Source organism: Mesoplodon mirus, assembly GCF_964341445.2.
Source record: "Mesoplodon mirus genome assembly, chromosome: X".
NCBI lineage: Eukaryota > Metazoa > Chordata > Mammalia > Artiodactyla > Ziphiidae > Mesoplodon > Mesoplodon mirus.
This window is the reverse complement of record NC_138981.1, coordinates 17,220,841-17,459,052: the sequence shown is the minus strand read 5'-3', so window position 1 is coordinate 17,459,052 and position 238,212 is coordinate 17,220,841. Positions and strand designations below refer to the sequence as shown.

Below are 238,212 nucleotides of genomic sequence, written 5' to 3'. Positions count from 1 at the left end.
GAAAATGTCCCTAAAAACAATTTTCAAGCAAAAGCCTAAGTAGCAGGAGTAATTTGCTGCTCTCGGGTTTTTTTGGTTTGTTTTTGTTTTTGGTCTCAGTGACACTGTGAAAGGTGCAGTCCCAGGGGAATGCAAAGCAGTCCTGATAATTTGAAAATTCTTTTGCTTTACCACATTCAAAACAGGAACATAGAGTTTCATAAAGCCTCCCTTTGAACGCAAAGGTGGAGCAAGCTTGTGGTTTCTCCTAAGTTTTCATTAAATCATGGCCTTTTAGGACTTTAGAGCACTGCGTTTGCAGAGTTTTGGGGTGACTGGGTGGCACAGATGAGTCTGGTGGATGGGAGCCCTTGTCCCACTCTCGTGAGAGCCGTGCATGACCAAACACCCCAGAGGTAGGAGGGCCTCCCCTGCTTTGAGCTTTCACCCCTCACACTTAACCCTGAACACAGGGATGGGGGGAGGTCCAGAGCTCTCATCACATATAGCTCCATTCTGCAGTCCCCTCAGGCAAATGATCCCAGTCTGTGGTCACTATTTAGGTGAATACACGGGACAGGCTGCATATGTAAGGAGCAAAGTTTCCCTGTATTTAGGAACCCCAAATTACCAGAACACACCAGAATTTCCTTTTATCTAAGGCTACCATTTTTCAACAAGCTTAACACTTGGAAAACAGTTGGCCAGGAGCTATCACTGGCTCCACAGAGGAGGCCCATCAGCTGAGTACAGTCTGCAGGAAGTGGTCAGGCCCTACAATCTGAGAAGCGTGATGCGGCTAGGCCGCTGGTGAGCCCAACCTTCCAACCTCTGCCCCCTTGCCTCGTAACATCTGGGCTCAGCCTGGCCTTCCTCTCCTGGAGGAGCTCCGCCAGCAGGGAGCTCGGGGGAAGGACAGTCGGCCTTTGTTGTTTATAGCTCAGCCTGAGTTTTCAGGCCTTTCCCTGGAAGAGGCTGATGACAGGGCGGGTGGGCAGGAGAGGATTTGAAAGCAGGAGCCGAGAAGGGGTGGAATCAGAGGATGAGGGCCCCCCAGAGAGACTGGGGAAGCCAAGACTGTCCTGGTCCTGAGGCAGTGCAGCCTCTGCTAGCAGTTCATTTCTCCGAGTTACTTTCTGTTTTCAAACGCCAAGCCGAGGGAATGGACTCACACCAACTCGATCCTGGACATCGTATTCACCTTCTCTGTGAACGGCCAGCCTCCTAAAATCCCCAAATCTCTTCCCTGGTGTTTTTGGGCTTAGAACAGTTTATTTAACCTAGCATCTTTCCAATCCCCATGCTGTATACTTAAACCTGGAAAAACGCTTTTCTCTGCTCGACCTTCTCTCACATATAAAGGTATTAATTCAGGGTAGGGAAAAAATCCTTCTCTGGCCTTAGGACACATGGACAAATCCACTTTGAACAGAATGCCTAGAGATCCTTACTAGGAAAGCTGAACGAACTTTTATCGTGACATGGATCGTCAGAGAAAATGGCGATAGCCTAAGAGTTCAGCACTCTACAACTGGCACACCAGACACAGGAGGGGAGTATAGTTAAGGGAAAAAAAGAAAAGTAAACAGGATAAGGCAGGGATAAAGGTTCTCCAAATAATTGTTTATATTGGAAATTTTTGTTTTGGAACAGCTTTATTGAGATAAAATTCACATACCATACAAATTTCACCCATTTACAGTGTATAATTCAATGACTTTTAGTATATTCAGAGTTGAGCAACCATTATCACAATCAATTTTAGAAAATTTTCATCACCCCCCAAAGGAACCCTGTACCCACTAGCCTCTCCAACCCACTTGCCCACCCCAGCCCCGGGCAACCATTAATCTCGTTTCTGTCTCTGTAGATTTTGCCTATTCTGGATATTTCATATAAATGAAATCATTCAATATGTGTTTTTTTCCTGTCTGGCTTCTTTCACTTAGTATAGTGTTTTCAAGGTTCATTCATGTTGTAACATGTATCAGTACTTCATTCCTTTTTATGGCTGAATATCATTTCATTGTATGGATAAACCACATTCTATTTACCCATTCATCTGTTGATGCACATTTGGGTTGTTTCCACTTTACGGCTATTATGAATAATGCTGCTAAGAACAACTGTGTACAAATTTTTGTGTGGACGTTTTCATTTATCTTGGGTATATACCCAGGAGTGGAATCGCTTGGTCATATGGTGACTCAATTTAACCTTTTGAGGAACTTTCAGACAATTTTTCAAGGTGGCTGCAGCATTTTACATTCCCACCAGCGATGTATGAGGGTTCCAATTTCTGCACACTTGCTATTATCTTTTTGATTGTAGCCATCCTGGTGTGTATGAAGTAGTATCTCTCATTGTGGTTTTGATTTGCATTTCTCTAATGAATAATGATGTTAAGCATCTTTTCATGTGTCTACTGTGTTTGTACACCTTCTTTGAAGAAATGTCTATTCAGACCCTTTGCCCATTTTTGAAATTAGGCTGTTTTTAAAATATTGAGTTGCAAGAGTTCTTTATATATTCTAGATACAATTACCTTACCAGATATATGATTTGCAAATATTTTCTCCTATTTCATAGGTTGTCTTTTCACTCTCTTGAAGGAGTCCTTTGAAACACATATTTTAAAATTTTAAATCCAACTTATTTTTTCTCTTTTGTTGTTTGTACTGTTGGTGTCATATCTGAGAAACCATTGCCAAATCCAGATCAGGAAGATTTATTCCTATTTTTTTCCCCCGAGAGTTTTATACTTTCACCTCTTACGTTTAGATCTTTGATCGATTTTGAGTTAATTTTTGTATATGATATGAGGTAGGGGTCTAACTTCATTCTTTGCATGTGGATATCCAAATGTCCCAGCACATTTGTCAAAAAGACAATTCCTTCCCCATTGAATGACCTTGGACCGTTATGGAAAATCAATTGACCAGAAAGGTGAGGGTTTATATTTCTGGACACTCAATTCTTTTTTTTTTGGCCATGCCGCACAGCTTGTGGGATCTTAGTTCCCCGACCAGGGATTGAACCTGCACCCTCAGCAGTGAAAGCATGGAGTCCTAACCACTGGACCGCCAGGGAATTCCCTGGACACTCAGTTCTATTCCATTGATTTTTACATCTATCATTATGCTAGTACCACACTGTTTTGATTACTGTAGCTTTGTAGGAAGTTGTCAAATTGTAATGCATGAGTCTTCCAACTTTGTTCTTCTTCAAGATCATTTTGGCTATTCTGAGTCCCTTGGATTTCCATAAGAATTTTAGGATCAACTTGTCAATTTCTGCAAAGAAGTCAGCTGAGATTTCCTATTGGAAATTGCTCAGTACTTCAGAATTTAATAAACAGTGAGATTCGTAAAACATTTATCTGTAGGTAATTTATTTACGACAGCATATGAATTTTTTACTTCATTTAATTCATGACAGAATGTATAAAAAATAAAACTTTTATTGAGGGACATCTGAAGCCCAACAGAATCTTGCCATTAAACACATGAACTATGTTTGCAGTACTGTTTCTTTTGTGGGGGAAACTTTTGGTTGAAGAATATTTTCAGAAATTCTAGAGTGTGGCCTATACTTGCAGGACATTTTTTTTAAATTGTGGTAAAATATACGTAACATACTGCAGGAGATTTTTAAACAACTAGATGAAATCCTATGAACAAAGAAGTAGCATTAAGTGTTGGCAAGGTTAAGAAAAAGTCTGAGCTGATTTTGGTATTCAGCGTGGGAGGAGGTTACTTAGATGAGGTAAAGGTATTTCAAAATAAAGGTACTGCTATGATTCCAGTCTCAGAGCCCAGAAGACTGCACCCCAGAATTGAGCCTTTGAACAGACACTGACAGAGGCCCATATTTTTGTCTGCCTGGAGCATGGTTGCTGAGGCTTGCTGACAAATGAACACCTGTAAGGGCTATTGCTTCCCCTGTGATCCCAAGAGTAGCTCTAAGCTGGGTGGTTCTTAATCACGATTACTTTACAGGGCTGATGTGAAGATCAAATAAGATAAATGCACCTAAAGTGCTTAATGAGCTCTGTATAAGTGGTAGTCAAGATTCAGTGACATTCCTTTTTAACCTCATAGGGCTGTCAACTGGGGCACAAATAATAGCAAAAATATTGTAGCAGCTAATATTTATTGAGAATCTATCAAGTGTTTTGCAGGTTATCATCTCATTAAATCCTCACAACAACCCTATGAAGTAGGCACTATTATTATTTCCATTTAAAGATAAGAAAACTGAGGCATAAAAAAGTTAAGTAACTTGCATAAAGCCACACAAGATGTAGGTGATGGAGCTAGGATTGCACTCTGGTAATCCGACCCCAGATCCTGTGCTTTCAGCCATTTCACTAGTCTCTGGACCTCTAGTGACTTGTTTCAATGAAATGTTCTATTCTCAAATCAGTTCAATTACCACTTGATGGGAGACGGGAAGAAGGGTGGTACATGAATCACCCCATGTCATGAACCCATGTCAGTTTCTATACATGGAGACATAGTGATCGCACTATATAGTAGTGTTAAAGGGTATGGGCTTTCCAGTGAACATACTTAGTTTCAAATCCTAGCTGGGTGACCTTGGGCAGGTTACCATAAACTCCATAAACCTCAGTTTCCTCATCTACAAAATGGGGATACTACCCACTTTGTTGTCTGCCAAAAAATAAATGTAATAATAAAAGTAGGGCTTCCCTGGTGGCGCAGTGGTTGAGAGTCTGCCTGCCGATGCAGGGGACACGGGTTCGTGCCCCGGTCCGGGAAGATCCCACATGCCGCGGAGCGGCTGGGCCCGTGAGCCATGGCCGCTGAGCCTGTGCGTCCGGAGCCTGTGCTCTGCAACGGGAGAGGCCACAACAGTGAGAGGCCTGTGTACCACAAAAAATAAATAAATAAATAAATAAATAATAATAATAAAAGTAAACTACTTGGCAATGTGCCCAGCCATAGTAAGTGCTATGAACATAAAAAAATGACAAGCCCCAGTTACTTTGATTCAGTCTTGATAAACAGTATAGTTGAAATCACAGGCCACAAGTTTCCATGACACTTGAGAAACTTGGAGTGAAGATTTTGGTGACACAGGATTTTAGCTCCTATCCTTTGTTTAGAAAGATAAAGAAAGTTGGAGAATATTTATGCATGCTATCACAAAATTTAAGCTCTCCCCTGACACCCCATTTACTTAGTTGGTCTTCTTATCCTTAAAGACAAAAGTGAGGGCCTGAAACAGGCTGGCAAATCTGGTTCCCTGCCTGTTTTTGTAAATAAAGCTTTATTGGAACGCAGTCACACCCATTCATTTACATATCATCTATACTGCTTTTGCACTACAATGGCAGAGTTGCATGGTGAGTAGGGTTGAGTAGTCAGAGATCCAATGGCTCATGGAGCCTCAAATATTTACTATCTGGCCCTTTACAGAAAGAGTTTGCCAACCCCTTGCTCTAAAACATGAAGAAATCCTTATTAAGCTGTCCATCTTTGCTTCCTCCATGGCACTAAGCAGGAGGTTGACATCTCTTCCCATCTTCCCCAAACCACCAAGTGAGTGTCTGGCAATGTGCAAATGAGGCAGCACTCAAGTGTAAAAGAAACCAAAGTTTTCAAAATGCCAGAAGGGGAAAAAAGCTTTATAAATACAAAAAAAAAAATTTATCAACATCAGTAAATAACAGGATTTGCCCTGCCTTACAATAATTTCTGTCCCTTAAACTGATTCCAACTTCAGAGGCCCATTATCCCTCATTTGAATTCAAACGAGTTCTTTACAAAGAAGGAACTACCACGGAGCTGCTTGTTCAAACAAGAGGGACCACAGTGCTCAAGATGGGGAAGGCCTGGCAATCACAACAGTCAGTGCAAAATCTGCATTTTATTAAAGACATTTGGGAAGATCCATTCAAAAATACATTGTGCTCAGTAAAAATTAACCATTTCATGCTGATAATTAAGGTTACCACGGAATAGATATTTGTATAATATTTACAGCAACAATAGAAATTTTACAGAAGTTTAGAATGGAATACATGCCAGAAAAAACTTGATAAGATGTACCAATACATGATACAAAGAGTTATATAAACACTTTACAAATGGTTCATAATTAGCTTGTGAGGAATTTAAATATTTAACACTTTAAATTCAGCTTGGATTCAAAAATTAAAAAGGTTAACACCACGTCACACCCTTGCCACAGTACAAAGTATGGAATTACACTTTATATTATGGATTATAAAGTCTGTGCAATTAAGAATTTCAACTGATTCTTCATCTACCACAAACTTAGATGTTACATCATTCTGGCTTATCCCTATTTTTGTTTTCAGGCACAGGCAGGGTTCTGAAAGTCTCCCTGCTCCGTGTCTTCCCAGATACCCCCTTCAAACTTCCTAGAGATTGAAGAAGCTCAGAATAGTCTTCTAAATATATACAGAATAACTACCTGAATTCAAAATGGCACAAAGCAATTCTTGGAGATAGGAATTAGGGGCAACTATTTTGTTTGGTTTGTTTCTGTTAATCAGTCCACGTTCACATGAGAATTTACTTCTTACAATCACAGTATTACCCCTCCAGCCTGACTCAATCAGTGACCAAGGAGGAAACAAGGAGAGGGAAATGGACTGAGGTGACTATAATCGATTGTATATCTCTAGTAAAAACAGATTTTATACAAGCTTTACTTTCCATTTTGGAAAATCTAAGCTGCTGTGGAGAAATTAAAAGTTCTCCAGAAGGAAAAGCATCATTTTTTTTCCCTTGAAACTGAATGCGTTGTAACTGGAGCTTTTGACAACTCTGGCGATAAACACTTTAATCCCCCAACAGGGACAAAAGTCAAGGCATCTACCTTTTCTATTCCTGGGTTTTGTCTGATTAGCCCTGAAGCAGAGCACTAGGACAAGCTTATGCCTGAAATGAGTCAGATCAGGCCTTTGGGAAAGTGAAATCCCAAACCAAAGGAAGTCCTGAGGAATTCTTTGCAGTCTGTCAAAACGGAGGGGATGGAGGAACAGATAAGGCCTCTTTCTCCCTGATACTCTGCGCTGGAAGAGTAGTGAACAAGGCAACTTCTAATCTGCATACAACATGGAGACCGATTTTTAAGATTCCAAAGGAAGATCAAAATACAACCCAAGGATCAAATGGGGTTCAGAGAGCTTAACCTTGTGGGTAATGAAGGGCCTTAGAAGAGATACCAGTTTCACTGCCCCAGTTCTCTGGCCCTAGAAATCCACCGTGTAGACTATTACAAATTTTTTTCTGGCAAAACAAAAGACAAACCTCCCTCAAACTTGGGAGTAAACAGTTAATGAATGGAAGTACAAGGCAGGTTGTGATCATATTTAATAGCCTATAGGAAATACACAGAAAGGTGGGTCAGTGCCTGGAGTGGAGAAAGGTGGAGTCAGGACCAGGCCTAACACTGATGTATTAACAAAGCACTATGGGAAATGAATATTCACATAGTAACTGACTTGGCACAAAAGTCTATGACATTTTATAGTACATTCGATTAAAAAAGAAGAAATAGAATAGAATAGGGCAGCAGGCCCATAGTTTCCTAGCCACTTTACTTCCACCACATTGTGTGTATACAGAAAGACAAGGGACTCATCCTGTCACAGATTCACTTTCTTGCATTTACTCATGGTTTCTAAGACAGAATTTTTTACCCAGCTGAGTCAGACCTCAAGTTATTATATTCTATATCTCAGCTGGTCAAGATGCAGAAGGAAGAAATCAGAACCACTTACAAGTTTTTATTTTGCAAGTTGGCCCTTTAAGTCTCTAAGAGAGCCTTCTTGTGAGATCCTGGCCCTGCGGATTAGCAACAGGACACTTACGACATCTGTACTGTTGTTTCTGCAGCCCCTTTTAAAGAAACCATTTTTTTTAAAAAAACTGCAAATAAGTTTTCTCTGCCTACACACTTTATTAGTGATGAACTGAAGGAGGCAAGGAAATAGCTCAATATTTTCTGACTTGGTTCAGTGTATCATACCACATTCCCAGTTCACAAAAGTATGAGTCTGTGGATCTTAGTGCTCACATGGAGCTCAATATCTCACTATAATGCAGGAGCTAACAAACTTCTAGATATAAAAGCACTGCTCTCCAGAAAATATGTTCTGACCAGGAGAGATTATGCAGATTTCTGAGTCCCAGCTGAGCTCTAGGAATAAGTCGCAATGAGCCATTGCCCTTGCTAAAAGTTGAGTCCCCACCAGGACCTAGGTGAACAGAAATGGACAGAGCCTCCTACATACTTGAAAAGCAATCCTCTTGGCCTTAAAAAAAAGTTGTACACTTATGAGTCATTCTCAACACTTAGCTAGAAGAAAATAAATGGCTTTTTTCCTTATTTACTCTAAAAACTAGTTTAAGGAGTGAGGGTACTATGACGTTAACTAAGAGGTGCTGGGAAGGAAAAATGGGATAGCATTTCGTAGCAAAGCCCACTAATTTTCAGGTTAGGAATATGCTAAACTGTCTAACTCTACAACCACAACATACTTTATAATACATGATGCGACTGGAAACTAACCAGCATGGCTCTGAGCTTAGAATTAAAGTACAACTGCAAATGGTGAATCTTAAAGTACGCTTTAAAACAGATTTAACCAAAGCACACGGCACAAATACTCCTATAACAGCCACATCATGACCACCAATTAAGAGTTTTTTGCTTCTAATCGGCCTGTCATATGCCAATATTTGTAAAGAGTTATTAAATGACTTAAATAAAAAACAAAGACATTTTCTTTTGGGAGACACAGCTAAAAGCCACGGATGCCTTTGAGCAGTTGGTAAAAATCATGCCAATCTGCCAGGCTGCTGCTTGCTTCTAAATATAAGCTTCATGGCTCTATGAAAGATTTTCTAAGGATGCTGACCTAGAACTTAAGTTCTCAAACACCTATAAAGTGACTCTGGTCTCCTCCCAAAGGATGCACCTTTTAGCAGGTCCAAGATAATGAAAACAAACAATAGGATTCCAGGGATTCGAGAATGGTGGTAGAAGACTCTTTAAGAGAATGCAACGCTAAAGAATTCATTCATACCTGCAGTTTTGTAGCCTGCAGAGAACTAGTGCGGGGCCAAGCTCTGCAGACAGGTGGGCTTGGAATATGGTAGAGCAGGGTTCCTCAGTCTCGGCACTACTGACATTTGGGGCTGAATCATTCTTTGTCTGGCGGGGGCGGTCCTGGGCATGCAAGATGTTTAGCAGCATCCCTGGCCTCTACCTACTAGATCCCAGTAGCACACCACCACCCCCAGTTGTGACAACCAAACATGTCTCCTGCCATTGCCAAATGTGCCCAGGAGGCAAAACTGGCCCTGGTCGAGAATCCTGCTGTAGAGATAACTCACTTGAGCCCCTCAGCATGGAGCACTTTTTGTCTTGGGCTCTAAAGAGGCTAAACCTCTGACTGAAACCAAACAAGGTTTAGTAAAAGTTCATTCAGAACTTCTGAGAAGAATAATGAGGATGGCGGTAAAGCAAAAGTAGAAAAACAGTAAAGCAGAGTTTCTTTTCAAAAGATCAGCGATACTTCCATAAAACAAAGCAATTCATAAGCCTTCATTCAACCTTTTCATCCTTTAGGAAGTTAGGGCAGATGATAGAACATGGATGTCATAAACTTCCCTTCCTAAAGAAAATGCAGACTTTTGTGACCTTAAGTCAAGTCCTTAATCTTATCACAGATGGCAATCTTTGTGAGGCCAATAATTCATCAACCAGAGGAAAATAAGTTCAGAGCTAAAAGAGGGCCCATTAGATTTGAGAGAAAACTTTACCATGTGAGCAGGAAGAGAAATATGCATGCTAGAATTGTGAATTGTAAGATCATTTACAGCTTAGTGAGGTCAATGAAAGTCAGAATGGACAAAAGCTGAGAAGAGGATAAAAGAGCTACCTCAAAAACACTAGTTGAAAACACTGCAGATATTTTCTGGCTCAAATCTGGGAATGTACGAAAAGTATGTATTGACTCTTCATCAGTTAGGTTTACTCTGCTCTAGGTAGAAGGCAATTATTCTAGCCCTTCTTTGAAGAACCATCACGAATATAAATGTTCTGCAAATATCGGAGATCCCAATGTTAGCAAGGATGAAAACATGGGAAACCAGCCCCTAGGTGACAACGAGCCTCAAATGCCACAGCATGGCAATGTGACTGCGCAGTTCCTAAGCGCACAGCACAGTGAGAAGTCTTTTCAGAGGAAAAAATGGAGTTTCTGGTTTGCAAGGGGGAATACAAGGTACAGGTTGAGTTTAAAAAAGAAGAGTTACACACCCTTTTAGAGTCATTAGTATCCAGGCAAAAACTGCTAAGGGTCCACATCACTATATAACTGGGCAGCTGCCTGGAAAAAGCCAGAATTCAGAGCTACTCAGACAGCACTGAACTGGTGAAAGCAGTAAGATATAAAAAGAACCGAAGAGCATGCAAAACTATTGGTTTGAATCAAATTGTTTCAATGATAGTACCTAGTTGAGTTTTATTTTAGTGCCTATTACACTTATTAAAATTAAATTAAAAGCACCTTAAAATGACCTCTATATATAATCAATACACATCATTATAGTAGTTATATAAAAATGCAATATGCACACAATTTAAGCTTCAAAGAAACTAAGACCTTTTTCTTTATAATCTTCATAATCATCAGAGCTATGATTCTTAAAATATTGGGGGAGGGGAACAGTAACTCAGCAGATTTCAATTATAGCCAACTTGATTCAGGGGCTGATACTCTCACAATCCTGGGACAAGTAATAAATACTGAGAAGTTACCTCTTTGAGGGGTGGGAGGGGACCTTTAAAAATATTATTGCTAAGAGACTACTTCGGAAAATCTAATACTCTTGACGGATGATGGTATTGAGGTGATTTCTGTCAAGGATGGCCCAGAAACGTGGGGCTATGACCCTTGTTGGCCAAAGGTCTTGATGATACTTGGGAATAACTTGGGAGTTGAAGGAGATCAAATGAGGGAAAGGTAAGTCCTGTTCTGGCCACGTGTGTGCGCATATGTGTATTTATTGATGTGCATGATAAACTTGTTATAAATGGACCGTCTCAGGAAGATGAGTACAGCAATTTTCTCTACATCTGGAATTGCTTCAGGAGCCTTTTAAATATATTGGAAAGAGCGATAACAAAAAAAGCATTTAGAAATAGAAATGCCACACATGTATCTCACATGCTACCAGCCAAGAGTCTCCAGTACAGTGCACAGGATTCAGGAGCATAGAGCTGGTTTGCAAGATCTGCAGATACCTTTTACAACCTCGCAACTAGGAATGTTCACTGGCAAATCTTTGGTCTATGCCCTACGCTAATGCTAAGTAGAAGAGCACATTCTCTCTACAAAGACCCATGAGTAACCCTGGATCTGTTCTCCCCTCAGGTGCAAGGAACGTCCCTGGACACGAAGAGGAGCCAACTGTGTGAGGACGGAACAGGCCTGCTGGAGTTCTCACTGGCCTAGCCAACTTCCTTTCCCTGTGGGTTCAGAAGGAGATGCTGCATCTCGTCTGCTACCAAGGATCGTGTATAGAAGCTGCTGCTGTCGCCTGAAAGTTTAGCAAGGTTCCTACGGTTACAGTCACAAGCAGCCACAATTCAACTCCCTTGATGAGAAGTATAATACTCACTTCATATCACAAATGTATAAAAATATGGCAGATAGTGTCATAACGATACTTTCTTTAAATGATTATATTTATAAAACAGACAGATATTTACCATATATATATTTATATATAGAATAAAATACTCCTGATGCAATATATAAACGTTACTGTTTAGTTTTTATAGAAACTACTGTAGCTGTCCCACTGCTTCACAATGTTCCAAACAGCTCAAAATAACTTTACGTTTAACAGAAAAGGTATGATTATAACAGTACAATATTAATTAACTATAAATAAATGTTACAAACCCTATCAAATGTGGAAGTTTAGAAAACAATTTAAGACATACAGTTAGTTCATCTGCTAACCCTTCAAAGGGATACTCTTGGATTACAATAAACCCCACATTTAGTCTAGGCGGAAAAAAATCGGTGGTAAGGACATCGGTCAACACATATTTTTCTATCCCTTGCAGTGCCAAAACACATCCTGGCTTTCCCAGGTTCAACGGCGATTGCACTAGAGCTGGAACCTAAGGGGGAGAACCTGGCAAAAGTGTCTTCTTCCTCAGCTGCACACTATCCACTCTCACACAAGACTCGTGGGGACTGGCGATCCCTAAGGAACTCCTGTGGCTCTAAGATCCCTGACTAGCATTTGTGGCCGTGAGGAGCCAGCTGGCTCCACACATACAATATTGCACACACCTTGATAAAGCTGAAAATACTGGCTTACCACCCCGGCCCCGCCCATTCCCCACCCCCCCACCCCCGCCCCTCCCCTCCTAACCGGATTGTCCCCCCCCCCCCCCACCCTCCAGCACACATTACAAGGCTGTCTCTTTTAAATCATTCAGATTTGGCATTCGGGACCTATTTGTTCTGTTATAAGGGTGCCCGTTTGGCCCACTCTTGGCACCCAGCTGTTCAGAGTAGGAAGGCCCCTCTGTGGCACTCCGGGTCACAGATGACACGTGCCAACCAGGGTCCATCTGACCTGGCAGCTGGAGGGCCGGCCTGCCCTTTGGTGTTGGCTCCTGCCGGATGTTACTGCTCCCACCAGAGGCCTGGCTCAGTGGGTGAATCCGAATTTCTGAGAAGGAATTTTTGGCTTGTTGAGTTGTTAAGGGCTGGAAGCGGGGGTCTGAGGAAGCCGGGTGATTTGAGGCTGAAGAGAGATGTAACAGCTTGCGCAGTGATTTTAATGGCTGGCTCTGAAAGAAAAGATGAGGGTGCATGTAGGATTTAATTTAGAGTAGACTTGAAAGCTGGGAAGAAAAGGAGCACAGACCTGAGATGACCACGTGGAGCCAGGGAGGGCGGGTGTGGGGGAGGACGGGCCAGTCCAGCCTTATCTGTTCTTTTGTTCTTTTTCAGGCAAGATTGAAGTTATTTTTCTTTAATGAAAAAGCCTAGAAACGTAGAAGAAATCTAGAGCTGGTATGGTGACTGATCAAAGGCTTAGGCACCTTCTATCTGGCTGCATCCCATCTTTATGGGGGGGAGGGGGGAGGTCTCATGTGCCAACGATCAGGAAGAAGCAAAAGAAGGGACGTGCTTCTCCCTTTCGAGAAGACTTCCTTCCCAACAGCTCCGCATAAAGCTGCCACTTAGATTTCACCTGCTAAAACTCAGCCATTCGACCATATTTAGCGGCAAGAGTAACAGAAAAAACGTAATGTTTCAATAGGTAGCAACATACTCAGCTAAAAACTGTGTACCCCCTTCTGTTCTTATCTCCCCGATTTTCCCTTTCCCTTGGCATTGCAAAATCCCAATGTTCCCTTTCTGCACTTTATCATTTTTTTGGTGTTTTACTGTTTTGAGGGGGAGGTAAAGTTTGGGCACTAAAAATGCGAAGCACACAGAAATAAGCAAAAGCCCTAGAGACTCTAAAACACAATTCACTCATAGGGAGCCTTCGTCTCCTAACAGCCTGTCTGCTGTGGGCCTGGGGCCTGGGCCTCATGGGGTGCTGCACTGTGGGGGGGACTTCAAAACAGGAGGGAGGGTCCCAGAAGCCATCTGCCCCACAGGCTCCTCACTGGCCAAAGTTGACTCACACCCCTTTCCTCTTTATCAGGCTTGATGGGGTCACCGTCAGAAGAGGCATGGGAAAGCACCCTGACATTCAAGGCCCTCACCGCGGACCCCGGCATGTGGGCCGAAGCCCCAGCCTGAGGCACCTCTGGCTGCCAATCCTCAAGGGCCTCAAGGCTTTTAAGGGCTCAGCAAAGTAAAATGTTGATCATCTCAAGAAATACTAAAGAGTCGGAGGAACAGGGCATTGTAATCCAGGGGCTACTGCTTGAGCACTGACTGACTCAAGTAGAAAGCGCTCCTGGGGAAGCATCCTCCATGGTCATTCCTGGTGATTTTTACAGCCCTGACCACATGTAACTATTGAACAACCATAATAGTTCAGATGGAGATATAAAGTTACCTGAAAAGAGCTTCTCGGCAAAAGAAGTGTTTACACAAAGAAGGTTCTAAAACCCTGTACTTTCTCTCTCTCTCTCTCTCTCTCTTTTTTAAATAAATGAGGAATAGAACATCAGGCCCTCTCACTCACAGCCTTGTGCTTTTAGTTCGCGTACACGTCCGATAACTGGGATAACTGGTTCTCTACACTGTCTTCGCCCCTCCAGCCAATATTATGTTAGAAGCAGAAAATATAAATTGCTGGGCAAATACAGTTGAGATTTAGGGAGCTCTTCTCAGCAGCTCTGAGTAACAGCTTATAGTTAAAGAGAGTAAACAATAAACCTATAAAATAGAACCTACTCCTCCAAATCACAGAAATCCATGGTCATTTATAGGCACAAGTAACCCTAGAGCCTCAAAAGCTCATGAGGGTTGTGAGAAATTTCAGTACAGAGGACTAAGAGATTTATAAAATATTGAATATAATCAAAAACAAGTTAGATTATGTTACTATGCTCATTATGGGACGCTGAAAAGATACAATATTTTAAAATTTCCATCAAAACAGTTTGCTTCAAGGAGATAAGACCTCAGTTACCTGAAAAATTTATGGCTTGGGTTTCTGCTTATTCCCCCATTATGGCAGAGAAACGTGACTATACATACTTTCTAATATGCAGTTCTTAATGCGAATGTTTGCCGGTTTTCTATCAAAACTAGTATGGATTTCGGAAGCTTAAACAGTCTTTCAGAAAGCTTATTATATCTGTCTTTCAAGGCGCAGTTTGTAGGCTACCACGTTTAACGAACCCTTAATCTTCGCACTACCTCCTCTTACCTTCCCCTACATTTTATGGTATGCTTCACTTTTACCATGAATTATGGTCATTTGTGAATTTTCTCTCTCTCCTAGGCTGCAGAGTTTTTGTGGACTGGAACCGTATCTTATTCATTCCCCTTAATTGTCCTCTCCCTACCCGCAGGTGAAGACTAATAGAAGCTCGCTTTTTTTCTCCATTCATCCGGACTCCCAAGATGCATCTGGCTATTTCTGAGGGTATATTCTGGGGAGACTCTCAGCCTTGCTGTAACATTGAGAGGCTAAATTTCTCAACCCTGTCCTCTCTTCAGGAGAGACCGGTCACTGCAGAGTCTGAGAGTCTAGGAGTGATGCAGGCACCACTCACTTGGGTCTGTAGATCAGAGATCTTCTCAGGACGCCACTCCTTTGGTCTGCTGCTTGGGGTGCTAGCAGAGTGAATGGCTTTCTGTAATGTCAGAAGGTCAGGGCCGTCAGAATTGGGCACCTAGAGCAGAATATGGACAAGGATTCAATAATCACACCAGCAAGCCTAAATAGGATATGCAACCACACGCAAGAGGAGAACGAAAGCAAATCAAACGAAACCAAAACTTGACCCCTCCCCTCCAAAGAAGACTCAATAAAAAAAGAAATCACAACTCTCCCAATGTTCACAATGCAAGTGATGCTAGTTAAAGTCTGCTGCCCTCTTAATAATTTTCCCTGCATTAGGAAAAATTGGCAGATGTCATGCAGCTTTGTTAAACCTCAACCCTTAAAGCATTCCCATGCTGTTAGTTTTAGTCGCTGTAAGAGAGAGCAGTTAAATTGAGCTGTACCAGGAATTGCTGCCGTATCCTCATTCCATGTTGCAGTTAGGTTATGAACCAGTTCAATAAAACAAAAATTTGTTCCTGCTGGGAAAATGATCCATACACTGTGTTTGGTGGTGCCAAAGAAGTCTAGCAGGCTTTTAAGGATAGCAAAGGGAGAAAGTATGGTTTGAATCATATTCCCAAGACACTACCCAGTAAATCTGGGTCTAGCATTATGCACTATGTAAGTGCTAGAAATTTGTGCCACAAATTCCAGACGAATGCAATTGGTCCACTCACCGATTTTGGTGGACAGAGGAGAGTGCAAAAGCCCTGGCCTTCAACTAAGTGACCAGCGAAAGCTAGAGCCAGGCAAGGAAAGAGCAAATCACCAACTAACAGAAGCTGTTTTTTCATGGAGCCTGCAAGCTCACCCAATTTGGTCAATTTCACTCGGTTTCAAAGAGACAAACTGCCAACCAAGTGTTAACAAACTTTGTGAGCCAAACCAAAAGACATCTGTTAATTGTAAATGTTAATCAAATTCTTTACAGGAAATAAGGGATTTTATGAATACTGTCTGCCAACAACTGGCTAATCAGACAACCCAAACTAGCCTTTCACTAGTTTGTTTGTTTAATAGCCTTTTATGCTTCAACCTCCTTAACTGATTCAGAAGATCCAGAATGTCGAAGAATTTGTATCTCAGTGAATTTATGGAACTGGCTCAGGTACTTAACTAGCACAAAGAGAATATGACCCCATGAAAATAAAAGACATGCTGTTGTCATCAGTAAAACAAGTTTACTGGAGCAGTTTTCAGGGCTACCATACGTAAAAATGGGTACCATGGGTGGAGTGACTACAGGAAGCTTTTTCAAAGAAGAACTATGCTTTAAATGATTCTTTGAATTAAAAAGAGGAAAGAGGGATTTCTTGATGCTTGGATTCTCCCCGTTGGTGGAATCTGTCTGCAATATAAGATACAAATAAACTAATTGCCAAGGAAAAAAAAGAAGGTGTTCTTATCGAAACTCCTAGCCCTTGGATGCCCTCAAATTGTTAAATATTAACAGTCAGTGAAAGAATCTCTGTGCTGTGTGTGCATCTTGAGAGGTTCTGTTTCATTTCTCACCTGGACATGAAGATGCCAATAATGTAAATTCAAGACATGTAGAAACTTCTGTGTATATAAAGAACATTCGGACAGGCTCAATACCTATAGCAGGAATGTCTCTAGAGACCTACACACATATATTCACATTAAGCTTACAAAACATTTAAGGATTTATTTATTTATTATCAGAAATAGGACTGTTACAAAGAATTATGTTTAAAGGGCTACTGATGAGCTTCAATCTTTTCCTAATTGCCAGAGGACTTAAGCAACTAAATAATCTACCATGTAATCTGCCTGCCTATTAGGAAAAAAGAAAAAAGACACTGCAAACCTTTCTGAACGTGGTCAACTCTTGAACCAGAAAACATCACTTGGAAGAGGAATATATCAATATTGCAGGATCCTACCGTTGAGGAAGAAGCCTGGTTCTACACTGTGAGAAGTATTCACCCCATGGAAAATAGCTGGCGCAATTCAGAATACGCCACAAAAGTGAAGAAACAGAAAGTTCAATCTTTAAACTGAAGCATGATTACCAGTTGAGATACTAACTAGGGTAAAATTACCAAGTTGGCAAAGTCACCATATGCTCTGAGGGCTTATGTAACTGTCTGAATGTGGAACTGAAGCCAGATTTCCCAAGGAGGCTTCCAGATTTGCTTGAGTCAAAGCAGGCATCTTTACAATACAGAATGATTTTCTGGCACGACTTTTCCCTGTTTTGGATATTTCAATTGTCAGAGAACCAGAATGTATATGAAGGTGTTCAGATCATCTTTTATTGGTGTGTATGAAGACATTCGAGTAAAATAGCCCATAAGGTTTCCTGCTCCCAAGACAGGGATCCAGGAAGAGTTTAACTTGCATGTCTAAGGAGGCCACAAGAAAGCCCTCAGACATGTATATGTATAACTGATTCACTCTGCTGTACAGCAAAAAGTGACACAACATTTTAAATCAACTATACTCCAATAAAAAAAATAATAAATAAAATAAAATAGAGGAGCAACAAGGATATAATGTATAGCACAGGGAATTCTAGCCATTATCTTATAATAACTTTTGAGTGTAAACTGCAAAAATACTGAATCGTTATGCTGTACACCTGAAACAAATATAATATTGTAAGTCAATTATACTTCAATTAAAAAAAAAAAAAAAAAAAAAGACAAGTAGCCGGAGGTGCTCCGCACCGGTGGGCCCCTGGCAGGGACTGAGCTAGGCCTACTATTCAGGAGAACCCACCTCCCGTTCTCCCAACTGATTGTGCAACTTTGGGCAGGTCACAACTTGCCTGGGCAGTTAGCAAAATAAAGGGGTTAAACTAGATTTAGGACCCACAGAGGCTTCTCTCTGTGCACTGGGTATCAGATTACCATTTTGAATCTTATGCAAAGGCCACAATGCTTTAAACCTTTCAAAGTTCATTTACCTAGTTTCCTTTTGCTGAGTTCTAGAGAGTGAAGAAAAGTTAAATTTAATTCTGTTCCAATGCTCATGTGAAGGAGGCAGAGTTAACACAAAGTCAAGCTTGGGAGCCTGAGGTCTGCCAGGAAGTACTATGCTGAGTGCTTTTTGGAAATCTTACTCTAGATATCAAAGTCCTTTAAACATTTTTTTTCCTCTTTTAATTAAAAAAAATGCAGAGGGTATAAACAACTTTTGGTTTGGAAGGCTTAAGTCATTGTGACCTGTGCAGAGATATTTTGCAGTTGCTTTACATATCAAAAAATGAAAAGTATGAAACCCCAAAAAAATAAGTTCAAGTGGAGAGTATGTTAGAGAATAGTAAATTTCCTATTTACCCTACTCTACACTATTTAAACATCTAAAATTTGAACCAGATCCTCAATAATAGTCAGTCAACATGTACATACTTGACTCATGCCATGGTAAGCCGCAGGTTTAACGTCGGTCTAAGGCAGACATCAAAAACTAAATCTACATACAAGAACACCTTCAATTCCTGTGTCCTTGCTACTTTCTTCCACTTAATCACCCCACAGTAGCTATGGGCCTGAGGTTAAGAACAAAAACAAACTCGAAATAAAAATAACAGTGGTTAGGAGGAGGTAGTCTAAGTTTAATGTTCATGATGGATAAATATGTTCCACAGATGATGATATAGTTTTATTAGCACTTTACATATTTTAAACTTCTCTACTTCAAATCAGGTCTATTTTGTTCATCTGGTCTAAATAACATATGCAGTTAATATGCAACTAAGTGACATCTTGACTGGACCTTCTACTTTAAGTGAGTTTCAGTTAGCCATATAGGCAGGTTTTGTTTTTTTTCTAAATAAACATTTCAGGAATATTATGCAGCCATTAAAATGAAGATAAGAAAATCTGTGTAGTAACGTACAAATTGTGTGTATGTGTGACAGAAATACTATTAAAAAGCCAGAATACAAAATTATACTAGAATGACTACTATTATTTAAAACAAACTAAAAAACCACCTTCTTTCCATAAACATATGCACAGGCCAAAAAGCTAGGAGGAAATATACCAAAATCCTAATACTAGTTGTGATAGGGTGGTGAGATTAGAAATGATCATTTTTTTATCAATTTTTCTGTAATGAGCTCATATTTATATTATAGTGACATCATAAATTTAACAAACAAGCAAGTAAAGAGTAATCTAGAAAGGTAATCTAGGAAGGCCTTTATTAAATCCTTACTTCAAATATTATATTCCTTTTTACTATCATCTATCTCATCTTTACTCACCATTGAGTCATAATCCTAGACTTTTCGTAACGGAACAGACAGACCTCAGAAAAATTGAGTCTAATCTATTCATTTTAAGAGACGAAATCAATGAAGTCCATCTGAGTAGGTTATTTTGATTATGCCTTTTTCCTTTTTAAATAAACGAGAGTCAATCGTGTATGAAGTAAAACTAGAAACAAAATAATTTAAAATGGCTGACTCAACCTTGTCTAGTCTCAAAGTTGTCATAAAGCAAAGGAGGAAGAACGTCTCGTTTGGGTGAAGACGTTCCTGCTGGCCTGGAGGCCTGGCTTCCCCACGTGTTCTCACGTCACTAACCAGCAGAATCCTTGCCTGGTTGGTTCAGTGACGTGACGTGCACAGTTCCATGTACCCAGCCCTTGGTTCAGGTGGAGGGCTCTCAGGAAATGAGACTCATTCCATTTCACAGTTCAATCACAAGATAAACACGTCCTACTAAAGCAAGCCTTGAAATGTCAAATACTATGACCTGTGTGTGACTAGGCAGCCCAGAAATGCACTTGTCAACGTGGGAATCAGACAACCAGCCAGGGGAGAATAATGAACGATGGTTAGTTAAGAATTTTAAGATTTAAACACAAACCAAAACCATTTCCTAAATTTTCACATATCTTTAACCCTCAGAGAGAAATAAATCCTGCAGCTTCATAGTTTTTACATGAATATAAACCCACATGGATAAGATGTTTATTGAGAAAGGGTTAAAGCATTCTCTTTCATCCAAATTAAATTTCTTCTATTCCTGGAGATTCTGTTGAACCTAGAAAAGGCTCTGTGAGAGGAGGATAGTTGTATAGAATTTGAGAAAGAAACATATACAGTATATGCATGTTAAGTCTCAATAAGAAAATAATTCGCTTTGATTGTCACATACAAAGTGTAAAGTACCCACAGACTAATGCAGACTCATACGGATGCCACTGTAAATAGAAACTGGCCATCTACTTACTGTTTGAGATTTCTTCTTTTTCTTTTTCATTGACCTGAAAAAACCTTGTTTTTCCTTTTCCTTGAGTTGTTCAGAATGACTAATGTTTTCAGGACTTTTCCTAAATGGGAAGACATTTTTATCATATTGATCTTTCAATCATTCTGCCATTATATGACAAATATAATGAAGACTAAAAATGCATGACACCAGGTTCAAATAGCCATGAAGAATCAAGCACGTAGGTAAAGAGCCTCTAAAAAGCACAGAAGGAACTGTATCTCATCAACCATGGTTAATGATTAGCCTTTGGCAAAGGCTCACTTGAACTAGCAATTTGAGCATTATTACAAATGATCTGTATCTATGCTGCAGGACCATTTTCATGCTGTTGAAAACCTCAGAATTAGAGTCTGAAAAGCACACGCTTTGAAGGATGGCTTTTCTGTAACCCTCTGAGAGAAACAGAAACATTTTCAGTATCTTCGTTTTTCTATTTACCTTTTAAAAACCAGCTTAACAAGTTCATTATTAGTGGCTTGCCAAGGTACTGAACATTAAAAAAAAAAAATCAATACTGCTACATAAACCTTACAAATAAAAGTAAAAATTGCCTGAAACTGGAAAATCCCTTTATAAAAATCTTATATATATTTATTAAAACTAAATAAAAAATAGATAAGGTATGAAAAAATGGAGACAGGATGAATGCTTTAATACAAAGCACTCTTCTGGAAAAAAAGCTTCTAACTGAAAACAACGACATTAATACCACCAGGTATTTTAATACAAATAGGAGATATTAAAAGACAGCAAACAAGACACCTCAGCCTCAAGAAGGTGACTACTTGTATGTTAACAGAGGCCCTATATTACTTAAATTAATTTACGGTCTTTAAAAAACAACTGGAATGGTGTCATTCTGGAAAAAGGCACATTCCACGGGCCCTATTTTGAATTTGAACATCTAGATGACTGTGGAAAACCATTTTCTCAAATGACTGAATTCCTTCTATTAGCTATTCCCCAAAATCAAGAGTAGAAACATTAAAGGTGACAGAATTCATTCATATTTATGGTTTTAGAGTACTGAACAGTAAAGTTACCAGAACATCTAAAAAAATATGAGTAAACCAGCATCCTTTACTTGATTAAACCTGTGCGAAGGCAGAAAATATCTATACAAACCATTAGAGATCCACATGATAGAAAACACCATGAAGCTATTTTTAAAAATCACATCTTCACAGATTTTTCACTAATATAAAGGAATATTCCAACTACAATATGAAGTGAAAACAGCAGGATTCAAAACTTTCTACATAATATAAGCCCAACTGTATTTTTTTTTTTTTTTTTTTTTTTTTTGCTGTACGCGGGCCTCTCACTGCTGTGGCCTCTCCCGTTGCGGAGCACAGGCTCCGGACACACAGGCTCCGCGGCCATGGCTCGCGGGCCCAGCCGCTCCGCGGCATGTGGGATCTTCCGGGATCGGGGCACGAACCCGTGTCCCCTGCATCGGCAGGCGGACTCTCAACCACTGCGCCACCAGGGAAGCCCCCCAACTGTATTTTTTTAAAAAGGCATATATATGTATATATACACACGGTTTTTAAAAAGCAGGAAGAAAAATTTTAAAAATCTTAATAGCCATCATTTCTGGGTAGTAGGATTATTGGTGATTTGTTGTTACTTCTTTTTAATTTCAAACAACAAACATGTACTGCAGATATAATAAAAAGGTTTTACAAACCACACAAAATTCATTTGAAAAGCCACGAACTCATGATCAAAGACCACAAGGGAAACAATTTAGAGAGAGAGAGAGACAAACACACAAAAAACAAGAAGTAAAAACCATGACTGCTTGAAGGAGCAATGGTCATTTCTTCTTAAGTGTTTGGCCTAAAAGTTAACGGGAATACCAAAGAAGTAAAAACATATACTGCAGGCTCAAGTGTTCTTGAAACTCATTAGGACCTGCAATTTTAAACCTCACTGAGAGAATTCCAAGTTCTGAAGTTAAAGTTTTGTAATACAATACAACCAATAAAATAATTAGCATTGGGACTCAGAATGATGCGTTTAAAATTTTGAAAGCTGAAAAGCTTCAGACATGATGGAATGAGTGAGAATGGAATAGTGAAAAGTTAAAGATTCTTGAAACTCAGTGTTGTAGTGCTGGAAAAAGCACTCTCATCCTAATGACAGACTGGGCCTATTCGGTCAAAGTTTCTTATGACAAGTACTGTTGAGATTAAGGAGATGAAACCCTTGGATGGGGCCTAAAGACAGACTGCCCTAAACTAAATTCCAGGCCACAGCATTCAGTTATGTGAAGGTTCTACGGAACACAGCAGAACAGTGTAAGTAGTTTGCTGGAATCACAGAAGCACCACTCTTAGAATTGAAAGGAACCTTAGAGGGCATCTAGTCCAACCAGCAATACTATTCCTAACGTTCTGGAACTTCCAGAAGTTAAAGAATTATATGCTTACGATATAGCTTATGCCCTTCCATAATGGGGTCTGCACATAACCTAGAAGCACAACAGAATACTCAGATTAACGGATAGAAGTTTTTGCTAATCAGAATTAAAGTCTAACAAAATCTCAAAGGTCTGCTGAGGGTCAGTAGTTAAAGTGCTTCCTGCCAACCCAGGAAACCTTTAAGGGGGACACATTCATCATGACCACAGTCTCAGGATGGCAATGGGCGTTACTATAAGAATGTTCACATTGGCATGAGAGGAAGTGAAGGCTTGAGACAGTAGTCCTAGGAGGAGCAGGATTTGGGTAGGAAGTGAGAGGGTGGGGGGTGGGGGAAGGGTACTGAAAGAGAAGCAGCAGCAGTACAAAAAGCCCGGTGTTTGCAGTTCCTTGTGTCCCGAAAACACAGAGGATGAATCAAAGACTCTCCGCAGGGTCTCTTCAGAGGCACTGGATAAACTAGAGCCCGGCGGAAAGGGGAATGATGAGGAAAACATCCTCAAACTGGAGCTGCAGAGAGGCGGTAGGGCCAAGATCCAGGTGGGGAAAGATTCCAGGGGCCAAAGCAAAAAAGAAAATAAATTACCCTTGGACTAGAGGATGAAGGCAAGTTGTAAGGTGTGAGTATGCATGCATCACAAAAGACACAAAAGGAAGTCAGGGAGAAAGAAAGAGTGCCAGTCGGGGAGAGAGAGGGAGACAGAGAGGGAAAAGACAACGAGAGGGAGAAGCTACATTGAATCATACACATACAGAGAATTAACAGAAAAACATAAGGGAGAAAAGCCTGTGAGAGAGACTTAGGAATGGAGAGAAGCTGCTTGGAACACAGGCACCTAAAAAGCTGTGTGCTGTACAAATGAATGAAAGGACTTCAACATTTATAACAACCAGCAGTGCACCCGAAGGGTAAGAGTGAGCCGCACGACTTAATCTCATTTGTGAATTCTGGACCCTGCTGTTGATTCTACCTGGTACGGTCAACAGTTGTGTGCTGAGCTGAGCTAACTAACTGTACAGGCAACAGATGGGTTCAAGAGGAGCAGCACAGAGAAGGGCAAGTGGGACAGGAGCTTTCAGAAGGACCACCCAGCTAGTCACTTGGCACAGTGTGGGGTGGGGTGGGCAGTGAGGATGATGGGGGAGGAGTGTGTGTGTGTGTGTGGGGGGCGGTTAACAATAACAGTCTCCTTCCTGAACTCAAACAGTATCTACCACATGGGACTCAAACAGTATCTACCACAACAGCTACTACTTCCATAAGGGGTTAAACGAGGAAAGAGAATTCAAAAGACTCACCTAAAAAAAGGAAGGAATTAAAACTGACTGAATCAAAGCCAACCAACACTTACAGATTACTGTGTATGCACCAGGATCTGTGTTAGGTGTTGGAGATACAGAGAAAAACTAAAACAAGGACTGTGACCTCAAGCTGCTCACAGACTCAAGGCAAAAGACCCACAGGTTTGACGGACGGCCAGGAAGCGCCAGCATAATCCCCCCAAGAGCAGCAGCATGAAGGCGCGCAGAAGAGGAGAGATGTTTACTCTGTGACACTTGCCCTGCCACCCTCCGGCCCTGCCAGTGTGACTAGGGTGGGTCGGCTAATGTCTGAGAGTAGGAAGTCAGTGACTAATTCTACAGGAATAATTCTGCGAGTTATCATGACAAGCAATAATGGATACCAATGTCTTCGTAACTTTACAAGAAGAGAAAGCCTGGGATTGTGCAAGTGAGTGACAGCAGTTCTTCACTTATCTCAACTACTGGGATTTCTAATTAATTTGGTTTACTACTTAAGCGTCGATTTTTAACCCAATTTTGACAGCAGTCTTCCTAAACACTTTGTCTTTTTATAGAAAGTAAGAGCAGCCTATTTTAAAGATATATACTCTACATGGATATCTGTGCTATGTATAAGACCATACAGCTAGAAATGATTTTCCCACTGGGGCCTGAGAAAAAGCAAAAATACCCCTCTTCTCTCTATAGCTATTGTTTAGGATCCTTCTCCCTCTGCACACTGTACTGTTACCTGGGATTATTTCTTGCCTGACAACCTCAGTGCCAACTGCTAGAACTGTGCATAAAAGAAGAATAAACAGGCTCACAGGGAGGGTGGAGGTGTTTTCCCATTAATAAAGATGATCAATCTGACTGCATTAACCCTATTTTTGTTGTTCTGAAATATTTTGGCTTATCTCCCAGTTCTTAACTGGATTCTGGACAGCTGAGATGGCCAGAATAACAGCTCTGGATATTATACTACACTATCCATTTATCACTTTAAAGTATGACATAGTAGCTTGATTTTTCTATTGCAAGAAATGTGGACACTGTACAAATATCCTCTTCTCCAAAGAAATGGAAGTACTACTAACAAGGAGAAACAGACTGCTCTTAGGTAAGTGATAATTTAGGAACAGCAATTCACTATGTCACCATGGTTTGTTCATGTTTTTTTTGTTTGTTTGTTTGTTTTGCGGTATGCGGGCCTCTCACTGCTGTGGCCTCTCCCGTTGCGGAGCACAGGCTCCGGACGTGCAGGCTCAGCGGCCATGGCTCACGGGCCCAGCTGCTCCATGGCATGTGGGATTCTCCCGGACCGGGGTACGAACCCATGTCCCCTGCATCAGCAGGCGGACTCTCAACCACTGCGCCACCAGGGTAGCCCTGTTCATGTTTTTGTAACAGTTATCAAACGGCATTTCTCTCAAATATAAATATGGTGAACCAACGAGAGATATTGTTCAAGAAAAAAATCCAAGACAAGTCAAGCTTAATGGATGACTTAGACTAAGTTAGATATGATGCGTGGAGAACTATCATAGCAGCATTATCATGAGGGGTAGTAAGAACAAAAGAATATAGCCAATTCATCCCTGGCAATTCTGGAATTCTCTCAAGACTCATAACAGCAGTATCAGAGTAAGGATGACTTGATGAAGACTTATCTAAAGTTCAGCATCCCAACTGTGCCTCTTTTTTAAAACAATTGTTGTTAGGTTTCTACACATATCCAGGTCTGAACAAGCTCTAGTTAAAATGATTATCAAAAAGACAGAAACAATATGCTGTTAAGACTGTTAATCCCACATTTGGATTTAGTTTTGATCTGACCTACCCAATTTTCATAGGACTATGTTAACATGCAATCGACGCACTTTTAAACCATCACCACTTCATCATGCAATGACCAAGACGAAAAACAATTCCATCTCTACTTCTGTGTTCTCACAACTTAGACACTATTCTCACGGCTTGTCAAAACCACACTTGAAAACTGTCAACGCCGGTAACTTAAAGAAGTTGTACCTGTGCTCTCAGGTTAATGTATAGATCTTGTCTACTATTACATGGAGAAAGAATGCACTGAAGTTCATCAGCAAAGTTAAGTGGAGAGGAGACACCTGCCAAGTCATACTGAAGTTAGAGAACATTAATGGCAAAAACCAGGGCTGCTAACGTTAACAAGTCACAACGGTGCCAGGCACTGCTCTAGATGCTTTTGATGCTTGACTTCATTTAATGATCATATTTACCCGATGAGGGAGGTGCTATTCTTAGCCTATTTTACAGACAAGGAAACTGAGGGGCAGAGAGCTGAAGGTCACATGGCCAAAAGGTGACACTAGTCAAAATATCCTATTTCCAGGGTCTAACCTCTGAGTCATTAATGTTAAAACTCTCATTTTATAAGTAAGGCGATAGATATAAAGTATGGTTATAAAAGAAAAAAGTATTTATAGCTTTAAGAAAACCGTTTTTATTATTGTAAAAATAAGTAAGTTATTTTCCACATAGGGTACGGTTAACACTGAAACCTTGATAAAACCCTGCCAACAGGGTCCAAATTGTGTGAATTCTGGCAGTAAATAGCAGAGATGGTATCTGACAGATTGGTCTGTTCTCAATTCAGTGAGTTACAATGAGGCACCATTTTATTCTCTTGGTGGAGAACTCAGCAGCCGTATGAAATACATAAACACCCCTCACATCTAGATTCTGGGAAGTCTTTCTGGGCAGTTGAGAATATAAAGTCTACATTAATAAAAAAATAGTCCTACCCCCAAGACAAGATCTGCTAATGAGACTTGATGTATGTTATAATTCTCTCCTTAAATTTTTATTACACATGACACAAAGATTAAAGGATAAGCAAAATTGCCACATCATTTTATCCTCTGACTACCAGTACATTTTTGTGGTAGCATGAAGGGTTGTTCCCCTATTTCTCTCTTTTCACCCTGAATGAAAGTCAGGTGGCACAGAAGTACAGGACATGAGCTTTGGAGTCAGAATGCATCTAGGTCTAGATCCCAGCTCCCTCCTCCCTGTTTCTGGCTGTTCAGCACCAGGCAGGCTCCTTACCTTTTCTAAGCTGCAGTTTCCTCATCTGGAGAGTGGGAGGCACCCCTACTTCAAAGGCTGATTGTGAGTACTGAGTGAGACAGTGTACACATAGAGCTAAGCAAAGTGTCCTACATGATTCAACAGCAACAAGTGGAGAAGACAGCAAAGGACATCAATCATGTCAGAAGAAGGCGATGGAAGACTTATAAGGTATGTACTGACCCAGGATATTTTCTTTCTTTTACATGGTATTTAATATAAATGGTGAACATGAAAGAAACTATTACAAATAATGACAAATCACATTTCCCTTATTAAACAATCTCTCTTTAGAAAGAAAGACTTAGCAGGGGAAAGAATGCTAAAAAGTTTTATCCAGAATTTCTATGAAATCTAAAATCTACAATTAGAAAAAAGAAGAGTAAAAACAAGCTAAAATACCCACCATGGATCAAATGCTGGTTGTCTTTTTGAGTGATTGGTTCCAGAACTGCTTTCTGATGGTAGGGAAGAAACTCTGGTTGACACATTATTTTCATGGAAAGAATTATCTGGACGTGGAGATGGCACTGAATAAAGAAAAAGTAAGCCACTGATATACTCTTTTGGTTAAAGCAGTTCTCATGTTGTTCTACTGCACTTCCTCTCACACAAACAAAATAAACTAACAAAAAGATAAGTCAAAATCCTTATTTGCCCTTCATATAACTCGTACATTTTCTGAGGCTGGAGGCATTCCAGGGAGAATTCCCCCCACCCCCAACTGCTTATGATGGTAACTTGCAAGGGTCAGTTAACACCAGACAATATATATTCAAGGCATAAATTGATGTGTCAGCTGATAAACTGGAGAACATCGTAGGAGATTTAAAAGTATGAATATGATCCCCAGCTCCCTGTTTTGACATTCTTTTAAGTTGAGGCGTTCTTACATCATAGACCCAACTACGTAAAATCTATTCTTAGTGTGAAGTGATTCTTAACAGTATGTGTACTGGAATACACAAACTACAGTTTAAGCCTTGCCACTTGGGAGGTGGCATCAATTTTATATTTTTTAAAACTCAATTCCAAAGAAATTTGGTTATTTGTACAAAAATACTATTTTTCTCTAAGTTTTCAATCCAGGAATAAACAAAAAGACAAACCACAATGTATGTGAGTCAATACTTTTCTGCTTTTCTTTGGGGGGTGGGTGGGTATTATCTTTTTCTATCAATTTCTAAGCTTGGTCATAAATGAAAATATATTGCAAATTTCATCACAAAAGGAATATACAGGCTGTATATAAAGACAAATGACACCATATTACTTGACCCTTGGCCAGCAGGACTGAAAATGGGAAATATACTAAAAAATCTGTCATTTCAATGATACCACTAAATCTTCATCCAGTTAGATTTAGTAGCATGACTGAAATGAGTGATGTCTCTAAATGTTTCACCTAGCTAAATCTTTCCCTTCTATTTCTGGACTTTCTAAAATAAAAATATTCTACCTGCCAAACAGTTAAGTCGATTATGAGGGGCCTTGCTGATAGTAACCAAGTTAATTCACTTGCAATCAAAATAAAACTGTGTTTCTAGAGGTCAAGGACTAATTAATAAATTGAAAACTTAGTTAACATTTTAATATTAAAGTATACTCTCCAGACATCTATAGAAGTAACACGTGTATGATCCACTTTGGAAGTAAAACTTACAGTGAGAGTAGAAAATACTTGCTTATATGTACACTACAATATTTTGTTTAATTAACTTAAAAAAAATTTTTAAATTTATTTTTGGCTGTGTTGGGTCTTCGTTGCTGCATGCGGGCTTTCTCTATTGTGGTGAATGGGGGCTACTCTTTGTTGTGGTGCGCAGGCTTCTCATTGGGTGGCTTTTCTTGTTGTGGAGCATGGGCTCTAGGCACGCGGGCTTCAGTAGTTGCAGCATGTGGGCTCAGTGGCTGCGGCACGCAGGCCCTAGAGCGCGCGGGCTTCAGTTGTTGTGGTGCACGGGCTCAGTAGTTGTGGCTTGCGGGCTCTAGAGCGCAGGCTCAGTAGTTGTGGTGCATGGGATTAGTTGCTCTGCGGCATATGGGATCTTCGTGGATCAGGGCTCAAACCCGTGTCCCTTGCATTGGCAGGCAGATTCTTAACCACTGCACCACCAGGGAAGTCCCAAGTTTAATTAACTTTAATCTGAAGTAAAATTTTAGTCCCATAAGGTTCTAAAGTAACCATGGCATCAGAAAAAAGAATAATAAATGCATCAAAAGGCATATTCAATGCCTTATACTTTTCTCAAAGGTTGGGCTAGGAGGGAACAGAGTAGCCTAATTCAATATACAGTAGATCCTACATAACACTTGTATGCATTTATTTAGCTCAGGTTCCTAGTTAAAATGACCAAGCAGCTGTCCGTGTTACCCCCCAGTTCCTGCCCTCTCCAGCTGTCCTCCCAGATCAACAGAATAACGAGAAGCGGGGCAATGTGGATGTGGCAGCTGTAGAAGGTCGTGGTGACCCTTGAAGGAGGCTTTGAGAAGCTGAGCCTCACGGACTCAGGAGGCTTACTGAGTGGGCTTACTGCCGGTCTCACCACTAGGGGCTGAGGATTCCTGGGGGCTCCCACTCTATTACTACATAGCTCCTTCAAGGTGATACCTTTCTCTCGCAACCTCTCCTAAATCCATTCAGCCACTGAAACATCTATTATAGTTGTCAAACATCAAAGCACATTTTTAAGGTCATGCAAGTACACTTGAAGATTTTCTTTCATCCAATCAACAAATATTTATGAAATTGCCAGGCAGTGTGCTAGTCAATGAGGGTAAAAGAGGAAAAGGTAAAGGGCCTTGTAACCTTGTGAGAGAGAAATGCAAACAAAGAATCAGTACCATGTGGTGTGTGTCATGTTAGAGACAGAGGGCCATGGGCGGAACAAAAGAGGAAACACTTCATTTCACCTAGGTGGGCAGGGAAGCCATCACACTGCAGAGGACCTCAAAGCAGAATCTCAAAAGGGACAGAAACAAGTTGTCCAAGCAGGGGGAGCACTGCATTCAGGTCAGAGGAGGGCATGGCCTGTGTGAGTCCCACAGGCTGGGCACCAGAGTGGAGGAGGAGGAGCTGGAGAGGATAGCAAGGGCCAGGGCACAGAGTCTAGAATGCCATCTTAGGGAACTCAGATTTTGTCCTGATGCCAATGGGAAGTCGCCAGAGGACTCTCAGCAGATGAGAGATAGAGGACTGGGACTGGGGTGGAGGCAACGGATTGCCCTGCTATATTTTTTTTCCCTGTAGCATTTATTATCTTTTACTGCTCTATGTAATTATTACATTTAGTGTTGCTCTCTCCTCATGAGAATGTGAGCTCTGTAAGGGTGGAGACCTTTGGCTGTCTTGTTCACTGACGTTCTAAATTAGAAGTGTCAGACATACAAGTGACATCAATAAATATTTTATGACTTGGGACTTCCCTGTTGGTCCAGTGGTTAAGAATCCGCCTTCCAATGCAGGGGACGCAGGTTCGATTCCTGGTCGGAGAGCTAAGATCCCACATGCCGCAGGGCAACTAAGCCTGCGCACTGCAACTACAGAGTCCACGCACTCTGGAGCCTGCACGCAACAACTAGAGAGAAGCCCCCATGCCGCAGTGAAGAGCCTGCCTGCCGCAAAGAAAGATCCCACGTGCCACAACTAAGACCTGAGGCAGCCAAAAATAAATAAATTTTAAAATATATATGTTATGACTTAATCGAATGAATGAGTGGTGTGGTCAGAACACAGCTTCAGAAGGATCACTCCAGGGACCGTTTTGATGGTGACCTTAGAGACAGGGAGAGCAGTTGGGAGGCTACTCAAAGCACCCAAGTCAGAAGCCACAAGGGTCTGAACTAAGACAGAGGGAACCAAGGCAGGGAGACGTGGTGGAAGGCAGTAGTGCAGGTAAGAATGACACTTACCGGAAGTCAGGGCAGTGAAATGTAGGGGAGAGTGCAGCCTGGATGTGTAGTGAGGGGGAGAGAAGAGAGGACCCTGATGGGTGCTAGGAGCTGGGTTTACCTCGGTAGAAGCTGCCAACTCTCCTCGGAACAGGATCATTGTACAGGTGTCTGTTTTCTTTGGGGACAGTGCCATCATCAGAGTGGGGGTCATGATACGCTCCACCCTGAGATAAAAAATAGGTTTATAAAAAGTAAACAACAGAGAGATAATGAGGTAGCCTGTGAACGTAGAACAGTGCCTAATTGATCTATAATTTACTCCGGGATCTATTTAAGAGGAAACTCAGAATTATGGCATGAGGAAAACTGCTTACTTTATAAGTCAGTTCGAATTATCTGTGGGAGATGGGGTACAAATAAATCTTAAAAGATAGACTGTAATGATGTTGAGTGACCAATCTTTACAGACATGTTCTATTGTAAAAGGTAGCAGCTCTAGAAAATTCAGACCTCAGACTTCTGCCGTGCATGGAATGAAGAGGTGCCTTCTCTGGAGGACTCCTTAACGGAAGATCGCGCCACAGTCATCTCTGGAGGCAGTTGCTCTCCGGGCTGGAAGTCAAATTTCAAAGGATTTATAAGAGTGTCCTGTTCCTAGGGATGAAAATCACCTAAATCGCCATGGGTTTTATTTGGTATAACCAGTACCTTAACTGGCTAAAATCAAAAATGTGAATTGGTTAAAATACAAATTGTCCTATAAAAGAGTGAATCATCTGATGAATGTAAAATAAGTCAAACAAATGTCACACAGATGGAAAGTGAAATTCTCATTAAAGTTAATGCAAGCAGGGAATGAATTACTCTGAAAATAGTTCAATTAATTATTAAAAATAAAGAAAATCATCTTCCTAATATCTAGAAAGTCATGGTCTGAGCAGCACTCAATTAGAATAGAGTTAGAGATTCTGTTAGTTAATCCAAAATTTCTCTAGCAGATTTTAGGCTGAGTTCTCAAAAAAGAACTACATATGCAAAATTATTTTTCATGAAGGACTTACAAGGCAGATTAAGATGAAAACAAACGTTCTTTGGATATATCAAGGAATTGAATCAGTACCCTTAATAATTTCTGTCTTAAAAATTCCCTAACTACTGTAGTTTTTGTACTTAAGTTCTCTTCTTAATCTTCTCTAGGATAACAGTAATTATACTTCATGCATTTTCTTAATAATCACGACAGCACTCATCTCCGAGACACTACCTATTTCTCTCAAGGAAGTGAGTCACAAGCTAAAAGCAGCCTTGGTCCACAGTCGTGTTCATTGAGGGGAAAAGTAGCATTTTCTACCCTCAGAAAAAAAAAGATTAAGGAATAAAATTAGCAAGCCATTCAGAGGAGTTAGCTGAATTGCATATCTGTATATTATGCACAGAAAGAGTATTATTTTGAGCCTTACATGGTGTGTCAAAAACAGTTTATTTGAAATTTAAAATATGGTTTTCTCTTTCTTCCCCTCACTCCCCAAATGTACTATGAAAGGATTCTGGGCAGGAAATTACCCAATGTAGCCTTTCTTCTTTCTACTTTGTGACAAGATCTCATTTGAATTTTATCACCTGCATTGTTTACAAAGACCTCTACATCTAACATAAACTCTAAGCGACAGAGCCAGTCCAGTCCCCTTGCTCTTGAAGGTGCCTACAGTACTTTGCAAGAGAGTGATTCCCATCATTATTCACAGCTTCAGTTACTTTTCAAGCCATATGCCATCTTTGTGCCTTTAAACTTGTACTTTCTTGCAGCTTTGGCACTGCATTTCCTGAACTGGACTTAAAATTCAGTAACAGTTGGATCTGTGTTTAGCCGACAGTTATTGTTTTATAATTAGCTTATTTCCACCATGTTCATGAAGCCTTTTCTCTAGCACTCTCAGAGAGCCAGTCCATTTGTCCATTTTCCAAGGTATAGTTGTTCTTTTTTTAACTTCTTCTCTATTTACACTATGCTTAATGCTAACACACTTTACTGGCTTTGACCTCCATGTAACATTTATGTGTAGCTGCCAGACTCTAGAGATCTTTCTAGGCCCTAAATGATCCCTTCTCTCTAGAGGGGCTCCTCCGTCGACTGCTCTGACTCCAATCATGACATCTCCTACCCCTCCTCTCACCTGGGCCCCAGACAGTCTCTCCAACCTCATGGAGAACGTCTCTGCATAGGGGCCCAGGGTCACTCTTCAACCTCAGTATGTCAGCATGACATGATGCAAAAAGCTCTGGCCTACGGACCTGGACATTACCTCAAGATCCCAGCTCCACCCTGAACTAGTTGGGTAAACTTGGGCAATCCACCCAACCTCTCAGAGCCTCAGCATGCTCATCTGTGCAATGGAGGGGTTGAATGAGGTGACTTCAAGTCCTCTCTTCTACTCTGAAAAGGAGCTCCAAGAAGAGAAACCTTGAAGGCTTCCTTTTTTCTATATTCAATCCTTCAATTCACAAGTCCCGTTTCTACTTCTGAGGAGTCTTTAGACCCACTCTTTCTCTGTCTTCCCACTGGCACTGACTTAGTCCAGAACATATTTCTCCTCACCCCATGCTTGGATTATTGCAAAAGTCACTCTAAATCTTGCATTTTTTCACTCAAGCCACGTGGCCCAAGTTGCAATCCCACAACCCACCAAGCTACTTAATGTCTCAATTATCCTCCTTAACTTCCAGATATCCTTTTTGGCCCTCCCTCGAGCCTCTTTCCTGATGTCCACTCTACTTTCTTCCACTGGTGAAACCCCCAACATCTCAGAAGTTTCTGCTCAGATTCCACCCCTGCCCCCTGGGGGCCTCCTACAACCCCCTGCTGGGACTGTGCCACTCCCCTCTGTCCCTGTTCCCCTCTGCCCCTGCGGTGCACACAGCTCTAGCACAGTGTGGGCATGCAGCCTTACAGTATTATTACTACCTATCTACTGGCAAGTGTCATCCCACCACCTCCAGCCCATACATTCTAAGAGGACGGGGACCACATCTTTTTCATCAGAGCCTATCATTGTGTCTAGCTCAGTAAATGCCTGAATACGTCTTCATCCTTTAGCCACAAAACCTCTCTCCACATCTGAGCTCTAAGCAAGGCCTTCAGTTGCTCCTAAAGCCACTTCTGATTGCTCCTGCTCACAATGACCTCTCCCTGTCCTCAAGTACCGTTTATAGCCAGTGCCACAGAAATGTGGTTCTTAATTATTTCATTTTTATCATATATAATTTAATCTTCCTTGAGAGAAGATAAATTTCTCAAGAGCAAGAACCCTGTCTCAGACTCTTTTGAGTGCCCAAGAATACCCAGCATAGAGAAGGTATTCAGTGCCTAAAGAACAGCCCCCATCATCCCAGAAGCAGTGGCAACAACTAAGACATTTACTCTGTGCCCGGCACAGGGCACACAGTGCTTTATACACCATGTTTAATCCTCACAACAACACTCAGATGAGGAATCAAGGCACAGAAAGATTATATCACTTTCCCAAATTTACAGAGTTTGAAGCACACTGCAGGACTGGCTGCCGGGCATTCCAGCTCAAGATCTTAGCTGCTTTGCTACACCAACTGCTCAGTTATTGACAGTCTCCCCCTCCCCAGCACTCATCTTGCTAAGCTTCCCACTGCATAGTCCATCTTATTTTCTGGAGCTCTGACACACGCTGATGAACCAATTTTTGTATCCTCTAAAAGGAAAGTACTTTTCCTATATGACACTCTTTTCTTCTTCTAACACTGGTTTTTCTCCACCTTCATTTCTTTGATGCAGGTGAATGTTTCATATCACGAAAATATAATTTTAAAAATATGTGTTCTGTTACAAGAATGCTGCTTCTTTTAAACAGGTTAGTGTCAGTTCTAGAGTCTGAAGATCAGTAAGATAGAGGCAGCGTTATGCTAAAAACATTGCCTTGAGATTTAAAAACAACCCAAAAGACTGAAAATTAGCATTTATCCTGGCCTGAAGTTATATTTACCTATAGTTCTGGATAAATTTAAAACTTTTCAATTCAGTTAAGATATCGAGTAAGGTATTAGCAAAAGGGTTTGAGTTAAGCAAATGTGGTTTGGAGAGATTAGAGAAAATCCCCATGAATTCACACTGAATTTTGAGAAAATTAAAAACTAACTCATATAGCTGATGAATTCTGTAATAAATCAAACTAGGATTCTCTAATGCAAATCAAAACTACAATTAGGTACCACCTCATGCCGGTCAGAATGGCTATCAATAAAAAGTCTACAAATAACAAATGCTGGAGAGGGTATGGAGAAAAGGGAACCCTCCTACACTGTTACTGGAAATGTAAGTTGGAGCAGCCACTGTGGAAAACAGTATGGAGGTTCCTCAGAAAACTAAAAATAGAATTACCATATGATCCAGCAATCCCACTCCTGGGCATATATCTGGACAAAACTATAATTCAAAAAGATACATGCACCCCTATGTTCACAGCAGCACTATTCACAATAGCCAAGACATGGAAACAACCTAAATGTCTATCGACAGATGAATGGATAAAGATGTGGTACATATATACAATGGAATACTACTCAGCCATAAAAAGAATGAAATAATGCCATCTGCAGCAACATGGATGCAACCAGAGAGTATCATATAAAGTGAAGTAAGTCAGAAGGAGAAACACAAATACCATATGATATCACTTACATGTGGAATCTAAAATATGACACAAATGAACTTATCTATGAAACAGAAACAAAATCAGGGACGTAGAGGACAGACTGGTGGTTGCCAAGGGGGAGGGAGGTGAGAGAGGGTTGGATTGGGAGTTTGGGATTAGCAGATGCAAACTGGTATATACAGGATGGATAAACAACAAGGCCCTACTGTACAGCACAGGGAACTATATTCAATATCCTGTGATAAACCATAATGGAAAAGAATATGAAAAAGAATGTATATATATGTATAACTGAGACACTTTGCTGTACAGCAATAATTAACACATTGCAATTCAACTATACTTCAACAAAAAATAAATGAAAAAAAAAACAGTACAAAATATGAACAAAATATGCCAGAAAGGAACATTTAAGAAAGGAAAACAGATTTTGAAAAATCAGCTTTCTGCATTGAGTACTCAACAATTAGCTTAAGTAACTAAAAAAAAAATTTTTAACAGATTAGTCCTTCAAATATTGCTTCCTTAAATGTGTCCTATCAAGAAAGTATGACCTCTTGCAGTAGGGACAACTGCACACTGACCCCATCACATCCCCGCACCACCTTTCCATGATGAGCCGACAGATCTGGTCAAGGTCCTAAGTTGTACCTGAGGTGATAAGAGCTGCAGGCTGTTGGCTCTGGCCGCCATCCCTTGCCCTACGCTCAGGCTTCCGTCCAAGCCTTTGGCTCTCACTTTGTCCCGGGTCACGTACATGGAATGCCTGTGTGGACGCTGCTGGGAGGAGAAGGGGCTGGTGTAGCCAAGCCCATACGAAAAGGATTCATGAGGCGCAGACAGCGAATGTGAATGGCTGCTGTCCATGTGTTCGGGCAGCTTCAACTCCTCCATCGTCTTAGAATGCCTGGTTGTGGTTCGGCGTGAGTCAAGAGTGCCCTCACTTCGGTTATTTCTCCCCGAAGGGCTGAGCAAAGTTCTCGTGTCGCTGTGCCTGGTGAGGGTTGGGCTGGTGGGAGAGTTCAAGTCCAAACAGCTGGATGGGAAGTACCTACTGGTACTGGACTCTGCGATCTGGGCCCTGGCTTCAGAAAGGTTGCTCACAGACTTGGAGTCACTCAGTGCCCCATGGCTTTTGGCCTTGGTCCTATAGGAAGGACTCCTAGAGGACTGGGGAATGGTGTCGATGTAGCTATGCCGACTCTGCTTTTCACTGGGCTGCAGCGTCCCGGCTTTGCTCTGAGAACTTTCCATAAATGAGTGCCGGTTCTGCTGAGATCTGCTGCTTGATTTGAGGTACTTCGTGCCCGGGCCTTCCGAAGGCTTTGGGTCAATATTAAAATCAAACTCTGTCTTTGATTTGGCTTCTTTTGGGCTGAGAAGGTGTGGTATGTTGTTGTTGGTCAGATCTTTGCTGGTAGACCCAGGCTGGCTGCCCGCTTGGTAGGTTTTGGTGTGCATGGGACTAAGAGTAGCTCCAGCAAGGTTTCCGTTCAGGAAGCTTTCATTGGCAGGAAGACCTTCGTCAGCCCGGGGCAGACCCACACCTAGGTTCTGGATGTCCTTGCTGTTAGATCTGTGATGAGACTGCAAAGCCGCACTTTTGCTGGCTTGGTTTCTATGTCAAAAACGAAAGAAGTATATCAGTTTCCCTCAAGAGCAGAGGCACAAAAAGTATCATTAAAACAAAAAAGAACAAACACCTAAAACACTGCAAATACTAAAAACAGTAACTCTCTCAAACATGTGACTATAAATAACACGTAATCTATCAATAAGAAGTAAGGTGCTTAGATCAAGTCACTCTGCCACAAAGCACTGGTCCTGATGAAATGCTTTGGCATTCTTAAATGCTCAGCTAACTTACTGCCAACACAGCTTCTAACTGATAATCTGGGCAAACATGCTTTTGCTATGTTGGTGCTCACATGCGTGTGTGCTATAGAAAGATTGCAAAGAAGAAGAGGGCTGAGCTATAGGCAAACTCTTTATAACTCTTTGTCTGCTTGAACATCAGAAGGAGACATTTAGACTTGCAGATCACTGTGTTCCTTGAACTTCGTTTTTATTCGTAAAACTCACAGCCTGCCTCAGAGATCACACTCACAGCACATACACACAAGCACCAATGTCTCTTTTGTCTTTAGCCTGTATAATCAACAAATGAGAATTCTACCAAGGTACTCAAGAAAAGAAAATGATACTCTGAAAAGAAGTGTGAACTGCCTAGTGAGGTTTGTTGGAAAACATGATGATCAACGTTTATGTATTAGAGAAGCAGCAATACTCGGGGCATGTCAGTGTCAGATACCTCCTGTACACTCAACAGGAGCATGTCTCTAGCTGGATCACAGGGATCTAAACAGATAATTTCTCTCCAAAAGACACAATTTATTCTCTTTTTCATTTCACACTTCATTATTCCAAATGGGCTGAGGCTTCATCTGGACTGAAATCTTTAGGACTGAAAGCTTCATTTCCTACTTGGTTTAAAATACAAAATATAAATCCTGAGGAAAACCCTGTCCTCTATTTGAAAGCTGAAGCTGACATCGCAGCAAGGTCAGTTTGTTCTACTGTAACTATTTAAAGGACCAAATTGTGGTTTGAGATAGGTAAGAATGCTTTTAAATGAACAATAACTTACACAATTCCCTTTTAACTAGGCATTCCAAAAAATTTGCTGCATATATTGCTATTGCTAAAGACGGTTTGATCTGGGAGAGTTTTGCTCCCATTGCACACTAATTAGAGGAAAAGTCACATTTTTGTCCCCTGTAGAGTGGTAATCTGTGAAGCTATGCCTTCCTATTTTCTCTATGAGAATCCACTCGTTCAGGCATCAAAGGTAAGGGCCCTCATCCTTTCCTCCTACCTTGCAGAGGAGTGTTAAAAAGTATCTGATATCAAGCATGCCTGTAATAGTGTGGAAGGCCTCATCTCCAAAACACACTTACTAATATCTCTCCCAATTGGGTCACAAAAATTGCAACATTAAATAAGGTCACTTAAATGTGAGCTAACTGACAGGATCAGAGGCCATGGATACTGACAACTGGTTTGTCTGTTTTCTTCTGTCTTTTTCCATGACCGTATCTACTGCCTCATCTTGATTTACAAGCAAAACCTAGAAAACCTACAAAAATAAGTGTTTTGGGCTTCCCTGGTGGCGCAGTGGTTGAGAGTCCGCCTGCTGATGCAGGGGACACGGGTTCGTGCCCCGGTCTGGGAAGATCCCACATGCCGCGGAGCAGCTGGGCCCGTGAGCCATGGCCGCTGAGCCTGCGCATCCAGAGCCTGTGCTCCGCAACGGGAGACGCCACAACAGTGAGAGGCCCGCGTACCACAAAAAAAAAAAAAAAAAAAAAAAAGTGTTTTATGGTTTACCTAGGAATAATACAGAAGATATTACTGTTATTTTGGGTGAAGAAAATCAGTTTTGTATAGTTTATTTCAACCTAAATAAAATGTGAATTTTGTTGAAAAAAGAAAAATATGAGCTAACTAAATGGCAGACCCCAGACCCAGAAAGAAATTACAAAGAAAGGAAAGTTTCACCTTCTGTTAAATGATGTTAACAGAGCCTATCTCCAGATCTATAGAGCACAGTCCTCATGTCAGGTTTTAAACCATTAGAGTTGTTTGTCAACTTACATCCTGGTAACTAAAATGTCTCAGCAACTTCTCAAAAACCCCAAATGATGATAGACAGTCTCACCCATAAATAGATCTGACTAAGTGTGTTGGTTATTTCCCACGGGCCCAACCCCCAATCCATTGTCTATTCCTCTCTGCCCCATCCTGGGTCTGGGGAACCCAACACTGCAGAGTGTCACCCAGCCTCCCTTGTCACCTAACTCCCAGTTGGGCTTAGCAGTGCAAGGGGCTGGGGGCTGTCTCCCCCGGCAGTGGCTCCCTGACTCAGATCATAGCTGTGCCTCTAGATTACAGCTCCCACAGGGTGGTTTCCCCTGCCTGGCTCCCCTGGACTCGCACAACCCTATTTCTTCCTCTTTCTCCTTCAGGCCTAGAGAGGGTAATCGCAGAGATAACTCATGCAGATGTTGTGAAATGTCCAAAGCTCCAAAGAGGACATCCAGAAAAGGGTAGAGAAGAGTGAAGATAGCTGATAGAGCTTTTGAAACTCTAGGAAACACTGCTCTCAATGTGGAGCACAAACCTATGTATGTTAGGAAGAACATATTCATAGTAACATAAGATATAATTTCTAATGTGAAAAAAGAGGCTATAAAGGTAAGGTGGAAACATCTGTCACAGAGTTAGGTTTCCCATAAATGTACAAAGTGCCTAAACCGCTATTCTGAAAGTTTCTGTCTTGGTATTTATTAATCTGAAGCCACTGAGCTCTGCACACAACTCCTACATAGAAAGGTCATCATATTGTCTTCAAATTGGAGCTCTGCCAAAGCACAATAAAAAACTGCTTTGGAAATTCCATATATCTCTTTGACACACAACTGTAAGGAATCTGTGTTAAACTGCCAACCACTTAAGAGGATTTTATATATAAACCCTTCTTAAATGGTTGGCAGGATGGATAGATAGATGGTTAATTTCTAGTTAAAATAACTTTTCAAACCGAACATCAAAGACGCAAAACTACACTGGCGAAGCAGGACTGCTGAGAGGGCAGTGTGTGGCAGGATGAAGCACCATCCCACCATGTCCAAGGTGAGCAGAACCTCAGGAGAGTCTGAAGGAGACTTAGGCAAGGGCTAGGTAATGCAGAGTCCACTGTCTCTCCTACAGAGACATGAACGTGGAAGACAGAGGACAGGGTGTGTGAGGATATGTGTATGAGGATACTGGTGTGTCTCAGTGACAAGGCAGGGCACCAACACGATATGGTGCCCTGAACATCTCTATAATGGTGCTAGGAAATCCAACGGAGCCATGGTTTGTGCGGAATTAGTGTCCCCAACAAGAGCTTCCATGGAGGAAATATGGACCATAGGCAAGCGTGGAGCAGAAATATTTCCAGAAATGTGTAAACTGGGCTAATGGTTTCTTTCCTAGAGAAACCAGTTAGGACTGTTTCTTTAATATATTTAATATAGTGTCAAGACCTGAAAACAAATTCTTCCAGAGATTTTTATTTACTTATAATTTTTATTCTCATCTGCTTCAAAAGGGGATTTTGTAGGACTCCTCAAAAACCTATATGAACCGTATCCTCATGGCCACACACATCCTCCTTGACAGATCCCTGAAGAGGGTTCCCAAGGAGAGCCATGGATCCCCATGGGGATTTCTCCCAAGTGAGTCATTACAGGATGAATACACAGGCCTCCTTTTATGGTATGGTTATACCACCAATCACTACAGCACAAATCAAAAATTTATCATCAGTCTACCGAACTTTCTATCGAGATCCTTTTTCTTTGCAAATGTAAACTAGAGGAGTCAAGTGACAATCAAGGTAGAAGGGAGACAAAAGCACCTGAACTGAGAGTGACCCCAGATAAGACACAGGCATAATGTGAACCTCCTAAACTCAAAGGAGCAACTGAAAGATGAATACTGGTCCTTGCCTTAGTGCACCGATCTCATGGAAACTGACAACAAAGTGAACACAAACTTGGTGAAATAGAATTTGAATCTGCTCCCAGGCCTCCTTGAAAACAAACAGGTAAGAATGTTTTATAAGATGTGAGGGAAACAATGACCAAACCACTCATTTTAAATAGAGAACAGCTATAAAACACAATCACACCATCGCAGTTAAGCAGAGAAAATACAGGGTAAATGGTTATTGCTTATTTATAGATGCACTCACAGATCTAAAAAGTACCAGGTCTTAAGCTTTCACAATTCCAATTGGTTAAAAATAATTGTTCTATGTGGAGAGAAAGGGGGGACATGGGAAAAAACTTATATAAGAAAAGCTTCATATTAAGAATTATTGTTTTCTACTTCTCTTCTAATAGTAGATAAGAGGAACTATTTCCTATCTTCCATAATTTAAGCAATGCTAGATGACAAGACCAGCTTCTTGGAAGAGGAAGGAGGACAAGGAGAGGAAGGACCTGCCCCTGAAAATGCAGCCAACAGAATTAAGGAATGTCACTTTTGGGGAGATAACCTGATTGCAGTGTCCAACTCCTTGTGCCCCTCCTTGCTCCCCCACCCCAGGAAATAGATGTTTTTTTAAAGATTATGCTGAAAATTACATTAGAAAGCATCAATTTTAATCACTATCTACACCAAACTAACTTTACTATTTCTATATTCTTATTCTTATGAAAAACTAATTTCTCAACTCAATGATTAAAAGACAAGAGCAACAAAAACACAAGTCCCTGCTATGGAGCCAAAACTACTTGGTTCAGTTGCAAAGGTTGTCCTAGGTGCCTTCCCACCCACCTGTGTTTGGCATCCTCCGCTCCCTTCAGGAATCCCTTTGCCCTCACCCATCCTTCTTCCTCCGGGAATCACCCCTGGGTCCCATGTACACAGGATCTTCTAGCTCATGAGGCCAGAAACCCCCTTAGTTGCTAACCCATGCTACCTTTCCCAGGGAATGCATAGGTTTCCCTTGGAAAATCTTGTAAAAGATAATTAAGTCTTTATGACCCACACAACTCTTTAATTATGGTTCTGAATCATGCAATAAGTATAAGAAAGATATTTTTGAATAAGGAGGGCTTTCCTTCTTTTCTCTAATTGCATCATTTAAGCAGCCACCTCCTCCACCTACTTGTAAGACCAATACTGCATCTGTATTTCCTTAAAAGGGAATATTTACCTATTAGACAAAGTGCTGCTTTCCACGTGGTAAGGTTTTCTTTTTGCTGACCTTGAAGGGGAGCGATCCAAAAGTCTCTGGGTTTGGAATGTAGGGTGATTCAAACACTGTTCTGTCAAGTATCTGTCAGCTGGGTCCAACTTCAGTAAATTCTTAGGAAATAAAGTTAGGATTGGAAAGAACATCACAAAGTCAAATTTAAATTGTAATAAAAACCATATTTCTTTTCCTTATAAAAGAAATGCATGGTCATTGCAGAATATCTAGCAAACACAGTTTAGTCCAAAAAAAAATTTTTTAAAGGACTATCTAAATCACCCATAACCTTACCACTGTTGTCCTCTGGGAATACGCCCTCCCAGCCCTTTAAAAAATATCACGTATATATTTTTTCTTTTATAAAATCTGGCTTATATTACACACATAGTTTTGTATACTGCACTTTTCACTTACTAATCAAAAACATTTTTTACAACATAATTTAAACATCTAAAATATATTTTTATTTTTTATTTTATTTTTGGACGCACCATGCAGCTTGTGGGATCTTAGTTCCCTGACCAGGGATCGAACCCGAGCCCTCGGCAGTGAAAGCGCGGAGTCCTAACCACTACACTGCCAGGGAATTCCCTAAAATATATTTTTAAATAAGTATATATTCATATCAAAGAATATACATTTTCATCTTTTTCTTGTCCTCCTCTCTGGAGGCAGCCCATGGTACCAGCATCTTGTGAATCCTTCCACAGGTACTTTGTACATATCTCTATCTGCTCCTTTTATTTTATCCAAACAGTAACATACACACAATAGGCTGCACTTAGCTTTCTTTCCACTCAACATTAGATCTTAAGAGATCATTCCATATCAGTAAACAGCCTCAATTTTAGAGGTACCTTAGGCAGCATTTTGTTTTCCTTCTTTTAATATTATGAACAATGATGCAACAAATAACTTCACAACATGTTTTAAATGACTACGTGGAAGTTTGTGGTATGATTTATTTAATGATTTATTGTTGGATGTTTAGGTGGCTGCCACTTTGCACTATTATAATTAATGCTGTAATGTACACCTGAAATCGTTGCATATATCCATGATCCCTTGCGTAGGATAAGTTCCCAGATATGGAACTGGTAGGTATGCAAACCCTTAAGGATTACCTTCTATGTGTTGCCAAATTATCCCCTAGGAAGGTTGTCTCAAGTAGTACTTCTCTGAGCAATTGAGAGTCTACCAATTTCCTGGCACCCTCATCAACAATAGGCATTATCCTTCTTTTTAGCACATACTTGTAAATTAGCTATTTAAAAAATGGTATCTCACAGCTGTTTTAATTCGTATCTTTGATTAATAGTGAGGTTGAATATTTTTATGTTTACTTATATTCCTTCTTTTTGTATTTTTCTATTTGTGTAATTGTCCTAATTTATTTGTATGTGTTCTTTATTCATTAAAGTATTAATTTTTTTAACAACTAAAATGTTTTCTTCTAACATTATTTATCTGATTAGTAATTGGACAAGATTTTAAAAGGTGAATCATTATTAAAATTAATTGATTTTTGGGCTTCTATGGTGGTGCAGTAGTTAAGAATCTGCCTGCCAATGGAGGGGACACGGGTTTGAGCCCTGGTCCGGGAAGATCCCACATGCCATGGAGCAACTAAGCCCGTGTGCTACAACTACTGAGCCCGTGTGCCACAACTACTGAAGCCCATGTGCCTAGAGCATGTGCTCTGCAACAAGAGAAGCCACTGCAATGAGAAGCCCGTGCACTGCAACGAAGAGTAGCCCCCCACCCGTTGCAACTAGAGAAAGCCCACAGGCAGCAACGAAGACCCAACGCAGCCAAAAATAAATAAATAAATAAGTAAGTAAACAAATAAACAAATAAATTTATTTCAAAAATTAATTGATTTTTATTGACAAGTTAGGCAAATACATAAAGAAGCATAACCTACATAACCTAACACAACTCAGTAGAGCACACTGACATTTGTTCTTTTGAGTGATGGGCATTTTCCCTCAGAGGGAAGAAGGGTGAAATTCCAGCATTCCCAAATGCATCTCTAGCTCACTTTCATTGGCTTTGCCCACAGTCAATTTCTTTGTGATCCACTACTGAACAGTGAGAACAAACCTCAATTTGTTCTCAATAAGCCAGAATTCAATTTCAGACAACCACCTTCAACCTAGCACCACAGAAAATTTGAATTCTGATCCTATTGTATGCTATCCTATGTTGACTCAGACACAACTCTAAAATTATCTCAATGCTTTCTCCTTCTTTATTAGAAAACAAAAACTGTGGAGGTATATGAAATGATTTTGGTATTACTGGCAGTTAAGGCAGTTAATATCAAAATGGTTTCAACTGTATGGTACTAGTTAAAAACGAAGGAAATTAAAGTACATACAACCTTTTAGAAGCTAAACATCTACTAGCATTAAAGTGCTATTTTCACTTATTTAAGATTAACAAGGGTAGAAATTGCTGCACATGCAATGAACTATTTTTATATTTATGAACACAGCTGTTAATTTTCAAACACCTGGAAGGATGAGGCCATTATGAGGAAAGTATGAAACTTAGTAAATAGTTTCAAAATTCAGTATTTGGGGGAAAAAACAATTTTAACTAAAATAGAGCCCATATAATTATTTTTTTTTTTTTTTTTTTTTTTTTAAAATATTTAAGTATTTATTCAACATTGAATGAAAAAGCTAATATACCAAATGGAATTCCAATTCTAATAAAAATATTACAGTATATTAAAATTGCATAGAGAACTCTTTAAAATATATAACATGTACAGGAGCCAAAGTTCTAGAGAAGTTCATGCAGAAAATTCTATAATTAGTGATTTGGACATTTCAGTAACTCTGCAGTTTCTTCAAACATTTTTTTCATCCTTTCCATTTTCTGGATTGTTGTTTCCTCAGAAATATCTTTCAAACCACAGTAATTAATAGTTGAGGTTCTGGGAGCTGAATCGGATGATACCATACTATAACCAGAGGACAAAGGAATATCTGCTTGCCTTTCCTCTTTGCTTTTTCTATCCGGATTGAGACTATCCATGTCGCTACTAGAAGCACAGTCTTCACTCATCTCATTAAACTCTATATATTCATCATTCTTTTTAGATAAAAGCATTTCTGTTTCAAGAAGAGTGACACGACTTAGAAGATCGGCCCAGGTTTTTTCATTCACCATCACTTTCCCTTTCATTTTTTCTTCCAAAGATTCTAATCTACTTTCTATGCAAGTCAGTTTCTTCAGCTTTTCTTGGCATTCAGCAAGCATAGTCTGTAGCGCAATAACCTCAGGATTGACTTCTGTATCTTGCTGCTCACACTTAATTTCAGGAACCTGTAATTCAGGAATCTTTATTTCAGCAGCCTTTAAGTCACAAATATCAAATGCTTCACTAACATCTGTTACTGTATCTTCAGGAATGTTAGCACCATCTTCATTGTACAGGTGCCGGATCACCACAGCTTTCTTCTTTCCTGAAGTCATAAACCTGCCAGTGACGTCAATGCCCACAGGTTCAGTTGATGTCTTCTCAGCGCTTGAACAAGGTTCTAACTTAGCAGAACTGATTTTTTTTCTTTGTTGTGATGGAGTCTTCTCAAGACCACTCAACTCCTTGTGCTTTTTCATCACACAATTTAAAATATCACATATAATTTGGATTTTCCATTCTGCAAATCCACATTGGAGAAACTGCTTTTTCGTCAAGATTGGTTTATAATTAAATTGATCACGAAGAAGCTTGTAGACAGCATCTATGAAGCGTAAGTCATTCTTTGCTATGGGTTCTACATTGGAGTCCACCAGAAGTTCTGCTACATAAGGTGAATATGAGGTAAGGGAATAGCTGATGATGGGCAGAGAGGCTGCTGTGTCTCCCTTGACCAAACCTACACAATCCACCTCTCTAGGATAATTTAGCGAGCGAAGCACTTGTTCTAGGTTCCGTAAGCTTCTTTTTAAGTCACCTGTTGCCATTATTTAACATTCGATTCAGCTCCAGCTTTGGAAGTTATCTAATTTTTCACTAACTTCTGTTCATCAAAAGATACCCTTAGGGCTTCCCTGGTGGCGCAGTGGTTGAGAGTCCGCCTGCCGATGCAGGGGATACAGGTTCGTGCCCCGGTCCGGGAGGATCCCACATGCCGCGGAGCGGCTAGACCCGTGAGCCATGGCCGCTGAGCCCAGCAGCGGCCGAGCAAAGAACGGGCTCCAAAGGCCTCCGGCCCCGCACAACGGGCATGTGCAATCCCAGAGCCCCGGGAGCCCAGCCTCCAGCAACGACTTCCTGCGGCCCGACGCCGAAGCCGGGGCGCGCTTCTCCCGCCGACCGTTTGTATTCTGAGCAGCGGGTGGAAGCCCGCCACACACCGCGGCAGGACCTTCCCCCATATAATTATTGTAGCTATTCTTTATATTATTAGGAGCTTTGATTAATTCTGGTAACTTGTATCCCCACTAAAATGGCTGATATGTATAAATAGACGCAGGATGAGATGGCCATTTTAGGTATTTATTTATATGTGGACAAAATTATCAAATCTGCTTTAGGGGATGGCATAGAGAATAAATTTCTTCATGAAAGGATAATTTTTATTTTTCAAATTCATTTTCAAAAATAGCTAAAAGGGGCTTCCCTGGTGGTGCAGTGGTTGAGAGTCCGCCTGCCAATGCAGGGGACACGGGTTCGTGCCCCGGTCCGGGAGGATCCCACATGCCGTGGAGCGTCTGGGCCCGTGAGCCACGGCCACTGAGCCTGCGCGTCCAGAGCCTGTGCTCCGCAATGGGAGAGGCCACAGCAGTGAGAGGCCCGCGTACCGAAAAAAAAAAAAAAAAAAAGCTACAAGACAAAAGGAATAATTGTATTTATATAACATTCAATAATAACAAGGCAGTATTAACCTTTGGTGATAGAGGTCAAAGTCCTGGTTTCCAAGAGTGGGAAGGGGCACCTGGGAAGGGGTCATAAAGAAATTTCCGGGGTGTTAATAATTTCCTGTATCTCAATCCGGGCGGGGTTACATGGATACGTTTACATGATAAAGTTTTACTCTGAGGTACATTTATAATTTGTGTACCTTCTAAATATACGTTTCAATAAAATGTTTATTTAACATTAAAGAAATTTGAGGGTAAATATATTAAATGAATGGGAATTCAACTGTTCAACTTTCAAACTGGTGTAAATGCACAATGGTTCAGGTTATCTTGTGTTAGCCTTTACCAGGTGCCACGCTGATACTTGGTAATTACATTTGGTAATGATTTAACAAAAGAAGTTCAGTTTTTTTTTTTTTTTTTTTTTTTTTCTTTTTGCGGTATGCGGGCCTCTCACTGTTGTGGCCTCTCCCGTTGCGGAGCACAGGCTCCGGACGCGCAGGCCCAGCGGCCATGGCTCACGGGCCCAGCCGCTCCGCGGCATATGGGATCCTCCCAGACCGGGGCACGAACCCGCGTCCCCTGCATCGGCAGGCGGACTCTCAACCACTGCGCCACCAGGGAGGCCCCGAAGTTCAGTTATTTTTAACTAAAAGAAACAAAAGGCAGAAAACATGAAATTGTATTTCAGTTCTTCTATTTCACTCTATTTACATTTTAAAAGTTACCAAATAATTAAAGCCCTGATAAATAAATATTGACGCGTGAAAGAACATGACATAACGCAAATGATTTAAATGATAATTTATGCCTAATTAACCTTAAAGAGCCTTGAGGATTTTTAAAATAGCATCTCTCAATCTGTGTTCAGAAGAACACTAGTGCTGTAGCATTTTATCTTTTTTTCAGTATTTAGTATTTAATTAAATTTGGGAAATGCTTCTTTACTGTGGGATTTCTGAAAGCCTTTATAAGTTAATGAATATTGTGAATCTCTAAGAAAGGTTATATGGTAAGTGGCCTTTCCCAAGGGCCACACCCCCTCGCCCACCTCCGCCCCCACACCTATTTACACAGGGCCCCTTGGAACACAGATTAACATAGTTTTAAAGTAGAGCAAAGTTCTGAGAGTGCTGCTCAGCAATTTCCAACTGTGCCAAGTATGCCTTTAAAGGTCCTGTGCACAGTGTAAACTCCTCTGTTTTTGACAGCTGACTGAATGGGCAGAAAATAAAATTGATCCATTAACAAGTATCTTTTTTTAAAATAAATTTATTTTATTTATTTACTTTTGGCTGCTTTGGCTGTTGCTGTGCATGGCTTTCTCTAGTTGCAGTGAGCGGGGGCTACTCTTTGTTGCGGTGCATGGGCTTCTCATTGTGGTGGGTGGCTTCTCTTGTTAAGGAGCACGGGCTCTAGGCGCGCGGGCTTCAGTAGTTGTGGCATGCGGGCTCAGTAGTTGTGGCACACGGGCTTAGCCGCTCCGCAGCATGTGGGATCCTCCCGGACCAGGGCTCGAACCCGTGTCCCCTGCACTGGAAGGGAGACCCCCAACCACTGCACCACCATGGAAGACCCAACAAGTATCTTTTGAAGGTCTACTATCAAATAACTAGCACTTGCTTATGCACTGGCTGGCTGCAATGAAAGCTGGAGAAATATGAAAAAGTAGTTCTCACTCAAGGGGCTATCTACTTGGGTAGAAAAGCTTGAATAAGAAACTGTGAGAGGGCTTCCCTGGTGGCACAGTGGTTAAGAATCCGCCTGCCAGTGCAGGGAACACGGGTTCAGGCCCTGGTCTGGGAAGATCCCACATGCAACGGAGCAACTAAGCCCATGTGCCACAACTACTGAGCCTGCGCTTTAGAGCCTGCCAGCCACAACTACTGAGCCCGCGAGCCACAACTACTGAAGCCCGCGCACCTAGAGCCCGTGCTCTGCAACAAGAGAAGCCACCGCAATGAGAAGCCCATGCATCGCAACAGAGTAGCCCCCGCTCGCCGCAACTAGAGAAAGCCTGCGCACAGCAACAAAGACCCAACACAGCCATAAATAAATAAATTTTTTTTTTTTTTTTTTTTTTTTTGCGATACGCGGGCCTCTCACTGTTGTGGCCTCTCCCACTGCGGAGCACAGGCTTTGGACGCACAGGCTCGGCGGCCATGGTTCGCGGGCCCAGCCTCTCCGCGGCATGTGGGATCTTCCCAGACTGGGGCACGAACCTGTATCCCCTGCATCGGGAGGCGGATTCTCAACCACTGCGCCACCAGGGAAGCCCAATAAATATTTATTTTTTTAAAAGAAAGTTTATTAAAAAAAAAACAAAAAAACTGTGAGAACATTTTCAGTAGTCCAGAGCATGAAGACCTTCTGGACAGGGGCACCAGCATGAGGAGGAACACTCAGGCATGGTAGTAGCAGTGATCTTGCGGTTGTCAAATGAAGAGCCAGAGGGAGAGAAATCAAGTTAGAAAAAGAGCAGAATTAGGTTCGCTGATAAAATAATCTTATGGGAGGCCTTGAATATGCAAAAAATATTAGAATCTCTTTTCTTTCAACATTCATTTTAAGATTTGTTTTAAAACCTTATGCCTGAGCAGCTCGAGTGCTGGATAAATTTTTATTTATTTTTATTTTTATTTATTTTTTTTGCGGTACGTGGGCCTCTCACTGTTGTGGCCTCTCCCACTGCGGAGCACAGGCTCCGGATGCGCAGCCTCAGTGGCCATGGCTCACGGGCCCAGCTGCTCCGTGGCATGTGGGATCTTCCCGGACCGGGGCACGAACTCGTGTCCCCTGCATCGGCAGGTGGACTCTCAACCACTGCGCCACCAGGGAAGCCCTGGATAAATTTATAAATGATTTATTTCTCATTATTTATATTTAGATTGTTACTATTCTGTCCATTTTAGGAATCTAATTTAGGTATCTAGATAGTCCTATCTAGACAGAATGTTACAATACTAGATACTTCTGCAGTTTTAAATAAACTGCAAGGGGATATATGTATATGTATAACTGATTCACTTTGTTATAAAGCAGAAACTAACACACCATTGTAAAGCAATTATACTCCAATAAAGATGTTAAAAATAATAATAAATAAATAAATTGCATGCCTCTTCAGATGACACAGTCCCCCATTATTCACCACTATACACCTATTAACAAAACATTTAATTCATAAAAGCAGGCTATGGTCATATATAGACACAAGAGAAATCACAAACCAAAAGACATTTTGTACAGATAACATCAACTTGTCCCACCTTCATTAAGTCAAGTAAAACGCTATTTAAAATTCCAAGGTATCTTCTCTCCAATGACTGAGGATGGTTAACAGCTGGAAACTGTAACAACAACATGACAGAAGTATTAGCACGTGGGTAAGGGTATGTGTGTGCATGTGCTTTGAGTGTTGGAGAAGGTAGCAGATGAGCAGAAGCTACTGCCCTAGTGCCAAAGTTAAATTTATTTCACATGTATGTTACTTTTGGTGTCTATGTATTTGAGGTAGGGATTAATAGGATTGGGTGTTAAATGACAGGAAAACTCACAAGTGAAAGACGATACTTAAATCTAGTCAGACAATACTGAAGCATGTAAAACAAAACAAAATATAAAAATTTGAAACTATTCAGTTTATACAGTCTTGTCTACTTATACAAATAATTTGGTTATAATAGAGTTCATATAGAACTTGTCTGCTTATACAGACAATTCTTACACCCTTTTCACAACAACAATCATTTACTCCTGAAAATTAGAGAAGTAAAAAAAGAGAAAAAGGCCAGTACCTGAAAGGCTACAGAAGTAGAAATAATGAATTTGGACACACGTTCTATTATTGCTTTTAATATACTCTTTGAACGACCTGTTTTCAATTCCTTCCTTTATGTAAGTTGGAACAGAAGGCAAACAGGCTCCTAAATTAACAAATGCATTTTTAAATAAAATGAGGGGAAAGGGTCAAGTTTATTCAGATGCTCTGTCCTTCCCTCTGCCAACTCACATTTCACAATATCTAAGTGGATGGTAAAGTATTAGAGTCCAACGCCATGTACTCCCTCCCAATGGGAGGGCTACTTTGTTTTTAATATGTATTTCCTTTATACCAACATAAGAGCATCTCAAAGCCTGAAATCTCTAAACATGCTAAATAAGTGGATGAGAGAAGTAGTTATGTAGAAAAATTCAAACAAGGTATTAAGACGTCATCCCCACACAGTGCTAGGTATGGCAGGAGATGCAGAATATGGGTAAGACCAAAACCTTGCATGTAAGCAACCCTCAGTCTGATTGTGAAAGCAATCAGTACGAAACTGTACTAAATTCTAGTTGAAGCTCAGAGAAAGGAGAGGCCAAGGTGGTTTGCAGCTGTAGAAGAAAGAATCCATACATAGATAATATCTGAACTAGCTTTTGAAAGATAAGAAAAAATGTGAGGACAGAGAAAAGTAGGACAGCACCTTCTAGATAGAGGACGTAGAGGGAATAACATGAATTTAACACCGACACACAGGCAATAACCTAAAACTGATTTCTGAGGGAAGTAATGCTCTGCGAGACATTTTAACAATTGTTATTCTTCTTATTTCAGAGATGAAGAAGGTGATGATCAGAAAATTCAAATAAATGGTTCAAGGCAGGTTACATAATTAAAAAGCAGAACTTGTATTTGCACCCAGGTCTGTGATCCAAACCCACATTTTTTCTAAACATGGGAGCCTTTCCTAAAGGAGGTATAGAGGTTCCTCTGGATGTTACTGGAGCATTAAACATCACCCCAAAGAGAGAGACACCTGTCATGCTGTGATAAAAGATTTTAATTAATATCTTGCTTATGAGGTCCTATCTTATGCTACCAAATACCCCCTCCTTTTTTTCCAGAAGTAACATTTCATCAATAAGAAAATTAATGCCCAAAGTCAAAAGGTATTAGAAATATGATTTTTAAATGACCACACAAACTCCTAAGTTTAAAAAATTAATTAATGTCTTTTTGAAAGAAAGACACCATTCTCATATTAGGTAATTCAACAAATAACCAAAACTCAAGCATAGAAGTTTAAAGTATATCTCAATCAGTAGTTTGGTTTTTCTTTCCTCTCTTTCTTGATCACTTGGCCAATATGATACAATGAGAGTGCCTCTTTACTAAGCACTTACTATGTGTCAGGCACTGGTCTGGGCATTTTACATATATTATAACGTTTAATCTTCACAACAACCCCATCAGAAGTGGTACTTCTGTTATCACTATTTTACACATGAAGAAAAAGAGGCACAAGGAACTTGCCCTGGTCATTCAAGTAGTAAATATGGAGTCAGGCTTTGAACCTCAGCAGCCTAACTTCAAAGTCTATGCCCTATATTATGGGATAGCAATTGTTATTTTTTTCAAAATAATACATACTGTTAGAGCAACATCTTGTTGATTTTCCAATCTCTACACAACTGAATCAAAATACAAATCACACTGGACTGGTTACTGGTAAGTCCATGTTTCAAGGCAGCTGCAGTTCACACACCCTGTACGCTTAGCTGAGAATGTCTCAGACATTCTCAAGTAAATGATAAAGGAAGACTTTTCCCTCAAAAGATGTGGTTGAACCTCCAAAAAGGTTCAACTAATTTAGTTAAAACACCACAAACACTTTCAGACTAAAATGTAAAAATATTAAGGTTTATAAAAATCAAAGTGTCAGGGAAGCAGCAATTTCTCCAAAGGATATTTACAAGCAGCACCCTCAAGTACTCTCTAGCATTTTACCGATAATACTATTTAGTGAGGAGGTCTGTAAACAAACAGGACCATAGACAAAGGAGTAAAAGATCTCCTTTGTTTGGCCTATCCAATCCAAATGCTACTCATTCTTCAATATCCATTTCAAACTGCAAATCCTCTATAAATCATTCCTAGTGAATCCAGCCAACTTTCTAGAATGTTTAACATCCTCAAGGTCTCAACTATATTTAGATGTATTAGAAAACAGTACAATGTAGTAAAGAATGTAGTACTTTATTATATACCATGCTTTATTATAAATTGTATTGTTCTCTAATTATTTCATGCACAAAAGTCTTAATTCTTCAGCTAGTTTACAAGTTATTAAAGCCAGGTACCATGGCAGATCTGTTTACACTCTCTTCAGAGAATCCAGCTTAGAGCCTCTTTAACCAGGCAAAGAATAATGCAGCCAGAAGACCAAGCTTGATGCTCCAGGTCAAACATTCAATCATTTAATACTATTCAACCTAGTAAGAGCACCTCTAGGTGTGTTATGAATATAACGGTGGCCATGATAGCTCATTTCTTTAAAGAATTCATTAGTCCAGTGAGGATACAGTTTTCAAAAAGCTTTTTTTTTTAAAACAATTTCTTACAATTTTTAAACAATTGAAGTATAAGTCACAGTGTTGCGTCAAGCAGCTATTTAAAGGAGACTGCCACGTGTGCTACAAGGGCCATGACCGCAGTGCTTCAGGAGCACAGGAGGGGGAGGCACCCATTCCCCCCGGAGGAGTCTAGAAGGGCTTCATGGAAGGACACTTGACTTGAGTCTGGGGGGAGGGAGGATGGAGAGCTTTCCAGGAAGTGGGGTAAGTATTGGGAGGATTATAGAAATGAAAACAGAGCACTGCAGAAACAAGGAAATGGTGACAAGTTCAATGTGGCTGCAGAGCAGGGGGCAGGGGGTAGGAAAAGGTGGGAGACAAGGCTGGAGGGCTAGGAGCAAGGGGTTTTTAATGCTATCCTAAGGAGTTTAAATGTAATAAGCAATCTTGTAGAGGTTTTCAACACAAAGATGACAGAATTAAATGGGCAGTTTGCAGGAAGATCACTCTAAAAGCAATGTGAAGACTGCAGCAAAGAGAGAAACTTGGAGAAATCAGTTTGGGAGTGGTTGTTCAGGTAAAAGGTGGTAAGAGTGAAAGAAGCATTAGAGATGGAGAGAAGGGAAACATAACTGAGCTTGACTACTGATAATGCAGATTGGCTCAAGAGAGCGTTCAAATATTCATCGAGTCCCTACTACATGTGCTGGGCTGAGCTAGATGCTGGAAATACAGCAATAAAACAGATGATTTCTAACACTAATTATTAAAAAAATAAACAAAATAATTACATACTACGATAAATGCTATGATGGAAAAAGAAGGGTGCTATGGGAGAGACCAAGAAGGAGGTGGGGGAAGTATGTTGGGGGGTCAGAGACAGGGGGCATTCTTGGAGCTGAGATGTATAAAATGAGAAGGGGCCACGCAAGGGAAGTGGCTTCCTGGGAAAAGGAGTCACAAGTCCCAATTTCATAAAGCTGGAATGAAATGTTTACGGGAATTACCTGGGAATGTTTACGGAAGTTAAAGAAAAAGAAAGGTAAGTGTGATGAAAGTCTGGAAAGGGATGGGAATGGAAAGGGGTATGAGCTGAAGTCAGGGAGCTAGAAGGGCCCAGAAAAGGCAAGGTCTGATGGGAAGGAGTTTGGATGCATTCTCAGTGAGACAGGAATTCATTAGTTATGACTTGCTTTATTTATGACTAGAATAGATTTTCCTTTCTTCTGGACTGAGAGCAAGTCCTATTTATTATCATATTTTCAGCATCTAGTAGGACAAACGCTCAATAACTGTTGAACTATTTGCACCCTAATTAATGGTCATAATTTGGCTATTTTTCAGCTTACAAAAGCAAAAATAAAAGGAGAAAAAAGAAACTTGCCTGAGGTAACTCAGACAGATTTGGAAAAGAGAGAAAGCAGGAAGGGGATGGAAGAGAAATGTTTGCATTTCTGTTCCTTTCTTTCTTCCACACTCATTGAGCCTAGCAGGAGGTATACTGTGCTGGGCATTCATGTGTGAGGAGGGGTACTCTTCAAAGTGAAATAAACTGAGGCCACAAAGTCAAAGGAAAAAAACAAAGTGCTTTGCAAATGTCAAGAAAGTTTGAGAATTATGCACTTAAGAGAAAGAAAAGAAGTGGTGGTGAGCTTATTTTATAGTTCCCACAAGGGCCACCAACTGGCATGTTGGCCCAAACAGAGTAGTTGAAAACTAAAAAAGTTGCTTTGGGGGTGGATGGAACAGAGAAGCAGCTTGTAACTGGCCACTCCAGGAAGATGCCTCCTGCGACTTGGTTGTCCCTCATTTGGGGAAAGTTTATACTTTAAGACTCTTTTTAGCATATTTTCTGAAATCAAGTTTTGCACAAAGTTAGCAAGTCTAGAAAAGGCTGCCCAAGACAATACACTAGTTTGAAAAGAAGATTTGATGTTTCACTAAACAGGAAATACCCACTAGAACAGCACCTTTAAATATGCAGAATGTGAGTATTCATCATCTTCCTCAAATCACTACAACTATGTTTGCTCAAATAAGCAACAGCCATTTATACATTTTTCTATCTTTTGGGGATGCTTAATATTTTGCATAAAGAAACATTCTGAGATAACCAAAGTTTAGAATAATGCGATTATTTTGAAAGATTTTGAAAAATTGGAACTTTCAAATTAGGAAAATATTAGCAGCTCCCACTTTCGAACTTAGACTTTTTAAAATTCACAAATACTATATAAAATTCAAAAATAAAATATTATAATGGGGATTATAAACACTGTAATGGGAAAGGCAATAGTATTCGATGGATAGCTTAGCATTCCACTGTGCAATGAACAATGATTTAAAAACTAGTGTACTGATTCCATTTGGGGTTTTAGCAAAGCCTCTTACCCGGAGCCCATGGAAGCGAGGATTACTGTAGAAGAGCTTCATTTGCTCAGGTGGAAGTGGTCCTAGCACCTTCTGAATAGTAAAAAGTTGGTCAATTTCACTTTCTCCAGGAAATAAAGGCTGTCCATCACTAAGCTCCCCAAGAATACAGCCCACGGACCACATATCTACAGACTTGCCATAGGGAGCTCTGAAAAGCAAAGGGAGAGATTATCTTGGCAACTGAAGAAATAAGTTTTAATAATTTCCAAATTATTTTGAACAGATTCATGATTTAAAGCATATTTGGGTATTTAAGGAATTAAAAAATACCACATAGACAAAAGTGAGGCTGAAAGAAAGGAAGCATGAATATCAAAGTAAAACTTCAGAACACAAGTGAATAGATAGATCTATGCTAATAAAGCCATCAGTTTAATAAAAATTTAGTTAGTATACACTGATTTGAAATCTATTCACATCCAGATATATTTTGAATATGAATGAATTAATAAACCCTAAATACAGCACACATGTCTGATTATTCACTTGGAGAACGAAATGCTCCCAAGAAATGTATTTTCTAGGTAATTATCCTTTAGCTCTCTAAATGTCAACAAGTTATACTGATCCATTTTTTGAGTTCAGCCTATTAAAATGTACCACTGACTTATGTGTCTTCTTAAACAACAAATACTTAATATTATTTAACCTCTGATTGCACAGAGTCAAAACAGCTAAGATTGTGCTAAACGCTGTTGGATTATTTACTTCAATCTATTTATACCCTTTGTTTACGGGGCTTTATGACAGGCATTTCCCTCAAAGCATTTTTTCCACTTCTTTAGGGACTTACAGCTATCTTCCAAGGTCTGAGTTTACCAGAGGACTTTTGGAGTACTACTGTTGCTAATCAGCTATACATGAAAATCTATGTATCCCCAAAAAAGCTTTACATGTATACCGCAATATCTATAGCCTTAAGTCAAATTACATAAAGCAGATTAAGAAATCATATTTTTCTTTATTTTCAAACATAAATTATCTAATTTTTAAGAAGGGAAAGCCAAAATAAAATATCTGGAAAAAAAAGGAATTAAAATTCTAGAATGCCACAGTGCTATAGTAGTAATATAAGACTTTTAACAAATACTCTAAAGTACTTTTAACATAATACAGAATATGTTTCTAGGATAATAAATCATTGTAACAATAAGTCAATATTTTATTTATCTCATTTCCTCCCATAAAAACCCAAGAACCATACTAGGAAACTTCATTTAGATTTTTTTGGTAGCTTGCTGGGAAGGGAAGGATACTGATCTTTCTTTCATACAAGTATAAGAAAGACAAAACTTGTGCTAGATGGAGAAAACTATGGAAAATCTTTACATACCCACCATAAGCTATTTTTCTTCTGTCAACTAATCTGAATAATTTATGCAGCTGTAGCTACTTTGAATGTCAAGGACAAAGTCTTGAGAATGTACAAAAACCTGTAAATTCTTCATGTTAACCAAATGTCAACTGATTTCAATGGGATTTTTATACAAATAATATGGTTCTTCAACCAGTACTTGACAATCATTTAATTAGTAATATTCAATTTGGCTCAAATTAGTTGGAGTCCCCATCTACTTTTGGTAGCTCCCATATAGCTCTAAACATAACTCAGTTTATGAGCTATAAAAATAGCTCAGTTTTCCAGGAGGCATTATTAGGCAGCAAATACTCTCCGAAGTTTCATAATAAGGCTGTCCTCAGAATGAACTCCTCAGGGACATCTTATAGACAAAACCATATTATAATGAGTCCCTCTACTTGAATCCTCAGATGGGGTTCTAAGAATGATTTACTTCGTACTCATTTCTTCTTTGGCAAATCCTGTCCAGGAATTTCAAACTCCCAATCCCTCCCAAAAGAATGGACAGATGAATGGACTACACATTAGAGTGAGTCCAGACAGAGGTACACAGAAGAAACATTGACAACACAAAAGAAAATCAATCCTAAATCCAAGTTGAAAAATGAGCACAGAAATTCTAAAATCTATCCACACAAGGAGGGATAATAAAGTGACTAGCCACCATTTATTTCACAGGATGAAGCACACAAGCTTTTGATTTCAAAAAAAAATGGTAAAGCTTTCAACAACCAACACCAATAACTCTTATAGGCTCTAGGTCAGCAATGAAACAAGAATTAACACCAAATGGTTGGTAGACCCTGGGAAATCAATTGTTAACTTCAAAATAAACCCTCAATGAGAACCTGCTGCATAGTACAGGGAACTCCACTTAGTAGAAACTAACACAACATTGTAAAACAATTATACCCCAATAAAAATTTTTTTAAAATAATAAAAAAATAAAGAAGATCAACTGACCACAAGTGTAAAAAAAATAAAAATAAAAATAAACCCTCAGTGGGGGGGTGGTGGTGGTGGTGGGATGAACTGGGAGATTGGGATTGACATATATATACACTAATATGTATAAAATAGGTAATTAATAAGAACCTGCTGTGTAAAAAATAAATAAAATAAAATAAACCCTCAGTGAGTAGCTTAAACATAGTCATCATGATCTTCAGAAGAAATACAGAAATTTATATTTCTATTATATAAGAAGTACCTTTATTTATTAAAATTTTTTTAATTGAAGTATAGTTTACAATGTTGTAAAAAATATCTTTTAAAAATTAAATTTCTCATGTCCCCTAGATGCATGTATGGCACACTAAAGAAAAGAGATGAAACCTATAATAATTCATGCACTGGTCATCATTACCACCATATCTAATTTTATTTGTAGAGTGTGTCTTCTACCTCAATTCTTTGATGGTCCCAAAGAAGGAAATACGATCTAGGAAAAATAAGAAAATACTACAACTACGATAGGTAGAGAATTATTAGTGAAACTATGTGATGGAGATCAAGACTACAGGTCCTTTCTTAGGTTCTAAAGTTAAAACATATTAAGAGGAAGAAGTATCTTATCAGAAGATGCTTTTCTGGTGTTGACAGGTGAATGAAAATACCACTGAAAGTGGAAGGGTGGCACAAAGTGGATGGATGTGGCAGTGTTGCTGAGAAAATCATCAATGTACTAGTCTGGAAAGCCATTTATCATCAAACAGGATTTACAATGTTTGCAAGGAAAATAGCAGTTGGTTCAATATTTACAGAAAAGTGGCTAGGCATAAGAGATACTCCATAAGTATCTGCTGAATGAATGAATGAATACACGAACAAACAGATAAGCCGGAATGTCAAACTCTGTGGATATCCACATTCTTAATGTGGAAGATTATTAACAAAGATGTCAGCAATAATTCCCCCCATTTCCATACACCTGCCACTTTGTAATGTGACTCTGCCACTCCTCCCATCAAGAGGCGAAGTTTATTCCTCCATCCCTTGAATCAGGGCTTAGACAAGTAACGTGCTTTGGCCAATGAGGCAAAAGTCATGCAAAGAGGCTTGAAAACCACCTTTGCTTTTGGGCTTGCCCTCTGCTCAGGGAATTCTTCTGCTATTATATGAAGAAATTTGGATTAACACACTGGAGGATGAGTCCCCATGGAACAGAGATAGTTTGTCCCAGCTGAGGCCCTAAACCAACCAGCCTCCAGATGACCTGCTGACTGTAGCTACATGAGCAACTCCAGTTGAGACCAGCAGAAGAATCATCCAGTTGAACTCAAACAGCTGACTCCCCCCACCCAATGGCACCCAGAATTGTGAGCAAATAAAATGGTGCTTGCTTTATGTCATTAAGTTTTTAGGTGGTTTGCTATACTGCAATAGGTAACTGGCATTTAATTAACTCAAGTTCTTATCTTCCACAGATAATCCCAAAGTTAACAATAGAGGATCAGCAAATATGTAGATGTCATTCTATTCTGGGAAGGTAACTCACCCAAGTAAGAGTTCTGGGGACCGATACCACCTGGTGGCCACATATTCTGTATAATTAGCATTATTGCCTTCTGATAGATTCCGAGCAAAACCTGAAAGATAGCCAAGCCCAAAGGTGTAATTTTGAAAAAGAATTAATTTCATGTTGACAAAATATTTCAGTGCTATTAATACCTTAAAGGAACATCAAAAGAATATAATGATTGTTACTGAATGGGCTGTTTATTAACAGTGTCCTTGTCATTTAAAAAAGTTAGTCCATTGTTCATTCGTCAATTAAAATATACAGTGTATTCACTACAAAACCAGTCTCTCCTCTCTGATAAAGAAATCTATGTTTTCAAAGTCATTGCATGCTTTTATAAGCATTCAGAGCTTTTCCAATAAGTGTAAATCTTAGAAACAAAATGAAGACTCCACAAGAGCCAGAAGTCAAAGCTAAATTAGCATGTCGCAGATAGTCATTAATTCTGCTATGTGGGACCTTAGATAGTATTTGTATATCTATTGGTGCTGATCAGCTCCGGCCATTATGTAAACAACTATCGGTAGGGTTTGGCAATGATGGAAACAAAGCAAGCTAAAATGATTTTTATCTCGTAATGTGACTGAGAAGCATATTAGGGATATCTTAATTACCTTACAGACTCTGTTGCTACCCACCCCCCGCAAGTAACAACCCTTTCAAAAGGTTTTGGGGCCACAAAATAAACTGGCAAGTAGGTTAATTACCCATCTAACTCACCAAAAGCAATATAGGTTCACTGTAAATAGTTACAGAGAACCAGAATATTAAAATTAAAGGTAAAAGTTAAGGTGTATGTCAGTTTCAAGAAATAGAAGATAGTGTTTCTTAAAGTGGAACAGTAAAAAAATAAAAATAACCACAGCAAAAACAAACCCCCTAACTTCAGTTAATCAACACTTCTTTATAAGACATATTTGGAAGAAATATTCATATTTTTTACTGGGATTCTTCAAGCCAGACAAAGGAGCTACACACTCTGGGAGGGAAAACAATCAGGAGGTTCTTGGTGGGGATGTGCAGGGCACAGAACGCCACATGTGGGGCCGTCATGTGGAACTTCCTGACCGTTTAAAGCTGTCTTTTCTTTAAGAAATAATGCTAGACTAAGGATACTTTTTTCCTATTATTAACCATTCTATATGCATCTTTTTTATTTATAACTTGCTTGAAAAATTTCAGCTCCTAAGTACTTCTTAAGATGTTTAGGTACAGCAGGACTCTTCTTTGCAATATTTTTTTAAATTAATTTATTTTTATTTTTTTGGCTGCATGGGATCTTAGTTGCAGCACACAGGCTCTTTGTTGCGGCACATGGGCTCCTCTCTAGTTGTGGCGTGTAGGTTTTCTTTTCTCTAGTTGTGGCGTGTGGGCTCCAGAGTGCGTGGGCTCTGTAGTTTGCGGCACGTGGGCTCTCTAGTTGAGGCACGCGAGCACAGTTGCTGTGGTGCGTGGGCTTAGTTGCCCCATGGCATGTGGGATCTTAGTTCCCTGACCAGGAATCGAACCTGCATCCCCTGCATTGGAAGGAGGATCCTTAACCACTGGACCACCAGGGAAGTCCCCCACTGAACATTTAAAGGGAATAAACGGAATCATTCTAAAAATGTCTTTTAACCTTACAGATATATAACTATTGCATATATACAATACATATGTATTTACATAGTTATATTTTCAGTGTTTATGGTTATGCCTGAAACAATTTCTATCAATATTTAAAATATTAAAAATTTTTTTATCCTACTCAAGCCAGAAGGCCATAGTGGTATTTTCTGGAAAATTCTTTCTCTGAGGTCATTAAGTACTGGGCTTATGAATATATGCACATGCATGTATTTGCTTCGAATTCTCATTAAACAAATACTGCATGATGCATTTTTTTAAATAGTAGACAATACTATTCAAAGAGAGAGTAGAACTCTTCCCACAACCCATTTTTTAATATACAACCCAATAGAATGTTCATTTGCTAATTTAAGTCAAAAGATAAAAAATACTTTTAATACACCTGTAAAAGCTACCTAAGTGCTCTATTAAATTAATTCTGTACTTACAGGGCTCCATTTCTTTTTAACTTACCAAAGTCACACAGTTTCAAAACATCATTGTGGCTGATTAAGAGATTTTCTGGTTTTATATCTGGAGTATCAAGATTAAAAAACAATTATTAAAAAATGTTCCATGTACTGCTGATTGACACTGTTAGAGCACTGTAATGGCACCTAATTAGAAATATCCAGAGTAATATATGAATAGAAAATTGTGGCAATGAAAAGCAGAGTAACACGTTTTATGCTGGTACACAAAAGTTCCAATTAAATTTTTTTTTGAAAAACATGCAGACCACCATTTCAAAAATATTTTTCCCCTTAAATCTTAAAGGCATTAATTGGATCTCTGAAAGGAATTAAAAAATGATTAAATCTAGGCTAACACATTTTAAGGACCTGTTTTTACTTTATAAAATACTAATAATACAAATTTTTGGAGATAGACTATAAACTGTTTACACCCACAAGATACTTTAAAAACACATATGAGAGTAAGTAGGTAGCATTATATTTACTGGAGAAAAAAATACAAGTAAGATACATTGTTATTATTTTCTGTATAATTTCTATATTTATATATCTCTTTAGGCTTTCTATGATGTGGTTCACAATCATAAATGTCTAGTGCTGAAGCTATGATAGATGAGTTGAGATAAGATTTCTCATTTATTCCGTGGATCTTTTGAAGATGTGGTGGGAGTTAAGCAGTAGAAATACACAAAAAATGCAGTTTAATTCCCTCCCTTTGGAGGCATCTCACAATTCTATTTTTAGAGTACCCATCATCTATATTATATGGTAGAAGTGAAAATGGAGAAAGGGAAGAGGTAGGAGTGAGATCTGTAGATTTCAGAATCAATTCACAACCGTTAATTCACTATACACTTAAGCAAATCACAGTATCACTATGGAAATGCAGCTAAATCAGTTTCTTAATATTCTCAAACTGTAGCAGAGACTGTTATTAGAATCATTACCCTAGACACTAGATGTCCAGGTGACCAAGACATCTCTCCATGCTGCTAACAACCTTCATAATGTAACTGCTATGAAAGTCAAATGCAAGAGAAATACAAACTGTCTCTTTCCAGAAATAACAGGAGTTGTCATTCTTCACATGACCTTTAAGCTATTCTTAAAGTGAGGCTTTTTTTTTTTTTTTTGCGGTACGCGGGCCTCTCACTGTTGTGGCCTCTCCTGATGCAGAGCACAGGCTCCGGACGCACAGGCTCAGCAGCCATGGCTCACGGGCCTACCTGCTCTGCGGCATGTGGGATCTTCCCGGACCGGGGCACGAACCCGTGTCCCCTGCATCAGCAGGCGGACTCTCAACCAGTGCGCCACCAGGGAAGCCCTATACCATTTATCTTTTCCTGATAATCTCTTGCATTCAAGGGACACAAATTGATACAATAATGAAGCTAAAAGATGTTTGTCAGAAAATGTTGCAGTATCCACTTATCTTTGAATTATCAGACAAATGAATACTACATTTTAATTTATCTAAACAGGCACATAAGGATATCACTTTAAAAATACCCTCACTTTGGGCTTCCTTGGTGGCGCAATGGTTGAGAGTGCGCCTGCCGATGCAGGGGACACGGGTTCGTGCCCCGGTCCGGGAAGATCCCACATGCCGCAGAGCGGCTGGGCCCGTGGGCCATGGCCACTGAGCCTGTGCGTCCGGAGCCTGTGCTCTGCAACAGGAGAGGCCACAACAGTGAGAGGCCCGCGTACCGCAAAAAAAAAAAAAAAGATAAATGGTATAGATTAAAGATCTTGCTGAGCAAGTAATTTCCCTTTTACTGCTATAAATCACCCACTTCATGGCAATAAAGGACAAAATAGAACAGTTTATGGAAGTATAATCATGGCCTTTATGCCAGGTTGATCATGCCTACAACCTGCAAACAGTGGGCACTTTTCATGAACAGGTAGGGAAAATCAGGAGGTAAAGGTACATACTAGAGATCTTGGTCTAAGAGGAAATGAGAAGTGACTGTCAATGGGGGCCAGTGACTTAGCACCACCTCTAAAGCCTGATTCTGGCTTGTTTCACATTATCTGCTCTATCTGCAGGACCAAAAAGCAATGGAGAGGGTAGTTCCCCCCGCAAGTAAGCTTCAAAGTTTCCATTTGTTGAGTTCATTTTATCACTAGGTGCTTCTGCTATTGAAAGTGGATCTGGTTTTACAAACACAGAGATCTCACCATAATATCCAAATAAATGTGTAGTCCATCCTTTTGATGATACAAAAGGAGACCTGGAGCCCAAACAATGTCTCATATCCTATACTTTCAAAATGTATTTAATTTAAATGGAATGTCAGTGCCTGTGTGAAATATTTTGTTAACTTTATTTGATATTTTAATATTTTCCATTTCAAAAATTCCATACTTACCGCGATGAACAATATCATTCTTATGGCACCAGTGAATAGCTTTGATTAGCTGATAGATATAGCTTTTTACTTTTTCAGGTGGAACTCCATTTGGCATTTCTTCCAGCAATTCAAGCATATTCTAAAAATTAAATAGAGAGCCAATGATCTCCAAAATTAGGTGGCCCATAAATCATGTATTAACAATTTAAAAAAGCACCTTGGACAATAATTCATCTAATACACAGCATGCATTTTTTAAAAATTGTTTTGCTTTCCATCTACAACCTTTCTCGTGAAGCAGCATACTGTATTAAATCAAGGTTCTCTTTTAAGAAAAATTCCATTTTTACTACTCCCCAATGCTATCTCAAATAATAACCCTGTGCACTTTTCACTCTCCCTAAAACCGATCAGGCATCATTTTAGCCTAATTTCAAGGGAAAAACAACACAAAGTAGAGAAAAGACACTGTAATGTATAGAGGAGAGGGGAAACAGTCATTTTAACATAGTGCACTGTGCATCTCAAATAGAACTTTGCAATAAAATCAAGCCTTGAAATATTTCTGGGAGACCTGGAAAATATTCTTAAATGATCCCTAAGGTTAGCAGTGATCAATATAATCAGAACAAATATTTAAACAGGCTACAAAATACTGTTGAAATAAATATTCACAGACTCCAAACAAACCAATATTCAAAAATCTTAGTCTGGAGTCAGAGACCATTCTAAAACTCATGCACATTTTTTAAGTAGAAATTCCACTTAACCAATTTCTGCTAAATTTCCAGATTAACTAAATATTCTCCATTCCCTCTGTAAAGCATAAGACTAAGGTCTACAGCATGATTAGAGCTTATTGTTTGTAGATGACCATCTAGGACAGCAGTTCTCAAAGTGTGATCTGTGGATCTCGGAGGAGGGGGGGTCTCAGAGGACCCATGAAGTCAAAACTATATTCATGACAGCACTCAGTTATTTGTCTTTTTCACTGTGTTGGTATTTACACTGGTGGCACAAAGCAATGATGGGTAAACTGGTGGCACCTTAACATGAATCAAGGCATTGGATTCTTCAATGCCACAACTTTACAGTTAAAAAAAAAAAAAAGAAAAAGGCCAATTTTAGTAAAGGATGTCTTTGATGAAACAGTAAAAATTATTACTTTTATTAAATTTCAGTGCTTGAGTACATGTCTTTTTAGGAATCTACATGATAAAATGAGGAATACGCATAAAGCACTTCTGCTGCATATCAAAATACGATAGCTGTCATAGGGAAAAGCACTTGGGTAACAGAGTTATAAACTGAACTAGTCATTTTTCATCGGGTACACCAATTTTACTTGAAAGAATGACTGATACACAAGCATTTATGTTAACATGTTCATTTTTAAATGAATTAATATTTTTATATTGCTCAGTTTTGACTTCTAATATGATAAATATTAATAGATAAAACTCACATAAATATAAAGCTCTTAGGGTTCCCAATAATGTTAAGACTGTAAATGGAGTCCTAAGATGAAAAAGTTGCTGCTCTACTACAACTTTACAATGTTGTTCCCACCAGTCAAGTTGTATTCATATAAACGATCAGTTGTTTATAATACTCACATATGTATTTATAACAGATGAACTTGTTATTTTAATATAATTAAATATCATATAAACCAATGAAATAATGTTTTTAAAAAAGACATTTGCTGTTTACAAGAAAACGAAGTTTAATACTTTGAAAAGACGTAATAAAGGAAAGCTACCACACATAATGCTATCTAATCGACCATGAGTGCAACAACTATAAAACACTGGCAAGGGACAGTGGTGTGGTACAGATTCTTCACTGAAACTACTTTGCAATGTTTTTTTGTTTTTTAACATCTTTATTGGAGTATAATTGCTTTACAATGGTGTGTTAGTTTCTGCTGTATAACAAAGTGAATCAGCTATACATATACATATATCCCCATATCTCCTCCCTCTTGCATCTCCCTCCCACCCTCCCTATCCCACCCCTCTAGGTGGTCACAGAGCACCGAGCTGATCTCCCTGTGCTATGCGGCTGCTTCCCACTAGCTATCTATTTTACATTTGGTAGTGTATATATGTCCATGCCACTCTCTCACTTTGTCCCAGCTTACCCTTCCCCCTCCCCATATCCTCAAGTCCATTCTCTAGTAGGTCTGTGTCTTTATATCTGTCTTACCCTTAGATTCTTCATGACCTTTTTTATTTTCTTAGATTCCATATATATGTGTTAGCATATGGTATCTGTTTTTCTCTTTCTGACTTACTTTACTCTGTATGACAGACTCTAGGTCCATCCACCTCACTACAAATAGCTCAATTTTGTTTCTGTTTATGGCTCAGTAATATTCCATTGTATATATGTTACCACATCTTCTTTATCTCTTCATCTGTCGATGGACACTCAGGGTGCTTCCATGTCCTGGTTATTGTAAATAGAGCTGCAATGAACAATGTGGTCCATGACTCTTTGAATTATGGTTTTCTCAGGGTATATGCCCAGTAGTGGGATTGCTGGGTTGTATGGTATTTCTATTTTTAGTTTTTTAAGGAAGCTCCATACTGTTCTCCATAGTGGCTGCATCAATTTACATTCCCACTAACAGTGCAAGAGGGTTCCCTTTCCTCCACACCCTCTCCAGCACTTATTCTTTGTAGATTTTTTGATGATGGCCATTCTGACCAGTGTGAGGTGATACCTCGTTGTAGTTTTGATTTGCATTTCTCTAATGATTAGTGATGTTGAGCAGCTTTTCATGTGTTTGTTGGCAATCTGTATATCTTCTTTGGAGAAATGTCTATTTAGGTCTTCTGCCCATTTTTGGATTGGGTTGTTTGTTTTTTTGATATTGAGCTGCATGAGCTGCTTGTATATTTTGGAGATTAATCCTTTGTCAGCTGCTTCATTGGCAAATATTTTCTCCCACTCTGAGGGTTGTCTTTTCGTCTTGTTTATGGGTTCCTTTGCTGTGCAAAAGCTTTGAAGTTTCATTAGGTCCCATTTGTTTATTTTTGTTTTTATTTGCATTTCTCTAGGAGGTGGGTCAAAAAGAATCTTGCTGTGATTTATGTCAGAGTGTTCTGCCTATGTTTTCCTCTAAGAGTTCTATAGTGGCTGGCCTTACATTTAGGTCTTTAATCCATTTTGAGTTTATTTTTGTGTATGGTGTTAGGAAGTGTTCTAATTTCATTCTTCTGTATGTAGCTGTCCAGTTTTCCCAGCACCACTTATTGAAGAGGCTGTCTTTTCTCCACTGTATATTCTTGCCTCCTTTATCGAAAATAAGGTGACCATATGTGCGTGGGTTTATCTCTGGCTTTCTATCTTGTTTCATTGATCTATATTTCTGTTTTTGTGCCAGTACCATACTGTCTTGATTACTGTAGCTTTGTAGTATAGTCTTTTCTTTCTCAAGATTGCTTTGTCTATTCGGGGTCTTTTGTGTTTCTATAATAATTGTGAAATTTTTTGTTCCAGTTCTGTGAAAAGTGCCGTTGGTAGTTTGATAGGGATTGCACTGAATCTGTAGATTGCTTTGGGTAGTATAGTCATTTTCACAATGTTGATTCTTACAGTCCAAGAACATGGTATATCTCTCCATCTGTTTGTATCATCTTTAATTTCTTTCATCAGTGCCTTATAGCTTTCTGCATACAGGTCTTCTGTCTCCTTAGGTAGGTTTGTTCCTGGGTATTTTATTCTTTTTGTTGCAATGGTAAATGGGAGTGTTTCCTTAATTTCCCTTTCAGATTTTTCATCATTAGTGTATAAGAATGCCAGAGATTTCTGTGCATTAATTTTGTATCCTGCTACTTTACTAAATTCATTGATTAATTCTAGTAGTTTTCTGGTAGCATCTTTAGGATTCTCTGTGTATAGTATCATGTCATCTGCAGTGACAGTTTTACTTCTTCTTTTCCGATTTGGATTTTTTTCTTCTCTGATTGCTGTGGCTAAAACTTCCAAAACTATGTTGAGTAATAGTGGTGAGAGTGGGCAATCTTGTCTTGTTCCTGATCTTAGTGGAAATGGTTTCAGTTTTTCACCATTGAGAATGATGTTGGCTGTGGGTTTGTCATATATGGCCTTTATTATGTTGAGGTAAGTTCCCTCTGTGCCTACCTTCTGGAGGGTTTTTATCATAAGTGAAGGTTGAATTTTGTCAAAAGGTTTTTCTGCATCTAATGAGATTATCATATGGATTTTATCCTTCAGTTTGTTAGTATGGTGTATCACATTGATTGATTTCATATATTGAAGAATCCTTGCATTCCTGGGATAAATCCCACTTGATCATGGTGTATGATCCTTTTAATGTGCTGTTGGATTCTGTTTGCTAGTATTTTGTTGAGGATTTTTGCATCTATGTTCATCAGTGATACTGGTCTGTAGTTTTCTTTTTTGTGACATCTTTCCCTGGTTTTGTTATCAGGGTGATGGTGGTCTCGTAGAATGAGTTTGGGAGTGTTCCTCCCTCTGCTATATTTTGGAAGAGTTTCAGAAGGTTAGGTGTCAGCTCTTTTCTCAATGTTTGACAGAATTCGCCTGTGAAGCCATCTGTTCCTGGGCTTTTGTTTGTTGGAAGATTTTTTTTTTTAAGCGTTTTGGTTACTTTTAGTTAAAGAGAAACAGCCTTTTCCAAGGGCAACAAAGTGAACTCAAAGTCAGATGGAAACAGGGTGTGTGGGCTTCTCACAATCTCTTGCTCCATAAACCTGGATGTGATTTTCCTCCTGGAAAATCAGGTGCGACTGGCCAGCAGAGGGATGACTTTGGTGGGGTAGGTGAAGCTGCAGCCGGATTGGTCTGAGAGGGCTCTAAGGTGACTTCCATATGCCAGTCAGTTGACATGATTAACGCTATTACTCTTGAGGGGCATTAAATTAAGGAATGACGCAGGGAGCCAAGAGAGCAGCTTATTTGGTTGGTTCTCAATCACAATCAGGAAATAGTCTTTATCTGGTGCAACCATAATTTCATTTTTCTTGGAGCGAATTCGAAGGAACGTGAGGTCATTCTGGGGGTCAATTTCACGCATGGTGCTCCGGGCTTTCTAGATGATGTTGTGCATGAGGTTGACGTACTGTGTAGTGTTGGGATTGTCCATGATGCTCTTGATGGGAATGCCTTCTGTGTTCACCACGATGATTCTCTGCACGCCCTTCTGGTTCTGAAGTTGCTTCAGTGTCTCCTCCACCTCTGCCATCTTGGACCGATCCAGTAGCTCCGCGTCACCAGCCCTCAGCTCAGTCCCTGTTGGAAGATTTTTAATCACAGTTTCAATTTCCTTACTTGTGACTGGTCCGTTCATATTTTCTATTTCTTCCTGGTTCAGTCTCGGAAGGTTGTACTTTTCTAAGAAATTGTCCATTTCTCCCAGGTTGTCCATTTTATTGGCATAGAGTTGCTTGTAGTAATCTCTCATGATTCTTTGTATTTCTGCAGTGTCAGTTGTTACTTCTTCTTTTTCATTTCTAATTCTCTTGATTTGAGTCTTCTCCCTTTTTTTCTTGATGAGTCGGGCTAATGGTTTAACAGTGTTGTTTAACTTCTCAAAGAACAAGCTTTCAGTTTTATTGATCTTTGCGATCGTTTCCTTCATTTCTTTTTCATTTATTTCTGATCTGATCTTTATGATTTCTTTCCTTCTGCTAACTTTGGAGTTTTTTTGTTCTTCCTTCTCTGATTGCTTTAGGTATAAGGTTAGGTTGTTTGAGATTTTTTTTTGTTTCTTGAGGTAGGCTTGTATTGCTATAAACTTCCCTCTTAGAACTGCTTTTGTTGCATCCCACAAGTTTTGGGTCGTCGTGTTTTCATTGTCATTTGTTTCTAGGTATTTTTCGATCTCCTCTTTGATTTCTTCAGTGATCTCTTGGTTATTTAGTAGCATATTGCTTAGCCTCCATGTGTTTGTATTGTTTACAGTTTTTTTCCTATAACTGATATCTAGTCTCATAGCGTTGTGGTCAGAAAAGATACTTGATACGATTTTAATTTTCTTAAATTTACCAAGGCTTGATTTGTGACCCAAGATATGATCTACCCTGGAGAATGTTCCATGAGCACTTGAGAAGAATGTGTATTCTGTTGTTTTTGGATGGAACGTCCTATAAATATCAACTAAATCCATCTTGTTTAATATTTCATTTAAAGCTTGTGTTTCCTTATTTATTTTCATTTTGGATGATCTGTCCACTGGTGAAAGTGGGGTGTTAAAGTCTCCTACTATAACTGTGTTACTTTTGATTTCCCCTTTTATGGCTGTCAGCATTTGCCTTATATATTGAGGTGCTCCTATGTTGGGTGCATAAATATTTAAAATTGTTATATCTTTTTCTTGGATTGACCCTTTGATCATTATGTAGGTGTCCTTCTTTGTTTCTTGTAATAGTCTTTATTTTAAAATCTATTTTGTCTAATATGAGAATTGCTACTCCAGCTTTCTTTTGATTTCCATTTGCATGGAATATCTTTTTCCATCCCCTCACTTTCAGTCTGTATGTGTCCCTAGGTCTGAAGTGGGTCTCTTGTTGACTGCATATATACGGGTCTTGGTTTTGTATCCATTCAGCCAGTCTATGTCTTTTGGTTGGAGCATTTAATCCATTTACATTTAAGGTAATTATTGATATGTATGTTCCTATTACCATTTTCTTAATTGTTTGGGGTCTGTTATTGTAGGTCTTTTCCTTCTCTTGTGTTTCCTGCCTAGAGAAGTTCCTTTAGCATTTGTTGTAAAGCTGGTTTGGTGGTGCTGAATTTCCTCAGCTTTTGCTTGTCTGTAGAGGTTTTAATTTCTCTCTCAAATCTGAATGAGTTCCTTGCTGGGCAGAGTAATCTTGGTTGTAGGTTCTTCCCTTTCATCACTTTAAATATGTCTTGCCCCTCCCTTCTGGCTTGCAGAGTTTCTGCTGAAAGATCAGCTGTTAACCTTATGGGGATCCCCTTGTATATTATTTGTTGTTTTTCCCTTGCTGCTTTTAATATGTTTTCTTTGTATTTAATTTTTGACAGTTTGATTAATATGTGTCTTGGCATGTTTCTCCTTGGATTTATCCTGTATGGGATTCTCTGTGCTTCCTGGACTTGATTAACTATTTCTTTTCCCATATTAGGGAAGTTTTCGAGTATCATCTCTTCAAATATTTTCTCAGTCCCTTTCTTTTTCTCTTCTTCTCCTGGGACCCCTATAATTCGAATGTTGGTGCGTTTAATGTTGTCCCACAGGTCTCTGAGACTGTCCTCAGTTCTTTTCATTCTTTTTTCTTTATTCTGCTCTGCAGTAGTTATTTCCACTATTTTATCTTCCAAGTCACTTATCCGTTCTTCTGCCTCAGTTATTCTGCTATTGACCCCTTCTAGAGAATTCTTAATTTCATTTATTGTGTTGTTCATCATTGTTTGTTTGTTGTTTAGTTCTTCTAGGTCCTTGTTAAACGTTTCTTGTATTTTCTCTATTCTCTTTCCAAGATTTTGGACCATCTTTACTATCATTACTCTGAATTCCTTTTCAGGTAGACTGACTATTTTCTCTTCATTTGTTAGGTCTGGTGGGTTTTTACCTTGCCCCCTCATCTTCTGTGTGTTTCTCTGTCTTCTCATTTTACTTATCTTACTGTGTTTGGGGTCTCCTTTTTGCAGGCTGCAGGTTCATAGTTCATGTTGTTTCTGTTGTCTGCCTCCAGTGGCTAAGGTTGGTTCAGTGGGTTGTGTAGATTTCCTGGTGGAGGGACTAGTGCCTGTGTTCTGGTGGATGAGGCTGCATCTTGTCTTTCTGGTGGGCATGACTGCATCCGGTGGTGTGTTTTGGGGTGTTTGTGAACTTATTATGATTTTAGGTAGCCTCTCTGCTAATGGGTGGGGTTGTATTCCTGTCTTGCTAGTTGTTTGGCATGGGGTGTCCAGCACTGGAGCTTGCTGGTCGTTGAGTGGAGCTGGGTCTTAGCGTTGAGACAGAGATCTCTGGGAGAGCTCTTGCTGATTGATATTATGTGGGGCCGGGAGGTCTCTGGTGGTCCAATGTCCTGAACTCGGCTCTCCCACCTCAGAGCTCAGGCCTGACACCCGGCCAGAGCACCAAGACCCTGTCAGCCACACAGCTATGTGGCAGGTTAGCCCGCTTCAGGGTAGTAGAGGCCAGGGTGAGACCTTGGAAGCTGATGGGGAATGAGGCCGACTGCTGGTCCAGGACAGGGCGCAGATCCAAAGGAGGTGGGGAGGGCGTGTCCTAGGAAACGATTGGGTCAATGTGTCCAGGCTGGGTGGGGGTGGTGCTGGGGAAAGGGAGGCCCAAGGATCTGGATCCAAGAAACTGGATGATATTTTCCCAAGATTGCCAGGGCCACGAGTCAGGAATCATCATGGAGAGAAGCCAAGGACAGCGCCAGGATCACACAGCTGGTAAATAATGGAGTTTGGCTTAAACTCAGGCCAGTCATCTCTGAAGCGCACATTTTTGTACCCTTATCCTATGCTACTCTCGAAGATTCTCAGCTGAAATAGTCCTGCCCCTGCTTCCTCAGCTCTTTCTGCTTTCCTCCATCCCAACGTGCACAATAATACATTGCAATAAACTGTTTACTTGCCATTCCTTTGCAATGTTTTTAGGTTTTCACTTCACTTTAAAGAAGCTGACACAGGATATCATTGATACCTTATGGGTAGGATGTATGTAAGAAAACCCATCAGAACTCCAACCAGAAGATCAATACTCAAAAGGCCTTGACCCTGCCTCTAAAGAGAGTGTGGAAAGTGAATGTATATTGATACGTTTTAAGTTAAAACAAAATGTTTAAAGTATATATGCATCATTTTTTAGTGGTTATCCACTCAAATTGTCTTTTTCAATTAACAAATGCACAGGAGGTCCCAAATGCACAGGAGGAATAAGAAGGCTTTGTAATAAAGAACGTAAATTTTATGTCTCATTTCATATTCAACTCTAAATTCCTAAATTATAGAGAGGAATGTCCCCCAATATCCATTCTTCCCTTACTAGAGTAATACAACTTGTAAGTGGATGCCTAAGTGTCCAGAATAAAGAGTACATTTTCTTTCTGCCTTGCAGCTAGTGTGGCCACGCAACAAAGTCCTGGCCAATGGGATGTGATAGCTGGAGCTCCATCTTGACCTTGAGGACAAATTTCAGGGGTGGTAGAGCAGAAAGGCAGAAGCAACCTGGGTCTCCTATGGCTGTGGAGCAGAGTTACCATACCCGCCTACCTTTGTATTTGTACCTGAGAGAGAAACTTCTATTTTGTTTAAGCCACTGTAATCCTGCGTCTCTGTTACAACCCCCTACCCCTAAGAGTATCTTTCTCCTTGCCCTCTTGAGACTCACTGTCAATCGTTAGGTACTGCCACTGATGGGAGGGTGATGGTCACCTTCCACTGAAAAACCATAAGGCCAGCACAAGAATCCCAGGCTTGCAGGTCAGAGGACTGGAGTTCTGGTAGCAGCTCTGCCACTTACCAGCAGAGATTGCAGACATTACATAGTGTCTGATACACAGAGGTAATTTCTCCATTTTTCATATGAAATTGTTATTAACCATGAACAATCACCATGAGTGGAACAGAAATAAAAAAGATAACTGAAATAGATCTGTCAGAATTTTATTATTTGGCAGTGAAAACTGCAAACTGCATGATTATTTTTGACAACTAAAAAGTAAGCATCTGATTTTACAGCAATCCTTTTTCATAACTTTTTTAAAAATATCAAACTTCAGTTTTATTTTGGTGGGAAGTACCCCTTAGCAAAACACCTAAATTGACACAGAAAAAGAAGCCTTTAAATAGATTTTTGAAAAGAAACATAAAACAGTGTTTTAAAACAACAAAGAGCCTTGTAATATTTTTTCAAGTTTTGCTTGTAATGAAATCACTATATATGTATTAATTAGAAAAATAACTTGTAAAGGTAGAATTAATTAAAAAGCCACATTACTGGTCACCTGTCTTGGCAACACTGCTTTCCATTTTGTGATGATGATGCTGGTGGTGATACTCTGTTATTTATGACATAAAAAGCACTTGGGAATTGACTAAAGCAAAGATAAACCTCTCCAGTCTTAATCTTCTTTAGATAATAACAGGAAATCAGGAGGATCCACCTTTCCTCAGGAAGGAAACCTCTAAAAGTTCTGTCTGACTCCAGTTTATTCTACTCTTGTCAAGGCACTTAGTTCTTGACAATAACCACCTGTGATAAGTCAGCTGCTGTCCAAGAAATTCATAGGCACCCAATATTGTTTACTGTATTGGACATTTGCCCTTAGGTCATATGATTAAAACTGTCACTACGAGTTAACAATTAAAAAAAAAAATTGAAGCAATTACAGAGACAACTTGAACAATGTGTGATTTTTTTCTTTTCTCCCATGTTTCTAATTCCTTACTTGTGGTCTCATCTACCTCCTCAAGCTTTACCTTATGGCTCCTGGCACATCTTCTTCCCTCAGATAAAGCCACGGCACTGGCAATTCACAAAAGGCTGCTTCATTAGCCTGCTCATTAGCCACTCAAGGTCTGATTCAGACACCCATCCTATGCCTGTCATCACTGACAATTTACACGCCTCTCCCTCAGAGGCCTTGCTTAGGTTTAATTAAAATAAACCAAGTCTAAAAATTACTTGTTGAAGATAGAGTCTAAGACTTCAGAAGCCAAACCAATACATTGTTTACATTTAATATTATCTCTCTACAGTTAAATTGTACAAAATCCTTCAATATATTTTCAGGACTTCTAATGATTATGGGTACTACTGTCATTTTTAAAGTCAGATTATGAGCACAATGACAAATCATACTAGATAATAATACTTTCTTTAATAGTATCAGAAACGGCCCTAAATAAAAGAATGAGGTAAATCTCTATTGCGTCAGTTAGTGACTTACTTTTTCAACATACTCAAACACCAAGTACAATTTCCCCCTCCGACGAAAGGCTTCCTTTAACTCCACAATGTTTTCCTGCTTGAGAGTACGAAGCATTTTAAGCTCTCGTAAAGTCGTTTCCTTGACTTCTTCATTTTCTAGAATGTAAACAATGGTGAATAGAGTAAAATTAAAGCTTTCAAACCACTATTCAAAAAATTCTAAGAACATTGAAAACATACCAATTTCACTTTCCACTTTGAGTACCTCTGCATAAGAAGTCCAAGGATGGAATATTCAGTATCACATTTTCTTGTTGAAAGGATCAAGAATAAGAAACTTAAAGAAGAAAAGGCTTACTTGACCAGCATGGACCTAATTTTCTGCTTGTATTTTCTTATACTCCTTACTGCAAAGTACATATGTAAAACAGACTTATAGATATGACATATAAATCCACTGTCATTTTAACTCTAACACTACATACTGAGGAAGAAGGAGTTTAAAAGGGTAAAAAGGAATTAGCCACATCAGTGTGCAGAGGAGCCTTTATGCAACATCTGTAGCAGTTGATGTTTTAAAGTTTGGCCTGAAGCTTTGGCTTAAGAGAGCATTTTATTCCCCAGGCTGCATGTGAGTCACCTCTGTAAGCAGAGGTCATATGCCAGGCATGCACAATGCAGGTCACAGTCAAGTTGCAGGGAACTCTAAGGGTGTCTGATCTTCTCTTTGAAGAGTGGCTGCTGCGTGTTCCTGCTGTCCTCCTTTGGCACGTCCGTCTGTCCATCCCAGGTAGTGTAGCTGTACTGGGATGGAGAACTTAGGCTGAGCCAATACACCCTTCCGTATCATCAACTCCACTCATGATAACCCCCACAGACACAGAGGAAGGACAGAAGTCACATTAACTCTAATGGATCAACTGGCATGGGAGCAGGGAAGGCAATATTTCATGTTAAAGGAGTTTTTATAATAGCTTTAGATTTAGCCAGGAAATTCTAACTGTCATGTTTACATATGTATATACAAGGAAGGATATAGGTTCATAATCCCTTATCTGCATTCCAAAAACCAAAAAAAAAAAAAAATCAGTCTAAAAATTGAATACTTTTTCTAACTTTAAGGCAAATCTCTTTAGAGGCAAATCCTGAACTAATACGAGACCACTGACAGTCTTTGTTTATCCTACTTAGTATGAATATTCATATGTTGTGCTGTAGAAATAACACCTGATTACAGGATGCTAAAGTGACATGCCATATTTCCATTCTAAAATCTAAAAGTTATGAATTCTAGAATACATTTGGCCCCAAGGTTTTGGGTAATGGTCAGAATCCTAGCTTTAAAGTCTAAGCTGTGTAACCCTCAAGTTCAGGCATGTCTGGGAAGGTAGAAAATAGTTTGGGGACAGGGACGAGAAAGATGAAGATGCCTTCAAGGAAGAAATGTTTCCTAAGCAAGATACACAAGAGAAAAGAACCTAAATGGGGCCAAAGGGGGAGGGGAGATCCTAAATGCAGTACCAGGAGTACTTCTCAGATTATGGTCGCACCTCGCAGTGCGGGATCTTAGTTCCCAGACCAGGGATTGAACCCGGACCCAGCAGTGAAAGCGCCAAGTCCTAACTACTGGACCACCAGGGAATTCCCCTAACCCCCATTCAAACTGAGTTTAAAGAAAAGAGACTATAACAAAACCATGGGCTTTGCAGTAGCCCCAGAATATCTGTAACAAACAGAAAACAAAGTCAACACTCCTTTGTGAAATGGTTAGACAAGGGAAATATTCTCCCTACTTCAAGAAAACTGTTGGAGAATGCTGGAGCACAGATTAGGAAAGGATAGAGATACTGCCTATCAGAAGGCAGGAAGCAGCTGTAGCAAAGGCTGACAGTAGCATAGGCAGTAAACCAGCCCAGCCCACATCAGGGGCGTCAACTGGAAACTGGGTACTCACAGTGCCCATGTCAGAGCATGAAACAGGGGGGCCACCTGGCAGTAGGGGCAATGTGTGTGACATGATTAGGGGACTTCCCAAAGTGGCTGAGAGGCTTGTGGGGGGGATAAATGTCCAGCTGTTCTGCAAATTGGGGCTGGACCAGAGAAGTAGTATTTTGTAACTGTCAGAACTGCTAAAGCCTAGGGAAGCTAAAAGTCTTCAGTCTTATGAAGAAGGTTAAGCTGCTTCTCTGCTGTCCCATCTGAGTTACTCCCAAGGTTAGGGTAATCAAACTAAAATCCACCTGTCTCTATGATCTGCCACACAGATCTCAATATGAAGCAAATAAAATTACTTCTAATAAGGAAGTAATTCAGCAAGAGACAACTATGCTACTCATGACCTGATCCTTGTCTGCATTTCCATCCCCATCTCATGCCCTTCTCTCCCTCCCTCACGTTAGTCTTTTGGTTCCCAAAATAGCCCCAAACTTTATTTTTCAACCTTAGGGCCTTTGAGCTTGTTCCCTCTGCCGAGAACTCTCATTATACTACCAGACTCTTTACAGGGCTGGCTCCTTCAGGCTGCAGTTTAAATGTCACTTGATCACTAAACCAAAGCAAGCCTCCATCCCCATGCTAATCCGAGAGCTCTGGGAGGACAGGTTGCTTGCTGTTCATCAACGCACACCCAACCACCTAGGACCGGACCCGGCACAGAGGGGATCAATAAATACTTCCTACACGAATGCCTTCACTGGTGCCATGAGGAAATCCTTGCCCATATGTGGCTAGCTCTTATTCCCTTAAAACATGGGAAGCAGCAATGTGATAGCAAACAATAGGCACTTTGCCCTCTCAGTTTCGAGGACACTGCTTTCAATCTTCTCTCTCCAGAACTTTGAAAGGGCAGCTTTTCAGACAGTTAAGACAAACTGAATTTATTTTCCCCTATTCACCTCTGCCCCGGTAGTCTTCTACAATATGTGATTATAAAAAATGGAGGCTCCAGAAAACCGATTGCACCGAGTGAAGAACACATATATATTTGGTCATTAGAACATCCCTAAGCTATGCTGGAGCTGGTTACAAATAAATGGTGCAACAAAGTCAAAGGTAAATAAAGTTGGAATACCTTTTCTAATCAAAAGCTTGGCGACTTCTTGGCACTGAAAAAAGAGAGCTTTGTATCATTAGCAACTTGTGGCAGTTTCACCTTGCTAACAGATAAAGCCGAATGGCCAAAGCAGAATGGCTATCGTAGAAGGAACGTTGGAGTAGGATCTGGGAGACCTAGATTTTGGACCCTTTTAACCAGCAAACACTGTAACTTGTGACTTTGGGCAAGCCATTTAACTTTTCGTTCATAAAATGATTAAATGGGCACTCCTCTGCATCCACACATGTACCGTAAAAAGTCCCATGGCCTTTTCCAAATCTAATAATCCATGATTTCTCTTCATTAAAATCTCATTGATTATGAGCCTAAACCTCATTGAATTTTGGTACTTTGTTATATATATTTATATCATTTGAATCTATACTGACTTTGCTAAACAATGGCTAGAGAGAAAAGGGAAACGAGTCTTCAAAAAGCTCACAAAATCACTTAGCATGCAGAGCCAAAACCACCTCATGTGAGCAGCTCATCTTGTTTAGGAAATGAAGGCTCCTCTAATTTGTGTCAGTCATAGTTATTAAAAGTTGAGGTAAGCACTTTGGCACTAAGATTGAAATGAATGGGAACAGGTAGAAAGTGGAGTTATTAATTCCCTAAGTGCAAGCAAAATGTACACTCTTCATTATTTGGAAATCCTATCATTTTGTTCCTCTGAGTACTTTTAAGGTTCCTGGCCTACCCCCTGTACTTTATAATGAAAACTGTGGCACTAAATGATCAGATGATCGGGAAAAGGAATGAACATTCCACTTACAAATGCTTCTCTCCTCAGAGGTTCAGAAAGTAGCAAAGCTGCTGAGTGAGCCAGTTTTTTAAAGGTGGAAGCACAGCCCACTAAAGGGGGCACAAACACCCCTGTCTTTCAGTTGAAATAATCTCATGGCTTTTTATTTAGGCTAGGCTCCTCCAGTTCACAAATAAAGAAACCAAGTCTAGAAAGAATAACTTTCTCAGGGTAAGTGAAGGGAATGTCACACCGAGTAGAACACAGGGATGGAGGCGCCTTGGTGTAAGGCAGTGAGTGAGCTTTGGAGAGTGAGTCGGAACACCCAAGTCTAGACTCTGCTTCTGCTTAACTATGTGGCAAAGCAGCATGGTGTGGGCGGAAGAAAAACTCAATGAAGATCCTGGGGTCTGTGTCTTAGTCTCAGTTAATCACATACTAGCTGTGGTTCCTCAGCTGTAAACTAGAGTTAAGGTTCTACTAGATGATGCTGAAGGTTCCACCATGTGATTCCTGCTTATGTGCATGCTGATGGACCTGGTCATCAATTACCATGGAGGGTGTTTAGCTTAGTACAGGCAGCAATTATGACAAAGTTATATAAATTCTACTGAGTGATGACTAAATGGTATGGTAGAAAAAGAACATTAAGTTAAAAAAAAAAAAAACTAACCTATTTCTAAGCTTGCCAGTAAGGCTGCAAGCTAATACACCTAAAAAGCAAGAAGGGAGGTTCAAAGTAAAAGAAAACAAGTTTTAAGAATAAAGATCACAGGAGCAAAAGAAATGCAAAGATAAGTAAGTGACGAAAAGAAAAAACTCTACAGATGAGCAGAAACTCTTCTATAAAACTATTTTTAAAGAACTGTGGGCTTAGAAAAGAAATCCAGAAATAACTATAACCTACTTTATGAAATCACAGACCTGACATTTTTGTATAGCCAAAGAGGCCTCCCATAATGGACCTTTAAACAGGTACAATGTGGGGAAAAGTCAAGCCATCCTTGCACAAAATCATAAAGGTGCCATTTTTGAGTCTGGTTGCCCTGACTGAAGAAGGAACATCAACAGGAGGGCAAGTAACATGGCCAGGGGGTTTTGAATGGTGGTGCTGCTGTCATATATACCAAAAATGATGAGAAAACTTAAATCTTCAGAGATGAAGGCCAGGTAAAGCACAATGGAAATGTATTCAACCATGAAAGGTGCAAAATGTTCACCAAATCTTAGGAGAATCCCTGAAGTTTGAAAGAGATCCATTTTGGTCATTAAAAAGAAGTGTGGTGAAATCATGACTAGCCAGAATGCTCAAGCTTAGTTAATTGATTTCTCTATTTAACCAAGGTTTGGAAAGTTTGTCTCAAAGCCTCTCTTACAGAGAAATCCGGTTCTTGAATTTAAAGATTATGAACCCTTGTTTTCTACAAATATACAAAATAAGAGACCAGAGTTCCCCTGATCCCTAGATCAGGATAGAGCTTTCTAGTGTCTGGGTAAAAATAAGGATGAAATAAACTGGAGCAAAGAACAGATGATCAATTAAACATTTTCTCATGATTAAGAACAAAGATGTCCATTCCAAGGTAAAATATTTATCTATAGAAACATAAGCAGCAGCAGGATATGAAATGCAAGCAATTTTATTTGATATAAAAGCAAAGACACAACCTAAATTCCATGTTAACCATGGATTACAACACAGCTCCCTGAGAGTCAGCCTCCTTGCCATGTACGGAGGCCCAGTGACAAGTGGGGAGGATCCCTCCTCACCCCATCACCTATACATTCAGGAAGGACTGAAAAGTTCATATAAACAGAAGGTGTTATCACATCAGAAGATCCAAATGTTTGTCAAATATAAATTTTAGACCACAGGACTTCTTCAATTAAAGGTTAAACAGTGTTTTTATTCTTGCTGGTCCAAAGCTATCTAATCTATATCAGTGCGCTTGGATTATTTAAAAAATTGAGGACGGTAGACACTGGCACATGCGTGTACGTGAAAATGATGATCCAATAGTGACAGAAGATTATCATCTGAACATCAAATCTCATTGTACAAGATTGGAATTATAGGAAAGGTAGGAGGATTAGGCTAAATTTATTATTATACATAGTCTGAAAAGTACCTTTTAACTAAATAATCTCTAGTATCTTTTTGGTCTGTGGTCATTTTTCTCTTCTCAGAAAAATCCAAATATGTACTGAGCAGAATTAATTCTATGGAGACTTCTGGTCAGTTAGGTATTTACTAGTTAATGCTTCTCTGTGGGAATTTACATTAATAGACAAATTTATAATACTATCATTCAGGATATCATTCAGAATTCGTTATCTGAGACTCCACATTTGTGATGATGTATAAAGAAGCAAAAGTCATCGAAACAAGAAAATATTAACAAAGGAAGTGATCTCAAATAAAAGTGTCATCACTCAAACATTCCTTCCTTTTAACAGGTGTTGATTCCCACCAGTGTGTCAAAGTCTTTCAGGGAAAATCATAGGCACAGACACTGATAAATGATCTGATGGTGTTATATCAGCTAACAACTGGAGAATAAAAAATGAACAAGGATGAAGACAAAAAAAACAGGAACATACAAAAACCAAGAAAAGAGTGAAAAAGCCTTTTGTATATTTTTAATGACCTTCTTTTTATTGTGAAAGTCATTCACGACCTAGCCTACAATTTTACTGTAAAAATTGCCCCACCCTGCCAAAAGATAACAATTTATTCTTTTTTCTAAGAAACAGTACATAGTTGCTATTATAACCTAAATTGTGTTAACTATAAGATAAACTTTTTATAATTTTAGTTTCATTTTTTCAACTTAAACTCCCGATCTAACTTTTTATTTACTATGAGATTTTGGTTTCCATTTTATTTTATTTTTATTTATTTATTTATTTTGCGGTACGCGGGCCTCTCACTGTTGTGGTCTCTCCAGTTGCGGAGCACAGGCTCCGGACGCGCAGGCTCAGCGGCCATGGCTCACGGGCCCAGCCGCTCCACGGCATGTGGGATCTTCCTGGACCGGGGCATGAACCCGTGTCCCCTGCATCAGCAGGCGGACTCTCAACCACTGCGCCACCAGGGGAGCCCCTGGTTTCCATTTTAAATAGTAATCAACTGTCCTGGGATAATAAGGACTTCTTGAACTGAAGAGTGGTCTACCTTAAAATGTTGTTTAAAAAATGTTTCATGCAAATTTGTGCATACATATGAATTTAACAAGAAAACAGGACATTATCATAATCTTTCAAAGCTAACAGGAGGTAATATATACTCATAAAATATTCCTTGATATAATCAGCATAAGAATACTTGATTAGCTTGAACGTGGGTCAGACCAATTTCAGATCCTATTTCAGTTTAACAATGCTTTCACAGGATTATTTCATTACCTTCACGAAGATTTTTAAACATTGGATTTGGAAAAGTCACTACCAAAATATCAAAAGAATATATTCGGAGTAACTAATAAAAGAAATTCATGAGAGCTATATGACAATAAGGGCAATATTATCATGAAACTGTATTTTTTATTATAATTAGCCTGACTAAAATTTAAGATGATAAACTGATACAGAACTAAGTGGTTTACATAGGGGTTGAATGGACATCCTCACCTATACTAGACTATCTATGTACACTTCACACTCCAAAAGGGTGTTTACCACACATTTTCCCTTACTTTCCACTAAGCATGATACTAATCTGACGAGAGGAAAAGGGTAAAGACAGAAAAGATTGTGTGAGATCTCCCAGGGAGAACTGGAAACAATAGGAAAGTGTGCCTAGAATAGGCTTAGAACTAAAAAGTTATGAATAATTGGATATGTTTTTAGATTCTATTGCTGAAATATTTAGGAAGTGTCCCTCTAGAAGTATGTATGGGCGCGCTTACAAAGCTGTCCATCTGCAAAGTGGGTGGGTGATGCGGCTGCATGCCTGTGAGGTATGGCAACTGATAATGGCCCAGCAGAGATGAGGGCAGAGTGGATTCATGTTCTGTCAGCTCAGTGAAATAAAAACTGATCAAATGTTTCCTATAATGTTTAGACTATCCATACACCCCTGGGATGCCACAGCTAGAAACAAACTCTTTCACCTCAAAATTATACAAAGTCATTCAGCCACTGACTGCTTTCTACTCCGTTTTACTGCTTTTATTTACAGGTCTTAATTCTGTTAATAGGTCAGAAGCTTCTTGAAAGTATCTGGACCTGATTTACCTTCACTGTTCTTATAGCACCTGGCTCAGTGCTCAATGAATTTCTTTTCTTCTTTTCTTTTCTTTTCTTTTTTTTTTTTTTTGGCCGTGCCACACGGCATGTGGGATCTTAGTTCCCCTGATCAGGGATCGAACCCGAGCCCCCTGCAGTGGAAGTGTGGAGTCTTAATTGCTGGACAGCCAGGGAAGTCCCCAGTGCTCAATGAATTTTAACAGATACACTACTGATTGCCAATCTGAAGGTACTGTAATTCAGGGACTAATATATTGTTTAATTGAAGCTAAGAATTGGTATTCATAGGATAGAGGTTATGAAGAATTGGGTATTTAGTTTTCTTAAAAACAGCAATGACATACATGGCCTAGATTGCACTGCTTTTCAAAAATTTGATGACAATTATTATTTTTGGTGGTAGCTGGTTGACAATGTGCCTTACAAGATGAATGCACAGCCAGAAGTCTTTATATACAGGCAAAGGTCATGCTTTGATCTACTGTTGCAACCACTCTTTTTAGTAGATCACCATTTGTCTCCTGGCCACCTGCGGTTAGCCCAAAGCCACTGCTCAAAGAGCTTATTTCCAATGGTCTCCTAGGGGGTTGGCCTGGGGCTATTGCTTCCCACTAGACTATGGGTGCATGATTGGAAGCAGGGCTTTTTTGGTTGTTTTTAAAGAACAAGCTAAAGTATTTTTTTGTTGCCTTCTCCTTAAGGCTGCCAAGCCAATGCTAAAATTCCTGGCTGATGTGCTTGTGCTCCACATAACCAGCACATCAGAGCTGGGTTACATCAAATACTACTGCATCTACCCCAGGAGTTGTTAGCGAGGCCCTTTTGTTATTTAATGTTTGCTAAGTCTCTAAGGTAGGCATGATGAAACTTCACAAATACAGAGGCTGGTGTCTTACATCACAGTCACTGTGTGCTGATGACGGTAGGCTATGAATGCCTATTGTCACACTTCCAATTAAATATGAAGGTTGATGCTATGGTGGGGCCTCTTACTCCTGCAGCACTTGTTTTCAAATGGCAGGTTGTGACTCATTAGTGGTGACATCAAAGTATTTCATGCCCAAATAGGCACTTATATGAATTTATATGAGCAAGAAAAAACAGAAAATGGAGAACCTCACATTAGTAAAATAAGTAATTTTGTGAAACTTTTGCTTCAGTTATATATATGACATTATGTATGAGGATACTGTGTAGGAGGTAAAAAATACTTCTGCTGTGGGATCTCTGTCAAAAAAAAAAATTGAAAAAATGCTGCCTAGAGCTTCTTAAAGGCCATCCATGTGTGTCTTTGTGGTCAGTTTTTCTACTTGGCTGTATTTGGATGGCCAAGAGTCTGGATTTAAAACCTAATGGCCTAATGAAATGCTTTATTTATTTATTTTTTTGTACATTACTTTTTTTTTGGTGCATTATTTTTTGTTGTTGTTAATCCTTTATTTTAAACTTTCTTGCCCAGGATAGGGTAGTTTTAATACTCCATTTGAAATGGTCTGGATGTGTGACCAAAGCCTCCAAGTATGGTATTTCTTCTTGAAAAGCTTTTATTTTCCCAATGAGTTATCCTAAATATAAAACCATTCCCTCTGTACTGTTTACATATCACTTATCTTTATCTTTCTAGCTAACTAGGAAGCAGAGATCGCAGTAACCAATATTGAAGCCTTTAACATAGCACTTGCTACTTGTGTGAACCCAGGAAGTATTTACTTCAAGTAAGTTTTATCATTTTAAACTGTTAGTATTTACAAACAGTGTAAATAGCATGTCTTCTATCCAGCATTTGAAGCAAGATTTCCAGTGTTGACTGTCCCTTAAAACACAAGATGAATTTTCTGGTATCATGAGATTTGAAAAGATTCACATGGGAGGAACTAAATGTTTCAAAGCAAAGCATGATGATAATTAGGATATATTTATTGAGATTGAGACTGTAAAATCTGAGGAACACAGTCTAATCAGCTAGATTTCATCTCTTCCATATTCTATTCACAAAAACTAAATATAAAAAGAAAAAGTATATATATATATACCTTCACTGTCCTTGAATTTCTTGATTGCCACAATTTCATGAGTTTCCTGCAAAGGAAAAGAGGCAGAAGAAAAGTCATTCTCCAGTGTTTTTCAAACAGGGAATCCCAACTGTCTGGGGGTACATTCTGAAACAGAGTAGCAAGAACCCAGAGAATAAAAAATAAATCCTCCTCCTCCCCAGTCCCTCATTTCTCAGTTCCAAAATTCTCTTTCTTACTACCCTGCAGGTATTGTCAGGGAAGGAAAAGGAGAAGGGGGAGGGGCTGGGGGACGAAGAGCAGATTTGGCAATAAAATATGGATGAACCAGCAGTGTCAATGTCTTGAGACTACGCAAAAGTGCCAGGATGGCTGACAATAGACTGGCATCTATACTGCCCTCTGAAACCCAGGGACACATTTAATTGGGTTTCTAAGACCAGAGAAGAGGCTTCTATAATACTTGGTAGTTGCTGGTAGCAGAATACCTCTTCCAAGTCTCCTCCCTTCACTTACCTCTTCCTAACAAACCTATCTAGTTGTTCACCAGCTCTTCCCCATTGATAGCCATTTCATATCCAAAGTGGATAAACATTTGCCACCAATACCAATCACCAACTTTCCCCTGCCTTTATTTAGCTCTCCTGAACTAGCAGAAGTAGTTGGTGAGAAGAACCCTATTTTAAACTGAAAACATCACAAATCCTTTTTTTTGGTCTTTTGTGGCTGGAAGACAAGAAAATAAAGGCTGGGAAGGAACTGAAAACGCTAAAGATTAAGTATAACTAGGCTAAATAATTCATGTAAGATATTCTAGTCTATGAAAGGAATAAAAAAGCTTTTGGTAAAATAATATATAGATTCTTCAAAGCCAACATGTCATATAAAAAGGTCTTCTGAATGATTCAGGCCTGTTCTTTTTTACTCTAAGTGGGTATACTTTCAGATCTGTAAGAGCAAATCTTTTATGAAACTTTGTCCCTGCATCAAAACAAAGACTTGAAAAACAGACACAATACGAGGCAATAACCAACAGGGTACAAAATCATTAACTTATTAAAAATATATGCTTTTCTCCTAGATTCCTTACAAAAGCAAAGAGAATCAAATAAGTTGGGGGGAAAAAAAGAAACTTTAAAAAAGCTACCATTTCAGTCATTATGCTGAAAGACAAACTGAGTCGTAACTATATCTGTAAATCAAACCCTGTTTCTCACCTGCCCGTTGAAAAAAGAAGAAAATACCAGCTTTCATATTTGTGTTACAGGGGAAAAATTATCTGAAAGTGCTATAGGCTATTGAGGAAAAAGATTCTTATTAAGGTCATTATGTTTTTGTTTTTAAGGGAGGAATAGAATTGTAGAGTACAGAGAGCTTTGGAGATACAATTTATTTGTACATCAGCAGACCTTCTGACTTAAACTCAGCCACCCAGGTACTTTCTGATATTGTAACTGTTTCATTATTGAGAAGGAATAACTGCAAAGTCAAAGTGATGTGGAGGATGATCATCTAGAATATTAGTATAGGTAGTACCAGGTAACTATGCTAGGTATGCTACTCTCTCTTAATACACTAACACTGTTTTCTTACCCTGCTCCTTTTCAAATGGCTCTAGCTAGCTAGCAACCTACCTGTGGCCTAAGAGAAAGTACAAAGCCCTATCAAGAAACTGCTCACAGAACAAAGAAAGGGGCAACAGGATTGCATCCAGGAAGAGAGGAGGACTGCCCACATTTCAACTGAGTGTTGTTCCAGGTACCATTTCATCCTATATTGCACATTTTTTAAATGGCATACTAAGTGTTAAAACTTTGCCTGATTTTATAAAAGGTCTTGCTTAGGTCAAAACTGTCCACTGATATGACTACCTATTTAAATTTATGACTACCATCTTGAAGAAAGAAATTCATCACATTTTTTTCTCCTGGCATCTCATAAATAGAATTTACAGTATAAAACAGTTGCCCGAAGGGGGGTCAAATAAGATGAAATGTTTATTCTTTTATTTATCCTTTCACCGATACCATGAAAATCCTCTTTCTCCTCAACACTCACACACAGACACATACACACTCAATATGGTTTATACATTTACTTATACAACAAAGCCAAACAGACGGAAGTTTTCTACATAAAATCCAATGTTTGGTGGAAAACACATGCAATCGAGGGCAGAAGACGCTGGAAAAAATTTAACATTTTACTTTTATTCAAACTACTTATAAAAATAATACAAACTCATATAAAAGAACATAAAGGGATATAAGAGTATAAAAGGAGCATAAAAAGAAATAAAAAAATATATAACCCTTCCTAATAACATTTTGGTATATTTTCTTCCAGTAAATTTTTCTCAAATTGGAAGAATTTGAGAACACATATATTGTGTTGTGTGTTGCTTTTATTTCACTTGATATTGTATAAGGAACATTTGACCTGTCATTAAATAATTTTTAAAACCACCATTTTTAATGGATAGTTATTTAACCAGTCTATCAATGAACATACTTCAACACCTGCATCTTCATTTCCATAAAGTAAATTCTGTAACTGATCTAACTGGGTTAAAGGGTATGAACGGTAAAGGCTCCTAATACTGCCAAACTGATATCCAAAAATATATCACTTTACAGTTCCCTTCAGCAGCATGAGAACCCACGCTACAACCATAGCCAACACTAAATACAATCATTAAAAAAATCTTTAGACACCAATGAGATCAAAGGTTTGCTTCTATGAACTGGTAAGTGAAAAAAGGTGTACTAAGCTTAATGTTTTTCTTACTGATTCATGAATGTGAACTTGTTGACAAATTTTGTTACAAATATTTTCCCCAGATTGTTGTGGACATGGAATTATTTGGGTGTTGTTGTTATTGTTGCTGAACATAGTTTATTATTATATAGTCAAATTTATTGATACATGCCTTTGTTATTAGGTGCACAACTTTTGTGCTCAAACTCCTTACTTAGCTTGTATATGATTAATATTCATCCACATTTATCTGTCTCGATATCTCAATGATTTAATCTTGTTCCTTAAGTCTTTATTCACTTGTAATTTATTTTCATATGCTATATGGTGAGGGAATCTAAATTTAAATTTCTAAAAACTGAACCAATTTTCCCAATACCTTTTACCATGGATTTTTAGTTCTGTTGCATCTTAGCATCCTTATATATATATACTCTAGATTTTCTTTCAGAGCTTTTTAATCTAGTCTATACTATTGACCTGTTGATTCTTATGCCAGAACCAGTTTAAATTACTGTGACCTTAAACTGTTTTAAATTACTCTGGGGTTACTGACCCTGATACTTCTTATATCATTTTGTTAAATGAATTTATTATTGAGAATAGGTTTTGGCTGCTATATTTAATTTGTAATTATACACACATGAGCTATTATATTTAGTCTCTCTTTCTTTTTTTTTTTTTTTTTTTTGTTATCCTCTTGCTATATTTGACCTCATTTTTTTGGGCCACATTTTGCAGCATGTTGGATCTTATTTCCCTGGCTAGGGATGGAACCTGTGCCCCCTGCAATGGAAGTGTGGAGTCTTAACCACTGCACTGCCAGGGAAGTCACCTACATTTGACCTTTTTGTTAATGTATAATGTCCTTGTCTCTTGTAACCTTTTAAAAAAAATTAAAGTCTATTTTGTCTGATAATATATAATATAATCACTTGTTCTCTTTTGGTTACTATTTCTGTGGAATATCTCTTTCCATTCTCCCACTTCAACCTTTTTGTCTCTTTGGATCTAAAGTGAGTCTTAGCATATAGTTGGATCATGTTCATTTTTATTTTTATTATTTTTAAAATTTTTATTGAAGTATAGTCGACTTACAGTGTTGGATCAATTTCTGCTGTACAGCAAAGTGATTCAGTTTTACATATATATGCTTTTTCATATTCTTTTCCATTATGGTTTATCACAGGATATTGAATATAGTTCCCTGTACTATACGGTAGGACCTTGTTGTTTATCCACCCTATATATAATAGTTTGCATATGTTAATCCCAAATTCCTAATCCTTCCTTTCCCTACCCCTCTCCCCCTTGGTAACCACATGCCTGTTCTCTATATCTCTGAGTCTGGATCATTTGAAAAAAATTTTTTATTGAAATATAGCTGATTTACACTGCTGTGTTAGTTACAGGTGTATAGTCTCTATTTCTTTACATATTTCCTATGGTGGTTTTTCACATATTTGAGTGTTCAATTTGCATTAAGTTTTTGCTCAGCCACTATTTATCTTTGGACAGCTTTCTGAGTAAGTATCCTATTTTCCAGGTCTTTACATATATCTGAAAGTTCTCACACGTGAATGGCAACTTGGAAGGCACAAAATTCTCAGGAAGACACCCTTATGTTCTCCACCATCCTCAGGGTCACTGTAAGGTTGTGTGTCCTGCAAAGCCCTGGAAAGTGCCATTCACATCATAGATGTCTCAGGTTTGTATGTTTATTAAAGCAACTTTCCAGTAGTTAGGAGTAAAGTGTCTTGTCGTAACAAAATCCGCACACTAAGATACTTTTCCAAGAAGAAGAAAATGAAGGGAATTCCCTGGCAGTCCAGTAGTTAGGACTCCGCGCTTTCACTGCTGAGGGCCCAGGTTCAGTCCCTGGTCAGGGAACTAAGATCCCACAAGCCACGTGGCTTGGCCAAACAAAAAAGAAAAAGAAAAGAAAATGAAAGATCTTAAAAGAATTGCCATTTTCTAATCCACATAAGGCTCCAAATGGGCTAGCGATGCCCTGATGGTCTTCTGGTATTTGTGTTGTAGAAAAGAACTCCGAGGTCAATTTGGTTTTTGTTCGGATGTAGATAACTTCTTTTTTTCTGCCTCGATGCTGTTATACTGTTAGGACTTTTCCTTTTCCTTGGAATGGAAATTTTAAATTATCAGAATATATCTAGGGGTTTTCTTCTAGCAACCTTAAATGTTGTTTCTACTCCTATTTTTTAAATACTTTCCACTAGAAATCTTGTAACTTTTAGGTTGAACTTTTCACAATTGCTTTATGTTTTGTTTACTACTGCATCACAAATGCCTAGAATGGCAGGCGCATAGTAGGTGTTCAATAAATGTTCTTTTACTTCTTTCATTTTAGGTTTCTTCATCTTCTTTCCTTATCTCAGCCGACTTCTGCAATTTTTGCCTTGCTTCAGCTTGTTATCACTATAGAGGTCATATCCTCCTGGCTTTCCTTCAGGAGACAACTTCATCTGCTTGTTACAAAAAAAATTCTTTTAGAACTATGTATTGCTCTTAAATCTTCAGAGCAGTGAAAGAAATGGGTAGCCATGTCTTTTCATAAGCCGCATCCTGACTCCCATTTTTAACTCATCCTCACTAAGATAAGAAGAGATCCACCACGCTTGGTGTCTGGCAGCAAAACAGGTAGTTGGGTTTTTTAGCAACCTCAATTTCAAAGGCAGATTGATGCACCAGAGCCCAATTTCAAAACCTGGATCCTTAGCAAACATCTTTCCAGTTGGGTTGGCTGGTCTGAGGCTGGGCCGCGTGTGGGCATCGGTCCAAGTCTTTTCCTATTCCCTTTGGACAGTTTTCCCTATTCTGGTTCAGAAAGTAGAACAGGTAGCATGTATTGTTCAATCTATCCCCCTGGACTTTGCCAATGATCTTCAATGTTCAGTTTCTTAGCTTACAGAACTTTTATGAGTTTTTGGTTTTGCTTTTAAATAAATTCATGCCACCACCCTGAGAAGCTACATGTAATACAGGTGTAGACAAAGAACAAATATATGAAAAATAACTCCAAAGAACTGCGTTTTAAATTCAACTTATTCACAAAAGCACACCATTGCCCCAACAATGTCTGCAAGAGAATGTCACCAGCTGTAGTTAACAAGATAGGTGTAAACTGCTTACTTGTTTAAGCAATGAGTTAGTTAAGAGCTCACATTTTAAATAGCAAACTAAGGATGTAATAAAATATATAAGTAAACACTAATGATAATTCCATGTCTCACCCTTAATTTTGCCTCAAAATAGGAATTATATTACTTTGGAATGCAGAAAGACAGAGGTTTCTGAATCGTACTACTACCTTCATGAGGGAATAAGCTATATCAAGGCATTTAACATTTCCCAGAATAAATTTCTAAAACTGAAAAAAAAAAATTAGAAAGAGAATGAAAACTAAATTTTGTGAATAGTAACAAACAGAAAAATACCTCTAGGGCTTATATTTCTTTTTTGAATTTTATTTATTTATTTATTTATTTATTTATTTATTTTTGCGGTACGTGGACCTCTCACTGTTGTGGCCTCTCCCGTTGCGGAGCACAGGCTCCGGACGCGCAGGCTCAGCGGCCATGGCTCACGGGCCTAGCCGCTCTGCAGCATGTGGGATCTTCCCGGACCGGGGCACGAACTCGTGTCCCCTGCATTGGCAGGCGGACTCTCAACCACTGTGCCACCAGGGAAGCCCTTGAATTTTATTCTATTTTATTTTATTTTTTTCTTTTGGCGGTATGCGGGCCTCCCACTGTTGTGGCCTCTCCCGTTGCGGAGCACAGGCTCCGGATGCGCAGGCCCAGCGGCCATGGCTCACGGGCCCAGCCGCTCCGCGACATATGGGATCCTCCCAGACCGGGGCACGAACCCATATCCCCTGCATCGGCAGGCGGACTCTCAACCACTGCGCCACCAGGGAGGCCCCATTGAATTTTATTCTATTTATTTTTTCATACAGCAGGTTCTCACGAGTCATCAATTTTATACACATCAGTGTATACGTGTCAATCCCAATCACCCAATTCATCACACCCCCACCCCCCTGCCGCTTTACCCCCTTGGTGTCCATACGTTTGTTCTCTACATCTGTCTCAATTTCTGCCCTGCGAACTGGTTCATCTGTACCATTTTTCTAGGTTCCACATATATGCGTTAATATATGATATTTGTTTTTCTTTTTCTGACTTCACTCTGTATGACAGTCTCTAGATCCATCCACGTCTCAACAAATGACCCAGTTTCGTTCCTTTTTATGGCTGAGTAATATTCCATTGTATATATGTACCACACCTTCTTTATCCATTCATCTGTCGATGGGTATTTAGGTTGCTTCCATGACCTGGTTATTGTAAACAGTGCTGCAATGAACACTGGGGTGCATGTATCTTTTTGAATTATGGTTTTCTCTGGGTATATGCCCAGTAATGGGATTGCTGGATCATAGGGTAATTCTATTCTTAGTTTTTTAAGGGACCTCCATACTGTTCTCCATAGTGGTTGAGCAGCTTTTCAAGTGCTTCTCGGCCATCTGTATGTCTTCTTGGGAGAAATGTCTATTTAGGTCTTCTGCCCATTTTTTGATTGGGTTGTTTGTTTTTTGAATATTGAGATGCATGAGCTGTTTATATATTTTGGAGATTAATCCTTTGTCCGTTGATTCGTTTGCAAATATTTTCTTCCATTCTGAGGGTTGTCTTTTCATCTTGTTTATGGTTTCCTTTGCTGTGCAAAAGCTTTTAAGTTTCATTAGGCCCCACTAGTTTATTTTTGTTTTTATTTCCATTACTCTAGGAGGTGGATCAAAAAAGATCTTGCTGTGCTTTATGTCAAAGAGTGTTCTTCCTATGTTTTCCTCTAAGAGTTTTATAGTGTCTGGTCTTACATTTAGGTCTTGAATCTATTTTGAGTTTATTTTTGTGTATGGTGTCAGGGAGTGTTCTAATTTCATTCTTTTACATGTAGCTGTCCAGTTTTCCCAGCACCATTTACTGAAGAGACTGTCTTTTCTCCACTGTATATCCTTGCCTCCTTTGTCATAGATTAGTTGACCATAGGTGTGTGGGTTTATCTCTGGGCTTTCTATCTTGTTCCATTGATCTATATTTCTGCCTTTGTGCCAGTACCATATTGTCTTCATTACTGTAGCTTTGTAGTATAGTCTGAAGTCTGGGAGTCTGATTCCTCCACCTCAGCATTTTTTCCCTTAAGACTGCTTTGGCTATTCAGGGTCTTTTGTGTCTCCATACAAATTTTAAGATTTTTTGTTCTAGTTCTGTAAAAAATGCCATTGGTAATTTGATAGGGATTGCACTTAATCTGTAGATTGCTTTGGGTAGTATAGTCTTTTTCATGATATTGATTCTTCAAATCCAAGAACATGGTATATCTCTCCATCTGTTAGTACCATCTTTAATTTCTTTCATCAGTGTCTTATAGTTTTCTGCATATAGGTCTTTTGTCTGCCTAGGTAGGTTTGTTCCTAGGTATTTTATTCTTTTTGTTGCAATGGTAAATGGGAGTGCTTCATTAATTTCTGTTTCAGACTTTTCATCATTAGCATATAGGAATGCAAGAGATTTCTGTACGTTAATTTTGTAACCTGCAACTTTACCAAATTCATTGATTAGCTCTAGTAGTTTTCTGGTGGCATCTTTAGGATTCTCTATGTATAGTATGTCATCTGCAGACAGTGACAGTTTTACTTCTTCTTTTCCAATTTGTATTCCTTTTATTTCTTTTCCTTCTCTGATTGCTGTGGCTAGGACTTCCAAAACTATGTTGAATAACAGTGGTGAGAGTGGACGTCCTTGTCTTGTTCCTGATCTTAGAGGAAATGCTTTCAGTTTTTCACCATTGAGAATGATGTTTGCTGTGGGTTTGCAATATATGGCCTTTATTATGTTGAGGCAGGTTCCCTCTATGCCCACTTTCTGGAGAGCTTTTATCATAAATGGGTGTTGAATTTTGTCAAAAGCTTTTTCTGCATCTATTGAGATGATCATATGGTTTTTATTCTTCAATTTGTTAATATGGTGTATCACATTGATTGATTTGCGTATATTGAAGAATCCTTGCATCCCTGAGATAAATCCCACTTGATCATGGTGTATGATCCTTTTAATGTGTTGTTGGATTCTGTTTGCTAGTATTTTGTTGAGGATTTTTGCATCTATATTCATCAGTGATATTGGTCTGTAATTTTCTTGTTTTGTAGTATCTTTGTCTGGTTTTGGTATCAGGGTGATGGTGGCCTCATAGAATGAGTTTGGGAGTGTTCCTTCCTCTGCAAGTTTTGGGAAGAATTTGGGAAGGATGGGTGTTAGTTCTTCTCTAAATGTTTGATAGATTTCACCTGTGAAGCCACCTGGGCCTGGACTTTTGTTTGTTGGAAGATCTTTAATCACAGTTTCAATTTCATTACTTGTGATTGGTCTGTTCATATTTTCTACTTCTTCCTGGTTCAGTCTTGGAAGGTTATACCTTTTTTAAGAATTTGTCCATTTCTTCCAGGTTGTCCATTTTATTGGCATAGAGTTGCTTGTAGTAGTCTCTTAGGATGCTTTGTATTTCTGTGGTGTCTGTTGTAACTTCTCCTTTTTCATTTCTAATTTTATTGATTTGAGCCCTCTCCCTCTTTTTCTTGATGAGTCTGGCTATCGGTTTATCAATTTTGTTTACCTTCTCAAAGAAACAGCTTTTAGTTTTACTGATCTTTGCTATTGTTTTCTTTGTTTCTATTTCATTTATTTCTGCTCTGATCTTTATATCTTTTCTTCTGCTAACTTTGGGTTTTGTTTGTTCTTCTTTCTCTAGTTCCTTTAGGTGTAAGGTTAGATTGTTTATTTGAGATTTTTTTTGTTTTTTGAGGTAGGCTTGTATAGCTATAAACTTCCTTCTTAGAACTGCTTTTGCCGCATCCCATAGGTTTTGGATTGTCATGTTTTCATTGTCATATTTCTCTAGGTATTTTTTGATTTCCTCTTTTATTTCTTCAGTGATCTCTTGGTTCTTTAGTCACGTATTGTTTAGCCTCCATGTGTTTGTGTTTTTTACATTTTTTTCCCTGTAATTCATTTGTAATCTCATAGCATTGTGGTCAGAAAAGATGCTTGATATGATTTCAATTTTCTTAAATTTACTGAGGTTTGATTTGTGACCCAAGATGTGATCTATCCTGGAGAATGTTCCATGCACACTTGAGAAGAAAGTTTAATGTGCTGTTTTTGGATGGAATGTCCTATAAATATCAATTAAATCTATCTGGTCTATTGTGTCATTTAAAGCTTCCATTTCCTTATTTATTTTCACTTTGGATGATCTGTCCGTTGGTGTAAGTGAGGTGTTAAAGCCCCCCCACTATTATTGTGTTACTGTTCATTTCCTCTTTTATAGCTGTTACCAGTTGCCTTATGTATTGAGGTGCTCCTATGTTGGGTGTGTATATATTTATAATTGTTGTATCTTCTTCTTGGATTGATCCCTTGATCATTATGTAGTGTCCTTCCTTGTAACATTCTTTAAAGTCTATTTTATCTGATATGAGTATTGCTACTGCAGCTTTCTTTTGATGTCCATTTGCATGGAATACTTTTTCCATCCCCTCACTTTCAGTCTGTATGTGTCCCTAGGTATGAAGTGGGTCTCTTGTAGACAGCATATATATGGGTCTTGTTTTTGTATCCATTCAGCAAGCCTGTGTCTTTTGGTTGGAGCATTTAATCCATTCACTTTTAAGGTAATTATCAATATGTATGTTCCTATGTCCATTTTCTTAATTGTTTTGGGCTTGTTTTTGTAGGTCCTTTTCTTCTCTTGTGTTTCCCACTTAGAAAAGTTCCTTTAGCATCTGTTGTAGAGCTGGTTTGGTGGTGCTGAATTCTCTTAGCTTTTGCTGGTCTGTAAAGCTTTTGATTTCTCCATCGAATCTGAATGAGATCCTTGCCAGGTAGAGTAATCTTGGCTGTAGGTTCTTCTTTTTCATCACTTTAAATATATCATGCCACTCCCTTCTGGCTTGTAGAGTTTCTGCTGAGAAATCAGCTGTTAACCTTATGGGAGTTCCTTTGTATGTTATTTGTCATTTTTCCCTTGCTGCTTTCAATAATTTTTCTTTGTCTTTAATTTTTGTCAAAAAATTACTATGTGTTTTATTATATTTCTTCCAGTATTCTCAAGATCCTCCACCTCATAAAAACCATGCCTCAACCAGTGAACAACCATACTGAACACAGAGACTTGTAACCAAAACTCATTCCTGCTACTGACTGTCTAAAGTTTCTCAGTCATTGCTTTATTCCCAGAATCAACTGTCGCTTCTTAAGATGTTGGCAAAGCAACCGATTGGTATTAACAATCATAACATTTACTAAGTTATTTTATTTTTTTTTTTTTTTTATTTTTTTTTTTTTTTTTCTTTTTGCGGTACGCGGGCCTCTCACTGTTGTGGCCTCTCCCGCTGCGGAGCACAGGCTCCGGACGCGCAGGCCCAGAGGCCATGGCTCACGGGCCCAGCCGCTCCGCGGCATATGGGATCCTCCCAGACCGGGGCACGAACCCGTATCCCCTGCATCGGCAGGCGGACTCTCAACCACTGCGCCACCAGGGAGGCCCTACTAAGTTATTTTAAATGCAGTTACATAACTTGATTTAATTATGCTTTGGAACAGTGAATTCTCTAAACCAATCATACACTGTTGTAAGGAAGTAGCAGGAGTCAATGTTTTAAATTTTTGCTCTGTAATTTAAAATATCCAACATGCATTATGAAACAGAACAGAAAAAAATACTGATTTTATTTTACTCTGCTATTCATGGATTAAAACATTCCAAAGGTTATGCTCTACAATTCATTTTCTAATTATTCTTTGAGGAAGCCCTTCCTTGGGAGAAATTCTTTATTTTTTCATCTAGATAGCAGGAATACAACTTGACAACTAAAGTATTTTAAAGTATTTCAATCTGCCTTTGGTTTGCAAATATCACACTAAGTGTTTTCAAACAATGACGTGCTCATTCAGCAGAAGCAAAATCCTACAAATATAAATATTATCACCTTATAGACAGATATGGTAACTGAAAAAGTATGCTTTATTTTAGGTTATTATTTTTAAGTACTTTTGTGCCAGGGTCTGTGCTTCCCATGTATTATTTCATTTAATCTTCAAATCAATACTCTGAAGAGAATCATCATCATGTTCATCTTACAGATGAGAATGTACTGAATTTTAAAGTAGTTCCATAATTTGCCCCAAGATCATACAACTAAGAATAGGGCTAAATTTTTAAACCCAGGAAGATTGATTCTGGAGGCCATTTCTCAACCATGGCAATGCTATTCACTGTTGCGAGCCATATATGTAAGTTCTATTGTTTAAAAGGATATATTCTGAAACACACACACACACACACACACACACACTCTCTCTCTCTCTCTCTCTCTCTCTCTCTCTCTCTCTCTCTCTCTCTCACTCCTGGGGAGGGGGAGGCATAATTATTTCTCTTCTGTGTTTTATCAAAAGTACATGTTAGCACCAACAAAACATTTCAAATAGTTTTCTAATGTCTGTTGTATTTATACAACTAAAAGAATGTGCAAATATTTCATTGTTTCCATCTTTATCTATATTCCAACTTGTATTTCACAGAATCTTCTCAACTTAGACAAATTGTTTAAGTTATTTTTACATTATGAGAAAAATTATAAAATGGGAGTAAATTCAAGCAAAGGATACATTCCATGGCAGGTAGATACAATGGAGCTAATAGAAATACAAAACATTATCCAGGATACGCAATGATAAAAACCAGACTCTTTCCTAAGGAATCCTTTAAAGATCTTTCCTTGACTTGTATTACTTATTACTTGTAAACTACCATAGTCTGCCAATACTAAAAGTTAGATTAACTCCTACATTTAAGTACTGCAGACTTAATCAGGAAAGATTAATACCCAGGGGAGCATTTCAGTCAGTCAGCTAAGAACTATCTATTGGGCCCCCGCCTTATGTGAGTTTTTTTATGTGACATCCTAGGTTTAACATGAGTGAGTAAATAAAACATCTCATACATACAGAAGCTTACATCCTGGTGTGTAATACATGATAGTAAGTAAAAATTTATGACAAAAGTTAAAAAGTATGATGAATGTTATATGATATGCTACAGAAGTTTAAAACAGATTGATCATGTTAATATAAAGAAAAAACTGCATAGTCCTTTGAGATTTAAGTTTATATGTTGGTTTATTTGCTTCTGATCTCTCTCTTTCTGAAATGTGAAATGTCATAAATATATCTTCGTTCATTCCCATTCCTTCTCTCCCCAGAGGTAACTTTCACTCTGAAGTTGGAATGTACTGTTCCCATGCACATTTTTATTACTGCCAATGAATTTACCCATAAGCAAATTTACTACTATTTTTTACATTAAAAATCATATAACTGGCATGTTACTGTACACACCTTTTTGCAACCTTTTTTTTTTTTTAAGTACAACATGGTATATCTGAGATTTAAACATAAATCTAGTCAACTGGGGATAATTGTGGTCCCCAGAGGACATCTGGCCATGTCTGGAGACACTTTGGGTTGTCACTATGGGGTGTGGGGGGTACTTACATCTAGTGGGTAAAGGCTACAGATACTGCTGAACACCCTACAGTGCACAGGACAGTCCCCACCACAAAGAATTACCTGGCCCCAAATGTCAAAAGTGCTGATGTTGAGAAACCCTGCTCTAGATTATTCATTTTAACGGTTTTGTAGTAGTCCACTATAAACACTCCCCCTTAAAAGAGACACTGACAAAAAAAAAAAAAAAAAAAAAAAGACACTGACCATTTGTTGAGATCAGGTAAAGCTTTGGAAAAGACTAATACACTGTGAAAAGAAATTTTAGTTGAAAACGGGATGATTAAAAGATTAATTCTTCAAAAATTATTAAAGCTATTAATCATGGCACTAAAATGTCTACATTCATCTCATTTTCATAAAACAATGATTACTTTTATAATAACTTTTGCAATATGGCTCCATTAGAGCATTATATAGTGAAATACCAAAAGATAAATTAAAACATTCTTTTTTGTTGTTAAAAACTCTCACATTTTAAAAAGTATTATAAGGAAAACTCCTAATGAATTTACTTCATGCTCAGACTCTAAAAAGGATAGTCTTATGAAAATAGTACTACATCATCAAGAACATGAGAGAGCATGCAGCCAAGAAAGGAAGATGTGGGAAGTGGGATCTTACAAAGAAAGAGTCTTCTATAAAACAACTGCCTTCAAGCCAAGTCAGTAATAAAATTCCTACATAACAAAATCTATTTTCTCCTTTGTTTCCAATAAAACATCAAATCCCTTCTACCAAAGAGAAAAACAAACACTGTATGCTAACGCACATATATGGAATCTTAAAAAACAGTACTGATGAACCTAGTGGCAGGGCAGGAATGAAGACTCAGACGTAGAGAACGGACTTGAGGACACAGGGTGGGAAGGGGAAGCTGGGACGAAGTGAGAGAGTAGCACTGACACATATACACTACCAGATGTAAAATGGATGGCTTAGTGGGAAGCTGCTGCATAGCACAGGGAGATCAGCTCAATGTTTTGTGACTACCTAGAGGGGTGGGATAGGGAGGCTGGGAGGGAGGCTCAAGAGGGAGGGGATATGGGGATATATGTATACATATAGCTGATTCACTTTGTTGTACAGCAGAAACTAACACAACACTGTAAAGCAATTATACTCCAATAAAGATATAAAAGGGCTTCCCTGGTGGCGCAGTGGTTGAGAGTCCGCCTGCCGATGCAGGGGACACGGGTTCGTGCCCCGATCCCGGAAGATCCCACATGCCGCAGAGCGGCTGGGCCCGCGAGCCATGGCCGCGGAGCCTGTGTGTCCGGAGCCTGTGCTCCGCAACGGGAGAGGCCACAGCAGTGAGAGGCCCGCGTACAGCAAAAAAAAAAAAAAAAAAAAAAAAAAGATATAAAAAAAAATCCCTTCTACCCCCTCTGGTCTGGATCTGCCCTCCACGAATCTTTATTGAGATGTAAAATGAGAATAAGTAAAAATAAAATATTTAGACAGCATGCCTAACCATCCCCTCATCTTCCCCCTCTGAACCTGGTCCTGTCTCCTGTCCCATATCTCAGTGAACCCTAGCCAGAAATTTAGGATCACTCTTCCCATCTCTGCAATCCCAAATCCATCCAGGTTATCACCAAGTGCTGTTGATTTTTGCTTCCTAAATCTTTTTCAAATTGGTCCACTGTTCTCTACCTGGACACTCCCAGCTCAGTTGGAGCCCTTGGCATTCCCATCTGGGGTACTGCCTAACCTCCTAACCCTTTTAATGTCTGCCACTCAGCAACGAGGCTCTTCATTTGCAAAAGAAAATCTGATTTGACTGCCCCACCATTCCCCTTAGAACTCTCCCCAAACTCCCCTGCCCTAAGGACCACATCAAAGCCCCTTCGCCTGGCCAGCAAGGGATGCTCTCCAACCTCCTCTCCCTAGGTCTCCCTTGCTTGCTGAGCCCTAACCATCCTCACCACGATCTCTCCTTCTATTGAGCCTGTTCCCTTTCCGCCAAAAAGCTTGGCCCTCCCTGTGCCATTCAACCCTGCACTATCCCTTAGGCCTTAGCTCAGTCCTCACTTCCTCAAGGAAGTCTTCCCATAGCCCTGTGGCTAGGTCTGAAGCCCCAAATGCTCTCTGAGCAGACACCTCTCCTTCATAACTTGGATTAAAGAGATACCTTCACATATTTATCTGATTCTACCACTGGACTGCAAGTATGTAGGTGAGAAACAAATGTATGACTGGTCTAAAAGTATGCTGAGCGAGAGAGAAAGATCTAGTGCAAATGTCTCATGCACTGCATCACCTATTCAAACCTCACATCTTGCCGGCCCGTGTCATGTGTCTGTTTGGACATCATTTACTAATTCTGCCACAGCTTAACAGAGAAATACCTTTTCCTACCATAATTTTAAAAAGAATAAAAGACACTCCTTGGTATACAAGGAACTAAAACAAACACACACAGAATACAAATATACACCTTTACTGTTTTTAAGGGCAATGTATCCCTGGGAGACTTATTAAGATAGATCTGTTTCCTTCTTTCTTCAGAAAGTTTCAAAAAATGAAGATAATGAAAGAACATAAGAGCCTTCAAAACTTCATCTGGCCCTCTCCAGAAGTCCTTCAGCAGGCAGGAATCTGAATAAGCTCTTAAAGTTCAGAAGAATTATACTGTGTTGATTAAGAATCTCTTTTGCTATTTGGCTACTCTGGCCTCCTGCAGATGTTAAAAAGGCACTGCAAAACCAATATCGCTTTCTTTTTGTTAAAAATTCTTCCATGGCATTGGTATAAAATGTTTGCAGTTACTAGGTTGCCAGTAAAATGATTGCAGTTACTAGGTTGCCAGTATTTATCAAGTTATATGGGAAGGCTTACTAAATTAAAAAATGATTATTTATTCATTTCTCCACCTGAAACAAGGATTGCTCTCCTTCACCATCACCTCTATTCCATTCTGTGACAAAACTAAAAGATTTCCTCTAGTCTGGCAAAACATAACATGAAAACAGATGTCACATAATTACTAATATCTAACATGTGTGTGGTATGAGATACTCCCAGTGAAGGAAATTGTCACAGACCCGGAACTAGCTAATACATCGCTCACAGTGCTGTATAGTAACATGGTCCCCAAATCCTCAGTGCACACGTGCTACAAATGCTTCCAGTCATTTTGTATTAGCGGAGTTCCAGGAAATGTAGGAAGAGGAGTAAAGCTTGGGCCGATATGGAACAGAAAGAAGGGAAGAGCCTCTAGAGGTGAGATATAAGAGCATGAGTTTAGTGGGAAGAGAAAACCAAAGGGAGAGGCTCTCTTGAAAATGTAAGCCACATTCTTAAGGAAGCCACTAGAATTGCCACAGTAAAGTCCTGAACTGTTTTTACTTGAACATTACAAGTGAATGTACCCAGTAAGGCTGTGAGACTTGGAGCCACCTAGATGGCTGACATCTGAGTGCCACAAATATAAGAATAAAAAACATAAAATTCTAGGACCATTTAGCTGATAAATGCAAACAAACTCACACACCTAGAAAGCCTTTATAAGTACTTTTAATATGGCCCAGTACAACTGTTAGTGGATCAGTTATCAACCTGAAAGGATATTGGCTGACAATGTCAAAGGATGTAACCATGACGAACTAAGGAAACAAGTTCATACAGAATTGTACACTTAAAATGGGTACCTCTTATTGTATATAAGAAGGTACATTCTTTGTATGTAAATGATACCTCAATAGAGTTTTTTTTGAATAGAGTTGATTTTAAATGCATCATTTAAAAATAATTCAGGGCTTCCCTGGTGGTGCAGTGGTTGGGAGTCCGCCTGCTGATGCCGGGGACACGGGTTCGTGCCCCAGTCCGGGGGGATCCCATATGCCGCGGAGCGGCTGGGCCCGTGAGCCATGGCCGCTGAGCCTGCGCGTCCAGAGCCTGTGCTCTGCCACGGGAGAGGCCACAGCAGTGAGAGGCCCGTGTACGGAAAAAAAAAAAATAATAATAATAATAATAATTCACCTCATAGTTATAGACTAATATAAATTGACTACCCTAGTCATTATGATAGATTAGGTAGTTAATGAAATGTTCAAAAAATAAAATGTAGTTATCAAGATAAAAGATGAGGCACCCAAAGAACAATTTTCACTAACCCCTCTAGCAAAGCAAATAGCAACTCTCTTCACTAGAAAGAGATAGGTGAACTTTCAAAACAATTTAGCTCCATATTTATAGATCATACAAAATTCTAGGTGTACTTGATTTCATACAGCCCACACTTCCAGACATTATATACAGATGCTCTCAAACCACCTTGTCTACACCAAACTCAGACTTGGTATTGTCAGCAAATGAATGGAAATTTCAAAGAGTACATGGTAATAATGCCTGCCAGACAGCATTTCAGTTTAGTAATATTAACCATCATGTTCGTACTGTAGTTATTGTGCAATTGTGTTACAAGTTTATTTCATTTTCCTTCATTTTATAACAATGAATAGATAATGAGAAAATGAAAACTCCATTTCTAGTGATAAAAAAATTGAGACAAAGATAGCATTAATTACGCATGCCAAATGCAGGCAATCTACAACCTCAATCAGACAATCATTGGATTTAAGCTGTGTTCAATAGTGGACAAAATTTAAATGATGGAAATACATCCTCTAAGACTAAATCTAAGATGTGCCAAGAAAATGTAGCTCTTTAATTTTCTACAACTGATTTAACCTTGCTTTTCAAGCTCTGACCTTGACTTTAACTTGCATTCTATAGTAGCTCAGTCCTTGCTTGTTTATAGTTTCTTTCAGGCAAAGGCTCAGTTTCTCCCTTCAGATTTTCTCCCTGCTCCTACCAAGATGGCAGCTGGGTGTATGGATGTGGGTGGGGTTATGTAACTTCACTGTGGTAAGGGAAGGGCTCATAGATAAACATGCGAGGGCCCTTGTGCTGTTCCCTGGGGCTCTGTGGTCCCCAAGACAAGGTTCCTTATAGGCCTGGACCCCAGACACTGGCCTGATGCTAATGTTGGACCCCGTGCAGGCTGTGGGCTCAGGTATGTGCTCTTGGCTTAGAGCCCAGGGATCTGGCCTGGTTGTTTGGCTCCTCAGTTTTAATTGGTAAAGCCATCTAGACGCTGCAATCTCATTTACACCTGCTACCTGGCCAACAACTATAGTGTTGCTATCAGCTTGCCCCTCAACACAGCATCCCCAATGACAGGTTCACTGGCTCTCAGCCGAGCTACCTGGGGTGTGTAGTAACTTTGGGATTCCTTGGAAGACACTCACAAGCTGGAGGAGGCCTAGGCATCCTCTCTCCGCCTAACTACGTCACGCCACAGTTTACTCTGCTGTCACTGCTTCCACTGTGACGAGGCAACCTTGCAAGGCAGTTTCTTCCTTGAGTTCCAAGAGGGGAATGGGGCATAAGCGTCCTTCTCTTTTGGCTTTACCCTCAACCTACTGTCCTCCTAAACCCAGAATTTCAGTCCCCTGAGGTGGTGGGAGGGGTGGGGGAAGAGAATGTCAAGACTTGCCTGCCTTAACTCCGCCTCTTCTATCCACATTCCTTTGGCACCTGGAAGGGCTGTCTTTTGTTTCTCTTTTAAGTGTCAAAGGAACTTCCCCTATGAAGAGGCATTCACCCTAGTCTCTCACATGGAACCATGATAAGAAAAGATCAGGAGAGAAAAACCAATTTATTGACCAAAGGTATATCACCAGGTATTCCAGAAAGATTATCTGTTAAATACATAAACATTCAGGTATAATGATAGAAGAATAAACAAAAAAAGGTTTAGAATTAAAATGGACTGATGATCGACATAAGAATACATGGTCCAAATGAAGGCAAACATCTACTTTTTGTTGAACTAGTTATAGAGACAGCTTGGTACAGATTCCTTGATTGAGAGAAGAACTGACTGTGCCTAACTTTCTCACGGCCAATTTTCCCAGTAAATTATATAGATACCTTTGAAGTCAGCATACTAACTTTGCAGACATTGGTGGGTAAACAATGTACAGAACGCTAACAACAGCAGATTGTTATAGTAGCAATGATAATTGCTACTATAAAGGCAAGTTGCTCACTGCTTCCTGGGAGCCTAGCAAAAACCAGATCTATGATTATAGACTCATACCTTCTGCTCAAGTTAGAGACAGTATAGCTAAAATGGTTATTAAATCATTGCTTAAGAATATCTGATTCTATTCTGCTTTTATTAGTCAATAAACTGATGAATTATGCATATGTATATATAAAATATAAAATCTATGATTCTTGATTTTGGGCAAATACTTTGCCCTAATTTGACAATTTCCTATAAAATAAGAAAACGAGTAAAGTCTGGTAAAGAAAGCTAACACACTGTCAAGGAGGGGGAAATAGGACCTAAGAAGTGGCCAAAGCAGGGTGCTTTTATACTTTTTAGACAAAGAAACAATAAATTTGTGAGGAATTGACAGGACAAAGAAACTTGGGCTTTGGGTGCTCAATTAGTGAAGAATTTTACAAGAGCTTGGGCTTGGGGTAGTAAATTAAAGAAGTAACAAGGTTTATATATACAGGCTTCTCGGCTCCAGATTTCCTATCTCTGATGATAAGGGGGTCCCTCTATCTCTGGATACAGCAAGTGCACCTTTCACATGAGAGATGTATTTTCTGCTTTTACGGGGACAGAGGTAGGTCAGAGTTTCCTTCTTGCATCAGCTGTTTCTCAAGCAACGTCAGTTCAAAATAACCAATATGCCATTGTGGCATATTTTGGGGTGACCCACCTTGAGTCCCAACATCACCGAGGCTTAGTTTTTTCCAATTCATGAAAAATATGCCAGGGTTTTAGGACAGAAACATGCTTAATTAACTCCAAAGTCCAAAAGCAACAGAAATTATGTTCTGTATAATATCTTTAGGGTAGCAAGGCATAAGGTCCTCAGGTGCGGGGTTACTACGACACTGCCAAGATGTGAAAGGCTGGTAGGTATAACAAGAGAAAATGAGAAGCTCCCTACTCAAATAACTGAGCTGGATTACCTCTAGGGACCCTGTGATCATGCTTTCTGACAGATCTGTTCACATATAGGCAGACAAGGAAACAGAATGGTACAACCAAAATCTGAAAAAAGTTTCAAGTCACACCTTTTTGCCACAACCATAATCCATGTAGAAAACTGAAAAGTACATTCAACTTAGGTAGTAACAATTTTTCTTTTCTTAAAAAACTTATTTTCAAAGTATCTAGTTAATTTATTGAAAACTTGTTATGTGATGCATTGTGGGGAAAACTAGAAAATGCCAGATTCACTTTCTCTTACCATAGAAAGAGATGTGTATCAAACATAAATCAGCAACCTGTAATATTTTTGAAAGAGCTAAAAGTCTGGCTTATCTTTATATCCAAGTAGCCAGCACTTTATCTTACATGTGATAGGTATGTAATAAAGGTCTGCTGAAGTGAACTGTACCATATTTTCACATAGTCATGGTCATGTTTACCACCATCACATAAAGAAGCTGGATGACCTCATATATGCTACCTTAAGCGCTAAAGCAAAAAAGAAAAGGAGGGGGAGGAGGGAGAGAAAAATTCCCAAAGTGGCCGTGCCTTTAAAACAACCATAGAATATAAATCTCAAGCAGTGCAATGTTTCAAGAGAACACTGTAAACCTAACAAAATTCTGATATGTCTGGCTACTTGATGTCAAGATTATCACGGAAGCTTTCTAGTTGAAATCCTCTTCTAGTAACATTCTCCCAAGGCCTCAATGAGGTCATCAGTTTTGCACCTAATAGATATTTCAAACATACTCTGCTTGTCTATCACTGGATTCAGGAAAGGAAACATATATTACATTTCATGCAGCCTGGAAGCTGTTCAAAACTTCCAGTATAAAGTTTTAATTCCATGCTTCATCTCCTAACTTTTAAGGAAAAGCACCCCTGCTCCTGTCACAGCTAATTATTCGCAGTCTCTCAACTTAGCCTTCACACATACTTGCTTCTATCTGCTCACACTCTGCCTCCAGCATTCATCCTTTCTTCATTCATTCATTTGTTCAATCAACAAACATTTCCCAAGCTCCTATTAGGTGACAGGCACTGTGCTTAGCAGTGCAGATACATAGGAAACAAGACAAATCGGGAGAGGGTCCCTGTTCTTATGGCAGTTACATTCTGGAGGGAAGAGACATAATAAGTGAACAAGTATCAGACAAGAAGATAACAGTAACTGCTATAAAAGAAAGCAAGGGCCTCCCTGGTGGCGCAGTGGTTGAGAGTCCGCCAGCCGATGCAGGGGATACGGGTTCGTGCCCCGGTCTGGGAGGATCCCATATGCCGCGGAGCGGCTGGGCCCGTGAGCCATGGCCGCTGGGCCTGCGCATCCGGAGCCTGTGCTCCGCAACGGGAGAGGCCACAACAGTGAGAGGCCCGCGTACCGCAAAAAGAAAAAAAAAAAAAAAAAAAGAAAGCAAAACAGGTCAACTTAATAGAGTGTTCATTTGGGTAAGGGAGTACCCAAGGAAGTGACATTTTAGCTGCTACTTAAATGATAGCCAACCCTGCTACTTCTAGTTAATTCTTCTTTTCCTCCTTCAAAACCTTTCTTCGGGGCTTCCCTGGTGGCACAGTGGTTAAGAGTCCGCCGGCCGATGCAGGGGACACGGGTTCGTGCCCTGGTCTGGGAAGATCCCACATGCCACGGAGCGGCTGGGCCCGTGAGCCATGGCCGCTGAGCCTGCGCGTCCGGAGCCTGTGCTCTGCAACGGGAGAGGCCACAACAGTGAGAGGACCGCGTACCACAAAAACAAACAAACAAACAAAAAAAACCCTCCTTCGGGAAGCACTGCATGATCCCCCAGCTTGTTTTGTGTGCTCCTCTCTTGCAGTCGGTAGCTCACTAACCACACCTCCTACCAAGCTCTTACCACAACTTCCCTGGAATCTCTGGTTTGCAATCCTGCCTCAATGCGCACCTCAGACTACACTTAAGATCCAAGAGTACAGGCACTTCACATAACTCTCGCCCCTAAGACCTAGCAGAAAGGCCTCCAAATGGGTGGGCTGGGTGAATTAAGCAGTTCAATTGCTCTAAGTACTTCTTAAGGATCTTACAGGGACCAAGAAGAAATGAGGCAATGGACACACAAAGGGCATAGAAACAGGATAAGTAAATTTTATCATAACTAAAAACATCACAGAAAATAAAGACTGAAATATTATTTTTGTTAAAAGGACCAATCCCCTGAGTTTTGAAATGATCTGTTTTGTGACATTTTCATTCTCTGTTGGCCCAAGAACTCCTCAAGGGCAGAGACCACATGCCAATCATTACGCTGTCATGAGCCTTTCCCTTCCAGAATGTGGGTTCTCTACAATCACTAATCATGTCCTTCCTGTTTTTTATTCCAAACATCCAGCAGGACCCACTATAGCAGGTGTTTTAACAGATGTCTGCTTAATGAATTACATTTTAAGTTTCAAAGCTCACTCCTGTGGTTTCTCTTGAGCCAGAACTAACAAAGAATCTTTATATATCAACAAAGAATGTATTTAAACGGCATGGATGATAAATCAATACAAATTTGAAAAAGATATCTGCTTCAGATAAATCACGCAGTTATTCAGATAAATCACATAGTGAGAAAGTGCCTGTAGAAATTTAAGAACCAATGGTATGAAAAAATGCAAATTAATGGATGACTTTAAGAGAAGTTATACATTATTCTCTAACAAAACATGGCAGAAATTTTATATTCAACACCCTGTGTTTATAAGGAACAGAACAAATTATTAGATTACACTATCAAGTACATAGAATATATATGTAAATGAAACTTGATTCCACATTTGAAATGAATGGAAAAATTTACATATTTTCACTGAAAAATCAAGTTAAAGGGCAGCACAAATCTTTTCTGAACAAAGGAACTTGGCTACATTATAACCACGTTATAATAAGACCCTAAAGTAGAATTTAAATCTAAGGGCATGGATAATATTCATATAATGCCTTGTGAATCACATCCTTCTAGTTATCCTACTACCTGTATTTGAACAAAAAGGCACCTAAAGCAATAGAAAATGTCACAACTGTATAAAGAACTGTGATAAATAATAGATATATCATAAAAAATAATCTGGTTAAATTTTCTCTTGAGCCCTAAACAACCAAAGAAAAAGGCAGAGATTTCTAACAAAATCATTATTTCCTACTTTCAGAAACAAATTAAAAAATCTGATTATTAGAGGACTATATATCCAGCTTAAAATATAAGATATGTACAGGTTATTTTTCATACTCCTGTTGCCAGATCTATCTATATGGTTTCATAAGAAAGAAAACAAAAAGTGTTTCTAATTAGAAACACTGTTTAATTACATTTAATTCTGTGATAATTTTCAGAAGCCCAGAAGCACTTCTTTCAGACACAATCTTGATTTCAAACAAATAATAATACAGCAAACTGAAAGTCAAAGGATGTCACACATCCAGAAGAAGTGTGAACACTTTAGATCCAGAGCCATACTGCCTGGATTTGAATCCTGGCTCTACCACCTACTAGTTGAGAGACTTTTGGCAAGTTTGTTAACTTCTCGGTGCCTCAACTTCTTTTGTCTAATGGAAAAGCATCAATTAGCAGAGCATTAGACCAGAAAACTGGGTCTAATGATATCACTTATTCCTGAGGTGCTATTAGGATTAAATGAGAGGATACAAGGAAAATGTTCAGAACAGCACATGAGCTAAATGTTATTACCGTTATTACCATCAGCAAGTTCAAAATGCTCTGCTGCGGGGCATTCCCAGATCACTAAAGCAAGTTTCCAGAGGAAAGCCAAGAGCATGGGATTTGTCCCTGAGGGGCTTCTCCTGACGCTGGAGAGAACTAACAGTCCTTACTACATAAAGTCCAGACTCACAGTAAAGCCAAACTTCCCGTCCAATACGCTAATGCCAAAGAAAGCTGACATTCCTCCTGGACTGGGAGGATTACGGGGCTGCAGCTTCTGCAGGAGGCAGAAGAGTGTCCAGGACTTGGGACAGTGGTGGTGCTTGAAGAGAGCCCTCCAGACTGATCACTAAGCACCAGAGCCTGGAGAGCTGGGGCCAGGGAACCAATGCCCATTGGAGCACAGCTCCTGGCAAAGGGTTTAGTGGTAACCTGAGTAAAAAGCAATGGTAACCATGGTAAAAACAAAGCACTAAGGACTATGCCCCTTGCCCCATTTACCTGGTATGTCATAAAACAAAGGAGGCTTGTATCAGTCCATGGGAAGCAAAGGAGCGCCAGTAATACCAACAAGCCAGGTGGTGTGGAGTTAGATTTAGTTTTATTTCTAAAATAAAAAATTGTGTTTCTACCTGAATGCCATGGGGCAAATTAAAATCTATTTCACAGGACTTTGACTCCATAAAACTGTGAGATCTCTGAAGGTAAGGACTAAGTCTCAACCACTGTCTGATATATGGTATATATGAAGAATGAACTGATGTTTATTATCACATAAATGGTGTTTACAGAATTTTCACACACACGAAAACTTGTACTTTTGGTAAAGATGGAGTAGCCCCATTTCTCCCAGGTCCTTCCTCTTAAAACTAAAAACCCCTGTACATAACACACAAAGATAGGAAGAAAGGGTGGAAAGGAGGAGGACGAGTGCCTAGAGACTTCAGGACCTGAGGAACACCACAGCAGTGAGTTCCCTGGGATTCCTCACTGTCTCCCATGTATCCCCAACAGGGTGCCACAGAAGCCTCTGACCTGGAACCGACAAGAGACAAATATAAAAAAGTGCCAAGAAAAGCCTGTTCCCACCGCTAAAAGACCAAGAAAAGGATGAGCTAACAATGGAAAATCTTTCTGGCAATACTCACCCTACTCAGGCAAACATGAATGGAAAAACTGCACCACCACCCCACTGAGGTTTCAGTGGGGCTAAGCGGGTAGACACTCTTACACACACACACACACACACACACACTCTCTCTCTCTCTCTCTCTCTCTCCCCCCCCCCCCCCCCGAGGAAGCAGAGACCTAATCTTCCATCCCCAGCCTGGCAGAAGCAGGCAGCACTCCATTCCCCTCCTGTGGTGTTGGTGGGTCCAGCCCCTGAGCTGATCTTCTATCTTCCCCTAGGCAGAAGCAGGCAACAGTACTCTGGCGCCCCTGCGAGGGTAGTGTCTGCAGGACAGAGCAGAGGCAGTGCGAATTAGTGGTCCACTTTCTCTGGGAAGGTATTAGCAGGGCCAAGTGAGGAGCTGAACACCTGCCCCATCCATCTGCAAGGAGGCAGTGGGAGTAAGAACAACACTTCTGCAGAGATGGTATCAGGGGGGCCAAGCAGGAAACTGAACATACACCCCCCACCCGACCCTCACACAATCCCACAACAGCGAAGCTGCCTGCTTAACAAAAAAAATCAAAAAGGATCCAGAGTCTCATGATATACAAATTGACCAGGATACAATAAAAAATCACTTGTACCAAGGACCTGGAAAGTCACAACTTGAATGAGAAGAGACATCCACCAAGGTGAAATAAATGTTGGAATTATCTGACAAGGATTTTAAAGCAACTCTAATAAAACTACTTCAACAAGCAACCCCAAAATGCCCATGACACAGTCAAAAAATAGCCCCAACCAAAGCCTGCTCTCTCTCGAACTAAAAGACCAGAAAAGGAGCAGCCTAGCAAGATGGAAAACTTTTAGACAATAACCACTCTACTGCAGCCAGATGAAACAGTAAAAATTGTGACTCCACTCACACCAGCAAAGGCAGAGTGGGAAGCAGACCCAATCCCCTGCCAGGGTAGTGTCAGTGGAGGCCACGTGGGGAGCAGTAACAAGGCACACCTGCCCCTCCCGCCCCTCCTAACCAGGGTGGTCAACATGTTACCACACGCAAGTCCATGCGCCCGATGCGCAGAGAGGCCAAACGATACCAAAACGTCAGAGTTTGGAGCAGAGAAAGGTTTATTGCGGTGCCATGCAAGGAGATGGGTGGCTCATGCCTTAAAAACCCTGAACTCCCCAAAAGCTTTCAACAAAGCCCTTTTATAAGAAAGGTGAGGGAGGGGTGTGGTTAGTTGTTGCAAACTTCTTGGTGTCAGATCCTTTGTTCTTGAGGCCAGGTCATGATGTTCCTGTAAACCTCCACCTAAACAAATGTTATTCCCTGTTCTGACAAGAAAGGGCAAGGTTCCAAGGATCGACTTTCGCCCTCCAAGGTCCAGGCCCTGGCTAAGAAAAGGGGGTCCCTGAGCGGGGAGCGTTCGTCCAGCACCCAGTCTGGGTCCTCCCACCAGTGCCCAGGCCCAGCTGAAGAGGCAGCTCTCAGCTGGCGGCGCCCACCCAGCCATCTTCACTGACGGAGCCAGGCGTCCAGGACCCAGCCGGCCCTCAGGCTCCTCAGACCACCCAAAGGGGGTTGGGGGGGGCGGGTCCTGTGGACTGTGACCCATGGAGACCGCCACCGCCATTAGGTCAAAGAGGCGGGGATGGGGGACAGGTTTGCTGTCGCCTCAAGGCCTGGGCCTGGCCAGTGGGCAGCCGTGGCGAGGGCTCCGGAGCTCTTTGGGACACAGCCCACAGCCTGTCCCCTGGGCCCCCAGCTCACCTGACGGCCGCCATCTGCCTCTCAACGCGCTCTCCACCGCGAGGACCACTGTCTGGCCAACCACTGGCAGAGCTCGACCTCTAACCACCACGCTAAAGCTCTCGCGCTAACAGTTGTGCGGTAATGGCCGCGTGTTCTCGTGCTCTCGGCTGTGTGCCCACCCAGCCCCTATTACAAAGAGAGGCCTAGTAGAGAGCCCAACTCCCAACCACACCAGTCACAAGGAGCCCCTCTCCAGTGGGTGTCAATGGAGGCGAACTGAGGAAACCAAATTTCCATCCCCATCTGGTGTCCCCTCCCCTGCCAGAGGAATGTCAAAGGAGGCCAGATAAGACAGAAGATTAAATAAGGTCGAATCTAACGACATAATGTCCAAAATGTCCAGGTTTCAATAGAAAATGACTTGTCATGCTAACGAACTGGAAAACCTCAACACGAATGAGAGAAGACTATCGAGATGCTAACACAGAGATGTCAGAATTATCTGATAAAGATTTCAAAGCAGCCATCATACAGAAGTCTAAAGGAAATTTTAATTTCATATCACTTAATGAAAATATATCAAAATATGTGGGATGCAGCTAAAGCAATACTAAGAAAGTAATAGCACTAAATCCATATGTTAGAAAAGAAGAAAGGTCTCAAATCAATAATCTAAATTCTTACCTCTACACTAGAAAAAGAAAATAAACCCAAAGCAACATGGAAGGAAATAATAAAGATAAAAGCAGAAAGCAATGAAATTTCAAACAGGAAAATGACTGAAAAAAGTCAATGAAGCAAAATCTGTTTCCACAAAAAGATTGATAAAGTTGATTAACCTCTACCAAGGCTGATAAAGACTTTTAAAAAGAGAGAAGACAAAAATCATCAATATCAGGAATGAAATAGGGGAGATGCCTACAATCCTGTAGCCATTCAAAGGATAGTAAAGAAATAACACAAATTTTACACTCATAAATTTGACAACTTACAAAAAAATGGGCCAATTCCTTGAAAACCACAAGCTACCAAAACTTAACCAAGATGAAATAAACAATAGTCAGATAATTATTAAATACAGTGAATTTGTAATTTTAGTTTCCAATAAAAGAAATCTTCAGGCTCTGATGGGTTCACTGGAGAATTCTACCAAACATTTAAAGACGAATCAGCATCAATTTTACATAATCTCTTCCAGAAATTAGAAGAGGAAGAAACACTTCTTAGCTCATTTTATGAGGCTACTACCATGTGGATACCAAAACCCTGTCAGACAGCACAAAAAATGGAAACTATAGACTGATATCGCTCATGAACTCAGGCACAAAAATCCTCAAAATACTAGCAAATCAAATCCAGCGATATATAAAAAGAAGTATGCACCATGACCAAGTTGGATTTACTCCAGATATGCAAGGCTGATTCAATATTTGAAAACCTTATCAACATGGTAAAAAAGGAAAATCATGCAATAGAAGAATCTGACAAAATTCAACACCCATTCGTGATTAAAAAAAAAAAAAAGAAACTCTCTGGCAAGCTAAGAATGGAAGGTAATTTCCTAAACTTCATAAATATCATCCACAAAACCCTACCGCTAACATCATATTTAATGGTGAAAGACAATGCTTTTTCCCTAAGATCGCAAACAAGACAAGAAAGTCTGCTCTAATCATTGTTACTTAACACAGTATTGTAAGTTCTTATCAGAGTAATAAGCGAAGAAAAAGAAATAAAAAGCAAACACATTGTAAACAAAGGAATAAAATGGACACAATTTGCAGATGACATGATTGTCTACATACAGAATCCCAAGGAATCCACCAAAAAACTCCTAGAACTAATGAGTTTAGCAAGATTGTAGGATACAAGATAAACACACAAAAATCAATCGTATTTCTATATACAAACCATAAAAATGTGGAGACAGAAATTAGAAGCAAAATACCATTTACAATTGCTCCAAGGAAATGAAATATAAACCTAAAAAAATATCTATAGGATCTGTATCCTGAAAATTATAAAATGTTAATGAAAAAAATTGAAGAGAACCTAAATAAATTGAGAAACATACTGTACTCTTGTATCAGAAGACTCAACAAGATGCCAATTCTCCCCAAAATGATGTATAAATTTAAAGTAATTCCTATCAAAATCCCAGCAAGTGTTTTGTAGATATAGGAAAGCTTATTGTAAAACAGAAATTGAAAGGCATATGACCTGGAATAGCTAAAGAAATTTCGAAAAAGCAGAATAAGGTGGAAGGAATCACTGTATCTGATGTTGAGGCTTGCTACAGAGCTACATATCAGTAGTCAAGACACCATGATACTGGCAGAAGGATAAACACATCGATCAATGGGACACCTCAGAGAATCCAGAAATAAAGCCACGCAACTATGCTCAACTGATTTTTGCCTGCAAAAGAAATTCAATGGCGGAGGGAGAGAGTTTTCAACAAGTGGTGCTATAGCAACTGGTCATCCACAGGCCAAAAAACAAAAAGCCTCAACCTACATCTCTCAAACAACTTACACAAAATTTAACTCAAAATGGATCATGGACTTAAATGCAAAATGTAAATCTATAAAATTTTAGAAGCAAACAAAGGAGAAAATCTTTAGGATAAAGGACTAGACAAAGAGTTCTTAGACTTACCACTAAAAATACAATACATACAAGGAAAAAAATTGTTAAATCACCTCATCAAAATTAAAATATTCTGCTCTGTGAAAGACCCTATTAAGCAATGAAAAGACAAGCTACAAGCTGGAAGAAAATATTTTCAAACATATCCAACAAAGGATTTTAATCCAGAATATATATATTTTAAAAACTCCTTAAACTGAACAGTAATAAAACAAACATTCAACTAGAAAATGGACAAAAGACATAAAAAGATATTTCACTGAAGAGGATACAGAGATGCCAAATAAGCAAATGAAAAGATATTCAACATTATTAGCCATTACAGAAATGCAAATTTAAGCTACCATGAGATCACCTACATACCTATCAGAATGGCTAAAATAAAAAATAGTTATAATACCAAATGCTGGTGAGCACATGGAGAAACAAGACCAGTCATACATTGCTGATGGGAATAGAAACCACTCTGGAAAAAGAGTATGATAGTTCCTTACAAAACTATATGCTCATTTACCATACAACTCAGCAATTACACTCTTGGGCATTTATTCCAGGGAAATAAAAACACATTCACAAAGAAACCTGTACATGAATGTTCAAAGCAGTTTTATTTGTAATAGCCAAAAACTAGAAACAACCTGAAGGTCCTTCAATAGGTGAATAAACCGTGACACCGCCACTCTGTGGAATACTACTCAGCAATAAAAAAGAACAAACTATTGGTCCACACGAAAACTTGGATGGGTCTCAAGGGAGTTAAGCTGAGTGAAAAAGGCCAATTTCAAAAGGTTATATACTATATCATTCCATTTAAATAGCATTCTTGAAATGACAAAATTACAGAGATAAACAGATCAGTGGTTGCCAGAGGACAGATAGAGGGGAAGGGAGGGATGCAGCTGTGGCTACAAAAAGATTGCATAAGGAATCCTGGTGATGAAACTGTTCTATATCTTGACTGTGGTGGTCACACAAACCTACACAAGTGATAGAACTACACTTGTGTAGTTGAAGGATATATGGAATCTATTATTTCTTATAATTGCATGTGAATCTGTATCTCAAGATAAAAATGTAAAGAAAATCAAGCAAGCAATAGGTGAAAATTAATGTGAAACAGGAAGTGAGGGTGGCAGTGTCCAATCTGATTCCAAGGTTTCAGGAGTTTTGCAGTCTTCCACAGAAACACACACCCCATTAGAAAATAATAGTGATTCTTCCTCAAGAAAAGGTCTGTGAGGAGGAAATGTGAAACACTCTTGACTGAACCAAGAGAATGGGTTTTCCAAATGAGACTGTCAGAGCAAGATGCAGTCAGATGGATTGGCAGGCTTATTGCTGTCCCCAGCTTCACCTTCCCCCGGTGCCCTGTTGGGTGGGAGGAAGCTTCTGATGAAGAGTAGATCAGTTAAAAGAAAAACAAAGAAGCTTCATTTTTTTGCACATCTGAAAGTAGTAAGTATATCCGTGATCCTGCTACATATAACTAAAAATGCTAATACTAAAACCTTCTCTAACATAGTCTCTACAATTCCATCTCCAAATATCTATTATAGCGTATTTTGCTTAGATAAAGATGTACCAGTGAAGAATTCAAAAGACTAGGAAGATCAGTGCAGCTAGAAGCTCTCAGAGAAGGCAGTGATGCAGATTGCGCTCTTAAAACTTTACTGAACAAAGAACACTCTCTAGAATATATGATGGGCTAGGTCTACATTGCATGCAATAAAGCTGAACATGACAGTAGTTCAATGTGAAACGTTAAACAAATTAGTATTTCTCACTGTACAAAACTGCTTATGTAGCTGCCGTGCAAGAATAAAGTACTAAGCTCAGCATTTTCACCAATCATCTGTGATGAGCTTTAAAAAAGACATTTGAAGAAATGGTTAGATTTCTTTGGTATGTATTTCAAACAAATTAGTTACATGGATAATACTCAAACCTGTTTCAACCTCTCTTGCATTCCAGATAAAATCTTAGGACAAATATCAAAAATGCTAGCCACCCCAAAAGACTGTCAAACTCAAAAGAATTTAAGTTCCGAAATAATGTTTATTCAGTAGGGTTTATTAAATTGGATAAAGGCAAGAACTGTCAGTTACTGCAAAATTCATGTAAGAACACTTAGTAGTCCAGCTCTAAGCATTTCTTTTAAATTTCTCACATTAATGAGTTCTGTTTACAGTACTAAAATTCTATCATTCAAGCTTCAATGATTACATTTCAGAAAAAGGAAATCATTTGTGACATCTTTCTACAAAAGAGAAAAAAATATAATGAATAGAACCAGTATGTATAATACGATACACTAGGGGTGGGGGGGTTAGGGAAAAAACAGTGCTTTATTTTCACAGTAGAAATTATGTAACGTAAACATCCTTTTGACCCACACCAAAAAATCCACGAGAAAAGCTCAAATTTGAACACTGTGAGCATTATTTTAAAATCTATGTTTGTGAGTTTATACTGCATCTGTTTATACCAATACGTGGCAAATATCTATCACTTTCACATACACTGAACCATTCTAGGGGAATATGGGAGAGAAAAAGGCCTTACTTATGCATCACCTAGTGCAACTTTTACTTAGAATGCAAGTTGAGTCAACCATTTTAAATATCAACACGTACCTGTTAATCCCTCTCTCTCCATCCTTCTATCCCAGACACCTCCAAAGAACCGTGGTAGTCTAATGTCTTTGTATCTGCTAGGCCTCACCACTGAGGTTGTTGAATACCACCTCCACTAAAACAAAAGTACACTGTCTATTGCACTTTCCTTTTCTTTAACAATTGAGCAGAATTGTAATGCTTTCAACCACGTGTGTAGATTTCTAGGTCATTTACACTGCTGCTGGCATGACTGCTGGCTCTGCAGAACTGCTGCTGGGCTGCAATGGCCAGTGTCCAGTAGCTAGATTTTTTTAAGAATTCCGCTTGTCAACAGGGAAATCAAAAGGCTGTGTATGTGAGTTAGAAACGGTGCTTCCTGCCTGTCCCATTCGAACTTGCTATGTGCTGTAATTAGCAGGGCTCTGCTCACTTCCTTGTTTGCTGTAACTATCGCAGGAAGAACTGTTTCTGTCTCCAGGAACCAGCTTGTCCCTGTGAAGGGACATGGTGGAGAGAGCAACAGTTGATAAGGAGCCAATGGAGGGGCTTGGCAGACCAGATGTATTGTGGTAAGGCTCACGCTCTGGATTCTTCACATGGTCTTTAATCCTCTTGAGAAAGACAAAGAAAAGCTCTATGATATTCAAGGCAAGAGACACCAAGGACACCAGCGGCAGGAAGAGGATGAAGATGCTTTTCTCTGTGGGGCGAGAGAGGAAGCAGTCCACCTGACGCGGCAGGGGTCTCATTTGCAAGTGTAAACCGCATTCAGGTGGAAGCCATAGATGTATCACTGGCTCAGCAGGAAAGCCACCTCAAAGACTGTCTTGAAGAAGAAACAGATGGTATAGGTTCACAGCAAGCCCCCCCTCATTTCCACCTTGCCATGTTCTTCAATGTCATACTTGAACTTCTTGATTTCAATTTCCTCCAAGTGCACCTCCACACTGGCACCATCGGTTGGGCAACTTTGAGTTGCTCCTCTTTCTTGTTCAACTTCTCATCCTTTCGCATCACATAGATTGCGTGTGCTAGGTACAGAAGTGTGGGGACAGATGCAAATACAATCTGCAGGACCCAGAAGCACACGTGAGAGATTGGGAAGGACTCATCGTAGCAGACGTTTTCACAACTAGGCTGTCGAGTGTTACAACAAAAGGCAAACTACTCATCATCCCAGGTTGACTCAACTGCTGTCCCCAGTAGCAGGATTCAGAAAATGAAAAGGACTGAGAGCCATACCTTCCCTCCAGCTGTGGAGTAAGCTTGAACCCTGTCGAGGAGTTGGCCTAAGGCACGCCAGTCACTCATGCTGCCTGTTCGCTGTTCTTTCCCTTAAAAGTGAAGTAGGCACGCCAAGTGACTGCACTCCTTAGAGGACGAAGTAAAACGAAAAAGCAAGTTCAAGCACTCAGAACTGTCTAAACCTTACAAGTCTGCTACTCTTTGGTACCTTCCTCCTTCTTCCCCCTAATGAAAGGCAATTGCTGATACCTGATAAAAGCTTATGTGGATTCATTTTTCATACATGGTGAGTAAATACTCTTAAATAAGGATGTACATATATTGATAATGGGACAATTTACATAAATAGGGGAACAAAATAGACACATTTAAATATCTTCAATTCCAGAATAAGGCAATCTCCAAAGAGTAAAAACTCAAACACAGACACTGAATTAAAAATTTACATGCATATACTGACTGATTCATTTTCAGACATATCAGGGCCATCATCTCCCAAACAGATAATGATATTCATCCAAGCATTATTTATGGAGTGCCTACTAGGTGCCAGGTACTGTACTAGGCACTGGCTCCTACTGTGATTCCTTTGGAACTCACAATCAAATAGAGGAACAGATAATCAAAAGCACAGTATTTTATTGATTTTTTAATTACAATTAATTGTAAGATAAACCATTATTTTATTTACCATTCGGAAAGCAATCAAGGTATCCAGGGTAAGATGTGCCCCAATTTCAGAAATGTGGGGGGAAATGTATATCTTAGAATCAATGAAAAAGGCTAAGTGAGTAAGTGAATATACAATTGCAAATTTAAATAAGTGCCAAGAAGGAAACAAATAGGCACCAACAGAGATTACCACAAGGAAACCCAGATTAGAATGTATAGAGTCAGCCAAGCAAAGACTGGAAAAACCGCTGCATGTGAAGCAGCAGCATGGGCAAAAATCTGAAGAGTGAAGGACTCACTGTACTCAAGGAGCTAGCTCAAAAGCAGGCAGCATGGTTACCAGGTAGTAGGCAGAGGTAGCAGAATGGTGCCAGAGGGGGCTACCTCAGGCACCTGCTTGGCAGGAGCAGAGAATCCCAGAGGCAGAAAGTGAAATTACACTGTGAGGCTGGGGCAAGATTGAGGCCATTGGAGAAATTATTAATGGCAGTTCGGGAGCTCTAGGGGACAGTGGGAGGGTTGTGGGAGGAACCAGGATGTGATAGAGGGATGTACAGATCAGTACAGAGACAAGGGTTCTGGGCTAATGGATGGCCAGCGAGTTTCGGTGGTGACAGAAAGTAAAAGAGGATGTCAAGAATCATGGGTCTGGACTTCCCCGGTGGCGCAGTGGTTAAGAATCCGCCTGCCAATGCAGGGGACACAGGTTCGATCCCTGGTCCAGGAAGATCCCACATGCCGCAGAGCAACTAAGCCCGTGTGCCACAACTACCGAAGCCCGTGTGCCTAGAGCCCGCGCACTGCAATGAAGAGTAGCCCCTGATCGCTGCAACCAGAGAAAGCCTGCGCACAGCAATGAAGACCCAATGCAGCCAAAGATAAAAATTAAAAAAATTAATTAATTAAAAAAAAACAGAAAAGAATCATGGGTCTGATCCTGAGAGTCTCTGGAGAGGGAAATATGCAATCTATACTAGTGCTGTGGTCCTGAACGCTGTGGTGAATAAAGGGGCATTTTGCAAGGGTAGCTGCCATTCCAGTTAGCAGGGAGTAGTAGCAAGATCAGGACTGAAAAAGAAGAGCTGCTACTCTCTCCTTATCTGAGAACTGAAGTCAGGTCTCTGCCAACAGGGGCCTCAATTTAAATACTTATTTACTGAATGTGGACCATTATCTTCATTTGAAATGTTAGCACATGGAAGCTTTTTTGTTAAGACTAAAATGCTGACACACTGTTCATTCTTGTGGGTTTCTTCTCAAGAGCTTTAAAAAAAAAAATCTCAGGAGGAGCAACTCTGATACCATCCACCAATCTGTTGAGAGTGGGTGGAACCTGGCATGGGGCACAACATACACCTGCTGTGCCAGTACTGAAGACCTTCTATTCTTTCTCCATTTCCTCCTGACAGCACTCTTTCTTTATAAGAAACGTCTCTGAGCAAAAAGCCTAGGGAAAAGTTTCTGCTTCTAATTCAGAGCATGCCAAACAAACAGATCTTACTTTAAAACGGAGGACCACAGCTAACTGATTATTACATGGCGAAAATAATTATTTTCAACCAAATTATCTCAATACAGCACTGACTCATCATTTTTAAAACAAACTTTATTTAGTATATTAAGATAACATTCATAATATTTATATTTTAATTCTCCCACTTTAAAAATTTTAATTCCCAAAGGTAGATATTCATTTTAAACAATCAGGAAAATTAAAAGAGGAAAATATTTCTTAAAGTAAAAATAATATGAATTTGCCTACTAATAAGCAATCTTAAATACCATACAGCTTATTTGTTTCTTGGTTTAATGGCTGTTCCTCACAGTAGATTCAGTAAGAAAAATAAAACTTAAAATGAAACCTAAAAAGGGGGGACAAGGTTAATACAATTTACAATGTCTCATCTACCCAAAATTGGTTACAACTGTTCTCCAAGGATAAGAACTAAAGCCTCCCAAAATGCAATTTTTTACCAAGTAATCAAATTATAAGGCTTAAAAGTACACACAGTGCTTTCTCAGTTGCTTAAATAACACATTTTAGCCAAACTGTCCTCTATCACACAGATTCTGAAAGTAATCCTATTAAGCTAAAATCACCAAGATGTATAGTTTATGATTAATACATTCATCAAGGTTAATCGAAAATAGACCATTTGCAGCATGAGTTGGGCATTTATTCTCATTAGTTTTTCAAATTTAACCAATGCTTAGTCTCCAGAGATTTCAAAATGCCTTTAAAAATTGAGTTATTTCTTCAAAAACAAGTGGGGTAAAATAACAACAAATGAAGGTAAAAGAAAATAATCCCTGAAACTACTTTAGCATGGTTAAAGGTATCTGATAAAACAAAAAATAGTGCAGGGGACGGGGGGGTCGATAATTCTAGTTACTTTAGGATAAAGTTATTAGCAATTTTCTAGAACTACATTAAAGTTCTCAACTTTTTCAAATATTTTGCCTGGAAAAAGTTCTTACTAAGCACTTTGAAAATATACAGATCCGACATTCAAAGGGATGAAAATAACTGATCTAGCTAAGCAAATGGCTCATAGGCAAGTTAAAAGCCTTTTGTTGAACATTATTTTTAAACTGGACAAGGTATTTCCTATTTGAAAATATAAATATAAGATTTCAGGATCAGCTCCAACACATAAAGTGCTTGGATACTGTCACTCCTGTCCTTACAACAAAAAAAAACCCTGAACAAACTGCCAATCAGCAACTTTTATTAGGCTTATCAGAGAATTGAGGACACAGGGCAAACTGAACTCTTGAAATCTGGAGAAACAGGCAAATACAGAGAATCACATCCAAGATCAGCTTACCTGGAGCAGAAGGTGCTAGAGTTAATACACTAGTAAGAAAACTTAAATCGTAATTTTGACGAAGGCTTGTGAGTAAGAACTCCTGGGGGTCCAATCTTAGGAGAGCCTCTATACTCTCATGGCTTTACCTCCAGGAACCTCACCAGGTTCTGACTGTGAAGATACAAAAACAATCTCCTCCCTTTTTGGGTAAGAGGAAGAGAGAAGTGACGATTTTGAAATACACCCATGGGAAAAAGTAACAGTTTTGAAATAAACCCAGAAGGTTCTCCATAGCAAAGGCCAACACTCCAAGGGAAAATATACCAGAGCCTTCTGTACTGTCCTGGGAGAGGGGAAATTAGCCAACACAGACTTCTCTAGACTTGTTTCACCTAAAGGAAGCAGGGGTTGGGGGAAGGCTAAGAAATACTTCTGAAGGTTGCAGTCCAGGGCTCAGGCCCACCAAAAGACTAAGACTTGGTCCTAAGATTATAAAACACTTGCCCTTCCCCACACTCTACCACCACGTCACCAAGGTTCCACAGTAATCCAATAACAGTGGATTACAACAGAAAGAGTTGCAAGAAACAGACTCTATTTAAAAAGGACTTCTTAGGGAAACCCAAAGATAATGGGGGAGAAAATTTTAAAAATAAAGACACTGGAGGAAACTGAAGCCTCTGGCATCTACACCTACAACAAACATTAAACACAGTCTAGCTCCTAGCCAAATTAACATGAAACCTTATACTACAGGCCTATTTACCTCCATTTCTATTATCCAATATATCCTACCTGGCTTTTAAAAAACACTAAAAAGTATGCTAAAAGGCAAGGGAAAACAGAGTGTGAGGAGATTAAGCAAGCATCAGAACAAGACTTAGATATGGCACAGGTTTGGGGATTACCAGGGATAATTTCAGACAGGGAATTTAAAACAACTATGATTACTATGGTAAGCACTCTAATGGAAAAGGTAGACAACATGCAAGAACAGACAGGTAATGTAAGTATATACAACTCTAAGGAAGAATTAAAAGGAAATGCTAAAAATCAAAAACACCATAACAAAAATGAATAATACCTTTAATGGGCTCATCAGTAGACTGGACATGGCCAAGGAAAGAATCAGTGAACTTAAAGATATGTCAAGAGAAACTTCCCAAATTAAAATGCAAACAGAAAAAAGAATTTTAAAAAGGAGAAAAGAATATCCAAGAACTATGGGAAAATTACAAATGGTGTCACTGGAATACCAGAAGAAGAATGAGACAAAAGAGAAAAAATATTTGAAGGAATAATGACTGAGAATCTTCTAAAATTAATGACAGACACCAAATCACACATCCAGGAAGCTCAGAGCACACCAAGCAAGATAAATACCCAAAAACTCTACACCTAAACATATCATATTCAAACTACAGAAAACCAAACACAAAGAGAAAATCATGAAAGAAGCCAGAGGGGAAAAAAACACCTTACTTATAGAGAACAAGGATAGAAGTACATTTGACTTCTTGTCAGAAGCCATGAAGTGAAATATTTAGTGTTGAAAGAAAAAAAAACAGCAACCTAGAAGGTATTCAGTGAAATTATCCTTCAAAATTGAAGGAGAAATAAAAACTTTCTCAGATAAACAAAAACTGAGGGAATTTGTCACCAGTAGACCTGCCTAGTAAAAACTGTTTTAAAAAGTTCTTCAGAGAAAGAAAACGATATAGGCCAGAAAGTCAGATCTACACAAAGAAAGAAAGAGCATTGGAGAAGGAATAAATGAAGGTAAAATAAAATCTATTTTTCTTATTCTTAATAGATAACTGTTCTAAGTAATAATAGTAATAGCGTATTTGCTAATTATAGCAAATGGATAAGTAAAATGAAAGGTACCTGTACTATCTGAGAAGCAGAGTAGAGTTATCCGGTAGTGGACTTAGATGATAAGTTGTAAATATACACTGTAAACTCCAGAGCAACAACTAAAAACCCTTTTTTAAAGAAATGTGATGGATATGCTAAGACAAGAGAGAAAACAGAATCATACAAAATGGTCAACTGAAACCAGGGAAGGTAGAAAAACGGGACCTGTTATTGTTTAAAAAAAAAGAAGTAGGGCTTCCCTGGTGGCGCAGTGGTTGAGAGTCTGCCTGCCGATGCAGGGGACACAGGTTTGTGCCCCGGTCTGGGAAGATCCCACATGCCACGGAGCGTCTAGGCCCGTGAGCCATGGCTGCTGAGCCTGCACGCCTGGAGCCTGTGCTCTGCAACGGGAGAGGCCACAACAGTGAGAGGCCTGCATACAGCAAAAAAAAAAAAAAAAGAAGTATAACAAACAGAAAAGTTACAAACATGGTTCATATTAATCCAAGTATATTGATACTCACTTTAAATGTGAATGGCCTAAATATACCAATTAAAAGAGATTGTCAGAGTAGATTTTAAAAACTCACATTAAATATAAAGATACATCTAGGTTCAAAGCAAAGGGATAAAGAAAGATATACCATGTTAATATTAATCAAAAGAAAGCTGGAATAGCTATATCAGTTTTAGACAAAGTAGACTTCAGAATGAGAAAAATCATCAAGGATAAAGAGGGGCATTAGAAAATGATACACTCTCCAAGAAAGCATAGCAATCCTTAATATGTATGCACCACACAAGACAGCATCAAAATATATAAGGGGCTCCCTCTGGGCCTCGGTCCTCTGCCCGCGTCCGCCAGAGCCTGTTGGTGTCCACTGACCAGAGTCTGCGAATTCAACGCTCCGAGCCCGTCCGGACGGTCCCGACTCCCAGCTGTCTATCCTTCGAAAACACTAAGAATAATGTCCCTGCATCAGTTTTTACTAGAGCCAATCACCTGCCATGCCTGGAACAGGGATCGTACCCAGATTGCCCTTAGCCCCAATAACCATGAAGTCCACATCTATAAGAAGAACGGGAGCCAGTGGGTGAAAGCTCATGAATTCAAGGTGCACAACGGACACATCACAGGTATCGACTGGGCTCCCAAGAGTGACTGCATTGTCACTTGTGGGGCTGACCACAATGCCTATGTCTGGGGTCAGAAAGGTGGAGTCTGGAAGCCGACCCTGGCGATCCTGAGAATTAACTGTGCAGCCACTTTTGTCAAGTGGTCCCCGCTAGAGAACAAATTTGCTGTGGGCAGCAGAGCACGACTCATTTATGTTTGTTACTTCGAGTCAGAAAATGACTGGTGGGTAAGCAAGCACATAAAAAAGCCCATTCGCTCCACGGTCGCCAGTACACCCTGGGGCAGCACGATGCCTTCTGGTCAGCTGATGTCAGAGTATGGTGGCAGTGGCACTGGCGGCTGGGTGAACGGGGTCAGCTTCTTCGCCAGCGGGAGCCGCCTGGCCTGGGTCAGCCACGACGGCACCGTGTCTGTTGTTGATGCCTCAAAAAGCGTGCAGGTCTCAACTCTGAAGACAGAGTTCCTACCCCTCCTGAGTGTGTCGTTCGGCTCGGAGAACAGCGTTGTGGCTGCTGGCCATGACTGCTGCCCCATGCTCTTTAACTACGACGACCGTGGCTGCTTGACCTTCGTCTCCAAGCTAGACATCCCGAAACAGAGCATCCAGCACAACATGTCGGCCATGGAGCACTTCCGCAACATGGACAAGTGGGCCACGACCAAGGACCGAAACACAGCCCTGGAGATGCTGCACCAGAACAGCATCACTCGAGTGTCTATTTATGAGATGGACAAGCAAGACTGTCGCAAATTTTGCACTACTGGCATTGACGGAGCCATGACCATTTGGGATTTCAAGACCTTAGAGTCTTCTATCCAGGGCCTTTGGATACTGTGAAGCTGAGCGAGCCTCCCAGATCCAGCATGAGGACAGACAGGCTGCACCGAGCAACTCCGCCATTCACATGATGGGGAGGAGAGCCAGCCTCCAGGAAACACTGAAAACGCATATGGCGCAAACCTTGCTGTGTGTTTTGTTTGAGTGTAATTGGTGAAAGTGTTGGTTTTTTAAAAGCAGCAGTGATTTGGGGTGTTTTTTTTGTTTGTTTTTTTCTTTTGCTATTTCATTCCATTCTTGACCAAAGCTTCTCTTTAAGTAGCTTATTATGGAAAATTGTCACACTAACTTAAAGGAAGGGGTGGGGGAGGTATATAAATTGTCTGTTAAAAAATTAAATAAAAATACTGAACAAAAAAAACAAAACAAAATATATGAGGCAATAGACCTGCAAAGAGAAACAGACAAATCCACTATTATAGTTGGAGACTTCAACACCCCCTTTCAGTAGGCAAAAAAAAAGAGAGAATAAAGATAGGTGAATTGAATAGCACCATCAAGCAACTAAATCTACCTGCCATTTACATAATACTTCATCCAACAGCAGCAGAATACATGTTCTCAAGCTCACGTGGAATATTCATCGAGATAGACCAAATTCTGTACCACAAAACACAAATTAGCAAATTTTAAAGAATAAAAATCATACAAAGTATTTTCTCACACCACAATGGAATTAACCTAGAAAACAATAACAAAAAGATAGATGGAAAAATCTCAAAATATTTTGCCATTAAACAACACATTTCTAAATAATACATAGGTCAAAGCGGAAATCTAAAGAGGACTTTTAAAATATTTTGAACTAAATGAAAATGAAAATACAAATCAAAATTTGTATGATGTAGCAAAAGCAGGGCTTAGAGAAAAGTTTATAGCACTGAAGGCATATATTAGAAAAGAAAACAAACTTAAAATCAATAACCTAAGCTTCTACCTTAGGATATAAGGCAAAGAAGGACAACTTAAGACTAAAGCAAATGGATAAAAGGATAGAACAATAAAAATTATAGCAGTAATCAATGAAATTGAAAACAGGAACTCAGTAGTGAAAAAAATCAATGGAAACAAAAGATGGTTCTCTGCAAAGACTGACAAAATTGATAAACCTCTAGCCAGGATAACCAAGAAAAAATGAGTGAAGACACAAATTATTAATATCAGAAATGAAAGAAGTGTCATCATTACCAACCACGTGGACATTAAAAGGATAATAAAAGAATATTATGAACAAATCTATGCCTACACATTTTATAACTTAGATAAGTGGACCAATTCCTTAAAAGATACAAAATTTACACAAGGAATAATAGATAATCTGAATAGGCCTTTATCTATGGAAGAAACTCAAACTATAATTAATAAACTTCCCAGAAAGAAAGTCCCATACCTAGACGGTTTCACTGGTGAATTCTACCAAACATTTAAGGAAGAAATTAAGGAAGAAATTCTCTACAATCTCTTCCAGAAAGCAGAAGTAGAGAAACACTTCAAAGCTTACTCTATGAGGACACATTAGGGTATTACCAATACCAAAACTAGACAAAGACATTAAAGAAAGGCAAACTACATGAACACAGATGTAGAAATCCTCAACCAATATTATCAAATCAAATCCAGCAATGTATAAAAAGAAATACACATCTCAACTACGTGGGATTTATCCCAGGTATGCAAGGCTGGTTCAACATCCTAAATTCAATTCATAATCAACATATGAAAGTAAAAACACCACATGATCATACCAAGTGATACAGAAAAGCATTTGACAAAACCCAATACCCATTTGTGATAAATACTCTTAGCAATCTAAGAATAGAGAGAACTTCCTCAACTTGATAAAGAACCTCTACAAGAAACCTGCAGTTAACATCGTATTTAATGGTAAGAAACTGCATGCCTTCCCACTAAGCTCAGGAACCAGACAAGAATGTCCTCTCTCACCATCTGTATTAAACATTGTACTGGAAGTCATAACTAATACAAGACAAGTAAAGGAAGTAAAAGGTATACAGATTGGGAAAGAAGAAGTAAAACTATTTTGTTCACAGATGACATGACTGATTATGAAGAAAATCCCAAAGAATTTACCCCCCTAAAAACACTGGAACTAATACGCAATTCTAGCAAGGTCACAGGATACAAAGCTAATATACAAAAGCCAATCACTTTCCTATACACCAGCAAGGAACAACTGGAATTTAAAAATTAAAAACAGTACCATTTATACTATCACCAAAAGAAAAAAAGTACTTAGGTATAAATCTAACAAAACAATTGTAAGATATGTATGTGAAAAACTAAATAACTTTGTTGAAAGAAATCAAAGAGAAAAAAATCAAATGGAGACATATTCTGTGGTCATTGATTAGAACACACAATATTGTTAAGATGTCAATTCTCAACTTGATCTACAGATTCAGTGCGATCCCAATCCTAGCAAGCTATTTTGTGGATATCAACAAACTGATTTAAAAGGTAAAATAGAAAGGCAAAAGACCTGGAATAGCCAACACAATACTGAAAAAGAACAACAAAATTGGAGGACTGACACTACCTGACTTTAAGACTTACTACAAAGCTACAGTAAATCAAGACAGTGTGATATTGGTGAAGAACAGACACACAGATCAATGAAACAGAACAGAGAACCCAAAACTAGACTCAACACAAACACAGCTGATCTTTGATAAAGAAGCAGAGGCAATCCAATGGAGAAAGAAGTCCTTTCAACAAATGGTTGAAATAACCTAATCAAAAAATGGGCAAAGGACTTGACTAGACATTTCTCCAAAGACATACAAATAGCCAAGAGCACATGAAAAGATGTCCAACATCACTAATCATTAGTGTCATGCAAATCAAAACCACAAAATGATACCATTTTACATCAACTAGGATGGCTACAATAAAAAAAAAATAAGGAAACAAGTGTTGGCGAGGATGTGAAGAAATTGGAACCTTTGTACAGTGCTGGCAAGAATGTAAAGTGGTGCAGTCACTGAGGAAAACAGTTTTGTGGTTCCTCAAAAAAGTTAAACACAGAATTACCATATACCTAGCTAGCGTTTCCACTTCTTGCTATATACCCCAAAAGAACTGAAAACGGGGACTCAAACAAAACTTGACCACAAATGTTCACAGCAACACTATTCACGATAATCAAAAGGTGAAAACAACCCAAATGTCCATCCACAGATAAATGGATAAACAAAATGTGATATGTCCATACAACAGAATATGACTCAGTCATAAAAAACGAATGAAGTAATGGTACAGGCTACATGGATGAACCTCAAAAACATTACACTAAGTGAAAGAAGTCAAACTCAAATGGTCACAAATTGTATGTCATTCCATTTATATGAAATATCCAGAATAGGTAAATCTATAGAGAAATCAGATTGGTGTTTGCCAGGGATAGAGAGAGGGAAAAACAGGGAGTGAGTACTTAATGGGTATGGGGTTTTCTTTTGGGGTGATAGAAGTGTTTTGGAACTTGATAGAGGTAGTGATTGTACAATATTGTGAATGTACTAAATGCTACTGAGTTGTACACTTTAAAATGGTTGGTTTTACATTACGTGAATTTTACCTCAATTTTTTTTAAAAGAAGGTCACAACATTGTAAATCAACTATTCATCGATTAAAAAAGAAAAAAAGAAGATGGGCCTATGAGGCTTACTTCCTGGCTCTACCACCTACTAACTTGTATGGCCTTCAGGAAATTAATCTATTATATTTGAGCATCAGTTTCCCTCATGTTAAAGGAAGGTAATTCTTTCTAACTTTTATAGTTGCTCTGATGATCTAAAGAGTAATGAAAATAAAGCACCTAGCATAGGACTTCCCTAGCGGCACAGTGGTTAAGAATCCGCCTGCCAATGCAGGGGGACACGGGTTCGATCCCTGGTCCGGGAAGATCCCACATGCCGTGGAGCAACTAAGCCCATGTGCCACAACTACTGAGCCTGCCCTCTAGAGCCCACGAGCCACAATTACTGAAGCCCGCACACCTAGAGCCTGTGCTCTGCAACGAGAAGCCACCGCAGTGAGAAGCCCGCGCACCTCAATGAAGAGTAGTCCCTGCTCGCAGCAACAAAGACCCAACACAGCCAAAAACAAACAAATAAATAAATAATTTATATATTTTTTTAAAAAAGCACCTAGCATAGCACAATGCCTGGAAGTTAAGAGGTACTTGAAACAGAGATTATTACTATTGCTTCTTAACTTAATTTCTCATTTATGGCCACTTGAATTATATTAGGAAGATATCTCAAGTTTTTTTGTCTCCAAAGAATTTAACTCTTCATATTTGTGAGAATGTCCTTCTCTTGAACTCAAGTAATCTTTCATAGTCTCAGTGGAGACTGTTTTCTTCTTTGTATTCCTTTTGGATGAAAAGAGAGCTATTCAGGCCAGTGATGGAACACAGTCAGGGTGAATAGATTGTATATGTCTCTGTATGTCCAGTTCCTAGCAAACTCCACTTCTCCGTTCTGACAGTTGATCATGAACGAAGTAACCAATATAAAATTTCCTACTTAGCCAGCCAAAAGATTTACCCAAGCCCAGCTCAAGGGAAAAGTAATTTTCAGTGGAAGTTCCACACTTTATTAATTCTATTCCTCAAACTCCAAGAGCACCAAGGGCAAAGAGACAAATAGAAACTGAGATTGTTGGTCCACTGAGGCCACTATGCTGTTTCCACTGTATTCTCCTAGTTAGGGCTGCTCAGCATTAGAAGTCAGCAAACTTTTTCTGTTTAGGAAGGGCCACAAAATAAATACTGTATTTTAGGCTTTGTATGTCATACGGTCCCTGTTGCAACTACTTAACTCTGTCATTTTAGCGCAAAAGCATCCATAGAAAATACGTAAATGAATGAGTATGGCTATGTTCCATAAAATAAGAGGCGGGCCAGATTTGGCCCACAGGCACTCAAAAGATTTTTCTTAAACAAATATTTGGTTGAATTTTACTTTGTAATACCATGCCTAGGACACAGTGCTTTAAGTACAGGAGGTAGAAAAAAATTTTAATTTGATTTTTTTAATTAAAATGCTTTAACATAGGAAACAAACCTTTAAATTAAGAAATAGTGGGCTTCCCTGGTGGCGTAGTGGTTAAGAATCCGCCTGCCAATGCAGGGGACACGGGTTCCAGCCCTGGTCCGGGAAGATCCCACATGCCATGGAGCAACTAAGCCCGTGCGTCACAACTACTGAGCCTGCGCTCTAGAGCGCGTGAGCCACAACTACTGAGCCCATGAGCCACAACTACTGAAGCCCGCATGCCTAGAGCCTGTGCTCTGCAACAAGAGAAGCCACTGCAATGAGAAGCCCGCGTGCTGCAACAAAGAGTAGCCCCTGCTTGCCGCAACTAGAGAAAGCTCGTGCACAGCAACAAAGACCAAACACAGCCAAAAAATAAATAAAATTAAAAAGAAAGAAATTTAAAAAAAAGAAATAGTAAAGCTCAAAAGCACTGCAGAATATGAACTATAGTTTCTAATGGTATTTCAGGGGTGGGTTACTTTTTATATAAAAATAGATCCCCATGTACTACTTTCCAGTTACTGATTTCAACAACTGATAAAGAGTTATGCTTAACTATTTTAAAGTGTCCACTATACGGGCATTTGTTGATCAGTTCCTTTTCTTACATTTCCAGTGAATATATATTTCAGGCTGTGTAGAAAAATGATTCACACTCGTTTTTGGTTCCTGAAGTTTTAAAGTCACATTAAAGAACTAGTTAAATCCCTTAAGCAGAGACATTTATCAAAGACGAATGAAATTACTCATCTTAAGAAGATGTAGAAAGAATGTTCTTTCTCTCTTTTTTTAAATGTTTATTAATTTATTTATTTGACTGCTCCGGGTCTTAGTTGTGGTGTGCAGGCATGTGGGACCTAGTTCCCCGACCAGGGATTGAACCCGGGCCCCCTGCACTGGGAGCACAGAGTCTTAACCACTGGACCACCAGGGAAGTCCCAAGAATGTTCTCTTAAAGAAGGAAATAATTTTGTTTTATGATTGGCAGAAAAGGGGACTTTAAAGTCCATCTAGTGCTCCAGCCAACTCGGCCTCTAGACTGGGGGGCTGTGGAGTAGGGGGGGGAACTGAGTCACTATAAGAAGGACAAATGAGGTAAAGCCTTCTGTGTAGACAATGCATGCAGAGCTAGTAGTGGGGCTAGTTCTAATTTGACCATTCCCTTATCTCATTTACTAAAAAACAAACAAACAAACAAAATCCAGATTAGGACGATGAGGATAAAGGCAACAAGGAAGCCTGCAAAAGCCCCAGATTCTTCTGGTTCCCTGAAGAAGTCAGACTCATCTGGAAATTGACACCTGAGCCATTGTTTCTTTTACTGATAACAAGACAACAGAAACATGGGTAGTTTTTCCTATATCAACAGACTAGCGGAATTGGAAATACAAAATATTATAGTACAAAGAAGTACGATTTTGGTGAGACTTCTGTCGTGTTCCAGAGACTGTTCTACAGTCAATTGGATCAGCAACAAAAACCCGGTCAAGATAGGAAACCACACAGAAGTAATGGTTCTACATGAGTGCCTCCGTAAGAAGAGGCAGATGTTTTCCCCCATTAATGATTCCTACTATCTTTGTTCCTGACCTGAAGTCCAGTTTAACACTGACATCTCATTAATCTTCATAACCTGCAGTAAATTCACATAATTTCAGACAGTGCAATTACCTAAAAAAAGATTATGATAAAATAATCAATTAATACTGAAATACTTCCAGCTTCTTACAATCTTTATGAAAAACCCCAAGCCTCGCTATAATCTTCTTCAAATGCTAGAAATTTTGTACACAAAAGCAAGAAACTACATCTTATTTTTATTTAAATAAGGAGGAATAAAATGACAAAGTAAATAATATAATACCCCATATATTCTGTTTCTCATTGTTGACATCTTTTTTAAGTTTTAAAAACTCAAATAACATGTAAAACCTAAAACTAAAAATTAAGGAAAAACATGTTTTATTTAATGTGGGAAAAAACAAGTTTATTTTGGTCTAGTAGAAAATAACTGTATGGTTTTAGATGGCAACTATAAATAATCTGTTATATTGATAATGGTTCATTGACTTTTCCTCAAGCATCTTCTCAAAATAGTTTGATTAAAAAAAAGTAACCAAATCATCATTCAGCTTTTTGGTGGAAAAATAAAATTAATCTGAAAAAGAAAAATGGAATCATTAATCCAAAATGCATATTGCTTCCTAAAAATGAAGGCTTATAACAAAAGACAAATTTGTGAATATTAAGTAATAACAAACATCCAAAGAATGCCTTTTAGTAGGGGAAAATATGGGTATTCCTAACTAGAAAATATTTAATCAAATCTACTCTTCCTACAACTCTCAAAAGAGAAAAATGACACAATCCAGATCTTCTCTATCTACTCTCTCCTTACCCTCTTGCAATTTGGCATTAATGTATCATTTGACTTAAAGAAGTCATTAATAAATGGCATTCTTAAATGAAATGGATTTTCTCACCCCTCAATCCTTATCATTATGGATCTTTTTTATGGATTTTTAACACTATTGGTGAATACCATTTTAAGAAAATCTTTCTTCCTTGCTTTCAAGAGGTCTACTCCCTCTCCTTTCAGTATGATCATTTTAAACACGTCTTTCACTCTGCTCTGTACTCCCTCTTGGAAGGTTCGTATCATTTCACACTTCCATCTCAGGTTCAAGGTAGCCATTTCTGGAGTCAGATCAAAGCCTGGTTTCACCACTTATCAGCTGCATAATCTTGGCCCCATTACATAGCCTCTCTCTGACTCAGTTTCCTCATATGTAAAATAGGGATGAGAGTGGGGATTGTGGGGATTAAATGTAAAACATCAAACAGAGTGCCTATCTACCATATATGGTAGATGCTCAATATGTGGTATTTACTAATATCAGGTTTGGTATTCTATTGACATTTTATTCTTTATTATGAAAGCCAAACTCATTATCTCTCCCTCCAAACTTATACACCCTTTACAAGTTTCCCAGTCAGATGAATGATACTAATGCTTTTCCAGTTTACCACAAATCCTTGGGATCACCTTTAATCCCTCCACAGGGACCCGCCACTGTGCAAAAGCTCTCTACAGTGTCCTTCCTTTTTGGTTCTGTAATTTAAGTCAAGTTTATCATTTATTTAATACTTACAGCTGTACCCCAGTACTGGATTATTCACAGCTTTGTATAACTAGCTATTCAAGAGCATTCGTTACCTACTACTTCAAAACAAACAAAAACTTCTCATAAGTCAACCCCGGCCATAGGAAAGGAACTACATGAATCAGCACTTCTCTGTCCTAGGCTCAATTAGCATCAACCTCCAACCTCTCTCTATCCTCTCTCTTGCCTCAAGTTCTAATCGCATCTCCCTATTTCATCTCCATTCCATTCTCCCTACTTTGTTGTGAGGATGACCTTTTTGAGTTTCTGGGAAGAAAAGTGTACTGTAAAACATGCCTCCCCTCTCACAGGCACTTCAAAGCAGACACGTAAAGAAAAAGAAAATCAGCAATGCACATTTACAGGGCAAAGGTCCAAGCCAGAACTTCTTCCCAGTGCGAGTAATCATAAAGCTCCATAAAGAGTTTAACAGTCACTGCTAAGAGTGTTCATATACATGCCAATATGCATATATAACAATAAACAGAAGTTGTCAAAAAGAGAGTACAGTTACATTTTTCTTTTTTAATTGAGCAGCATTTATTTCAGTAAATTAAGAAGTATGATCTTTGGTCTGGAATAGCCCAACATCATATTATGTTCACAAAAGACAAGATATATCTGTTTATAAACATGACCTCTAAATTTCTTGCAGCAGGACACAGATTAAAACAGTGACTTTCTTTCATACTTGTTCAAATACACCATATGCTAGGAATTATTTAATTGTATATACAATCATAGCCAACATTCTCAGAAAGAGATCAAATTTATGCATGTGATCACATATACCTGTGTAAGTAATCACAAGAGACCTGATTTATACATTTTTATAAGTATTTTATTAAAAATTTAAAAGGTATGCAAAATATATGGGCATGATCACTTTACACATAATAAGCACAAAAGGGAGGATTATATCCATTTTTGACTATAATATGAGATTTCATAGTTATCCATTCGTTTGATCCTAACGGGTCAATCTTATCAGAAGCATCAAATTCTCTATTTTTGGATAGTGGGGTAAAGATTTGAAGGCCTGATTCTAGCTGAAAAAAGGGTATACTGGAAGAAGTCTAATGATTAAACAGTTGCAAATTCTAGAAAGAATTTTATATTACTGAGTTCGGCACTAATTTATGCTTCAAATTTTCCATCCAGTGCTATCTTTTTAGGTACATGAAAGGAAAAAGCAACGATATTCAGACAGCTGGTCTGTAGGGCCCTCACTTAGTGAAGGGCAGTAAAAAAGAGGTATTTTTTTTTAGATGCGATCTCATTTGCAGCAATCTCACAGGTTATTTTTTATCTATTCTTCTATCTATTCAGACAGACCATAAGACATACAAGGGCAAGAAAACTATGGTTTATTCATCCTTGTAACTCAAAATGCCTTGCACATGGCCACTAAGAATCAGAGTTCACATTTAGAGTCGGTTTCCCAAGAGCAGAGATGCCTGTTCTCGTCCACTTTCACTCCGAGCCCATCTTGCTGGCACTAATAGTGTGTATTATGAGAACGAGGTACCGTTAACAAGCATGTTTTAACAAATGAGTAAACCAGATATATGGAAAGATAAAAACAATATATTCAACTAATAAACTTTATTTGCACATAAAAGGCAGGAGAGCTTAGATAAGGTCATGCATATGGTTGATTCTCTGTTGTGCAACGGAAACTAACACAGTATCGTGAAGCAATTATACTCCAATAAAGATCTATTAAAAAATTTTTTTAATTTAAAAAAAAGAAAGTATAGGGGAAAAGGTCACGGGAAGAAGTGTGACAATGACTGAGAGAAAATACTGTTGGAAGATTTGTCATTATATATCAGAAATCCCTGGGTTTTAAAATTCAAGGATTAAGACTAAGAACTGAAGCTTCCATTTGCTACGCTGTATCAACAGAGCCATAGTACAAAAAGGGGTATTATGTTCATGAAAGAGTCAAATTTAATTTGGACACTAACAACCTATTTCCCCTGAGTAGTATCTACCCAAGAATTTTATTTTTTTAAAGCTTCCTAAATTTATTTTAACTCAAGGCACCTCCTTAAAAGCACAGCACTTCACTAGAGAGCTATTTGTTTAATTTCAAACTGCAGTGATATTTCTTAATTAGGAATTTAAGGTGCTAAATTTATTTTGATTATATTTAATTTATTATTTTAAATTCTTAGTCATCCTGAATCAAGAGCCAACAGTATTCAAACCATTTTTTTAGGATTTACTGGCAGAGATCTTCAGATAACTATTATCAACATAAAATAACTCAAACACCCGGTTTCAAGAATAATAGAAAATTCTTTGAATTAAAGAGATTTGTGATGTAAAATCCAAAATACATCAACTGTCATGAAGCCTTAAATTCAAAATGTAAGTAATATTTTGTACAATGGGACAGAAAAAGCAAACATAAAAATTATATCATCTTTATGTATGTGTGTCTATATATATATATATATATAGACACACACACACACACACACATACATATATGTTATGACAGATTGACAGATTTGAGAGTTTAAATTAAATGGCTTAGGCTAAATTGCTAAGCTCATCTCAGATATAAATTATATCATTATAAAATATCACAAAAAACTTTAAACCTTGGCCTTAACAAATTATACACAAAATAGTATGAGGTCAGATATTAATATTCAAACTAGGTATACCATAATAGAAAAATATTTAACCTAATGTTTGAAATTGTTACAGGTTCAACACTTGCCATCTTAAAGGTAGTCTCTGAGTAAAACATCCTCAACACTGAGCAACACCTATGGAAACTTGAAATAACCTCCCTGAATAACTGGTGATTGTTAATCATAGTCAAATAATCTATATATATAAGATTCATTTCAAGGCTGTTCAAGGGTGATCAACCACAGCTAATAGTCAATCATACACTATTACCCCAAGCCCTATTTCATAACCAAACACCTATCCACTACCCTTCAAAATCTGGATTCTGACCCAATAAGCAATCTAAGTTATTGGGTCTACAAGAAAAATATTGACATGAAACTCCTCCTTGCTCTTAAGTACTTGAACATAAATTAAATCTGTCACTACTTTGATTTCTTCTCTACCATCTTTTCTCTCTTCCCATTGGGCAGCTTTTCACCTACACATAGGTCAGTTGAAAAAAAGAGCACATGACTGTAAAGAACTAACTACTTAATCATGATAAAGCTTACCCAAAGTAGTCTCTTTTTTCAGGGTTCCCATATTAATTCTCCTTTATTAAGCATCATCATCATCATAGCCAGTTTTAATTATATGCCCACATGCACAGAACACTACATTAGTTTCAAAACAGTTAAACATATATAGATATTTTCTTTTTAAAAACTATGTACTTACCTTGTGTCTGCATTTAAGTACAACTCCATAGGCTCCTATAATAAAAAGAAGTAAACAATTAGGGGCACGTATACAAATTACAGCTCTTGGAGACTGTAGAATCAAAGTTCTATTATATTTACATTGGTTATCAATATATGGTATAATAATGATTCATAAAATGATAATATTCTGCAGTGATAATGCAATGAGCCATATACAAAGAGAGCATGAATATTTATTATACATTTTTTATAAACCAAGAGTATAAGCAACCCATTTCCCCAACAAGTGCATATTCTTAAATGTTTCTCTTTTTAAAGAAAATTTCACTTGAGGCATTTTTAAACTTAAGTTTAAAAATTTCTAGAGACAAGATTTGGACACAAGAACTTTAACAGTAAATTAAAATTACCTCAAAAGATTCTAGGGAACTCAAACTTTAAGAGTTAATGGCTTCACAAAGGTAGGCTCAAGCATGGAGCCTACCAAATATGTTCTCTGTCCTAGGAGACATTTAAATTCTCTTCTAAGATCCTGGAATGTTTTCCCTGACTGGCAAAATAGTACAGGCCTCACCTCAGCATTCCAATTAATAACTAGTAGGAGTTGCTAAATTTTTGCCATAAATATTAAAATCAATGGCACCAGCAGAGGGGTCCAAGGATCTCTGGCCATTTATAGCCAAGCACTCCCACTTTCTTTGATATATTTCAAATGAGATACATCACTACCTTTTGGGTTACTTATACTATTAACTAGCCAGTAAGCTACTTCCTTAGAGGCAGAACACAGAGTTGACGGCAAGAAAATTGAGGCAAAAGTTATAATGTGAAAAAATTTAATTAGGAGAATCAAAATATAATATATGATAACTGAAGTTTGTAGAAATGATTGACATTTACAGACGGGCAAAGCCCGTGTTCATCTCTGAGAAGAGGACTTCAGGGAGATGAAATTAGGAAATGTGTCTCCAACAGAGTCTGGAGAGCCAGAATAAGTCTCCCTCACCCGGTAGAGATGGATGAATCTTATTATCACAGTTAGGATGAACCCAGCCATTACAGCCATCCAACTCAACTCCACAATCACCAGGCAATCATCCAATCCTCATTTAACTGCCCATGCTAGATTTTCTGTGGGGTAAAAATGCACTGCTTAGGCTGTAGGGATGTAGAGTTTGCTTGACAGTTTTTAATTTCCTTCATATATATGTATTTCATAGCCAGAAAAGCACCTGAGGTAGTTTACAAAGAAAAAAAAACATATAGCAATGATGGTTCTGACTACAACTTAAAACTGACATATTCTGATTTATATAACAGTCTGGTAGTTTTAGTTAATCTAAGCTGATCCCTGAGAAGATTATCACCTATGGGTATAATAAGAAAAACAAGGCTATGATCCAGAAAAACGTAGGCCCAGAATCTGGAACATTCCAACCCTGTTACACCCAAGGAGCTGACCTTCTCCAGCGAGTAGCTTTACGGCATGTCTCTATGATACTTTTGAAAAAACAAAAATAAAAATAATAAAGAAAGCAGGTATTATAAAATTAATAGTAGATAAGACATTGAAAATGAATTTTATCTACAGAATTAATATCAATGAAAAACAGGAAAAGGAGTTGACTGGTGAAGGAAGAAGGATCCATTCTTTTTATATGGTTTCAAACTTCGGACCCTGAAGCAAACACCCAATGATTAGACAATATTTTAATTCTTTCTATTTATTTGAAAATGATTTAACAACTTAATATTAAAATCCAGAACGACTATCCTGTTGACATAGGTAAATTTTAAAACTTCTTTTGAAATTCAAAATATACTTGAAAATTCTGAAATATCAAGTTTTTGTAATATTTGCTTTAAAGATACAGATGCTAAGAAACCATAATTATAAATCACTTATACCGTGTTAACAGAATCATTTATCAAAATCTCCATAAAGTTATCTTTAAGTCAAGAGCAAAAATTACTAACAAGGAAAAATCAGGAAGATTTATGAAAATGAATGACCATATTTCATCAAATTGGTATCACTGATTATAAGCATTAGTACTACTAGGAAAGAAAAAGTGCTGTCAATCAAACCATGACATGCTACTGATTATAACACACATCTGATTTCAGAGATGTTAAAAAATGACCAAATTATGTGGTTCAGAATTTATAAAATGTGATTTGTTATTCTCAAAGACAAATAGAAGTTATTTATTCATTTATTTATCATGTATTAAGGAAAATTTAACATACAAGTTTTAAGTTAGTCAAAATAAGCCTAGCTGACATAAAAAGTAAATGTAACCAAAAAAATGTAGACTAAAGAAATCATGATTGATAATGAAAAGAATGAAATGAAGGCAGCCTTAAGAAATCTCTGATTTCTTAAACTTTGAAGGATTTTTAAATGTTATTAAGATTCAATTGGAGAATAAGACCCAAATAGTTTAAGAGTAATTTTACTTTTAATATTCTACTCTTAGGCACTTATGTGAATTGATAAAGGTTAAGTTAACAGAATCTGAATTAATAACTTTTTTGGTGGTAGATATAATTGTACATTGCTCAAAAACTCAAGGAATGCTAAACTTACCTTCACCTACAACCCCAAGGATCTCAAATTTATTCATCACATTACCAATGTTAGGAATCTTCATGAAGACAAACTCCTCTTTTGATGCAAGCCACAGAACATGGCATCAAAAAAGAACTTCTAAGAAAGTTGTGCAGTAAGTAGAAAAAATGTCCAAAGGAAGAAATTCTCACAGGTTGGCAGGAACTCTCACATATTTGTCCTAATGTGAAGTATTAAATGATTCCCTGAAAGAACAAACACAATTAAAAGTCATACGTTTTATTTCTCAGTACTCTAATAACCGAATCAATCTTTTTGTACAGTCCTTTGAAAACCACATTAATGTTTCATACACTACTACTGCTGCTGCTGCTGCTGCTAACAATAATAGGAGGGAAGAACCCAAAATGAAACACAAATGAAAAAATGTACCTAACTGTATTTGAAATGAATATACAACTACACTGAAGGAGGCTGGGGGAAAAGAATTAACCCCAGGTAACTTCTGAAAGCAGTATTTTAACTACATACTCCCCTTGAACCAAAGACAAAAAGAAATATAAACAAATATTATACTCAGTTATTTGTTTTTACACAGAGATATGAAACTTCTTCATGTATATTCTAGAATTGAGCAAATAAGTAAATGCACCGTGGACAATGTGGGTTTGGTCTCATTCTCATAAAAGGAAGTTACAAAGATGAAAAGGGGGAAAGCTTGGAAATAAGAGTTAACCATATAGGGTCAGTTCTTAATATAGACAGATGTACAAATAGATATAAATGTGTATGTAAATATACATACACACATACATTCTTCCAAAAAGGTAAAACATGAATCTAACCATAGGCAGCAACAGACAAGCCCAAACTAAGGGACATTCTACTCAATAACTGACCTGTATTCTTTAAAAATGTCTACATCATGAAAGACAAGGAACAACTGAGTAACTGTTCCAGAAAAGAAGATTAAGAGTCACGATAACTAAATATAATGCATGATCCTGGATTGGATCCTAGACAAGAAAAAACATGTTTTGCTATAAAGGGTAACTGATAAAATTTAAATGTCTACAGATTAGATAGTAATATTGTATCAATGATAATTTTTTTGTTTGTTTCGACAATAGTAAGGTGGTTACATAAAACAATGCTCTTGTTTTAAGAAATGACAAGATGGATGAAGGTGTTCAAAAGGTACAAACTTCTAGTAATAAAATGAACAAGTCCTAGAGATGCAATGTACAGCAGGGTGACTATAGTTAATAATACTGTATTGTATATTTGAAAGTTGCTAAGAGAATAAATCTTAAAAGTTCTCATCACAAGAAAAAAATATGTAATTATGCGTGGTGATGGATGTTAACTAGACTTACTGTGGTGATCATTTTGCAGTACATACAAATATCAAATCATTATGTTGTACACTTGAAACCAATGTTATATGTCAATTATACTTTGATAAAATAAATAAATAAGGCACAGCCCAGATCTCTAGGATAAGACAGTCTAATAAAAAACTTAACCAGGGGGCTTCCCCGGTGGCGCAGTGGTTGAGAGTCCGCCTGCCGATGCAGGAGACACGGGTTCGTGCACCGGTCCGGGAAGGTCCCACATGCCGCGGAGCGGCCAGGCCCGTGAGCCATGGCCGCTGAGCCTGCGCGTCCAGAGCCTGTGCTCCGCAACGGGAGAGGCCACAACGGTGAGAGGCCCGCGTACCGCAAAAAAAAAAAAAAAAAAAAAAAAAAAAGCTTAACCAGGGCTTCCCTGGTGGTGCAGTGGTTGAGAGTCCGCCTGCCGATGCAGGAGACACGGGTTCGTGCCCTGGTCCGGGAGGATCCCACATGCCGCGGAGGGGCTGGGCCTGTGGGCCATGGCCACTGGGCCTGCGCATCTGGAGCCTGTGCTCCGCAACGGGAGAGGCCACAACAGTGAGAGGCCCGCATACCGCAGAAAAAAAAAAAAAAAAAAAAAGCTTAACCAGAAAAAAAAGAGGAAGAACACCAAAGTTTTTAGAGATAAAGTTTGCAACTTAAACCGTTCAGGAAAAAATATGTATAGTGTATGGAGGAAGAGAAAGAGAGAGAGAGAATGATAAAGCAAATATGGTAAAATATTAACATTTGGGGAATAGGGGTCAAGGGTCTATGAAACAGGAAATTCTTTATACCATCTTTGCAAATTTACATCTGAAATTATTTCAAAATAAGTTCTTTTGTTTCAAAAAAACCTATCCTATCTTTAAGAAGAACAGCTGTATCAATATATAATATTGGTTTAAAAGGAAGAAATAAATATAAACCAGTAAAGAAATTTTTTTTGCTGCCTATGAAATTTGAAACTTTTAAAATATATGAGTACCCCATGTGGTGTAAAGTACTGACATGAAAAAGTGTGCCGCTCTGGACACTAATAGTAGGAATGTAAACTTTCTAAAGGGTAAAATGTCCATAATTAAATGCTTTTTAAATGTTCATATCTTGATAAATGTATCTGACAAAAACCTACAATATCATTCTTAAGTGTGGAATATTTAGATAGTCCCTTTAAAAATTAAGAAGGTGACAAGAAGTCCTACTATTAATACTTATTGACATTACTATTAAACATTATCCTAGTGGGTTCCAGACAGCTCAGTAAAATAAGAAAAAATAAATGAATAAACTATATAGGACTAGAAAGAGGAAAATGTGATAGAATTTACAGATAATTATTGTCTACATAGACAATTCAAAGGAATCTACAAATATTAGAATTATAAGTGTTAACAAGGTAGCTAAATATAAGCTCAATCTACAAATATCAACTGTATTTGTAAACATCAATAAGAAACAGAAAATGTAATTTTTAAAAATCATCTTTACAATAACAAAAACGGCACTTAGGATTTAACATAAAAGACACTCAAGGGCCTCCATGGTGGCGCAGTGGTTGAGAGTCCGCCTGCCGATGCAGGGGATATGGGTTCGTGCCCCGGTCCGGGAGGATCCCATATGCCGCGGAGTGGCTGGGCCCGTGGGCCATGGCTGCTGAGCCTGCGCATCCGGAGCCTGTGCTCCGCAGCGGGGGAGGCCACAACGGTGAGAGGCCCGCCTACCGCAAAAAAAAAAAAAAAAAAAAAGACACTCAAGACCTCTATTCATATATATATATATATATATATATATATATATATATATATATATACACACACATACAGACACATAACATATATAGATCACACATATATATGTATGTGTGCATGTGTGTGTGTATATATATATATACATATGTAAACTTTATTCAAAGGCATTAAAGATGACGTATATCAATGAAGTTATCCCAATTTTAAGGCTAGAAAATTCAATACTATAAGAATATCAATTGTCTCCATATTAATCTATACAGTCAATGCAATTCCAATCAGAATCCCAAGAGGGTTTTCTGAGGAATTATAATAATCTGATTCTAAAATATATGTGGAAGAGCAGAATTCCAAGTACAGCCAACACCCGCCCGAATAAGAAAAATAAGAAGGCTCAGCTTTGAGGGGAGGATCTGGCAAGTTGCTCTCTACCAAATATACTGAGGGTTAGAATTGAGATATAGGACTTCCCTGGTGGTGCAGTGGTTAAGAATCCGCCTGCTAATGCAGAGGACAAGAGTTCGAGCCCTGGTCCAGGAAGATCCCACATGCTGTGGATCACCTAAGCCCGTGCGCCACAACTACTGAGCCTGCGCTCTAGAGCCCGCGAACCACAACTACTGAGCCCATGTGCCACAACTACTGAAGCCCGTGTGCCTAGAGCCTGTGCTCCTCAACAAGAGAAGCCACCGCAATGAGAAGCCTGCACACTGCAACGAAGAGTAGCCCCTGCTCTCCGCAACTAGAGAAAGCCTGTGCACAGCAACAAAGACCCAACACAGCCAAAAATTAATTAATTAATTAATTTTTTAAAAAAGAATTGAGCTATAAAAATTAAAACAGGGTGGTCTTGGCACAGAGATAGACAAATTAGCCAGTGGAACTTATATGAGAGCTCAGAAGTAGACCATACGTCAAAATCCCTATAGCTCCAAACCCACCTCCATGTCACTTCTCTGCTCAAAACCCTCCAGGGGCCTCCCATACCATTAAGAGTGAAAGTCAAAGTCCACATAAGCCACCAGGTCTTAACCTCCTCTCTCCTCTGATGTCATCTCTGACTCTTCTCTCCCTTGGCTTGCTCCACTCCAGCCACACTGACCTCCTTCCAGCTCAATATATAACAAAGTCACAGTTGTCCCTAATGCTAAATATTTGTCACCCTAATATTTACTTTAGGTCAGATTCTTATTGTCTGATTTTTCATTCAATATTTACCAAAAAACGTTTTTGAAAAAAGGCAAGAGAAAGCAGACACTATACTTATTTTAGAAAACAACTTTAATTCAATGGAATCACAAATTTTTAAAGGATGACTGTGACATCTAGAGAAAATAATGTCACAATTTCAAAAGAAATAAACATTTGTTCTATTTATTCATTTATTAAACAAAAAATTACTCACTGCCTAACATGATTCAAAGAATGGGTAAATAAGACACACGAGACAGTGGTGAACAAGATAGGCAAGGTTGGGCCTCCCTGGTGGCGCAGTGGTTGAGAGTCCGCCTGCCGATGCAGGGGATACGGGTTCGTGCCCCGGTCTGGGAGGATCCCATATGCCGCGGAGCGGCTGGGCCCGTGAGCCATGGCCGCTGGGCCTGCGCATCCAGAGCCTGTGCTCCGCAATGGGAGAGGCCACAACAGTGAGAGGCCCGCATACCGCAAAAAGAAAAAAAAAAAAAAAAAGATAGGCAAGGTTCTTGCCCTCATGGAGCTTCACATTTTACTGAGGGAGGAAAAAAATACAAGATTATTATCAGATAGTGATACATGTTATGAAGGGAGAAAAAGGAGTGATTACCCAGACAGACAGCCCCCTCTCTAAAAAGGTGACATTTGAGGTGAAATATCAATAACAAGAACGAGCCAGCCATGAAGATCTAAGTCAGTCACATTCCAGGTAAAAGATGCTCAGAGTGTTTCTGAGAATGAATCATTCTTTCATTTTCTACGGCTGATTTGGAAGAACACCCAGGAAACGTTTAAATATTCTACTCTCTGTCAATAATGGTACGGCTCATTTCAAAGGAAACTAGAGATAAATATTAAATTACTCCTACTAAGAAGACTCAGCACCCCCAAAAGTTCTGTATGTAAGTATGTATATATAAAGAACATTTGGTCCCACCTATTCTCTATGGAAATCAAAATCGACTAATGCAAACTGGGAATCAGAATTTAAATGTGTGAGTAAATATATAACATAGGTGTCAAGAACAGTCTTTTAACTACCAGTATTCATACTGAGGAAAAAAATTTATGCCAGGGGCTTCCCTGGTGGCGCGGTGGTTGAGAGTCTGCCTGTTGATGCAGGGGACACGGGTTCGTGCCCCGGTCCGGGAAGATCCCACATGCCGCGGAGCGGCTGGGCCCGTGAGCCATGGCCGCTGGGCCTGTGCGTCCGGAGCCTGTGCTCCACGATGGGAGAGGCCACAACAGTGAGAGGCCCGCATACAGAAAAAAAAAAAAAAAAAAAAAAAAAAAATTTATGCCAAACTGGATTTAACTACAATTTTATATGAATAACGCTGATTAATTTTTTTAAGGCATAAAAACTCAAGACACTTCAGCTTCAAGTAACTAAATGACTTGGATGAAATGTCCCTTTGAGGACAAATACAAATGCTGGAGGGAATACTTTTAAAGAACAGCCTAAAAAGCCCCAAAGACTTAACAAAATTATGAAGAATTACCTGGCTGAAATCAAGGCAAAAGAATAGAACCCAGAGAGGTAATCCAAATCACCCAAAACAGTTTTAGCTCACAGACACTTGAAGGAAGATTCAGAAAAAATGGGAGAAAAACAGACTTGCTCTTGAAACCTTTATAAATCCAGGGGCAAAAAGGTCAAAGGCAAAAGTGTTTCAAAAAAAATGGTACAGATGAACCATTTTGCAAGGCAGAAATGGAGACACAGATGCAGAGAACAAACGTATGGACACCAAGGGAGGAAAGCAGGGGGGATGAATTGGGAGATTGGGATTGAGATATATACACTAATATGTATAAAACAGATAAGTAATAAGAACCTGCTGCATATAAATAAATAAATAATTTTTTAAAAAGCGTTTCAAAAGAAGGAAGTATGATAAGCACCACTCACTTGGAGCTGAAACCCCAAAGAGCTATACTCCTTGGATAAAGGAAACCAGAAAAAAAATCAGTCCCAGGACAGACTTGAATTACAGCTTTATGTCACCTGAGTGACCTGAATAAACCTCTAAGTGTACCTTGGATTGAGGTGGTCCCACATTCAGATTGTTAGTACCAACAGTTGTCTGGATGAAAGGGGTGGCGGCAGGCAGTGGGGGCAGGAGTCTGCAGGAAGGTAACATGAACCTAGGCATCACAACATTGTTACAGATAATTTCTTGTTTACATCGTGCAGTACATAATCAAAGATAACCAGATGCACGAAGTAATAAGATACCATTAACAAGAACTAACAGAAATGACCAAAACAGAAAATGACCCAGAAAGACTTATAATATCAGAATTATCAGAAATAGCCTATAAGACCACTATAGGGTTGAATTAATAAAAGCAGAAGGGTTGAACATTTTGACAGAATTGGAAGGTCCAAAAGGTGGAAGAACAAATTGGAAAAATAAATTATAATTCCAGAACTAGAAAATAGAATACCACCAAGGGAACTCAACAGACAGTATAAAGAGAAAAAGTATCATGATACATAAGATTTTAAACATTTTTAAAACTTGAACAAATGAAAATATAAAGTATAGCAAAGAAATGCAGAATATCATTTTTTCCCCAAGCACACACATAACATTTACAAAAACTGATAAAGTGCTAGGCCATAATGCAATTCAAAGCAAATTACAAGGATTTTAATCCACGGACGATCTCTCTCCAAAATGCAAGTATGCAAGAAATTAGTCACAAAAGAAATAACTAGGAAATATTCATATGTTTAGAAATTAATACATTCTTAAAATAATCCATAAGTCAGTCAAAGAAGAAACCATAACAAACATTTAGAAGTAACAAAAATAGGGACTTCCCTGGTGGCGCAGTGGTTAGGAATCCACCTGCCAATGTAGGGGACACAGGTTTGAGCCCTGGTCCGGGAAGATCCCACATGCTGCAGAGCAACTAAGCCCATGCGCCACAACTACTGAGCCTGCACTCTAAAGCCTGCGAGCCACAACTACTGAGCCCACGTGCCACAACCACTGAAGCCCGCGCGCCTAGAGCTCATGCTCCACAACGAGAAGCCACGGCAAGGAGAAGCCCACGCACCGCAACGAACAGCAGCCTGTACTCGCCACAACTAGAGAAATCCTGCCTGCAGCAACGAAGTCCCAATGCAGCCAAAAATAAATAAATAAATAAATTTATTTATTTTTTAATTAGAAAATAAAAATTTAAAAAATACAAATTTGGGCTTCCCTGGTGGCGCAGTGGTTGAGAGTCCGCCTGCTGATGCAGGAGACATGGGTTTGTGCCCCAGTCTGGGAAGATCCCACATGCCACACAGCAGCTGGGCCCGTGAGCTATGGCCGCTGAGCCTGCGCGTCCGGAGCCTGTGCTCCGCAACGGGAGAGGCCACAGCAGTGAGAGGCCCGCATACTGCAAAGAAAAAAAAAAAAAAAATTCATGGGAAGAAGCTAAGACAATGCTATAGGAGGGAATTGAAAGCCTCATATATGCATATATCACAAAATATAAAAAAATAAACTAAGCATCTATCTCGAGAGGTTTTAAATAAAAGAACAGCAAAATAAATCCAAAGAAAGTATAAAGAAAGAAATAATTAAGAGCAGAAATTCATGAAATAGAAAACACACAGAAATAAAGAGATCAAAAGAGCTGGATCTTGGAAATCAACTTTGGAACTAATCAAGGACAAAAGAGAACTCAGCCCAGTCAACACACTGAATTCTAGCTTTATGCTATCCTGAGCAGAGAACCCAGCCACACCGTGCCAGACTTCTGACCTAGAGAGCTGTGAGCTAATATATGGGTGCTGTTTTAAGCCACTAAGCTTGTGGTAATTCATCACAAACAACAGAAAACTAATAAAACAGTATTATTTCATTTATATAGTTTTAAAACAGGCGAAGTTGAATTACAAACTATATTGTCTAGGTATGCATATATAAGTGGTAAATCTATTAAAAAAATAAGTGACCAAGGAAGTGTTTCTTTTAAAAATGAGGATATTTGTGGGAGGGAGACGAAAAAGGGAGGGGATACGGGAACATATGTATATGTATAACTGATTAAATTTGTTATAAAGCAGAAAAAAATAAAATAAAAAATAAAAATGAGGATATTTGGACTTCCCTGGTGGCCCACTGGTTAAGAATACTCCTGCCAATGCAGGGGACACGGGTTCGAGCCCTGCTCCAGGAAGATCCCACATGCCGTGGAGCAACTAAGCCTGTGCACCACAACTACTGAGCCTGCGCTCTAGAGCCCGCACGCCATAACTACTGAGCCTGTACACCTAGAGCCCATGCCCCACAACAAGAGAAGCCACCGCAATGAGAAGCCCGCTCACCGCAATGAAGAGTAGCCCCTGCTCGCCGCAACTAGAGAAGGCCCACGCACAGCAACCAAGACCCAAAGCAGCCAAAAATAAAAGTAAATAAATAAATTTATTTTTAAAAAATAAATAAAAAATTAAAATAAAAATGAGGATATTAATTATCTCTAGGGAGGAGTTGAGATTGATAAGAGATACATAGGAGGGCTTCTGGGGCACTGGTAATGTTCTATTTCTTGACTTGAGTGAAAGACAGACATTCATTAGAGTGTAAATTTGTTTTACGTATTTCTATGTTGTTATATTGCACAATAAAACAAGTTTTTAAGAAGTCAGAGAGTAATTCTGATAATGACATCATACACAAATAGTTCCGTGGTCATTTATATGGAGGCAAAAGATAATTTTTATCAAAGATAAAGCATTTCAATATTACATGAACCAAAAAAGTTTACCTGAACTATCTCTCTCCAGACTCCACATATTGCTGTGTGTCTAGTGCTGGGTATCGACAACAAAACCAAAAACTCCCAGTGATGGATAACCTGGATGATGACCACACTCCAAAACCATGCCAGAGAAGGAGCTGGTGAGGAAACTGAGCAAAATAGGCCTCAATGAGAGATGACTGGCATCCCAATGTGTGAAGACTCTTTGAAAGAGAGGGAGTAGAACGGGTGATTTGGGTTATTTCAGGGGGAATACCTAAGATCAGTGGTAGAAGTGAAAAGGAGACAGATGTCAGCTCAGTAGTGATTTGGACAATGATGAACCAACCATCAATGGTTACTCATTCATTCTATAAATATCTCTCAGATCCTACAGTGGGCCAGCCCACCACAGATGCTTCGGGATACAGCAATGAACAACACAGACAGAGCCCCTGCTCTCATGGAGACAATGAGGGGAGACAGATAATAAACAGACAAACACGATCATTCCAGACAGTGACAATTATTATGAAGGAAAGAAAACAGTCTTAAGATAGAGAGTTTTGGAGATTGAAAAGGCGGAGTAGGTAGATAAGGTAGTCTGGGAAACGCCTGTGTGAGGAGGTAAAATTTGATCGAAATCTGTTTAATTAATGTAAAGAAGCCAGCCATGGGAACAGGGATGTGAGAAGAGCATTCAAGGCAGTACAGAGTCTTAGAGAGCCTGATAAATACAAGGAACAGAAAAGATCTGTAATCCGAAGCACAGCACACTAGAAGGGGACCTGCAGGGGGCAGGAAGAGCCCGCTAGAAGCAGTCTGGCCTGGCCGTGGTATTAAAGAGTTGTGTACTAAATTAGATGTCCTCTAAGGTCCCTTCCAACAAAAAGATTGTAAGAATCTCTCAAAAATCGTTTGAGTTTCTGATTACCAACCATTAACTTTGTAAACAAACAACAGAATGCTTTTTAAAGTGGATTTGTCTTGCACTAAGAAAGACACCTAGAATTAAGCAATCTTGTCTCTGCATTGGCAAGCAGGTACCTACAAGAACTGACAGAAATGTAAGGCTTATAATTTATTTCATATATTATTAGTATTGAATTTAAGACCTGTCTGAGCCTTGAATGCTTCCTATGTTGCTGAAATTATAATCTTCATCTCAATGGTTCTTTTCTTCTTCCCAAAGAAAGTACAAAATCAGTTGAATCATGAGTTTTGTTTTTGTTTCTGGCATTGTTTTTATACATACAAATGAGAGAGCCATTTTGTCACTGAAATTAGATAGGAATGAATTTGGTACATGACAAAACTTCTGCTATAATAAGAGGGTTTGAAAGCATCTTAAAACTCGTGATCCATGTACGGAAAGAAATCATTTCCGTGGAAAGCACAGCCTTATGAAAAAAACATCCTACTCTCTTGCAGAGAATTCTCCATGTTGACTCTAAGTGAGGAGATAATGCACTCCTCACTCCTATTTAGTTTTCTTCCTTCATGGGACCACCTGACATATTTAATAGGATCTTCATTTTGCTTTATTCCCCCAATAGCTAAGAGTAATTTGATTCATCAATCCATTCTCTATAATTCAGTTCCCATTAAATCAAACTGATACTTGAATTATCATGAGTAAAATACACACAGTTTAATAGCATAAAAATTTCAAACTGTGAACAAATGTAGGGATACCAAGGGGGAAGGGGGAGTAGGATGAATTGGGAGATTGAGATTGACATATACACACTACTATATGTAAAATAGATAACTAATGAGAACTTGCTGTATAGCTCAGGGAACTCTACTCATTGTTCTGTGGTGACCTAAATGGGAAGGAAATCCCAAACAGAGGGGATATATGTATATGTAAGGCTGATTCACTTTGCTGTAAAGCAGAAACTGACACAGCAGTGTAAAGCAACTGTACTCCAAATAAATAAATAAATAAATTTTTTAAAATTTCAAACTGTGAAACATGTAGGTTGCCTCCGCACCCTTTACCCTTAGAATCCTTCCACAAGGTAGGAAACCCAGTCAATGCATCTCCTACCCAGTTACCTGATATTTCTCCTAGCACTGCCAACCCTCCTAAACTCCCAGCCCTTCCTGAGAATCTGAGGGCCTCAAGGTTCAGACAGAAAAAGAGAACTAAAGTGGGATCAGAGAAATTCAGAGTTCACACTAACACTGTACTATTTAAGATACACTATTGGTGTAAAACGTTTTGAAAGCACTTGCATGAAAATGTATCGATTTTATCATGGTTTCTATGGGATAATTTGTTCTGATCTCCAAATTCTAAATAACTGAATTTAGAACAAACTTACAGAAGTTGGGAACCACCTAGATTTTGCTGGGTTGATGTAGATCAGAAAATGTGGTCTAAGTTATTGTCCTCCACTCCAAAAAAAACAAAAACCAAAAACAAACAAAAAACGCCACCAACCAAACAAAAAACAAAACACTGACTTTCAGATGGAAAAAAAGAGAAGGAACTGAAGGCCAAGACTGTTGAAGAACACCTACAGGCTTCAAATGAATTCGAGACCATTGGCCTAGATACATTTCATACCTGAAATGCTTTAAGACTTTGGAGATGAGATTGCTGAATCTCAGTGGTCTTGGGAAAGCCATAGGGAAAAGAAGATGAGAACAAAGACTGGCCTAGAGCAAATGCAGTCACATTTTTTCAGAAAGGGTAAACCAGTACATTCTTTAAACTCCACACCTGAGAACTTAAAAGTAAGCAATCATTCCATAAATATGTCTTGAGAGTTAACTATATGCCAGGCACTATGACAGTCACCGGGAATCTATCGGTAAAGGAAAGACACAAAACCCCTTACCTCACAGAGTTTATCAAAGGATCACACAATAAGTGTAAAACTGCGAATGTAAGTGCTATGAAAAAGAGATATAAGGCTCTACAAGGGCTCGTGCAGAGGTTTTCCACCTAATTAGGGAGGGTTGGCTTTTCCAGAGAAAGCTTTCAGTGGGCTGAGATCCGTAGGACAATTAGACATAAACTTACAGAAGAGGAGGGATGCACCAGGAGAAAATGACCTCCCAGGTCAGGAGGAAACATGGCCAACACAAGAGGCTCAAAGGTGGCAAGGGTTGGATGGTTAATAACCCAGTACAAGGTGAGGCTGGAAAAACAGCAAGTTGTTTAAGTAGTCTTATCCTTATCATGAGACGGAACCACTGGAGGGTTTTGAACAAGAATGGGAGATGGGTTCAGGGGGTGGTATGACAATCAGATGATTTGCATTTTGAAAAGATCACACAAGCTACAGAGTAGAGAACGGCTCTGTGCCTGGAAGGGGAGCTATCAATTTGGGGGTTTAACAACTAGGAAGCCACTGCAACCACCCAGGTGAAATGATAAGGGCGGGATGGACTAAACTGGTACACATGAAGAGAAATGGAAAGATTTAAGATATATTTGGAGGGGAAGCCAATACAGCTGGGGATGGATCAGAGATGGGAAGTGAGGGAAACAGAAATCAAAGATAACTTCTTGGTTTGGGGCTTGGGCTATGAGTAGATAGAGGTTGCTGCTTCTTGATGTGAGGAAAACTAGAAAAGGAGCAGGTTAAGGGAAGGGAAGAAATTCAGGATTCCATTTTAGGCATGTTAAGCTTGAGTTTACATATCCATAAAAATGAAAAAGGCAAAAACCAAAGGAAAAAGAGAAATTTTAAAATGAGGAAGACAATCTGCAACTTACATCACAAAAAGAAAAAACCCTAAAACATAAAATGTTCCTATTGCTTGATAAGAGGGGTAAGAAACCCAATTTCTAAAATGGGCAAAGTGATATGAACAAATAGTTCACAGAAGAGGAAACACAAATGGCTCTTAAACATATAAAAGGTTACTCAACTTTACATATAATAAAAACTGAAGATTAAAACTATACTGAGATACAATTTTTCAGATTAGCAAAAACCAAAACTAACGTACCATGTTGATGAGAGCATGAGGGAATTAAGCTTGCTCATATATTGCTGGTAGGAATGTATATAGATAGATAGATAGATAGATAGATAGATAACAACTTTTTAGAGGCCAATTTGTTATCTTTCAAAACTAAAAACAAACATATTCTAATGACACAGCCATTACATTCCTAGGAATTTATCCTCAGAAAACACTCACTCTCACACACACACACACACACACACACACACGATAAGCATATGCTATTCACTGCAGCATTGTGTGTAAAAGCAAAAGAATGGAAACAACCTAAATATCAAGAGGGGCCTGATTAAATGAATTATGGTACATCCATTCAGTTATTTTAAGTTAGAAATGGAAGTGAAATACTCTAATATAGCATTTCACAAATTTGAATTTTCTCAATGATTTATTTTCCAATAAATCAAAACTAAACTTAAGATTGTATTCTAACTAAATACCACTTATATCTGTTTTGTACACTGATTCTATATATGATATATTTGAAAAAGGAGGTTTATTGCTATTTTTTGGAAGTTTGAAAAATCTACTAATTGAAAAAGATAAAAGTACACGGTAGAGGGACTTCCCTGGTGGCACAGTGGTTAAAGAATCTGCCTGCCAATGCAGGGGACACGGGTTCGAGCCCTGGTCTGGGAAGATCGCACATGCCGTGGAGCAACTAGGCCTGTGCGCCACAACTACTGAGACTGTGCTCTAGAGGCTGCGAACCACAACTACTGAGCCAGCGTGCCACAACTACTGAAGCCCGCACGCCTAGAGCCCGTGCTCTGCAACGAGAAGCCACTGCAAGAAGCCTGCTCGCCACAACAAAGAGCAGTCCCCGCTCGCCACAACTAGAGAAAGCCCGCGCGCAGCAATGAAGACCCAACGCAGCCAAAAATAAATAAATTAATTAATTTTTAAAAAACTTACATGGTAGAGTTTATTGGTCCTGAAGACATCAAGTGATTTCAAACACTGTCAAATAATCTGGAAAATTCACAAAGGCTGCTTCCAGGCTAAACAATGTTAATGCTGTCACAAACTGATGTTACCAAGTCTCTGGATTCGTGGTAGACTGAAAATTACATCAGAAAGACTCTAAATCCTGGGTTTCTCTCACCAAGGCAAAGTATCAGCTTTATGGTTGACCTTGACAACTTTCATTTCCTCAGTTAAAAAATAAGGATCCTCTGTTAGAAGTCCCACAGCTTCATTTCTAAACACTCAGAACCTCTCAAACTGAAAATGAATGTCAAAATTCTCAATTAATAAATGTCAGTTAATAAAGGACCAGTATAGGGCTTCCCTGGTGGCGCAGTGGTTGAGAGTCCGCCTGCCGATGCAGGGGAAACGGGTTCGTGCCCCGGTCCGGGAAGATCCCACATGCTACGGGGCGGCAAGGCCCATGAGCCATGGCCGCTGAGCCTGCGCGTCTGGAGCCTGTGCTCTGCAACGGGAGAGGCCACAACAGTGAGAGGCCCGCGTACCACAAAAAAATAAAAAAATAAAAAATAAAGGACCAGTATAAAATATATATAGCCTACCTTCTCTCTTTTCATTTCAGTTCCAAATCACCTACCAAGGTTAAGTTTCAAGAGCAATTGAGTAAAATCATTTTAGAACAAGGGAAGGAATGGAGTGATTACCTTTCAGCCTATTTCAGAAAAACTACAAAACCAGAATAAGTGAAATACTGCTGGCCAAACATCTGGTGATTAAGCTATTCCTGGGAGGGTCACTTATTTCAAAGAGAAAGAACAAATAGTAACTAGACAGCAGCAACTTTGCAAGGCATGAAAAAGAAGTCTGGGATATTTTCCAAATGGGTTGGGAGGAAGTTATTTTTATTTACAGAGATATTTGTGTCCTATTTAAAATGCAGAAGGAACTCAAAAAAAAAAAAAAATCAAGCTAAAGATCTTGTACTTCCCCAGCTGTATGTCCTGCTAACTTTAGAAGGATAAGTAACACTACTTTGACCAAACAAAGAACAGTCAAAATTACAAGCAATTTTATCAAGGCCATTAATTGATGAAAGCATTCAATTAAGTTCAAGAGATTTGAACACATAACTAATAAATAATAAAAATTTAATATGTTAAAAGAAAAGAAAGATAGGTTCTTTCCCTCAGGGAAATTACAATTAAAATTGAAACAAAACAAAAGAAGATACGGTTAAGAGGACTTTTAAGCTACAGCTCTCTCCCACATACTAACTTAGTATTAAGCTGAGCAGTCTCTTGAAGCTTTGGTTTGTTTCCATTTGTAAACTGAGGTTAAGTCACCCTGACACCAAATATGTGGCATCTTTTCCAACATCGAATCTCTAACACCTGGGCATCCTACAATCTAACCACCCAGAGTTTGTAACATCAGACTCCACAGGTTTAAGGGCTCAGTCCCACAGACTTCCCTCACTTTAGATGCCAGTCCCAAGTCCCAGGTCCCCAGGGCAACTGCACTTCTGTCTGACTTGGCTAAAAAATTTGGGGGTTCCCACAAACCCTTCCTCAGGTTTGATAATTCCCTAGAATGACTCACAGAACTCAAGAAAATGCTTTACTTACCATTACTGGTTTATTATAAAGAATACAACTCAGGAACAGCCAAATCGAAGAGATGCAAAGGGCAAGTTACAGGGGGTGGAGGGAAGAGGAGCAAAGCTTCCATGACCTCCCAGGGTATATCACCTTCCCAGCACCTCCCAGCACTGCAATGTGTTCACCAACTCAGAAGCTCCCCAAAGCCTGTTGTTTAGGGGTTTTCATGGAGGTTTTAGTACATAGGCATGACTGATTGAATCACTGGCCACTGGTAACTGAACTCAATCTCTGGCCCCCTCTTCTCTCCAGAGGTAGGGGATAGGACAAGGGGGCTGAAAGTTCTAACCTTCTAATCATGGCTAGTCCTTCTGGTGACCAGGCCCCATTCTGGTGTCATCTAGGGGCCTCTGCCAGAAGTCATCCATTAGCATACAAAAGACACTCATCACTCAGGAGATTCAGGTGACATCTTGAGACAAGAACAGAATATGAGACAGACAAAAGGGTAAAGGCATTTGAGGAAAAGTTCTTGCTAAAATAGGCCCCCCCCAAAAAAAACCCCAAAACAAGGAGTGTTTGTAGAACCCAAGTCATTCAGCTTCTCTGAAAACTAGGGCACAGGTCCAGGAATGACAGGAACGAGGCAGGGACTAAATCATTAAAGGCCTTGTATGCCATGCAACAGGTATGTTTCCCTATATTTTAAGAAAGGATTCAACTGGTGCACAAGACATTTGAAGGCTACTGCCATAGACAACAGTAAATAAAGAGCAGCTTTTTAGATGAGTACCTATCAGTATTATGTTTCAGAAAAATCACCATGGAGGCAGGAACAGGGTTAGGGCAGAGACACTAATCAGAAAGCTACTGATTGATGGAGGCCAGGCAGAAAATGATGAAAATCTCAACTAAAGCAGCAGTGAGGAGAGAAAGGTGGATAGATTTGAGATTTTTAGGAGGTGTACTCAAAAGACACAGTGCCAATTTAAAAATAGTTGATGAATGAGAAATGGAGAAGTCTAGATGATTATAAAATTTCTGCTTTGACTACTGGGCATAACTGAAGCTGGGAATATAGAGGAGCATATGGAAAACAATATTATGTGATTGACAATTATGGGGTCATTTAATTGTCATTTATTATGGGAAGTTTTATACTGCAAAATGCAGAGATATCATGGATAGCTGAATGAATACAAAGCTGAACTTCAGGTCAACAGTAAGGAATATAAGTCATACAAATTAAGAATATAAGAATCTCAAGATTTAACTTAATTTCCAACTTAAGGCAGCTTCATCAAGAATATAACCTGCTCTATGGGTATTCTCAGGCTCCATTATGAAGTCACTTCTCAGATGAATACATTATAATCACATCCTTTTAGAATCCTTAGAAAAGATGCTTTGGAAAGAGGTGAGTTCATGTAATCATGGCATTTCATCTACCCAAAGCCAAAAACTTTGGAATCATTCAGACCAAAGATTCTCAAACTATTTAGAATAATAGTCTAGTTTTTTTTTAATCCCATGTAAATTATATTGTAAAATACAGTAAAAATGTTAAATTGCTATAAAAGTTTCTAAACTCTTACATTCAGTTTTAAAATATTTTTATACAAAAATACTTAATAAGTTTAAGACTCAATATTTTAAGTGTTAAAAGCGCCCTGACAGGGACTTCCCTGGTGGTCCAGTGGTTAAGACTCCTTGCTCCCAATGCAGAGGGCCCGGGTTATATCCCTCATCGGGGAACTAAGATCCCACATGCCGGAGGTACAGCCAAAAAATAAATAAATAAATAATGAATTTAAAAGAAAAGAAAGAAAGAAAGAAACTTTATTTTAAAACAAAAATGCCCTGACAATTCATAGTCCAGACAGGGATCCACTGACTCCTACAGAAAGAAACAAATTTTAAAACACATAACCATTATTTATAGGAAAAGACCATGACTTATTCTTTTTAGACTAAAGTTGTTATATCATTTTACTATCAAAAATTGTTAATTTCCTACTGCCTACCAAAATTCCAAATTTCTAAGGCAATGATGTCAAGGAAAATGGCTAAAGACATCTCTTTCACTCATTCATTCATTTGCTCACTTACTTATTCATTCAACAAATACCTACTGAACACCTATTAAGTAGGCTAGGGATCATCTCATCTGACCTTACTTTACAGAGGGGAAAATTTAGGCTCACAGCAGTCATGTTACTTAATCTGAAATTAACTATAACCTTTGGCAATTGCTTTCCTGTGAATTCAACTATAATTTTTGACAATCACTCACTCTTCCACTGTAAGAATCCTTGGCTCCAAAGCAACTACACCTACTAATCAACACCTAGAACATGCCTTTTCACTTTCCCATTTCTATGCCTTTGTTCCAACCATTTCCCCACCCCTGCCCCCAGTCTTTGCCAACTGAAATATTAGCCATCATTTTTTAAAAAATCAAGTAAATTATAACTTCCTCTCTGTTCAGCCTAGCTAGAAGTTATTCTCTATAAACTCTGCATTCTTTTTTAGTTAAGATTAACAGATTCCCATGATAAAAATTCAAAAAGCCAGTCTATAAATTCTTACATACAGCACTTACATGACATTCATTACATACTTAATTAAACATTTATTGTTTGCATACATATCTATTTCCCTTAGATAAAACATAATTTCCTGGAAACGAGATACCATATCTCCACTATATCCTGTATCAGCATTTCAACTCTATTCTGCCTATCAACTGAGAGAGAATAATGACCCACATTTCTAAAAGAAAGAAACAGGGATAAACCACTCTAACAATTCTTAAATAATTAAGAATTGACTATGCCTATTTATAACAGTAACTGACAGAGAATGAACTTGTAAACAATATTACTGTCAATTACTATCTGTATGTGGATTAGCCACAGTACATTGTGCTTCACAGTTCCACAGTACTAACTTAATTACTTGTGTTTTTAATTCCATACATATGATACCTAAAGCCCTCTGAAATACAAACTACCATCTTCTTCTTCAAGGAATCAGAGAATCTTAAAGCTAGAATAAACCATACCCATTCATTATAGGAATGAGGAAACAAAGCTTATATCAAACTCTCCTAACCAGCTTCTGAGGAGGAGCTCTGCTCTAGCCTGACTGGAGGGCCCTCTCCCCATTCACAACAGAGTAGGTGGGAAAACTAGACAACTTCCTGGTTACCATGGTGCCTGCTCTTCAGTGTGGTATCATCATTTTCCTTGAAATAACTCCCACTTTACTTAATCATAGACACAGGATTCAATATTTTAAAGAAACCCATGCACATCCTGAATTTAAATATTGTTTATTGGGACTTCCCTGGTGGTGCAGTGGTTAAGAATCTGCCTGCCAATGCAGGGGACACGGGTTCGATCCCTGGTCCGGGAAGATCCCACATGCCTGGAGCAACTAAGCCCGTGCGCCGCAGCTACTGAGCCTGCACGCCTAGAGCCTGTGAGCCACAACAAGAGAAGCCACTGCAGTGAGAAGCCTGTGCACCGCAATGAAGAGTAGCCCCTGCTCCCCGCAACTAGAGAAAGCTTGCGCACAGCAACAAAGACCCAACGCAGCCATAGATAAATAAATAAATAAATATTTTAAAAAATTGTCTATTATCTATTTTGAATAATGCAAACATATGCATGACTGTTAATATAAGCTAACATATCCTAATCATTTTTAAAATCAAAAGTGAATTTTCTTTTAGTTTCTACACTTTAATATGTCCTTCTTAGAAGATGAAATAACATTATTTCAATAATCCAAGACTAATTAAGATGATGAACAATCAGGCCGAGTGTACTGCTTGTTGGCACAAACCCTTCCTCTACCTGGACCTTTCTGTCTATTCTTCTGAGAATACTAACACATCTGGGTGTCAACCTTTATTAATTATGTGACCATGAGCAAGTTATTTAACCTCTTTAAGTCTCTTTTCTCATTCACTAAGAGGGACTAATACTACCTACTTATAGGTGAGGATTCCAGGTTATGTAAGTAGAGCCTCTGATGCACAGTAGCCATGTAATAAAAAAACAACTATTATTAGTAATTAAATAATAAGATTAATTTAACACAATAGATGACAGAAATAAGAAGGCTAATATCTCAAGAAAGTGGGATTTATCATCTCAGTTATGAGCCTGTGCTTAAAGAAATTCCCCAAATGAGACAAGTAATTTATGTCAAGACCCATAAGGAATAATAGATTCATGAAATGTCATTAGCATTTTAAGAGCAATATTTTTATTAAAGTAAATAAAACATTTTTAAAGCAAGCAATATTTTAGTCTTGCCAGTTCTGATGACAATTAAATTACCTGCAAAGCACTGTTATTTTATTAAGTTGAAACAATATCATTGGAAAATTTTCTACTCAGCCTAAACAATTTAGAACTATGCTAAATCTAGAACCACTTCTAAAATTTCATTGCACTATCAACATTACTGATAATTTAGAGTCTTGTAAGCAAAGAAACCTTCAACTTACTTTATAAAATAAATCATCTTCTGTTGTACCAAGACAAAAAACAAGAACTGACAAATCAAAGAGCCATCTATAAGCAGAATTGCTGAGGTATATTTGTAAAGCATTTATTTGATGTGGAGGAAAGCAAATGCACTTCAATTACCTTTAGCCCTATAAGATTTCATGAAAGAAACCACAGAAACAAGACACACACAAAGTACAGTCAGAGGACTACAAATGGGAAGTATTCTTCCTGAGCTATGGAACATAAAATGAGGCTTCATTTTCAGATAAAATACAGAGAGAAGAGGTGAGTTACTGAGTCTAAACTCCAAAGAAAAGTGTTATCAATTAATTACTATCAAAGAATAAAGAAAACATGATGGAGGCAAGTGAAGATTATTATTTAGAACTAGGGGAAGGGATAAACTGGAAGACAGGGATTGACACATACACACTACTCTATATAAAATAGATAACTAATAACGACCTACTGTATAGCACAGGGAACTCTACTCAATACCCTGTAATGGCCTATATGGGAAAAGAATCTAAGAGTGGGTATGTGTATACGTATGACTGATTCACTTTGCTGTAGAGCAGAAACTAACACAACATTGTAAATCAACTATACTGCAATAAAAATTAATTTTAAAAAATATTCTAAGACTATGTCTGAGAGGTACATCTAACTCTCCAGAATACTTCAGTCATTATCAGTGAATGTTCTTAAAAGAAATTAGAAAAGATTCTCTAACTCTAGAGAAGAAAAAAAGGAAAATTAAATGGGAAATAGACAAATGAACCCCCACCCCATTATGGACTGTAGGAAGGAGATAAATGAAAATGATTTTCAGCACTTTCTATCTTTCATCATGTCCTTACTCCCCTACCCTGTCAGATCATCCATTAAAAAAAAAAATCAACTAGAAAGTGTTACACATGCACTGCAGAGATAGAAAGCAGACCTGGAGCACAAAGGATATAGTGGGAGTCTGAGAACAGCAGACCACTTAATTTTGCTGGCTGAATGTATCAACCTAGCTGACAAATTTTTGAGGCTCTGTATTTCAAAGAGCCTAGACATTCTCAAATTAAAATCTATTGCAAAAGGTCATCTCCTTTTATTCACCATTACTAGAATGGAGCATGAACATTTCAGAAAGTCAGAAGAAAGTCTTATGGCATACTCAGTTATTTTTAATCCCAAATCCACCAGAGTATGTAGTTATTCATAGTTAAATTTTGAAATAAATAAATAAGGAACTTCCCTGGTGGTCCAGTGGTTAAGAATCCACCTTCCAATGCAGGGGACGCGGGTTCGATCCCTGGTCAGGGAGCTAAGATCCCACATGCCATGGGGCAACTAAGCCCACGCGCCTCAACTAGAGAGACCGCAAGCAGCAACTACAGAGCCCACATGCTCTGGAGCCTGCGTGCCACAACAAAGAGCAGACGCGCCGCCACAACGAAAGATCCCGCATGCCGCAACTAAGACCCGATGCAGCCAAAAATAAATAAATAAATAAATATTTTTTAAAAATAAATTTTGTACCTGTTCTCCTCTCCAAAATTTGAATATTTTCTGACCTGTAATTCATTTATTGGGATTGTAAAACTTTAATAACAAAGACAAAAATCAGTAAATAAGGTACAGAGAAATTATAATAAAATACATTAGGAAAAGGCCACAGTGTTAATAAGAAAAAGAAGAAAAGTTATTCAAAGTACAGCATTTTAAATCCTCAAGTGATAATAGCATATAAACAGTTCCTCAGTAAATACCATAAGGAAATGGAAATCTTGAGGCTCAAAGTATTATAACATCCTCATCATCTACTGATGAGATGAATCTGAAAGAGCAGCTCAAAATGGGAAGCACAATGCACTGGATCATTCTATTGTGAACTTGGTCCACCTGGGAACTGTGTTTCCCATAATTTCCTTCCCTGTATAGTACACCAAGTTAGAGATGGCTAAACTCTTAGAAGGTCCTTATGATAAGACATGGTGAGAATAAATGCAGAGGTGCCTGGGGCAGGTTTCAGCTTGTCCTCAACTCTCCTCTTAACCCCTCTGTGTCCAGCTCTTCTTCACCTGATCAACAGTGGCCTAAGACCCAACAACAGATGCCTGACTCTGGGCTTTGTACCCACAGAAGCAATAGCTACACAGAGGCAACAGCCTTCCACAGACCTCCCCAGGATCATCCTCTTTGCATTCTCACTTTGATGTCTGTATACACTTGCTTCCTAAAATTTTCCCAGTAAGTTCTGACTTATACGCCTGTACCAGTAATTCAGGAGGCTCTATTAGTGACTATTTTTCTGATCCTTTTGCTTCCTGATTTTCACATTCCCAGAAACTCCTACAATCCGTATACAGTCTGAGTACTATAATAAATCCCTTATTCAATAACACTCACAGTGGTTCAATTTCTCATACTGAATCCTGAGCAATATACTCAAAATTCAGCAATTAATTTGTAATCCAGCAGTACTGACAGAATGGATTGAATGACTGGAAGCCATTTCCCTGTTAATACTAAGCTGAATTTTTCCTGAGATAACCAGGTACACTTCATCCATTTACTTCTATAAGTGGGAAATGTTCTCTGCTTTCTATCAAGTGATTCCTAAAAAAGACTGCTCAATTACTTTCATCTTTATTTTCCTACATATAGCACATAAAAATACAAATTAAATAATCCAAATTATAGTATTTGTTTATTCCAAGTTGTTTTAATAAGTGTTAACGTTTCAGTTTATTTAAGTGTTGTTTTAATCAATTTGTCATCGAGGGACTTGCTAAGAGAAGAGACAAATGGACTAAAAATTAATTATTTTTAAGAAGTCTTCTGTGAATTGGGCCCATGAATTCTAATTATAAAATTATAAAAATACAAAACTTATCAAGTAGTCACTAGAAACATCTTCCCCCAAAAAAGAAACAAATATATACTAAGCACTCAAGGCCTGAACTAGATACTAGTAAGTCTGATTCAACAATATATATATATATTTTTTTAAAGTCACGTTTTCTAAAGATTCCCCAAGCTCTGTTTGGAGCTTAACCTTAACAGCCTAACATACATTTTTATACAGCTTTTATAAATTATCAACTATTTCTTTCATGATTATGACATTAAGATATCATACAGTTAGCCTACCACATTCAAGGGCGTAAAAACAACTCACAATTGAGAAGACATACTGCCATAAGTAAGAACTATAATTAAATACCAGATTCAGGTACCGATCTCTAAAGTGCTCCCTGTGACTGAGAAAAATTACTATATATGAAAACCCAGCTTTATAAGTAGCTAAAATATGCATGGAGTGGAGAGGGAAAGATCAGGAAATATTATTCATGCTAATAAACGAACCTTTGTTTTACAAAAGGAGTCACCTCATAATTTATTTGAAAGGAAGATCCTTAAGGAATGTTTAAAATTATTCCATTTAGAAAAACTCTGAGAAACAGACTATTTCACAAGATAGTGTTATTCTATAAAACACATTAAAAACTGTAAAAGCTAGCATTTGTGTTTACTTAAGGCCCACCGTTGGGCTTCTACACACAAAATGGTATAGAATTTATATTTTGGGTGGAAAGGATTTCTTTAGCCCCCTGTATAAATTTCCAACTCAAGAAAGACACATACAACTAATAAAATGACTCAGTAAAACACCACTGGGAAAAGAAATAAATAGCATTTTACTCTATGTGGCTTTCTACAGAATCCTAAGACATTTAGATAAATTTTACTTACAGTGTCAATACATTTTGGAAAGAATACAGAGCATTCTGAATTATTAAGGTCACAATTTTTTTTAACTTAAGTCAGTCTCACACCCCATCCATCTGCTGTTTATAATTACAGCTATTTTTTTAAGATAGAAAACTGCAGACTGAATTCAAATATATCATGCTCCAAAATTAGAACAAGATTTTCCTCTAAACTTGATCTTTTAAAAATTGTAATCTAGAGGAATAATAAAATTATTTAACCTGCTAGATTGGTTAAAGACACTAATATTTTTAATGAGCACATTTGAATCATCACTTGCAATAGTTTCTAAAAGTTTTCTAAAGTCTAATGACAATTTGCACACATACCACATTAACTGAACACCCATCAAGCGTAGTGTTGTGAAAGGGGGGGTGGTGGTGGTGAGGATTTCATTCCACGACAGTAATTACAGCTGCAGCTTCTGTTTGCCCATTCCCATAATTCCCAAAATAGTCAATAGAGTCCTTGCTTGTCATAATTGCCTCTTGCTGGTCCATCACTACAGCTCCATTTTGCTACCATTGAAATTCCACAACCAGGATAGCACAGACTCCCCCGTGGAGAGGAGCCTGCAGAGGTTGTCTGTTTTAAGCTGCAATCACTTTTTCCTGAGACTCCTCAGCATCTGTTGACTACCTCACTGACAGTAGCCCACAGACTCCTCCAGATCAGAGAGGCGTGCATGACACTGCCAGAGGACAAGCTGCAACAAGACTCTGATCCCTCAGCTGCAACCCACCAAGTTACTAGTCAACTTGGAATTTTCCTCCATGAAACACTATCTGACACTTCCCCACACTGACACTCATATGCCACTTCTCTCCCCACGCAGTTCCAAGAGTTCTTCCTGCAATTCGTCTCTATTGGCACCACATGGCATTACCTTGGCAAGCCAATGCCCTCTGCAAAGTGGAGAGTTCCCTGGGCTACCTCGGGTGGGTGGCTTCTAGGAATGATGCTTAAGACAGCACATGAGAGGTATGCTGTGGCTTCACTAGTGACTCCACTACTTTGAGGAATTATTCAAACTACTGATAAGCTTTCATACATAAGTCCTTGGGATACACATTAAGAGTTCTCAACACTAAAACTAAATTTTAAAGGTTTAAAATAAAGATTTTTTTTTTCTTCTCTCTCCCTGCGGTACACGGGCCTCTCACTGCCGTGGCTTCTCCCGCCGTGGAGCACAGGCTCCGGACGCGCAGGCTCAGCAGCCATAGCTCACGGGCCCAGCCGCTCTGCGGCACGTGGGACACCCCCGGACTGGGGCATGAACCCGTGCTCCCTGCATCGGCAGGCGGACTCTCAACAACTGCGCCACCAGGGAAGCCCTAAAATAAAGATTTTTATAAGATCTGTTTATATAGCCTTTAGGAACATTAATGATGTCTCAAAAGATACTAGTAACTTTCTCTGGGCTTCATGGCTGTTGAAGTACCCAGAGATTTGGGTTTAAATTCAAAGGCAATTCAAAAATAAGAATGGAATACAGTTTGAATTTCTTATTTAAGAAAAATTTCTGCTTCCAATAATGCTGCCTGCGTAATTCAGGCAAACCGTTCCACTGCAAACAAACAGAAAGCTGGACAAAAATATGACAACTGGGAATGAAGGGAAAAAACTATTATTCAGACTGTACATATAGAAAATCCAAAATAAGCTATAAACTTTCAGAGAAAAATCAGTTTATCAAAGTTGAGGGGTATAAAAGATAATATCTAGAAATCAACTGTATTTCTATATACCAGCAATAAAGTTAGAAAATGAATTTTTAATACCATTTATAATACCATCAAAAAATATCAAATTCCTATCAAAACAGAAAGAAAAGTGGTAAACCTCTACATAGAAAGCTAAAGAAAACAGTATTTTTAAAAATTAAAGGACACCTAATAAGTGAAGGGATGTTCCATGTTCTTGAGATTTAACATTGTAAAGACGTCAGTTCTATCCAAATTGATCTAGAGATCCAATAGAATCCCAAGCAAACCAAACAAGTTTTTAAATGAAAATTTGTAGGCTGGTTCAAAAATGTATAAAGAAATGCAAATGGCCAAGGAAAACAAGACACCTCCAAGAATAAAAACAAGACTTTCCCTCCAGATATCAGGACTTATGAAGCACAGTCATTAAGACAATGTATAAGACAAAGAGATGAAAGGAAAGAACAGAAAGCACAGAAATATCATACATGAAATGCAGACCAGTGAGGAAAGTTTGATCTTTGCAATAAATGGTGCTAAGACATTTGGATATGCATAAAGGAAAACAAAATTAAAATTGACCTCTAACTCATACCATACGCAACATTAATTTCAGATGGATTATAGATCTCAATGTAGAAGTCAAAACTATAGGGCTTCCCTGGTGGTGCAGTGGTTGAGAGTCCTCCTGCTGATGCAGGGGACACGGGTTCGTGCCCCAGTCCGAGAAGATCCCACATGCCGCGGAGCGGTTAGGCCCGTGAGCCATGGCCGCTGAGCCTGCGCATCCGGAGCCTGTGCTCCGCAACGGGAAAGACCGCAACAGTGAGAGGCCCGCGTACCGCAAAAAAAAAAAAAAAAAAAAAAAAAGAAAGTCAAAACAATAAAGCTCCTAAAAGATAATGTAGGAGAATATCTCTTTGTGCATACAACAAGCACCAACCAATAAGGACAGATAAACTAGACACAGAATAAAACAGATGTTACACACACACACATTTTTTTAAATGGTCAAGGCATGGTGATAATAAAAAGCAGACCAACTTTTAGTCAGTAGTTACATTGATTTTAAATTCTCTATAGAAAATGCACCGTGGATTGTCTGAGCCTGGGGCAGAACACACCCATTTCTCCCAGCCCTTGATACACTACTAACTTTGGGGAGGGGGGCAGGGGGCGGGGCGGCAGCAGCAGTGTTTACGTGTTCACCTGGGTCAAGTTACATAAGTGTTGGCTTTGTGACAATTCACTGATGTCTTGTATACCTTAAGTGCTTATCATGCTTCACTATAAAATAGTTTAAAAAGTCAATGGACTGTAAATGGCAAAATTTCTTTTTTATGGCTGAGTAATATTCCTGTGTGTGTGTGTGTGTGTGTGTGTGTGTGTGTATCACATCTTTATCCATTCATCTGTTAATGGACACTTAGGTTGCTTCCATCTTGGCTACTGTAAATAATGCTGTTATGAACACTGAGGTACATGTATCTTTTCGAATTAGTGTTTTCATTTTCTTTGGACATATACCCAGGAGTGGAATTGCTAGATCATATGGTAGTTCTATTTTTAGGTTTTTTGTTATTTTTGTTTTAGTTTTTTTGTTATTTGTGGTCTTTTTGATGATAGCCATTGTGACAGGTGTGAGGTGATATCTCATTGTGGTTTCGATTTGCATTTCTCTGATGATTAGCGATGATAAGCATCTTTTCATGTGCTTGTTAACCATCTCTATGTCTTCTTTGGAAAAATGTCTATTCAGGTCTTCTGCCCATTTTTTAATCAGAGTGCTTGGGTTTTCTTTGATATTGAGTTATATGAGCTGTTTATACATTGTTGATATTAATCTCTTATTGGTAATACCATTTGTAAATATTTTCTCCCATTCAGTAGGCTGTCTTTTTGTTTTGTGGATGGAGATTTTACCATTTGCAACAACACAGATGGACCTGGAGAGTATTATGCTTACTGAAATAAGTCAGAGCAAGACAAATACTGTATGTTATCACTTATATGTGGAATCTAAAAAAAAATAATAAAACAAACTAGTGAGTATAACAAAAAAGAAACAGCCTCACAGATATAGAGAACAAATTAGAAGTTACCAGTAGGAAGAAGGTAGGGGAAGGGGCAAGATAGGGGTAGGGAATTAAGAGGTAAGAACAACTATGTTTAAAATAAGCAACAAGGATATATTGTACAGCACAGGGAATAGAGCCAATATTCTATAATAATTCTAAATGTATATAACCTATAAAATTTTTGAATCACTGTATGTTGTATACCTTAAACTAATATAATATTGTAAATCAATTATACCTCAATTTTTTTAATTAAAAAAATTTAAAAGAAAAAAGTCAATGAATATGTACACCTCTTAATATACAAAATAGTAATAAAAAAAGAGACAAAAGTTGAATACTCTTAATATGTTAGTGTGGTATTGTGACAAGAAAAAGAAATACATACTTGGTCTTTGTTCCACAGTTTCTGGCACAGCACTCCTAAAACTCTTGGAATTGCCTAAGGGATGAAAGCAACAAAGGTGTCTCTTGTTATGGTAATGAGGTGACTTAGAAAGCCCCTAGGTAACCTAAGGGTGGGGGTGGCTTGCCAGTGGAGCCAACCACATGATCAGAGGGTTGTAACTTTCAGTCCTGCTGCCACCCTACCTCTGGGGAGGGGAGAGGGGCTGGAGAATGAGTTCAATCATCAATGGCCAATGATCTAATCAATCATGACTACGTAATGAAGACCCCATAAAAACCCAAAGGGACAGGGTTTGGAGAGCTTCCGGGTTGGTGAACATGTGGCGATTTGGTCAGAGTGGCAGTCTCAGAGAGGGCATGGAAGCTCCACGTCCTCTCGCTTCCCCCATACCTTGCCCTATGCATCTCTTCCACTTGGCAGGTTCCTGAATTATATCCTTTTATAATAAACTGCTAATATAAAGAGTAAAATGTTTCTCTGATTTCTGTGAGCCACTCTAGGAAGTTAATCTAACACAAGGAGGGGGTCATTAGAACCTCCAATCTGCAGCCAGCTAGACAGAAGCCCAGGTGACCACCTGGACATGTGATTGGCATCTGAAAAGGGGGGCAGTCCTTTAGGACTGAGCCCTTAACTTGTGGGATCTGATGCTATCTCCAGATAGATAGTGTCAAAATTGAGTTGAATTGTAGGACACCCAGCTGACGATGGAGGATTGCTTGGTGGTATGGGAAACACACACACACACACACACACACACACACACACAGAGGAATTAGATGCAGAATCCTAGCTGATGATCAGAAGTGGAATTGGTCCCAGAATTGTAGTAGCATCTTACAAATCAGTATAACGTAAACACTCAAAGAGAAAAGAGAAAAAGAACAGATATAAACCGGCCTTTCACAAAAGAAATACAGCTGTCTAATAAATCAATGAAACCCTGTTCAATCTCACTAGTCATCAATTAAGTAAAAAAAAAAGAGAGAGAGAAATCTCTTTTAACCTATCAGGCTGGTAATGATTAAAGTAACTGACAAATATCTAGTGCTCTTTCTTGGGAAAATGTGAACTCACATTCACAGTAGGTAGGAATATAAAGGTTTCTGGAAAGTAATCTGGCAATAGGTATCAACATTTTAAATGTATGAGTACCATTTGATTCAAAAATCCATCCTTCTTCTAGAGATTTATGCTAAGGAGACCATCAGACAAATGGACAAAGATGGATACTGCAGAAGTTATATACTGCAGTGCTATTCATAATAATCAACAACCAAAAACCACCTAACATTAGTCAATGTAGGATTGATAAAGTAAACGATATCACATCATATAAATGGAAAATCATACCACTACTAAAATTATTTAACTATATTCAGTGATACAGAAAAGCGGACATAATATTTTAAGTAAAAAAAAAATCATACTATAGAACATGGTATATTCTGTCAATGAAAAAAACCTTTTTCACAAAACTAAGAAATGTGCAAACTGTATTCCACATCTCTGCTTGTCGCTTAAGAAATTCACTGGTGGGCCTCCCTGGTGGCGCAGTGGTTGAGAGTCCGCCTGCCGATGCAGGGGATACGGGTTCGTGCCCCGGTCTGGGAGGATCCCATATGCCGTGGAGCGGCTGGGCCCGTGAGCCATGGCCGCTGGGCCTGCGCGTCCGGAGCCTGTGCTCCGCAACGGGGGAGGCCACAGCAGTGAGAGGCCCGCATACCGCAAAAAAAACAAAAAAAAAAAAAAAAAAAAAAAAAAAAAAAAAAAAAAGAAATTCACTGGTAGCTAGCTGCCTATTTAAAAAGAGAATTCTGGAACTTGCTATTGGCCTAATGTATGAGACTATTTTATGTCCAATATTAATTGGTTCTTATAAGACACCAGAATAACCTTGTTATTCTAATAAAAGACACAACGTTTCACCTTTTTCATCTTAAAATATAGTTGGGAAGCGGCCGCCCCTCCTTCTCCTCACAGTGCCACGCCGCCGGAGGCCGAGCCACCTGCAGCCTCAGCCGCGGGCACTATGGCTTCTGGTTACAGGGAATGATGAAGTCATCAACGTTTTTAATGATGTGAAAGTAAGGAAATCTTCTACACAAGACGAGATCAAAAAAACAAAGAAAACAGTTCTCTTCTGTTTAAGCGATGACAAAAGACAAATAATTGTAGAGGAAGCAAAGCAGATCTTGGGCTCCTGAAAGTGCACCTTTAAAAAGCAAGATGATTTATGCTAGCTCTAAAGATGCCATTAAAAAGAAATTTACAGGTATTAAACATGAGTAGCAAGTAAATGGCTTGGATGATATAAAGGACCGTTCAACACTTAGAGAAATTGGAAGGCAAGGTAGTAGTTTCACTTGAATGAAAACCCTTATAAAATGGCAGTCAAGTGCCATCTGGAACTTAAGGAAGCTTCCATTTCTCCAGCTCAGTCAATTGGAATAGTATTAGGTTTTGTTTTTTTTCCTTCCTCTTCCCACTGGGTCCTTCCAACACAATGAATGAAGGAAATATCATTCATGTAAGCAGACTATCAAGAGATTGCCATTAGACTGGGTTTTTGTTGTTGTTGTTGTTGTTTGTTTGTTTTTGTTTTTGATTTTTTTGCGGTATGTGAGCCTCTCACTGTGGTGGCCTCTCCCGTTGCGGAGCACAGGCTCCGGACGCGCAGGCTCAGCGGCCATGGCTCACGGGCCCAGCCGCTCCGCGGCATGTGGGATCCTCCCAGACCGGGGCACGGACCCGTGTCCCCTGCATCGGCAGGCGGACTCTCAACCACTGCGCCACCAGGGAAGCTCCATTAGACTGTTTAATACTGTTACTTTTATGTAGAACCCAAGGAATGCCTTCCCATCATATTTTAGCCAAAACAACTGGTTATGCCTCCCTTGCAGCAAGCACTACAATGAATGTGATTGTCAACGTGAATAGCTTAGAACACTACAAAGGGTTAAGCTAATTGAATGCCTTGAAAGTATTATCCACTGGTGAGATGGTAAACTATTCAGTATTATTTATAGTTGCACTTGACTGAAGTTCTGTGAGGCTTGAGCATTCGTACACCTCACCTGCCTTGGCAAGTCTATTTTTTGTGACATGGCAGCATGGATATAATACTATGCATTGAAAGCATTTTTTTTTAGAGTTTAATCCCCTACCCCAAAAGGAATGCCAATTAAGTTGTGTTAACTATGTCTTCAACTTATCCTAGTACCCCTGTATTCATTCCCATACCTGTGTATCTTCTTTTTTTTATATATAAATTTATATTATTTATTTATTTTTGGTTGCGTTGGGTCTTCGTTGCTGCATGCGGGCTTTCTCTACTTGCAGTGAGCGGGGGCTACTCTTTCTTGCGGTGCACGGGCTTCTCATTGCAGTGGCTTCTCTTGTTGGCGAGCACGGGCTCTAGGCACGCGGGCTTCAGTAGTTGTGTCACGGGGGCTCAACAGTTGTGGTGCACGGGCTTAGTTGCTCTGTGGCATGTGGGATCTTCCCGGACCAGGGCTCGAACCCGTGTCCCCTGCACTGGCAGGCGGATCCTTAACCACTGCACATCTTCTTAAAAGAAATAGCTGTTATTAATACCTTTTTGTTTTCCATTGAGTGTACACTACTGAATAAGTGTAGGAGTTTTATGTTTACCATGTAAGTCTTCCAACACTAAAGATATTTTGAATATCAGTCATGATGGCAATTTCTGTATAAAAGAGCCTTAAACGGAACATTGTTTTTGAGATCAAACTCCCCACCCTCACAAAAATGGCCACGTTGCAATAAAAATTGTGGCATATTATAAAAAGAAAAAAATATATATATACACACACACACACACAGTTAGTTGGGGTTCTTCTCCCTAGACTAATGTTGGCATACCAGACATCTGAGACTGTTTTGCACCAGATTTCCTCTGTAATAAATGATATGGACAGGACTTTTGATGACCATGTGAAATGAAACTGCAATCAGCTGCTTATATAAACCTTTTGTTTCTCAAATATAAAATTCATCAATTTCCAAACACACACTGACCTGGGTACGCTCATGTGTGTAACACTGACAGGTGTTCAAGATCAATTTACCTAAGGAATTCTGTTTTTAGGATTGTATAATTCTATGTATAAAACACTGAATTTAATTAAATAAGCAAATGGATACTCAGATATTTAAATAGAAAAATGTATTGCTTTTCACTGGAAGGTGAGATTCGAAATGATTTTGCTTTTGCCCTCACCTTCCCTTATGGAGTTTCTTACACTAAGCCTGTATCATTCTGGGGAAGAAGCTATTCTTATTTTTAGAAAAAATTACCTTCTCCCATATCCCACTTCCCATACCATGTGGCATCTCTACCCTCTGCCCACACTGTGTCAGAAGGCACCACCATGCTCTCCCAACACCAGGTTCAAAGCCTCAGCTTATTCTGAGGCAGCTACCTTCGCCCGGACACTTACCCAGGTGGCTGTCAAGGCTTATCCAGCCACATTGCTCCTTGGCAGCGGTTTCCTTTCATTTCCCAAGGCTACTCCTCCCCTAATTTACTTCACCACTTCCAATTATCTTTTAGTTTTAATTCACCGTATAAAAGTCTGTCAGTTCACGCTTCCTAAAGCAAGCCCCCTGAAGGTCCCTTCCTTAACTGAAATGGTTCCCTGGGGGGCCCCTACATACTCCTACTCTAGTATTCAAGGTCTCTATTGTAATCCTGTCTTTTTGTTCTCATCACTGCTTTTCTTAAACCCTACTCTTAAAGGAAAGGGCAACTGACTTTTCTCTGACCAAGCGAGTGTAGACCAGTGGTTCTCAAACTTCAGCACATCACAACCACCTGGAGGGCTTGTTAAAACCCAGATTTCTGGGATCAACTCCCAGAGTTTCCGGTTCAGTAGGTCTGGAGTGGTGCCCAATAATTTGCATTTCTAACAGGTTTCCAGGTGATGCTGATGCTGCTGGTCTGGGACCACATTCTGATAACCACTTGGTATAGATTATATTGATACTTTCCTGCTCCATGACTCCATCAAGCAATTCCCTTCCCCTGGCATACACAACCACCACAGCTGACATCCTTTCATTGATTTCATACAGCAACCCCTCTACATGAAGTCATATATGAGTGTCTTCCCCTCTCTGCAACCCAAATAGCATGTGATATGCTGTGATACAGAAGCCCCACAGCCCTTTATTTGTAATTCTAGTGACAATATATTTAGTTTTGTATCATTATATGCGTCTCCATATCAATTAGACTAGGATTATGGGAGACTTACTGGCCTTTGGATATGGAGATGCCTAGAATAGAACTTTGCAGGCACCAAGAACTCTGATAAATATCGTATATTAATGCATATATGTGGAATCTAGAAAAATGGTACAGATGAACTGGTTTGCAAGGCAGAAATAGAGACACAGATGTAGAAAACAAACGTATGGACACCAAGAGGGGGAAAGCAGGCGGAGGGGGGCAGGGGTCGTGCTGGGATGAATTGGGAGATTGGGATTGACATATATACACTAATATGTAGGAAATTGATAACTAATAAAAACAAACAAACAAAAAAGAACTCAGTTTGAAACTTGCTGAATTTAAGTAGTAGCATTTCAAATGGGTCTTGTTTTTCACTCTGCTACACACTTCACACTGTAAGCCCTCAAACAGTAGCTAATGATATCAATGACATGCAAAGAACACAAGTTCCCATGGCAAAAGGCAACAGGAACACAGCACTCAACACAGTCAAGTTACAAAGGCAGGAACCAAAAGGAAGAGGAAGGGTGAAGGAGAAAGAAGAAGGAAGAGGAAGGAGGAAGAAGGAAGAAAATCCTGCTATTTGCAACAACTTGGATGAAACTGAAGGGCATTATGCTAAGTGAAATAAACCGAGAAGGACAAACACTGTATGCTACCACTTATATGTGAAACCTTAAAAAAGGAAGGAGGAAGAAGAAAAAAGAAGGCTAAAGCCTGGGAGGAAATCCAGTAGCTGTACTTTCTAGGCCTCTTCCCCTTGGGGGTGAGCAAGCAGCCTATGGAAAAGGACTGTAATAGGTCTGTGTTACAGTAGCACCCAGCACAGAGAAGGGTTTGACATACATAGTCTCGATAGTACCAGACTGTGTCTCTCTCTGCCCCACCAGTATTCTAAGAACAAGGGACTGGAGCTGTAATATTTGTATTTCCAGCACCTACACAGTGCTTACAATGTAATACACCCTCAATATTTGTTTTTTTTAATTGGCATGAGAGTGGAAAGAATGGTGTGGCTATGAATAACACTTTGAGGACAGAAGCAGCAGAACTTGCTAACCAGAATGTGGAATTAAAGGAAGAACTCTAGTACTATGAACAGAAGAAGGAAAGTCTGGAAGAGGGGCTGAGTTTGGGGAAAGAAGTTTAAAAGAAAGATATGTAGCACTTACTACTCACAAAACTATATACTAGATACTTTAAGAGCTGCAAAGGTGCAAATTGCTCTCAGAAGTTACAGTCCAGTAGAGGGAATGTATGTATACAACTACAGTGAAAAAAGAGAGAGAGAGAGAAATGCTGTAAAAGGGACACTGATGAAGTGTTGTGGATGTGTAGAAGAGAGAAAAGCATATTTCCAGAAGCTCAGGGTTAGGGTTAAAACAATAAAGCATTACCTCAAGGACAGAAAGAGGAAGGTGGCCAAAGGCAGAATGTTAAAGAAAACACAGATACTGCAGAGGGAGGAGACTAGAAATGGGAGTAGGAAGACTGGGAGTGTGTGACAGAAGAAGGGAAGACAGTTTGAAGGAGATCCAGACTATCAAATGCCATAAAGTAGTAAATACGTGCCAAAAAGCCCTAACTGTTGTTACCATCCACAGCCCAGTTCAAGTTCTATCTACTCTCAAACCGCTCAGATTCCTCCAGGCTCCAAATAATTTTGCCTCTCCATAAATTCCCATTATGCTATTAGGATACACGTGCACAGACAAGAACCATGTATTATTTTTTAATTGAAGTATAGTTGATTCCCAATGTTGTGTTAGTTTCTGGTGTACAACAAAGTGATTCAGTTATACATATATATAACAGTTTGCATTTGCTAATCCCAAACTCCCAATCCATCCCTCCCCCACGGCAACCACAAGTTTGTTCTCTACGTCTGTGAGTCTGTTTCTGTTTCATAGATAGGTTCATTTATGTCATATTTTAGATTCCACATATAAGTGATATCATATAGTATTTGTCTTTCTACTTACTTCACTTAGTATGATAATCTCTAGGTCCATCCATGTTGCTGCAAATGGCATTATGTCATTCTTTTTTATGGCTGAGTAGTATTCCATTTTGTGTGTGTGTGTGTGTGTGTGTGTGTGTGTGTGTGTGTGTGTGTACATACACATATATGCGTATATATATATACACCACATCTTCTTTATCCATTCATCTGTTGATGGACATTTGGTTGTTTCCATGTCTTGGCTATTGTAAATAGCACTGCTATGAACATAGGTATGCATGTATCTTTCTGAGTTATAGTTTTGTCCAGATATATGCCCAGAAGTAGGATTGCTGAATCATATGGTAATTCTATTTGTAGTTTTTTAAGGAACCTCCATACTGTTTTCCATAGTGGCTACACCAACTTACATCCCCCCCAGCAGTGCAGGAGGGTTCCCTTTTCTCCACATCCTCTCCAGCAAGAACCATGTATTCTTAAACTCAGTACCTTTGTGGACATAACACAGTATCTTGGACATATAGAATATAATACACTCAACTGAATATAACTATACTAAAATATTTTCCAGACTTTATTTATAGATAATGATGGCTTACTTTCTATGGCACATCAATGAAAACCACATCTCAGGGAGATTGGGTTGTATCATCTGTTTAAATGGCCACAACTTCTCTTTTATTCTATTTGTTGGGCACCAACTATGGATCAGACATGCTGTACAGAAGCTCCTTGCAGGAAGAGCTTATAGAAGAGAACAGGTAGGTGAATTAACCACATGTGAGAAATGCAAAAAGGTATATGTGAGGGCTTCCCTGGTGGCGCAGTGGTTGAGAGTCCACCTGCCGATGCAGGGGACACGGGTTCGTGTCCCGGTCCGGGAGGATCCCACATGCCACGGAGCGGCTGGGCCCGTGAGCCATGGCCGCTGAGCCTGCGCGTCCGGAGCCTGTGCTCCGCAACGGGAGAGGCCACAACAGTGAGAGGCCCGTGTACCGCGAAAAAAAAAAAAAGTATATGTGAGGTGTTTTACAGGCCCAGAAGAGGTAGAAACTACCTATGTCTGGGAAAAGGGGGAAACTACTTGGGGAAGAGGTTTCACGGCAATCTTATTTGAACAGAGTGATTTTCTCCAAGCACTCTTGAGTAATTCAGTTATCTCTGTTATATTGTAAAAAAAAAAAAAAAAAAAAAAAAAAAAAAGCATGTTATTGATGGAAAATGGACTTTCTGAAAAGTATGAAAGGTACTACGAAAGTTCATTTGCTCTGTGCACTCAAGCTCTATTGGCCTCCACCATGTCACTTAACAGACCTAACAGTTACCAACTCCTCATTACCTTTGTAAAACAGACCAGCTGATGCCTACAGTACAAAATGTTTCTGGCTAATAACTGTTCAGTTCAGCTTCACACTTCTGCTCGCTTAAATTGAGCTGCATGCCTGGCATCCAGAAGTCACTTGCATTTCTTCCCCAAAACTACTGATATTTGTCCACTCCTCTTGTGGTAACCATGATATGGTTTTCAACTAAACAGTACGTAAGCCAATTAAAAGAAGGTTATAGTTCTGTGAAAATTAGGTTGGATGCTATGGCAAGATTCAATAAAAATGATGTCACTTTAAAAATGTGGCTGTCAAATTAGATCTGAGTTAGATAATATTAAAAGGAGGAAAATATCTGCTAAAATCTATAATCCTGCACTAAATGGTTTCATAAATTGTCTAAATTACTGCCCCACTTTCAAGAAATCAAAACTGGACCTACTGCACAGATAGGACGGATTCCTACAGGAGAGATGACACAGAACTTCAGTCAGCTGATCCATACTCAAAAAAGAGCCTTGGCCCTACATCAAAATACTGGCAAGGAAACATGTTTTATGGCAAAATATTTCTGTTGTATGTGCATTCTTATCACTCAGAACTTTAATAATTTTTAAAATTAACTTTCCAATAATTGACTTCAATCCACCAAATAAGAGGGTTCCAACCAGAAACACCTTGCCAACACTTACTAAAGTCTCTGTACAAAGGCCACCTCTTTCAGAAAACCCCGGGAGTGTTAACTGCCTCTTCAAAATAGCCTCAACTGGTGCTAGACTGCTATTGGTTTGAACCTCAAACCACTTTTAAAAACCAAATTCGTTATGGATAATGAAAATTCTATTAACATTTTTTCTTTTGATCTTGATGTTCATAAAGTAAAACTAAATGACCTCAGTAAATTACTGCAGAGATAGATCTTACAAAGATAACATATGAGAGAAATGGTAGTTGTCCAAAAGGATCCGTGAAAATTCAAGGTAAACAATTTAAGGAAAGATAGCATTTCTACCTTGGTGGAGGAGAAATAAGTAAGAAATAAGTCAATGTATTTGAAAACAAAGAGGAAAATATAAATATGAACCAATATTAACAAAAATCCAAGTATCACAAATGCTAGACTGGTTCTGAAAAGGAGAATGATATTTGCAACTCGATTTTAACATTAATGAAACATCAACTATGTAATCACCCAATGCCACGTTTTGTTATGTATAAAAGAATCATTCAGGGACTTCCCTGGTGGTCCAGTGGTAAAGAATCCGCCTTCCAATGCAGGGGACATGGGTTTGATCCCTGGTCTGGGAACTAAGATCCCACATGCTGCGAGGCAACTAAGCCCACGTGCCACAGCACACCACAACTACTGAGCTCGCACGCCTCAACTAGAGAGCCCACATGCCACAAACTACAGAGCCCACACACTCTGGAGCCCACGTGCCACAACTACAGAGCCCACGTGCCCTGGAGTCCACGCAGCACAACCAGAGAAGAGAAAACCCACATGCCACAACTAGAGAGAAACCCGAGTGTCGCAACTAGAGAGAAGCCCACGTACCACAACTAAGAGCCCACCCGCCACAACAAAAAGATCCCGCATGCCACAACTAAGACCCAATGCAGCCAAATAAATAAATAGATAAAAATTAAAAAAATAAAGGAATCATTCATGAAACCAGGAAGTACATATCATAGTCTTCGTTCTTAAAGTAGTGTTAAAGTATAAAAGTTTAAAGTATAAAACTTTTCCCTGGCTCCTGTCAGCCAAGGACTCCTAACACTCCCTGCTTGGCACTGTCCAGTTCAAATTGATTTTTCCTCTCAAAAATTCTAACATGCCTCAGTTTATGTTTTAACAGCACCTTACAATTCAGTTGTGAAAACCCAAATTAATACATGAAAACTTTGTGCCCGGACATAAGGGTAATAATATAGGTGTTCAATAAACTTACTGGTTTCGTTAAGAGTTAAACATTTCAAGATCCTAGTTAATACATCAAGACAACAGGGCAAGATCAACTGATTCAGATGCATGATTACCAAATGAACTATACAGATCACAGTGGCTATAAATGTTCAAAAAAAAAGAGTGCTTGTTTTAGAGTGGGGAGGTTGTGTTTCACACAAGAGGATTTGAACTAGGTCTAGAAAAATGGGTGGGGTTACAGTTGACTGAGCAAGAGGGGTGGGCATATTCCAGCAAAACTGGACTAAGAACACTTGAGGATTACTATAAATAATGATGACAGTAATATTGTATAACTTGCAAAGTGCTCTTATGTTTACCACTTCAGTGACTGGGTATTGCAACAATGCAGTGAATTAATTCACATCCCAGAGATTCATACACTTGAAATGCGATAGAAAAAGATATCTGGTCAAAACTCCACATTCTAAAAGAGAAGAAACCTGGGTACAGTTAGATTCCATAGGTTTTTTAATGCAAAACTAAGAAACTTGGATTTCAATCTGTAAACACTGGGAACTTATACAAGTCTTATTACACTTTTTTTTTTTAAACAGGGACTTAACAATGAAAAAACTACTTGAGTTAGAATATTGGCAGACACAATTCAAGGAAAATGAAACATTCATCATCCATTTATTCATTCATTCCACAAATGTTTACTGAATAAGTACTCTATGCCAGGGGTCCCCAAGCCCCTGGTCCACGGCCTGTTAAGAACTGGGCCGCACAGCAGGAGGTGCGTGGCAGGCAAGCGAGCGAAGCCGCTCCCCATATCTCCCCATCGCTTGCATTACACATTACCACCTCAACCATCCCCCCCATCTGAACCATCCCCCCATCGTTCACATTACTGCCCGAACCATCCCCCCACCCCACCCATGGAAAAATTGTCTTCCACGAAACTGGTCCCTGGTGCCAAAAAGGTTGTGGACCACTGCTCTATGCCAGTCACTATACCAGATGTTAGCAATACAGTAGTGAACAAAACAGACCGGGCCCCACTCTCATGGAGTTTGAAATCATAAAGAGAAGCAAAAAATTCCAGTAGAACAAAATATTTCAAATAAAATCTGGTGGCCTACCGGGTTTTCAAATATGATACAATAATAACAACAGTTAAAATAAACAGCACTTTTGTGCTAAGCACTGATCTAGCAGTTTTATTTACATTAATTTGTTTCATCCTCACAAGAACCCTTTATGGTCCTTTAGTACCAGAAACTTCATTTTACCAATAAGGAGACTAAGAGCCAGTAAATGGCAGAACTGGATCAAACCCAGGTAGTCAAGCTCCAGAATCCCCATACTTAGCCATTATGCTATTATACCCTTAACAGATAAGCCACAGGGCTTAAAACCATGCTTTTGGAGCACGTCCATACATTGGCAGACGTTAAGTATTTTTATATACGTTATCACATTTAATCCTAATACTTTTAAAAGATAAGGAAACAGTTCCAGAGTCATTAGTACCTTGTCCTTGGTCACACAGCTAGGAAGTATCAAGGCCAGAATCAAACCAAGGATTTTTTCAACCCCCAAAGGCATATTTTTACCTATGACATTATTTTAGAAGACAATAGTTGTCTGTAAGCCTCACTGAATGCATCCTAAGTAGAAAAATGGAGTGGGAAAACCAAAAATGTGATGAACAGGTCTATCCATAAAATTTGTAAAAATAAATGAATTTAGCAAGCTTAAGACTAAATGGAGTGTTCAAATCGACAAACAATAAATGCTGGAGAGGGTGTGGAGAAAAGGGAACCCTCTTGCACTGCTGGTGGGAATGTGAATTGGTACAGCCACTATGGAGAACAGTATGGAGGTTCCTTAAAAAACTAAAAGTAGAACTACCACATGACCCAGCAATCCCACTACTGGGCATATACACTGAGAAAACCATAATTCAAAAAGACACATGTACCACAACGTTCATTGCAGCACTGTTTACAATAGCCAGGACATGGAAGCAACCTAAGTGTCCATTGACTGATGAAGGGATAAAGAAGATGTGGCACATATATACAATAGAGTATTTATTACTCAGTCATAAAACGAAACGAAATTGAGTTATTTGTCGTGAGGTGGATGAACCTAGAGTCTGTCATACAGACTGAAGTAAGTCAGAAAGAGAAAAACAAATACCATGTGCTAACACATATATATGAAATCTAAAAAAAAAAATGGTTCTGAGGAACCTAGGGGCAGGACAGGAATAAAGATGCAGACGTAGAGAGTGGACTTGAGGACATGGGGAGGGGGAAGGGTAAGCTGGGACAAAGTGAGAGAGTGGCACGGACATATATACACTACCAAATGTAAAATAGATAGCTAGTGGGAAGCAGCCGCATAGCACAGGGAGATCAGCTCGGTGCTTTGTGACCCCCTAGAGGGATGGGAAAGGGAGGGTGGGAGGAAGGCAGACGCAAGAGGGAGGGGATATGGGGATATATGTATATATGTAGCTGATTCACTTTGTTATACAGCAGAAACTAACACAACATTGTAAAGCAATTATACTCCAATAAAGATGTCAAATAAATAAATAAATAAATAAATGGAGTGTTCCATGTGCAGAGTGAAGAAGATGTGTGTGTTAACACTACTCTGCAGTAAGTCCATGGATGTCTCACCACCAATCCTTTCCAGGGTCTTATCATTTTTACTAAGAACCCTTATTTCACTATCTAAGCCAACCAACTACAGAAAGCTAAATACATAGCAAACTCTGAGATGTTAATCACTTATTCCATTAAAGTTTGTATATTTGCTAGTTCATCCATTAAAAAGTGTCCCCCTCAAATCTCCAGAGCCTAACTATAATTGCTAATTTTTCCTTCTTTACTAGAGATTATATGAAAAACCTGACTGTTAACAGCAGAGTCATCCTTAGAGTGCAATGAATTGGGCCATTTACCCTAGCCCCAAACTTGGGAAGCCCCTTGTAGCTGTTACAGGAACCAGAAAGGTGGTCTTGCAAAGAATCAGCACCAGGGCAAAAAATTAAATTGGAAAAAAAAATCAGATCAGCACAGAATCTCCTCCTCTCAAAGCCTTTTTTCATTATGACTAAAACAGAGTACCATTTGTCTTCCAACTTGCAATGTCTTGTGTACCAACCATTGAATTTTAAAGCTTATTTAACCACTTCCACAGCATAAAATATAAAAGGGGAAAAGTAAAACAGTAAGAAGCAGAGATGCGACTTAGGAGTGGGCTTAACATATCATTTAATAAAAGATGATTCATTCATTCAACAAATATTTATTCAGCACTTACTGAGGCTGGAAATACAGTCGTTAGCATTCTTCTACATCCCAACATATCCTATTTTTACCCCAGCCAGAAGCTGGGCAGAACACCCTTCAGGGCCCCCACATATAAAATGGAGCTAATAACTATTCTCCCAGAAATGTAATGGATTAAATGTGGCACACCAACCTTTAAAGTGTTCTGTGCTCAAATAAAATAACACAGTTTAAAGATCGAAAGGTTTTTGGAAGAGCATGGTTTAAAAAAAAAAAAAGCCTAGAAAGGTAAAGATATGTATAGTAAGCTAATGTTTATCCCTGGACAGGAAGCTGCCTTAAACATCTCTGTATCCCTCAAGGTATTTGGCATGCTGCCCTTCAGTTAACAAGGGTTCAGTAAATACATGTGATTATTTTTTTCTTTCCCTCTCTCTCAGGTACGTTGTACTGCAGTTATTTTAATAATCTGGCAAAGGAGAAAGAATGCACAAAAGGAACTAATATTTACTGCCGCCTGTTACATACCAACTACTGTGTTGGGCACCTTATCTATGTTATTTCATTTAATTTTCACAGCCACCTTGTGAGGTATTAAACCACAAAACCAGGAGTGGATTTTCATTTTCCAAGAATCAGATCATAACAAATTCAAACTAAAAAAAAAAAATGAGCAACGGACCTTACATTTGGCAGCATTTGCTCATTTCATGTTAAAGGGAAAGAATCGAGTGAACCCTACAAGAGTATTTAAAAAAAAAACTTTATTAGCATGAAAAGAAAATGTACACAGAAAAATACAAATGACCAAAATAATAAATTTTGTAAATATTTAATCTTACAAGTAATTTTTTAAATCCAACAAAAAACAATACTGCAGACCAAAATGGCCAAAATAATAAATATTTTTAACTTGCAACCTTTCCTTCAGGTGAATCAGCAGTGTTCCCTCTACACCCTTCACAGGTATGGCACACTCCCATCAGTGTCACCTATCATCACCCCCGGTGATCCTCAAGGGGGGATATAAGACTAGTGTTCCAGGGACTTCCCTAGTGGTCCAGGGGGTAAGACTCCGCACTCCCAATGCAGGGGGACTGGGTTCGATCCCTGGTTGGGGAACTAGATCCCACATGCATGCCGCAACTAACAAGTCCGCACATCGCAACTAAAAAAAAGATCCTGCATGCCGCAACAAAGATCCCACATGCCACAACTAAGATCCAGCACAGACTAAATAAATAAATATTTTACAAAAAAAAAAAAAAAAAAAAGACTAGTGTCCTAAGAAAAGACTAGTGCCCTAAGAAAAGGATCAAAGATATACACAAGGATTTACTTTAAAAAACATTCGGGAATTCCCTGGTGGTCCAGTGGTTAGGACGCTGCGCTTTCACTGCGGAGGGCACAGGTTCAACCCCTGGTCGGGGAACTAAGATCACAAGCCACGTGGCGTGGCCAAAAATTAAAATAAAAATTAAAAAAAAAAAAAAGGACATTCTTTGCCATGATGTCTACAACAGAGAAAAATGAGAAACCACATGTAGTATAAGGCACTGTAGTTCTGCTTTAAAATGGCTAACCAGACACATGCGTTTACCTTTCCTCCCACACTAAAACCCCCTGAAACAGGCAAAAGAAATATAAAAATAAACCCAGTGCAGCCCTGAGAATATAGGAAGGCTCACAGCAGACAGGTCTGTGAGGAATTCCAAGGAACTATGAAGCAGGTTAAGATTGGGACTAAGAAAAGAAATGGCTTAATAGTAAACCACATAACTGAAGAGCTGTGAAACACCTCTACCTGTGCCTACTCCCTACCTTCTTTCAGTAGGACTGATGCTAGCATTTACCCAGTCCTGGCTCTCCAAAATGATAGTTCAGACAAGGAATACTCCTCAGTAACATTGAGGCCAGAGAAGTAGGGAAAGATGTCAATTAACTGCAGCTTCCATGAGGAATAGGGAGTCCCATAAACCAGAGAGCTAGCAACCCACAGTCTGCAGTAGACACTGCGTTCCACACAAAGGAGACAGCATAAGCAAAGATACCAAGTTTGAAACGATTTTATGGAGAAATCTACATGCTGGAGAGCACAGTGTTTGAGGCAAACAAGAAAAGGACGTGCGGCTGGAGAGGTAGGCAGGCAGAGAACATACCAAGGAGAGCCTGATGAGCCAGATAAAAGGAAATCAGACTTTCTCCTAACTTGCTCCTTCTCTTGTCAGCAACAGAGCACCACCGCAGGCTTTCAAGCAGATCAGTTTCATGATCAAAATCACGTTTTATATCATACTAGCAACTGTAGATAATATATCTGAGTTGGATAAGACCCAACTATACACCTTAGGAGCCTCGGTGGATGGTGGAACCATTAACAGAGTTTGTTTGTTTGTTTTAATTAAGGAGGAAGAGCAAGTTTGAGGAAAGTATGCTGTACTTCACATTAGACATCCTGAGTATAAGGTTCCTGTAGAATAGTCAGGTGTAGCTTTCTAGCAGGTTATTAAGAATGAGTCTGAAGGCATATAGTGAAAAAACAGGAAAGAATTTAGAAATTTAGACATACATCTGCATGTAAGTAGAACTGAAACTCTGGGTGTAATTGAGACAATGACCTAGGATAATACTTGGCCAAGAAGTCAAGCCCAGGTAACAGTAGTGTGTAACGAGTAAGTGGATCGAGACAAGCCCACAGAGAATGCAGAGAAAAAAGTGTAAGAGAAGGACATGGAGAACAAGGATGCAAAGGAAACACACTGCTTCAAGGAGATAGTGACTAACAGCGTCAGGTGCAACAGAAATGTCAAGTAAAATTAGGACTGAATGAATCCACTAGACGCAACAAACAAGACGTTACGGGAGATCTCAGCAAAAACAGTTTAAGTAATGTGAGACTGGGAAGTCAGAGATCGAGCTGAAGTGTGAGAAGTGGATGAGAAATGGATAGACTATGTATAGACCACACCCAGATGTTTAGAAAAGAAGGGGAAGAGAGGTTAGGTAGCTAAGAGAGGAGTGGACAGCTGGTTCAGGGAAGGTTTTCTAGGACGAGAACCTTAGGAATAAGATAATGGGCAGAGAAAGATTAAAAAATCAAAAGGGAGGCTCTAAGGATAGAGCAAGGTTACTGATCCTCAGCACCACTGACATTTTGAACCAAGTCATTCTTTGCTGTTGGGGGCTATGCTGTGCATTGTAAAGTGTTTAGCAGCCTCTCTGGCCTCTACCCATTAGGTGCCAGTGGCACACATACCACCACCCCAGTTGTGACAACCAAAAACGTTTCCAGACATTGCCAAATGTCCCCTGGGGGGCAAAGTCACTCCCAGTTGAGAACCACTGGGATACAGGATGGGGAGAAAGAGGGGGAATAACTGATGAAAAAGGACTGCCGAAGCAGTGGCACCAAAGCTGAAGGCACGGGGCAAGGAACTGGCCTCAAACAGCAGCAGAAGCACCTCATCCTCAGACACAGGGACAAGGGCAGCTCTGGGGAGACAGGCAGTGATAAATTTACAGATGGTGCCAGAAACTGGAGAAAATCAGCCAGAAGGCCTTCGATATTCTCAACAGAGTGGAGACGAGGTTGTGTGCTGAGTATGCATGGTGATGATTTAGTGGCAGGCTTGAGAACAGTGGCTAAGGTTTGTAACAATTAATGGGGACCAGTCCTGGCAGGTCACCCCAGAGAAGACCAACAGAGTTTGGAAACCACATACTCCCTTCTTGCTCTGAGAATGCTAAAATGCATCTCCCCACAGAAATCACCTATGTACTGATTACAGTCCCGAAGAGCAAGTCTATACGAATTTCAACTGCATCATGGAAAGACTAAACTCCTGAGGGGTACCTGGGAAGGTAACCCATTTTTTTTTAAATAACATAGTTCCTATCAGATAATAAGAACTGTGTTGAACATAAGTGACATGTAAATGAACTTTCAGTAAATAATCTGTTCAAGTTAGAGGATGATGCCTGTTGTTGCAACTACTTCCTGGTTCTTAACTGGATGAACTACTTCCTGACCTACAGGAACAGTAAAATAGAAAGGAGTGGCTGCAAAGGCAAGAGCTTATTAAATGAGATTCTTCACAGGACAAAGAGCTGCTCACTCCTGCCCTCTAAACCAAGGGCTGCAAACTCAAATGATTATGAGACTAGGAAACTGGAGATATCTCAAGTCTGTGCATGAGAAAGAAGCTGGAAGTGAACCACCAACATAAAGCTATGAAATACAAAGGGCTGCCCTTGGGTAAATAAGAAAAAAAAAAAAAAGCTACACACAGCAGCCCAGGGCTGTGTGTAGGAGTGAGCAAAGCAAAACGGAAAACCCAAGTCTTTGCTCTACCACAGATATGAAGTCCAAATTCACATCATTCTCCAGATGTCAGAAACCCATCACCTGAGAACAGATCAAAAACTCTCCAGGAGCAGTGAACTCAAAGGGTCCCATCAGAGACAAATGCAAAACTATCCAAAGGAGCTTCCCACAAGCCAGGCACAGGCAAACAATTCCCAAATTGTCAAATGTTGCAAACCACACAAAAAAATAAGAAAAACTTGGAGGGAAGACAAATGGAAGATTTCATTTCTCAAGAACTACAGCTAAAAAAATAATCCAAAGGAGACAAACATAACTATATTTTTAAATGTTCAAAGAAGAGAAAATGTCCTTATGAAAATTAAAAAGTAGACTTGAAAGAAAACCCAGAAATTTTTACATTTAAAAATATAGTCAGGGGCTTCCCTGGTGGCGCAGTGGTTGAGAGTCCGCCTGCCGATGCAGGGGACACGGGTTCGTGCCCCAGTCTGGGAAGATCCCACATGCCGCGGAGCGGCTGGGCCCGTGAGCCATGGCCGCTGAGCCTGCGGGTCCGGAGCCTGTGCTCCGCAACGGGAGAGGCCACAGCAGTGAGAAGCCCACGTATCGCAAAAAAAAAAAAAAAAAAAAAAAAATATATAGTCAAATGTTTTCAGTAAAAATTTTCAATAAATGGATTAACCAATAGACTAGACACAGCTAAACAGAAATTAGTGAATTGTAAGGTAGATGTCAGGAAATCACCCAGAAGTAAAAACAGAAAATATTAAACAAACTTTAAGCAACACAATGAAAAACTCCAACATATATCTCGATAAGGGTTCCGGAAACGGAAAATGGAGAAGCATTATTTTAAAAGATAATGGCTAAATGTTTTCCCACAATTTAAGGTATCATGAGTTTTCAGGCTGATGGTGTACACCAATAAAAAGCAGGATAGGGGCTTCCCTGGTGGCGCAGTGGTTGAGAGTCCGCCTGCCGATGCAGGGGACACGGGTTCGTGCCCCGGTCCAGGAAGATCCCACATGCCACGGAGCAGCTAGGCCCGTGAGCCATGGCCGCTGAGCCTGCGTGTCTGGAGCCTGTGCTCTGCAACGTGAGAGGCCACAACAGTGAGAGGTCCGTGTACCGCAAAAAAAAAAAAAAAAAAAAAGGCAGGATAAATAGAAACAAATCCACATCTAGAGGTATCGCAAAGAAACTGCAAAAAGTCAAAAACAAGGAAAAAAAATCTTAAAGGTAGCCCAAAAGAAAAGATAATTACTTACCTACAAAGAAATTACACCTGAACTGACTAAAGGCTTCTCATTAACAAACAAAACTTGTCAAAAGACAAGAGAATAACATTATCAATTGTCAACATAAATTCTGTACCCAGTTCAACAATCATTCAAGAGAAAAAGTGAAGTAAAGACACTTTCAGAAACACCAAGACCATGTTTATAGGCCTTTAGTGAAAGAACTACTTAAGAACTTCTTTATAAAGAAAAAAACTAAACCCAAAAGGAAGAAATGGAGTGAATAAAGAATGGTGAGCAAAGAAAATTGAAAACATGTTGATGAGTAAATATTCACTATTTTACAAACTTAAGGTGGTTTCAACAAGGCAAAACCAAAGCATAAATAACTAACATGGAAGAGGGGATGAGGGTTAAAAAGTAAGCCATTCTAAAATCTCTGTCTTATTTGGGAGGATAGGAATAATAATTAAGCTTTGATTAGTTAAATGTGCATGTTAAAATTTTAAGGGTAACCAAACTTCTGTCTTCCATCCTGGAATAAGAAAGCTAGAAGGAACAGAGCTGCCCGCCCTTACAATAAAAAAGAGCTGTACTAATTTCAAATTCATGACTTTCTTGAAAGCCATCAGAGAACAACCAACTGGCTCAAAATCTTCAGAGAGAACGGGCCTGCAAGGAGAGAGGAGACAACCTTGTGCTCACCTAGGGTAGACTGCAAGTGGCCACTGACAAGAGGAGTTCAGGTAGAATAAAAAGCAAATTGATAAAAGCCCAATGTGGCTTGCTGAAGGAACAGTGTAAAACCAATGGAGGTCACAGAAATTGGGGAGACCCCAGCCTTCTGCAGGATCTTCCTTCACCAACGCCACCAAGCACTCACAGAAAGAGCCCTGAGGAGTGCCCAGTGTGATGCAGACTTGAGGGAAGGGAACTGCAGCAGTGTCTCAGGGGCAAGATGTACACCCAGATCCTTCCTTCCCACCTCCACTAGGGAAGAAAAAACTTTATCTGTGAAAGATAGGCCAATAAGTGCTTCTACCCTTAAAGCACTGGTGAAAACTCACTGCAGCCGGAGGAAGGGGTGGGCACCCTACTCTGGGAGAGGGGCAGGACTCCACACTGAGCCCACAACAATAGCTAGGGTAGGGGCATGACCTTGGGATGCTGATGCAGGCCTAAGCCTGAGGTTTAATCAGAACAAAAGACCACCCCACCATCACTCCCCACCTCTAAGCTAACCTACTTCCAATAACAAGTAAACAGCATAATACCACTGGCAGAGGGACAGGAGGAGATCAAGAGCATGTAAGGAGACCCTGAGTCACAGTCCTGAAGGAAGACCCAACACAATAAAATAAACCACCTCCCACCCTAATCAGAGAATTTGAAGCCTGACGTATACTGAGAGTAACCACAGCGACAACCAAACTTAAAACCAGCCCAACTCCAAACTAGATTAACTCAAATTCCTGAACCAAAGGCCTAGCACAGGGAAAGATGTGCCCATTTACAGACATAAAAATTATGCACCTCAGGGGCTTCCCTGGTGGCGCAGTGGTTGAGAGTCCGCCTGCCGATGCAGGGGACACGGGTTCGTGCCCCGGTCCGGGAAGATCCCACATGCCGCGGAGCGGCTAGGCCCGTGGGCCATGGCCACTGAGCCTGCGCATCCGGAGCCTGTGCTCCGCAACGGGAGAGGCCACAACACTGAGAGGCCCGCGTACCGCAAAAAAAAAAAAAAAAAAAAATTATGCACCTCAGCTCTTTCCCAGCTAGAACCATGGAGGGTGCAAGAGAGAATTAAAAAAAGGTTCCTGCTGTGCCAGAAACCCTTAAGAAAAAGCAAAAGAATTTCGCAGAGCTTAAGATCAAGAGCCTGAGAAACAAGTATGCCCAGAAGATGCTTTGAAAGGCCAGGAGGAAGCTTATCTATGAAAAAGCTAAGCACTATCACAAGGAATACAGGCAGATGTACAGAACTGAGATTTGAATAGTGAGGATGACAAGAAAAGACAGCAACTTCTATGTACCCGCAGAGCCCAAATTGGCATTTGTCATCAGGATCAGAGATATCAGTGGCGTGAGCCCAAAGGTCCAAAAGGTGTTGCAGCTTCTCCACCTCCGTCAGATCTTCAATGGCACCCACATGAAGCTCAACAGGCTTCAGTTAACATGCTGAGAATTGTGGAACCATGTATTGCATGGGGGTATCCAAACCTGAAGTCAGTAAATGAATTGATCTACAAGCATGGTTATGGCAAAATCAACAAGTGAATTGCCCTGACAGATAACGTGTTGATTACTCTATCTCTTTGTAAACATGGCATTATCTGCATGGAGGACCTGATTCACAAGATCTATACTGTTGGAAAACGTTTCAAAGAAGCAAACAACTTCCCGTGGCCCTTCAAACTGTCTTCTCCATGAGGTGGAACGAAGAAAAAGACCACCCATTAGAATGTAGAGATGCTGGCAACAGGGAAGACCAGATCAACAGGCTTATTAGAAGGATAAACTAAGGTATCTACCATGATTATTTTTGTAATCTGGTCAGTTTTTAAACAGTGACTGCTTTCAAAGTGAAAAAAAATTTTTTGCACCTCAGTTTCTACTGTTCTACAAAATAAGTCAGTGTTACAATAAAAAAAAAATCACAAGGCATAACAAAAAGCAGAGAAAAAACAACACTCAGAAAAGACAAAGAACATGTCAGAACTAGACACAGAATCAGACGTTGGAAATATCTAGAATCAAAGTTAAAATACTATGAGTAACATGTTTCAAGCTCTAACCCAAAAGGGGAACATGAAAAATCAGATTGGTAACTCAGCAGAGAGATGGAAACTATAAGAAAGAATACAATGGGGCTTCCCTGGTGGCGCAGTGATTGAGAGTCCACCTGCCAATGCAGGGGACACGGGTTCGTGCCCAGGTACGGGAAGATCCCACGTGCCGCGGAGTGGCTAGGCCCGTGAGCCATGGCCGCTGGGCCTGCGCGTCCGTAGCCTGTGCTCCGCAACGGGAGAGGCCACAGCAGTGAGGGACCCGCGTATCACAAAAAAAAGAAAAAAAAAGAAAAAAAGAAAGAATACAACGAAAGCGCTAAAAATTAAAAATACAGTTAAGAAAAATGAAGAATGCCTTCAATGGCTCTTCAGTAGACTCTACTCAGCCACGGAAAGAATCAGTGAACTTGAAGATGTCAGTAGAAATTACCCCGACCGAAAACACTGAGGAAAAAGAGTGAAAAACAGAACAAAACGAAACAGGACATTCAAGAGGTGTGGGACAATATCAAAGGTTCTAACATACTGGTAACTGGAATCACAGAAATAGAAGAGAGAATGGGACAAAAGAAATATTTGAAGAGATAATGGCTGAAAATATTCCAAAGTTAATATAAGACATCTAACACAAATTCCAGATGATCAGAGAATAGGAAGATAAAAACAAACAAAAAACAAACAAAAATGATTATCACTGCTGAGCACCAACACCACTTGAGACTGAATTCCGTAAGCTCTGCCCCCACCAAACACCTCTGTCAACATGATCACCAGGTCATCGATTCAACTACACATGATGGCCACCTCACAATGCTCACTTCTATATACAAGTCTCACTCTGTGTACATGACTGCTCAAACCTAAGTCACAAGCCTGTATCCTAGCTGTAAAAGAGACTGGGGATGAGTTTTCTGGGAAAGTGGGACCTATACTATGAGAAATTACCAAAATGTAGAGAGGATACTTAAAAGTCTACTACAACATCTAAAAATAAAATAAATAATTTTTTAAAAAGCCCTCCATCTGGGCTTCCCTGGTGGCGCAGTGGTTGAGAGTCCGCCTGCCGATGCAGGGGACACGGGTTCGTGCCCCTGTCCGGGAAGATCCCACATGCCGTGGAGCGGCTGGGCCCGTGAGCCATGGCCGCTGGGCCTGCGTGTCCGGAGCCTGTGCTCCGCAACGGGAGAGGCCACAGCAGTGAGAGGCCCGCGTACTGCAAAGAAGGCAAAAAAAAAAAAAAAAAAAAAGCCCTCCATCTAACTAACCAACTGTTAGTGTACGGTAGATTCTTTGGTGAAATCATTGCATCCTAGAGAGCCTTTCTGTAAGACACATATTTTACCTCAATGTGGTAACACATTTAAAACTAGCTTCCCAATCTGAGGGACCTAAGCAGTGATGGGGGTTGGGGGTGAAGCCACATAATAAATAAGCAAACATCTTCGCAGAATGTTGGTTTTGCTTAATGTTAAATAAGGTACAATGCAGATATATACAAACACACATATGCACACACACACAAGAGCTTATTATGGAACAGAACTCAGCACTTCTATGAATTCATGCAACAAATCATGAAAAAATTCAAAGAAATATCATTCTTCTATTTGTAAACTTTGGCTTCCCCTTCATCTACCATACTGTAAATGTTGACAGAAGTTTGAGGAGTCTCACAGAGGGAGCCATTAGCACCTAGTTATACATCAACGCGGATCCAATTATAACACAGCTAATCCAAGACCAGTGACTAGACCTACAGGACAAGCACGTCTATAGGACGAGCAGAGAGGAAGATCCACTAGACAGGTAACTGCCAGAGAAGAGAAACCACTAAACAAGGAAGAAGGCATTGACATAAGGAGATAGGGGGCAGGAAAAAAGGCACCTTTCATAAGAGAAGTATTTATTGAGCATTTCCTCTGTGCCAGGCAATGCACTAGATGCTCAGGCGACAACAGGCAACACTCCATGCCTCCAGGGAGCTTACAGTAGAAAACTGATACCATCTGCTTATCCATTTTACCAAAGGCCCACCCCTATTTAAACTCCTGGCTTTAGTATTTCCTATGTATACTCTCAGGTAAAAGTGAAAATGAACAGAAAAAAGCCAAATGGCCATAAAGAAAGAAAACCAAGGTCCTGGGATGTCACTGGGGTCAAAGCATCAAAGCAAGGCATGCAATATATGAATCCACGTCATTTCTTGCTATTCACCCAGCTTTATATGCTCTTAGATCCATGTGTTTGAATACACCTTCTCCAGAAAACCCCTTCCCTCCACCTGACATTCTGGGCCTCCTTTAAGACTCTTCAAAATACTCAGGAATACTCAGGAATTCTTTCCAAATACTCAGGAATCATTACTTTCCCCAGTCCCCTTAGGTCTGCGTTAAGTGCACCTCTTCTGGCCTACAGTACCAGCACCCTGTGTTTCCATCTAAATGTGCATATCATCCTGTTCTTTAGTCATTGCTTTTGGCCTCTTCTGCTGGAGTACAAACTCCATAAAAGGGCACAACACCACAGCTTGGCTTTCTATCTCCACCACCTACCGTCACAGTGACACCAAGATACCCAAATCATCACCTCATCATGAAGTAAGTCAAAGAAAGACAAGTATGGCCTTCCTTTACCAACCCTGCACAGAGGGACAAGACTGGAAAGCACAACTCCAAATCAAGGGCAGTCACTGTGGATGGTAGAGAAACCACTAGCACAAAAACATCAAACTCTAAAATGAGGCAACTCTTTAAAAATAAATGTCCTGGGCTGAATAGGAAGTGAAAACAGTAATGACACAAAACCACTGTAAATTCTTCAAGTTACCAGCACAAGGAAAAAAAAAAAAAATCAACAAGGAAAGAATACAGAGCAGGTATAAGATGGTTCAGAAAAGCCTCAGAACTCAAGGCCAAAGTGAGCTAAGTTAGAGACCGCATCAAAATGTAGATTTCAAAGGAAATATTTGAAGAAGGAGGTGATGCTGTGGTTATTCTTTGTATACATGGAGGAGAAGTGCACAATGGCATTTTATACTGACACAAACTAACCACTTCACACCAAGGAAGCCCTGAATGAATGCTTGTTCAGTCATCAAAGCAAGAAAAACTTAGCGTGGTTGAAGATTTCCAAAAATGAACTGAGCATGTAGGGATACATACTGTAGAAGGAGACAGAAACAAATCAGAATATATAAAATAAAACCTGTGGAGCACTTTTATATACATAAGCTCACTTGAAAGTAAGAAGCTCAACAGAGACTAGTTTAATATAAAAGATGGTAAAACCACAGAATGTGAACCAGATTTGAAAATGGTACTCCTGCTAAAGATTAGTGATTCTAAACATTATTAACAAAATTCTCTAAAAACACTGTAGGTGCTCAAATGACATTTCATAAAATATGAAATACCATAAATGCTGAAAAATATTAAACTAGACATAGGACATTGTATTTGGGGAAAGAAAAGAATAAAGCAAATTTAATATTGATATTTAATGAAATGTTTCATTAAAACCTTGAGCAGATTAAAGATGTCTGGGGGAAAAAGAAACCAGTGAAGAGTTTTAAGTTTAAATATGGAAGAGAGCTAAAACTGTTAGAAAAAAATTTTAACTCAGTTATAAATAGAAATGACATTCCTATATAAGGTTAACAGACTGGTGAAGGATAAAAGAAGAGAAGGAGCCTTTAGAAAACTGAAGGTAATTTCTATAAAAACAATGAAAAGAGTATCACAAATGACAATCAACCAAGAAGGCAGTTGCAAAATTTTTAATGAGATGAGGAAAGAATATTTTACCTTGCAGGGATTATGACCTTTTTGGTAAACCATCAAGGTTCCACTGAGCTAAAACTCTTGTTTTTTGCGGCATTTCATTTCATGTCACATTTCTGCTTAAAACCTTCAATAGCTTCCCAGGAGACTCAGGACAAGTTCAAAAACCCAGCAGATGGCCTACTAAGCCTTTTCAAGACCTGGCCCCTGCCTACTTCTGCGTCATCACCTGCTTCTCTACTTTTCAGCCATTTTGGATTTCTTTCAGTTCTTTAAAAGGTTCGGTTTTTCAAAAGCCTCTATTTCTCTCAACTTGCCTGAGGGCATTTGCACTTTCTGCCACGAAAACTTATTTCCCCAACTAAAGCATGCCCTTCTCATCCTTCAGGTCCCACTTAATGTTACCTCCTCAGTGTGCCCTTCCTACCTGCTCCCCACATGGCAGATCCCCCTACCCTGTTAGTGCCTGGTACTTCTCCTCTGCCTCCATTTCAAGCCTATAAAGTCTTTGAGGACCTACTGCCCTTTGATGTATCACTCTATCCAGCCTCTATCACAGTTTGGTACACCGTAGACACTCAATAAGTATTTGCTAAATGAAGGACAGATTCTCAGGATATAGGACAGGTTACTTTAGAAAGAAATAACAAATTATGAAACACCAATTTGCACAAAATTAGTTTTTGTTCTACCTCAACTATTTTCAATTACTAACAATTAAAATAAAACTTTTTCTTTTCGTTTGCAATGCTAATCTTAAATTTTAGTGGTAATATTACCAGTAATAATTACTAGCGATTAAAGTTAAAACATCCACCATTGGCTCAAAAACCAGGGTGGAGTTTGTGGATAAATTCTAGGATGTGTCACATCTGAACCATCTTTCGTAATCTCTGAAAGATTCTATTCATCAGGAAACTAGTTTCTACTACTCTTGGCCAATATCGGGGTAATTGGGCAAATCCAAGTCAGTAAGTTGTTCTTCAACTGTTACTTATCACCATTTTTTATCTGCCACATCTTCCTCGCACGTGTGTGCGTGCTTAATCTGATTATTATAATATGATCTTACACTGCCAAGAACCTAATCTTTAGGCATAGTACCAAATCTAAAACTGAGATCTAAAACTGCAACTTACCTAAAATAATTTAAAGCAGTCTTAAAAACAAACAAAAAACATAATGTATTCATCCATGTTTTGTTAACTAACTTCCAGAAACCAAAGTTGTTACTTTCGAAATCACTATTTCCCTCTAAATCAAAGTCAGAAAGCTCTTCATTTGTTGCTATTTGATATTAGGCCTTTCTCTTAACAAAGAATACAAAGTAACAACAGAATCACACAGCCATAGCAATTAAACATGGGTTTTGTTTTTCGTTTTTTGTTTTTTGTTTTCGGCACGCGGGCCTCTCACTGTTGTGGCCTCTCCCGTTGCGGAACACGGGCTCCAGACGCGCAGGCTCAGCGGCCATGGCTCAAGGGCCCAGCCGCTCCGCGGCATGTGGGATCTTCCCGGACCGGGGCACGAACCCATGTCCCCTGCATTGGCAGGTGGACTCTCAACCACTGAGCCACCAGAGAAGCCCCAAACAGGTTTTTTTTTTTAAGTAAAATTATTTCAAGCCAGTTATGATTGAATTTACAGTAAACTATTATTATCAGAGCAGTGCTGTGTCCTTTCTGTTTGTTATTAAAAATCCAGACACAGGGGCTTCCCTGGTCGTGCAGTGGTTAAGAATCCGCCTGCCGATGCAGAGGACAGGGGTTCGAGCCCCGGTCTGGGAAGATCCCACATGCCGCAGAGCAACTAAGCCCGTGCGCCACAACTACTGAGCCTGTGCTCTAGAGCCCGCGAGCCACAACTACTGAAGCCCGCACATTTAGAGCCTGTGCTCCGCAACAAGAGAAGCCACCGCAATAAGAAGCCCGCACACCACAACGAAGAGTAGCCCCCGCTCGCATCAACTAGAGAAAGCCCGCGCGCAGCAAGGAAAACCCAACACAGCCAAAAATAAATAAATAAATAAATAATTTTTTTAAGAAAAATCCAGACACAACCTACCACACACGGAGGTATTGATTTACCTGCCTGGCACTTGTAAGTGTCACTTTCCATAGAGAAATGTTCATCTAAAAGCAATGAAAGTTTGTTTCCAAAACACTTTACTTCCAACCAAACAACTGCATTCCTCTATTATATGTACCCAAAAAATAACATCCCCAAGCTATCCTATCAGCAGTGTCCATCTACACATGCAGAACAGGGAGCAAAGAGAGCACCTGGGAACCAAATGGGTGGAATTCATCCTATTCCTGTACAACTCGTTCCCAAGGGAGCTTTAACTCCCCTGCCTACCCTTCAGGGTAACTAAAAAAAAACAAAACGATGCAGGCAGGGAAAAGTAGCTACAGTACCTTGCAGGTTAAACTATTTCTAAATCTCCCAACAATCCAGTCTGAAGTACTGCAAAAAGTAGACAATGCGTTTGCATACCTGAATTTAATGAAGCCTACTCTCTGGCATGCACTGTAGGCATGGACCTCTCAAGGAGGATTAGAGCTCAAACAATAAAATGCACAATGTTACTGGCTTAAAATCAAGAAAACCAATTATTTTGCCCTTGGTCTTAAATCCTAAAGGAATTTTTTCTTGCCCAATAATTATATTACTTTTACCTTGATTTCTTATTTCTGCTTTTCGAACATATCACTAAGAGCACTGTATTTTATTTGCTGGTTTAAAAAAGATCAAAACAGAATCAAATCAAAACCACAAAGACAAGGTAATAGATGGCACTTGCAGTACTGTCCTCTATAATCTGCTACATATTATGTTTAGGCAAAAACTCTTGAATATACAAAAAGTACTAAGAAATTGTAATACATGTAAGAAGGTATTTTTAAAAGACGTATCTTTTAAGATCTACATGATTTCGTTTATCAGTGTCTAACGATAAAAGGATCTAGGTGGAAGCAAGTAAATAAGGTTAAAAAAATGCGTGTTGGCCGGACAGATCTTTTTGGGATGATGGAAAGGTTCTAAAGTGGATTGTAGTGATGGTTACACAACTCCATAAATCTACAAAAAAAAAAAAAAAATCATTGAATGGTACGGTTAAAACATGAATTTTATGGTATGTAAAGTACACCTCAATAAAACTGTTAACAATGCATATTCAAAACCCATACTTGGTAAAGAAATCCACAGCACTTCTGTATAGGTCCCATCTTAGTAGAACAACTGTCCTGCTTTGGCCGAGGTGATTTCCAGCCCTGAGGTTCCACAATATTCATCACTCCTTTCTAACTTTAATAACTGGTAAAAGTGATTCTCATCAATTACAGAATAAGATGTTAAGTCCTCTTCCTCCCTAACATGGACCTCTGGGGGTTCCTTTGGGCTAAGCAACTGTAGTTCTCTTAAGGATGGGTCTTGTTTAAACACACACACACCCATAAGAGGCTATAAGTAACAGAAAATTCTACTTGCAAGTAGAAAAATTTTGTCAAACTGCAACTCCTACATAGTGTTAAGCAACATCAATAACATACCTCTGTAGACTTCACCTCCAAATTTTATTTCACTGAAGTCATTACAATTACAGAAGAGATACCCATCTGCAGATTGTAATGGCTGCCATTTTACTTCAAGAGTGCATCTAAACCACAAAATTGAATTCAAGGAATATCTTCACAGCCTTTATTAGTGTAGCAAATTTAATCAAAGTCAGTCAAAAGTTAAAATGGAACATGAAGAAACATGAAATACCAAGTGGTTAATTAGAAACAGCTACCTCATTTGAGTGTAAATAATTATGTACAACCTTCATTTATGAAGAAACAGAACTAACGACCCTCTTAGAAAAGTCTGAACTTGCTGTTGTCCTATCCATCAGTGCTGATGGATCTGAGTCCAGCCTCCCATGTGACTAAAGGTCAGGCAGCCTTGCCAATGTAGCCTATGAACTCCAGGAGGCATATTTATACCTCCAGTAACCACCCCAGGAGTGATGTACAGTAGGAGCTCAAAACACGTCTGGGAAATCAGATTTCTAAAGAGAAGCAGAAAGCATAGGTTTGAAGACCACATGTTCAAGTCATACCGGTTTCAATGGAAGTTTTGCCTCGGCTACTGACTAGCTAGGTAATCTGGATAAAATATTTTCTCTCCCTCAGCCCATTTGGTCAAGTGTATACGGGAAATAAGAAAAACATCTACCTCATAGGAATGTTGTGAGAACACACATACACACATATATTCATGCAAATAAATTATTTGCCATAGAATCTGGTATTCAGTAAGGCTCAATAAATAGAATATTAGAATTTAATTATTATAGAGAAAACTGCCCAAAAGAGACCACACCCAAAACTTGACCCTAATTAGAAGTGACCACACCCAAAACTTGACCCTAATTAGAACTATCTCAAACACAAATGTTTCTAAGAGCTTAATTCAAAATGATGACAATCAATCCCAAAGACGCGAATGGGTTCAGTCCTTTTAACCTAATAAATAATTTTCTGTTAATTCCCAAATCTGAATTGTCTCAATGTTATCAGGCTCTTTAGGTGGAAGGTCCTCACTCACAGCTTTCATTTCCCACTGACAGAATTGTACCCAAGTTCATATCACACAGTATTAAGAAGTAACTGTACAAACTTGAATGAGAATTGAGGCCAGATCTTTGAATAATCCAGTCTTCCAAGCACTGCTCTATATAAAGGAAACATTCTAGAAACTATCAAGAATTTAAATCCAAACACTGAAGTAAGTGATGCATCGCCAATAAAAGAGTTCTAATGTTGAATTTAAGATAGAAAGTAAACTGGAAAACCCTCCCAAACAGAAAGTTTAAATATAGTCTTTCAATTACATTATTTTCTCAAGTTGAAATATGTGACCCAACTGACTTCATCATCAGATGATAAAGAACCTTTGAGGTTCGATCTCTGTCTCTACCAAGAAATTCAATGTTGCCAAAAATTAAAACTTTAGAAACTAAAATTATCAAATTCTGAGTAAACTCTTTTCTACTTAAAAAGTGACTTAATACTTCAGATTCTGCTATTCTTGTACCAAAATTAAGCGTCACCTAAAGGATTCCCCTCACATTTTGGATCTAAGTATGTGGATTCGTTTGTTCTTAAACGCCTTCTGTTATTACTTGACATCAAGTTATTAATGAAAAAGTCATATCCCCACACTAACAGCCAAAAATGAAGTACTGTGTTAACATACCCTCTAACATGTATTAGAAATAAAGGAGATAACCACCAAAGTTATCAAAATAAAAAGGGGGAAAAAAGGTGAACTTTTAACAGACACATTGAAGAAGGCTTCTTTTCTCTGCTCACCTCCTTACAAATTCCACAGCCATATTCTCAGATATACTGGAATTTTCTACCATAAATTAAATTGAAACATAAATCATAATGAAAGGTTGAATTTCTGCAACAGAAGCCACTGTCATTTCCAACAATGCAACTATTGTTGAAAGCGTCTCTCACAGATTCTTAGACACAGTGGTGAAGCAAGGCTGGGGGGTGGGTGCGGGCGGCGGTGGGAAGGCATACTTGACGAAATGTCTCCACCTCTGTACTTCGTTTTGTAACAATACCGCACCTTCAAAGCAGAAATACCAAGTAAAATCTGGTTGTTATTAAATGAGACTGCCTTAACTCCATGCAGCACATTTGGAACAGAATACATCTGATTCGCAATCAGTCAACCTTCTATTATTCATCTATGCGAGATGGCCCTGCAATTTCCCTCAATGGGAGCCTTTTCTTTTAAAACCCCAGGGAATACTGTCGATGCCACACTCTGATTTAAATGACTCCAAGAAAATTACAATGAAAATAATGGCACATTTAGCCCAGGGAACTTGCATAAGTAGAAAATCAAAAACCTGAGATAAAGGGGTAAAAAATCCCTACCACAAGCCCCTAAATCATGAATAAATTATAAATCTGAGCAGGAAAAAAAAAAAGAGGAATCCTCTCTGGAGAAAGAATGCTTATTTCTAATTTTTTTTAATATTTATTTATTTGGCTGCGCCGGGTCTTAGTTGTGGCTCAGGGGATCTTTCGTTGCAGCATGTGGGATCTAGTTCCCTGACCAGGGATCGAACCCGGGCCCCCCGCATTGGGAGCACAGAGTCTTACCCACTGGACCGCCAGGGAAGTCCCTCTAATTATTTTTTTGATATACCAAATTTTGTTTTTAAAAAAATTAGGCTCAGAAAACTTGCTAAATAAGCAAAATTAGAATACTAAACTGTTTTCTATATATACATATATATCAAATTAATCCTTGCGTTGATTAGGTTAAAAGGCAAGACAATTCAAAGGAATTTGACAACTGAAGACCCTCCAACCCCTCTGAAATAGTAGATTATCTACTAATGATTTGTAATGATTAACTTTATTTAGCATGCCTCTTTTGGAGCTCTATTATTTAATACAGCCAAACTGAATTTTTTTATCCTAATTAGGTTTCCTTGTACTTGTGAAATGCTCAGCATACACTGTGCTGGCAGCTTTAGTTCTTCTACAGCTTCTCTCTTCTGGCTCCGTCCCCCACTCGCCCACCCCCCACCCTTAGAAAAAAGATTTCCTTCCCAAATGTTCTCTTCTCTGCATTTGTCAACAGAAACACCCACTGGTGGTGTCAAACTGGTAATACTGCTGCAGGCTTCCTTACTCCCGTTCCAGTGTCAACGCCAAAAATGCTCAAACCTAAAATAGTGTAGAGGCACACCTTTTTAAAAAATGTATTATTAATGACCGCAACTGGGTTGTTAAATATAAGATTATACTACCCCCCTTCAACTCTTCACATTTTATGAATAAAATATTTTAAAACACTTAAAGAAATTTAAAACACATTTACATCTAAATGTCATTCACAAATAATTCCGAATAGCCTCGGTAAAGATGCCTTCTTTTGTAACCCTACAGCAAGAAAGGAACAACCTGGAAATGTTCCAGCAGATGTTACCTAAAGCGATAATTCTATTCTATACATATTTATGTCTCCTGTTTCGGTCAAATGCTCCCGGACAAATTAATTTGTGTAATCCTTTACATTAACTACATAAACCATTACATCCAAACAAACCTAATTCAGATGCACGGAAAGAAATTATTCCGTGTCTGCAATACTTTCTAAAATCAGCTTAAATTTCAGTCAATTAAAATAGATTGTGTTAACAGAACACTGATCTGCAACTACTTAAATATCACAGCATCCGTCTAATCTCACTGTGGAGATACTAAGGTCAGGCTTTTCTTTTTCAGGCATCTGTGCTTTAACACTCAAGTGAAGCGAAAAACAAAACCCTCAAGGAAGATCTGCCTCTACACTGAAATATGTTCAGGTTATTTTTTCCCCCAACGTGGGCACAGAACGTGTCAATGCGAGCAGAACCTGTTCGTTCTGGGAAATGGTTCCAAACCCCAGGATTTAATTTCTATGAGGGTCCAAAGGGTACGAAGGTCTGGGAAGGGGCCAATTTCTGCTTCTCCCCACTATGCTAGTCTTGAACTTCATAACGACGCCTGAAACTTGTTCGGGGAAGCTGGAGGAACCGCGGGGCAGGCGGAGGGTCGCTCGCCCACCCTCGCAGGCGACCAAGGTCAGCAGGGCCGGGGCCGCAGCTCGCAGTCCCCGGCGGGTCCCAGACTCCCACGGAACTCGGGCGGGGGGCTCCGGCGCGCAGGCTCCTCCTCAGCGCCGGCGGGAAGGGGCTTCCCTCGCCGCAAGCCCTGGGGAGCTCGGGCCGCGGGGGCGGCGGGGCGGGGATGCAGCAGACCCGCCGCTGAGGGGAGCCCCACGGGGCGGCCTCGACCCGCCGCCCCTCCTCACACCCTCCCGTCTCTCTACACCCCAAAATACATCCCCAGCTCCTCGCCGGGGAAGCCCCTCCAGCTGCGCAATGGGGCGCTGAGGAGAAGCCACTCCAGACTGGGGTGCCCTCGCCGCGTCGCCCCATTCTGGGGGGATCCGCGCCACCTCCCCGTCTCACGTCTGCCCGGGGGGACCGGGTGGGTCCCCTCTCTCAGGAGAAGCTGGGTGGGCGCGGGGCCGAATTAGGACAAGTAGGCTTGGCGGGCGGGTGGCGGCGCGTCTACTCACCCCGCCGAGATCCCCACCTCCAGCCAGGGTCCCACAGCTCCCGAGGCCGCCGTCGCCACTTTACCTTCCCCAGCGGCGGCGACAACTAATCGAAACCTTCGACCCCGCCCTCTCTCTCTCAGGCGAACGCGCAGCCTAAATTGCTAACTGCCCCGCCCCAACCCTCCCGTTTGGACCAATGGGGAAGCTCCTCAGGCTCCGCCAGGTCCCGCCTTAGCCCCGCCCACTTCTGATAGGAACCAATAAGGAGAGAGCGCTCGTCCTCGGGCTCGGGCTCGCGCGTCCAGCCCGCGCCGCTCGTGCACTGGTCCCCGAAGCAGAAGACAGCTGGTTCCCTGTATAAGCTTGTCTGCGCGCGTACGCGCGCGCCATGCCTCCTCGCGCGCCAGGTTTGGTTGCCCCACCAGGCCCTAGCAACCTGGGCTGGGCGGCTGGGAGGGGCGGGGCCCGAGCCTTGAGCTTTCGAAGGGAGGGGTGATGGGGGGGAAGATCGTGACTGGGAAAGGGGCGGCTGCGGGGGTGGGGGGCCGAGGAGGCCCGGGAATCCGCCTGTCACAGCGGAAAAAAAGGGGGAATCCTGCCTGCAGCGCAGCTATCCTGGCCTCTTCCTCCCTAGGGACACGTGCGGGCGGGGGTGGGGGATCGGCGAAGAGGGGTAGAGCACATTTGGGGCGGAAGCCGAGGCACTGCTTGGAAATAAAGGATGGAGGACTGTTTATCTCTGTTGTTGGTAAAAATGATATCGAAATCCATTGCTGCTGATGCCCATCTGTTGCAGCTGCCCGTGCGCACACACACACACGCACATATACACACATTCACACATACACTCGTCCATCAGCCTGCGATCCTTTGGGTGATTTAGGTGCAAAGAACTAGTAGCCTGAGGATTCCTTACACAGAAGCTGGATACATGCAAACGGCTGTTAAGCAGCAGCAGCAACCCACAGCCCTGCTTCGGTCCAATGCTCAGCCACACAAGATTCCCCAGCTGGCATGAAAGAAATGAAGTCATCGCCCAACCAGTAGAAATGTAAAGATCTTAATACCTACTATGCATCAAGTTTCCAACGAGGATGAAGAGGTGATGAAATGGAAAGAGATACATTTCCAATGCCACTTTTTGAAAACTAGGAAAAATAATACTTTTAAAGACATTGCAGACTAATTTATGTAATGTGCATAATAAGTTCCACTTAAAAAAACAAACAGGAAAAAATAGCGCTTTTTTCTGGTTTATAGGAAAAGCACAGAAAATAAGCAGTGTATGAGATCATAGCAGCCACCAAATTAGAAATACGCAGTACTGTACTGTAATGGGAATTAGATATCTTGGATAAAATCCACTTAATCTATTCCTGTTGTGAATCTGGTAACAATATGTAACAATATGCTGGGTTTGGCCATTCAGTGCCAAGTCAGTAGGGTTTTCCTTTTCATAATATGGTGAATATTTGATGACGAAATGAAGGTACCTGCTTTCTCTTTGGCTTCTCAGGAAGCATATTAGAAAATTTTACAGGTAGGAATGATGAATTAGCAGTGAAGGAAAATGGAGTCAGAGGCAACAGCAGAGAGCTTTGCAGAGTCTCCTGCCTCCTCCAGATGCAAAGTAACAGTTGCTGTGGCCTCAAGCTTCACCCACATGGAGCTAGAATTCCTGGGGCAATCACTCCGTTTTCAATCTTGTATGTTAGTGCCTTTGTCCCAGGAATTGTAGCAGCATTACCTTCGAATCAAATGAAGAATGGTTTATCTGTATAGATTTAGAACAAGATAAGGAAAGACCAATAACTAACTCTCCGGTGATGCAAGTTCAATTTAGCTTTAAGTGGTAATATTAGATGCTTTATAATGTGCCATCCCATGTATGCAAATATGACCCTCCACTTAGGGACCTTTGCTTTGATCTCATTTTGAGTAGTGGTGAAGGGATTCTTAGAGTAACATCCAGTTCAGTTAATTGCAATTTTGATCAAAAGCATATATTTTCTATGTTAGTAAGAGTTAAAAAGCACCACGCTGCCATTTAACTGAGCTCTTTTCTTATATAGAAACAACACTAATACTTACCACTGAATGAATGCCTGCTATGTGCCAAGAACTTTGCATACGTTTAGAGTTGCCAGATAAAATACAGAAGGCCTGTTAAATTTGAATTTCAGATAAACAATGAATAATTTTTTAGTATAAGTATGTATTTTTATCCTGGATACAAGGGTAGAGGGCTAAATAAGGTTTCTAATCACTGTCAAAAGAAAAAAACATTTTTTGAAATGCCCCTCTGGGCCCAGACCTCATAATCTGGGAGAAAAGCTTAAAAACCAAATCAATGTGTAAATCTGTAACATTTGTAGAAAGAGGTGTACATACTCATACTAAAAATTATTTGCTGTTTATCTGAAATTGAAATTTAACTGGGCATTCTCTATTTTTATTTGCTAAATCCGGCAACCCTACATACATTATCTCTGAGCATCATGATTCTCTGCAAGATTCTCTGATAGGTCACCTTTTTCCAGGCGAAGAAACAGCTTCAGAGCCTCCCCAACATCTATATGCTCCTTCTTCCTTTTAATAGAACCACAGCTGTGTTCTAGTATCCACGTTTCCAGGGCGGTGGGTGCTTATTACTCTTAGTCAATCAATGTGTGGCCCAATTAGACTAACGGAAAGAACTTAACAACCTATGGTTTGAGAGAGAGGTTTTCCCTGTCTATCCTGCTGGATGAACAAGGAAGCAAGTATCCCAGGTGCCACTGGCAGCCATTTTCTAGCTAGGAGGAAAAACCAGCCTTAGGTCAAAGCCTATACACTAAGTAAGGCAGAGTTGAAAAATAGAAAGAAAGAAAAAAACGGGTTCTTGATGACACCACTGACTTGTTTAATGGAACAAATTCTGCCTTTTCCTTGCATTTAAGACAATTTGGGTTTGAGTTTCTATTAGATGCCTCAGAAGCTTCCTGCTGCAGAGACCATGTGTGCTACTTATTATGGGTCTCAATAATAAATAAACAAGTGGTCATCAAGATGCAAGACATTTTTATCCTGGGTATATGCGGAACAAGTCTAGAAGACTAAATAAGCCTTCTAATCATTGTCAAAAAGCATTTATGAAATGCCCATCTGGGCCTAGATCTCATAATGCAATCAAGATCTAGGAGAAAAACTTAAGAATCAAATCAATGTGTAAATTTGTAGTGTGTGTAGGAAGAGGTCAGCATTAGTTGTTCGCTGGCCCTGCTCAGAGCTTAAATCAGAATGTCAGACCTTACATGTTTTTGTTTAAAGTTCATACCATTTGGGAAAATGTCATTTTAGAAATGCAAGTCCAGTAGCTCACTTTAAACTATTAAAACCTCTATTCCTGTCTCCCATGCACTAAGTTTAACCACAAACAGGGTAGAAAGAAGAGAAATGTCAGCCTCAAAAGACCCAAGAGGGAAAAACCACACCAGAATAGAATGCCATATGAAAGTGAATGGTTGGCAAGGCAGTGTAACTTTAATGGCTAAAACCATAGACTTGGGAGCCAGATTGCCTGTGATCAAATGCCAGCTCTAGTGATGCCCTTGGGCAAATTGCTCAACTTCTCCGTGCCTCAGTTTCCTCCCCTGTAAAATGGGGATGATGACAGTGATAATAGTGCTCACCTCACAGGTCTATGTGAATGACTATTTGTGAAATGCTTCACAGAGTACCTGGCCCATAGTAAGGACTTTATAAAGATTACCTATTGTTGAGCAGGCTCAATTCTGCAGGGTATAAACTAGAAGCAGTTTCTTTTTCTTCAACCACTACTTTGAACCATGTTTTTACAGCAAATTTGTCTTTTGTGTCCCTTCACATCTTGGACAGCTTTTCTGACTTTGTCAGCTATTAAAAATCAAATAAAAAAAATCAAATCAAATTTAAAAAATTAAATTAAATTAAAATTTTCTTCTGGTCTTTGTCAGCTATTAAAAATCAATCTAGGGCTTCCCTGGTGGCACAGTGGTTGAGAGTCCGCCTGCCGATGCAGGGGACACGGGTTGGTGCCCCGGTCCGGGAAGATCCCACATGCCGTGGAGCGGCTGGGCCCGTGAGCCATGGCTGCTGAGCCTGCGCGTCCGGAGCCTGTGCTCCGCAACGGGAGAGGCCACAACAGTGAGAGGCCCGTGTACCACAAAAAAAAAAAAAAAAAAAAAAAAAAAAGATAGCTAGTGGGAAGCAGCCGCATAGCACAGGGAGATCAGCTCGGTGCTTTGTGACCACCTAGAGGGGTGGGATAGGGAGGATGGGAGGGAGGGAGACGCAAGAGGGAAGAGATATGGGAACATATGTATATGTATAACTGATTCACTTTGTTATAAAGTAGAAACTAACACACCACTGTAAAGCAATTATACTCCAACAACAACAACAAAAAAAGATGCCTTAAAAAAAAAAAATCAATCTAGTCGGGCTTCCCTGGTGACGCAGTGGTTAAGAATCTGCCTGCCAATGCAGGGGACACGGGTTTGAGCCCTGGTCTGGGACCCACGCTCCTAGAGCCCATGCTCCGCAACAAGAGAAGCCACCCAGTGAGAAGTCTGTGCACCACACTGAAGAGTAGCCCCCGCTTACCACAACTAGAGAAGGCCTGCACACAGCAACGAAGACCCAACACAGCCAAAAATAAACAAATAAATTTATTTTTTTTAAAAATCAATCTAGTCTAAACTTGAATGTTGTGTTTGATTTAAATCCTGTCCCCCTCCCCCTTTCTCCATCACCATCATCACTTGCCAGGCCTGTGGCTCAAGACACTGAAGTGGCCAGGGGGTGTGGTCAGCCCATTTTGATGTCTACTCCAGTTCCTTGGAGGGTGTGGTCAGTTCCCTCACCAACCCTAACTCCCCACAACCAAAACTGGGGTTTGTAGGAGGTAGAGGGGAGAAGGAACCGTCAGCTTTTCTCTTAGCAACCCATGGACATTGTCGCCTGCTTTCCTCACTTCCTCCCATCCCCCATCTTGGCTGTAGTTGACCTCTGTTTAGAGGGCATCTGAATGACAGGTATAAATACCCCTTCCAACCTCTAGCTGTCACTTCCCCTATAGAAGCCCTCCCTAGGTAGAGGCAACAACAAAAAAATCTCTCTCAAAATACTGTTATGCATGTGTCAACACTACACAGAAAACAAGCCAAAATTTCCCAGAGTCAACTCAATAAACTAGAGTCCAATAACTCAAAGAACCACTCCAGCATCCTGAAAGAATGTTGCCATGTTTACTGCCTGAGTCTGAATAATGGTTTCAATGGTTTGAACAGTGTGTGCTCTTGGGCAGTTACCCTCTCTGTGTGTCAGTCTCATCTGTAGTAGAGTAATAATAACGGGTTGTTTATGAAGATTAACATAGGGTTAGATGAATTAATACATGTAAAGTGTTTAAAGAAGTGGTGACACAAAGAAACTGATCAACTGGGACTTCCCTGGTGGTCCAGTGGTAAAGAATCTACCTTACAATGCAGGGGACGCAGGTTCGATCCCTGGCCAGGGAATTAAGATCCCACATGCCACAGGGCAACTAAGCCCCTGCGCCACAGCTACTGAGCTCGTGAGCCTCAACTAGAGAGTCTGCGTGCCACCAACTACAGAGCCCATGTGCTGTGGAACCCAAGCGCCACAGCTAGAGAAGAGAAAACCCGCACGCCACAACTAGAGAGAAGCCTGCGCACCGCTACAAAAGATCCCGCGTACCTCAACGAAGATGCCACGTGCAGCAACTAAGACCTGATACAGCCAAAAATAAATAAAGTAAATAAATAAATCTTTTAAATAAATAAATAAATAAATGTTAGCCGCTGTTATTATACGCCAGGCATTGTGCATACATCATCTCTTTCAACCCTCACATCAACCCTATGAGCGATGTCTTAATTTGGGTTTCCCCAAAAGCAGACGCTGACACAAGGATTTAAGTGTTCATAGTTTTGAGAGTTAATCCCAAGAAACACCAGAAGATGCGTGGGCAAGTGAGACAAGGAAGAGAAGGAAGCCAATAATAGGTGTGTTATCGAGCCAGTTACTTCTGTAGGCGACTGGTGCTCAGAGGATTTGCTGGGGAGCTCTGGGAGATGATGGAGAAACTTCTCCTCTCCCAGAGATGAGAAGCTGGGGTGTTTCTCCACCATATTGAAAGCTCTTCCGGGCATTAACCCTCCAGCATTTTCAATTCTCCCAACATGCAGGCCAAGTGTGCTCCCAGAGAGTCCCAGGTGATGACAATAAGTGGCCCTGGGCAGGTGGAGGTGAGTGCCAAGGAGACACTACTGGAGCAACAAGAGTATGTCCCTCAGCTAAGAATATTATTATGCCTATTTTACAGAACATGTATTTTACAGAATTGTAGCCATCTTAGGAAATGTTCTCCAACCACAGGCTAGCAGCATAAATAGCAGTGAATATTATGGACTCCACAATTGATGAGGGATTTTCTTGAAGAAATTTAAATCTTCTAAGAAGAAGCCTGAAACTTGGCTATTTTGAGGCTCCTCTCAGTTAACAGTTACATCTAGAAGCCTCCTCCAACCCTCCCCCTTTCCCTGCCCCTTTTTCAATCCCTTAGGGTGGCTGTGGATTCCCTGGTCTACCTTTGTCTAGTATGAGCAGGTCATCTGAGATCAGCGGTACCCAGAGAGCTGGAGCGTGGCTGTGCTAATAGATGCTGTTACTGATGTAGAAGAGCTTTTTATTTCAAGAAGAATATCTAATGAGATAATGGAGATGTGCTGTCTTTGGCTTTGAAAGAAGTGAGACAGCTAATTTTATAGCTAGCAGCAGGAAAATAACAGTGAGAATTGGGGCACAAAATGGAGAGTAATTCTAGCATCTTTCCACCTGGCCTAAATAACTTCATAGTCCTGAAACCCCTGACCTGATGATTTTAGGGCAGTCCTCCACATACAGTTCCCCTTCTTCCCCAACACACTGCACAATAAATTGTGAAAGAGGCGTCAAGCCAGTGAAGTATGTTAGAAATACTTGTTGTCTCAGATACCCGTTTCTACTCAACATTCGTACTTCTACATAATTTTAAAATATCAATAAATTAATTTCTCATGTATTAATGTCTTAATCCAGATGAAACCATATTTCCCTAGCTAAACAACAGTCTATTGATCTTTCTTTAGAAATCATATTAATCAACATTTATTGAGTGCTTACTGTGTGCCAGGCATTCTGCTGAACATTTTGCATGGATTATCTCATTTAATCCTTTCTATACCCCTCTGAAGTCATGTGGTGGTTTTAAGATATCCCCAAAACATTTACCTCTCCCGTCAGCAGCCAGCAAGGAACTGCCAACAGCCATGTGAGTGTGCCATCTTGGAAGCAGATCCTCTAGCCCCAGTCAAGCTTTCAGGTGAGTACAGCCCTGGCTGACATCCTGACTGCTACCTCATGAGAGATCCTGAGCCAGAGCCACTCAGCTAAGCCGCTCCTGAGTTCCCAACCCACAGAAACTATGAGATAACAAATGTTTATTGTTGTAAGCCACTAAGTTTGGGGGTGATTTGTTGTACAGCAGTGGGTAATTAATTCAAGTAGATGCTATCTCCATTTTACACACAAGGTTTTAGTAACCTGCCCAAGTTTACCCAGGCAGTAGGCGGTGGAAGCAGGATGCAGACCCAGCCAATTGCCTCCAAAAGCCTAATCCTTAACCCCTAAGCTATACTGTCTCAGCGATAGAAACCATGTATGTAACGGTGCTATGTGCCAGGAACTTTCCTTACACTGTCTCATTCACTGCCACAACAGCTCTGCAAGGAAGACTTTTTTCCACCTTCCAGAGGCATCAAAGTAAAGTGACTATCTTCTTTTAGGAATCGAAAGTTAGCGACGTGCATGAAGGCATAGGAGTGAGGCAGCACTGTTGTCCATTGCTTACTTGATTCGCTCAAGTGTGAGGTGACTTGATAAGCACCTCACTAATATCCTACCCTCAGAGGGCTTGGAAAGTTTAAAATGACCCCAAATGATGCCCTTCCCTTGAATATATGCAGATAGACTAAGATGTAATACATAATAACTATTATCTCAAGATTTTAATTAAAAGTGGAAAAATTAAAAACACACACCTCATTTAATTTGTAAAGGAAACACATGAGTTCATAGAGTCTAAGTACTAAAAAGGAATAAAGTGGCTGTGCCATTCATTTTCTAGGTTTTATATCACACCTGATTCAATGCAGCTTTACAGACCTTTTTATAAGGCACCTTGGAATTCTGGACTAGTTATATAAAAACACACACAGTGGAAAACATATTGATCTTGCTTCTTCTCAAATCCATAAAACAATTCTTGCTCTTTTAAAAATGTTCTGATATAATGAGTCATTAGCATAACATTGGTCTTGTGTGTACACTCCTATTTTGTATCTATACAACATAAAATAAAGCAGAGATTAGCGCCATTATATAGTTACTGTCAATGGAAAAGTGGAAAAAAACTAGTAGGCCTCAGTTTTTGCCACCTATACTGATCAATGTACCATATTAATGGCTTTGCATTGAAAATAAAGATTATGTCTTATTCGTTTTTGTTTTCCCAATGCCTAGCATAGGACCTGACACTCAGTAAGTGTTTGCTAAATGAATCAGTTAATAAACTGATCAATAGTTCCCACATCATTTTGTGCTGTGTTGATACACAATAGTGGAAAATTAAGGATTCAGACAATTACCTGAAGAATATGCATTTTTTAAAAGAAGAAGAGGAAGAGGAAGAAGAAGAAGAAGAAGGGCCTTCCCTGGTGGCGCAGTGGTGAAGAATCCCCCTGCCAATGCAGGGGACACGGGTCCGAGCCCTGTGCCGCGAAGATCCCACATGCCGCGGAGCAACTAAGCCGGTGCGCCACAACTACTGAGCCGGCGCTCTAGAGCCCGTGAGCCACAACTACTGAGCCCACATGCCACAACTACTGAGCTTGCACGCCTAGAGCCTGTGCTCCTCAACAAGAGAAGCCACCGCAATGAGAAGCCCGCGCACCACAACGAAGAGCAGCGCCAGCTCGCCGCAACTAGAGAAAGCCCGCGTGCCGCAGCAAAGACCAAACGCAGCCAAAAATAAATTAATTAATTAATTTTAAAAAAAGAGAAAGAGGAGAAGAAGGAGAAGAAGAAAAAGATGAACACAAACAGCTAGGTAAATTGACGCTATACCATTTGGAGGAGGCAGTTTGGAATAAAAAAAGGTATGGGAACCATGGAGTGAACCTGATCTACCTCTACAATTCCCTGGAGTCTTGGTTTCATTTCTCCAAAAGAAATTCTTGACCAGCTTTATGGATAAAAATTCAACATGGCTTCCAATATACTTAATGAAATGAAAAGGTACAATGCTTATTTTATTTATTAGTCAGCCTTTTTACTATCAAGGGACACAACTACTCAGTTCCACATGTATAAGTTTTTATCACATTCTCAAGCAAAGGCAAAGATATGATCTGAATCACATTAAATAATACGCATCACAGAGCACAATCTTTCCAGAGTTTGTTTCTCCAGCAATTTCTTCACTAAATTCTCATAGATTTCATTTTCAATACGATGAAAAAAGATCGAGTCCACCTGATCTTTTGTCATATATTTGTCAAATATAATTTTTACAAGATAGGTTGAAATAAGAGGAAAACTGTCCACACTTTTAAACAGAACTCAAAATATACTACTTTGTCTACTGATAACTGTAAGTTACTTTGAAATGTATAAAAAAACAAGACGGACTGATGGATGGATGTAGGGATGGATGTATGGATAGATATGAAGTACATGTGGATATAAACAAATAGAGTAAAATGTTAATTGTAGAATCTGGGTGGTGGGTATGTGGATATTCACTGTGCAATTCTTTCAACTTTTAGTATTTTGAAAACTGATTGAAATGTTAGGAGAAAATGCTACTTTGGTGGAAATATATATTTTGCTTTATGATTTCAAGTTCAGGATTTCACACAGAGTCATGACCAAATCACTGTTAGCCTCAGTATTCCAACTTAACTAAGACCAGGTACACACACACACACACACACACACACACACACACGCATGACACATATCTTTAACTTGCATTGCCATGATAATCCCAAAATAGAGACCACTTATTATTCCACACGTCTGTAAGATTTTCCACTGAATCCACCCACCACCTATACCACAGAATCTTCCAAAAATTGACTTAAAGCTGCCCCAGGCAATATATATATTTTTTCTCATTTATTTTATTTCTTGTATTTAAGGCTATGCCTACCTATGTGTTATTCTCTTCTCCAAACCAGATAGAGATAAGAGTTATAGAGAGGAATATACCTAGCTGAACACACACCTATCCGGGAAAGCTGCTCAGTGGGTGCCTTCAGTGTACTGAAAGGATAATCTTCCACACATAAATTATTTTCAAGAATGTTAGCTTCTGAGATATTATTGCTACCAATTTTAAAGAGGACAGTTGGAAAAATGATCATAAAGACAAATAGAAAAAAATTTTAAACTTGCAAAATTGGGGTATAGGGAAGGATCAAAAATAATCCCTGTGGCAAACTGTATTTTCCAAAGATGGCCACAACAATATCTCTCATTCCACATGTCCTTCTTACAATGTGATTTTGACACTCTTCCCATCAAGAGTTGGGGGTCTATGTCCCCTCCCCTTGAATTTAGGCTGCCTTGTGACTATGGTGAAAGGGGCATTGTGTGATTTCCAATGCTAGGTTATAAAAGGCAATATAGCTTCTGCTTGGTTCTTTGGGGTGCTCGTTGTTTTTACTCAGCCATTCTGTTGTGAGGAAGCCCAAGCCACCCTATAGAGAGGTCACTCTGGAGAAGAACCAACTTAAACATGTATGTGAGTGAGTCACTTTTGGGAGTGTATCCTCCAGACCTAGGAAAGCCATCCCAGATGATGCTACCTGGAATAGAGACCACCAGTCCGCCCTAAGCCCTGCTCAATTTGAGATTCATGATCAAAGCAAATAATTGGAATCCACTGCATTTAGGGGTAGTTTGTTATGTAGCAGTAGATGGCTGATCCAGTGCCCAAGACAAAAACCACGTGCATGTACACACACTGCCTTCAAAAACAAGAAAACAACTATATTACTGTACTAGCAAGAGATAGAGATTTTGCAACCAATTGACATCCATCAGTAATCCAACTCCTTCACTTAAACCAATTTTGTTGGTTTCTCACATATGAAACCTTTTTCTTTTTTTTCATGAAAATTGCTAGAAGATAGCCCGGTTGACTTGAGCTCATCCATCCAACAAAGATTTTTTTTTTTTTTTTTTTTTTGCGGTATGCGGGCCTCTCACTGTTGTGGCCTCTCCCGTTGCGGAGCACAGGCTCCGGATGCGCAGGCCCAGCGGCCATGGCTCACGGGCCCAGCCGCTCCGCGGTATATGGGATCCTCCCGGACCGGGGCACGAACCCGTATCCCCTGCATCGGCAGGCGGACTCTCAACCACTGCGCCACCAGGGAGGCCCATCCAACAAAGATTAATGAGAGCCTATAACATAGAAAACGCTAAACTTATCACTGTGGGGATATACAAATGGAGCAACCAATCATCATAAGCTATATTTTCCTTATTGTTCTCTTCCAAACTAATAAACATGGACATAATCAAAAAATAATCATGAGAAAAGAAAGAAAAAAATCTGTTACTTTACTGATTCATAAATAAGGCAATCAACTCCTGGAAACGTTGCATAGACTAATCAAATAAAAACAAAACCTAGGGACTTCCCTGGTGGTGTGGTGTTTAAGAATCTGCCTGCCAATGCAGGGGACACAGGTTTGATCCCTGTTCCGGGAAGATCCCACATGCCACGGAGCAACTAAGCCCGTGCGCCACAACTACTGAGGCCGTATGCCACAACTACTGAAGCCTGGCGCCTAGAGCCGGTGCTTCACAACAAGAGAAGCCACCGCAAGGAGAAGCCCATTCACCACGTGGAAAAGTGGCCCCTGCTCGCCGCAATTAGAGAAAGCCCACGTGCAGCAACAAAGGCCCAACACAGTCAAAAATAAATAAATAAATTTTAAAAAAACACCAAAACCTAAATTTATTTTCTCACTAATCAATTTCACTAGTGTAAAAGATATAACTTCAAGACTTTGTGGATAGGTGACTTCAATGCGTTTTATTGTCTATTCACTGGCTTCCAAGCAAAAGAGTATCTAACTAGAGAATTCCTTGATGGTCCAGTGGCTAGGACTGCACGCTTTCACTGCCGAGGGCCCAGGTTTGATCCCTGGTCAGGGATCTAAGATCCCACAGGCAAGGCGCGGCCAAAAAACAATTTTTTTTTTTAAAGAAAAGAGTATCTAAACATACCAATTAAATGGTTGCAATATCTCTGCCTCCTTGGGAAGCTTTATAATGATATATTAATACAACGCAAGTTCAAGGAATAGTGTTCGTTTTAGGGACCCCAATCTCCCTTTCTGCTCCTTTTTCCAGCCTTCACATCGTCTCAAACTCAGTACACCCAGTGCTCTCTTACCCTCTCCCTTTCAAAAGTAGCTCTAAAATAACACCTGATAAATTCATTGAAACCAGCCTATAAATAGCTGTTAATGTGTTATGTATAATCTTTCCTGGCAGTTTACGTTTTAACAATGAAGTAATCAATCAATCAATCAACCAATAACATAGACGCAAAGCCTCTCATTATAAAATTCCAAGATTTAGTGAGACTACCAGCATTGTTCACAATAGTCAAAAAGTGGGAACAACCCAAATATCCATTAAATGATGAACGGATAAACAAAATGTGATACATCCATAGACTGGAATAGTATTTGGCAACAAAAAGGAATGAAGTACTGATACAACGATGGATGAACCTTGAAGACATAATGCTCAGTGAAAGAAAACAGACACAGAAGGTCACATAGGGGCTTCCCTGGTGGCGCAGTTGTTGGGAGTCCGCCTGCCGATGCAGGGGACACGGGTTTGTGCCCCGGCCTGGGAAGATCCCACATGCCGCGGAGCGGCTGGGCCCGTGAGCCATGGCCGCTGAGCCTGCGCGTCCGGAGCCTGTGCTCTGCAATGAGAGAGGCCGCAGCAGTGAGAGGCCCGCGTGCTGCAAAAAAAGCAAAACAAAACAAAACAAAACAAAAAAGGTCACATAAAGTTGGCCTTGCCTTTATGATAAGGAAGTTTTTCCTTAAAAAGAATCTGATTCCCTGGCTTGGAGGAAATTTCCTCTTGTTCTTTTCTCAGTGGAAATGGTAAATAAATGGTCAAATTCTTAGAACAACTTTGCAGGTGCCAAATCCTTTGTTTATTGATGACCTTCAGCCTTTTGCGTGTTCACTTTTGCAACTTTTCCTCATCTGCCCCATTTTCAAGTCAAATTCTTTTTACAACTATCCAATTGACATTCATCTACTTCTTAGAATTACTTTTCTTTTGGGTGGGGTGGGCATGCAGCTTGCTTGGCTTGCAGGATCTTAGTTCCCTGACCAAGGATTGAACCTTGGCCACGGCAGTGAAAGCGCTGAGTGCTAACCACTGGACCGCCACGGAACTCCCCTTAGAATTACTTTTAAAAGTGGGAAGCCAAAATGAAACAATGTTTTTCTCCATCAGGTCCAAGCAGGAAAACAGAACCCACTCTAGATATATCAAAGAGAAAGAACTTACTGGGAGGAATTACTAACAAAAGAGATGGAAGGACCAAAGAAGTGAAAGGGAGGGAGATGAGGTTATCCAGAGATAACTGGTTCGGGAAGCCTTACCACGCGTGGGACTGGAAAGCGGAAGGGCAAATGGGGTTCCCCTGAACCCAGAAGGGCTGTGCCGCCAGGTTGTTGGAGTTCTAAACACTGTGCTCCTAAGCATCTGTATGTATTCTAATTGATGTTGCTGGAACCCCATGGTGACCCCAACAAAGGGATTTTTTTATGACATGCGGAAACTATGACATAATGTTCAGTGAAAAAGAGCAAAACTTACATGATGATAATAACTGCCAATTTTTGAGCAATTCCTATGTGCAGGCCTTTTATATACATTATCTCACTTAACAAGATAATTCTCATGGGAACTCTATGGGGTAGGTATTATTATCTCCACTTTACAGGTGAGAGAGTAGAGACTTTAAGAAAGGTTAAATTCCCATTAACATGTGAGTTCACGAAGGAAAGGCTGTATCTCTCTTTTTTTACTCTCAGATTTCCAGTGCTACACAAGAGCTATTTTTTGAATGAATGAAAGTTTCACCACTAATAAGTGACAGGGAGAGAATTCAAATCAGATCTTTCTGTCTTCAGAGTTCATGTTCTTAATCACAACACACTGATGCCTCTTTAAGTCTAGCATGAGTTCAACTATGGGGGAAAAATATATATATATATGTATGTATGTATGTCAGAGAAGATTAGGGGAAATATATGCTAAACTGTTAACAATGATTACTCTGGTCAGTGGGCTCATAGTCAGGATAAATAAATAATTGAATCTGCTTCTTTTCTTAAAAATAAGTGTTGAAGAGAGGCAGGCTTTCCTTTTTCTTCATTGCCATGGCATGTCTGCTGGAGGTTGCCATGGTAGATGGATAGAATGACCATGGTAGAATGGAAAGGCCTTGGTCTCAGCCCAGCTTCTGTGCTCAGCCGCAGGTACAGGAACCCGTCGGCCCATGGATTGCACTCTGTTGCTCCTCCTGCTGAATGAATCAGTGCAGATGAGAATAGCACTTTAAGCAGGCGTGCTTTTTGATTTTACACTATAAATTCCTAGTTATCATCCATTTCTAGTTTGAGTATCGCGATAGACACGTTGGTGCACCACGCTGAGCTCCCTTAAGTGAAGGGCTTGTTGCCCCAGCAGCTGGGAGTGCTGTTGGCAGGCAGCCTTGAGGTATTGGCCATTTAAGGAGGTGCCTCAGCTGCGGAAAGCCACCTGGCCCAGGTGGCCAGCATCCAATGACTGATGGGTGCAAGGTTATATAGGGCTGGCCATCTTGGCCCAACACAGAACAAAGCTCCAGAACTTCCCGAGGCTGTGGTTGGGCCTGTATGACACATAGACTTTTCCCTCTGCCCAGTTCTGCTTCCTGCCCCTCCCTTTCACGGGAGTGGACACCAAGAACACTTCCTAATAAACCTCCTGTGTCCATCTCAGAGTCTGCTTCCAAGGGAACCCAATCTGTGACAACTCTAATTCTTATTTTTTCACTAAAAATTTGTCTCTTACTCAATAGAGAAAGTGGAACATTATAGGAGGAAAGGAGGAATGGAAGGGCATTTTATAATTTAGAAGATATCAGCACAAATAGCTAGCTTTCCCATTAATCCAAAAAGCTCCATTATCACTAGGCAACTCTGGCTAAGAGAATGTCTAAAGTATCCCTGCTCTCGGAGGAATCTGCAAATGGAAAAGCCTTTCTAACATGCACCTTCCCTAAAAAAATGTAATCTAGTGCGGATATTTTGGGGCTAGTGACCCTTCTGTGCCACTCAAATCCTCTTCCTTGTGGGATGTACTGGTCACAGCGATGTTCCCATTTCTCAACCATCTGCCTACCCAGTGGCCTCAGGCTTTATCCGGCTTGTCACCAAAAGGAATCCTTATAGCTCTTAAGATAAAATGCAAGGACAGCCAAAGTCTGACGATTCTTCTAAAGTAGACTAAATTTCTACAATGTGAAGTGCTTGCTTCAGGGACAGCAATATAAAGTAGAAATATGGAGGCCATGCGCTGTTCCAGAACAGACCAGGGAAGAAAGGAAGTTATTGGAAGCATCTGTTGGTAGTAGCAGGAAGAGAGGCAGGTGGGCCATCACTGGGTCCAGCTAAAGAACCAGGAGGGGGTCGGGGGAGCATCCCAGTCCCCATAAAGTACTCTGTCACAACTCCCTGCTGTCCCCCAGGGCCTCAGGCCTGTTCCCAGCCCACCTATCAACCCATCCCTGACCACTTACCATATTGTACACGTCTACTCCCAGGCCCAGCACCTTCCATCTGCACCTGGTGTTAGGGAAGCAGCCACTTCTGCTACCCTGCAGGTGGGTGGGGGAGAAGAGGAGGGTCCATAGGGAGATGGATCGCTGGCATTCCAAGTCAGAACCTTCAACACATTTTTTACAGAAACACGGCTGTCATACGACAGTGTTTGGGCTCTAGGATACTACTGTACTCCTGGAGCACTGGTTAAATGTGTTTTTCTGGTCCTGACCTGGACCCTTAATCAATCTACGTAATCCTGTTTCTGAGAAAAAAAATGCCATCAATTTAAAAATAAACTTTTGGAGCAAATCCTCTTTGTAAGTGGAAGCCTCTCTCCCCCTCCCCCTCCTCCCCTTCCTCCTCCTCCTTTCCCTCTCCCTCTCTTCCCCCTCATACACACACACACACACACACACACACACACACACACACACACCCCAACCATTAATTAAAGGACCTAACCCTTACAATTTTCTAAAAATATAAGTTTCAGATAATATGCATTGATTTCCTTCATTCATTAAGCTGTAACAAATTTCTATAGACAGAACGTACAAGGAAGGAAGTCTGTGTGCAGGCCCACCCCTGCAGCAGTGCGCTCAGATTATACACACATGCCCTCAGCTCGCTTTGAGCTCCGCTGCTCACCAACAGGGTAACCCTGAACAAGTAACTTCCCCTCTTTAAGTCTTGGTTTCCTCGTAATTGTACCTTCCTTAGATTAGCTAGAACTCAAAAAGGATCAGGTTTTATTACCATAAAGCGACTACCACTGAAATAACTGCAACCAGGCCTATATTTACTCAGCCCCCAAAAGGCTTCTTTGCCTCTATTTCAGATTAAATATGGTTCCAAAAGGTTTCTTTCAAAATGTCAAATTGGGGAAAAGACTTAGTCATAGTTAAACAATTTGAGGGAGCAATGGTGCCAAATTGACACCATCTGGGAAATCCTCTGTCTATATTTAATGCTTAATCTTCTCACTGTTTTTTTTTTTTTTTTTTTTTTTGCTTTGCATTTTGTCCTGTTGAAAGCATCCAGTTGTGGTGGTGTCTGTTACTCAGATACCCGAGTCATAAAAATGTGCAAATCACGAGCAAAACCCTGACCTCATACTCTCTTTCCAAATTTGTGCACTTTGCTTCTTTTGTAACCCACATAAAAGTCAGCGCCTCACATAATCCAGTCTCCATACTGAATGGCATTCAAAGCAGCACAGCTCAGCCTCCAAAAGTAACTAAACTTCAATGGAGTCCCTGAGAGAGTGCCAAGGCAGGCCCAGTTTGCAACTCCTGTAATACTTATAATCCAGTTTTCCCCTTCTTCTCACTTGCAATATCTCTCCCATCATGTACGTGCCATGGATTTCTCAATCCCTCATTCTCCACTTAATATTTTTTAAAAATCTCTCTATAACAGCTAAACTATATGATGTTTTCCCTTTTTGACTGACCTCCATGCCCCCAGTTCAACCTTTTCTTCTCCCTGCCAGCAGCTCTTGCTCCCTTTTCCAAAGTAACATTAAATCAGTCATGTGCCTTGCCATTCTCCAGCTCTTTCTCTTCATTACAAACTTTTTCACTGGAGGGGTATCATGGAAGGAATTGAGTTACACCAAAATTCGTATATTGGAGCTCTGACCCCCCCGCCGTGTAACTGTATGTGAATATAGGGCCTTTAAAGAGGTAATTAAGGTTAAATGAAGCCCTTAGGGTGGGTTTGAATCCGATATGACTGGTGTCTTTATAAGAAAAAGAAGAGACGCCAGGGATGTGCATGCACAGAAGAAAGGCCATGTGAGGACACAGCAAGAAGGCAGCTGTCTGCAAGCCAAGGAGAGAAGCCTCATGAGAAACCAAACCTGCTGACATCTTGATCTTGAACTTTCCAGAACTATGAGAAAATAAATTTCTGTTGTTTAAGTCACCCAGTCTGTGTTACTTTGTTATGGAAGCCCTAGCAAACTAATACAAAGGGCTTAGGGCAACAAGTTGGTCTAGGCAAGCTTTCCCTAAAAACTGTATGTTTACATGGACACACTGTATTTTTATTTAGACTGTGTATTTATTTAAGTTAGATTTCATGATGGTGAGGGTTGAAAATATTATTTTGCAGCATTCAAGCCCCCCCCCCACAAGGCCCCTCTTTCCATGACCAAATCCATCTAAACCCCACCTCCTTTAATCTGAGATATTTGAGCATCCTGCTCCACTCTCTGACCTAATTTCTCATCATTTCCCAGCTCTGAAGTCTGCTCGATCCTAATCAAGCAAACCTGCCTCCTTTGACCATGGGCAGCTGGCCTCTATGACTGGACCTCAGCATACTTTGTGTCCCTTCCCTCCAGCCTCATCTTCATCAAAGAAATGCTCGTGCCATTGACCATAAGCCTCAGTAGTTAGCACACGTACTTAGAGTACTGTGCCCAAACAAAAGAGATACACACTTCCCCCTCCATATTCGTGTGCTAGGGCCACAGTAAAAAGTACCGCAGATTGAGGGGCTTAAACAACAGCAATTTATTGATTCACAGTTCTGGAGGCCAGAGGCCCGAAGACAAGTTGTCGGCAGGGTTGGTTCCTCTCCTTCTGAGAGCTGTGAGGGAGGATCCTCTTCCCTCCATGGCTTCTGCAGGCAATCCTTGGCGTTCCTTGGCTTGTAGATGCATCACTCCATTCTCTACCTTCATGTTCACGTGGTGTTCTCCCTGTATGTGTGTCTATGTCCGAAATTTTCCCCTTTTATAAGGATACCAGTCATATTGGGTTAGGAGCCCACGCCAGTATGACCTCATATTAACCAATTACATCCGCACGACCCTATTTCCAAATAAGGTCACGTTCTGAGGTACTGGGTGTTAGGGCTTCAACATATGAATTTTGAGGGGAGAACACAGTTCCACCCAGAACACCCACCTTATACAAAAATATCTCTGAAGTTTGCCAGAGCACTTCCTCCTCCTCCCTGGGAGTTGAAAACAAGAGGGGAAAAGGCAGAAAACACCATGGTAGAAAGGCCACTCCATTTTCAGCGAGGATTTGTGAGCATACTGTCTCTGTACCTCAGCCTCCTTATTAGTGATGTGAAGGGGCTGGGGAGTACTAGCTTGCTGATAACACTCCTAATTCCAAAAAAAAGTACAAAAAAAAGTACTTCAATTTCAATAGTGAAAGGGGGTGAAGTTAAAAGTTCCATAGACTTATTCTGATGGTCATTTTGTAATATATACAGATATCAAATCATTACTTTGTACACCTGAAACTCAGTTAACGTTATGCCAATTATACCTCAACTTTAAAAAAATTTAAATTTAAATTTAAAAAAATATATATGTATACCAGACCTTTCCACTCACATATTTAAAACCCTCCAGTATGTAAATCCACTATACTTCAATAAAAATAAATAAATAAACTTAAATACGTAAGTGAATAAATAAAACTCTCTGGTGACTTCCCATCATAAAAAAAAAAAAAGAGTTCTAGAGCAGGAATTCTTACCCTGAGGTCCATAGATTTATTTCCAGGGGGCGGGGTGTCTATGGCTCCCCCAGATTACATGCAGAATGCGGATTGGTCATGTGCACCCCTCTGCCTTTCTTAGGAGACAGTCCATATTTTTCATCAGATATTCAAAAAGGCCATGCCTCCAAAAATTTACAATCTTTGGGAGGTTGAAAGGCTCACGTCTGGCAGAACTGACCACACAGCAACCACCAAGCAGCGCCGCCATGGGCTGAGGCCTCCCATGATCACCTATAACTTTTCTTAGGAATGGGTCTCTCTGACTCAGCTTTTCCTGCCTGTCGCCTATCATTACCACTTCTGCTTTCATCCCTGACTTGATTTCACTCAGCCTGCCCCGCCCACCTCATCACTGATGAGGCTCCACTTCTTTGTGGGTCAATCCCCCTGTATTGTATTGTTTATTTATTTATTCATTTATTTGTTTGTTTATTTATTTTTGGCTGCGTTGGGTCTTAGTTGTGGCACACGGGATATTCTTTGAGGTATGCGAGATCTTTCATTGTGGCACACGGGCTTCTCTCTAGTTGTGGCATGCAGGTTTTCTCTTCTCTAGTTGTGGCGCTGGGACGTGGGTCACGTGGGCTCCGTAGTTTGCTGCACATGGGCTCTACTGGAGGCACGCCAGCTCAGTAGTTGTGGCATGGGCTTAGTTGCCCCGCCGGCATATGGGATCTTAGTCCCCTGATCAGAGATCGAACCCACGTCCCCTGCATTGTAAGGCGGATTCTTTACCAGTGGACCACCAGGGAAGTCCCCCACTGCATTCTAAACCAAATTATTTAATCTCTCCCTACCTCCATTTCCTGGCCTCAGCTGAAAACTGTGTCTATCCAGATACCAAGTCCCCAGATCTCCAAATCTTCCCTTTATAAGACATCAGAGAGGGTCACGGTGGGGCAAGGTTCTGACCCCTGAGCTGCTGTGCACTTTCCCCCTCCCCACCTTGGGAGTTTAGCTGGACTGAGGTGGAAGGTAAAGGGTGGGACCTTGGGAGCCTGGGTGCAAAGGAGAGCAAGCAGGTTTAGAATCTGGGAACTGGACCAGGTTCCTGTTAGGAGCAACATGGGTTATGTAGAACCAGAGGGACAAACCTAGTCAGAGTCCCTGGAGACTCCAGTGGAGACCAAATACAGACATTTGTTCCAAAGACCAGAGACAGGATCTAGATTGTCTTGTAAGGCTAAGAGTTACACGTCAGAAGGAGACCAAACTCGGATGAAAAGCAAGTCAGGAACAAGCGAGAAGGATCCAGGACCACGATCATGGTTGGTCTAAGATATTCTTTTTTTTTTTTTTTTTTTTTTTTGCGGTACGCGGGTCTCTCACTGTTGTGGCCTCTCCCGTTGCGGAGCACAGGCTCCGGACGCGCAGGCCCAGCGGCCATGGCTCCCGGGCCCAGCCGCTCCGCGGCATGTGGGATCCTCCTGGACCGGGGCACGAACCCATGTCCCCTGCATCGGCAGGCGGACTCCCAAGCACTGCGCCACCAGGGAAGCCCCTAAGATATTCATTTTTATAACGGCACTAGAGTGGTTAAGAACATAGTTCAAATTTCAGCTCAGCCATTTCCCAGCTGACCTTGGACAAGTTACTTAAGTACTTCATGCCTCAGTTTACTCATCTAAGTGAAGTGAAGCGATGAGTTCAGTAACATTTAGCTTCTCTGAAGTTTCTCTTGAATAGAATTTCTAAACAGAAACACTTGAGCTGATGTATTGCTTAAGTGTGCTTTGAGGGACTTCCCTGGTGGCGCAGTGGTTAAGAATCCGCCCTCCAATGCAGGGGACACGGGTTCGATCCCTGGTCCGGGAAGATCCCACATGCTGCGGAGCAACAAAGCCCGTGTGCCACAACTACTGAGCCTGTGCTCTAGAGCCCGTGAGCCACAACTACTGAGCCCACGTGCCACAACTACTGAAGGCCATGTGCCTAGAGCCCGTGCTCCACAGCAAGAGAAGCCACCGCAACGAGAAAACTGCGCACCGCAACGAGAAAACTTCGCACCACAACGAAGAGTAGCCACCGCTCGCCCCAACCAGAAAAAGCCCGTGCACAGCAACGAAGACTCAGCGCAGCCAAAAAAAAAAAAAAAAAAGGGTTAAAAAAAAAAAAGTCTGCTTTGGGCATACATGTACTATATAAGCACATATACCTTTATCTGTGCATGAAAACTTCAAGGATTCAGTACAAGATCAATTTAAGTAATAATATATTTGGCATGATGTTTTTCTCAGCTAATTACTATTAAAGGGTATTTAAGATTTGTATTTCTTCCAAAGAAATTTTTTTAAATTTTAATAAAAGAGAGGCAAACTCCTTCCCTTGGTGCTTATGATTTAAATCCTTCCCGCCCTCTTCCCAGTTATTAGCCCTACAAGATTCCTTCCCTTTCCAGCTCTTGAACCTACATTGGTTCTTTTCTCCTCTCTTCAATTACACACAGGTCTTCACTATCCTGGAAAAGCCTTTCACCGCTTCCTCTAGTTACCATCCCATTTCTCTGTTCTTTACTTCTGTACTTCTTGAACACATAATCAATATTCCCTGCTTATTGCTGAAAATATCGTGGTGCCGACAGAATGAAAATATGAAGACAAAGCAGGAGTGATGTGTGGAGCCAGTTTTGCAAAATCTGATCTAACTCAATAACTATTAACTGCATTAGTCACTGTGTTAGGCCCCCAGGATACAAAGTGAATCAAACATGGCAGGTAAGGGCTTCCCTGGTGGCGCAGTGGTTGAGAATCTGCCTGCTAATGCAGGAGACATGGGTTCGAGCCCTGGTCTGGGAGGATCCCACATGCCTCGGAGCAACTAGGCCCGTGAGCCACAACTACTGAGCCTGCGTGTCTGGAGCCTGTGCTCCGCAACAGGTGGGGCCGCGATAGTGAGAGGCCCGCGCACGGCAATGAAGAGTGGCCCCTGCTTGCCACAACTAGAGAAAGCCCTCGCACAGAAACGAAGACCCAACACAGGAAAAGTAAATTAATTAATTAATAAGCTCCTACCCCCCAACATCTTAAAAAAAAAAAAAAAAAAACATGGCAGGTTCAGGAATGGGCTCCAGGTCACAGATAATAATTGATGGAGCCCAGATTCAAACTTAGGTGTGTGACCCCACAATCTTCTTTGGATGGGTTTATCTGATGGCCAGTGGAGAAGCAAGAAATGTGCCATGGGGTTTCAGAGGAAGACATGCTTAATTATTAGTGCCATTTCAAGATAGACAAGAAGTGAGAGGACTGGGAAAATGAGAGCTTCTGAAGAAAACTAAAGATTGTCCAAGATTCTAGGTCCTCCTGGGTGTCTGTGACTAGCCAGAGCTGAGAGAAAGCTAGAGAACATTAGAAGCTCTTCTGGACTAGATTCTATCCTGTTCAAAGGACGCTAGGTGGGCAAGCAGTTGGCAATGCCCATGGAAACCTGGCTCTCCTCTTGCGCTGGTCAGCATGGCCTTAGAGGCCATACTCTCTCCACCATCTGCTTCTCCCTTTCTCTCTTTCCCTGGTTCCTTGTATCTTCCTATCCTTATTCTCTGAGAAAAGGCCTTTGATGCACCATTTTTTCTCTTAATCATTCATCTCAAAAAGTATATATTGTACAATCCCGTGGTTTTTAAGACTGCACCCAAATCTGAATCAGCATCTGTGACTTGCCTCCCAAGCCCCCAGTCTCAAATCTCCTGCTTAATGGATTGGCCACTTAGATGTCACTTTAGTCTCAAATTTTATACAAGTGAACTTCTTCTAATGTTTCCCAAAGCTTCCTGCCCTTCCCAATGCCATTTACTGTCCTGAAGGACATCACTATTCTCCCAACCCTTAGAGCCCTCTTCAGTTTCTCTTTAGTCTTCTGGATGTATCAGTTGTTGAGTTCTGTCAATGATTTCCCAGTTTCTTTTCATTTCTTCCCTATTTCCACTCCTGGGCCCATGATCATAGCTCAGTCCATGACCTCTGCATGTCATGCAACAATGACTTTGACCTCTGAACAGCTTCTCCTGCCTCTGGCTATCTCTCCCCTTCAGTCCACCCTGTGTGGAGTTGCCAAGCAGATTGCCTAAATCACAGCTTGGATCCTGTCACTGTTTGGCTAAGAAAAGCCATGACTGCCCATACTCTACTCTACAAAGAAAGATCCAGGCTCCTCAAGGGACTGTGGAGACCTTTTGTAGCTGCTCTTTCCCTGGCAGGTAGAGGCACAAGCAGAATGATCCAGATGGGGAGAAGCTTCGGACTTAACAGAGTCCTGCTCCAACCAGCTTGCCATCCTGGGCCAGAACTTTGGACTTACCCAACCCTCTGCTGGCCATCCAGGATGCCCCATTCTGTGACTGCTGTGATTTGACACATTCTGTTTCCACTGTTTGGAGTACTAACCCTGTTCCCGCCCACTATAGAGATGCCAGGCAGCATGAAGATCCCATCCCAATAAGGACCTACTCTATAGCACAGGGAACTCTATTCAATACTCTTTAATGGCCTATCTGGGAAAAGAATCTAAAAAAGAGTAGATATATGTATACATATAACTGATTCACTTTGCTGTACACCTGAAACCAACAACATTGTAAATCAACTATACTCCAATAAAAATTAAAAAAAAAAAAGAAGACCCCATTCCATCCCCACTCTTCCAGGAAGCTTTCTCAGAATCTTCTCAGTGCTTCTCCCCTCTTCAGACCGTCTCTCAAGCAGTCATTTGAGCATTAATCTTCTACTGCCATCACTAGATTTGTTGCACTGGCATGCCGAATTGTCAGTTTTCTCCACATCTTTGTATGGTCAGCACCAAGCAAGCACTAACATATAAAAAGTTATATTTAATGACTCTGCACAATAGATAACCTTGTTAAACTTTTAAATATTTTAAACATATGAAGAATAAAGACACCAATATAACAGACAACCAAACTACAAACACCCAGATTTAACAGATGCTAATATTTAACAAAATTTGCTTCAGAAATCTTTTTTTTTTTTTTTTTTGTCTGCATTGGGTCTTTGTTGCTGTGCACGGGCTTTCTCTAGTTGCGGTGAGCAGGGGCTACTCTTCACTGCGGTTCACGGGCTTCTCTTTGCGGTGGCTTCTCTTGTTGCATAGCACGGACTCTAGGTGCGTGGGCTTCAATAGCTGTAGCATGCGGGCTCTAGAGCACAGGCTCCGTAGTTGTGGCACACGGGCTTACTTGCTCCGCAGCATGTGGGATCTTCCCGGACCAGGGCACGAACCTGTTTCCCCTGAATTGGCAGGCAGATTCTTAACCACTGCGCTACCAGGGAAGTCCCCAGAAATCTTAAAAAAGAAAATTAAAATGTTACAGAGGACAATTAAAGCCTGCCTCCTCCTCCAACCCACAGATATACTTGTTCCTCCCCTTTCTCTCCAGAGGTCACCACTGTCCTCTTCCCATGAATGTTTGTACTTTTAACGATATATGTATATTTCTATAATTGTGTGCTTTAAAATTTTACACAAATATTTTGTATCTATCTGTTCTGATGTGACTTTTTTTCCACCTAATGTTCTGTTTTTGAGATTTATTCATTGTGCCATTATAGCAGTTGAATCAGTCAGTCCCTATGAGAAAGAGATGGGGAACCTGAAAGATTTAACTGAAGGGACTCTTTCTAGACATGTGGGGGGAGTTCTTTGGCTGCTGGGGAGTGACCTTTATTACAAAGCAAGGTGACAAATTAATGCCCAGAAAGGCATTATGATGGTGAAATGTGTTGCCTCCCAAGAGCATTTGTGGGGTTTTTTTTGTTTTTTTTTTGGTTTTTTTATTTTTTTTTATTTTTTGCTTTATAACAAATTTAATCAGTTATACATATACATATGTTCCCATATCCCCTCCCTTTTGCGTCTCCCTCCCACCCTCCCTATCCCACCCCTCCAGGCGGTCACAGAGCATTTGTGTTTTAAGCAGTAATTTAAATGGCTGGAGTTCTAACAATGGATTTTAAGACAATTTCAGAGAACCTTTCTGACACTTAACACATATAAAAGCAACTTCTTTCTCCCCTTCCAGAGGAAAGTCCTTGTCTTCTTTTTCACCACTTCCTCCACAAGCTTATTTTATTTTTTCCTCATCCAGGAGAGCTCCTAATCGTCTGACCTTGGAGGTGTAGATTTTAAATAGGTCCACAGCTAGCTGAAGACTGCTGTGTTCCCTCCTTCTGGTTTCCGGGGCTTCCTCCTGGCTGCAGGAAAAACAGTGGCTTTTAGTGTTGACCCGCAGTGCCATCTGCTGCCTGAAAGTGGGAGACATCACAAGTTCCTTCAGCGCGTATTTTCCAGGAGCAGTTTTTTCTTAAAGGGGACAAACATCATTTTGGTTTGGTTTGGCTTGCTTTGTTTTGTAACACTCATGAACATATGCACTTCTACGTAACTGAAAATTTTTCCAAAGCTTTTCGTCGGCTAAGAAGACATTGCCCAAGGAGTGGATTCTGTCTCAGGGGGTCTGAATCTGAGATTGTGCATTTCTAACAAGCTCTCAGGTGATGCCAAGGCCCCTGGTCCCGGGACCACATTTGAGTAGTGAAGGGATAGAACAGAGTAGTACGTGCGCCTGGGCAGGGGACTTTTACAGATAACCCTCCTTGGAGGTGTAGATTTAAAATAGGTCCAGATCCTGTACCAGATTGCTGATTGATTTTGTGTTTCCCCGGCTTCCTCCTAGCTGCGCAGAACCGTCACTTATACTTGTCCCACAGTGCCATCTATTGTCTGAGAGTGGCAGGCACCTGAAAGTTACTTTACTGTGTACAGTGTTTTATCAGGCGAGTTCCTTCTCTAGAAGGGAACAGAGATCATTTGTTTCTTTGGTGTTTTGTTTTGAAACACTAATAAGCTTCTGCAGTTCTGTATAACTAAAACTTTTTAAAAGCCTAAAAGTACTTTTGGAACATTTAAATAAGGGTTTTAGAATTTCTTTGAGCACCTGAATGATCTAAAGTTTTGATTTTTATTGTCTTCATTTGACGGTGCCAGAAATGAGGTCTTCATTCAGTTAGGCTGTTGGGGGAGGAAAAATCAGTTTCCCTCTATCCTTCTAGGTTCTTGGCTGAGACCTTCCTGTAATATAAGACAGATTAACAAGAGAAAAGCAAAGAGAAGTTTAATAATATATACCCTCCTGTATAAATGGGAGAGACCCAGAAAAAATGAGTAACTCTTGGAAATGGCCCAAGCCATCACCTTAAATACCTTCTCCAGCTAAAGACAAAAGAAGATGTTGGTGGGGGTAGGTTATCAGGCAAAGCACAGAAAACAAAGGTAAGGGTGTTATGCAAATTTAAGTCCAAGCTTTGTCAATTGGTAAGCGTTTCTAGAGATTCAGAGTCCTCCTTTTCCTGGTACAGAGAGGGAGACAGCCTTACAAATGGAGATTTCCCTTATAAATATAAATGTCTCTTATCAGAAGGTAACTTCTTCTGGGTTTTCAGAGCTTTTCCTGTCTGCTGTTTCTTAAAAATAACAAGCTCAAAATAATCCTTATGCCAAAGGGGCATATTTAGGGGTAATATATTCTGTTCCCCTTCAAGGCTTTCACCCCATCAGTATTTTTGGAGCATCTACTGGGGGCGAAGTTCTGTGCCTAGACCTCTGCAGGGATTTGTAGATAATGAGAGCTCCCCAGGGATGGGGCTGGAGCAGTACAAAATCCAGGTGGAGCGTGAGGGAGCTGCTGGAGAGCCAAGCTTCCCCTTGGGAGAGAGAAAACTCAGAGGGGCTTCTTGCTGCTGTTTGGGGAAAGATACCAGAGAGGGACCATCTCTTTCCTTCCCAGGTCTGGAAAGTAATCATCTCTAGCAGGGGTATTTACAGGCCACACCCAGCATCAGGGCACCAACCAGAAAGCCCTTCTCACCAAAGCATCAGTTGTGGCTTTGAGTCAGGATGCTCTAGTCTGCAAAACCTCCATTGTATTTTGTACGGAAGCAGTGAAAGTGCCTCTCTTTCCACTTGGAGTGACCCTTTGTCACAGGGTACAAATTCAGGATTGCTTTTGTGCCAAACTCCTACAGAGTTCATAATGAAACCATTTTCCCACTTAAAAAAAAAAAAATCCTCCTCCCTTACCCACAGGACTTAGGCCTGGTTCTAAGGGAGCAAGGCCACGAGATAAATTTGGGTGATCAGTTTCTTTCTGGGGGTTACTCCTCACACCGCCAAAGCTCTGTCACTGCACCAAGTTTGATCCTCTGTTTCTGTAGGATGAATTTGTTCCTGGGAGGCTCCCCAAGCTGTGCCTGGGTTCGTGCCCTTTCAGTTTCAAGAGTTAGAAACCCAAGTCATCTGGCTTAAGGAAAAAAAGGGGGGGGGCTTGTGTCACTGGGAAATCTGGGGGTGACCCTCAGGCATGGATGGATCCAGGGGACCACAGGATGTTAACAGAACTTTCTCTGTTTTAACCCTTGGTTCTGCTTTTTTCTCTGCTTGGCTTCATTCTCTCCTCCATGTGGTTGGAAACGTGAGCAGCAAAATCTTCAGACTTATAACATTGCAGCTTGAGAGCCAAGGAAAATGAGAGTGACTCTCATTCCCAGCACCCACATATGTAATTCTCAGAGATGCATTCTAACAAGCCTCATTTGAGACATATGCTCATACCTTGAACCAATCAGTGGCTAAGGGGATGTGGTAGTGAAGTCAAGTGCTGCAGTAGTCTGCCTCCATGATGGTCCCCAACGATCCCCACCTCTTGGTATGAATGCTCTTGTGTAATGTCCCCCCCACATTGTATCAGGCTAGTCTGTACAACCAATGGAAAAATGCAGATGTGCCGATATGTGACTTCTGACACCAGGTTATAAAAGACCCTGCAGCTTCCTGTGGGTCTTTCTCTCAGATCATTCCCTCTGGGAGAAGCCAGCTGCCATGTCCTGAGGAGAGACCCACGTGGTTAGGAACTAAGGTCTCTGGGCAACAGCCAGCAAGGAACTGAGGCGTTCTGCTAACAGCCACCAGCCTTCAGAGGATTGTAGTCCTGGCCAACATCTGAACTGCTCTACCTCATGAGACGCCCTGAGCCAGAGCCACCTAGCTAAGCTGCTTCCAAATTCTTGATCCATAGAAATTGTGAGATAATACATGTTTCCTGTTGTGAGCTACTAAGTTCTAAAGGAATTAGTTATGCAGCAGTAGACGACTAGCCCATATGCCAACCTTCGTGGTCAGGGAAATCAGGTAATATAGTTGAAAGCCCCATCAAAACCAGAGCCAAACCAAAGGACCTGAGTGGAAGTTTCCCAAAGGAAAGCTGTGTTGTCAATACCTTAAAAATGGAGATCTTGCTGATCTTTGAAATGATGCTGGACAGGCCAAAATAACACTTGTCTAATACCATTCTTCATACAAGCAGGCATTCAGCCACCTGCCAGGCCTTCAAACCTGCCCAGGTTGGCCTGAAGCTCAATGGTGGCCTTGGCTCCAGTTACTACTACTACTACTAGAGGATTAATTATTAAATATACAAAGATATTTCTGGTCCTAATTTTCCCTGTTACCAAGAGATGGGTCTTGGTTGCCAGCTGGGTGACTGTGGACAAGTTACCTGTCTAAGACTCAGCTTCCTCATCTGTAAAATGGGGTAACAGTTGTATCCACCTCTTGGGGTGATGGTGAGGATTAAATAAACATATGTGCATAGCCCAGTACTTCCCATGTGGTAAATCCCAAATATATGTTGCTGTTAGAGTATCTGGATTGGTCCTAAATGCAATCACAAGGGTCCTTAAGAGAGGGAGGCAGAGGGAGATTACACACACAGGGGAGAAGACAACGTTGCCACGGAAGTAGAGGTTTGAGTGGTGCTGCCATGTGCCAAGGAATGCTGGCAGCCCCAAGAACGAGGAAGAGGCAAGAAACAGTCTCCCCCAGAGTCTCTAGAGGGAGCATGGACCTGTTGACAACTTGATTTCAGCCCAGTGAAACTGCTTTCAAACTTCTAGCCTCCAGAATTGTGAGAGAATAATTGCCTGTTATTTTAAGCCACCAAGTTTGTGGTAATGACAACAGCCACAGAAAACTAATACAGTATTATTATCTAAAAAGTCACCTACAGCTGTCCAGTCCATGGCAGGCGATGTAAAAGAAGATGCAGAAATGGGAGTGGTTTTGTAATTAGACTTCATTGTTCCTGAACTTTCCTATGAAATATACAGAAATAACCTATATTACAGAGACATAGGTATTCACTTTTACCTTGCAAGCTAAAGAAATTAAAAAAAACTTGGCAGAATATTTGACCTGAAAGTTCTAAAGAGAGAAAAAGAGATTTTAAAATGCTGCTTATGCTTCTTTACTACCAATGGCATAAACTTCTGTGAGATCTACTCTCCTAAAAAAAACTTTAAATTGTATAAACACATTAGTTTTGGATCTCTTTTCTGACAATTGTCATTAGAATGCTTCTTTATCAACTTATCACCTTCAAATTTTGGTAAACTGAGAATATTGCTAGTAAAATTTGTCAGTGGAGCAAAGACTTATCTAAGCCATCTATTCAAATTCTGTTTGCAGACTTCTATTTCAGGAATGTAATTAAAATCCATTACAGAAGATTGAATTCTCACAGGATCTAATCTCTGCTGGCCAATCTCTTTTGTGAATTCCATTCCAATGCTATATTAACTACACGTTACATTTAATTAAAACTCCTACTTTGTGGTCCTTCTCCTACACTCTATGCCTTGATATTCCTAAGGTGAACCTGTCATTGCTTTGTGTGTGCATCATGCGCATGTTTTGTACTTACAGGCAGTTCTACAGTGTAGAAAATTAGAATTTGTGCCTTGAAATTCATAATGTCTGGGGGACTCTTTCCAGCAAATGTTGCCCCGTTGATGGAGGATCAGTAGCTCTAATATCTTGGTTCGCACCAAGCCACCTTCAAAACTACCCTATCCTGGGTGCTAGGGCAAAGTATGTTAGAAGTGCAGGGCACAGTTGCCTGGGTGTTATACAGACAAAGACCCAGATGGTACAGCCATAGAGACAAGAGCTCCTGCTGCCCATTGATTTAATTGTTGTGTGTGGATACCAAAAATAGAAGCAGATTTTACCTCTCCTTTCGTGGCGTCCCACTAATGACATAAAGATGGATCAAATGTTAAAACTTCCAGAGCTTAAAAATCCTGACTTCACAGTAATTGAGCTCCTTTAAAATTGTCATGACAGTGTGACACAATGACAAAGGAGGTGGTCGTGAGAGACACAAACCTAGCAGAACAGCAACAGGCGAAAGAGAGAGGACTGCAGCCCATATGCCCAATACGTAGACACCATACAGGGTAGGTGACTGGGTCAACACTCATGTGCGTGAGGGGATCTGAATGTGAGATCTTTTTTGTTTGTTTTTTGTTGTTGTTTTTGCGGTACGCGGGCCTCTCACTGCTGCGGCCTCTCCCGCCGCGGAGCACAGGCTCCGGACGCGCAGGCCCCGCGGCCATGGCTCACGGGCCCAGCCACTCCGCAGCATGTGGGATCTTCCCGGACCGGGGCACGAACCCGTGTTCCCTGCATCGGCAGGCGGACTCTCAACCACTGTGCCACCAGCGAAGCCCTGTTGTATTTTCTATAATGAAAATCTGTTAAATAAATTGTGTAGACAAGACTATTGAGTGGAGAGGCTGTATTCAATCCCTTTAGAGGCAACCATTTACATACAATATGTAAACACTTGATATGCTAAATATAAGCACTAAATCAGTATGCTGATGACAAAAATTTTTATCTGTTTGCTAAAATTGGTTTTCTGGGCAAGGCATCATTAGTCCAATTACAGATGCTATTATATATATTCTTGAAAGCATGAAAATGTGTTTTGCTTTAGATCAAAATATTCCTGCTATTCTCTAAATGAATATGCTGCTCTTACTTCAATGTACTTATTGAATTTGACTATTTCTAAAGGAATAGAAATCTGGTCTAACCATGTCATTTTATGAGTTAGTACACTGAGGCTCAAGAGCTTCAATGATGGAAACATACATCATCTTGTGACAATCAGGCTACTGTCATAGACTTGAGCAGTTTCTTTCATAAGTACAAAGAAGGTTCAAAGTCATTGGCACTTTCCTGCTGCTGCTGCCACTGTAAGCTACTACTTCTGCCATCTATTCCTCCCCCATCTATTTGGTTGGTATGGTCGATTGGCACCTGGCATGCATTTCAACCTCCTTCTCATGTGTATGCTGGGCTAAAAAGCTAAAAACTACATTCCCCAGTGGAAGTGAGGTAGAAGGCATCTTCCTGATGCTTCAGTGTTACCGCTGACAAGCACAATCCTGAAGACAAGAGGTTTATGCATCCATGATCTGGGGTCTAGTCAGCCTGGTGGGTGTCAAGAGGCTGTAGCCATGGAAACTAGATTTTAGCTGTGCATCTGTAACAGGGAAGAGCTAAATCGGACTCCACGTTGGATCTGTTTCTTTGACTTTAACATTTGTTTTGTTTTGTTTTTTAAATTAATTTAATTTATTTATTTTTGGCTGTATTGCGTCTTTGTCGCTGGGCACGGGCTTTCCCTAGTTGTGGAGAGCAGGGGCTACTCTTTGTTGCCGTGTGCGGGCTTCTCATTGCGGGGGCTTTTCTTGTTGCGGAGCACGGGCTCTAGGTGCGCGGGCTTCAGTAGTTGTGGCACACGGGCTCAGTAGTTGTGGCTTGAGGGCTCTAGAGCGCAGGCTCAGTAGTTGTGGCGCACGGGCTTAGTTGCTCCACGGCATGTGGGATCTTCCCGGACCAGGGCTCAAACCTGTGTGCCCTGTATTGGCAGGCGGATTCTTAACCACTGCCAGGGAAGTCCCTAACGTTTGCTTTTCGTTGCTTTTGTTATTGTAATCATACATAATGGCCTGCCTCAGGGAACCCTGCCCACCTGTGAGTGACTGCAAGAGAAAAAGAAACTAACACATCTCCTCACCAAGGCTGGTGATTCCAGGAGATGTTTTGCAAGACTGATGGACTTTTGACTTTACTTCCTCACCGCCTCTCCCTCTCTGATTCTATAAAAGAAACTAGCATCCAGACCCAGATAAGATGGTTTTTCAGAGACACTAGTCTGTCATCTTCTCAGTCGGCCGGGTTTCCGAATAAAGTCGTATTCCTTGCCTCAACACCTCGTCTCCGATTCATTGGCCTGTCGTGCGGCGAGCAGAGCGAGCTTGGACTCGGTAACACATCCAATCATTATAGTAGCAACTCCTGCTTTTCACCTTCTCCTTCACTGCATTATGCACTTTTCCCCCAGGAAAAAGTGGCCACTAGGACTTCCTCTCTCCCCACTTTAGCTACTCTGGGCTACTCTAGGACAGCTGGAGGATCCAGGACTCTATGTCCACCTTGCCCCTTTCAGTCCTTGTAAATGAAAGCCGGTGGGGAGCCCTGGGAGTTTTAATTCTTTTCTTGCAAAAACAAACAAACAAACTTATCATTTCTGGAGAAAAAAAAATCTTCCTCATAGTACAAATTTGGATAGACAGCATAGGAAAAAAATATGGAGGCACTTGAAAACTTTTGTACTTGATCTGTAAGAAATGAGGAGCAATTAAGTGCTTTTAGCGTGATGACAGTGGTGTTTTAGAAAGATAAGTCTAACAAGAATTAAAGGAGAAGAAGGTGGAATCAGGTAAGCTATCTAGCAGGCTATTTTCATAGAGACTTCGTTCATTCGTTCATTTGACAGACACTTATCAAGTTGTTATTATTCCCCAGGCTTGGCACCAGATGCTGAGGATACAGTTGAAGCAAGACTGACTCTGCCTTAGAGAAGTTTATAGTAATTAAGTGAGAAATGACAATCCAGCATAGTAAATGCTAAATAGAGGATACTCTGAAAACACAACAAAGACAAGCAGAAAAAGCAACATTTAAGCTGAAATCTGAAGGGTGAGTCAGGAGTGACTCCACCGAAGGATGAGGCGAAGTGGTGGGAAGAACCATCCAGGCAGATTGAAAAGCACATTCAAAGGCTCAGAGGTGAGGGAAGAGAGCTTCTTTGAGGAACTGGAAGAAGTTCGGTATGTCTAGAGCCTCTGAGTTGGCGGGTAGGGAAGAGGAGGGGGAAATAGGGAAATATGAGATTGGAGAGAGAGAATGAAGCCTTGAAGGGCTTTCCAAGCCTGTTAAGAAGTTCAGGATTTCTCTAGGGAGCAACAGGCAGCTACTTAAGCAGAGCAGGGACATGATTACTTTTGCACTGTAGAAATTCATTCTGGTTGTCGTATGGAAAATGGATCACAGGGGAGGAAACTGGAAGTTGAGAGACCAGCTGGGAGGTTGCTGCTCTAGGCCAGGAGCAAGACAACCATGGCCTAGATTAGGGCAGTGGCAGATGGCTGTGGAATGGACCCAAAACCCTTTTCAAAGAGGGATCTTCAAGGCATCCCTTTGTACAGTTTCTCTAAAAAAATAATTTTAGTTTTTCAAATTGCATAAGTAGAATTGTGGGCTTTGATACATCTCTCACTTGACCATGTTGGAATGGCCTAACCACTTGACACTATTAACAGGCACCACCATACATTCAACGGCAGCTGCTAGAATGAATGGCTTAGGGCCACAGAGAATATAACCAATTCCTATAGATAGTTGTGCAAAATTAAATCGATTTTGTGATGCCAAATGTCTTTCTCGGTTCTCCAACTGAATTCTTAGTTTCTAGAAGGCAAGGCTTGTGGTATGAGATGACCCTGGAGGGGAAGGAAGGGGTCAGCTCCCAGGGCCTTGTAAAACCCAGTAAGCACTTTTGTCTTTTTCTGAAGAACAGTGGGAAACCGTGGAGGGATTCTAGGTAGGGAGTTGACAGAATCAGACATGCTTTTTTTTTCACATAAAAAAAAAAAAAACCTTTTCAAACTAAAAATTCCACATACTCAAAGGTATAGAGAATAAGTATAAGAAACCAGCAGATAACCATCACTCCAGTTTTAACAGCTATTAACATTTACTACACTTGATTCATCTATCCCTTTTTTCCTTCTCTCTCTCCTTTTAGTTTTCATTTTCTTTTTGTTTAGTTTTTATTTCATAATCATAAACTAAACTTTGCAATCCAGTTAAACTTGGAGGGGGATAAGGAAAATATGGAACCGAAAGAACTGCAGTGAGAGTGTTACTGAACCCAGGTCCGGCTGCTCTCCACTTGAAAGCCAATTCTCAAGAGATAAGTGTTGGTAGGAAAGGAAAGGTTGCTTTATTTCGGAGTCTGGCAACCGCGGGCGGTGGGGGGTGGGGTGGACACCTGTCCAAAGGCCGATTGCCCCCCTGACAATCAGAGGACAAGAGCTTTTATAGACAGAGAGAGGGAGCTACCTGCAGAAACAATACAGTCAGCTCTGACAGTCATCTTGAAATTGGTCATCAGTGGTGTGACCAGCATCATCTCGATTATTTTAGGTACAGTTAATCTTCAGTTCCAGGATCGGTTTGTTTCCATTTCTTTGAGGCCAGTAAGAATTGTGGCAGCTTATGTCATGGCTACAGCCTGCTCATCATGTAGGTAACTTCTTCCACCTGGTGGGGGTCTCAGTATCTACGGCTCAGCACATGATCTATAGCTCTTAAGGAGGAACTAAAGGTCCTTGACTATGCTTAATGACTAAACTATTATTATTTGGTCTCCTTTGACTGTTTTCCTTTGTTTCTGCATTTTCTCACTTCTCTGATGAAACTTATTCTTTGGCTAAAGTTTTTCACAGACAAAAGGCAGGCTGAGGACATGGAGCGGGGGTGGAAAGGACCATAGGGTCCTGCTCCTTTTCAAGAGCACAAAGATTATAGGATATTTTGAGCAGATGGGGGTGAAGGGGTGCTCTCCTGAGCTACAGAAGGAATGGTCTGGTGGTTAAGATAAAACACAGTCAAATTTATTAGATTTGTCCACAGTCAGCAATGGTGATCTTCTTGCTGGTCTTG

The 238,212-nt window shown here is 39.9% G+C and overlaps 4 protein-coding genes and 3 pseudogenes across 9 annotated transcripts in view; 3 read left to right on the top strand and 4 right to left on the bottom strand.

Annotated features, from left to right (window-relative positions):
* Positions 1-12,458: 12,458 nt before the first annotated feature.
* CDKL5 (cyclin dependent kinase like 5) lies at positions 12,459-202,856 on the bottom strand. 3 transcript variants are annotated; one of them, XM_082608916.1, is made up of 20 exons: positions 202,779-202,847; positions 168,724-168,777; positions 140,706-140,932; positions 138,132-138,166; positions 85,758-85,803; positions 75,657-75,793; positions 64,744-64,864; positions 62,370-62,429; positions 60,264-60,354; positions 56,365-56,554; positions 50,904-50,984; positions 42,718-42,869; positions 36,603-37,569; positions 31,780-31,881; positions 31,388-31,493; positions 27,782-27,905; positions 20,516-20,615; positions 16,534-16,656; positions 15,256-15,375; positions 12,459-12,858 (listed from the first exon to the last, which is right to left on the bottom strand). In XM_082608916.1, exons 3-20 carry the CDS (start codon positions 140,767-140,769, stop codon positions 12,472-12,474), a joined length of 3,006 nt encoding a protein of 1,001 aa, XP_082465042.1. In that variant the 5' UTR covers positions 140,770-140,932; positions 168,724-168,777; positions 202,779-202,847; the 3' UTR covers positions 12,459-12,471. The 3 variants fall into 3 exon arrangements, with proteins under 3 accessions (XP_082465042.1, XP_082465041.1, XP_082465043.1); XM_082608915.1 differs by lacking the exon at positions 168,724-168,777 and having other exon boundaries at positions 202,779-202,856; XM_082608917.1 differs by lacking the exons at positions 16,534-16,656; positions 168,724-168,777 and having other exon boundaries at positions 202,779-202,856.
* Positions 44,815-46,876, bottom strand: LOC309796553 (centrosomal protein of 44 kDa-like). The gene has a single exon (XM_082609793.1). The coding sequence runs from the start codon at positions 46,732-46,734 to the stop codon at positions 45,577-45,579; it is 1,158 nt and encodes a 385-aa protein (XP_082465919.1). The 5' UTR covers positions 46,735-46,876; the 3' UTR covers positions 44,815-45,576.
* On the bottom strand, positions 118,376-119,288 carry LOC309796933 (gap junction alpha-1 protein-like; annotated as a pseudogene). Its single transcript has one exon. The product of its transcript is annotated as a gap junction alpha-1 protein-like (transcript).
* Positions 125,486-126,589, top strand: LOC309796643 (actin-related protein 2/3 complex subunit 1A-like). Its single transcript, XM_082609904.1, has one exon. The coding sequence runs from the start codon at positions 125,530-125,532 to the stop codon at positions 126,535-126,537; it is 1,008 nt and encodes a 335-aa protein (XP_082466030.1). The 5' UTR covers positions 125,486-125,529; the 3' UTR covers positions 126,538-126,589.
* LOC309796134 (cofilin-2-like) lies at positions 152,798-171,266 on the top strand (annotated as a pseudogene). The gene is made up of 2 exons: positions 152,798-152,897; positions 170,695-171,266. The product of its transcript is annotated as a cofilin-2-like (transcript).
* LOC309796351 (large ribosomal subunit protein uL30-like) lies at positions 189,822-190,629 on the top strand (annotated as a pseudogene). The gene has a single exon. The product of its transcript is annotated as a large ribosomal subunit protein uL30-like (transcript).
* A 35,295-nt stretch (positions 202,857-238,151) lies between the features above and the next one.
* Positions 238,152-238,212, bottom strand: part of LOC309796350 (peptidyl-prolyl cis-trans isomerase A-like) — a 546-nt gene continuing 485 nt past the window's right edge. The window contains exon 1 of the mRNA XM_082609383.1: positions 238,152-238,212. This exon is cut by the window's right edge and continues 485 nt beyond it. Coding sequence (XP_082465509.1) covers positions 238,167-238,212 — 46 coding nt within the window. The 3' untranslated portion in view covers positions 238,152-238,166.

Bases quoted from the DNA above. Each gene is read 5' to 3' on its own strand.
- LOC309796553 (XM_082609793.1), bottom strand. From the start codon at position 46,734: ATGGCAACAGGTGACTTAAAAAGAAGCTTACGGAACCTAGAACAAGTG.
- CDKL5 (XM_082608915.1), bottom strand. From the start codon at position 140,769: ATGAAGATTCCTAACATTGGTAATGTGATGAATAAATTTGAGATCCTT. The intron at 64,865-75,656 runs GTAAGTCACTAA...TTTAATTTTTAG, and splicing joins TGTTTGAGTATGTTGAAAAA to AATATGCTTGAATTGCTGGA. The intron at 12,859-15,255 runs GTGAGTGGTGCC...CTTTTCTTTCAG, and splicing joins TCTCTGATCTACAGACCCAA to AGCCAGCCATTAAAATCACT.
- LOC309796643 (XM_082609904.1), top strand. From the start codon at position 125,530: ATGTCCCTGCATCAGTTTTTACTAGAGCCAATCACCTGCCATGCCTGG.